Below are 281224 nucleotides of genomic sequence, written 5' to 3'. Positions count from 1 at the left end.
CTTTCGATGTGGAGGAGCAGCAGCTCGACTCTGAGCTCCTCCCGAGTGACCGAGCTCCTCACCCTATCTCTAAGGGAGCGCCCAGCCACCCTGCGGAGGAAACTCATCTCGGCCGCTTGTACTTGCGATCTCGTTCTTTCGGTCATGAGCCAAATCTCATCAATCAATCAATTTTTTTATATAGCGCCAAATCACAACAAACAGTTGCCCCAAGGCGCTTTATATTGTAAGGCAAGGCCATACAATAATTATGTAAAACCCCAACGGTCAAAACGACCCCCTGTGAGCAAGCACTTGGCTACAGTGGGAAGGAAAAACTCCCTTTTAACAGGAAGAAACCTCCAGCAGAACCAGGCTCAGGGAGGGGCAGTCTTCTGCTGGGACTGGTTGGGGCTGAGGGAGAGAACCAGGAAAAAGACATGCTGTGGAGGGGAGCAGAGATCGATCACTAATGATTAAATGCAGAGTGGTGCATACAGAGCAAAAAGAGAAAGAAACAGTGCATCATGGGAACCCCCCAGCAGTCTACGTCTATAGCAGCATAACTAAGGGATGGTTCAGGGTCACCTGATCCAGTCCTAACTATAAGCTTTAGCAAAAAGGAAAGTTTTAAGCCTAATCTTAAAAGTAGAGAGGGTGTCTGTCTCCCTGATCTGAATTGGGAGCTGGTTCCATGACCATTGGTGAGGATCAGAACGTAGATCGATCAGTAAATCGAGAGCTTTGCCCCCCTACTCAGCTCTCTCTTCACTGCGACGGTCCGATACAGTGACTGCATCACTGCAGATGCTGCTCCGATCCATCCATCCCTCACTCGTGAACAAGACCCCGAGATACTTAAACTCCTCCACTTGAGGCAAGGACACTCCACCGACCTGAAGACGGCAAAGCACCTTTTTCCGGTCGAGAACCATGGCCTCGGATTTGGAGGTTCTGATTCACATCCCGGACGCTTCACACTTGGCTGCAAACCGCCCCAGTTCACGCTGAAGGTCCTGATTTGACAAAGCCAACAGAACCACATCGTCCGCAAACAGCAGAGACGAGAGTCTGTGGTTCCCAAACCAGACCCCCTCTACACCCTGGCTGTGCCTAGAAATTCTGTCCATAAAAATAATGAACAGGACCGGTGACAAAGGGCAGCCCTGGTGGAGGCCAACGTGCACTGGAAACAGGTTTGACTTACTACCGGCAATGTGAACTAAACTAGCCCTTAGCAAAGGACCCCGGACCCCGTACTCCTGGAGCACCCCCCACAGGGTGCCCCGAGAGACATGGTCGAACGCCTTCTCCAGATCCACAAAACACATGTGGACTGGTTGGGCGAACTCCCATGAACCCTCGAGCACCCGATGGAGCATGCAGAGCTGGTCCAGTGTGCCGCAACCAGGACGAAAACCACACTGCTCCTCCTGAATCCGAGGTTCGACCATCGGTCAAATTCTCCTCTCCAGTACTCTGGAATAGACCTTACCGGGGAGGCTGAGGAGTGTGATCCCCCTATAGTTGAAACACACCCTCCGGTTCCCCTTCTTAAACAGAGGGACCACCACCCTGGTCTGCCAATCCAGAGGCACTGTCCCCGATCGCCACGCGATGTTGCAGAGGCTTGATAGCCAAGACAGTCCCACAACATCCAGAGACTTAAGGTACTCAGGACGGATTTCATCCACCTCAGGAGCCTTGCCACGAGGAGCTTTCTAACCACCTCGGTGACTTCGGCCTGCGTAATGGATGAGTCCGCCTCTGAGTCCCCAGTCTCTGCTTCCTCTTCAGAAGACATGATGATGGGATTGAGGAGATCCTCGAAGTATTCCTTCCACCGCCCCACAACATCCCCAGTCAGGGTCAACAGCTCCCCACCCGCACCGTAAACACTGCTGGCGGAGAGCTGCTTCCGCCTCCTGAGGCACCGGACGGTTTGCCAGAATCTCTTCGAGGCCAACTGATAGTCCTCCTCCATGGCCTCCCAGAACTCCTCCCAGACCCGAGTTTTTGCCTCTGTGACCGCATGGGCTGTGGCACGCTTGGCCTGCCGGTACCTGTCAGCTGCCTCCGGGGTCCCACCTACCAACAAAGATAAGTAGGACTCCTTCTTCAGCTTGACAGCATCCCTTACTTCCGGCGTCCACCACCGGGTTCAGGGATTGCCACCGCGACAGGCACCAGAGACCTTGTGACCACAGCTACGAGTGGCCACATCAACAATGGAGGTGGAGAACATGGTCCACTTGGACTCCATGTCTCCAACCTCCCTCGGGATCTGGGAGAAGCTCTCCCGGAGGTGGGAGTTGAAGACCTCGCTGACAGAGGGTTCTGCCAGTCATTCCCAGCAGACCCTCACTATACATTTGGGCCTGACAGGTCTGACCGGCTTCCTCCCCTCCCAGCGGATCCAACTCACCACCAGGTCGTGATCAGTTGACAGCTCTGCCCCTCTCTTCACTCGAGTGTTCGAGACACGTGGCCGAAGGTCAGATGATACGACTACAAAGTCGATCATCGACCTCCGGCTCAGGGTGTCCTGGTGCCACGTACACTTATGGACACCCTTGTGCTCGAACATGGTGTTTGTGATGGACAAACTGTGACTAGCACAGAAGTCCAACAACTGAACACCACTCGGGTTCAGATCGGGGAGGCCGTGCTTCCCCATCACCCCCCTCCAGGTCTCACTGTCGCCGCCCACGTGGGCATTGAAATCCCCCAGGAGAACAATGGCATCCCCAGTCGGAGCGCTATCTACTACTCCTCCCAGGGACTCCAAGAAGGTCAGGTACTCTGCACTGCCCCTCGGCCCGTAGGCGTAGGGACGCGACCCTCTTGTTCACTGGAGTAAACTTCAACACATGGCGACTGAGCTGGGGAGCAATAAGCAATGCGACCCCAGCTCTCCGCCTCTCCCCATGGGCAATGCCAGAAAAATGAAGCGTCCAGCCCCTCTCCAGGAGTTGGGTACCAGAGCCCAAGCTGTGAGTGGAGGTGAGCCCGACTATTTCTAGTCGGTATCTCTCAACCTCCCGCACAAGCTCAGGCTCCTTCCCCCCAGCGAGGTGACATTCCACGTCCCAACAGCCAGGGGCTGTGAGCATGGACTGGGCCGCCGGGCCACCCGCCCTCGACCGCCACCCAATCCTCTCTGCACCCGACCCCCATGGCCCCCTCTACAGGTGGTGAACCCACTGGAGGGCAGGCCCACGTCGCTCTTTCGGGCTGAGCCCGGCCGGGCCCCATGGGCTAAGGCCCGACCACCAGGCATTCGCGCGCGATCCCCAACCCCAGGCCTGGCTCCAGGGTGGGGCCCCGGCTCCGCCATACCGGGCGACGTCTCGGTCCTTGATTTTTTACTGGTCATGGAGGTTCTGAACTGCCCTTAGTCTGACCTGTCACCTAGGACCTGTTTGCCTTGGGAGACCCTACAAGGGGCACAAAGCCCCTGACAACATAGCTCCTAGGATCATCCGGGTACACAAACTCCCCCACCACGATAAGGTGGTAGCTAGAGGGGGAGCTAATAATTAACTTAATTATTGTATTAAAATGGAGTGTTCAGTTTAACAGTGTACAATAGTAAAGTCATAAGTACTACTTGCTCATCCTGACAAATGTAGCCCACTTAGGCTGTAGCTTGTCTCACACAGAATGAGTTTGCGTGATGTTTAGAGGTGCATGTAGCGTTCACCACTCAACCGATATTGGCCACAAACACATCGCACAACACCACCACTCACCAGGGTGTGGCGAGTGTTCTGAACATGTCCGAAGCACTGCCCACTCAACGTCACACGTCGTGAGGTGATCTACTTTTACATGCCACTAACTCGTCACGCACACGTCATCCGTGTGACGGACCAAAAGGCACCAGCGTGTTCAGAAACTCCAAATTCACGAGAAGCTGGAAGAAAACAGACAAAAGTTGATAAAATTTTGGCCAGGAAACAGCAGACGATGCAGCACATTAAACAGACAATTCTCTGGTCCGCTTGAGGCCTCTACGCTAACCACTAGAGTCTAGATCAGGGGTGGGCAGTTATTGTGGTGGGCTGGACCAATGTAATGAAATAATGAAATCCATATTAATTTTATCTCTATAAAAAGCAAATTGCTTTGACAAGTTGCGACTATGATTAAGCCGGACCCGGCGCCACGAGGGGGCGTTTGGGGGCGATGCCCCCTCACGTCATCAACCTCGCCACCTCGGATATGAGAGTTATCAAAAATAAAAATAAAAAAGAAAGAAAAAGAAATACTGGAAAATATAGCGCCTCGCAGTTTCACGGATTTTTTTAGTCCAATTTTGCATGCTTTTTTTTTTTTTACAGCGCATTGTGCTTTACGTCCTCATCAAGCAGGCCGTTGTTCTGTCGAGATGACGGGACACCTGTTGTGGCACCATGAAGGGAGAGCACGCGCATTATGTTCTGCGTGTCTGTTTATAAGAATCTTCTCACCCAGAAGAAAAAAGAGCGCCAACAACTACCCATAACTGTGTTCTTCACTTGGAAAAAAGACACCTGCAGCGAGGTGTGAGTGGAAAAAGGCGCGACAGTGGCGCGGCACCAGGACGAAGAGGCGCGATCAGAGGAACTGTGAAATACTGGTCAGTCACTATTAATAATTTCTTATGTGTCCCTAACCCTCGGAGGTTGATCGTTAAAATTAAATTTGTTAGTTCTAAAAGCCATCATAATTATTTATAGGAAAATGTCCTATTTTTATTTCTCAAACAAATGTTTGGGCCTGAAAACAGGTTGGTCTTATTTTTCTACTAAGGTTTGAACTTTGAGAGTGTTTACACATGAGAGAAAAGTGAGAAAATGTTCATGCCTGTTTGAAAAAAAATGTATAAAGTGTGTAGTGAGGGCTTTTACAGTCTTAAAATGTCTATAATAATTGTAAAAAAATAATGCTGACTACTTTGTGGCTTTCACCTATTGCGGGCTATTTTTAGAACGTAATTCCCGCGATAAACGAGGGACCACTGTATATCTACATGAAAGGTTTATGTGGGGTTAATCTACTGTCTCGTGTCGTTTCTCAGATCAGTTTAAACAGTTTGTATGAAAGATTGTTTGGGTAGTTTCTATGGAGATAAACAGTGACATCAGAGCACATGTATATAGCGCCAAATCACAACAAACAGTTGCCCCAAGGCGCTTTATATTGTAAGGCAATGGTGTGGTGGAAATTACATTTACAAGGCCAATAGTGCCCGTAGTTAAAGAATCACCCTTAAATACTTCAGGATAAACACATTTAAAGGAGACAGCTTTTCTAGAGTTTTTACTTATCTTTTTTGTGCTTTAAGTGCTGTTGTCTTCTTAAACACAGTCACAAACGTGGTTCAGTACATGTTGGCTTTTAGGTTCCTAGTTTCTGCTGCTGGCTGGTGTCCATTCTCTGTGTGACCTTTATAGAGCTGAGCTCAAACACACAGCAGGCTGTACCCCCCTGCAGAGGAACAGACGCTGATGGCAGTCAAGAGAAAAACAAAACTGAGACATTATTCGAAAAATCAATTTTTTGAACATATATTGGATGAGGCGCGCATGTGTCCCGCAGACGTTGCATCCCAGGGATACTGCAAATTTTATATCTTGCATCCAGCCTTGATTTTGCGTCAGGACAGTGTGTTTATCTTTGGGTGCCTTTTGGCAGCCCAATTTACATAAATCCATGTACGTAAGTAAAGTGAGAATAAAAGATGCTTTCAAAATAAAAGCAACACCATTTTATTTCATGCATGATGTGTAAACGTATTCACATTTAATTTCTAAATAATCTTACACGGGCCACTCAGAGACAGCCAAAGTGCCGGATGTGGCCCGGGGGCCGTGCAATGGCCAGGTCTGGTCTCGACCATCACCTCCTTAGATGTACTATCAAAGAGTGGAATTCAGAAAATGTGCAGAGCTGGGTGAGCATTCATTCATTCATTTTCAGCCACTTATTTGAGTCCAGGTCCCGCCGGCAGCAGAGCAAGCAGCTTAACCCACACTTCCCTATCCTCAGCCAAGTCTTGTAACTCTTCCCGGGAGATCCCAAGGCATTCCCAAGCCAGCTGGGAAATATAATCTCTCAAGCATGTCCTGGTCTTCCCCCGGGGCCTCCTCCTGGTTGGACATGCCTGGGAGACCATCTTAGGGAGACGACCAGGGGGCATCCTCTCCAGATACCAGCTTCTCACCCTGTCCAAGAGTGTGAACCCAGATACACGGCAGAGGAATCTCATTTCAGCCGCTTGTATCTGTGATCTTACTCTTTCGCTCATTACCCAAAGCTCGTGACCATAGATGAGGACAGGGGTGTAAATCAACTGATAAATTGAGAGCCTGGCCTTCCAACTTAGCTCCTTCTTTACCACGACGGTCCAGTACCACATTAGTAATATCCCGCTCCAATTTACCCCCACTCATGAACAAGACTCCGACATACTTAAACTCCTCCACTTGGGGCAGTAACTCTCCCCTGACCCAGAGGAGACAATCCGCCGTTTTCCAACAGAGGACCATGGTCTCAGGTTTTGAGGTGCTGATTCTCAGTTGCTTTACACTCAGCCTCAAGCCTGCTCAGTGTGTATCAGAGGTCACCATGCAAACACCGCAAATTCATGCAGCCAACTGAAGATGCACTGCTTAGTCACATGACAGACTGTACCACAATCGGCATCCAAGTATGCATATAAAACACACAGTTTCTGTGACATCTCTGTGAGGTGAGTAAACACTCTTCTTACTTCCTGCTTTAGTCATAAGTCATGACCTGAAACAACTGCTGCTTCACTGCCTGCTGCTACATATATGTGGGAACGATGGATGATCATAAGACCAACATTAACACTGACTAAGAAGCAAATGGATGTTATGAATGGTAAATGGAGTGCATTTTTGCAGCACCTTTCCATCTGATGCAGATGTCCAAAGCTGCAATGCCATGCCAGGTGCTCAACCATACATCAGGAGCGACTTGGCAATGAAGGGCCTTGCCCAATTCAATTTATTCATTTTATTTATATAACACCAAATCACAAAATAAAGTCCCAGTGATTTTTCTGGCTGAGGAATCAAACTTAGGATACTCTGAGCACAGTCTGGTCTGGTGGCTCTAACCTGTAGACCATCGCCGCCTCTCCTCTGCCACGTTTCTACTTTGTCGATGTGACTTCCTGTTTTATTTTGACATTGCTTTTGTGTGTTTGTTTCTTGTTCTTTGTGTTCTCTTGCTTTCTCATTGCAGACTTTTGCTACCTGACCCTGTTTTTTTCTTTTAGTCTGCTCCTTTCATGTCTGGTATGCTAGCCTTCTGTGATGCAACTTCCTGCCTGCTATACAGACTGGCCTCAGTGGTTTACAACACATGGAATTGGCTGCCAAGTTCACTGTATTCCTGTGTTTTTTGGGCCTTGCCTGGAATAAGAATAAAGAATCTTACAATCACCTTCCTGTGTTGTGCTCTGCTCAGGGGTCCCTGGTTGTACTCTGACTGGTGTACCAATGATGCGTTCACATCCATCACAACATGGAAAGTCCTTGGATCCTGGATAGCAACCACTAAAGCAGGACAACTATCCTATTTCCACCTCTGCAGCCAGTTGAAAAATAGGCATGTTCTTGGGCTTTTCCAGATGTTGGGGTCCTCAGTACTCAGACATCTATGTACTAGATCATGTATGCGCCACATGGCCAGAATGTCATAGCTGACACTCACTCACTCCTCATCAGTGTCTCCCTGAGTACTGCACTTGCTCCTCATTGCAACCCATGTCAAATTCAAGTCACAAATGTTTGACTATAAAATGTCAGTTGGGTCTGTACCCACCTATTTAAATGTTTTTGTGAAGGCCTATGCCACCCCTTGGCTGTGGCACTCCTCCACGGTATACCAAAGCATTATTTGCCAGTGCTGGATATTGTGCTGTCAGAGCAGTCTTGTTCTGTTTTCTTTTCCGCTGTTCACGCAGACTTGAGCGTATGCGACCTGTGTAGTGTTACTTGCAAACACTTAGAAGAGGTAAATCCTACAGTGTATAGGTTGGGCTCTGAGGCCCATTGGTACCGGTGCTTATTCCCAGATACCGTAGTGTGAAGGTGATGAGTGTTTACAACTCCCCCTGGTTGGGACACCAGTCCATCACAGGGTAATTCCCGAAGTTTAGGTTTGTACTGATAATTTTAGAAGCAGTGATGCCGGTAACGTGTTACTTAGTAACACGTTACTCTAATCTAACCACTTTTTTTTTTTAATAACGAGTAATCTAACGCATTAATCTTTCCAAATCAGTAATCAGATTAAAGTTACTTCTCCAAGTCACTGTGCGTTACTATTATTTTTGCGTTCAGGGATTGACTGAACTGCCCACTTTAAGTGAGCTGTGAGCTTTTCATCCGCGGTTTTCTGCAGCAGCTGCGACTCATCCTCACCTCTTAAAGCACAGTGACAACAGCACACCTGCACTGAGGTTTACAAAGACATTTTTATGCTTTATTTTCTCCTTTATTTAGAATTCTGAGCTGAGCCGCTCCGTATCTGCTCGTTAAAAACAGCTGATCCTCCACGACGCGTCAACAACTAACACTATTTTCCACTCAAATGCACCTAAACTCTCTTTCTGAGGACCACATGATGTGAAAACGCAATAAAACTTTCTTACCTGTAAATCTGGTCATGTTTTCTGCATAAATAAATGTTATCCATTCTTTAGGCTCAAACGCCAAAGCAGGGGCGAATCCAGATGGAATGGGGCAGGGATGTGCGCCCCCCCACAACACCCCTAGATTAAAGGTCCAGTTTTGAAGCCTTTTTTTTTTTTTTTACTACAACTACTAATACTATTTATAATAAGAATTTCGACAAGTAAAATGTTTAGAGAGAATTTAAATGTTAGAAAAATGTTAGAAAGAATTTAATAGTTACATTTATAAACAATGTAGGTTAGAAATCGCAAGTTTTACTGTTACAGTGCTGTCAAGAGTTAAATATAAGGTCAAGAAAGAGGTCTTTATTTTACTTTTTATAAAACAAGTATTTATTTTCATTGAAGTCAAGAAAGGGTGACTATAAAGTGAGTTTTGGCAAAACAGGTATCATTGTCATGTTGAGGTGGCAGAGGGTTGTTGTCGGCACCTGGGGAAAGTAACTGAAAAAGTAACTAGTAATCTAACTTAGTTACTTTTACAATTGAGTAATTAGTAAAGTAACTAAGTTACTTTTTCAAGGAGTAATCAGTAATTGGATTACTTTTTCAAAGTAACTGTGGCAACACTGTTTAGAAGACTGATCATTAATCTCTTTTTCCTCATTTTTCTTTGAAAATGTGTTGCTATTGTGAGTTCTGTCATGACTGTATTCCACTCATAAGTCACCCACAGCATGAATACCACATCTGTCAGTCCACACCCATTCCCACTTTCGTTTTGGAGCCTTTATCCATCATTGTTCTCTTTTGCAGCATGAATACGGGTTAGCACAGGATAAGGTATTACAGAGCTAGTGGACAAATCCCCTGGAGGACGGTGATGAGTCAGGTAGATCTGCATGTGTGTCTGCATGTGAGAGAGAAAGGAGAAGACGGCAGAGGACTGTGACCACTGTGGCTGTCTGTCTGTTACCAGAGCTGACATTGACATGTGCAACATTCTCCTCTTCTGAATTACTGGATAAAGACGGAATCATATCTCCTGGTTATCTGGACTTGATCTTCTTCCTCCCTTTCTCCTCTCTCACAGATCTACATTTTCTCACCCACCTTTGGATTTCTTCAATCGGAACCAACTTTCTTCTTTGCTGCATCACAACCACTTTTCTTCCTTCTCATTTCCATTGTGTCACCATGGATATTGGTGGCCTGACGACAGTGGTGGCCAACTCTGCCTACATCTCAGCCCGTGGGAGCTTTGATGGCACTGCCAACCCGGCAATTAACCGGGACAAAAAGTACCACTCTCGCTTGAAGCTTCCACACATCACAGTATGTGAAGGTCTGCGGGAGACTTTAGACTTGGGTTTCCAGACGGTCTGCGTGGACCAGCCCATTGGCAAACGTCTCTTCCAGGAGTTCCTTGATGCCACTAATGAGTACAAGGGCCCCTGTCGCCTGTGGAAGGACGTTGAGGAATACAACATGGCAGAAGATGAGGGCCGCGTCAAGAAAGCTAGCAAGATCCTCTCCCGGTACATGGAACCTGATGCTAAATACTTCTGCGCTTTCCTGCCAGAAAATGGCATCACAAAGGTAAAGGAGAAGCACCAGGAAGCTAGAGATGACCTTTTTAATGAGACCTTGGATAATGTGATGGACTTCCTCAAGGAAGTGCCCTACACTTTCTTCTTGGAGAGCATGTATCTCAAAAGGTTTCTACAGTGGAAGTGGCTGGAGATGCAGCCCATGGGAGAGGACTGGTTCTTGGATTTCCGTGTTTTAGGAAAAGGCGGGTTTGGAGAAGTGTCTGCATGCCAGATGAGGGCCACAGGAAAACTGTACGCCTGCAAAAAACTCAACAAGAAAAGACTGAAGAAGAGAAAAGGCTATGAGGTAAACCATTACTAGTCCAGACTGTATATCTGAAAAGTCAAGATTTCAGTTTCTGGAAGATCACCTGTTATGTCTGTTCTCCTAAATAATCTATATTTGGGATCCAAATCAGGGTTCAGTTTATACAGTGCTATAAATTTTGAAAGATGTTTATGGAGGTGATGGTGGATCAGCATGCGTTCATGGTTCAAAATCCCCATTAGACCGAAAAAAAAAAAAATCAGTGAGGGTGCTTGGGCCCTTTAATTCCCGCCTTGCTTCCAGTGTGCAGCAAGCTCCTTGCATAGCCTGCATGCTGCCATCCGTGTGAGTAAATGTGAGGCATCACTGCAAAGCGCTTTGTCCATGAAAGCAGTATATAAAAGCAGTCCAGTTACCGTTTATGTATAGGTTGTGTTCTTCTGTGTCACCACCAGTTAGCAGACAAAAGCTTGGCTTACATGATTACAGCCTTCAGCATAAGAACAATGTGATCTTCTTATCAAGTGTCAATCCTGCCATGTTTAAAATGGACCAGCTCTGTTGTGTATTTCCTAATGTCGGCTCAGCAATCAGAACAGAAAATGCTTGTAATATATTGGCTAACCTGTGACTATCTGCCAGTGCATTTGCCATTATCTCCATGTTCATGAAAAAAATTGCAGTCTTAGCAATGGCGTTTATGTCTTCAGGTCCTCAGCCTTTGGGATCGGGAGATGCCTGTGAAGATATTAAGGAATCATGAGGTCACTCGTCAGAGGAGTTTGGCAATGCCAGTGTCTTTACAGGAGAAGGAGGGTCCAAGTCCTTAGGGTCCTGGTGCTTCCTGACTTACAATATGGTTGTGAGACACGAATCAGTGACCTAAAGTGATGCCTAGATGTCTTTGGTTTTCAGTCTTGAAGAGCATCCTTGGAATGACTCTGAGTCAAATGAATGGTTATTTACATGTAGAGTATCACTTGCATTGTGACGGAATGTTACAACAAGAAGAGTGAGGAAAGCTACCAAGACACCCAGACAACCCAGGAGACGTTATAGGCTTATGTGGCTGTGATTGGAGAAATTGTGCACAGTACAAGCTTTGCATTTTGCATCACTACTCTTAGCTTCATAGTGGAGTAGAGCAGAGAAGGATTTTCTTTCACCAAAACAGATCAAATCCAGGTTTGCATCTCAGATGTACCTTCTGGCAATTTGTAGCTTTCAGGTCTTCTTTTTAAGAAAATCCTCCTCTATACCACTTCATCATGAAGATGGATAACTGGTGATACAAAATGCAAAGCTTGCACTGTGCATAATTTATCCAATCACAGCCACAGAAGCCTATAACTTCTTCTGGGTTGTCTGGGTGTCTTGTCTCACTCTTCTCCTTCTTGCACAGTCACTCAGTTTTTGAGAACTGTCTACTCCACACAGATTTACCATAGAGTGCCATATTGCCTGTATTTCTTTGTAATTGATGTAAATAAAGTCCGAAACATATTCAGTGGCAGATTTACCATCAGAGAGCCTCGTCCACAACAACCACAAAAGACTCCAAGCTGTCGGTGATGTTAAAGGAGGCAATACACAGCATTAAGAACTGGGGTATGTAAATTTTTGATTAAGTTCGTTTGGGTAGTTCTCTTGACATTTTGATTTAAAAAGAGGAAACAGTTGTTTGACAATAAATGGCTTCACCCAACCACTAACTGTGAGTGAAAAAAAATGTCATTCATAATCTCTTAAAAATGGCCAAAAAAGCAAAAATTCTGCCAGGGTATGTAAACCTTTGAGCACAATGGTATCAAAATATTGACAACAAAAACACATTAATAATAATCCCAAACAGAGCTGAGTGCAGTTTGGAGTTGAAAACCCACCCAGGTGACCTGTGTTAGACCATGCTACTACAGCAAGCAGATCAAAGGGGTGGCTTCTGAACTTAGTTTTTTTGGAAACATGGATCAAAGAGGCCACATTGGTGAAGAGAGAAGCATAGCAATCAAATCAATTTTATCAAATCAATTTTATTTATATAGCGCCAAATCACAACAAACAGTTGCCCCAAGGCGCTTTATATTGTAAGGCAAGGCCATACAATAATTACGTAAAAACCTCAACGGTCAAAATGACCCCCTGTGAGCAAGCACTTGGCAACAGTGGGAAGGAAAAACTCCCTTTTAACAGGAAGAAACCTCCAGCAGAACCAGGCTCAGGGAGGGGCAGTCTTCTGCTGGGACTGGTTGGGGCTGAGGGAGAAAATCAGGAAAAAGACATGCTGTGGAGGGGAGCAGAGATCGATCACTAATGATTAAATGCAGAGTGGTGCATACAGAGCAAAAAGAGAAAGAAACACTCAGTGCATCATGGGAACCCCCCAGCAGTCTAAGTCTATAGCAGCATAACTAAGGGATGGTTCAGGGTCACCTGATCCAGCCCTAGCTATAAGCTTTAGCAAAAAGGAAAGTTTTAAGCCTAATCTTAAAAGTAGAGAGGGTGTCTGTCTCCCTGATCTGAATTGGGAGCTGGTTCCACAGGAGAGGAGCCTGAAAGCTGAAGGCTCTGCCTCCCATTCTACTCTTACAAACCCTAGGAACTACAAGTAAGCCTGCAGTCTGAGAGCGAAGCGCTCTATTGGGGTGATATGGTACTATGAGGTCCCTAAGATAAGATGGGACCTGATTATTCAAAACCTTATAAGTAATAAGAATAATTTTAAATTCTATTCTAGAATTATTACAATAGTCCAGCCTAGAGGAAATAAATGCATGAATTAGTTTTTCAGCATCACTCTGAGACAAGACCTTTCTAATTTTAGAGATATTGTGCAAATGCAAAAAAAAAAAAAGCAATGAGAGGGAGCAGAAGAAGGAGAGAAAGACCAAGAACTGTGGTCTCCGATGAGATAAAGACCACAATCATTGACCACGTCAATCAATGGAATCATGGACTCTCTGAGAGAGGCCGGGTTAAGGGTGCAGCCAAACAACAGTTGCATCAATACTGAGAATTTTCCACCAAAACAAGTGCATGCATCCCTCAACTTCTGAACTACTTTTTACAGTACAATACACTATATTTATATTTTACAACCCCAATCCCAATGAAGTTGGGACGTTGTGTAAAATGTAAATAAAAACAGAAAACAATGATTTGCAAATCCTCTTTAACCTATATTCAATTAAATACACCACAAAGACAAGATATTTGATGTTCAAACTGATAAACGTTATTGTTTTTGTGCAAATATTTGCTCATTTTGAAATGGATGCCTGCAACATGTTTCAAAAAAGCTGGGACAGTGGTATGTTTACCACTGTGTTACATCACCTTTCCTTCTAACAACACTCAATAAGCATTTGGGAACTGAGGACACTAATTGTTGAAGCTTTGCAGGTGGAATTCTTTCCCATTCTTGCTTGATGTAAGACTTCAGTTGTTCAACAGTCCGGGGTCTCCATTGTCATATTTTGTGCTTCATAATGGCCACACATTTTCAATTGGCGCCAGGTCTGGACTGCAGGCAGGCCAGTCTAGTACCCGCACTCTTTTACTACATAGCCATGCTGTTGTAACACGTGCAGAACGTGGCTTGGCATTGTCTTGCTGAAATAAGCAGGAACGTCCCTGAAAAAGAAGTTTCTTGGATGGCAGCATGTGTTGCTCCAAAACCTGGATGTACCTTTCAGCATTGATGGTGCCATCACAGATGTTTAAGTTGTCCATGCCATGGGCACTAACACACCCCCATACCATCACAGATGCTGGCTTTTGAACTTTGCACTGGTACCAATCTGGATGGTATTTTCCTCTTTTCTCCAGAGGACATGACGTCCATGATTTCTAAAAACAATATGAAATGTGGACTCATCAGACCACAGCACACTTTTCCACTTTGCGTCTGTCCATTTCAAATGAGCTCGGGCCCAGAGAAGGCGGCGGTGTTTATGGATGTTGTTGATTTATGGCTTTTGCTTTCCATGGTAGAGTTTTAACTTGCATTTGTAGATGTAGTGACGAACTGTGTTAACTGACAATGGTTTTCTGAAGTGTTCCTGAGCCCACGCAGTTAGATCTTTTATACAATGATTTTGGTTTTTAATGCAGTGCACCAGGATGCCTGTCTTTTTCTTGCCTCCCTACTCACCCTTCCTGAACCCAACAGAAGAATTTTTGTCCTCATGGAAGTGGAAGGTTTATGACCACTCTCCACATGACCACCTGTCTTTGCTGGATGCCATGAATATAGGGCATGGAGATATTACACCTGAAGTCTGCCAGAGTTGAATCAGACAGACATTCTAAAAAATTCTTCCCAAGGTGCCTTGCCAGAGAAGAGACAAGATGCAATGTTGATGAAAACGTAGCCAAATACGTACTGTAAATAAATACTGTATATCACTGATTCATTTGTTATAATATACAATACAATAATTTACAGTGCACCCAGAAAGTATTCACAGCACTTCACTTTTAGCACATTTTGTTCTGTTACAGCCTTATTCCAAAATGGATGAAATTAATTTTTTTTCCTCAAAATTCTCCACACAATACCCCTTAATGACAATATGAGAAAAATTTGTTTAGATTTTGGCAAATTTATATATACATATATATATATATATATATATATATATATATATATATATATATATATATATATATATATATATATATATATATATATAAAACTAACCAATCACATGTACATAAGTATTCACAGCTTTTGCCATGAAGCTCAAAATTGGGCTTAGGTGCTTCCTGTTTCCACTTATCATCTATGAGATGTTTCTACAGCTAAATTTGAGTCCACCTGGGGTAAATTCAGTTGACTGGACATGATTTGAAAAGGCACACACCTATCTACATATAATGTCCCACAGCTGACAGTGCATGTCAAAGCACAAATGAAGCAGAAAGTCAAGGGAATTGTCTGTAGACCTCTGAGACAGGATTGTCTTGAGGCACAAATCTGGGGAAGCACACAGAAACATTTCTGCTGCTTTGAAGGTCCAAATTAGCACAGTGGCCTCCATCATCCATAAATGGAAGAACTTCGGATCCACCAGGACTCTTTCTAGAGCTGGCCGTCCGTCTAAACTGAGCGATTGGGGGAGAAGGGCCTTTGTCAGGAAAGTGACCAAGAACCCGATGGTCACTCTGTCAGAGCTCCAGCATTCCTGTGGAGAAAGAAGAAACTTCCAGAAGGACAACCATCTCTGCAGCAATCCACCAATCAGGCCTGTATGGTAGAGTGGCCAGACGGAAGCCACTCCTTAGTAAAAGGCTCATGGCAGCTCACCTGGAGTTTGCCAAAAGGCACCTGAAGGACTCTAAGACCATGAAAAATAAAATTCTCTGGTCAGATGAGACAAAGTTTCAACACTGGTGTGAATGCCAGGCATCATGTTTGGATGAAACCAGGCATCATCCCTACAGTGAAGTATGGTGGTGGCAGCATCATCCTGTGTGGATGTTTTTCAGCAGCAGGAACTGGTAGACTAATCAGGATTGAGGTAAAGATGAATGCAGCAATGTACAGAGACATCCTGGATGAAAACCTGCTCCAGAGCGCTCTTGACCTCAGACTGGGGTGACAGTTCATCTTTCAGCAGGACAATGACCTTTAGCACACAGCCAAGACATCAAAGGAGTGGCTTCAGGACAACTCTGTGAAAGTTCTTGAGTGGCCCAGCCAGAGCCCAGACCTGAATCTGATTGAATACCTCTGGAGAGATTTGAAAATGTCTGTGCACCGACGCTGCCAACCTGATGGAGCTTGAAGGTTCTGCAAAGAGGAATGGACAAAACTGGCAAAACTTGTGGCATCATATTAAAGAAGACTTAAGGCTGTAATTGATCAATAGGTGTGAATACTTATGTACATGTGATTTCTTATTTTGTTGTTGTTTAACCCTCTGGGGTTGATGCCGTCGTCTATGACGGCTAAGACCAAGCTTTGCTAAATTATAAATAACTTTTTAAATGATATGAGATAGAAACTTACTTTTTTTGCTGAAAAGTTAACTTCGCGGACTTTCGAGCCAGCCATCGGCCATCTTTATACTCCTCATAGAAGCTGTGTGATGACGTGCGCAATGTGAGTGTCCAATCGGAATTGGTTCACCGTCACATGGTTTTCCAAAATCCAATCATAGGGCAGAGTCACCTCACGTGAAAAGCCAAAGATCGTTTTCAGGAGTGATATGTTACTAGTTGGCCCATTTGAATAGCCCCCTGGGTGCTCCAATGAGCACATACTATTGGGCTCCAAATACGCCCTGCACCATTATGCACAGCAATCACTGAAAGCAGACGGAGAGCCTCTGATGACAATCTCATGTGTTCAAACAAAGAGTGTGTAACTATCAGGATTGCTCCACTAGTTTGCATGTGAATGTTACTGGATAACTCTTGCTTTTACCATGAAGACAAAAAAAAAATGCATAAACCATTTTGTATATTTTGTTCAAAATGTGCATTTGTATTTATTGTTTGAACCATTTTGTTGTACAGTCTTTCACACAAGACCTCAAATTACCTTTATAAAGTGTCAAAACAGTTGTTTATTATAGTTTGCTGTGTGTTTTGAATAATGTGTGTGGAAAATTATTTCCGCTTTACTTTTTCCTTTCTTATTTTTGATTGTAAACCTTTATTACACTTACAAAACACAACAAAAGCAAAAATATTATGAAAGCACAGGTTGTCCTGAAAAAAGAGACATAAAACTTGATTGTGGGATGCAGGGAGAGGTGTTAACAGCAATAATAGAACATTTATGCCAGACGAGTGAACTGTCCAAAAAATGCCCTCGGACCCCAGAGGGTTAAACAAATTTGAAAAAGAAAAAAAAACTTTTTATGTTGTCATTATGGGGTGTTGTGGGTAGAATTTTGAGGGAAAAATAATTTCATACATTTTGGAATAAGGCTGCAACATAACAAATTGTGGAAAAAGTGAAGCGCTGTGAATACTTTACCAGTTGCACTGTAGTACACACAATAAAGTGAAAAGATTGTATTCTCTGATAAAATACTAACTTGTTGGGAAAAAATTCATTCAAACTTTAAAGATCAAATGTATTTGATATAATGCCTTTTGTTGTTAGTAGTTTGCAGTTCAGTGTGCTCAGAGTGACAGTATTTACTTAATAAATGAGAAGTGTTGTGGATGAATGAGCTTATTTTGAGACAAGTATGATGTGTTTTGTGGGTGAATAAGTGAGGAAGATCTTCATCTGTTGCCATTTAGAGAGCCCAACCGACATGAATTTTTTGGGGGGGATCGATATCGATATAATGTTAGGGAGCAAAAAAAATTATGATACATATACAGTTGTGCTCAAACGTTTACATACCAGGGCAGAATTTATTTATTTATTTATTGCCATTTTTCAGAGAATATGAACAACACCAAAACTTTTTTTTCCCACTTGTGGTTAGTAGTTGGGTGAAGCCATTTATTGTCAAACAACTGTAAATGGACTGCATTTATATAGCGCTTTTCCATCTGAATCAGACGCTCAAAGCGCTTTACAATTATGCCTCACATTCACCCCGATGTCAGGGTGCTGCCATACAAGGCGCTCACTACACACCGGAAGCAATAGGGGATTAAAGGCCTTGCCCAAGGGCCCTTAGTGATTTTCCAGTCAGGTGGGGATTTGAACCCATGATCTTCTGGACTCAAGCCCAACACTTTAGCCACTAGACCATCACCTCCCCTACTGTGTTTACTCTTTTTAAATCATAATGACAACAGAAACTACCCAAATGACCCTGTTCTTAATACAGTGTGTTTCCCCTTCAACATCACTGACAGCTTGGAGTCTTTTGTGGTTGTTGTGGACGAGGCTCTCTGATGGTAAAACTGCCACTGAATATGTGGCAGTTATATGTGGCATGAACTGCACGGAGTAGACAGTTCTCAAAAACTGACTGTGCAAGAAGGAGAAGACTGAAGAAAGCTACCAAGACACCCAGACAACCCAAAAGAAGCTATAGGCTTATGTGGCTGTGATTGGAGAAATTATGCACAGTGCAAATTTGGCATCACCGCTCTGAGCTTCACAGTGGAGTAGAGTGGAGAAGGATATTCTTTCACTAAAACTGATCAAATCTAGGCTTGCATCTCAGATGTACCTTTTGGCAATTTGTAGCTAAACTTTCAGGTTTTCGTTTTAAGATAATCCTCCGCTATACCACTTTATCATGACACTGTATAACTACTAATATAAAATGCAAAGCTTGTACTGTGCACAGTTGCATTAAGACGACTGACAACGAGACAGAGAACTTGAAAAGCGTCACGCATGGCCACAGAGATACAGAGTTGTAAAAGCATACATCAGGCTTTAGGATTAAAAGGTATCAGGCATGGCACCAATCGAGGGGACACTAATGCAAAGACTCTCACTAGCAGATTGGGGTAAGAAAAAAGGTTTAATATAATAAATCAAGCAGGGATTTGGTACACAGGTAGTCCAGCAGCGAAGCAAAGGTATAGACAGGCTTGGTCCAGCAAACAGGCAGAGGTAAAAAAAAAAAAAAAAACCGTGATGGCAATCAGAGGCAGAGACAAAAACATGGTCAAGGACAAAACAAGGTCAAATATCAGCAGGTTGTATACAAGGCAAAACAAGGCAAGGTGTGAGAGCTGGAAAGTCAATAACATTCAACAATCTGGCAGTGAGCTGTGAGACTGTGAGGGCTTAAATAACAAGTGGTATAATTAGTGGAACAAGAAGCAGGTGTCAGTGAAGGTTCTGGAAGGAGGTGTGATCTGGTGAAGCAAAGAGGGGAGAAGAGAGTCAAGAGAGTGCAGTGAGACAGAAGCTAAGTGAACCGGGGCAAGATAAATAAGTGACAGAAAAACCAACGGTGCAAAATGTGACATGCTCGACAAATAATGTGAACAAAACAAAGGGGGAAAACTAGGAAATAACACAACTAGGCAAAAAAGCAGGAAACAAGAGATCAATAATTATAATCCAAACAAGAACAGGACTGATACTGATTAAAGTATAAGAGTAAAAATGCAGTAACCAATAATGAGATGGAAAAACAAACCACAAATCACACAGAACATAAATGGCAGAAAACAAAACCAGTGATTAAAGACTAAGGCTGATGTAAACAAAGGATTACACAAAATAAATGATCAACAGAGAATGCAATAAATAACGAAAGGAAGATAACCAGATAAAAATACTGAAGATAAATACTAACCAAAACCAGTGACTAAAGCATAATACAATAAATGTAATAAACAGAATCAAACTAAGACTGAAGTGACTAAGAGACCAAGAGTGAACAAATAAAAGGCAACACAATGAATGAAAACAATATGGCAAAACAGCTACTAAGACAAAACTACCCAGAAGACCACAAATAAAAGAATGATGAACAGAAACAAAACCAATGATAACATGAGAATGACGATGATGACCTGACAAGACATGAGTAAAAACACTGAAGACTCAGAGCACTGAAGGAGAAATTAATCCAGAGTAATGACAGATGGCCCTAAAGGGCCAGATCATGACAAAAGGGACCACTCCACAGCAGACTTAGAAAAAAGAGTGAGTCAACTAAATGTAATCCTGTTAATGCACATAGTGTCTGGCACTTATTTAAGGTAGGCATTTATTTTTTTCAGATGAAGTTTTGACCCGGTCATTAAATGAGGCAGGTCTCTATTCAAGGTCAGTCTTTTAATGAAGGAAATACATAAGCCTAATTGGGGCTGTGGATTCCATGTAGATCATTTGACGCCTCCTGACTGTAACTAATCCATGACATACATACAGTTGTGATCAGAAGTTTACATACACTCATGGACATAATCACTAACTGCTTGTTAGTGATTATGATTGACTACAACTGGTAGTTTCTCTTTGCCAGCATAAAAAGGATGTGTTTGACAGCATTCACTGAACTGACCAATACTGAGAACAATGGGAAAGCCCAAAAAACTTGGTGAAGAATTAAGGAGACTTATAGATTTACACAAGTTGGGAAGGTCTTTTGGAGCATTTCTAAACAACTGCAGATTCCAAGATCATGAGTTCAAACAACTGTACGTGAGTACAAGTTAATCTGATGTGTCACCACATTGCCAAAGTCTGGAAGAAGACCCAAGCTGTCACCCTCAGAGGAGAGGAAATTTGTTAGGATGTTCAGGAACAACCCGGGAACCACCAAGGCTCAGGCTTGCCATGAACTGCAAACTGCTGAAACACCAGCGTCACTGTCCACAGTGAAGCACGTTTTACATTGCCATGGACAGAGAGGGTGCCGACCAAGAATGAAGCCCCTGCTCCAAAATCGACACCTTCATGCTAGACAAGATGTATGTTTGAAGGAGTAAAGGGGAGGCTTTCAAACCTAAGAACACTGTACCAGCTGTCAAGCATAGTGGTGGCAGTATCATGCTCTGGGGCTGTTTTGTTGCCAGTGGTCCTGGTGAAAAGGTGGACGACCTCCAAATTCTTCAAGGACACCTCAATTCAACAGTTGTATGGCTGAAACATGGGTTGATTAAACCAGGCTAACATTAAGCTTCTGGAGTGGCCTTCCCAAAGCCCCAACCTCAACTCTATTGAAAATTTGTAGACTACGCTTAAAAGCCAGGTCCATGCCAGAAAACCAATCAATTTAATTAGCAATTTAATGGAAACTTCACCACAACTGTAGCTACCCTTCTTTTCAATAACTGCCAGGAGCTTGAAAGTTGCTGAGGATTATATTGGAGTCACTAGTTTCTATAGGAGGAGGTGTTTCTTATCTGAGGGCACTTTGAATATCACCCAACAGAGTTGTATTGCATACGTAGCTTGACAGATATTCTGAGTTGTGTAGGGAGCTGAGACTGTGGATTGTGATTGCCCTGAAATCAGTGGCGGCTGGTGAAAAACAGTCTTGGTGGGGCTGCTGTGCCAATAGATTCCCTTGCCTTGTCCAGTACAGGCATTCAAGAGTCAGAAAATTACTACAATTCCACAATAATCATTTCATGTCCTTCTCAAAATCATTAGTTTTACAGATAAAGTTAACCATTTACAGCTATATTAGGCCCCATTTCTACTTTGGAAAGGAACAGTATCAAATACAACACTCAAGTTCTTGAGCAAAGAACATTTCACCATTTGACACCAATTACACCCATAGTACACCAAACTGTACTGAACTGCCATCATCTTCAGACAAACAGATCCTGGGGTTCACAATGACACCGACCTTAACAAAACAGAAAATATCACCAAATTTACACTCTTTAAAAACGTGGAAAAATTCTTCAATTGACAAAAGAACATTATGTACATATTACAATGTTCACACCACCTTCAGAGAGAGAGAGAGAGAGAATGTGTGTGTGAGTGAGTGAGAGAGAGAGAAAAAATGTGTGTGTGTGTGTGTGTGTGTGTGTGTGTGTGTGTGAGTGAGAGAGAGAGAGAGAGAGAGAGAGAGAGAGAGAGAGAGAGAGAGAGAGAGAGAGAGAGAGAGAGAGAGAGAGAGAGAGAGAGAGAGAGAGAGTGTGTGTGTGACAGTGAGAGTGTGTGTGAGAGAGAGAGAATTAAGGTAATATTTTGCATGAACATTACTGAGTGGAATGGAGGCAAACTAAAGAAGCTTGAAAAACTTAAATTAAATAACTTGACTAACTAATAACACCAAAACCTTTAAATTAAATTGGTTAAAATTAATTAACAGTGTAGAGGACAAAGCAAATGAAGTATACAAAACCACTTAATTAAATGCGTTGCTAAACTTGGGTTTTTCTGACTATAAGTGTCTTGTGTGTACTCAGTGGCTGAGTTAGAATTTCTTTAAAAAACATGCAAATTGCTATTTTAGGGTTTTGTTTTGTTTTTAAACTGAGCAAATAATTTGTTTTAGAGTGTGGAATACTCCAAAGAATATTTCACTTCTGTGGACTGATCCTCATAACGTGTAAAGTGAAATCAAAATACCAGCATGGCTGCAGCTTTGAACACTGTTACAAACAGCCCCGGCCTCCCCTATTACTATTATTAGGAGGGCAGCGCCTGAGCGCCCCCTATGGGCCAGCCGCCACTGCCTGAAATAGACAAGGAGATGTTTGTTGGAGAAATCTGGAATAAGGTGACCCACTACCTGTGGTCTAGTGACTCTTGGCCTGCTTACAGAATTCCTCTAAACCTACACCTTGTCCTATTGCATTCATGATGTACTGTCTCATTGGGGTTGCTGCTTTGAGGAGTTGTATAAGGTTGATCCACCTATTGAGATGACAGACATTTCCAGTATCAGGGCTCTTGTGTATGATTCTGTATTCGACTATGAACCATCAAACTGTGAGATCACAAAGAAAGTGAAACAGAAAATTTCCAACTGAATTCCTCCAGGTGGGTAGATGCGCTCTTCTTTTGGCATTACAACCAATTTTTGTTTCAATCTGGGAGACCGATACCACTGCATTGTTGTCCCACTGTGGAAAGGAAAGGGTGATCACCTGGCTTGCACAACTGGGCACCGCAGTCTTGTTTGAGGGCAGGCGCTAAAGGGGTAAAATGTGACATATATGATGTAATTACTCTACTTCCGAGGGAAAAAAGATAGCATTTTCTCTGACATTTTGGACAAATTACAAACGAAGTGAAAATGCAAAAAAGTGACGATGCGGTGGGAAAGTGGACATGTATTGCAGTTTGTTTATGGCCCAGAGCTCAAAGGTGTCGAGGCAGTTTTGCAGGCAAGAAAATGCAGTTACTGTGGTTAGCTGTGTAGGCTAACACTTACCGACACAATGTCTCCCATTCGCTTCGTCTTCCCTTCTCCACTGGGGACCCCCCCCCCCCAAAAAAAAAAAAAAAAACAGTTTTTGTGACTGCTTTGGTGATTGCAGCTTAAAACAAAACAGGGTCATTCCATCTCAAGTCACCCAGAGGCTCTCAGGTCACCCCTCAGTTCTGTTCTGTCAGTTTGATATGTTATTCCTATTACAAAGTTATGGTGAAATGCCAAATATTAGGTCTGTATCTTGCAAACATTTAAAGTTACAGCCTTTGAAAATTTCTGTGAATTTTTCATTTCGTGAAAACTGTGTTTTCTCCCACCTTTGCACGTTAATAATCTGCTCCCTATATGCTTCATAGCTTTGAGACTGTTCATGCCAGGCTAACGTTTGGTGTAGAGTTTGGAAATGTTGGGAGTTTTGGTGTATCTAATGTGATCTGCCTTCCACAAAGGCTTCAAAATGGTAGAAAGCCCCACATTTTGCAAGTCATTGGTATCTTTGATTAGTTCAAAATCAAAGAAATAGAACTTTTTGTATGATGGTTTGTGGTATAATGGAACATATTTCCACATTTAAATGATACACCAGGTCAAGTGTCAAAATATGCCAGTTTACATCACCCCAGCTGCAGCTGCCAATGTGGACACTTCACTATCATATTCATATTTTTACAATATATTCTTACATATTTCAAGATGATATGCTGTAAATATGGTGTTGTTATTGAGCTTCCTTCTTGTGATTATAAATAGACACATTAGCATGACACATTGGCTATTTTGGGTGGATCTGGATATCTTGGGATTAGGTCACTTCATAAATATTGAGCAACACCTTGGTTGCATCACTAGAAATAGGGAAAACCATAATAACCATATTACCATTATATTTAAAAATAGACAACAATGGCAAAATATCTATTTTAAGAGAATTGGGTCATGGTGGGATTAGGTTGCTGAGCACTGGGCAATACTTCATACTTCTTGTAACCACACATTTCCCCACAGACACGTACTGCTCTTAGCAAAAAGCAATGCAAGGAATACCAAACTCACCTTTATTTCTAGTATAAAACAATAAATATATCACTCAAAATCAATTCACAAGGTAAATAAGAGATGTTTTACCAACCCTTTTAACAAGAAAGATATTCAAACTATGTATCAATATAATCATTGTAAATGTGAGCTTATATGTTTTAAAGTTGTTCATGACAACTGTAATTTTAAAATCTGAACAGTAAAAATCAGTTTGAGATTACATCATTTTTGCAATTTATTAAGTAAAACAACGAAATGGTGTATAAGTAAGATAGTCTGTAAGGTTTTTCAAATTGCATATTGGTTGTTATGATTCTGACAAAAAATATTGTTGAGACGACATTCTGTTTTGAAATTAAAAGCATTTTTTCAACAACTATAAATTTTGTTAAAACAACCTGGTATATTATTTAAATGTGTATATATGTTCCATTATATCACAAACCATCATGCAAAACGTTATATAGCCATAGCTGGTATATTTCTTTGATTTTGAACTAATCAAAGATATGAACGACGTACAATTTCTGTTTTTCTACCATTTTGAGGCTTTTGTGGAAGGCAGATCACACTAGATACACCAAAACTGCCACAATTTCCCAACTCTACACCAAATGTTAGCCTGGCATGAGCGGTGTCAAAGCTGTGAGGCATATAGGGAGCTCATTACTAACGTGCAAAGTTGGTACAAAACACAGTTTTCTGTTGGGAAAGTGAAGGACACGGACCCATGACAGGGGGTGTAAATGAACGGCCATAGGAAGTCCTAATAAATAACAATTTATTCTGCAAATGTGCACAATCCAATATGCTTTTCGTCTGTCAATCAGTCTACACAAAAAGTGACGCGTGGGCAGGCCCGAGGGTAGGAGATGCCTATCCAGAGAAGAGCCGGGGTCCAAGAGGTTCCACCGCCAAGTCCTGAGTCCCCAGGTGGCCACTGCTCCCAGCTGTCAGATCCGGTACTGCTGGCAGGAACAGACACAGGTTATAGGTGGGTGTATGTACACCCAGCAAACAGTCAGCAAAAAATACAGTTCCTTCCTGAGGGAAAAACCTCCACCTCCAAAACAGGAACTCTGAGTACGTGCAATGCCTTATGTAACACTTAAATCAAGTCAGGAGTGAGGAGTGGGTACGCCAATTCCTTCCAACTTCCACAAACTTGCCTACAAGCTGCAAGTGTACAAAAAGGTTACTACTGCAAAAAGCTCTGCTGCAAAAACGTGTGCGTACGGCACAAAACGGCTGAGTATGTTTACCTGTCGGGTAAGCTGATAACTCGGCAGGGTTCTGATGATTCTCCCAGGCTGTTATTGTGGTTATGGTGATGATGATGATGACTGACAGCTGTCAGTGTCAGCGCACCTGGAGCTCCTGCAAGGCGACTGCGCCCTCCGCTGCCTGAAGCCCGACATCAGGCAGGGCGCCCTCTGGTGTTGGGCAAGCAGTACCTCCTCTTCGGGCGGCCTACACAACAGTTTTCATTGACATGAAAAATTAACAAAAATTTCCAAAGGCTGTAACTTCAAAGGTTTTCAAGATACAGACCTACTATTTGGCATCTCACCCTAACTTTGTGATTAACATATAACACTGACAGAATAAAGCTGAGGGGTGACCTCATTTTTCATTTACTTTGTTGTGAGTTGGTGCTATATACAGTGAGGAAAATAAGTATTTGAATACCCTGTGATTTTGCAAGTTCTCCCACTTAGAAATCATATTTGGGGTCTGAATTTTTCATCTTAGGTGCATGTTCACTGTGAGAGACATAATCTAAAAAAAAAAAATTCAGAAATCACAATGTATGATTTTTTTAATAATTTATTTATATGTTAGTGCGGCAAATAAGTATTTGAACACCTACCAACCAGCAAGATATCTGGCTCTCACAGACCTGCACAAGGCTGGGATGGACTACAGACAACAGGCAAGCAGCTTGGTAGACAACAACAACTGTTATGATTATTTATTAGAAAGTGGAAGAAACACAAGATGACTGTCAATCTCTCTCGGTCTGGGATTCCATGCAAGATCTCACTTTGTGGGGTAAGGATGATTCTGAGAAAGCTCAGAACTACACAGGAGGACCTGGTCAATGACCTGAAGAGAACTGGGACCACAGTCACAAAGATTACATTAGTAACACATGATGCTGTCATGGTTTAAAATCCTGCAGGGCAGCAAGGTCCCCCTGCTCAAGCCAGCACATGTCCAGGCCCGTTTGAAGTTCACCAGTGACCATCTGGATGATCCAGAAGAGGCATGGGAGAAGGTCATGTGGTCAGATGAGACCAGAATAGAGGTTTTTGGAATCAACTCCACTTACCATGTTTAGAGGATGAGAACAAGCCCAAGAAAACCATCCCAACCGTAAAGCATGGGGGTGGAAACATCATACTCTGGGGGTGCTCTTCTGCAAAGGGGACAGGACGACTGCACCGTATTGAAGGGAGGATGGATGGGGTCATGTATTGCAAGATTTTGGCAAACAACCTCCTTCCCTAAGTAAGAGCATTGAAGATGGGTCATGGCTGGGTCTTCCAGCATGACAATGACCTCAAACACACAGCCAGGGCAACTAAGGAGGGGCTCCGTAAGAAGTATTTCAAGGTCCTGGAGTGGTCTGGCCAGTCTCCAGACCTGAACTCAATAGAAAATCTTTTGAGGGAGCTGAAACTCCAAACCTGAAAGATCTAGAGAAGATCTGTATGGAGGAGTGGACCAAAATCCCTGCTGCAGTGTGCAAATCTGGTGAAAAACTACAGGAAATGTTTGATCTCTGTAATTGCAAACAAAGGCGACTGTACTGTTAACATTGATTTTCACAGGTGTTCAAATACGTATTTGCAGCAGTAACATACAAATAAATTATTAAAAAAATCACACATTGTGATTTCCGGATTTCTTTTTTAGATTATGTCTTTCACAGTGGACATGCACCTAAGATGAAAAGTTCAGACCCCTCCATGATTTCTAAGTGGGAGAACTTGCAAAATCGCAGGGTGTTCAAATACTTATTTTCCTCACTGTAAATGATAATAAAATGAAATTGAAAATGATGCTGTGATCTTTGAGGACTCAGTGAATGCCTTCATTGCAGCTGAGTGAAGAATCAGAGCGTCTGGGTTTGTGATTGTCCTGGAGCAAGACCAAAAGCCACTTGACAATATTAAGAATAGTTAACAAAGGCATTTTATTCCATAACAAAACTTTTTCACCACCCTTGATACATCACCATCATTTTAGTGGACATAATTGATCATCATTCATTGGCTGGCTGACATTTTTTTATGTGGTTCTATTTCTTTCATGTATGCCTATGGCTCAGTAATTTTAGTTTTAAATGTTCCCTTGATGTTATCAGATTATTGTGAAGAATCATATAATAATATGAGGAGCTTCAATTCATTTCATTTATATAGTGCCAAATCGCAACAAAGCTGCCTCAAGGAGCTTCACACAAATAAGGTCTAAACATACCAACCCCTAGAGCACACACACAGGCGACAGTGGTAAGGAAAAACTCCCTCTGATGATTTGAGGAAGCCACCTCAAGCAGACCAGACTCAAAGGGGTGACCCTCTGTTTGGGCCATGCTACTGACACAATTGACAATACACATATATACAGGAAACTTTGGGAGTCCATGCAGGTGGACAGGACGGGAGACTTGTAGAAGAAGATGCCCATTCCCATCTCTGGATAGAACCGCACCTCAAACAGAGAGAAAAAAAACATAATCAGCCAGCAGAAAGACAACAAATAAGGTATCATTTTCCAGCATTAAACAACAATCAATCAATCAATCAATCAATTTTTTTATATAGCGCCAAATCACAACAAACAGTTGCCCCAAGGCGCTTTATATTGTAAGGCAAGGCCATACAATAATTATGTAAAACCCCAACGGTCAAAACGACCCCCTGTGAGCAAGCACTTGGCTACAGTGGGAAGGAAAAACTCCCTTTTAACAGGAAGAAACCTCCAGCAGAACCAGGCTCAGGGAGGGGCAGTCTTCTGCTGGGACTGGTTGGGGCTGAGGGAGAGAACCAGGAAAAAGACATGCTGTGGAGGGGAGTGCAGTATCAAAAGCAGCACTGAGGTCTAACAGAACAAGCACAGAGATGAGTCCACTGTCCGAGGCCATAAGAACAAGAAAAACATAACATAACAAGAAAACATAACAAAAACATAACAAGAAAAACAGAAGAAATATTAAGGTGATCGCAGGCCACTAGCCCTAAGCTTCACTAAAAGACCCAGACTTTAGACAGAGGTGAGGCCATGGCTCGCTCCGTTTCCTAATAAAATTAATTTAAAACAGTAAATAGCATAGTAACATACTATGCCAGTATGCTAGCCATACAAAAGGGAAAATAAGTGCGTCTTCAGTCTGGACTTGAAAGTCGCAACAGAATCTGACTGTTTTATTGATGCAGGGAGATCATTCCACAGAGCAGTTGCACAATAAGTGAAAGCTCTGTGACCTGCAGACTTTTTATTTACCCTAGGGACACAAAGTAGTTCTGCACCCTGAGAACGCAGAGCCCCGGGCCGGTACTTAAGGTTTAATTAGGTCAGCTAAGTAGTGAGGTGCCAGTCTGTGAATAATTTTATAGGTTAATAGCAGAACCTTAAAATCTAATCTCACAGAGACTGGAAGCCAGTGAAGAGATGCCAAAATGGGTGTAATGTGGTCAAACTTTCTGCTTCTTGTCAAAAGAACTTCAGATTATGATGCACATAAACACACATGCTTGTGTTTTATTTGTGTTCTGTACAACTTGCTTATAACAGCTTTTATATGCAATCTGTGTCATGTGGAACTGTGAGGCTATCTGACATCATGTGTCCATTCCCTCTTGTCCTTTAGGGAGCGATGGTGGAGAAGAGAATCCTGTCACGTGTCCACAGCAGGTTTATTGTCTCCCTGGCCTATGCCTTCCAGTCAAAAACAGAGCTCTGTCTGGTCATGACCATCATGAATGGAGGCGATCTGAGGTTTGTGTCACTCTGACACCTTGATCTCATCATGTCCTGCAAACAAACATATGCATGTGCATAAATAAAGTGATGTAAAGTTCTCTGCATTGTTTGACGCTTGGCATGTGATCGCACAGTGTAGAAGAATTTGACATCCAGCGTTCACCCATAGTCCCATTTTCAGATCCTTAACATCCACCACGGTTGCCTGTGTGCTTGCTCTAGGGGTTGGTGATGTTAGACTTTACTTGTGTGAAGCACCTTGAGGCAACTTTGTTGTGATTTGCTGCTATATAAATGAAAATAAATTAAAAAATTAAAAGATAATAGATAATAAAAATATAATTTGACCAAAGATGAGAATGATTTAAATGTCAGATATGAGGGTTAGTCCAATGCTCTCCTTCATATGATGCTTTCAGGTATCACATCTATAATGTGGATGAGAACAATCCAGGGTTTGAAGAACCACGAGCCTGTTACTACGCCGCTCAGATCATCCAGGGCTTGGAACACCTCCACCAGAAGAGGATTATCTACAGAGACCTCAAACCAGAGAACGTGCTTCTGGATAATCATGGTCAGACTTGAAGACTTTTAGAACTTCAGCTTTTGATACTAATGACGTTTAGCCAGTTCACAGGCACTTATCTGCTAACTGAGTCCTGACTCGTTCCATTCTTACCTCCTTGAGGTTAAATGATACACTGTGCATGTGCCGGCGTGCACAAACATATTCATACGCATTTCCTGCCTGTCGTGTCATACTTCTAATACAAGGGCATCTGTGAGATATGGAGTCACAGTGGCTTTGTGCAGGTCAGCACTTGCAGCGGTGACGTGCACGGCTCCTGAGGTTTCTCCCGGTGTTTGTTTTCACAGGTAATGTGCGTATCTCTGACCTTGGTCTGGCTGTGGAACTGGCTGATGATCAGTTCAAAATCAAGGGCTATGCTGGGACTCCAGGTAAATAAATACACAACCCAAATCAGAAAAAGTTGGGATAATATGGAAATTGCCCCCCCCCCCCCAAAAAAAAAAAACACAGCACAGTAATCCTTACATTTACTTTGACTTCTGTCTCATTGCAGACAGTACAAATCAAAGATATTTTGTGTTTTGTGTAGTCAACTTAATTTCACATGTTAACATACATCCATTCTTGCATTTAAGGCCTGTAACACATTCTAAACAAGAGCAATCGGAGATTTTTGATATCCGCTAATCTGGATCTGGATCACCTCCAAAATTCAGTGGAGTTTCCCATGCCCTAATATCTATCTGTGCTGCAAATTTGGTGAGAATCCGTGCAGTAAGTTTTTTTTGTTTGTTTGTTTGTTTTTACGGAATCCTTCAATCCTATACATATAACATGAAATCTTGATCCAGAATCCAGATCTGGCTTCCAAAATTCAGTGGAGTCTTCCATGCCTGAATATCTATCTGTGGTGCAAATTTTGTCAAAATTCGTGCAGTATTTTTGATGTAATCCTGCTAACAGACAGACAAATAAATAAACACAGATGATTTTATTACATCCTTGGCAGATGTAAAAAAGCTGGGATGGGGCAGTTTATTCTAAGGATTAAATCATCAATTTTACAGCCATTTCTCTTGAGATAAGTCAGGGGATGGAGACATGAATGTTTCCAACTCACTGAACGTATGTCTTGAGCTTCATTTAGATCAGTCATGAAGAAACACAGTGTGGTGCCACATGGTGAATCTGTGTCTAATATGTCGTAGCTAGTTCTAATATATACATGTGCCTTCTGGCAAACTGCAGGTGAAATTTTGTATGTTGTTTTTAAGAAACTCTTCCTGTATACAGCTCCATCAGTAAGCTGTGTAACAGTGCCACACTGTTAGTGTGTATTAATGACTGATGTTTATCAAGTCTAAGGCATATTCAGTGACTTGGTTCATATATCAAGAAAACTGTCTGTAAAAGTGATGATTTAGTCCTTAAATATTGAGATTAAATTGTCCCTATCCCAACCTTTTTTTGGGTGGGGGGAAGCATGTGAAGTTGACCACACATAACATGCAGTGCTGGATCATACAGACTTTCAGAGGTGGGAGTAAGTCACTCTCAAGTCATCAATCCGCAAGTCCCAAGTCAAGTCTCAAGTCAGTTTGCAAACAGTTGGTGGTCATTATGACTTGAGACTTGACTTGGTACTTGCTGATTCATAACTTGATGGTGACATAAACCATGATAATGGAGTGTTACTTGGCTTTGTCTAAATTTTCTACCCGGGGCCTTTTTTTAAACACAAGTCATGAAATCTGCATTGACTCTCAATGAGTTTGATATCAAAGGACAATCAAAAGTCAATTATTTTTGAGGAATCTTGTTGGAAAGGCACTTATCACCGTTGTATTGATAAATAATGTACTAACCAACACATCCCGCTCTGTTTGTCCGTCCATTCAAACTCTGCTTCCTGGAGAACTCTATAATGTGGAAGAACAACTATGAATCTGTTTCATGCTTTGAAGAATTTTGTGCAATTAACTCATCCTTTTTGAATATGCAGTCATGTCATTCACCAGATAAATTCTGGTCATTTTTACAGCTTCTTCTGATTGATATTCAGGATAATTGAGATGGTCGTTCAGCTCAGTGACTGAAAGGTCATGACCTCTGCCCTCTCTCCTGCAGGCTTCATGGCACCTGAACTCCTTAAAGGGGAGGAATATGACTACTCTGTGGATTATTTCACTCTGGGGGTCACTCTGTATGAGTTCATAGCTGCTAAGGGACCTTTTCGTACCAGAGGAGAGAAGGTAAATTTATTCATGCTTTAGAAATTAGTGGTGGTATTTGTACAACGTTTGCTGAAAATGTTAAGACAAAGTCAGACTCAAATAGTTGAATTGGATCTCTGATCTGCATTAAAGGGCAGGTTTTTATGTAGGGTTTTTTTTAACTTTGCAAGATGGCGCATCGTCAGGCTCAGTAGTGGAAGGCACTCCAAGTGCTGTTTTAGTTTTTTATGAACAATACTCTTCTAGTTTGACCTGTTTTGTCATTTGGTCTTTTCGACTCAGTAACAGAATTCTCAAATCTGCCACGTGCAGTTTAAACCTGCTTTTTAAATGGCATCTTTCATTTGAGTGCACACAAACAAGTTTGACAGCTCAGTGTTGCCCACTAGTGGCTTGATGCTGGTATTGATGCATTGAGTGTTGGTGCATATGGATGTGATTAGCCAGGATCATGGCGTAAAACGGCTTCTTTCTGTCACTGTCACTAATGTGACGAGGTGAAACCTCTGCTCTGTTTCTAGGTGGAAAATAAGGTTGTGAAGAAACGGATTCTGAACGATCCAGTGACCTACCCGGAAAAGTTCAGCGAGGACGCCCGGACCATCTGTGAGGCTCTGCTGGCCAAAGAGGTGGACAAAAGGATGGGCTTGAAGAATGGCTCGTGTGATGAGATCAGGGTCCATCCCTTCTTCAGAGAGATCAACTGGAGGAAACTAAACGCAGGTCTGTATGTTTGTTTTAGACACGAGAGGTCTGTCTAAACTGTCTATAGCACACAGTCTGAAACGCATCACTCAACTACCACAAGCTGGTTTGTGCCCAAACCATTTTTTATCCGAGGCCATCAAATATGGTCATCAGGTATTGTGAAGGCTTTTCGTCCGTCCATCTGTCCATCTGTCTGTTTGTCTGTGCTCATCATAAGTCCAGTCCTATTACGGCCAGACTCTTGAAATTCACAGGGAACATTCTTGGGACACAGACCTTGGACAAGTTCAAGGATGGCTAACCTTGATGTATTTTAAGAAGTCAAAAAGTCACATTCCGTTTCAGTCTGATCCGTTTCATGTTTGAGTGACACGGACGGGTCACAGCCAATCAGAGTACAGCTGTACCGTGATGTCAGTCGCTGGTCTCTTCAAAACCACTTTGTTTTGTATGTTTATATACGTTTCTCATATGTTATGTAAAAGCTAGCGAGAAGTAAACACTTCTAAAACTAAAAATGCTGTTTTTGGAACCTAATAACACCTCTGAACGTATTTACGAGACATTATGGGGAGGTTAGCAAGGTGACATCACTTCCTGGTGTAGCTACTTGCTAACAGCTTTGTTTCTGGTATATTATGTAAAAACTAGCGAGAAGTAAACACTTCTAAAACTAAAAATGCTGTTTTTGGAACCTAATAACACCTCTGAACGTATTTACGAGACATTATGGGGAGGTTAGCAAGGTGACATCACTTCCTGGTGTAGCTACTTGCTAACAGCTTTGTTTCTGGTATATTATGTAAAAACTAGCGAGAAATGAACACTTCAAAAACTAAAAATGCTGTTTTTGGAACCTAATATCACCTCTGAACTTATTTACGAGACATTATGTGGAGGTTAGCAAGGTAACATCACTTCCTGGTGTAGCTACTTGCTAACAGCTTTGTTTCTGGTATATTATGTAAAAGCTAGCAAGAACTGAACACTTCAAAAACTAAAAATGCTGTTTTTGTAACCTGATAACACCTCTAGAATCATTTACAAGACATTTTGCGTACATTAGCTTGCACGCTAATTTTCACTAACTCAAAGTTACCGTCCTATGGAGTTAAATTTGTCTCATTAATAACTGCAAATGCACAGAGGGTGATCTACAAATATTCCTTGACTTGCACAACATGAACAAATGATGATTTAATTTAAACATGTACAAATTGTAGGCTCTTAACAGGATGTTAATTAATTAAACAACTGCAAATTATAAAGAACGCACTTCTCATATGTCCAAGGGTATTTTAGCATTGTGTTATATTTGTTATTTCCATGGCACATAATTAGAGCATAAAATAAAGCACGGTGTGCAACTATGTATTTAGTCTGTTAATTAATCATATATGAGGTGTGTTTTGAGAGTAACGTGAATTTTAATTCCCTTAGAGATAGGGTGAGAAGCTCGGTCATCCGTGAGGAGCTCAGAGTAGAGCCGCTGCTCCTTCACATTGAATGGAGCCAGCTGAGGTGGTTCAGGCATCTGGTAAGGATGCCTCCTGGGTGCCTCCCTATGGAGGTGTTCCAGGCACGTCCATCTGGGAGGAGACCCCAGGGAAGACCCAGGACTAGGTGGAGAGATTATATCGCTACACTGGCCTGGGAACACCTTGGGATCCCCCAGTCAGAGGTGGTCAATGTGGCCCGGGAAAGGGAAGTCTGGGGTCCCCTGCTGGAGCTGTTGCCCCACGACCAGATCCCGGATAAGTGGTTGAAGATGAGTGAGTGATGAGTGTGAATTTTATTTTTTTTTAGGAATAGGAAAAACAAAATTATTATATTTTGATTGGTCTGGTGCATCAGTGTTAACTAGATTTTAGAGTTCATCATCATTATCTGTCCTTTTAACCTGGTCAATTACAAGATAACAGTTTGAGTTATTGTGTTAGCAACCTGGAGGGGGTGGACTCATTTATCTATTGATCTATCTTGCAACAAATGAATCTAATATGATTTTTTAAAATCAAATATTAACATTTAAAAAATCAAATTCCCATAGTTGATTAAGTCACATTTTCTGTCTTTTTATCTGTTGTGGTCATGCCATTTCAAGCAGACATACATCGTAACATTCACCATAATAGGTTCTCAGTGCCCACTGTGATGAAACCTGGAAATTACATCAGAGTTGCAGCTGTTCCATTAATAGGTTCATTGTAATATATCACATGCCTTACTGGACATCAGGTTGGTAACACTGTAATGATAAGATGCTGCTTGATGTCTGGTTCCTGCTCTGTTGCGTCTCTTCAGGGATCCTACCGCCTCCTTTTGTGCCAGACTCCAAAACTGTTTACGCCAAGGACCTGGATGACGTTGGAGCTTTCTCCACAGTTAAAGGCATACAGCTGGAAGACAGCGACAGGGAGCTCTTTGATGAGTTTGCCTCGGGGAACATTCCAATCCCGTGGCAGGAAGAGATGATTGAGATGGGGATCTACAGCGAGCTGACAGTCTGGGGCCCTGAAGGCACCTTACCCAATGACTTGCGGCGTGAATCCATCCTGGAGCAGCCGGCCAAGTCTTCCACTTGCACTGTGTCATAAGAGACGGCTGGTGGAACTTCAGGACTTTAAATGAACTGTTTGTCCTTCAAACCAAACTTTATTTCTTAAGCACATTTTGTAAGAGATTTAGTACGTTAAAGGTGGAGCTGGACTGATAGTGGAACAGGATCAAAAGTGCTCAGAGAGCACAGCAAAACCACGCCCACATTTCAAAGAATCAGACACGTCGAAAAAATGTTAATGAGCTTTTAAACAGTCCAGGTCATGAACAATAAAATATCTGAACTCATATCCATAACATCTACCTTTTACCACTATATTATTATGGGGCCTGAAATTTGACATTACCCTCCCACCTTGATGGTTGACTGATCCCAACCAAAATAAATCACTTCTTCTTATTTACAGTCACAAAGTACTTGACCAGCTTAAACAAAATTGAATGAGGCGTTAAGATATTTTGCTTGATCACATTCATATAAACATATTACATAGTGACCATGTCGATCACAAAAGCAAACGCCTCTGGTGACATTGTGAACAACAGCAATCATCAATTTCTGACATCCACCGTCACTAACCGAATGGTCCCCCCCTAAAAGTTGGTCCTCCTGCCTTCACTGTGCATGCGTCATTTCTGAGCGTCAGCAGCAATTCACGGGATTATCACCTTGTTTCTGCTTAAAACCGCACTCCAGTCATCATCTATCTCAGTGACAGATATCTGAAGGTTTTATACAACAGTCATTTCCACATAAATTCAGCATTATGTCATAATAAAAGCTGGGGGAGAAGGTTGATCAGAGCGCCACAGCTGTTGTGAAAGTGTAGGAACACGGACCCACAACAGGGGGCGCAAATGAACGGACAATGGAGGAATCAAATAACACTGTTTTTACTGTTGTGAAAAAGGCACAACAAATACAACCGATTACAATATGGAGATTGAGTCTAATTACAATGGTGTCGTGTGGGCAGGCTCGACGATAGGAGACGTCTGTCCAAGTCGAACCGGAACCAACCCGATTTCCTCTGCCATCGAACCCCGGGAATACTGGAGCCGCCAAGTCCCGAATTCCCAGGTGGCCACTGCCTCCGCTCGTCGGATCCGGTACTGCTGGCAGGAAACAGAAACAGTCAGGTGTGGATGCGGCTGCACCCAGCAACACGGAGGGTGGAGAGTCCACCTCCACCTCTCGTCAACAACAATCAAGAAATGTAGGAAGGTGAGTACTTATCCTACTTCGTCCAATACGGTCTTCAACTGACCTAAGCACAAGTAACACAGTATTAATTCTCAGAATAATACGACTGGCTGAGTTCGTTACCTCTTTGGTAAGGCGATATCTCGGCAAATGAGGTGGAGATGCCGTCCTGCTGATATACCTCCTTATTGATTGGGATCAGCTGTCTCCAGTGATGGGTGACAGCTGTCATCCTGGCTGCTCCCGTAAGGCGGCAGCGCCCTCCGGTGCCTGGAGCCCGCACTCCAGGCAGGGCGCCCTCTAGTGGTGGTGGGCCAGCAGTACCTCCTCTTCAGCGGCCCACACAACAACAGCAGCACGTCTGAGACTGGCTCTCTGAGTCTGGCTCTCTACACCCAAAGTGTTCAATGGGAATAATGTGATTATTAACCATCAGATGACGAAGTAAAACCTCTTAAATCATTCTAAGGTCAGTTTTAAGCAGAAACAAGGAGATAATTGGTGAATCACTGCTGATGCTCAGAAATGACATAGGCGCAGCAGCATGTCAGACTCAAACGTGCTGGTGTTGCGCTCTGATCGCTCTCCTGTTTTTTACTATGAAATAATGCTGAATTTATGTAGAAATGATTGCTGTACAAAGTGAAATTTTAAACAGAAACAAGGTGATAATCCATGAACCGCGGCTAATGACGCATGCGCAGTGAAGGCAGGGTGGACCGATTTTTAGGGGGGACCGTTCGGTCGGCAACAACGGCGGAGTCTTCTATCTGTGGTGAAAATTTTGTCAAAATCTATGCAGTAGTTTTGACGTAATCCTGCTAACAGACAGACAAAAAAATAAATAAACATCGATGATTTTATTGCATCCTTGGTGGACGTAACAAATGTGATAGATGAAGGTACTAATGGTAACTACTGAATGTTTCTCCCGCTGGCTGTGTTACATGTTCCTTATTTTTTGTTATGATGCAGCAGGCGTTTTGCTGGAAAAAAATTTTTTTATTTTTTTTTGTTTTTACCAAGAGCTGACACCAAGACCTGTAGCTCCTTTCATTCCATTTATAATGACCCTTTTTTAAACATCATGCTGCTGCTAACATTTGAAGGTTTAGGAATGAATGGTCAGTGATTTTGCGTATGTGTGAGACTGAGAAAGTGTGTGTGTGTGTGTGTGTGACCTGTAGGCACGAGTATTTCTAGTTTGTGTCACTTTCAGCAAAGTAGTGCAAATCTGTGACACCCCAAAGCTCACGCCTGTTACTCTGAAATTTTGTTTTATATATGAAAAACACTTTGATTTAGCAGGTCATCATGTGCACTGTTTGCTTCAGCAATATCTGCTAATAAAACCAGCTTCAGAACTGTAAAGAAGCTTGTATAAGTGCTGGAGAGATAGTTTAAAGACATTGTTTTCCAATAAAATTTGCTTTCATTGGTTCATCGTGTTCATTTGTCTGTTAAAAGACCTTTTTTATAGTATCGCACCTGTAACGTTTCTTTTTAATACATTCGATAACACTCAGGGCCCTGTCTTTACTGAAGATTCATATCCTGATAGGCAAGACGTGATTACACTTTCAAGGTCATAGGTCAAAGGGCAAAGTCAGGAAAAATCTTGGAAAACTGGCGAAATCTCTGTTTAACATTGAACGACTTTTCAAAAAATTTGTAACTGACAAAAAAGATCAAATTTCTTTCATGTTGGAGAGTATTATGTAGGCTGGTATCCTTTATCGACTGACTGACTGACTTACTGAATTTTGATCCGGATCTGATCCAGACTGTGGGCATTTAAATGTAACATTGAAAATCCCATTTAATGTATTTTTACATTATATCTTATTCAAACATGCCCCAATCACTTTTGTATCTGAAAGTGAGGAGCAGACTGTCACTCACTATCTATGACAAACTTTGATCCGGATCTGATCCGGATTATGGACATTTGAATTTAATATCGAAAAGCCCATTTGTTGTACATTTTGCATTACATCTTAATGAAAAGTGTCTCAATCACTCATTTGTGACAACTGACACTCTCAGTGAATAGACTAAGTTGGAGTCACATCTGATCCGTATTGCGGATTTAGCGGCTATTTTAACATTGAAAAGCCCTTTTTGATCTATATTTTGTGTTCTATTTTAGCTTATGAAAAATCACTTCTAACAGGACTTTGAAATTTTTTTGGAAATTTGTGAATTTTTTTGTGAAAAGTTTGTGAAATTTTGTGAAAATTTGTGGAATTGGAAACTAGTGTTGACAGAGGTTTGTGCTCTATGAGCACGGTGCTTGTCCTCACTTTACTTCAATCTAAGTTAAACATTCAGAGTCTGATTAAAATCACCACCTAGTATAATTTGACCATCTGTATTTCCCAGCAGATTGTTGACCTCATGAAAAAAGCTCGGATTTGCTGTGATTGAGGCATATATGTTGCAAAGCACAACTTTACCTCCATTAATAAGTGCCTCTACACCTATAATACGTCGTCCCCCGACACCTTTAAACTGTTTTATCAGTACAAAATTCAGGTTTTTTGATGACCAGAATCACAACTCCACAGCTCTTGCTAGAAAAGCGGTTGAAGATGAGTGATGAGTGAGTTTCCCATCCAATCACATTTCATTGTTGGAGTTTCATCTTCATTTCTAAAATGAGATTCTTAAATAAATGCAACATCTGTGTGTGTTTGTATTTAAGGTAAGTGAGGACTTTCGTTTAACTGGTGTACCGCAGCCATTAATATGCCATGATAATATATTGATGTGTCCACCAGCCATTATTGTTGTAGAATGTATATGTAACCCAGGTATAAATAGAACCATTAATAGTTTTTTTTTTTTCTTTCCTGTACCCTGGAGGTAATGCGAGGCAGCTATTCGTGAATAGACTCGGAGAACCTGAGAATTCTGAAACAACGTTGATATTGAAATGTTGGCTGAAGCCAACTCATGTGTTGTCGTGTGCACCGTCAAGAATCCAAATGTGGAGTGGAAAGGAAACTAAATCTATCAGTGAACCTTTCATTTTCATGTTGCAAGCGGTTGAGAGCCTTTGACAGAGCTCGGCTTTTGAACATTGCTCAACAAAATGTTGCCTTGTCTTTAGGTCAGGTTTTTTGATTACTGGATTTAAGTGGGACAAATCATTCAAGATATACTGTATAGTCCGTGGGCTAGGGTGGGTTACCGTGCACCCCCCAGGACTCATCGCCATTGGTGTTTTTTGATGCTCTAGGGTATATAAAAGAAGACTAAAGACATTAACAGTGAAAATTTTGGGATGCAACCACCCTTCTTGCCCAAGTCATGCTTTTATTCATATGTGTAACTATAATAATTATGTTCTATTTTTTTTATAGTTACAATAGCATTTTGTTCAGTAACCTTTTATGCAGCTGTATTCACTTTGTGGGCAGAATATTGTTTAGCGTAAGAGATGCAAACACAATGCTCTATTGTCAGGATGTAAAACATCTGATATTGCTTACACAGAACCTCTGTCTATTAAAAGCTATTGTCAATATAATAAATAATCTGTATTTACATGGCAGCCATATTTAATTTGTTGATAAATGCTTTTCATTTGAATGGTTTTGTCATTTATAAAGTGATCAGAACAGCAGTAATAAAAAGTTTATACCAGAATTCACCTAAATAGCCTTATTTGTGATATGATAATAGTTTACTGTAAAAACCAGAATGGGGGTGTGGTTTGCATATTGACTATACTCGTAAATGTGTCAAAATACATCACAGAAAAGTCATTGGCTTAAATTGTTCCCAAGACATTGTACTCAAGAGCTAAAGTCAATAAAATCCCAAATTGTAGGTACAAGTAGCTGCCAAAAAACCTTTGGGTTATAGTTTTGTCAAAACTGCAACTATAAGTTAACGAATAGACAGTATTTTGTAAAACAGCTACTGTGTCTTAAGTAGATGAGATTTTTAAATTTAGTTTGTTATTTTGTACATCCAAAAGGTGTCCACATAGAGGCAAATCAACATTTTTTTCCTGCTGTTAACAATAAAAGTATGAGGAAGCTACAATGTTAGGTTTAAAAAACACACATTTTTGTATTTTTGGGTAATCTCTTGAGGGTTACTCTAGAATTTCTATCAGAAGGGTGGTTGCATCCCAAAATTTTCACTGTTAACGTCTTTAGTCTTCTTTTATATACCCTAGAGCATCAAAAAACACCAATGGCGATGAGTCCTGGGGGGGGGGGGGGGTGCACAGTAACCCACCCTAGCCCACGGACTAGTAAGTCTACTACCCCATGACTGACGTCATCGCACTCGACCAATCACAGCGTGCAGTTCTAGTCATGCACTGTGATTGGTCGAGCACAATGATGTCATTACGTCACCCATGTGATCCACTTCCATCGTGCTCAACCAATCACAGCATGCTCAGGACAATTAGCCAAAGTAAGTCCTCTTTCTGGCACAGATGAATATCCACTGTCTTTTTTTTCACTCAGAGTTCTGGCTTTGTTTGTTGTGTGGTTATTGTTGATGTTGTTCATCGGTGATGACAATTGAAAACAGAGAGACCAGTATTAAATTACAGTTGCATGTAAAGGTTCAGCAGTTTCAGGTAAATATATCATATAGCAGACAAACACAGTGATATTTGAGAAATGAAATGAAGTTTATAGGATTTACAGAAAGTGTGCAAAAAAATTCTTTAAACAAAATTAGGCAGGTGCATAAATTTGGGCATCCCAACAGAAAAAATACTTCAATATTTAGTAGAGCCTCCTTTTGCAGAAATAACAGCCTCTAAACACTTCCTATAGCTTCCAATGAGAGTCTGGATTCTGGTTGAAGGTATTTTGGACCATTCTTCTTTACAAAACATCTCAGGTTTGTTGGTTTCTGAGCATGGACAGCCCGCTTAAAATCACACCACAGATTTTCAATAATATTCAAGTTGGGACTGAGATGGCCCATGGGCGCAATTTGGTGGGGGATAGGGGGACATGCCCCCCCCACCTTTTCAACCAGGGGGGACAGAATATGGTATGCCCCCCACCTTCTGACATATATGTGTGTGTACTTGAAACATGCTATGCCAGTCTTATGTGCAAAACCATGTCAGAATAGTATCTTTGTTTCTGCAAGTTTGTATTTTTAGCAGCATTGGCTTGTTTACAACACCTGTTTCTTGTTTGTCACATTCGGAATTTTCTGGGACTGCAATTGTGTTGTGTGGGCCGCCAGAAGAGGAGGTACTGTTGGCCCACCACCAGAGGGCGCCCTGCCTGAAGTGCGGGCTTCAGGCACGAGAGGGCGCTGCCGCCACGGACACAGCCGGGGGTGACAGCTGTCACTCATTATCTCATGACAGCTGTCACCCATCTACGCTTCATCATACTACTCCATAAAACCCGGACGTCATCTCCACCTCATTGCCGAGATATCATCTACCTGTGAAGGTAATTTCTCTGCTGACTTAAAACTAAATAATAGTCTGAACTCTTTTGCAGCCGTTTTCCTGTGGTGTGCCTTATCTGCTGGATTGGCGTTTGGTGTGAACAGCGACGGCTTCGCTTCACACCCAAACCAGATAAGTGGTTTAACAGGAGCTGCACGAGTGTGTGATTAGAGGTGGAGGTGACTTTCCACCTTCTGACTGTTTTTGTTACTGGGTGTGCACACACCCACATCTCACTGTTTGTGCTCCTCACCAGCAGTACCAGATCCGACAGTTGGGGACGGTGATCACCTGGGAATTCGGGACTTGGCGGCTCCAGTATTCACCAGGTTCGGTGGCGGCGGAAATCGTGTGGTTCCGGCTCTTCTCAGGACAGACGTCTTCTATCCTCGAGCCTGCCCACACGTCACCTTTGTGTATTGACTGCTATCATATTCTGAGATTGTCTGTATAGTCGTTGTGCACATTCACAACATTAACCTTTTGGCTCATCTATTGACCGTTCATTTGCGCCCCCTGTTGTGGGTCCGTGTCACTACACTTTCCCCAACAAATTGCCCAGATTTGAAACCAAAAATAGTTGCCTCTAGGGACTAGTGTCTACACATAAGTATCAATGGACCATATGCTAATTTACTAAATTCTGAAAGTTAGAAAAGGAAATCAGAAAAGCTATCTGGGACCTCAGAAAGCCCATCTGCAATTATTGCTTGATCTCCAAAATCAGTCTATGCAAGTGAAATTATGTTCAGTATGAGTGTTGTCATTAGTGCTACTTCGAAAATTAAATTCATGATAAGTAATTTATCCTAAACTTATGATCTGTTGTTTTTTCAAATTTATGCAAAAACAAATCTTGAGAAAAAAATACAGTATGCGATAGTTAATAATTATTAAGAGCCTGTTCTTTCATATTCATGAATACATCTTACAACATTGCAGTTTTTTTTTTTTTTAATGAGAACTCAACCTATCATTCTTTTTGAGTTCTACACATGTGGTGATACCTTATTTACACCAGGATGTTAATAAAATCAATGCTGGCTATTCTCAGAATAAAGTACTTATATCCACAGTTTCAAATTGCATAAGTCAAATGGTGTCCACTTTATGGTCTTCTCAGAACATTAAAATTACTGTTCTGGATGTTCAGAATGTATCTGAGCTTATCCAGAAACCGTTGTCTTCTGGGGGCCTAAAGCCACCCCCAGACCCCCGTCCTATGGGCTTTGGCCCTGCAGGCCTCGCACTTTGTCCCCCCAAATTCTAGTTCTAAATTGCGCCCTTGAGATGGCCATTCCAGAACGTTGTATTTGTTCCTCTGCATGCCTTTTTTTTCATTTTGTTGAAAGATCCAAGGTTCAAACTTCACTCTATGTGCGAAGGGGCCATTAGGGTCATTGTCTTGTTGAAAGATCCAGCCCTGGCGCAACTTCAACTTTGTCACTGATTCATGAACATCGTTCTCAAGAATCTGCTGATACTGACTGGAATCCATGTGACCCTCAACTTTAACAAGATTCCCAGTACTTGCACTGGCCACACAGCCACAAAGCATGATGGAACCACCTCCAAATTTTACTGTAGGTAGCAAGAGCTTTTCTTGGAATGCTGTTATCTTTTTCTGCCATGCATACTGCCCCTTGTTATGTCCAAATAACTCAATTTTAGTTTCATCAGTCCACAGCACCTTATTCCAAAATGAAGCTGGCTTGTCCAAATGTGTGTTAGCATACCTCAAATGGCATGTATGCAGAAAAGGCTTCCTCTGCATTACAGCATCATACAGCATCTCTTTGTGCAAAGTGCGCTGTATAGTTGAACGATGCACAGAGACACTATCTGCAGCAAGATCATGTAGGTCTTTGGAGCACGTCTGTGGGTTGACTATGACTGCTCTCACAATCCTTCGCTTCAGCTTATCTGAGATTTTTCTTGGCCTGCCACTTCGGGCTTTAACTAGTACTGTGCCTGTGGTCTTCTATTTCCTCACTATGTTCCTCATAGTGGAAACTGTCAGCTGAAATCTCTGAGATAGCTTTTTGTATCCTTCCCTTAAACCATGTTGAACAATCTTTGTTTTCAGGTCATTTGAGAGTTGTTTAGAGGCTCCCATGTTGCCACTCATTAGAAGAGATGCAAATAGGAGATACATTTGCAAATGGTCACCTTAAATACCTTTTCTCATGATTGGATTCACCTGTGTAAGGAGGTCAAGGGTCAATGAGCTTACCAAACCAATTTAGTGTTCCAATAATTAGTGCTAAATTTATTCAAATTAATAAAATGACGACGGTGCCCAAATTTATGCACCTGCCTAATTTTGTTTAATTATTGTACACTTTCAGTAAATACTAGAAACTTAATTTCACTTCTCAAATATCAATGTCTGCTATATGATATATTTAACTAAAATTTCTGATACATACATACAACCAATGATTTATAAAGGAAAATCATGAACATTATCAGGGGTGCCCAAACATTTGTATACAACTGTATTTCTTCTGGAGTCCTGATTTTGATAAGTTGGTGCAATTGGTGTTGGTGTTGGTGAAATGGACCTCTTTTTTTAAGGACCTCAACTAAAATGTTGTCTTCTGCGGGTGCTTTGCTGTTAATGCCATTAAGCTCAACAAGAGTTTCTTTGAGAGTTGGGGTTCGCCTGAGTTCTTCAATGATGTCTTGTCTTGGTAAATGGTAAATGGCTGAGCACTTCCTCCTCCTCAGTGATTCGGTTGGTGGTCAAACGTTCGTCAAAGTGCTCTTTCATTGAGCACTGATGCTATCACTGGTCTTCAACAGGCTCAGGTTATCCTTGCTTCAAAGACGTGCTTGTCCTTGGGTGGAGGGGCTGTAGATTTCTTTGGTGGCATTGAAAAAACCTCTATTGTCTTTTCAGTCAGTGACTGCTTGCAAGGTCAGATCTTTCTGGAGGTCAAGGAAAGCTTTTCGCTTTTGGTTTATGAGCCGTTGGAGGACCTGGTCATTCTCATCAAACCAGTCCAGGTGCATCCTCTTCTGGTGTCCGAGTGTTTCTTGACAGGCTGTTATGGCTGTCTTGAAATCCTCCCAATCTTTAGGAGCCAGGACAGAGTACTTTGTGGGGAGTTCAGGCACTGTTGAAACTTTACTTTTGTTTCTGAGTCTTCCAGCTTGGTGATGTTTAACCTTTTGCAAGATCTGCAGTGTCCAGACCTCCTCTTGGGGTGGATGTTCAACTGAATCCTGGAGCAGATCAGACTATGATCTGTCCAACAAGTCTTTCAGTGATCAGCAAAGAGTGGCAGAGAGCGAGGGAGAGTGAGATTCCTAAGCTCTGACCTGGCATGGAAGCAGCGAATGTGTGATTCAGTCTTCAGACCCTTGGAAGAAGCAGGTGGGCTTTTTGAGTGAGCTGCATTTGTGACTGAGCAGCACTATATTTAGGATCGGTTCTCCTCACCCTGAACAGGGAGGGGGCTTGAAATGTTGCCCTAAACAGTATGCTTCACCTTAACCTGTCTGGATTACCACATTAGAGTGTCACCAGGTCTGCGGTAGGAAAACAAAAAGACAAGTGATGAAATATATGAACATTGATGGTCAACAAAAATTTGGGATTATCAGAAAGGCAAACAGCTCTCATTTCACACAAATTCCAGAAGACCATCAAATCTGGAGGAGCTCGACAGATTCACCAAAGAAGAATGGGCTGGGATTCCTCAGGAGACACGTCTGAGACGTTGAAAATTACAACAAACGACTGGAGGCTGATATTCAGCAAAAAAGACATACAACTGACTATTAGCATCACAGGGACTAATCATTTTGATCCTGGCAGTTTTTGCTTTTTGTAAAATAATTTTGTTTTTGTGTGCAAAATAAAATAATACGAGGTCTGTTAGAAAAGTATCCGACCTTTTTATTTTTTGCAAAAACCGTGTGGATTTGAATCACGTGTGTTTGCATCAGCCAAGCTTGAACCTTCGTGCGCATGCGTGAGTTTTTTCACGCCTGTCGGTTGCGATATTTGCCTGTGAGCAGGCTTTGTGTGAGCAGTGGTCCACCCCCCTTGTCAGATTTTTATTGCAAGTAAAATGTCTGAACGATTTGGAGCTTTGCTGCATCAAATTTTTCCAGAAACTGTGAGAGACCTCCAGGTGGACACCATTCTGAAAATTCAGATGGCTTTCAGGGACGATTTTATGGGGATCACACAGATTAAGGAGTGTTACAGCCGGTTTAAAGACCGCCCACAGCTGCTGAGAGCGCGCCACACTCTGAGTGGCGATCGACAGGCTGAAACAACCAGATCATTTCCAAAGTGAAGGCTGTGTTGATCCGGGACATCGTCTGACTACGACAGAAATGGCAGAAGACGTGGACATCAGCACTTTTTCGGAACATTCCACTGTTACAGGAGTTTTTGTCATGGAAAGAGGAGCAGAGGAATGCGCCACAGAGCCACGAATGGCGCGGGACAAAAGCACCTCCGTGTTGGTCTCACAGGACGGCTTTTGGATGGCTTTCGGTGGCTTTTCAGTCGTGTGACTATCCGAGAAATTGTGGATGAGCTGGACATGCCAGAACATGTCCTGTGAGGCTTTATCACAGCATTGCTTTGCGCCATGCGGCTCCGTCCAAACGCGCGAATTCCTCCGCTCCTCTTTCCATGACAAAAACTCCTGTAACAGTGGAATGTGCCGTTCATTTCCAAACTGAACGCCGAACGTTGATCCGGGACGTCGTCTGACTACCAGAGAAACTGCAGAAGACGTGGACATCAGCACTTTTTCGGCACATTGAGACAGACGTGCGGAGGAATTCGCGCGTCGGGACGGAGCCGCATGAGGCTCCGCGGCGCAGAGGCGCATTCCTCCGCTCCTCTTTCCATGAAAAAAGCCATCTGAATTTTCAGAATGGTGTCCACCTGGAAGTCTCTCACAGTTTCTGGAAAAATTTGATGCAGCAAAGCTCCAAATCGTTCAGACATTTTACTCGCAATAAAAATCCGACAAGGGGGGTGGACCACTGCTCACACAAAGCCTGCTCACAGGCGAATGACGCAACCGACAGGCGTGAAAAAACTCATGCATGCGCACGAAGGTTCAAGCTTGGCTGATGCAATCACACGTGATTCAAATCCATATGGTTTTTGCAAAAAATAAAAAGGTCGGATACTTTTCTAACAGACCTCGTATAAGCATCTAAAATAAAATTAGGATGTTTACAAATGCTGTATTGAAAATTCTTGTGCTTTTTTTTAAAAGGTGGTGGTGGGGGGGGGGGGGTAATTTTGTCCCTGTGTGTGTGGGATTTGAGTTAGCCAAATGACATCAAATTTACCCAAAGTCAATCACTGGGGTGAAGGTCTTCTGGTCAAAGGTCATTTGTGCCAAACATGGCACACAAATGGAGGTGCTTTCTGGAATTGCTTAAAAAGGTCAAATTTGCCAATGGCCAATCACTGGGGCCAAGGTCATGTCTTCTTGTTGGCCTAGTCTACAGAGGTCCTTTTTCTGATTTCTGTCAAACTTGATATGTCACTTAAGGTGTGCCCTGGAAAATTCTACAGCTAGCCAGGCCCCTGTAGTCGGTGCGGACCAAGGTAGCTTAGCCGCCGTTAGTTCCCTTCCAGCAGATCTCGAGCAGCCGGGAAAGCAGGCCGACTGGGTGACTGAGAGGAGGAAGCGTAGCCCTAAACAGAAGCCCCGTGTATACCGCCAACCCGTTCACATTTCTAACCGTTTTTCACCACTCGGCGACTCACCCGCCGAGGATCAAACTCTGGTTATTGGCGACTCTGTTTTGAGAAATGTGAAGTTAGCGACACCAGCAACCATAGTCAAATGTCTTCCGGGGGCCAGAGCAGGCGACATTGAAGGAAATTTGAAACTGCTGGCTAAGGCTAAGCGTAAATTTGGTAAGATTGTAATTCACGTCGGCAGTAATGACACCCGGTTACGCCAATCGGAGGTCACTAAAATTAACATTGAATCGGTGTGTAACTTTGCAAAACAATGTCGAACTCTGTAGTTTTCTCTGGGCCCCTCCCCAATCGGACCGGGAGTGACATGTTTAGCCGCATGTTCTCCTTGAATTGCTGGCTGTCTGAGTGGTGTCCAAAAAATGAGGTGGGCTTCATAGATAATTGGCAAAGCTTCTGGGGAAAACCTGGTCTTGTTAGGAGAGACGGCAATCCATCCCACTTTGGATGGAGCAGCTCTCATTTCTAGAAATCTGGCCAATTTTCTTAAATCCTCCAAACCGTGACTATCCAGGGTTGGGACCAGGAAGCAGAGTTGTAGTCTTACACTAGGGTGACCATATTTTGATGACCGAAAACCAGGACACTCAGCCCGGCAATGAGATACTCAAATGACACTCGAAGTATACTCAAAGATGCTCGAAGACTTTAAAAAAATGAAAACCAGGACATTTTCATAACATTCTAAAAAACAGGATGGCCAGGGCAGGATGTGAAAACAGGACATGTCCTGGGAAAACAAGACGTTTGGTCAGCCTACTTACACACCTCTCTGCAGCTTCTCTCCCCCTGCCATCCGCTCATTACCCCATCCCCGTAAAGACGGTGCCTACTCCCAGACCACCAATAACCAGCAAAAATCTATTTAAGCATAAAAATTCAAAAAGAAAAAATAATATAGCACCTTCAACTGCACCACAGACTAAAACAGTTAAATGTGGTCTATTAAACATTAGGTCTCTCTCTTCTAAGTCCTTGTTAGTAAATGATATAATAATTGATCAACATATTGATTTGTTCTGCCTTACAGAAACCTGGTTACAGCAGGATGAATATGTTAGTTTAAATGAGTCAACACCCCCGAGTCACATTAACTGCCAGAACGCTCGTAGCACGGGCCGAGGCAGAGGATTAGCAGCAATCTTCCATTCCATCTTATTAATTAATCCAAAACCCAGACAGAGCTTTAATTCATTTGAAAGCTTGACTCTTAGTCTTGTCCATCCAAATTGGAAGTCCCAAAAACCAGTTTTATTTGTTATTATCTATCGTCCACCTGGTCGTTACTGTGAGTTTCTCTGTGAATTTTCAGACCTTTTGTCTGACTTAGTGCTTAGCTCAGATAAGATAATTATAGTGGGCGATTTTAACATCCACACAGATGCTGAGAATGACAGCCTCAACACTGCATTTAATCTATTATTAGACTCAATTGGCTTTGCTCAAAATGTAAATGAGTCCACCCACCACTTTAATCATATCTTAGATCTTGTTCTGACTTATGGTATGGAAATTGAAGACTTAACAGTATTCCCTGAAAACTCCCTTCTGTCTGATCATTTCTTAATAACATTTACATTTACTCTGATGGACTACCCAGCAGTGGGGAATAAGTTTCATTACACTAGAAGTCTTTCAGAAAGCGCTGTAACTACATTTAAGGATATGATTCCTTCTTTATGTTCTCTAATGCCATATACCAACACAGTGCAGAGTAGCTACCTAAACTCTGTGAGTGAGATAGAGTATCTCGTCAATAGTTTTACATCCTCATTGAAGACAACTTTGGATGGTGTAGCTCCTCTGAAAAAGAGAGCCTTAAATCAGAAGTGCCTGACTCCGTGGTATAACTCACAAACTCACAGCTTAAAGCAGATAACCCGTAAGTTGGAGAGGAAATGGCGTCTCACTAATTTAGAAGATCTTCACTTAGCCTGGAAAAAGAGTCTGTTGCTCTATAAAAAAAAGCCCTCCGTAAAGCTAGGACATCTTACTACTCATCACTAATTGAAGAAAATAAGAACAACCCCAGGTTTCTTTTCAGCACTGTAGCCAGGCTGACAAAGAGTCAGAGCTCTATTGAGCCGAGTATTCCTTTAACTTTAACTAGTAATGACTTCATGACTTTCTTTGCTAATAAAATTTTAACTATTAGAGAAAAAATTACTCATAACCATCCCAAAGACGTATCGTTATCTTTGGCTGCTTTCAGTGATGCCGGTATTTGGTTAGACTCTTTCTCTCCGATTGTTCTGTCTGAGTTACTTTCATTAGTCACTTCCTCCAAACCATCAACATGTCTATTAGACCCCATTCCTACCAGGCTGCTCAAGGAAGCCCTACCATTAATTAATGCTTCGATCTTAAATATGATCAGTCTATCTTTATTAGTTGGCTATGTACCACAGGCTTTTAAGGTGGCAGTAATTAAACCATTACTTAAAAAGCCATCACTTGACCCAGCTATCTTAGCTAATTATAGGCCAATCTCCAACCTTCCTTTTCTCTCAAAAATTCTTGAAATGGTAGTTGTAAAACAGCTAACTAATCATCTGCAGAGGAATGGTCTATTTGAAGAGTTTTAGTCAGGTTTTAGAATTCATCATAGTACAGAAACAGCATTAGTGAAGATTACAAATGATCTTCTTATGGCCTCAGACAGTGGACTCATCTCTGTGCTTGTTCTGTTAGACCTCAGTGCTGCTTTTGATACTGTTGACCATAAAATTTTATTACAGAGATTAGAGCATGCCATAGGTATTAAAGGCACTGCGCTGCAGTGGTTTGAATCATATTTATCTAACAGATTACAATTTGTTCATGTAAATGGGGAATCTTCTTCACAGACTAAGGTTAATCATGGAGTTCCACAAGGTTCTGTGCTAGGACCAATTTTATTCACGTTTCCCTTAGGCAGTATTATTAGACAGCATTGCTTAAATTTTCATTGTTACGCAGATGATACCCAGCTTTATCTATCCATGAAGCCAGAGGACACACACCAATTAGCTAAACTGCAGGATTGTCTTACAGACATAAAGACATGGATGACCTCTAATTCCCTGCTTTTAAACTCAGATAAAACTGAAGTTATTGTACTTGGCACCACAAATCTTAGAAACATGGTGTCTAACCAGATCCTTACTCTGGATGGCATTACCCTGACCTCTAGTAATACTGTGAGAAATCTTGGAGTCATTTTTGATCAGGATATGTCATTCAATGCGCATATTAAACAAATATGTAGGACTGCTTTTTTGCATTTGCGCAATATCTCTAAAATTAGAAAGGTCTTCTCTCAGAGTGATGCTGAAAAACTAATTCATGCATTTATTTCCTCTAGTCTGGACTATTGTAATTCATTATTATCAGGTTGTCCTAAAAGTTCCCCGAAAAGCCTTCAGTTAATTCAAAATGCTGCAGCTAGAGTACTGACAGGGACTAGAAGGAGAGAGCATATCTCACCCATATTGGCCTCTCTTCATTGGCTTCCTGGTAATTCTAGAATATAATTTAAAATTCTTCTTCTTACTTATAAGGTTTTGAATAATCAGGTCCCATCTTATCTTAGGGACCTCATAGTACCATATCACCCCAATAGAGCGCTTCGCGCTCAGACTGCAGGCTTACTTGTAGTTCCTAGGGTTTGTAAGAGTAGAATGGGAGGCAGAGCCTTCAGCTTTCAGGCTCCTCTCCTGTGGAACCAGCTCCCAATTCAGATCAGGGAGACAGACACCCTCTCTACTTTTAAGATTAGGCTTAAAACTTTCCTTTTTGCTAAAGCTTATAGTTAGGGCTGGATCAGGTGACCCTGAACCATCTCTTAGTTATGCTGCTATAGACTTAGACTGCTGGGGGGTTCCCATGATGCACTGAGTGTTTCTTTCTCTTTTGCTCTGTATGCACCACTCTGCATTTAATCATTAGTGATTGATCTCTGCTCCCCTCCACAGCATGTCTTTTTCCTGGTTCTCTCCCTCAGCCCCAACCAGTCCCAGCAGAAGACTGCCCCTCCCTGAGCCTGGTTCTGCTGGAGGTTTCTTCCTGTTAAAAGGGAGTTTTTCCTTCCCACTGTCGCCAAGTGCTTGCTCACAGGGGGTCGTTTTGACCGTTGGGGTTTTTACGTAATTATTGTATGGCCTTGCCTTACAATATAAAGCGCCTTGGGGAAAACATGCAAACTCCACACAGAAAGGCCACAAGTGGGAATCGATCCCATGACCTTCTTGCTGTGAGATAACAGTGTTAACCACTAAGGCACTGTGCTGCCCACTCCAAAGGATACTAAAAATTCTGAGAATCATGGAGTTGCACTTCCACATTTAAGACAGTAGATGGTGATATATGTTCAGAAAAACTTTCACATCCATGTGCGTGTGTGTGTGTGTGTGTGTGTGTGTGTGTGTGTGTGTGTGTGTGTGTGTGTGTGTGTGTGTGTGTGTGTACTTGTTATTTTGACAATTCAGGACATTTTCATGATAACTCACCTTCAATATCAGGACACTGGGAAAACAAGGACATTTTCCACGTCCTCATTTTCTGAGCACTCTAAAGCATTCTAGACCCCCCTCCCCCCAACATCCTTCTAGACCAAAAATCTCCACTATCCTAAAATATCTCAATTTTGAAAATAAGTGTGTAAGTGTTTTGGTCATCTTCAATTTGGAAGTTAATACACTTTTCACACACTTTCATTGTGATGTTATTGTACTCATAAGTCACATAAACGTGACAGGGTCCTCATATGTAGCATAAAAATCAGGTTTGACCAAAATATAGCCCCGGACAAAATCTCAACAGATGGACATGTTCCTGTAAGCATGATTCAGAAGGAGTTTGATTCCCAGGCCTCTGGGACCTAGGGAAAGGCTGCTCCCATTTTTCACATTTCTGTCATACATTCTGATATGTCATGAAAACACGTGTGTGTGTGTGTGTGTGTGTGTGTGTGTGTGTGTGTGTGTGTGTGTGTGTGTGTGTGTGTGTGTGTGTGTGTGTGTGTGTGTGTGTGTGTGTGGTCTTTAACATGTTTTATTTTGATAAAAATGGGCCTTAAAAATAGGCAGTGGATATTTTGCCGGATACGGCAATCACACACCTAGCGATATTTGACTGGATCTCCTCGTTGATTGGCTAATTCAAATGACATCATCGTAGAGATTGTTTCAACATGGCGGTGCCCTCGGCAAAGTTGAACTGGACGATATTTCGCCATATGTGGTTCAACCCGCCATTTTGCCGGCCGTCTAAATTTATTCATGACGGAACGGAACAGCCGCGGAAGGGCAGGAACGTAAAGGCGATCGGAGTTTAAGATCTCCTTAATTCACATTCATGATAGTAACTCGATATATTTTCATTATTGAAAATTGGCATATTTTACCATTCACTATTTTCAGGGGTGGGCTGATCGAAGGTTTTGCAGACATGAAACTAACAGAGAAAAAACTGGATAAACACACGTGCCGACGTGGACTTCTGTATTTTCATTTTTATTCTGTCTTGAATTTGCAGGTTTTGGAAATCACAAATCCAAGAGATTATTTCTGTTTACCATGGCGTTTTTTCAATGTTTTATCATGTTAGCTACACAAAATGAGGCCACTTAAGGCCAAATAAAAAATAAATAAATAAATAAGTTATTTATCATCCCCGCCCTACACAGAAAATTACCAAGACTGCAAAAATTATTTCCACCGTGCCTGAAATTATTTCCACCGCATGGTGAAAAGTGCCGATGGACATAAGTTTGGGCGCGGTGGTGGAAATAAATTCAGGCACGGTTATGCCACATTTTTGAGCTGCTTTTAGCGTCCGAGAATCCCTCTGCCAGTAGGTCATTTTCTGTTCCGATTCAAATGACTTTATGACACCCAAAACGGCATTTAAATATGAAAAATTAGCACCAACACTCAATGCCGAGGGCGCCGCCATGTTGTAATACCTTCTACGATGACGTCATTTGAACTAGCCAATCAGTGAGGAGATCCGGTCAAATATCGCTAGGTGCATGTTTGCCATATCCGGCAAAATGTACACTACATTAAAAATATATTTGATATAGAGCTTACAATAATACTGGAAGGGCACTGTTAATACAAGGCCCAGCCATCTGTTTATATGGTCACAGACTCAGACAAACATATGTGAAATCTACTTTCTAAGTATTAACTTTTATTTAATGTTGTTCAACAACATATAAAATTTCATTAAAATGACATCTATTTACATATTCCTTATTGCTGTCCAACTGTAACACACTGACATAGAGGTGACGAACACTTCAGATTTTTTTTTATTTTGCAGATAAAATATCAATATTCCTCATCTGCAGCTCCTAAGAGTATCAGAAAATATTCAGTATGTTTTAAATGCCACATCCTGCTGACGGACATCATCACATGGAAAACAAATGTTTTTTAATATTGTACATTTTTTAACTTTCTATAGGGCATTGCTGAGACAGTGGTTTTATAGAGACAACATTGACGAGTGTTGTGAACGTTAATGCCATGATGACATAAATGTTTGGCATTAAACGCCCACAGAACTGCAGCGCTCATGTTTTTTGTACAATAAAACTGCAGCCAACGCTCTTCAGGGGAGAAATGTCAAGTCACTCCAAATAAAATTACACATTTAACTTCTCATTATTTCACACCTGATACAGGTTCAGTTCCATCTGTTTTTCCTCTGAACACACAACATCCATCTGCAGATCCTCACTGTTAGACGCTGACATGATCGGTATCCCCCTTTTCCCTTTGGTTCATTCATTTATTCAACTCATTTATTCCAGTTAAGGGTCATTGGGTTCCCATTGGTAACTGGGTACATCCTGCCAGTACATCACAGGACTGAAACATATACGAGACAAACACATTTACATTGGATTTCCATTTAATAAACATACATAGTCCCAACTAAATTAAATTAAATTATCTTGCATGGATGTGCTTTTTTGAGTTGGGGCTACATATATTCATTAGATGGAAATCCTGTACATAATTCAATTATGTGCAGGATTTGAAAAATGACTCATTCATCCAATGAGTCATTTGTGTTGAGTGCACAGTCAGTTTAAAGCCAACTATTGAACACCCAGAGGGAACCACATGGAGAAAACACCAAGAATTTGCATCACTTTTTCTATTCTTTTTTTTTTTAACCAAAATTAGAGTAACTTTAACTTGACCTCTGTAACAAACTGAAATTGAGCTTTGTCACCCTTTGTGGTGTTTTTACCCCATAACTCCATGGAATTTAGTTATACGCTGAAAAAAGAACCAACTTAATTGAATTGTGTCAGTTGGTAACACTTGAATGAATGAAGTTCTTTGAAATGAAGTTAAATTAGATTAACACATGTGGTAACCTAATTTATTACATTTCATTTTACTTTCGTGATTTTGATTTTAAACTTGTAAAATTTGTTTTTACTTTAGTAAATTTGTTTTCTAACTTAGAAAATTTTGTTTTGTGCTTCTCAAGTTGTAAATTTATTTTTACTTTTCTGAATTTGTTTTGTGACTTGTAAATGTGCTTTGTGGGCAGCACAGTGGCTTAGTGGCAAGCACTGTTACCTCACAGCAAAAATAGTAAATGGACTGCATTTATAAAGCGCTTTTCCATCTGCATCAGACGCTCAAAGCACTTTACAATAATGCTTCACATTCACCCCGATGTGAGGGTGCTGCCATACAAGGTGCTCACTCACTACACACGGAGCAATGAGGAGATTAAAGGCCTGGTTTAGGAAGCTTTGCACATGAATTGCACACAAACTTGGTTTATATTCACTAAACATTCACAATATCTGTGAAACATGCTTGTATGAGTCAGCTGACATCTGCCACATCCACGATTATCTGCAGAGGCACATTTTTCCGTTGTCAGGATTTTTGACCTGCACAAAATTCTGGTTGCAGATGACATACGTCTTACATACTCAATACATAGTCAATCTATGCACTGTATATCCGCTTATATCCGCAACTGATGGGGTATTGCAGCTTGGCAGTGGTCTGGGACAGTGTGTAAAACGGATATACAGTATATCGTGCCTATCATGTCCACATCACAAACTAAAATAAGCTGTAGTGAATGCATACAGAGCGGCCACGAATAAAGCGTTTTTATTACGTCTGCTTTGCATCTGATCTGCGAATGCATAACAAACATTTCACGTAAACCCAAAGTACTATAAAAATGTGGCAGAAGTCGACATACTTGCCAGTCATTGCCAGTCCAGCTGTGGAGACGTACAGATGTAGTTATGGATCCCCAAAGACGTAGTGTGATAGTTGCTGCATTCTAACAACATACCAGTCAACTTGTCCAGGTCCAGTAATTGCTCCAGAGGCTGTGGTGTTGGAGTGAATAGTGATGCCGAAAGGCCCGAGTGCGCTTCTTTTATGACCGCAATGCAGATGCCACACATGCGCAATACAACCGCTGTTTCCGCAACACATGTGCAATGCATTCTCAATGCATCCGTAATATTTCCATGATAATTGCAGTGTGCCTGATCCGTTTCCTCAGTACATGCGTTATACATCTGTGATTGTTTGTCATATATTCACTGTACATTATTAATATATCCGTAATTCATACTGAGAAATTTGTCATTTTTGGGGAATTTCGTTGCGGACGACAACGAACAACCGAAATTTGTATATTAAATTCATGCGCAGTTAATCCTCTCCCCAGTGAGACCGGGCCTTAAGGACCTTGCCCAAGGGCCCTTAGTGAGTGGTCTCAAGCCCAGAAAGTTCAAGGGTTCAATTCCCACCTGTGGCCTTTCTGTGTGGAGTTTGCATGTTCTCTCCGGGTGCTCCGGTTTCCTCCCACATCCAAAGACGTGCAGGTTAAGTGGACTGGAAACTTTAAATTGTCTGTAGGTGTGTGCAGGTGTGAATGTGTTTGTTTATATCTGCCCCCCCCCTCTCTGTCTCCCCTCCCCCCTCTGTCTCTCTCTCCCCCTCTCACTCCTCTGTCTCTCCTCCCTCTCTCTCTGTCTCCCCCTCTCTCCCCCTCTCCCTCCCTCTCCCCCCTCTCTTCTCTCCCTGTCTCTGTCTCCCCTGTCACTCCCCTGTCTCTCCCTCCCTCTCTCTCTGTCTCTCCCCTCTCTCCACCTCTCCCTCACTCCCCCCTCCCCTGTCCCTCCCTCTCCCCCATCTCCCTCCCTCGCTCTCTCTCCCTATCTCTGTCTTCCCCTCTCCCCCCTCTCCTTCACTCTCCCCCCTCTCTCTCCCCCTCCCCCTCTCTCCCTCTCCCTCTCTCCCCATCTCCCTCTCTCCCCATCTCCCTCCCCTCTCTCTTTCTCTCTCTCCCTCTCTCTCTCTCCCCCTTTCTCTGTTTCTCTCCCCCTCGCTCTCTCTCCCTATCTCTGTCTCCTCCTCTCCCCCCTCTCCCTCACTCTCCCCATCTCTCTCTCTCCCTCCCTCTCCCCATCTCCTTCCCTCTCTCTCTGTCTCTCTCTCCCTCTCTCTCTCTACCTGTCTCTCCCTCCCTCTCTCCCTCCCCCTTTCTCTGTCTCCCCCTCTCCCCCCTCTCCCTCACTCTCCCCCTCTCTCTCTCTCTCCCTCCCTCTCTCCCCATCTCCCTCCCCCTCTCTCTGTCTCTCTCTCCCTCTCTCTCTCTACCTGTCTCTCCCTCCCTCTCTCCCCATCTCCCTCCCCCTCTGTCTGTCTCTCTCTCCCTCCCTCACTCTCTGTCTCCCCCTCCCTCTCTCCCCATCTCCCTCCCCCTCTGTCTGTCTCTCTCTCCCTCACTCTCTGTCTCCCCCTCTCCCTCACTCTCCCCCCCCTCTCTCCCTCCCCATCTCCCTCCCCCTCTCTCTATCTCTGTCTCCCCCTTTCTCTGTTTCTCTCCCCCCTCGCTCTCTCTCCCTATCTCTGTCTCCCCCTCTCCCTCTCTCTCTCTCTCCCTCCATCTCTCCCCATCTCCCTCCCTCTCTCTCTGTCTCTCTCTCTCCCTCTCTCTCTCTACCTGTCTCTCCCTCCCTCTCTCTCTCCCCCTTTCTCTGTCTCTCTCCCTATCTCTGTCTCCCCCTCTCCCCCCTCTCCCTCACTCTCCCCCTCTCTCTGTCTCTCTCTCCCTCCCTCTCCCCATCTCCCTCCCCCTCTGTCTGTCTCTCTCTCCCTCACTCTCTCTATCTCCCCCTTTCCCTCGCTCTCCCCCTTTCTCTCTCCCTCACTTTCTCCCGTCTTTCCCTCTCTCCCATCTCCCTCTGTCTCTCTCTCCCTCTCTCTCCCCTCACTCTCTCTCTCTTTTCCTCACTCTCTCTCTCTCCCCCTCTCTCTTTCCCCTCTTTCTCTCTCCCCCTCTCTCCCCACCTCTCTTTCTCCCCATCCTTCCCCCTTCTCTCCATCCTTCCCCCCACTCTCCCTTTCTCCCGGGTCTCTCTCTCTCCCCTCACTCTCTCTCTTGTCCTCCCCCTCTCTCTCTTCCCCCTCTCTCTCTCCCCCCTCTCCATCCCTCTCTCATCCTCCCTCCCCCTCCCTCTCCCCCTCTCCCTCGCTGTCCCCCTCCCTTCCTCTCTCTCTGTCTCTCTCTCCCTCTCTCTCTCTACCTGTCTCTCCCTCCCTCTCTCCCCATCTCCCTCCCCCTCTGTCTGTCTCTCTCTCCCTCCCTCACTCTCTGTCTCCCCCTCCCTCTCTCCCCATCTCCCTCCCCCTCTCTCTGTCTCTCTCTCCCTCTCTCTCTCTACCTGTCTCTCCCTCCCTCTCTCCCCATCTCCCTCCCTCACTCTCTGTCTCCCCCTCCCTCTCTCCCCCTCTCCCTCCCCCTCTGTCTGTCTCTCTCTCCCTCACTCTCTGTCTCCCCCTCTCCCTCACTCTCCCCCCCTCTCTCCCTCCCCATCTCCCTCCCCCTCTCTCTATCTCTCTCTCCCCCTTTCTCTGTTTCTCTCCCCCCTCGCTCTCTCTCCCTATCTCTGTCTCCCCCTCTCCCTCTCTCTCTCCCCTCACTCTCTCTCTTGTCCTCCCCCTCTCTCTCTTTCCCCTCTCTCTCTCCCCCCTCTCCATCCCTCTCTCATCCTCCCTCCCCCTCCCTCTCCCCCTCTCCCTCGCTGTCCCCCCTCCCTTCCTCTCTCTCTCTCTCTCTCTCCCTCTCTCTCTCTACCTGTCTCTCCCTCCCTCTCTCCCCATCTCCCTCCCCCTCTGTCTGTCTCTCTCTCCCTCCCTCACTCTCTGTCTCCCCCTCCCTCTCTCCCCATCTCCCTCCCCCTCTCTCTGTCTCTCTCTCCCTCTCTCTCTCTACCTGTCTCTCCCTCCCTCTCTCCCCATCTCCCTCCCTCACTCTCTGTCTCCCCCTCCCTCTCTCCCCATCTCCCTCCCCCTCTGTCTGTCTCTCTCTCCCTCACTCTCTGTCTCCCCGTCTCTCCCTCCCTCTCTCCCCATCTCCCTCCCTCACTCTCTGTCTCCCCCTCCCTCTCTCCCCATCTCCCTCCCCCTCTGTCTGTCTCTCTCTCCCTCACTCTCTGTCTCCCCCTCTCCCTCACTCTCCTCCCCTCTCTCCCTCCCCCTCTCTCTATCTCTCTCTCCCCCTTTCTCTGTTTCTCTCCCCCCTCGCTCTCTCTCCCTGTCTCTGTCTCCCCCTCTCCCTCTCTCTCCCCTCACTCTCTCTCTTGTCCTCCCCCTCTCTCTCTTTCCCCTCTCTCTCTCCCCCCTCTCCATCCCTCTCTCATCCTCCCTCCTCCTCCCTCTCCCCCTCTCCCTCGCTGTCCCCCCTCCCTTCCTCTCTCTCTCTCTCTCTCTGCCACAGCTGAGATGTTGTGAGCTGGCACGTGCTGACCTGACTGGAACCCGGTGTCGCTCTGAGAATCCACAGTCCGACACACACTGAGCTCTAGTCCCTCTTTGGACCTCACGAAGTGAAAATGCAGCAGATTGAAGGTCCACAGAGCAGCCAGCAAACAGCAGCAGAGCCTCTGGAACCCGCAGGTACGTCACCTGTTTCATTTGTTCACTTTGTCAAAATCACGTGGTGGAAAAGTGACTCTGTTACGTCAGTCAAAACACATCCACAGTGTTGTTTTTAAAGCAATTTAGGAATTTTTAAGTTTAATATTTTGGAAATGTACATGAAGACGAATATTTGTTGTTGATTTTAAGAAAACGATTTTGTTTGTATCATTACTTATTTTATGGCTAATTTAATGCTAAAAATTTGAGACAAAACAATTTTTGTATTAGTTTTTTGACAGCACATTTAAAGGATGTCAGTTCGACTATGCCATTGATAATTATTGTTGCTGTCTCACATCTAATGTTAATGACTCACAACTCACATGTAATGTTAATACTACAGTAATGTTAATGTTAATGACTCACAACTCACATGTAATGTTAATACTACAGTAATGTTAATGTTAATGACTCACAACTCACATGTAATGTTAATACTACAATAATGTTAATGTTAATGTCTCACAACTCACATGTAATGTTAATACTACAGTAATGTTAATGTTAATGACTCACAACTCACATCTAATGTTAATACTACAGTAATGTTAATGTTAATGTCTCACAACTCACATGTAATGTTAATACTACAGTAATGTTAATGTTAATGACTCACAACTCACATCTAATGTTAATACTACAGTAATGTTAATGTTAATGACTCACAACTCACATGTAATGTTAATACTACAGTAATGTTAATGTTAATGACTCACAACTCACATGTAATGTTAATACTACAGTAATGTTAATGTTAATGTCTCACAACTCACATGTAATGTTAATACTACAGTAATGTTAATGTTAATGACTCACAACTCACATGTAATGTTAATACTACAATAATGTTAATGTTAATGACTCACAACTCACATGTAATGTTAATACTACAGTAATGTTAATGTTAATGACTCACAACTCACATGTAATGTTAATACTACAGTAATGTTAATGTTAATGACTCACAACTCACATGTAATGTTAATACTACAGTAATGTTAATGTTAATGACTCACAACTCACATGTAATGTTAATACTACAGTAATGTTAATGTTAATGACTCACAACTCACATGTAATGTTAATACTACAGTAATGTTAATGTTAATGACTCACAACTCACATGTAATGTTAATACTACAATAATGTTAATGTTAATGACTCACAACTCACATGTAATGTTAATACTACAGTAATGTTAATGTTAATGACTCACAACTCACATGTAATGTTAATACTACAGTAATGTTAATGTTAATGACTCACAACTCACATGTAATGTTAATACTACAGTAATGTTAATGTTAATGACTCACAACTCACATGTAATGTTAATACTACAATAATGTTAATGTTAATGACTCACAACTCACATGTAATGTTAATACTACAGTAATGTTAATGTTAATGACTCACAACTCACATGTAATGTTAATACTACAATAATGTTAATGTTAATGACTCAACTCACATGTAATGTTAATACTACAGTAATGTTAATGTTAATGACTCACAACTCACATGTAATGTTAATACTACAGTAATGTTAATGTTAATGACTCACAACTCACATGTAATGTTAATACTACAGTAATGTTAATGTTAATGACTCACAACTCACATGTAATGTTAATACTACAGTAATGTTAATGTTAATGACTCACAACTCACATCTAATGTTAATACTACAGTAATGTTAATGTTAATGACTCACAACTCACATGTAATGTTAATACTACAGTAATGTTAATGTTAATGACTCACAACTCACATGTAATGTTAATACTACAGTAATGTTAATGTTAATGACTCACAACTCACATGTAATGTTAATACTACAGTAATGTTAATGTTAATGTCTCACAACTCACATGTAATGTTAATACTACAGTAATGTTAATGTTAATGACTCACAACTCACATGTAATGTTAATACTACAATAATGTTAATGTTAATGACTCACAACTCACATGTAATGTTAATACTACAGTAATGTTAATGTTAATGACTCACAACTCACATGTAATGTTAATACTACAGTAATGTTAATGTTAATGACTCACAACTCACATGTAATGTTAATACTACAATAATGTTAATGTTAATGACTCACAACTCACATGTAATGTTAATACTACAGTAATGTTAATGTTAATGACTCACAACTCACATGTAATGTTAATACTACAGTAATGTTAATGTTAATGACTCACAACTCACATGTAATGTTAATACTACAGTAATGTTAATGTTAATGACTCACAACTCACATGTAATGTTAATACTACAATAATGTTAATGTTAATGACTCACAACTCACATGTAATGTTAATACTACAGTAATGTTAATGTTAATGACTCACAACTCACATGTAATGTTAATACTACAATAATGTTAATGTTAATGACTCACAACTCACATGTAATGTTAATACTACAGTAATGTTAATGTTAATGACTCACAACTCACATGTAATGTTAATACTACAGTAATGTTAATGTTAATGACTCACAACTCACATGTAATGTTAATACTACAGTAATGTTAATGTTAATGACTCACAACTCACATGTAATGTTAATACTACAATAATGTTAATGTTAATGACTCACAACTCACATGTAATGTTAATACTACAATAATGTTAATGTTAATGTCTCACAACTCACATGTAATGTTAATACTACAGTAATGTTAATGTTAATGACTCACAACTCACATGTAATGTTAATACTACAGTAATGTTAATGTTAATGACTCACAACTCACATCTAATGTTAATACTACAGTAATGTTAATGTTAATGTCTCACAACTCACATGTAATGTTAATACTACAGTAATGTTAATGTTAATGACTCACAACTCACATCTAATGTTAATACTACAGTAATGTTAATGTTAATGACTCACAACTCACATGTAATGTTAATACTACAGTAATGTTAATGTTAATGACTCACAACTCACATCTAATGTTAATACTACAGTAATGTTAATGTTAATGACTCACAACTCACATGTAATGTTAATACTACAATAATGTTAATGTTAATGACTCACAACTCACATGTAATGTTAATACTACAATAATGTTAATGTTAATGTCTCACAACTCACATGTAATGTTAATACTACAGTAATGTTAATGTTAATGTCTCACAACTCACATGTAATGTTAATACTACAGTAATGTTAATGTTAATGACTCACAACTCACATGTAATGTTAATACTACAATAATGTTAATGTTAATGACTCACAACTCACATGTAATGTTAATACTACAATAATGTTAATGTTAATGACTCACAACTCACATGTAATGTTAATACTACAGTAATGTTAATGTTAATGTCTCACAACTCACATGTAATGTTAATACTACAGTAATGTTAATGTTAATGACTCACAACTCACATGTAATGTTAATACTACAGTAATGTTAATGTTAATGTCTCACAACTCACATGTAATGTTAATACTACAGTAATGTTAATGTTAATGTCTCACAACTCACATGTAATGTTAATACTACAGTAATGTTAATGTTAATGACTCACAACTCACATGTAATGTTAATACTACAATAATGTTAATGTTAATGACTCACAACTCACATGTAATGTTAATACTACAGTAATGTTAATGTTAATGTCTCACAACTCACATGTAATGTAATACTACAGTAATGTTAATGTTAATGTCTCACAACTCACATGTAATGTTAATACTACAGTAATGTTAATGTTAATGACTCACAACTCACATGTAATGTTAATACTACAATAATGTTAATGTTAATGACTCACAACTCACATGTAATGTTAATACTACAATAATGTTAATGTTAATGTCTCACAACTCACATGTAATGTTAATACTACAGTAATGTTAATGTTAATGTCTCACAACTCACATGTAATGTTAATACTACAGTAATGTTAATGTTAATGACTCACAACTCACATGTAATGTTAATACTACAGTAATGTTAATGTTAATGACTCACAACTCACATGTAATGTTAATACTACAATAATGTTAATGTTAATGACTCACAACTCACATGTAATGTTAATACTACAGTAATGTTAATGTTAATGACTCACAACTCACATGTAATGTTAATACTACAGTAATGTTAATGTTAATGACTCACAACTCACATGTAATGTTAATACTACAGTAATGTTAATGTTAATGACTCACAACTCACATGTAATGTTAATACTACAATAATGTTAATGTTAATGACTCACAACTCACATGTAATGTTAATACTACAATAATGTTAATGTCTCACAACTCACATGTAATGTTAATACTACAGTAATGTTAATGTTAATGACTCACAACTCACATGTAATGTTAATACTACAGTAATGTTAATGTTAATGTCTCACAACTCACATGTAATGTTAATACTACAGTAATGTTAATGTTAATGACTCACAACTCACATGTAATGTTAATACTACAATAATGTTAATGTTAATGTCTCACAACTCACATGTAATGTTAATACTACAGTAATGTTAATGTTAATGACTCACAACTCACATGTAATGTTAATACTACAGTAATGTTAATGTTAATGACTCACAACTCACATGTAATGTTAATACTACAATAATGTTAATGTTAATGACTCACAACTCACATGTAATGTTAATACTACAATAATGTTAATGTTAATGACTCACAACTCACATGTAATGTTAATACTACAGTAATGTTAATGTTAATGACTCACAACTCACATGTAATGTTAATACTACAGTAATGTTAATGTTAATGACTCACAACTCACATGTAATGTTAATACTACAATAATGTTAATGTTAATGACTCACAACTCACATGTAATGTTAATACTACAATAATGTTAATGTTAATGTCTCACAACTCACATGTAATGTTAATACTACAGTAATGTTAATGTTAATGACTCACAACTCACATGTAATGTTAATACTACAGTAATGTTAATGTTAATGACTCACAACTCACATGTAATGTTAATACTACAATAATGTTAATGTTAATGACTCACAACTCACATGTAATGTTAATACTACAATAATGTTAATGTTAATGTCTCACAACTCACATGTAATGTTAATACTACAGTAATGTTAATGTTAATGACTCACAACTCACATGTAATGTTAATACTACAGTAATGTTAATGTTAATGACTCACAACTCACATGTAATGTTAATACTACAGTAATGTTAATGTTAATGACTCACAACTCACATGTAATGTTAATACTACAGTAATGTTAATGTTAATGTCTCACAACTCACATGTAATGTTAATACTACAGTAATGTTAATGTTAATGACTCACAACTCACATGTAATGTTAATACTACAGTAATGTTAATGTTAATGTCTCACAACTCACATGTAATGTTAATGCTACAGTAATGTTAATGTTAATGACTCACAACTCACATGTAATGTTAATGCTACAGTAATGTTAATGTTAATGTCTCACAACTCACATGTAATGTTAATACTACAGTAATGTTAATGTTAATGACTCACAACTCACATGTAATGTTAATACTACAATAATGTTAATGTTAATGTCTCACAACTCACATGTAATGTTAATACTACAGTAATGTTAATGTTAATGACTCACAACTCACATGTAATGTTAATACTACAGTAATGTTAATGTTAATGTCTCACAACTCACATCTAATGTTAATACTACAGTAATGTTAATGTTAATGACTCACAACTCACATGTAATGTTAATACTACAGTAATGTTAATGTTAATGTCTCACAACTCACATCTAATGTTAATACTACAGTAATGTTAATGTTAATGACTCACAACTCACATGTAATGTTAATACTACAATAATGTTAATGTTAATGACTCACAACTCACATGTAATGTTAATACTACAGTAATGTTAATGTTAATGACTCACAACTCACATGTAATGTTAATACTACAATAATGTTAATGTTAATGACTCACAACTCACATGTAATGTTAATACTACAATAATGTTAATGTTAATGACTCACAACTCACATGTAATGTTAATACTACAGTAATGTTAATGTTAATGACTCACAACTCACATGTAATGTTAATACTACAATAATGTTAATGTTAATGACTCACAACTCACATGTAATGTTAATACTACAATAATGTTAATGTTAATGACTCACAACTCACATGTAATGTTAATACTACAGTAATGTTAATGTTAATGTCTCACAACTCACATGTAATGTTAATACTACAGTAATGTTAATGTTAATGACTCACAACTCACATGTAATGTTAATACTACAGTAATGTTAATGTTAATGACTCACAACTCACATGTAATGTTAATACTACAGTAATGTTAATGTTAATGTCTCACAACTCACATGTAATGTTAATACTACAATAATGTTAATGTTAATGACTCACAACTCACATGTAATGTTAATACTACAGTAATGTTAATGTTAATGTCTCACAACTCACATGTAATGTTAATACTACAGTAATGTTAATGTTAATGACTCACAACTCACATGTAATGTTAATACTACAGTAATGTTAATGTTAATGTCTCACAACTCACATGTAATGTTAATACTACAGTAATGTTAATGTTAATGTCTCACAACTCACATGTAATGTTAATACTACAGTAATGTTAATGTTAATGACTCACAACTCACATGTAATGTTAATACTACAATAATGTTAATGTTAATGACTCACAACTCACATGTAATGTTAATACTACAGTAATGTTAATGTTAATGTCTCACAACTCACATGTAATGTTAATACTACAGTAATGTTAATGTTAATGTCTCACAACTCACATGTAATGTTAATACTACAGTAATGTTAATGTTAATGACTCACAACTCACATGTAATGTTAATACTACAATAATGTTAATGTTAATGACTCACAACTCACATGTAATGTTAATACTACAATAATGTTAATGTTAATGTCTCACAACTCACATGTAATGTTAATACTACAGTAATGTTAATGTTAATGTCTCACAACTCACATGTAATGTTAATACTACAGTAATGTTAATGTTAATGACTCACAACTCACATGTAATGTTAATACTACAGTAATGTTAATGTTAATGACTCACAACTCACATGTAATGTTAATACTACAATAATGTTAATGTTAATGACTCACAACTCACATGTAATGTTAATACTACAGTAATGTTAATGTTAATGACTCACAACTCACATGTAATGTTAATACTACAGTAATGTTAATGTTAATGACTCACAACTCACATGTAATGTTAATACTACAGTAATGTTAATGTTAATGACTCACAACTCACATGTAATGTTAATACTACAATAATGTTAATGTTAATGACTCACAACTCACATGTAATGTTAATACTACAATAATGTTAATGTCTCACAACTCACATGTAATGTTAATACTACAGTAATGTTAATGTTAATGACTCACAACTCACATGTAATGTTAATACTACAGTAATGTTAATGTTAATGTCTCACAACTCACATGTAATGTTAATACTACAGTAATGTTAATGTTAATGACTCACAACTCACATGTAATGTTAATACTACAATAATGTTAATGTTAATGTCTCACAACTCACATGTAATGTTAATACTACAGTAATGTTAATGTTAATGACTCACAACTCACATGTAATGTTAATACTACAGTAATGTTAATGTTAATGACTCACAACTCACATGTAATGTTAATACTACAATAATGTTAATGTTAATGACTCACAACTCACATGTAATGTTAATACTACAATAATGTTAATGTTAATGACTCACAACTCACATGTAATGTTAATACTACAGTAATGTTAATGTTAATGACTCACAACTCACATGTAATGTTAATACTACAGTAATGTTAATGTTAATGACTCACAACTCACATGTAATGTTAATACTACAATAATGTTAATGTTAATGACTCACAACTCACATGTAATGTTAATACTACAATAATGTTAATGTTAATGTCTCACAACTCACATGTAATGTTAATACTACAGTAATGTTAATGTTAATGACTCACAACTCACATGTAATGTTAATACTACAGTAATGTTAATGTTAATGACTCACAACTCACATGTAATGTTAATACTACAATAATGTTAATGTTAATGACTCACAACTCACATGTAATGTTAATACTACAATAATGTTAATGTTAATGTCTCACAACTCACATGTAATGTTAATACTACAGTAATGTTAATGTTAATGACTCACAACTCACATGTAATGTTAATACTACAGTAATGTTAATGTTAATGACTCACAACTCACATGTAATGTTAATACTACAGTAATGTTAATGTTAATGACTCACAACTCACATGTAATGTTAATACTACAATAATGTTAATGTTAATGTCTCACAACTCACATGTAATGTTAATACTACAGTAATGTTAATGTTAATGACTCACAACTCACATGTAATGTTAATACTACAGTAATGTTAATGTTAATGTCTCACAACTCACATGTAATGTTAATGCTACAGTAATGTTAATGTTAATGACTCACAACTCACATGTAATGTTAATGCTACAGTAATGTTAATGTTAATGTCTCACAACTCACATGTAATGTTAATACTACAGTAATGTTAATGTTAATGACTCACAACTCACATGTAATGTTAATACTACAATAATGTTAATGTTAATGTCTCACAACTCACATGTAATGTTAATACTACAGTAATGTTAATGTTAATGACTCACAACTCACATGTAATGTTAATACTACAGTAATGTTAATGTTAATGTCTCACAACTCACATGTAATGTTAATACTACAGTAATGTTAATGTTAATGACTCACAACTCACATGTAATGTTAATACTACAGTAATGTTAATGTTAATGTCTCACAACTCACATCTAATGTTAATACTACAGTAATGTTAATGTTAATGACTCACAACTCACATGTAATGTTAATACTACAATAATGTTAATGTTAATGACTCACAACTCACATGTAATGTTAATACTACAGTAATGTTAATGTTAATGACTCACAACTCACATGTAATGTTAATACTACAATAATGTTAATGTTAATGACTCACAACTCACATGTAATGTTAATACTACAATAATGTTAATGTTAATGACTCACAACTCACATGTAATGTTAATACTACAGTAATGTTAATGTTAATGACTCACAACTCACATGTAATGTTAATACTACAGTAATGTTAATGTTAATGTCTCACAACTCACATGTAATGTTAATACTACAGTAATGTTAATGTTAATGACTCACAACTCACATGTAATGTTAATACTACAATAATGTTAATGTTAATGTCTCACAACTCACATGTAATGTTAATACTACAGTAATGTTAATGTTAATGACTCACAACTCACATGTAATGTTAATACTACAGTAATGTTAATGTTAATGTCTCACAACTCACATCTAATGTTAATACTACAGTAATGTTAATGTTAATGACTCACAACTCACATGTAATGTTAATACTACAGTAATGTTAATGTTAATGTCTCACAACTCACATCTAATGTTAATACTACAGTAATGTTAATGTTAATGACTCACAACTCACATGTAATGTTAATACTACAATAATGTTAATGTTAATGACTCACAACTCACATGTACTGTTAATACTACAGTAATGTTAATGTTAATGTCTCACAACTCACATGTAATGTTAATACTACAGTAATGTTAATGTTAATGACTCACAACTCACATGTAATGTTAATACTACAGTAATGTTAATGTTAATGTCTCACAACTCACATCTAATGTTAATACTACAGTAATGTTAATGTTAATGACTCACAACTCACATGTAATGTTAATACTACAGTAATGTTAATGTTAATGACTCACAACTCACATGTAATGTTAATACTACAATAATGTTAATGTTAATGTCTCACAACTCACATGTAATGTTAATACTACAGTAATGTTAATGTTAATGTCTCACAACTCACATCTAATGTTAATACTACAGTAATGTTAATGTTAATGACTCACAACTCACATGTAATGTTAATACTACAGTAATGTTAATGTTAATGTCTCACAACTCACATGTAATGTTAATACTACAGTAATGTTAATGTTAATGACTCACAACTCACATGTAATGTTAATACTACAATAATGTTAATGTTAATGTCTCACAACTCACATGTAATGTTAATACTACAGTAATGTTAATGTTAATGTCTCACAACTCACATCTAATGTTAATACTACAGTAATGTTAATGACTCACAACTCACATGTAATGTTAATACTACAGTAATGTTAATGTTAATGTCTCACAACTCACATGTAATGTTAATACTACAGTAATGTTAATGTTAATGACTCACAACTCACATGTAATGTTAATACTACAGTAATGTTAATGTTAATGTCTCACAACTCACATCTAATGTTAATACTACAGTAATGTTAATGTTAATGACTCACAACTCACATGTAATGTTAATACTACAGTAATGTTAATGTTAATGACTCACAACTCACATGTAATGTTAATACTACAGTAATGTTAATGTTAATGTCTCACAACTCACATGTAATGTTAATACTACAGTAATATTAATGTTAATGTCTCACAACTCACATCTAATGTTAATACTACAGTAATGTTAATGTTAATGACTCACAACTCACATGTAATGTTAATACTACAGTAATGTTAATGTTAATGACTCACAACTCACATGTAATGTTAATACTACAGTAATGTTAATGTTAATGTCTCACAACTCACATGTAATGTTAATACTACAGTAATGTTAATGTTAATGACTCACAACTCACATGTAATGTTAATACTACAGTAATGTTAATGTTAATGACTCACAACTCACATGTAATGTTAATACTACAGTAATGTTAATGTTAATGACTCACAACTCACATGTAATGTTAATACTACAGTAATGTTAATGTTAATGTCTCACAACTCACATCTAATGTTAATACTACAGTAATGTTAATGTTAATGTCTCACAACTCACATCTAATGTTAATACTACAGTAATGTTAATGTTAATGTCTCACAACTCACATCTAATGTTAATACTACAGTAATGTTAATGTTAATGACTCACAACTCACATGTAATGTTAATACTACATTAACATGTTTTACATGCATTTCCCCAAAAGTAAATATTTGGTGCATATGTCATTTCACACACTGTATAATAAGTAACATATTGTGTATGATTTAGTTGTTGTTTAAGGAATGTATTCATAGATTGTAAATTACATTAATACATATATAATTGTTCCTGAAATAAGTGAATTATATACAGTTGATCTTGATATTTTTACATGTTTTCCACTAATTGACAATAACCCCTAACAATGTCATCTTCATGAATGTTTCTGTTTCCAAGTATCAGAAACTTAGTCTAAGTCTACACAAGATTCAGTCATAGTTATTATCAAACTGCTTGTTTCTTCATTCAGACTATTTTGAATGAAGTAGATTTATCTACAGCATTTGTTTAATCTAATAGAAATCTGAATTGTGTTTGTCAGCTGAGTAAGACAAAAAATATATATACCAGTACTTTTTATAAACTATACTGATAAATATCTTTAAAAAGTTCTCTCACATTTAATACATGCATTGCGTTTTCAGTCCGGTTCACAGTGGTACTGGGTGGTAAAAAAAAAACTTCACTGTTCTTACTGTCTCAGTCTGTAATAAGTGTGTGGAACTTGGTATTTACATCTTTTGTCTTGATTATTATTTTTTTTAATTCCTAATGTGTTCCATGTTGCCACGGTGATCATTTAGCATTCCTTATTCTTTGTAGTTTGCAAGTAAAGTGTGATTGATTTCATACATATCATTTCCCTAATGCATGAAGAGAAAATCGAGTAGGTTTTTGCCCTGTGATGGACTGGCGACTTGTCCAGGGTGTATCCTGTCTTACGCCCTATGAATACTGGGATAGGCTCCAGCCTCCGGTGACCCTAAATTGGAGTACGCAAGTATATAAAGTGAATAAATTATTGTCACTTATAAAACATTTTCCATTCTGCTTTAATTACCATAAATTAAAAGACAGGTGTTCAACAGTGTGTCTTTGTATTGTGTTAGTGAAATATACAAAGTGTTTTTTTACGTCCGCCAACAACATAATAAAATCATCAGCAATTATTATTTATTTATTTATTTGTCTATTAGCAGGAGTAAATCAAAACTACTGCACGGATTTTGACGAAACTTTCACCATAGGCCATCGGGGACTCCATTAAATTTTGGAGGTGTTCCGGATCAGGATCCAGATTCTGGATCAAGATTTCACTTTATATAGGCTTTGAAGGATTACGTCAAAACTTCATGGATCCTCACCAAATTTGCACCGTGGATAGATATAAAGACATGGAAGACTCCACTGAATTCTGGAGGTGATCCAGATCCAGATTGGTGGGCATCAAAAATCTCAGATTGCTCTTGTTGTTTCGAGGTCAAAATAGGAATTTTGAAGAAAAATGTTGAACTGGCTTAAACAGGGGTGCCTGATTACTTTACCCTTTAGCCTCAGTGATGAATGAAATCTGAGCAATACTTACTTTTACATTAATAATTTACTGTTTCTGTCAGTTACCATGGCAATACCTGGTTCTGACAAAGTGTTATGTTGAAACCTATGCTTATGTCTTGCAAATCATTTGACTCCAAGATCTTCCACTCAGCAGTTCATAAAACAGAACAGCAGAATATTGGGTGTTCTGCTATATAACCGCTAATCACCTTGAATTTGCTTCATATTTCATATTTTAATTGTACCTAACAACTTGTGTGCCTAATTTTTGTACTGTATCTTCTTTAGTTTCTGAGATATGGAGTTTAAGAGAAATGGTCAGATGTTAGACATGGAGGACAACAAAGATGAAGTTTCAGACAGAGGCTGCAGAGCGACAGTGCTGGTGGCCGAGCTGTTATGTGCACTTGTTTCTAGTGTGGAAAATTCCCACTTCAAGACCACCTCTCCCATTTGCTATGTAAAGTGGACAGTGGTGGGCACAGTTCCGCTAATTAGCGAAGCTAACTTCATTAGCAGAATAGCTTTTCAGCTAACTTTGGAAACCATCAGTGGATCAATTAGCTTCTGCTGAATTTACTTCCGCTCTAACTTTCAGTCCACTAACTTTTTTTTTTTTTTTTTTTGCTAGTAAAGTGAGTAAAGTTTAACTGTCAAAAACGTTTGTAAACCCTAAAACCATACGTTAGTTCGTGTTTGTTGTGTGTCTGCAACAGTCAGACCCATGTTCTGTGGAAATGAGCTTTCGTAGTGTAAATCAACAGTTAGTGTCTGCATTAAAGACAGCGTGTACATGCAAAGCTTTACTTTTTTAAAGTGAAAAGACACGTATTGCTGTATTTTTATGTAAAGGCAAAACTTACAAGGGTTTTCTTCGGTGGGAAAGCTCAACACAACAGGTGAGGTGTAGATTTTACCAGTCGTGATGAACGCAACACGTAACAGTTTATAAATATAATACAGAGATAAACTGTGACTATTAATACTGCGATTTACTGCTTTTTATGAATATGATGACTATGTTTGGGATTTTATTTTTTATTTGTTTAATTTTCGTACATTTGTTTTGTGAGGTGTAGATTTTACCAGTCTCATGGAATGCATCGCGGGTGAGCAGTTGTCACCAACCAAACGGTCCACCCTAAAAAGCGCCCCGCCCTGCCTTCAATGCACATACGTCATTAGCTGCAGTTCATGGCTTATCACGTCGTTTCTGCTTCAGACTGCACTGAAGTTTTTGTACAATCATTTCCACATAAATTCAATATTATTTCATCATAAAAGACGGAGGAAGCGATCAGAGCGCCCGAACTACAGAAGCTGCTAGCTGATGTATTCGCTGCACGTCGGTCATTTCAAAATGACAGAGTATCACCTCGTTTCTGCTTAAAGACGCTGTCATTTCTGCTTAAAATGGACTTTAGAATGATTTAAGAGGTTTTACCTTGTCATCTGATGGTTAATAATCCCAGTAATCCATATGCTCGCTTTGGGTGACTCTGCGGACCAATTTTTAGGGGCGGACCGTTCGATCTGCGACACCGTTCCTGTAACAGTTTATAAATATAATACAGAGATAAACTATGACTTCTTATACTGCGATTTACTGCTTTTGATAAAGATGATGACAAGTGTTTGGGGTTTATTTTTTATTCATTTTTTGGGCATTTGTTTTGTGTTTTTGATATTGAATTTACCCAGCAGCCCTTGCGATGCTTAAAGTCGAAGCTGGTTTATCAGTGTAATCTGATGTGGCCACGACCGAGTCAATACTCAAAATTAGCAATTTGCGATAACTTCTGCAAATTTTTTATAGCATTGGTTTAGCGTTATAAAACATAACTTTGCAGTTAGCGGATTAATGGCTATCGAAGTTAACTTTTTGGTTAGCTATGTCCACCACTGAAAGTGGAGTTGTGTCAGGAAGGGCATCCAGCATAAAACTTGTGCAAAATCAACATGCTGGTCCATCTCACTCTCTGAGTGAAAACAAAGGAGAAGCTGAAGGGACTTAATGTGTTCAGTCTCCTTCTCTTCATCCTCAGCTCAGTACCTGCGGCGAAGGAGGACTGCTCTGGGTATGACTGGTGCTCTACTATTTCTGGCCCTGGTGGTGCTGGTGGTCGGGCTGATCTCTGCCACACGGACAGACAACGTGCCCGTCGCGGGATACTACTCTGGCATCACGGTGAGCCCCACCATTCACAATCCTCCCAATCTCCAGAAACTGAAAATTCATACTGTTTTTATTTATTTTAGTTTTTTGTTTGTTTGTTTTTAAAAAAGACACTTCTATGAATCATACTTTTATTCTTTTTTTCCGACTGACATCTTTTGGCCTCCAGCTGAGTTTTGGAGCGTTTCTGGGTATTGTTGGCATCCATCTGTTGGAAAACCGCAGACCCATGGTGAGTGTTTTCTCTGAGTCACATGGACATCAACAGTGATCCAGAATGACCATCACTGAATTCCTGAATATCCGGTGTTGCTGACTGAATGATCCCCCCTAAAAATCGGTATGCTTTTTGCATCTGCGCATGCGTCATTAGCCGCGGTTCACAGATTAAAACCTCGATTCTGCTTAAAACTGCACTCCAGTCATCATCTATCTCAGCGACAGAACAATCATTTCCACATAAATTAAGCATTATTTCATCATAAAAGGCAGAGGAAGCAATCAGAGCTCCGCGGCTAAACAAGCTGCTAGCTGACACATTCACTGCATGTCGGCCATTTCAAAACGTCACAGAATTTTGCAGAGTTTCTGCTTAAAACAGCCTTGTTTCTGCTTAAAACTGACTTTAAAATGATTTAAGAGGTTTTACCTTGTCACCTGATGGTTAATAATCCCATTAATCCATTTGATCGCTTTGGGTGAAGAGACTCTGTCTCTGTGCAAAAGGTGGACCGATTTTTAGGGGCGGACCGTTCGGTCTGCTACACCGGAACAGAAGCAGAAAGTTTACTCTGCACTGGAGGCAGGACAATGTTTTTTCGAGTGCTGTATCCCCCAAAAAATAAATAAATAAAATAAAACAATTGTAATGTTAACTGTTTGACAACAATATGGCATCATATTTACTAAATACAACAAATGACCAACTACAAAACAGAAAAATATCATGCATATATATATATATATATATATATATATATATATATATATATATATATTTGCACACACACATTTGGACACACTTTCCAAAGCCACGAACAAACTTCTTCTACATAGATAATAAATCACGATAGATGACGGAGACAATCCCTTCACATTATTTTGTACATATATCGCTATAATTGAAGCACTGAACATTTGTTCAATGCTTGCATGGACTGGGTTGTCCAGTGACTTACGTGTCTTTGTTTTGACCTGCCTTCAGGCTTCTTTGAAACATCAAAAATAAATTAAAAGCACAATGAAAGCTCTAATTGTGCAGTCACACAAACATTAAAAGATTTGTTTGTTGTGGTTTTAAAGGTGACCTCTGACAGCCTTTTTGATGTATAATTTTCATCTTCTAAAAATAAGATATTTCCCAGAAAGAAGACGCGTATACCATAAAAAGGATTATGCTACCGATTTTATAACATACTTTGCAAATCCTCTTTTACAGGAAACTGCTCTATTATGAGCAAGAAGCAAATCTGATTACTTGATACCAGCATGATGTGCTCTCGGTCCTTGTGTCCTGGTCCAGTGTACATGACTGGACTTGCGGTCTAGGACGTGAATGCGATTAGATCCGGATTTCAATGACAAGAGTTGGAATTGAGTTAGTATTGGTCTGCTGCTAACAGGGCTCCTTCATTTCAGACAAGGACATTAAAATGTCAAAATGCATCTTTGTACAACCAACATCCAAATTACAACATATCAGTGACTCAAGAGAGTGAAACACAAGATACAAGCAGTTCATTTGCGTGTGCACTTACTAATACGTTCATTATGTGCTTACTGGTTCCTGGGTACCCACATAGTCAGAAAAAGTCCATGAGCTGACCTCTACAAATCAGGATCCTCATTTATACGAGTACATGATATGTAGACATAAAAATTACATGTACATCTTTACCCTACATATGAACTTGAATGTATAAAGGAAGAATGTGCACGCTTCATGCATAGATCAGACCAGAGGTGAGAAACAATGTGTTGTGATGGGGGAAGGCCATGCAGGCTTTCTTTGCTACCAATTATCTCAGCAGGTGATATTAGGAATTTAAATTGAGTTAAACTACCTGCAGAGGCGATTAGCTGCAAGGAAAACCTACACCATCTTGGCCCTTCTTAGCACACAGTTGCCCACCCCTGGTTTAGATCATTCAAATATTTGTCAGAGCAAATCAAGACCAATGTGATGAAGGTGGGGTCCATTACAGTTGATGGACTTAAACGCTGGGATCAAGGAACAGAACTGGTTGTGAACAAAAAGTGATTTATTTACATTAAACAAGTGAACAATTCTGCACTGGTTAGACAGCCTGCTGTGCCAAGACAGGGTCCACTTGTAGCAGTGAAACATCTGGGAGCTGCAGTGCACACACAGACAGACTTGTGAGTCTGAGAACAAACTGGAATCCTGGGGTATACGGGAACTGGATCTGGAGCCAGGTGGAATGCACAGAACTGAGAACAGGAAGTAGGACAATGGAGGAGAGGAGAGGTGAGTGATTCCACTCGTAACACTGAAGCCTTTAACAACAAGCAGTTCACTGAAGGCTTAGAACAGGAATGTTCACAGTTCTGGAAATAATGTTCACAATCTACAAAATAAGGTTTGCTGTTCAGGAATCTTTTACAGTTCATGAGTTATCTTCAGAGGTCAGAGGTCAGGTGTGTCTTGTAACGCAGTTCCAATTAAGCAGGACATGACTTTAGAAACGACTTGGAAAGTTATTAGTGGTTCAGTATCAGAGTTCTAGGAAAACAGTTCTTGGAAATAGTTCTTGGTACAGTTCTTGGAAATAGTTCTTGCTACTAGTTCTTGGAAATAGTTCTTGGTACTAGTTCTTGGAAATAGTTATTGGTACTAGTTCTTTGAGACAGTTCTTGGAAACAGTTCTTAGTCATGCACAGTCACGGACAGGAGCCACGTGAGAGTGGAATCTCACAGAACATGAAGGAACTTAACTGAAGTGTGGCAGAGCTGCGCGCTCTGCAGCTGAGAGCTGTGGTGCAGATAGTCATGGAGCCAGGAGCATTTGTGATATGGGAGCCACGCAGGAGAGTATCTGGAAACACCAGGGAAATCAACAAGCTCTAATACGGGAATTAGAGTTGGTCAGGTTACCTTGAAATGAGCTGTGGAAAGCTGTCAGAGCACGTGGAAGCGTCAGGAAAGACGAGGTCAAGGTCATGGAATCTCAGTGAAGCTCTGGGAAGCTCCTGGAAGAATCTGGCCTCAGGAAAAACAAAGAATCCGGCAAAGACTGAGCTTAAAACCGGGGTTTAAGTAGCCCACTCCTGATGAGCCACTCATAAGCTTCAGGTGCGAGGAGATGATGAGTTACAGGTGTTCCTCAGCTCTGCAGCGCGCCACCTGGGGGAAAACAGACAAACTACACACAATGTTAAAAAAGGGCGAGGAACCAGGGCAGACCATGACAGAAGTGCAAATTAAAAGTAATTAATAATGAGCTGTGCAATTTACCATGCACAGACTAGTTTACATTAATTATTAAGATCCTAGTGTTTTACTTAGAGTTTGTACATGTTCAATAAAGCCCCTCTATCAATCAGTATTTAAAAAACTTAAAAATATTTAAGCTTTTTAAATATATCCTGAGTTATTGATGTATGCTGACATCTGCTAAATGTCTTGTAAATCAATCTAGAGTCTCAGGCTACAATAACAGCATTACCAGTTTTAGAAGTGTTTATTTCTGATTAATTAATTTCTCATTAATTTCTCATTAATTTTTAATTTCTTTAATTTAATTAATTTATCATTAATTAATCTCTTCATTAATTATTAAGATCCTAGTGTTTTACTTAGAGTTTGTACATGTTCAATAAAGCCCCTCTATCAATCAGTCAATCAATCATAAACAATATAAGTTTTTTACAGGAGAGGATGTTAGCTTTGAGTTAGCATGTATGCTGACATCTGCTAAATGTCTTGTAAATCAGTCTAGAGGCTCAGGCTACAATAACAGCATTACCAGTTTTAGAAGTGTTTATTTCTCGCTATCATTTACATAATATATGACAAAGACATTACAGTGGGGAAAATAAGTATTTGATTCCCTGTCAGTTTTGCAGGTTTTCCCACCTACAAAGAATGCAGAGGTCTGTAATTTTTGTCGTAGGGACACTTCATCTGTGAGAGACAGAATCTAAAAACAAATCCATAATATCACATTGTATGATTTTTAAATAATTAATTTGCATTTTATTGCATAAAATAAGTATTTGATCACCTACCAACCAGCAAGAATTCTGTCTCTCACAGACCTGTTAATTTTTCTTCAAGAAGCCCTCTTATTCTGCACTCTTTACCTGTATTAACTGCACTTGTTTGAACTTGTTACCTGTATAAAAGACACCTGTTCACACACTCAATCAATCACACTCCAAACTGTCCACCACAGCCAAGACCAAAGAGCTGTCTAAGGACACCAGGGACAAAACTGTAGACCTGCACAAGGCTGAGATGGACTACAGGACAACAGACAAGCAGCTTGGTAGAAGACAACTGTTATGATTATTTATTAGAAAGTGGAAGAAACACAAGATGACTGTCAGTCTCCCTTGGTCTGGGATTCCATGCAAGATCTCACTCTGTGGGGTAAGGATGATTCTGAGAAAGCTCAGAACTACACAGGAGGACCTGATCAATGACCTGAAGAGAGCTGGGACCACAGTCACAAAGATTACATTAGTAACACATGATGCTGTCATGGTTTAAAATCCTGCAGGGCAGCAAGGTCCCCCTGCTCAAACCAGCACATGTCCAGGACCATTTGAAGTTCACCAGGGACCATATGGATGATCCAGAGGAGGCATGGGAGAAGGTCATGTGGTCAGATGAGACCAGAATAGAGCTTTTTGGAATCAACTCCACTTACCATGTTTAGAGGATGAGAACAACCCCAAGAAAACCATCCCAACCGTGAAGCATGGGGGTGGAAACATCATACTCTGGGGGTGCTCTTCTGCAAAGGGGACAGGACGACTGCACCGTATTGAAGGGAGGATGGATGGGGTCATGTATTGCGAGATTTTGGCAAACAACCTCCTTCCCTCAGTAAGAGCATTGAAGATGGGTCATGGCTGGGTCTTCCAGCATGACAATGACCCCAAACACACAGCCAGGACAACTAAGGAGGGGCTCCGTAAGAAGCATTTCAAGGTCCTGGAGTGGCCTGGTCAGTCTCCAGACCTGAACTCAATAGAAAATCTTTGGAGGGAGCTGAAACTCCAAAACTGAAAGATTTGGAGAAGATCTGTATGGAGGAGTGGACCAAAATCCCTGTTGCAGTGTGTGAAAACTTGGTCAAGAACTACAGGAAACGTCTGAACTCTGTAATGGCAGACAAATGTTTCTGTACGAATTGTTAAGTTCTGTTTTTCTAGGGAGTCAAATACTTATTTTATGCAATAAAATGCAAATTATTTATTTAAAAATCATACAATGTGATTTACTGGATTTTTTTTTTTTTTTTTTGGATTCTGTCTCTCACAGTTGAAGTGTACCTGGGAAAACCTGCAAAACTGACAGGGGGATCAAATGCTTATTTTCCCCACTATATATTTACACTCAAACAAAACAGAGTTTGCAGCTAGCTACCAGCCTGTGACTTCACCACGCTAATGTCCGTTAAATGTCTTGTCCTAATTGACCCCCAATTTCCAATTTCAGAGTTGTAGGTTCCAAAAACAGCATTTTCCCTTTTAGAAGTGTTTATTTCTTGGTAGCTGTTACAGAATATATGAGAAACATGTTATATAAACACACAAAGAAGCGTTTTTAGAGAGACCATCTGCTGACGTCACGGTGCCGCTCTAATCTGATTGGCTGTCATCTCTGCCACTCAAAACTAAAGACGGAACAGATTGAAACAGAATGTGGCTTTTTAACATCTTAAAATAGGTCAAGGTTAGCCATTTTGAACTTATCCCAAGACGGACAGACAGACGGACGCAAAGTCTTTGCAATACCATATGTAAGTTGTCTTGGATTATAAGTCCCACCTTATTTCTGTATTATCAGCTGTTAAAATAGGCATTGCACTTTTATTATTTATATTTATTTTCTTGAGTGCTTTGATTACTAGGAAATTCCTATATAAATAGCTAGTATTTTTGTGAATGTGTGATTTATTTATTTATTTTGGAATATATGTTGTAGGACTTCCCAAACTAGAAAAAGCATGTGACTTATACTCTGGAAAATACAGTACTTATGTATTTTGTTCATTGTGGCTGTAGTGTTTAGGTGCTGTTGTACATTGAGCACTTGGTGATCATCTCTCTCTTCAGTGTTTTTTCTTTTGTTTATGGAACCAGAACTGATACCTGTAAATGAAACGTTTCCGTTTCTCCACATCTCTAATGACTGACACAATTTAATATTTGATGAAATGACATTTATTCCATGCTGCTGAGCTGTTTGAGTAAATGGGTCCAACTTTTGAACACCAGATTCAATGAGGTTTTATATGCAAGTGTTTGCTTGAGGTTGTGTCCTCTGTCCACTCATGGCTAAAGATGGGAGTGGGCAGTAGGTTCATCGACATGCATACAATGTCTCCGTGACTGAGATTTATAAAGGAGAGCAGTGTGTAGGAGCTCATCAATGAAACCACCTGCTTTAGGTGCGGAGGTGGAAGCACTATGACCTTTACTCCCTGAAGCCGGGGGTTTCCACCTCTGAGTTTTAATCATGTTAGTCCTGGTGTTGACTGACAACCTAGTTACCAACAAATGCAAGTGAATGATGGCAGAGCGTGCCACTCAAAGAAGCTGAAACGGGTCATCTGTGTTATCTAAGTCGTATCAACAGGCTGGCTGGATTTTCACCGGGTTGAGAACTAATGAGGACACAGTGACCCAGAAACTTCCTTCTTCACCGCCACTGAAAGTGGATCGAATGAACACTTCTACTCTTCCTGTTGTGACAGAAGAATGAGGGGCCCTATCTTGACAGCAGGCACACTGTGCGGGGAGCAAAGGGTTTCAATCTCAATTTTATTTTATATCATGCCAAATTACAAAAAATGTCTTCACGGGCTGATTCTTATCGGATTCAATTTTCAATTTCAATTCATCTCATTTTATATAGTGCCAAATCACAACAAAGCTGCCTCAAGGCACATCACACGAGTAAGGTTTAACCTTACCAACCCATAGAGCAAGCACACAGGCAGCAATAGTGGTAAGGAAAAACTCCCTCACATGGTATTGAGGAAGAAACCTCAAGCAGACCAGACCCAGAGGGGTGACCCACTGCTTAGGCCATTCTAACAGTTACAAGGTTTTACCAAGCTGAAGAAACAGAAAACAGGAAATCAAACAGCATGCAAAACTAGGTGCAATTGTTGAGTTGACCACGCAAGCATTTACGATGCAGGCTGGGGGTGATGGTGGTGGTAGGGTGGTCATCCAACACCCTGGGGTGCAGCGCCAGACTGGCCCACCACCACAATCTGTGTGCAGATATTGTGCCAACTCGCCCTCCTGTTGCAGTACATATACACAAGCCCTTCATAACACGACTATACTGAACAATATCCCTTTATATTCTGGAGTCTTGAATAAAATAAATGATGACTGCACAATATGTTGCTCACTTGGACCCTTAGGTGCAACCATAAAGGAGGGGGCATTTTCATTTACATTAAAGGAGTGTTTATCCAGACCATGCTGGCACACACCTGCTATCATCACCACCACCCCCCACCAATCTCCTTCTGCTCCTATACCACCTCCATGGCAGTGGGAGCCTCACTGTCACTCAGTAATGGTTTTTGGTAAAGGTGAACCAGGCAGCATCTTGGGGTGTCATTTTTTCATGACACATGGGGAGGGTAGGACCAGCACTTTAAAAAAAAAAAAAATCATCTGCGCCACAAAATGGTTATCATATCACTGTGTGAGGGTTTGGCAAATTGGAGCTTCCTGCAGTTGCAGGTGCTCCTGCTTGCTGAGAGGTGCACAGAATAGAAGCAGTGTGTGAGAGGTTTGGCATGCGGTTGTCTCCTGTATTGACCCCAGGGACAGATGCTCTGCTCTGCTTTGGCACCAGACGAAGTATCCTGCTCAGCTCAGCGAGATCCTGCTGTCCAGCTCCGCAGCATCTCCTCTAGCAGGGCAAAGTCCACGTAGGACGCAGCACAGAACCAGAACTCTGTGCCACATTTCTCTGCAGATCATCCAGTGCCAAAATGAAGGAAGGACAAGGCAGCCAGTTTATAAAATGAAAGGCCTTTGAAAGCAGACAGAGAGGGTGTAAGAACGGGTTCAAATCTCCCCGGAGAGGACAAACTGCCCACTCATGGAATAAAAGTTTAGAACTTGAGCTGCGTTCACATTATTAGCTGAAGTGAATTGAATCTGACCTTTTTTTCTGTGCCTGCATGTGATGCACTGTACACTTTAACAAATAAGATATTTGTACTTAATATAGTTTTGTTAAGCCTCAACACAACATGGTTGTTCAACAAAATATATAATTAAGAAATTATCCCATTAATTGTATGGCAGAATTGTATTGTATTTTACAATATATTCTGTTTAATATCTAAACAACCAAGGTATGTGGGACCGGTTGACAGGACTAGATTAAGTGAATAAAGCAGGGCATGTTCATTCAAATTTGCAATTCCTGGATGTTCTGTATAAGAGCTATATTGTAGCTTGTGGTCTTTTCATGACAATTTCAATTGCAATTTCAGGGGCACTTCTAAAATATTAAAAATAATTATAAAATCATTTTTTAAAATGTTTGTGCAAAATGTTTTTGTGAAAAATGTTTTTTTTTGGGTGGGGGGGGGGGTGCTCGGAGGGGGTCTCGCCCGAGAAGTAATTCAGTGTAGAACTGCCACTGCTATCACTTTCACTGTCCGACTCTGAAACCACCTGCTGCTGTTGAGAGGGACCCACAGACGCCCCTGCCAGGCCGGCCCCCACAGCAAACATCTTTCTGTTTTTGTTTTATCCATTTTGTGACTTGCTTTATTTTTCGGGTTTTGCTGTGTTATTTCTCTCTCTCTCTCTCTCTCTCTCTCATCATGATTGCTCATCATTAAAGGTGATTGGATGGGGGGGGGGGGGGTCTAGAACATGCACGGGTGAGACTCATGGCCCTCTGTAGCCTATCATAGGGCTACTACTACTACTACTACTACTACTACTAGGGCTATCAGGTATTCTTTTGACAGACAAGCCATTGGGCCTATGCTGTGTCTGCAGGCTGCAACTGAGCTCTCAGAACCAGTACATGTCTCTCTCTGGGCCTGGAGTGTTACCATGGCCAGGCACAGCAAAAAAAAAAAAAAAAAAACAGGCAGCCATCAGCTCATTATTGATCGGCCCATCGGGAAATATCCCAGTACTCCCAATGGTCAATCCACTGTTGTCTGAAGGTGACAGTTTGGCTCTTCTTGCAGACACTGGCAAAGTGGTGAGACATCTGACTAACTTGTACTTATGTACCAGTGTTGTATAGTAACGAAGTAAAAATACTTCACTACTATACATAAGTACGTTTTGGGAGAATTTACTTGAGTTTTTTAAATTCAGCTTACTTTCACTTTTACTTCACTACATTTCCGACCTTAATTGCATACTTCTACTCCGATACATTTTCTATGCGCCATGCCGTTACTTGTTACAAAAAAAAAAAAAAAAAAAAACGCACACACGAAAAAGTCGTGTTTTCACCCAGAGACACCACTGATTACTAGTAACTGCAACGAAGTCAGGCCAATTTGTCATGAGGCATATCCGGTAGGCTTTTTTGCACTTGCACACTTGGGGGGTGTTTGTCAGGAAAATGATCATTTCTCTACATTGCAGCGGGTCTGTAATCAACTTTTCTGCAGCGCGGCTTTGCATTGAACCTTGAACCAGTCGAAGCAGTGATTCGCAGATCTAATCAGTGCTTCGATCTACGATTCGTGGATTCATTGTTTTATTTCGCTTTATCCTAATTTTTCCCCACTAAAACCCTGAAGAGCATATGTCTGTGAGTAATATTTAATATTTTTATGTTAAACCGACCTGTTATGGTCTTCTGAAACAGTTGATAGATGTATTTTATAACTTAAAAACGGGACCGATGCTAATGCGTTAGCATGTCTATGGCATTTTCAATGTTAAAGTTAGCATTAAGCTGTTCACATCAGCACGTTTGTGTTGATTTGTTTTCTGTATAATTAATGGCTCAGCATCCGTTGTCGTAAAAGAGTCAAATTGTAATTTTTTACAATTTTTTTACAATACAATTTTAGAGAAAGAGACAAAAAGAACCTAATGAAACAAAACACAACAGAAAAGATAAAACCTACCGCGTGCTGGGTAATTGGGAGAGTCGGGAGTTTTCCCGGTGGGCTGGTCCAACCTGGGGCCGTTGTGAGGGGGTGTTAATATATGCATACATATATGACCACCACTAACTGTTAGGCTACACAGCAAGACACTTGGCCTGCTGTATCTTAAAGAGAAGACATTAAGTGTTATAAATGTTTTACAATCACAAAAATTCACAAGAAAATAACTTAAGACTGCTTCTTTTGCAACGCTGTTATCTTTTCCAGGTAGGGACATACCATTACACCTTTAACACCCCTATGCATTCATTACAGTTAGTTCAGTCCAATCAAGCCCTGTGCGCCCAGATGGGACTTGCGCTACGAGCAAGTATAGGAGGAGTGGCTCGTGAGTGAAAAGATGGACAGAAAAAAGCCAGGTGGAGCTGAAAAAGCTAGATTAAGAAAAAGAAAAGCTTTGGAGGAAGATGCTGCCAAGTGTGCAAAGCTCACAGATATTGTTTCAAGAAGACAGAGCGAAGAGGGAAATGGTAAATAGGGCCGGGTATAACAGGCCACATGCCTGTTATGCCCGGATGTCAGCCGTTTCAACATTTGTAGTACAGTACCACCTCTTCCAGCTACCTGCAGACTTCACTGACTTAAGCTGGGCATACACTGTACGATATTTTCAATCGTTGTACTTGGCTCCAGCTCAAATTGTGCGACAAAACCGCAGGGTTTAAAAGTTCAGAGTGCACGATTCATGTTCTCACACTGTACGATCCGATGCTCTGATGCGATCTGACTGCTCACATTGTACGTTCAAAAACCACACGTCGGGGTTGCGTTTCTTTTTAAAAAAAAATTTATTTCATGCCTATCAGCACGCACAGTGAGTGAAATCAGGTGGAGAGACTGAACGTATATGCACGCGTGCACACACAGCAGACAGCAACATGATTCACGAGAGGACAGTAACAAAGAAAACAAACATTCATAAAAATGGCGGAACGATTGGAGCAGCGCTACTGCATCAAATTTTGCCAGAAACCTGGCGACAGCCAAGTGGAAACCATTCGAAAGATAAAGACGGCTTTCGGGGATGAAGCTATGGGCACCACACAGATTAAGGAGTGGTACAACCGGTTTAAAGACGGACGCGTAACGGTGGAGAGCATGCCGCGTTCCGGCCGACCATCGACGTGCCGAAGAGACGAGATCATTTCCAAAGTGAATGCTGTGGTGATGTGGGACCGTCGAGTGACCATCCAAGAAATTGTGGACAAAGTGGACATCAGTACTTTTTCGGCACATTCCATTGTTACAGAAGATTTGGGCATGAAGCGAGTGGCTGCAAAGTTCGTGCCGAAGTTGCTGACGGTGGAGCAAAAGCACCTCCGTGTGGAAGTCTCATAGGACATGCTGGACTCCATTCACACTGATCCCAGCTTTATGGACACTATTATCACCGGCGATGAGTCCTGGGTGTACGGGTACGACCTGGAAACAAAATTCCAGTCGTCACAGTGGAAGCATTCCACGTCGCCACGACCGAAGAAGGCGCGCCAAGTGCGCAGCAACGTGAAGGTAATGCTGACTGTTTGTTTTTTTTACTCCTGCGGTGTGGTACACCACGAGTACGCACCACAGGGTCAAAGAGTAATGAAGGAGTATTACAGGGATGTCCACCGTCGCCTCCGTAATGCTGTACGGCGCAAGAGACTGGAATTGTGGGCCACAGGAAATTGGCGCCTCCACCACGACAACGCGCCAGCTCATTCCTCCAACTTGATTCGGACTTATTTGTCTAAAAACCAAACTCCTGTGGTTCCACAGGCTCCATACTCTCCTGACATGGCCCCTTGCAACTTCTGGCTGTTCCCAAAAATTAAAAGACCATTAAAAGGAACGCGTTTTGAGACGAGGGAGGACATCATGGCTGCAACGACGGCGGAGCTGTGCGCCATCCCGAAAGAGGCGTTTTTGGAATGCTTCCAACAGTGGCGACACCGCTGGGAGAAGTGTGTGGAGTCCCAAGGAGTGTACTTCGAGGGTAATTAGGTTTCCAACCCTCCAGGTAAGCCAGTTTTTTTTCCCCGGCCAAAGGTCGGATACTTTTCTAATAGACCTCGTACGTTCATTCTCCCCCCACCTGATTCCACTCACTGTGCGTGCTGATAGGCATGAACTTTAATATGATATTAGGTTATTGCGAGGGAACGCAAAAAAAAACAAAAAACACAAGACTTTACATCTCCGGTGTTTGCACATGCACAGTGCGCAAGGTAATCAGCGTGTAGACGCTTGTAGCGCTGCTTCAACAGCCCGGAACCCTCACAAGTCACGACGGCCGACCAAAATATCAAACAGGTTTGATTTTTATCGGACCATATGATCCCCATCAGGAAGTGGTCGTGAGATGTTAATCGCAGTTCGTTACTCTATGTATACTACACGATGCAGGACGCATGATTAAGCTGAAACTCGGCGTGATCCAAAAAATTCTCGCACAAGTGAAAAATCAGCTGAAAAAGGGCAAAAATCGCACAGTGGTGCACTGGTGAGTTAACAATACCGTTCTTGTTTTAACTAACTAACTTTTACTTTCTATTATAAGCCACCCAATTTTCACAGTCAGTCAGCACATAAATGCTGGAGTTAAATGCCGCAGCAGAACTCTTATTATCTCTGTGCGCTGGCGGTTTGTGGGCCGGTTGGATATGAAACTCCCGGGCTGAAAAATGTTCCCAGCATGCCCCTGGCTAAAACCATGTAACAATGAAAATAAATAAATACATATACAGTGGTCCCTTGTTTATCACGGCAGTTACGTTCCAAAAATAGCCCGCAAAAAGCGAAATCCGTGAAGTAGACAGCGTTATTTTTTACAGTTATTATAGACGTTTTAAGGCTGTAAAACCCCTCACTACACACAGGCATTAAAATTTTCTCACTTTTCTCTTGTGTGTAAACACTCTCAAAGTTCAAACCTTAGTAGAAAAATAAGACCAACCTGTTTTCAGGCCCAAACATTTGTTTGAGAAATAAAAATAGAACATTTTCCTATAAATAACTGTGATGTCTTTTAGAACTAACAAATTTAATTTTAATGATCAACCTACAAGGTTGGACACGTAAGAAATTATTAATAGTGACTGACCAGTATTTCACAGTTCCTCTGATCGCGCCTCTTCGTCGTGGTGCCGCGCCGCTGTCGCGCCTTTTTCCACTGAGTCAAACCTCGCTGCAGGTGTCTTTTTCCGAGTGAAAAACACAGTTATGGGTAGTTATTAGCGCTCTTTTTTCTTCTGGGCGAGAAGATTCTTATAAACAGACACGCAGAACACAAAGTGCATACTCTCCCTTCGCTGTGCCGCGACCGGCCTGCTTGATGAGGACGCAGAACACAATGCGCTGTAAAAAAAAAAAAAAAGCATGCAAAATTGGACTAAAAAAATCCGCGAAACTGCGAGGCCGCGAAAGGTGAACCACGTTATAGCGAGGGACCACTGTAGAAATAAATAACTGTTTCCTGTGAACACATAGTGAGCCTACTCCCGTTTAGGTTTTGAAACCTTGATTCTGAAGTGTTTTTGTGTGATGTGCACAATTTTCAGTATTTTGACTACTACTACCAGTCATTTACAAGCCTAGATAAACGTTGTAATATAAAAAAATCAGTCTGTTTTTGATTATTAACATTTACTTGTAATTTTACTTTCAATACTTGAGTACATTTAGTTGTACATTACTTGTCATACTTAAGTACAATAAATACTAGATACTTTAAGACTTTTACTTGAGTAGCTTTTCAATCAGTGACTTGAACTTCTACCAAAGTCATTTTTTAATGGGTATCTGTACTTTTACTTAAGTGTGATTTTCCGGTATTTTATACAACATTGTTATGTACAGTTGTTTGAACTGATGATCTTAATCTGCAGTTGTTTAGAAATGACTCCCAGAGACCTTCCCAACTTGTGTAAATCTACAGTTCACCTTCTTAGATCTTCATTGAGTTCCTTGGACTTTCCCATTGTTCTGAGTATTGGTCAGGGCAATGAGTGCTGTCAAACACATCCTTTTTATATTGGCAAAGAGAAACTACCAGATTTAGCAAATCATTCAAATGCAAACTTGTGCACTCAATTCTATGCTGTACAATATCTCCACACAGTTCAAAGACGTCATTAGTAAGTCCCTTCGGCTGCTTCCTTGTTTGCACTCAGGGTCGCCACAGCAAATCCGAAGTGGATGTGGATGTTGATTTTGGCAAATGTTTTACGCCAGATGCCCTTCCTGACACCACTCTACATTACATGGTGAACAGGCAGGGGTGAGGTTTAGAATGGGAACCTTCCATACTGAAACCAAGTGCACTAACCACTTGACCACCACTCCTTGCCAGCTCAAAAGCCAAAAATGACCGTGGCATTCATGCCCATGATGAGTGTGTGGTAACCCCCGACCCCAGCTGTAGAGGCCGAGAATCAATGGAAGGTATCGTAAAGTAAGACATACAAGAACCTTGGAGTGACACTTCCCCACCTTAACCCACCATGGAAAAACCATCTGGTGCCGCCACAGGAAAAAGCACACAATTGCTTAGATAAAAAAAAAAATACATATCTGAACTTTGACCTTCAAACACAGCCATTTTTTTTAAATAAAAAAATTCACCGCCTAATTGAGATCCAGTGCCTTACCAACAACATCCAAACTCCTTGCAGTGTGACCTCTCAAACTTGCTTTTTGTTTGGATCTCATTTCTCTGAGGTCAGTATCAAGGTCAAACGTAAAAGAAAATATCCCATAACTGCTGTGCTCACAAAATTGACAGGTTATGAATTACACTCAACAAAAATATAAACGCAACACTTTTGGTTTTGCTCCCATTTTGTATGAGATGAACTCAAAGATCTAAAACTTTTTCCACATACACAATATCACCATTTCCCTCAAATATTGTTCACAAACCAGTCTAAATCTGTGATAGTGAGCACTTCTCCTTTGCTGAGATAATCCATCCCACCTCACAGGTGTGCCATATCAAGATGCTGATTAGACACCATGATTAGTGCACAGGTGTGCCTTTTGTGTGTGATATTGTGTATGTGGAAAAAGGTTTAGATCTTTGAGTTCATCTCATACAAAATGGGAGCAAAACCAAAAGTGTTGCGTTTATATTTTTGTTGAGTGTAGATCCACTTTCTGACCTCTTCACAGCCAGTGAGGTTTGCTGCAACAGAAGAGTCAGTGTCCCGCGTCTGTCTGTCTCCATGACGATGGTACAGGAATGAGAGCTGTAAATGTTTGATGTGGTGTCCTGTGCCCCGGCCAGATCACAGCGGCTTATGTTACACCACAGCGTACCATCGCTAACACCTTCCTACACCTGTGTGTGTGTGTGTGTGTGTCTACCGCTGACACACCAGAGCTCAAATCAAGCAACAAAAATATGTTTTTTATGTTTCCACACCTGAATAGTTCCTTCAAACTTTCTTCACAGTTTCCATTTCTGGCTCGATTAGTGGGTTAACGTGCGGCGCAGAGGACAGAGACGGAGAGACATTTACGACCTGCGTTATCAGTTGGTGTCCCAGTGCTGTGCTTTAAATTTTAATGGCGTGATCGCAGCCGCTCGTGTTATCAGGTGCATAGGGCACACATACCTTCTGTAACACAAGAGCAGAGAAAGAACAACTCACCATACGGCCGTGACACCCGAGAGCCGCTCAGAGTCGTCTCTTATATCTCGGATCTCACAGCGCTATGCCCTCTGACCTCAGACACAGCAGCTGTAAGGTTTGAGGGGCTTCAGCCACAAACGGCACTATGTTGAATTGTTCACATTAGCTTCCTGTTCTGGTGACAGAAAAGACTGTACAACTCCTCACTCAGGGGGAGGAGGAGTAACAGGAAGACAGAGGTCGGGAACGAGAGGAACACTAGTAGCCAGAAACCAATATTGATCAGTATGTCTGGTATTTATATTGTATATTATATTGTATGTTTATATTGCAAACTGTTTTTCTTCTTTACTTTCACTTTATTAAACACTCACTCACTCACTCACTCACTCCTCTATTCAACCGCTGGCTCCAATTAAGGGTCACTGGGAGTAGTGCAGCAGATTAGAGGATATTTACAGGGGAATCTTTCAAATGGTGATACAAGCACCAAATTCAACACAAATAGTCCTGAGACATTACTCTTTTGAAAAAGCAGACTATCCACTCGATTTTTCAATAGGCAGCCAGGTATGGGTCAATGAAGAATTACACAGGGATCAAAATTAAAAGATGCTCCAGTCATATTGAAAACTATACCACATTATTCATCCAACCATAAAGATTCCAAAAAGGTATAGTTTGGACTATCTTTGACTGAATGTTATGAAGTTATGGGGCAAAAACAGCAAGTTTGTACGGGAGGCCAAAGTTAAAGTTGCTCCAATTTTGGTAAACAGTAATGCAAATTATTGGTTGAGCTAATAGGATTAATAAATTAAATAGATTTGACGGTGTTGAATGTTTACTGTCCAAAGTAAAGGTCAAACAATGTCAACGTCCATTGGATTCTATGGCATATGACATATGTTACCCTGTAACATGATAACGAAGTACGACACATGGTGCAAACTATTCCTTTTTAAAACCACATTCACTCAACCAATAATTTGCATCACTTTATACCAAAATTGGAGCAACTTTAACTTTGGCTCCCTGTATAAACTGAGATTGACCGTTGGTACCATTTATGCTGTTTTTACCCAATAACTTCATAACATTCAATCAAAGATAGTCCAAACTATACCTTTTTGGTATCTGTATGATCTGATGAATAATGTGGTATACTTTTCAATATGATTGGAGCATTTGTAAATTTTGACCCCTGTGTAATTTTTCATTGACCCCCTACTTGGCCGCCTATTGAACAATCAAGTGGATAGTATGCTTTCTCAAAAGAGTAATGTTTAAAGAATATGTGTGCCAAATTTGGTGTTTGCATCACCATCTGAAAGATTGTTTCAGTTATCTGCTGCACTAGAGCTGGAGCCTATCCTAGCAGTCACAGGGTGTGAAGCGGGGTAGAGCCTGGACAGGACGCCAGTCTGTTGCAGGGCCACAAAAAGACAAACACATTCACCCCACACACACATCTACTGACAATTTAAAGTTTCCTATTCACCTAACCTGCGTGTCTTTGGATGTAGGAGGATGCCGGAGAACCCAGAAGAAACCCACGCAAACACAGGGAGAACATGCAAACTGCATTGACCAATCAGTATTTTTAAAAAACAAACAGAAACAGACAGAAAATAAAAAAAGAACCAGTGGCTCCTCTGACCACATGAGTGGCAGACGGGCAGATGTCAAAGTGCAACCAAGAGCAAGATTCCCAATTTCACCCCCAACATTACAAATCATTTTGTGGAACTTGGGTTGTCATTTAGAATTTTTGGCAGAAGTCACGTTTGACATTCGGTACTTTAACGTTTCCCATAATCCCCCTAGCTGCCCCCTGTGCTTCCCGGAATGCACCACAGCACCACCACACTTCCAGCGTCTTACAGAGCATGTAAACAATGGCTAGGGAGGGTGTGATGCGTTGATCCAGCAAGTTCACGGCGATTATAATATATGGCACATTCTCCCAAGTTGAGAGGGTTATCTAGAGGAGGTGTAGCACCTGTGATAGACTTCTGCTGTGCCTCGATCTTGTCTTGTTGTCCATACTTCACGATGTTTGTTTATGGCTGATTCTTTAACTACGGGCACTATTGGCCTTGTAAATGTAATTTCCACCACACCATTGCCTTACAATATGCATTACAATATAAAGCGCCTTGGGGCAACTGCTTGTTGTGATTTGGCGCTATATACATGTGCTCTGATGTCACTGTTTATGTCCATAGAAACTACCCAAACAATCTTTCATACAAACTGTTTAAAGGGACATTACAGTGTTGTGGTGGAAATTACGGCAATAGTGTGGGACAACTACATTTTGTTTAAAAAAATCACAACAGTTGTATGACATTGAATATGTTTAGCCGCATGTTCTCCTTGAATTGCTGGCTGTCTGAGTGGTGTCCAAAAAATGAGGTGGGCTTTATAGATAATTGGCAAAGCTTCTGGGGAAAATCTGGTCTTGTTAGGAGAGACGGCATCCATCCCACTTTGGATGGAGCAGCTCTCATTTCTTGAAATCTGGCCAATTTTCTTAAATCCTCCAAACCGTGACTATCCAGGGTTGGGACCAGGAAGCAGAGTTGTAGTCTTACACACCTCTCTGCAGCTTCTCTCCCCCTGCCATCCCCTCATTACCCCATCCCCGTAGAGACGGTGCCTGCTCCCAGACCACCAATAACCAGCAAAAATCTATTTAAGCATAAAAATTCAAAAAGAAAAAATAATATAGCACCTTCAACTGCACCACAGACTAAAACAGTTAAATGTGGTCTATTAAACATTAGGTCTCTCTCTTCTAAGTCCCTGTTAGTAAATGATATAATAATTGATCAACATATTGATTTATTCTGCCTTACAGAAACCTGGTTACAGCAGGATGAATATGTTAGTTTAAATGAGTCAACACCCCCGAGTCACACTAACTGCCAGAATGCTCGTAGCACGGGCCGAGGCGGAAGAATAGCAGCAATCTTCCATTCCAGCTTATTAATTAATCAAAAACCCAGACAGAGCTTTAATTAATTTGAAAGCTTGACTCTTAGTCTTGTCCATCCAAATTGGAAGTCCCAAAAACCAGTTTTATTTGTTATTATCTATCGTCCACCTGGTCGTTACTGTGAGTTTCTCTGTGAATTTTCAGACCTTTTGTCTGACTTAGTGCTTAGCTCAGATAAGATAATTATAGTGGGCGATTTTAACATCCACACAGATGCTAAGAATGACAGCCTCAACACTGCATTTAATCTATTATTAGACTCAATTGGCTTTGCTCAAAATGTAAATGAGTCCACCCACCACTTTAATCATATCTTAGATCTTGTTCTGACTTATGGTATGGAAATTGAAGACTTAACAGTATTCCCTAAAAACTCCCTTCTGTCTGATCATTTCTTAATAACATTTACATTTACTCTGATGGACTACCCAGCAGTGGGGAATAAGTTACATTACACTAGAAGTCTTTCAGAAAGCGCTGTAACTAGGTTTAAGGATATGATTCCTTCTTTATGTTCTCTAATGCCATATACCAACACAGTGCAGAGTAGCTACCTAAACTCTGTAAGTGAGATAGAGTATCTCGTCAATAGTTTTACATCCTCATTGAAGACAACTTTGGATGCTGTAGCTCCTCTGAAAAAGAGAGCTTTAAATCAGAAGTGCCTGACTCCGTGGTATAACTCACAAACTCGCATCTTAAAGCAGATAACCCGTAAGTTGGAGAGGAAATGGCGTCTCACTAATTTAGAAGATCTTCACTTAGCCTGGAAAAAGAGTCTGTTGCTCTATAAAAAAGCCCTCCGTAAAGCTAGGACATCTTACTACTCATCACTAATTGAAGAAAATAAGAACAACCCCAGGTTTCTTTTCAGCACTGTAGCCAGGCTGACAAAGAGTCAGAGCTCTATTGAGCCGAGTATTCCTTTAACTTTAACTAGTAATGACTTCATGACTTTCTTTGCTAATAAAATTTTAACTATTAGAGAAAAAAATTACTCATAACCATCCCAAAGACGTATCGTTATCTTTGGCTGCTTTCAGTGATGCCGGTATTTGGTTAGACTCTTTCTCTCAAATTGTTCTGTCTGAGTTATTTTCATTAGTTACTTCATCCAAACCATCAACATGTCTATTAGACCCCATTCCTACCAGGCTGCTCAAGGAAGCCCTACCATTATTTAATGCTTCGATCTTAAATATGATCAATCTATCTTTATTAGTTGGCTATGTACCACAGGCTTTTAAGGTGGCAGTAATTAAACCATTACTTAAAAAGCCATCACTTGACCCAGCTATCTTAGCTAATTATAGGCCAATCTCCAACCTTCCTTTTCTCTCAAAAATTCTTGAAAGGGTAGTTGTAAAACAGCTAACTGATCATCTGCAGAGGAATGGTCTATTTGAAGAGTTTCAGCCAGGTTTTAGAATTCATCATAGTACAGAAACAGCATTAGTGAAGGTTACAAATGATCTTCTTATGGCCTCAGACAGTGGACTCATCTCTGTGCTTATTCTGTTAGACCTCAGTGCTGCTTTTGATACTGTTGACCATAAAATTGTATTACAGAGATTAGAGCATGCCATAGATATTAAAGGCACTGCGCTGCGGTGGTTTGAATCATATTTGTCTAATAGATTACAATTTGTTCATGTAAATGGGGAATCTTCTTCACAGACTAAGGTTAATTATGGAGTTCCACAAGGTTCTGTGCTAGGACCAATTTTATTCACTTTATACATGCTTCCCTTAGGCAGTATTATTAGACGGCATTGCTTAAATTTTCATTGTTACGCAGATCAATCAATCAATCAATTTTTTTTTATATAGCGTCAAATCACAACAAACAGTTGCCCCAAGGCGCTTTATATTGTAAGGCAAGGCCATACAATAATGATGTAAAACCCCAACGGTCAAAACGACCCCCTGTGAGCAAGCACTTTGCTACAGTGGGAAGGAAAAACTCCCTTTTAACAGGAAGAAACCTCCAGCAGAACCAGGCTCAGGGAGGGGCAGTCTTCTGCTGGGACTGGTTGGGGCTGAGGGAGATGATACCCAGCTTTATCTATCCATGAAGCCAGAGGACATACACCAATTAGCTAAACTGCAGGATTGTCTTACAGACATAAAGACATGGATGACCTCTAATTTCCTGCTTTTAAACTCAGATAAAACTGAAGTTATTGTACTTGGCCCCACAAATCTTAGAAACATGGTGTCTAACCAGATCCTTACTCTGGATGGCATTGGAGTCATTTTTGATCAGGATATGTCATTCAAAGCGCATATTAAACAAATATGTAGGACTGCTTTTTTGCATTTATGCAATATCTCTAAAATTAGAAAGGTCTTGTCTCAGAGTGATGCTGAAAAACTAATTCATGCATTTATTTCCTCTAGGCTGGACTATTGTAATTCATTATTATCAGGTTGTCCTAAAAGTTCCCTGAAAAGCCTTCAGTTAATTCAAAATGCTGCAACTAGAGTACTAACGGGGACTAGAAGGAGAGAGCATATCTCACCCATATTGGCCTCTCTTCATTGGCTTCCTGTTCATTCTACAATAGAATTTAAAATTCTTCTTCTTACTTATAAGGTTTTGAATAATCAGGTCCCATCTTATCTTAGGGACCTCATAGTACCATATCACCCCAATAGAGCGCTTCGCTCTCAGACTGCAGGCTTACTTGTAGTTCCTAGGGTTTGTAAGAGTAGAATGGGAGGCAGAGCCTTCAGCTTTCAGGCTCCTCTCCTGTGGAACCAGCTCCCAATTCAGATCAGGGAGACAGACACCCTCTCTACTTTTAAGATTAGGCTTAAAACTTTCCTTTTTGCTAAAGCTTATAGTTAGGGCTGGATCAGGTGACCCTGAACCATCCCTTAGTTATGCTGCTATAGACTTAGACTGCTGGGGGGTTCCCATGATGCACTGAGTGTTTCTTTCTCTTTTTGCTCTGTATGCACCACTCTGCATTTAATCATTAGTGATTGATCTCTGCTCCCCTCCATAGCATGTCTTTTTCCTGGTTCTCTCCCTCAGCCCCAACCAGTCCCAGCAGAGGACTGCCCCTCCCTGAGCCTGGTTCTGCTGGAGGTTTCTTCCTGTTAAAAGGGAGTTGGGGTCGTTTTGACCGTTGGGGTTTTTACGTAATTATTGTATGGCCTTGCCTTACAATATAAAGCGCCTTGGGGCAACTGTTTGTTGTGATTTGGCGCTATATAAATAAAATTGATTGATTGATTGAATACCCCAATTATGTTTTGATTATTTTACTGATATTTTATTCAGAGATATTTTAAAACATTAGAAAAAAACGTTTCTTTACCATTCATTTTTATTATTGAAGATCAAAAGTCTGGGTGTGGGACAAGCACAAAACGGCAATATTTGCATATAATGATGCTGAAAAAAAGTGAAAAAGTCATCATAGACTACTAGAACAAATTTCTTAACACACTTTCATTGTAAAGATAACTATAAAAGTGTGAAATTTCACCTTTTTTCTGTTTTTCATACAATATGATCAAAGGACATAATAAGTGCCCGTAGTCTAAGAATCACCCTTACATTGTGCCCTAAACCGGAACTCTGCTGAAACCGACCTCTCACGTGAGTCTCGGACAGTGAGACTGTGCGAGATTCACAACTGTGAAACAGCAAATGGTGGAAATCCAGTTAAATCTCATGTGTCGTGGTAACAGAAAGCAAAACAATGGATACGATATGGATAATACCACAAGCTGCTAATGGGTTAGTGGTGGTGGTGGTAGTAGTCGTAGTAGTAGTAATAGTAGTAGTAGTAGTAGTAGTGCAATTCATTGTTAACACTAGTGAGTTTTGTCTTCGCCGCACAAAGTATCAAAAGTGCCGCTTTGGGGAAATGTGGCCACCACCACATGTAGCCATGTCCAATACAAAAATAAAGTAGGAAAGTACAAACAGGCTATCAGTTTTGATTTTTAGATTTTTGCAACTTTTCTTTTCTTAACAGAAGTCAAATTTAATGTGAATCTTGAGCAAATGTGACATGAAGCATCTGATGTTATTTGCTCATATGTAACTGAATGGTTGGTACACTGCAAAATCACCAGTGTTACATTAACACTGGAATGTGTGTGTGTGTGTGTGTGTGTGTGTGTGTGTGTGTGTGTGTGTGTGTGTGTGTGTGTGTGTGTGTGTGTGTGTGTGTGTGTGTGTCACCAGTGTTACATTAACACTGGAATGTGTGTGTGTGTGTGTGTGTGTGTGTGTGTGTGTGTGTGTGTGTGTGTGTGTGTGTGTGTGTGTGTGTGTGTGTGTGTGTGTGTGTGTGTGTGTGTGTGTGTGTGTCCACTTTTTTCATTGTTAAAAGAAAAGTGTTAGTTTAACTGTTATGGATTCTCGGGGGGAAAATCAAAAACGTTTTGTGTTAATTGTTGCTGGGTGTTTAAAATGTTTTAAATTATTAGCATGCGGTTTCCTGCTCTGTAAGCGTATTTCTCTTTTATTGGAGCATTTGCCCTGAAGGCACTGTACCTGTAACACAAATATTTGCTGTGTGGACGAATTGTGCAGCATCAGTGAAGCACATTTGAGCTGCACTGACATTTCATAGATCAAGGTTTTAAAATTTTAATAGAGGTTTCACTCTAATCGCCACTTTTCATTTTGTCGTATCTTGTTATCCAAAGTGTTCAGGGGTATTGTAGGGCATGAAATTCTCTCGGCCTCGGGGAAATGACACCCGGCTCCTATCTGTGCTCGTCCTGCCGCTGCCTATAACAGGCTCCAGTGCACCGACACACTGTGAGGCCGCCTGATGACCAAATGCATTATGACGCTCCTATGCTCTGCCCCTATACCTGTTCTCTTGTCGTATTTCACAGCCTGATATCCTTTTTTGGTCACCTTGTGGCTGGAGGACAAAACGGTGAACATTTAAATGTCGTATTTTACCCAGCAGTTCTTATTACACGCATGTCCAGCTGCCGTCATGATTGGTCACCTGACCACTGAGCAGTGGAAGACCTTTGCGCGGTCAGTTAGAGAACCTGACAGGTGTCTTCACCATAAAAAGTAAGTTTTGTGTCTTTGTTCCTAATGTTTGCTCACTATAACTTTCATTATGTGTTTCTGTCACCATGGAGGACAGGAAGAGGGCCCTGTAAACCAGCCACATGAGTATTTACTTGAGTCTCTTACCCTACATAACCCAAAAACTGTTGCTCTGACTGACTTGTAAAAAAATTTTTGGAGGGTGCTGTAGCTTTTGTGATACTAGTTTTTACCAAAGGCCATCAAATATGGCCATCGGGTATTGCGAAGGATTTGCATCCGTCCGTCCTTCCGTCTGTCTGTCTGTGCTCAGCATAAGTCCAGTCCTATTACTCCCAGAGTCTTCAAATTCACAGGGAACATTCTTGAGACACAGACCTTGGACAAGTTAAAAAATGGCTAACCATGACCTATTTTAAGAGGTATTTTAAGAAGTTAAAATGTCACATTCTTTTTCAATCTGTTCAGTTTTTAAGCGTGACATCAGAGTAGAGCTGCACTGTGACATCAGTGGTTGGTCTCTCCAAAATCACTTCATTTGTGTGTTTAGATACATGTTTCTCATATATTTATGTAAAAGCTAATGAGAAATAAATACTTCTAAAATTGAAAATGCTGTTTTTGGAACCTAATAACACCTCTGAACTTATCCAAGGTTTTCATGTATCCCATAATCCCTTGCGCGCCAGAGAGTTGCTGCAGTCAAAACAACATAGAGAATCCACATGATGACAATTGTAAATGAATATTATACTACAAAAATGTATTTTTTATGCTTTTAATCACGTTAATAAGAAACTGCATGCATGATACCCTGAAAACTTGCTAAAACAATTCTAACGAATAATCTGTGTCTGCTACGTTTAATCTGCGTGGAATTTAATAAACGCAAACCGAATTTCAGACATATGGGTGATTCTTTAACTACGGGCACTATTGGCCTTGTAAATGTAATTTCCACCACACCATTGCCTTACAATATAAAGCGTCTTGGGGCAACTGTTTGTTGCGATTTGGCGCTATATACATGTGCTCTGATGTCACTGTTTATCTCCATAGAAACTACCCAAACAATCTTTCATACAAACTGTTTAAAGGGACATTACAGTGTTGTGGTGGAAATTACGGCAATAGTGTGGGACAACTACATTTTGTTTAAAAAAATTACAACAGTTATATGACATTGAATACCCCAATTATGTTTTGATTATTTTACTGATATTTTATTCAGAGATATTTTAAAACATTAGAAAAAACGTTTCTTTACCATTCATTTTTATCATTGAAGATCAAAAGTCTGGGTGTGGGACAAGCACAAAACAGCAATATTTGCATATAATGATGCTGAAAAAAGGTGAAAAAGTCATCATAGACTACTAGAACAAATTTCTTAACACACTTTCATTGTAAATACAACTATAAAAGTGTGAAATTTCCCCTTTTTTCTGTTTTTCATACAATATAATCAAAGGACATAATAAGTGCCCGTAGTCTAAGAATCACCCATATATATTAGTCCCAAACAAAGAGGACAAACAGTGTTGTAAAGAACAATAATCAAGACGTTAAAGAGTAAACTTCACTTTCCCCCAGAACAACATGATCAGGAAGCGAGTGTAGCTCACAGCAGCTCCTACTGAAAATAACAGAGAGACAGCCTGTGATTCTCGCATGTTTACATAAAACAAACGCAATAACAACGTCTATAAATCCAGAGAATATATTCATGAGAGTTTTAGGCACAATATAAAAATAGTTTTATGTTGCGTTGTTAATGGTGTTGTCCGTGTGCAGCGGTTAAAGTGCAGCATGATCAGTGTGTCTCAATGCAGTTCTCAATGTTACTGAGATCTCGCAGCACGGCGACCTCTCCGAGGTTTTGCGGGATTTGAAACTTGAAAAGGGTGGATTTACAAGCCACTTTGCGGAGTCATTTACAAGACATTTTGCAGATGGTAGCATGCATGCTAACTTCTGCTAACTCAAAGCTAACTTTCTCTGGAGTTACATTTGTCTCATTAATACCTGCAGATGCACACAGGTTGATCCACAAATATTCCTTGATTTGCACAACTTCCACTCTTAAAACATATAGTTTTTGATTGGCTGATTAATAGAGGAGCTTTATTGAAAATGTACAACTTGTATGTAAGACAATACGATCTTAATTAATTAAACAACTGCAAATTATAAAGAATGCTTATACATCTGAGGGTATTTTAGCATTGCATTATGTTTTTCTATTAGCATAGTGTCGCTTGTTCCTTCATTTTAGCATCCATTCTTATGTCCCAAAAGTAAATATCTGTCTGCAAAAATCACATTATGTAGGTGACTTTGTGATTCCATGATGTTCTTCCCAGACATCTCGATTTCATAGTCTGAGATTCTACAGAGAAACCTTTCCTCACTGACTGAGGCACCCAACTCACCAGACTACATGACCTTAACACTCAGTCCAAACAAGCATTAAACAGAGTAGGTGCTACAACGCAACTCTGACAAAGTCCAAAACTCACTGTGAAGAAGTCATAGACTCTGCCTCCATTCTGCACAACACTCACAGTACCTGGTCCAAGCTGGCTATGATGTCTGCCAACTTACTTGGAATCGTCTGAATTCTCAGGATGTCCCAGAGAGCAGCCCATTCAACGAAAACATTTTATGAAAATCAACTTCGACCCCACAGAAGCACTGCTCATATTCATGCTTGCATTCAGTAATGAATCGCAGAGCTATATGATATGGTCTATGAATGAGTTATCATGCATGAAGCCAGACAGTTCCAGTTCTTGACTAGGAACTAAATGGGACTGAATCCTCAAATCAAATCAATTTCATTTATATAGCGCCAAATCACAACAAACAGTTGCCCCAAGGCGCTTCATATTGCAAGGCAAAGCCATACAATAATTACAGAAAAACCCCAACTGTCAAAACGACCCCCTGTGAGCAAGCACTTGGCGACAGTGGGAAGGAAAAACTCCCTTTTAACAGGAAGAAACCTCCAGCAGAACCAGGCTCAGGGAGGGGCAGTCTTCTGCTGGGATTGGTTGGGGCTAAGGGAGAGAACCAAGAAAAAGACATGCTGTGGAGGGGAGCAGAATCCTATTAGGAATATTCACTGCAAGCACCTTTCCCAACACAGAGAGCAGTGTAACACCTGGAACAGGGACAAGAAGTCCATTCCTCTGGTAACTAGGGATGATACCAGTCTCCCAGATGGAAGCAAAGATTTCATACATCACATAAACAACATTTCCACCTGCCTAGAGGATTTGCCCCAATACCACCAGTCCCTGCAGATTTACCAAACGTTAGCTGTTTCACCGCCATTGTAACATGACTGAAGGATCAACCACAAGTCCAGCGCCTGGGGAGCAACCTATACTACTTTGTAAAGGGTGGGATGTTGGAATAGGGGTTGAACTTGACTGTTTGCAAATTTGAAAGTGGAAATGGAAAACTGGATTAGACTCCAAACCTGCTCAACTGAGTTCTGAATTGAATTCGATATTTATTTAATTATCTTGGCTAAATGTTGTTTCTTCAGTTTGTGTTAGAGTTGTCATGATACTGGAATTTCAAACTTGATGTGGATACCCAGGAAAATACATAATACCATTTTTGATAGTATTGATTAGTATCCAAGTACTGATTGATTGATTGGTTGATTAATTTGACAACCACATTATTATCTGCATTAAATGACGACTCCGGCTCTCATCAGTATAAATCTGTTTCCAAGCCCATCAAACTGATTTTCTGAATTGGGGAGCTGATCTTCAACAGTGTTTAAGTTTCTGTGCCTTCGTAGCCCTCATAAGAATGGGAAGTTTGGGTGTGTTGAGGCGTTTTATGTGCTGGCAGGAGGTGCTGAGGTAATGTGAAGGGATGCAGTTGTCAGGCTCTATTGTCTTAGCCGACCTCATCGCCCACTGGCAGCCCATAAAAGCGGTCATTTAAAGTGTTAATGAAGTGGACAGAATGGACCAGTAAAAGATAAAAACCCACCCAGAAAAACTCATTTTCTCAAGCAGGTTTTCATTTTGATTTGTTATTTTGAATGACATTATTTTAATTGTTTAATTAAAATTTTCTCCTTTTTATTTTTTCCTATTCCTTTATAGCATTTTGTTTTTAGACATGTTTAAAAAATACATATTCCAAAAATATTAAATTTGACTGTAAAAGTATAATGCATAAAAGGCCTGTTTTTACAGCAAAGTCTTGGAAGAATGGAACAAAATCCAGTTTACACCACATATTATAACTCAGTGAACTCACATTGCATTAATCCTGAACCTGAGTTTCCCATATTTGTTAAAACTAATGGTTTTGGGTTCAAAGGGAATGCACAATGAACTTTAAATACAGTATTATGCTCAATAAAATGAGCTAAATAGGTGTGTTAGAGAGTTAGTGACTTGTGGTAGATTAACAGCTTTCTACAAATCACAGTTTATGACCAAAAATTAAAAAAATAAAAAATAACAAAAGGAGTGGGTGAGTAGGTGGGGGTCTCAGATTAGTACTATGCTGGGGGTGCCTACCTGAATGTAAATTTGGACAGTGACACAATAAAAAAAATGTCTGTACACCAAAAGAAAAAACAAACAATCTTTGCTGATCTTTTTTTAAACAATAATATTCACAGTGGGGGAAATAAGTATTTGATCCCCTGTCACCCACCCTGAGGAGGAAACTCATCTCGGCCGCTTGTACTCGCGATCTCGTTCTTTCGGTCACGAGCCAAATCTCATGACCATAGGTGAGGATCGGAACGTAGATCGATCGGTAAATCGAGAGCTTTGCCCCCCTACTCAGCTCTCTCTTCACCACGACGGTCCGATACAGCGACGGCATCACTGCAGATGCTGCACCGATCCGTCTATCGATCTCACGCTCCATCTGGCCCTCACTCGTGAACAAGACCCCGAGATACTTAAACTCCTCCACTTGAGGCAAGGACACTCCACCAACCTGAAGAGGGCAAAGCACCTTTTTCCGGTCAAGAACCATGGCCTCGGATTTGGAGGTGCTGATTTTCATCCCGGATGCTTCACACTCGGCTGCAAACCGCCCCAGTGCATGCTGAAGGTCCTGATTTGACAAAGCCAACAGAACCACATCGTTCGCAAACAGCAGAGACGAGATTCTGTGGTTCCCAAACCAGACCCCCTCTACACCCTGGCTGCGCCTAGAAATTCTGTCCATAAAAATAATGAACAGAACCGGTGACAAAGGGCAGCCCTGGCGGAGGCCAACGTGCACTGGAAACAGGTTTGACTTACTACCGGCAATGCGAACCAAGCTCCTGCTGCGGTCGTACAGGGACCGGATAGCCCTTAGCAAAGGACCCCGAACCCTGTACTCACGGAGCACTCCCCACAGGGTGCGCGGTCGGACACGGTCGAATGCCTTCTCCAGATCCACAAAACACATGTGGACTGGTTGGGCAAACTCCCATGAACCCTCGAGCACCCGATGGAGCGTGTAGAGCTGGTCCAGTGTGTCGCGACCAGGATGAAAACCACACTGCTCCTCCTGAATCCGAGGTTCGACCATCGGTCGAATTCTCCTCTCCAGTACTCTGGAATAGACCTTACCGGGGAGGCTGAGGAGTGTGATAACCCTATAGTTGGAACACACCCTCCGGTCCCCCTTCTTAAACAGAGGGACCACCACCCCGGTCTGCCAATCCAGAGGCACTGTCCCCGATCACCATGCGATGTTGCAGAGGCATGTCAGCCAAGACAACCCCACAACATCCAGAGACTTAAGGTACTCAGGACGGATTTCATCCACCCCAGGAGCCGTGCCACCGAGGAGCTTTCTAACCACCTTGGTGACTTCGGCCTGGGTAATGGATGAGTCCGCCTCTGAGTCTCCAGTCTCTGCTTCCTCTTCGGAAGACGTGACGATGGGATTGAGGAGATCCTCGAAGTACTCCTTCCACCGCCCGACAACATCCCCAGTCAGGGTCAACAGCTCCCCACCCGCACCGTAAACACTGCTGGTGGAGAGCTGCTTCCGCCTCCTGAGGCGTCGGATGGTTTGCCAGAATCTCTTCGAGGCCGACCGATAGTCCTCCTCCATGGCCTCCCCGAACTCCTCCCAGACCCGAGTTTTTGCCTCTGCGACCACACGGGCTGCGGCGGGAGGAGCTCGGAGTCAAGCCGCTGCTCCTCCACGTCGAAAGGAGTCAGTTGAGGTGGCTCGGGCATCTTTTCCGGATGCCCCCTGGACGCCTCGCTGGAGAGGTGTACCGGGCACGTCCATCTGGGAGGAGGCCCCGGGGAAGACCCAGGACACGCTGGAGGGACTACATCTCTCGGCTGGCTTGGGAACGCCTTGGGGTTCCCCCGGAGGAGCTGGGGGAGGTGTGTGTGGATCGGGAGGTCTGGGCAGCTTTGCTTGAGCTGCTGCCCCCGCGACCCAACTCCGGATAAAGCGGAAGAAAATGGATGGATGGATCCCCTGTCAATTTTGCAGGTTTTCCCACCTGCAAAGAATGTAGAGGTCTGTAATTTTTTATCCTAGGTTCACTTCAACTGTGAGAGACAGAATCTAAAAAAAAAAAAATCCAGAAAATCACATCGTATGATTTGAAAATAATTAATTTGCATTTTATTGCATGAAATAAGTATTTGAGCACCTACCAACCAGCAAGAATTCTGGCTCACACAGACCTGTTAATTTTTCTTTAAGAAGCCCTCTTATTCTGCACTCTTTACCTGTATTAATTGCACCTGTTTGAACTTGTTACCTGTATAAAAGACACCTGTTCACACACTCAATCAATCACACTCCAACCTGTCCACCATAGCCAAGACCAAAGAGCTGTCTAAGGACACCAGGGACAAAACTGTAGATCTGCACAAGGCTGGGATGGACTACAGGACAACAGGCAAGCAGCTTGGTAGACGACAACAACTGTTGTGATTATTTATTAGAAATTGGAAGAAACACAAGATGACTGTCAATCTCCCTTGGACTGGGATTCCATGCCAGATCTCACTTTGTGGGGTAAGGATGATTCTAAGAAAGCTCAGAACTACACAGGAGGACCTGGTCAATGACCTGAAGAGAGCTGGGACCACAGTCACAAAGATTACATTAGTAACACATGATGCTGTCATGGTTTAAAATCCTGCAGGGCAGCAAGGTCCCCCTGCTCAAGCCAGCACATGTCCAGGCCCATTTGAAGTTCACCAGGGACCATCTGGATGATCCAGAGGAGGCATGGGAGAAGGTCATGTGGTCAGATGAGACCAGAATAGAGCTTTTTGGACTCAACTCCACTTACCATGTTTAGAGGATGAGAACAACCCCAAGAAAACCATCCCAACCATGAAGCATGGGGGTGGAAACATCATACGTGCTCTGCATAGGGGACAGGACGACTGCACTGTACTGAAGGGAGGATGGATGGGGTTGTGTATTGTGAGATTTTGGCAAACAACCTCCTTCCCCCAGAACAACGTCGTGAGAGAGAAGATTCAGAAGAGGCCGGCATGAGGACTTTATGCGGACATTCCACTGTTAAAGGTCATTTGTAATGAAAGAACGTTTCCGTGACGACGCTGCGAATCTGTGTGCGCCGCGACAGGAAAAACACCTCCGTGTTGAAAACATTTGTAAAATTCAGGTGGCTTTTGATGGCTTTCAACAAGTGAGTACTGAGAAATGTTTAACAGCTTGGGCATGTTCCAACTTGCCCGTTAAGGTTTCCAACAGAGGTGTTTTTCCTGTCGCGACCCCCCACAGTCGGGTGCGGCCCGACATGCGACTCTGCCCGCACGTTCTTTCATTACAAAATGACCTTTAACAGTGGAATGTCCGCATAAACTCCTCATGCCGACTTCTTCTGAAAGTTCTCTGTTCTCTGATGACTTACTGGGTGAACAGAGCCTGAAATGTGGAAGTTTTCAACTTGAAACAGCGAGGATGACGCCGCCTCAGAGCGCAGATCCCCGTCAGGTGCCGTGGGCCGTCCTTACGGCGACACTACCAGACCAAAATTTCTCATCAGCCGTTAAAATTTTCAACAAAAACTAGCTGAATTTATCGAATGGTTGTCCACATCAGTTGTGCCTTACAGTTTTGAAAAAATTTTTATCAAACAAAGCAGCAGTCTCTGAGCCATTCCTAAACAATGAAAAAACGACGAGAGGGTGGGCCACTCCTCACTCAAAGACTGCCCACAGGCGAATGACGTAACCGACAGGCGTGAAAAAAACTCTCGCATGCCCACGGAGGGTTCAAGCATGTCTGATGTAATCACACATGATTCAAATCCATATGGTTTTTGAAAAAAATAATAAGGTCGGATACTTTTCTAATAGACCTCGTATTTAACTAAATATATATATATATATATATATATATATATTACTATATATATATATAATATATATATATAGTGTGTGTGTGTATGTATGTGTGTGCGTTACAGCAAGTATATTTATATTACTATTTACAGGTGCATGTCAAAAAATTTGAATATTCATGAAAACTTCACTATTTTTTGTCAGGTATTTTAGGAAAGTGACCATTTTACTGCACTCACTGCTCACTTTATTAGGGAAGCTACTCACTTCCTAATAACCTTGTTGGACCCCATTTTGTCTTCAGAGCTGCCCTTAATTCTTTGTGCATAGATTCAACATGGTGTTGGAAACAGTCCTCAGAGATGTTGGTCCATACTTACATGACGGCATCACGCATTCACCCAGTCTGCCCATTCTCCTCTGACCTCTGACAACAAGGCATTTTTGATCACAAATGCCACTCACTAGACATATCTTCTCTTTTTTCATACCATTCCTCTATAAACCCTAGAGGATGGTTGTGTGTGAAAATCCCAGTAGATCCAACAGTTTCTGAAATTATCAGACAAGCCCGTCTGGCACTAACAACTATGTCACATTCAAAGTCACTTAAATCCCCCTTCTTCCCCATCCTGATACTCGGTATGAACTTCAGCAAGTCATCTTCACCACATCTAGCTGCCTAAATGCATTGAGTTACTGCCATGTGACTGGCTGATTAGGTATTTGTGTAGAACAGGTGTACCTAATAAAGTGGATGGTGAGTGTAGTATCAGTACATAATTCATCCAGCAGAGGATGGTCGATGATATTGTTTACAGTGCTGTCAAGCATGGTCAGGACCCCCAAGAGACAAGTTGCTATGCAGTCAGCTCATCAGGTTCAGAACAGATGAGAAGTCTATTTTATACAAAATGCTGAGTGATGCAACTTGATGACTACCAGTCCAAGTAATGGCAGCGTGATGTATGTTTGTTGTTGATTGCCTAATAAAAATGGAGTGAGTGTACTCACAACTCATTGTCTAAATCGTTTCAAGCACTTTTAAAACAATTAGAATTATAGCCTACAACTCAAAACCAAACAAGAAAGAACGAAAGAAAGAAAATATCACAATCATTAGGTTTCAAGTTTGACTCACTATTCTGCGCTATACTGTAAATACCATGAATCCCTCAGTCTGGTTGCACTACACCACAACCCAAATCATGGGGAAGACTGCTGACTAGACATTCATTCATTTTCTATACCTGCGTACTCCAGTTAAGGCTCACAGGGGCACTGGAGCCTATCCCAGCATTCAAGAGTGAGAGGCAGGGTACACACTCAAAAAATGGCTCTTTAGATTAACTCAATTCAATAGGTGCAGGATTTCCATCTAATAAATATATGTAGCCCCAACTCAAATAAAGCGCATGCATACAACATAATGTAATTAATTGAGTTGGGACTACATACAGTAATTATTCGATGGAATCCATCCAATGAGTTCATTTTTTGAGTGTATCACACAAACAATGACATCATTGAAGAACTCAATTCAATTATGTGCAGGATTGCCATCTAATAAATACAAGTCTGTTAGAAAAGTATCGGATCTTTTTATTTTTTTTCAAAACTATATGGATTTGAATCACGTGTGATTGCATCAGCCAAGCTTGACACTTCCATGCGCTTGCGTGAGTTTTTTCACGCCTATCGGTTGCGTCATTCGCCTGTGAGCAGGCTTTGAGTGAGCACTGGTCCTCCCCCCTTGTCGAATTTCATTGTGAGGAAATGTCTGAACGGCTGGAGCAGCGCTGCATCAGATTTTCCAGAAACTGTGAGAGACAGCCAGGTGGACACCATTTGGAAAATTCAGATGGCTTTCAGGGACGATTTATGGGCATCACAGAGATTAAGGAGTGGTTACAGCCGGTTTAAAGACGGCGCATAATGTGGAGGACACGCCGCGCTTCGAGCGGCGATCCATAGGCTGAAACGACCAGATCATTTCCAAACTGAATGCTGTGTTGATCCGGGCCGTCGTCTGACTACCAGAAGAAATGGCAAAGGCAGAAAGGTGGGACATCAGCACTTTTCCCGGCACATTACACTGTTAAAGGAGATTTTGTAATGAAAACAGGAGCGGAGGAATTCGCCATGGAGCCGCTATAGCACGGAACGAAAGCCCCTCCGTGTTGGTCTCACAGGACGTGACCATGCCCAGATCTTTGACAATTTCTCAGATACTCACTCGACTGAAAAGCCACCCAAAGCGTCTGACTCTTCCGAATGGTGAAGAGCTGGGCATGTCCCGTGAGACTTCCAACACGGAGGTGCTTTTTGTTCTGCTCCATTAGCGGCTCCGTCCTGACGCGCAAATTCCGCTGCACGTCTTTCATTACAAAATCTCCTGTAACAGTGTAATGTGCCCCAAAAGTGCTATGTCCACCTCTCTTGCATTTCTCTGGTTAGTCAGATGACGTCCCGGATCAACACAGCCTTCACTTTGGAAATGATCTGGTCGTTTCAGCCTGTCGATGGCCGCTTGAAGCGCGGCGTGCCCTCAGCCGCTGTGGGCCATCTTTAATCCAGTTGTAATGCTCCTTAATCTGTATGATACCCATAAGATCTTCACCGAAAGCCATCTAAATTTTCCAAATGGTTTCCACCTGGCTGTCTCTCACAGTTTCTGAAAAAATTTTGATGCAGCAAAGCGGCAGTCGCTCAGCCATTTTCCTGACAATGAAAATCCACGAGGGGGCTGGTCCACTCCTCCACAAAGCCTGCTCACAGGCGAATGACGCAACCGACAGGCATGAAAAAACTCACGCATGCGCACAAAGGTTCAAGCTTGGCTGATGCAATCACACGTGATTCAAATCCATATGGTTTTTGCAAAAAATAAAAAGGTCCGTACTTTTTTAACAGACCTCGTGTATGTGGTGCCAACTAAATTAAATTAAATTATCTGCATGGATGTGCTTTATTTGTAGTTGGGCTACATATATTTATTAGATGGAAATCCTGCACATAATTGAATAATTGAGTTCATCCAATGCATCAGTTTTTTGAGTGCACCCTGGCCAGTCTGTCGCAGGGCCATGTATAGACAGACAAACACAGCCTCAATTTAAAGTTTTTTCAATTCACCTAACTACCATGTCTTTGAAAGTGGGGGGGAGCTGTAGAACCCAGAGGGAACCAACCAAAAACAGGGAGAATACTCAAACTCCACACCAGACACGGGGGAAGCAATCCATTCTTGTTGTGAAGGAGCAACAGTGCTAACCACTAACTTTCAATTATTATTTTGCACCCAATTACAACAAAGTCACCCCAAGGCGCTTTGCATGGGGAAGGTCTAACCTTTCTCCATGTAGCTCCTGAGTGGCATCAACCTTTGCCTTAAAATCAGATTTTCACATGTGACTGGTGGAGGATTATGAATGGCCAAATCTGGTGACCTTGAATGAACATTAATCGATTAATCAGTTAGGCCAACCTTTTATATAAAATAAAATCTGACTAGAATGACATACTGAGAACCCCATGGCTTACGCACAAACTACATTTTGCATATCACTGATTCATTATACGAGGTCTGTGATGAAAAAATTGGTCCTTTTTTTTTCAAAAAATAAATGGATTGATTCATATGTTTTTACGTCAGACATGCTTGAACCCTCGTGGCATGCGTGAGTTTTGTCATGCGTGTTCGGTAACGTCATTCGCCTGTGGGCAGGCCTTGAGTGAGGAGTGCTCCACCCACCCGTCAGAATATTTGTCTGAATAGCCGCTGCGGACGGTGTGCGTTGCTTTATCAACATTTTTTCTGGACCTGTGAGGAATATCCGAGTGGACACTATTCGAGAAATTAAGCTGGTTTCGGTGAAAAGTTTAACGGCTGATGAGAGATTATGGGGTGTTTCTGTCGCTGTAAAGACTTCCCACGGAGCAGGACGTCGCGCAGCGCTTCCAGGCACCATCGTCGGCCTGTTTCGACCTGAAAACATCCTAATTTAAGGCTTAATCACCAGCATGAGGACTTTATGCGGACATTCCACTGTTTAAAGACATTTGTAATGAAAGAGTGCACGCAAATTCGCCAAAGTCTTCCGTGACGACTCGGCGAATCTGTGTGCGCCGCGACAGGAAAAACACCTCCGTGTGAAAACCATTTGTAAAATTCAGGCGGCTTTTGATGGCTTTCAACAAGTGAGTAACTGAGAAATTGTTTAACAGCTTGGGCATGTTCCAAACTTGCCGTTAAGGTTTCCAACAGAGGTGTTTTCCTGTCGCAACCCCCGCGGTCGGATCCGGCCGACATGAGACTCTGCCGCACGTTCTTTCATTACAAAATGTCCGTTAACAATGGAATGTCCGAATAAACTCCTCATGCCGATTCTCTGAAAGTTCTCCGTTCTGATGATACTGGGTCAACAGAGCCTGAAATGTGGAAGTTTTCAACTTGAAATGGCGAGACGCTGCCGCCTCGAAGCGCAGATCACGTCAGGCGCCGGGCTGTCCTTAAAGCGACACTACCAGACCAAAATCTCTCATCAGCCGTAAAACGTTTTACGGAAAACCAGCTGAATTTATCGAATGGTGTCCACTCAGTTGTGCCTTACAGTTTTTGAAAAAATTTTGATCAAACAAAGCAGCAGTCTCTGAGCCATTCCTAAACAATGAAAAAACGACGAGAGGGTGGGCGACTCCTCACTCAAAGACTGCCCACAGGCGAATGACATAACCGACAGGCATGAAAAAACTCTTGCATGCCCACGAGGGTTCAAGCATGTCTGATGTAAGCACACGTGAATCAAATCCATATGTTTTGAAAAAAATAATAAGGTCCGTTACTTTTATCACAGACCTCGTATATATTCTTTGTGGCCTTGACAATGTCCAAAACTGAACCAACGTGTCCTTCACTAACACACAGCCCTTCCACCATGTCTAATTCATACGGGCTCCATAGTGTTTTGAGTTAAGTCCCATTGACAGTTCAGGGATCTTTATTGCAGAAAGTTACGATCTTTGTCATTGTATGTATTGTGATTGTATTTTAAGTGTATATGAAGCTCTGATGCTGCCCACAGATCAGACATGGTGCACAGTTTGATGGTTGTAACATACTGCACTGGCACCACATGATGTACCTAAAAAAAACCACAGCACGCCTGTAGTGCAACTTTAGCACAACCTTGGGGTTTGTGGAAACGTCCTGGTAATGTCATGGTATGGATGGCATCTGAATGAAATAGGTGGGTATGGACTAGTTGGTGGATGTGATGACACACAGCAGCAGTTTATGCTGCTGGACCTGACCTGAACCTGGCCATCACTTGTTCCACCTTATTGGCCTAAACAACTTGAAGTACTTTGTTCATGCAGGGATGGATGAACAGACACACAGGAGTGAAAGGATTCCCGCACGTGCTGCTGCTGAGTACGGATGTAAAAATGGCCAAAATGCTCATCCCGCACAAACAAATACTTGCAAATGTCTTGCTTTGTCCAACCAAATCAATCCAAATGTAACAAATGTCCAATTTTACCAGTAATAGACAAGAAAAAAATGACTCTGCTGAACCCTTGGTATTATTATCTTTGCAAAAAACTGTTTATTTTATATTCAGAATAGCTGCCAGGTAATTTCAGCGAATTGAGATGTTGATGTCTTCTTTTGGTGCAGGAGGTTTAGTCTTGAAGGGACGATTGAACGGACAGTAAATGACGCTCAGAGATCAACTTTATGATCAGACATCTGTGGTCAGCAGCTGGATCGGTTATACGTATTCCAATCAGCCACTGTCCTCTCTCTCACTCACTCACACACACACACACACACACACACACACACACACACACACCCTCAAATGACATGAAGAACTGATCTGAAGTATTTGTGTTTATTGACAAGTGGCAGAATTTGCACTGATGGCACAGTTCCACAGTTATCGACCGATACGTGACAGAAGCAGCACCGTGTATTTGTTGTGTGTGTGCTTGTGTGGATCAGACCAGAAGAATGAGATTGACCTTGCTGGTACAAAAAGCCATTTCTGTGTACCTCACGTTCCCTCTTCAACCATAAATTCCCCATAAAGCACCTCTGTATTGGCAAAGCAAGAAGCCGTACATTCCCTTTATCGCTCTGCAGCCGGGAAGCAGCTATCTAATCAGGACACACACACAGACACACACCAGCACAGACAAAGTTGACATACTGTGTGTGAGTGTGTGTGTGTGTGGGGGGGGGGGGGGGGGGGGGGGGCGTGCACATGCACACACATTTTATCAGACATATTGATAACTCAATAAAAGTCAGTAATTGAAAAATGCTTAGAGCTCAAGGACAGTAAATGATACGGTGATGAGTAAAACCTATTTTGTAGATAATGTCAGCTGTGCTGCTAATCCAATATTTATTGAGATATTTAAGTATTCATTTCATTTTACTAAGAGTAAAGATTCACCTGTGTCAGTTTAATATGTATATGTCACGGACATGAACGAGTGAAGCTCTTCAGCATCTCACCTTGTCATTTAGGTCCTTCAGACTTTTTTTCAGTAAATGCTTTTTTCCGTTGCCTTAATGCGGTAACTGTTAAGATTCACACCCTCTACCATGTGTGGATGATAGCCTTGATGCCTTGGCAGGCTCGGCCTGGTTCAGCACACTTGACTTTTCTAACGACTACTGGCAGGTGGAAGTAGCGGAGGAGGCCGTGAGAAGACAGCCTTTAGACAGCCACCACTGGTAGAGCCATGCCGATGAGTCTGTCAAACTCTCTGGCCACCTTTCAGTGGATGATGGAACTTGTACTGAGGGGCTTGGCCTGGCACATTTGCATGGTATACCTGGACCATATACTGATTTACAGCCACTCCTTCGGAGATCATCTCCTTCACGAGGAGGTTCTGTCCAGGATACAGCAGGCTGGGCTGAAGCTGAACCCAAGCAAATGCCACATCACAAGGGAGCATGTGGTTTTTCTGGGCCATGTAGTCTATCAGCAGGGTCTCCGACTGGACCCCTTAATACAGACAAGGTGAGGGCCTGGCCCACTCCACGTACCTCGGTGGAGGTGGGGGCATTTGTTGATCTGTGTTCGTATTACAGGATGTTCGTGAAGGACTTCTTGAACCATGCAGCTCCAATGAATTACCTTGTGGGAAAGAAGGTACCTTTTGAGTGGACATCAGAGTGTGAGGTGGCCTTTTCCTACCTTAAGCAGGTGCTTACCTCTCCTATGGTAACACTGCCGAATTTTTGCACTTCCCTTTAAAGTATACACCAATGCTTCCAATGAGGCAGTATGGGCAGTGTTGGCACAGGATGTGGGGGGAGTTCGAGAGGGTAGTGGCGTATGACAGCCAGCCTCTCACAAAGACACTGAAGAGGTGGTCCACTTTTGATAGAGAACTGTGGGTGGTCGAGTGGTCTGTGTGTGAGTTCAAGCACTATGTGGGGCTGTCCACTTTCTCTATCATAACTGACCATCGTCCACTGTGAGCATCAGAAACATGGCTATGGACAACGGGTCATAGGAGTAGGTGGATTTTGGAACTGGATCCGTTTGACTGGATCATGATTCACAAGGCTGGGGCCCGGCACAATAATGCGGATGCACTGTCATGCTGACTGGCTTCTCCCCTTCAAGGGGACCCAGACAGGTTGGCGGGGGGCTCACTCTGCTCCGTATGGGAGCCATTCTGCTCCTCACCTTCCGGGGTGTCCTGTTCGGGCCCGTAGTCTGCCTACTCCCTCTCGGGGAGTGACTCTGAGCTATGGGCCCAGCAGCATGACGACCCAGATATTAGCATAATGTTGGGGTTGTTAGAACGGGACACAACAAGACTGCCTCGAAGGCTGCTCAGGGGGTCCTCTGCCAAACTGAGGAAACTTGGGACAGAGTTCAGCTGCCTGTCGATAGTAGGTGGACTGTTGTGTCGCATTGTGCAGCCGACAGCATCGCGGAAGGATCAAATTCAGGTGGTGGTCCCCTCGTCTATGGTGCCTGAGCTCCTGCAGCCGGCACACATCTCGGCAAAGGAGTGTGGGTGACGGTCAGACAGTCTTACTATTGGCCATTTATGCTGAGAGCATTAAACGTTGGTGCGAGTAGTGAGGCCTGCCAGATCCGCGGTGCCCTGTTCCCAGACCAAGAACCTATGGGGGTGTCTCAGGCTGCCACTACAGAGGGTGACAGCAGACATTTTGGAGTTGCATTTGACCTCCGGGGGAAACAAACACGTTCTAGTGGTGGAGGACTACTTCTCCAGATTTGTTAATCTGCACGCGCTGTGAAATCAGACAGTGCAGACTGTGGCTCACTGCCTGTTTGAGGATTATGTGTTGGTGCATGGGGTCCCTGAAGTTTTTCACAGTGATCAGGGCTACCAGTTTGAGGAAGAGGTGATTCAAAGCCTGTGTCAGTAATTGGACATAAAGAAAACATGCACCACCGCATATAGTCTGATGGCATGGTGGAGCATCATAACAGGACTCTGATTGATCAGCTAGCTAAAATGTTGCTGTCGCAAAGGGCGTATGGGACTCGTATGTGAAGCAAGTTGCTTTTGCCTACAACACCTCTAAGCATTCCAGTACCCAGTTCACTCCTACTTTCTCATGCATGGATGTGAGGTGCGGGTTCCAGCTGACGTGCATGTGCCAGTGGTTATTTGAGACCACTAGGGCTTGGGGATGCAGGCGGAGTATGTGTCAGCTATGGCAGAGTGGTTGAAGTCAGCATTCGGCATGGCTAGGCTCAATTTGGCAGAATCACATGATCAACAGAAACGGTACTACAACAACAGTTGCTGTCCCTGTGCCTATGGTGTGGGTGCACTGGTGTGGCTGAATAATCCCACTGAAAACCGCACCAAGTTGGCGCCACACTGGTGAGGCCCCTATTGGTCGCTGCCCTAACACCGCATTGTTAACCCTCTGGACTCTATAGAATGAACCCAGGTTGTTCATCATGACAGACTCAAACCATACACCCTGCCATTACCGATGCACACGCGTCCTGCTGCTCCTCTTTCCTGGAGTCCCTCTTCGGTTCCTATGGGGGCCAGCATCCCGAGCCTTGGATGTGAAAGTTCAGCCTCAAGCTGCGGGAGAAGATTATGAACTTTGGGAGGATTCGAGGGGATTGGTGCCCGCTGAATCTCGTGGGGGGAGAGTGGTGCAACCTCCGTTGCACCTCAAAAACTGTTAGGTTTTGAGTCCAATTAAGTGTTTTGTTATGGTTTTCCTGGATGCTATGTTGATCCAGGTATTTGGGAGTCTGTTATGCTGTTTTTTTTTTATTTATGTGTTTTGTTTGCTGTTGTACTAGAAACGGGGACATTTCATGTTTGGGGGGGGGGGGGGGTGGAGTAGCTACCTAAACTCTGTAAGTGAGATAGAGTATCTCGTCAATAGTTTTACATCCTCATTGAAGACAACTTTGGATGCTGTAGCTCCTCTGAAAAAGAGAGCTTTAAATCAGAAGTGCCTGACTCCGTGGTAACTCACAAACTCGCATCTTAAAGCAGATAACCCGTAAGTTGGAGAGGAAATGGCGTCTCACTAATTAGAAGATCTTCACTTAGCCTGGAAAAAGAGTCTGTTGCTCTATAAAAAAGCCCTGTAAAGCTAGGACATCTTACTACTCATCACTAATTGAAGAAAATAAGAACAACCCCAGGTTTCTTTTCAGCACTGTAGCCAGGCTGACAAAGAGTCAGAGCTCTATTGAGCCGAGTATTCCTTTAACTTTAACTAGTAATGACTTCATGACTTTCTTTGCTAATAAAATTTTAACTATTAGAGAAAAAAATTACTCATAACCATCCCAAAGACGTATCGTTATCTTTGGCTGCTTTCAGTGATGCCGGTATTTGGTTAGACTCTTTCTCTCAAATTGTTCTGTCTGAGTTATTTTCATTAGTTACTTCATCCAAACCATCAACATGTCTATTAGACCCCATTCCTACCAGGCTGCTCAAGGAAGCCCTACCATTATTTAATGCTTCGATCTTAAATATGATCAATCTATCTTATTAGTTGGCTATGTACCACAGGCTTTTAAGGTGGCAGTAATTAAACCATTACTTAAAAGCCATCACTTGACCCAGCTATCTTAGCTAATTATAGGCCAATCTCCAACCTTCCTTTTCTCTCAAAAATTCTTGAAAGGGTAGTTGTAAAACAGCTAACTGATCATCTGCAGAGGAATGGTCTATTTGAAGAGTTTCAGCCAGGTTTTAGAATTCATCATAGTACAGAAACAGCATTAGTGAAGGTTACAAATGATCTTCTTATGGCCTCAGACAGTGGACTCATCTCTGTGCTTATTCTGTTAGACCTCAGTGCTGCTTTTGATACTGTTGACCATAAAATTGTATTACAGAGATTAGAGCATGCCATAGATATTAAAGGCACTGCGCTGCGGTGGTTTGAATCATATTTGTCTAATAGATTACAATTTGTTCATGTAAATGGGGAATCTCTTCACAGACTAAGGTTAATTATGGAGTTCCACAAGGTTCTGTGCTAGGACCAATTTTATTCACTTTATACATGCTTCCCTTAGGCAGTATTATTAGACGGCATTGCTTAAATTTTCATTGTTACGCAGATCAATCAATCAATCAATTTTTTTTTTATATAGCGTCAAATCACAACAAACAGTTGCCCCAAGGCGCTTTATATTGTAAGGCAAGGCCATACAATAATGATGTAAAACCCCAACGGTCAAAACGACCCCCTGTGAGCAAGCACTTTGCTACAGTGGGAAGGAAAAACTCCCTTTTAACAGGAAGAAACCTCCAGCAGAACCAGGCTCAGGGAGGGGCAGTCTTCTGCTGGGACTGGTTGGGGCTGAGGGAGATGATACCCAGCTTTATCTATCCATGAAGCCAGAGGACATACACCAATTAGCTAAACTGCAGGATTGTCTTACAGACATAAAGACATGGATGACCTCTAATTTCCTGCTTTTAAACTCAGATAAAACTGAAGTTATTGTACTTGGCCCCCACATCTTAGAACATGGTGTCTAACCAGATCCTTACTCTGGATGGCATTGAGTCATTTTTGATCAGGGATATGTCAGTCAAGCGCATATTAAACAAATATGTAGGACTGCTTTTTTGCATTTATGCAATATCTCTAAAATTAGAAAGGTCTTGGTCTCAGAGTGTGATGCTGAAAAACCTAATTCATGCATTATTTCCTCTAGGGCTGGACTATTGTAATTCATTATTATCAGGTTGTCCTAAAAGTTCCCTGAAAAGCCTTCAGGTTAATTCAAATGCTGCAACTAGAGTACTAACGGGGACTAGAAGGAGAGAGCATATCTCACCCATATTGGCCTCTCTTCATTGGCTTCCGTTCATTCTACAATAGAATTTAAAATTCTTCTTCTTACTTATAAGGTTTTGATAATCAGGTCCCATCTTATCTTAGGGACCTCATAGTACCATATCACCCCAATTAGAGCGCTTCGCTCTCAGACTGCAGGCTTACTGGTAGTTCCTAGGGTTTGTAAGAGTAGAATGGGAGGCAGAGCCTTCAGCTTTCAGGCTCCTCTCCTGTGGAACCAGCTCCCAATTCAGATCAGGGAGACCAGACAACCCTCTCTACTTTTAAGATTAGGCTTAAAACTTTCCTTTTTGCTAAAGCTTATAGTTAGGGCTGGATCAGGTGACCCTGAACCATCCTTAGTTATGCTGCTATAGACTTAGACTGCTGGGGGGGTTCCCATGATGCACTGAGTGTTTCTTTCTCTTTTTGCTCTGTATGCAGCCACTCTGCATTAATCATTAGTGATTGATCTCTGCTCCCCTCCATAGCATGTCTTTTTCCTGGTTCTCTCCCTCAGCCCCAACCAGTCCCAGCAGAGGACTGCCCTCCCTGAGCCTGGTTCTGCTGGAGGTTTCTTCCTGTGAAAAGGGAGTTGGGGTCGTTTTGACCGTTGGGGTTTGTACGTAATTATTGTATGGCCTTGCCTTACAATATAAAGCGCCTTGGGGAAACTGTTTGTTGTGATTTGGCGCTATATAAATAAAATTGATTGATTGATTGACTACCCCAATTATGTTTTGATTATTTACTGATATTTTATTCAGAGATATTTTAAAACATTAGAAAAAAACGTTTCTCTTTACCATTCATTTTTATTATTGAAGATCAAAAGTCTGGGTGTGGGACAAGCACAAAACGGCAATATTTGCATATAATGATGCTGAAAAAAAGTGAAAAAGTCATCAATAGACTACTAGAACAAATTTCTTAACACACTTCAATTGTAAAGATAACCTATAAAAGTGTTGAAATTTCACCTTTTTTTTCTGTTTTTCATACAATATGATCAAAGGACATAATAAGTGCCCGTAGTCTAAGAATCACCCTTACATTGTTCCCTAAACCGGAACTCTGCTGAAACCGACCCTCTCACGTGAGTCTCGGACAGTGAGACTGTGCGAGATTCACAACTGTGAAACAGCAAATGGTGGAAAATCCAGTTAAATCTCATGTGTCGTGGTAACAGAAAGCAAAACAATGGATACGATATGGATAATACCACAAGCTGCTAATGGGTTAGTGGTGGTGGTGGTAGTAGTCGGTAGTAGTAGTAATAGTAGTAGTAGTAAGTAGTAGTGCAATTCATTGTTAACACTAGTGAGTTTTGTCTTCGCCGCACAAAGTATCAAAAGTGCCGCTTTGGGGAAATGTGGCCACCACCACATGTAGCCATGTCCAATACAAAAATAAAGTAGGAAAGTACAAACAGGCTATCAGTTTTGATTTTTAGATTTTTGCAACTGTTCTTTCTTAACAGAAGTCAAATTAATGTGAATCTTGAGCAAATGTGACATGAAGCATCTGATGTTATTTGCTCATATGTAACTGAATGGTTGTACACTGCAAAATCACCAGTGTTACATTAACACTGGAATGTGTGTGTGTGTGTGTGTGTGTGTGTGTGTGTGTGTGTAGTGTGTGTGTGTGTGTGTGTGTGTGTGTGTGTGTTGGTTGTGTGTGTGTGTGTGTGTGTGTGTCACCAGTGTTACATTAACACTGGAATGTGTGTGGTGTGTGTGTGGTGATGTGTGTGGTGTGTGTGTGTGTGTGTGTGTGTGTGTGTGTGTGTGTGTGTGTGTGTGTGTGTGGTGTGGTGTGTGTGTGCCACGTTTTTTCATTGTTAAAAGAAAAGTGTTAGTTTAACTGTTATGGATTCTCGGGGGGAAAATCAAAAACGTTTTGTGTTAATTGTTGCGGGGTGTTTAAAATGTTTTAAATTATTAGCATGCGGTTCCTGCTCTGTAAGCGTATTTCTCTTTTATTGGAGCATTTGCCCTGAAGGCACTGTACCTGTAACCCAAATATTTGCTGTGTGGACGAATTGTGCAGCATCAGTGAAGCACATTTGAGCTGCACTGACATTTCATAGATCAAGGTTTTAAAAATTTTAATAGAGGTTTCACTCTAATCGCCACTTTTCATTTGCCTCGTATCTTGTTATCCAAAGTGTTCAGGGGTATTGTAGGGCATGAAATTCTCTCGGCCTCGGGGAAATGACACCCGGCTCCTATCTGTGCTCGTCCTGGCCGCTGCCTATACAGGCTCCAGTGCACCGACACACTGTGAGGCCGCCTGATGACCAAATGCATTATGACGCTCCTATGTTCTCTGCCCCTATACCTGGTCTCTTTGTCGTATTTCACAGCCATGATATCCTTTGTTGGTCACCTTGTGGCTGGAGGACAAAACGGTGAACATTTAAAATGTCGTATTTACCCAGCAGTTCTTATTACACGCATGTCCAGTGCCGTCATGATTGGTCACCTGACCACTGAGCAGTTGGAAGACCTTTGCGCGGTCAGTTAGAGAACCTGACAGGTGTCTTCACCATAAAAAGTAAGTTTTGTGTCTTTGTTCCTAATGTTTGCTCACTATAACTTTCATTATGTGTTTCTGTCACCCATGGAGGACAGGAAGAGGGCCTGTAAACCAGCCACCATGAGTATTTACTTGAGTCTCTTACCCTACATAACCCAAAAACTGTTGCTCTGACTGACTTGTAAAAAAAATTTTTGGAGGGTGCTGTAGCTTTTGTGATACTAGTTTTTACCAAAGGCCATCAAATATGGCCATCGGGTATTGCGAAGGATTTGCATCCGTCCGTCCTTCCGTCTGTCTGTCTGTGCTCAGCATAAGTCCAGTCCTATTACTCCCAGAGTCTTCAAATTCACAGGGAACATTCTTGAGACACAGACCTTGGACAAGTTAAAAAATGGCTAACCATGACCTATTTTAAGAGGTATTTGTAAGAAGTTAAAATGTCACATTCTTTTTCAATCTGTTCAGTTTTAAGCGTGACATCAGAGTAGAGCTGCACTGTGACATCAGTGGTTGGTCTCTCCAAAATCACTTCATTTGTGTGTTTAGATACATGTTTCTCATATATTTATGTAAAAGCTAATGAGAAATAAATACTTCTAAAATTGAAAATGCTGTTTTTGGAACCTAATAACACCTCTGAACTTATCCAAGGTTTTCATGTATCCCATAATCCCTTGCGCGCCAGAGAGTTGCTGCAGTCAAAACAACATAGAGAATCCACATGATGACAATTGTAAATGAATATTATCTACAAAATGTATTTTTATGCTTTTAATCACGTTAATAAGAAACTGCATGCATGATACCCTGAAAACCTTGCTAAAAACAATTCTAACGATAATCTGTGTCTGCTACGTTTAATTCTGCGTGGAATTTAATAAACGCAAAAACCGAATTTCAGACATATGGGTGATTCTTTAACTACGGGCACTATTGGCCTTGTAAATGTAATTTCCACCACACCATTGCCTTACAATATAAAGCGTCTTGGGGCAACTGTTTGTTGCGATTTGGCGCTATATACATGTGCTCTGATGTCACTGTTTATCTCCATAGAAACTACCCAAACAATCTTTCATACAAACTGTTTAAAGGGACATTACAGTGTTGTGGTGGAAATTACGGCAATAGTGTGGGACAACTACATTTTGTTTAAAAAAATTACAACAGTTATATGACATTGAATACCCCAATTATGTTTTGATTATTTTACTGATATTTTATTCAGAGATATTTTAAAACATTAGAAAAAACGTTTCTTTACCATTCATTTTTATCATTGAAGATCAAAAGTCTGGGTGTGGGACAAGCACAAAACAGCAATATTTGCATATAATGATGCTGAAAAAAGGTGAAAAAGTCATCATAGACTACTAGAACAAATTTCTTAACACACTTTCATTGTAAATACAACTATAAAAGTGTGAAATTTCCCCTTTTTTCTGTTTTTCATACAATATAATCAAAGGACATAATAAGTGCCCGTAGTCTAAGAATCACCCATATATATTAGTCCCAAACAAAGAGGACAAACAGTGTTGTAAAGAACAATAATCAAGACGTTAAAGAGTAAACTTCACTTTCCCCCAGAACAACATGATCAGGAAGCGAGTGTAGCTCACAGCAGCTCCTACTGAAAATAACAGAGAGACAGCCTGTGATTCTCGCATGTTTACATAAAACAAACGCAATAACAACGTCTATAAATCCAGAGAATATATTCATGAGAGTTTTAGGCACAATATAAAAATAGTTTTATGTTGCGTTGTTAATGGTGTTGTCCGTGTGCAGCGGTTAAAGTGCAGCATGATCAGTGTGTCTCAATGCAGTTCTCAATGTTACTGAGATCTCGCAGCACGGCGACCTCTCCGAGGTTTTGCGGGATTTGAAACTTGAAAAGGGTGGATTTACAAGCCACTTTGCGGAGTCATTTACAAGACATTTTGCAGATGGTAGCATGCATGCTAACTTCTGCTAACTCAAAGCTAACTTTCTCTGGAGTTACATTTGTCTCATTAATACCTGCAGATGCACACAGGTTGATCCACAAATATTCCTTGATTTGCACAACTTCCACTCTTAAAACATATAGTTTTTGATTGGCTGATTAATAGAGGAGCTTTATTGAAAATGTACAACTTGTATGTAAGACAATACGATCTTAATTAATTAAACAACTGCAAATTATAAAGAATGCTTATACATCTGAGGGTATTTTAGCATTGCATTATGTTTTTCTATTAGCATAGTGTCGCTTGTTCCTTCATTTTAGCATCCATTCTTATGTCCCAAAAGTAAATATCTGTCTGCAAAAATCACATTATGTAGGTGACTTTGTGATTCCATGATGTTCTTCCCAGACATCTCGATTTCATAGTCTGAGATTCTACAGAGAAACCTTTCCTCACTGACTGAGGCACCCAACTCACCAGACTACATGACCTTAACACTCAGTCCAAACAAGCATTAAACAGAGTAGGTGCTACAACGCAACTCTGACAAAGTCCAAAACTCACTGTGAAGAAGTCATAGACTCTGCCTCCATTCTGCACAACACTCACAGTACCTGGTCCAAGCTGGCTATGATGTCTGCCAACTTACTTGGAATCGTCTGAATTCTCAGGATGTCCCAGAGAGCAGCCCATTCAACGAAAACATTTTATGAAAATCAACTTCGACCCCACAGAAGCACTGCTCATATTCATGCTTGCATTCAGTAATGAATCGCAGAGCTATATGATATGGTCTATGAATGAGTTATCATGCATGAAGCCAGACAGTTCCAGTTCTTGACTAGGAACTAAATGGGACTGAATCCTCAAATCAAATCAATTTCATTTATATAGCGCCAAATCACAACAAACAGTTGCCCCAAGGCGCTTCATATTGCAAGGCAAAGCCATACAATAATTACAGAAAAACCCCAACTGTCAAAACGACCCCCTGTGAGCAAGCACTTGGCGACAGTGGGAAGGAAAAACTCCCTTTTAACAGGAAGAAACCTCCAGCAGAACCAGGCTCAGGGAGGGGCAGTCTTCTGCTGGGACTGGTTGGGGCTAAGGGAGAGACCAAGAAAAAGACATGCTGTGGAGGGGAGCAGAATCCTATTAGGAATATTCACTGCAAGCACCTTTCCCAACACAGAGAGCAGTGTAACACCTGGAACAGGGACAAGAAGTCCATTCCTCTGGTAACTAGGGATGATACCAGTCTCCCAGATGGAAGCAAAGATTTCATACATCACATAAACAACATTTCCACCTGCCTAGAGGATTTGCCCCAATACCACCAGTCCCTGCAGATTTACCAAACGTTAGCTGTTTCACCGCCATTGTAACATGACTGAAGGATCAACCACAAGAACTCTGAACAACAGAAGTCCAGCGCCTGGGGAGCAACCTATACTACTTTGTAAAGGGTGGGATGTTGGAATAGGGGTTGAACTTGACTGTTTGCAAATTTGAAAGTGGAAATGGAAAACTGGATTAGACTCCAAACCTGCTCAACTGAGTTCTGAATTGAATTCGATATTTATTTAATTATCTTGGCTAAATGTTGTTTCTTCAGTTTGTGTTAGAGTTGTCATGATACTGGAATTTCAAACTTGATGTGGATACCCAGGAAAATACATAATACCATTTTTGATAGTATTGATTAGTATCCAAGTACTGATTGATTGATTGGTTGATTAATTTGACAACCACATTATTATCTGCATTAAATGACGACTCCGGCTCTCATCAGTATAAATCTGTTTCCAAGCCCATCAAACTGATTTTCTGAATTGGGGAGCTGATCTTCAACAGTGTTTAAGTTTCTGTGCCTTCGTAGCCCTCATAAGAATGGGAAGTTTGGGTGTGTTGAGGCGTTTTATGTGCTGGCAGGAGGTGCTGAGGTAATGTGAAGGGATGCAGTTGTCAGGCTCTATTGTCTTAGCCGACCTCATCGCCCACTGGCAGCCCATAAAAGCGGTCATTTAAAGTGTTAATGAAGTGGACAGAATGGACCAGTAAAAGATAAAAACCCACCCAGAAAAACTCATTTTCTCAAGCAGGTTTTCATTTTGATTTGTTATTTTGAATGACATTATTTTAATTGTTTAATTAAATTTTCTCCTTTTTATTTTTTCCTATTCCTTTATAGCATTTTGTTTTTAGACATGTTTAAAAAATACATATTCCAAAAATATTAAATTTGACTGTAAAAGTATAATGCATAAAGGCCTGTTTTTACAGCAAAGTCTTGGAAGAATGGAACAAAATCCAGTTTACACACCACATATTATAACTCAGTGAACTCACATTGCATTAATCCTGAACCTGAGTTTCCCATATTTGTTAAAACTAATGGTTTTGGGTTCAAAGGGAATGCACAATGAACTTTAAATACAGTATTATGCTCAATAAAATGAGCTAAATAGGTGTGTTAGAGAGTTAGTGACTTGTGGTAGATTAACAGCTTTCTACAAATCACAGTTTATGACAAAAGGAGTGGGTGAGTAGGTGGGGGTCTCAGATTAGTACTATGCTGGGGGTGCCTACCTGAATGTAAATTTGGACAGTGACACAATAAAAAAAATGTCTGTACACCAAAAGAAAAAACAAACAATCTTTGCTGATCTTTTTTTAAACAATAATATTCACAGTGGGGGAAATAAGTATTTGATCCCCTGTCACCCACCCTGAGGAGGAAACTCATCTCGGCCGCTTGTACTCCTCGCGATCTCGTTCTTTCGGTCACGAGCCAAATCTCATGACCATAGGTGAGGATCGGAACGTAGATCGATCGGTAAATCGAGAGCTTTGCCCCCCTACTCAGCTCTCTCTTCACCACGACGGTCCGATACAGCGACGGCATCACTGCAGATGCTGCACCGATCCGTCTATCGATCTCACGCTCCATCTGGCCCTCACTCGTGAACAAGACCCCGAGATACTTAACTCCTCCACTTGAGGCAAGGACACTCCACCAACCTGAAGAGGGCAAAGCACCTTTTTCCGGTCAAGAACCATGGCCCTCGGATTTGGAGGTGCTGATTTTCATCCCGGATGCTTCACACTCGGCTGCAAACCGCCCCAGTGCATGCTGAAGGTCCTGATTTGACAAAGCCAACAGAACCACATCGTTCGCAAAACAGCAGAGACGAGATTCTGTGGTTCCCAAACCAGACCCCCTCTACACCCTGGCTGCGCCTAGAAATTCGTCCATAAAAATAATGAACAGAACCGGTGACAAAGGGCAGCCCTGGCGGAGGCCAACGTGCACTGGAAACAGGTTTGACTTACTACCGGCAATGCGAACCAAGCTCCTGCTGCGGTCGTACAGGGACCGGATAGCCCTTAGCAAAGGACCCCGAACCCTGTACTCACGGAGCACTCCCCACAGGGTGCGCGGTCGGACACGGTCGAATGCCTTCTCCAGATCCACAAAACACATGTGGACTGGTTGGGCAAACTCCCATGAACCCTCGAGCACCCGATGGAGCGTGTAGAGCTGGTCCAGTGTGTCGCGACCAGGACGAAAACCACACTGCTCCTCCTGAATCCGAGGTTCGACCATCGGTCGAATTCTCCTCTCCAGTACTCTGGAATAGACCTTACCGGGGAGGCTGAGGAGTGTGATAACCCTATAGTTGGAACACACCCTCCGGTCCCCCTTCTTAAACAGAGGGACCACCACCCCGGTCTGCCAATCCAGAGGCACTGTCCCCGATCACCATGCGATGTTGCAGAGGCATGTCAGCCAAGACAACCCCACAACATCCAGAGACTTAAGGTACTCAGGACGGATTTCATCCACCCCAGGAGCCGTGCCACCGAGGAGCTTTCTAACCACCTTGGTGACTTCGGCCTGGGTAATGGATGAGTCCGCCTCTGAGTCCCCAGTCTCTGCTTCCTCTTCGGAAGACGTGACGATGGGATTGAGGAGATCCTCGAAGTACTCCTTCCACCGCCCGACAACATCCCCAGTCAGGGTCAACAGCTCCCCACCCGCACCGTAAACACTGCTGGTGGAGAGCTGCTTCCGCCTCCTGAGGCGTCGGATGGTTTGCCAGAATCTCTTCGAGGCCGACCGATAGTCCTCCTCCATGGCCTCCCCGAACTCCTCCCAGACCCGAGTTTTTGCCTCTGCGACCACACGGGCTGCGGCGGGAGGAGCTCGGAGTCAAGCCGCTGCTCCTCCACGTCGAAAGGAGTCAGTTGAGGTGGCTCGGGCATCTTTTCCGGATGCCCCCTGGACGCCTCGCTGGAGAGGTGTACCGGGCACGTCCATCTGGGAGGAGGCCCCGGGGAAGACCCAGGACACGCTGGAGGGACTACATCTCTCGGCTGGCTTGGGAACGCCTTGGGGTTCCCCCGGAGGAGCTGGGGGAGGTGTGTGTGGATCGGGAGGTCTGGGCAGCTTTGCTTGAGCTGCTGCCCCCGCGACCCAACTCCGGATAAAGCGGAAGAAAATGGATGGATGGATCCCCTGTCAATTTTGCAGGTTTTCCCACCTGCAAAGAATGTAGAGGTCTGTAATTTTTTATCCTAGGTTCACTTCAACTGTGAGAGACAGAATCTAAAAAAAAAAAAATCCAGAAAATCACATCGTATGATTTGAAAATAATTAATTTGCATTTTATTGCATGAAATAAGTATTTGAACACCTACCAACCAGCAAGAATTCTGGCTCACACAGACCTGTTAATTTTTCTTTAAGAAGCCCTCTTATTCTGCACTCTTTACCTGTATTAATTGCACCTGTTTGAACTTGTTACCTGTATAAAAGACACCTGTTCACACACTCAATCAATCACACTCCAACCTGTCCACCATAGCCAAGACCAAAGAGCTGTCTAAGGACACCAGGGACAAAACTGTAGATCTGCACAAGGCTGGGATGGACTACAGGACAACAGGCAAGCAGCTTGGTAGACGACAACAACTGTTGTGATTATTTATTAGAAATTGGAAGAAACACAAGATGACTGTCAATCTCCCTTGGACTGGGATTCCATGCCAGATCTCACTTTGTGGGGTAAGGATGATTCTAAGAAAGCTCAGAACTACACAGGAGGACCTGGTCAATGACCTGAAGAGAGCTGGGACCACAGTCACAAAGATTACATTAGTAACACATGATGCTGTCATGGTTTAAAATCCTGCAGGGCAGCAAGGTCCCCCTGCTCAAGCCAGCACATGTCCAGGCCCATTTGAAGTTCACCAGGGACCATCTGGATGATCCAGAGGAGGCATGGGAGAAGGTCATGTGGTCAGATGAGACCAGAATAGAGCTTTTTGGACTCAACTCCACTTACCATGTTTAGAGGATGAGAACAACCCCAAGAAAACCATCCCAACCATGAAGCATGGGGGTGGAAACATCATACGTGCTCTGCATAGGGGACAGGACGACTGCACTGTACTGAAGGGAGGATGGATGGGGTTGTGTATTGTGAGATTTTGGCAAACAACCTCCTTCCCCCAGAACAACGTCGTGAGAGAGAAGATTCAGAAGAGGCCGGCATGAGGACTTTATGCGGACATTCCACTGTTAAAGGTCATTTTGTAATGAAAGAACGTTTCCGTGACGACGCTGCGAATCTGTGTGCGCCGCGACAGGAAAAACACCTCCGTGTTGAAAACAATTTGTAAAATTCAGGTGGCTTTTGATGGCTTTCAACAAGTGAGTAACTGAGAAATTGTTTAACAGCTTGGGCATGTTCCAACTTGCCCGTTAAGGTTTCCAACAGAGGTGTTTTTCCTGTCGCGACCCCCCACAGTCGGGTGCGGCCCGACATGCGACTCTGCCCGCACGTTCTTTCATTACAAAATGACCTTTAACAGTGGAATGTCCGCATAAACTCCTCATGCCGACTTCTTCTGAAAGTTCTCTGTTCTCTGATGACTTACTGGGTGAACAGAGCCTGAAATGTGGAAGTTTTCAACTTGAAACAGCGAGATGACGCCGCCTCAGAGCGCAGATCCCCGTCAGGTGCCGTGGGCCGTCCTTACGGCGACACTACCAGACCAAAATTTCTCATCAGCCGTTAAAATTTTCAACAAAAACTAGCTGAATTTATCGAATGGTGTCCACTCAGTTGTGCCTTACAGTTTTGAAAAAATTTTTATCAAACAAAGCAGCAGTCTCTGAGCCATTCCTAAACAATGAAAAAACGACGAGAGGGTGGGCCACTCCTCACTCAAAGACTGCCCACAGGCGAATGACGTAACCGACAGGCGTGAAAAAACTCTCGCATGCCCACGAGGGTTCAAGCATGTCTGATGTAATCACACATGATTCAAATCCATATGGTTTTTGAAAAAAATAATAAGGTCGGATACTTTTCTAATAGACCTCGTATATATATATATATATATATATATATATATATATATATATATATATATATATATAGTGTGTGTGTGTATGTATGTGTGTGCAGTTACAGCAAGTATATTTATATTTACTATTTTACAGGTGCATGTCAAAAAATTTGAATATCATGAAAACTTCAATATTTTTTGTCAGGTATTTTAGAAAGTGACCATTTTACATGCACTCACTGCTCACTTTATTAGGGAAGCTACTCACTTCCTAATACCTTGTTGGACCCCATTTTGTCTTCAGAGCTGCCTTAATTCTTTGTGGCATAGATTCAACATGGTGTTGGAAACAGTCCTCAGAGATGTTGGTCCATACTGACATGACGGCATCACGCAGTCACCCAGTCTGCCCATTCTCCTCTGACCTCTGACAACAAGGCATTTTTGATCACAAATGCCACTCACTAGACATATCTTCTCTTTTTTCATACCATTCTCTATAAACCCTAGAGATGGTTGTGTGTGAAAATCCCAGTAGATCAACAGTTTCTGAAATTATCAGACAAGCCCGTCTGGCACTAACAACTATGTCACATTCAAAGTCACTTAAATCCCCCTTCTTCCCCATCCTGATACTCGGTATGAACTTCAGCAAGTCATCTTCACCACATCTAGCTGCCTAAATGCATTGAGTTACTGCCATGTGACTGGCTGATTAGGTATTTGTGTAGAACAGGTGTACCTAATAAAGTGGATGGTGAGTGTAGTATCAGTACATAATTCATCCAGCAGAGGATGGTCGATGATATTGTTTACAGTGCTGTCAAGCATGGTCAGGACCCCCAAGAGACAAGTTGCTATGCAGTCAGCTCATCAGGTTCAGAACAGATGAGAAGTCTATTTTATACAAAATGCTGAGTGATGCAACTTGATGACTACCAGTCCAAGTGATGGCAGCGTGATGTATGTTTGTTGTTGATTGCCTAATAAAATGGAGTGAGTGTACTCACAACTCATTGTCTAAATCGTTTCAAGCACTTTTAAAACAATTTAGAATTATAGCCTACAACTCAAAACCAAACAAGAAAGAACGAAAGAAAGAAAATATCACAATCATTAGTTTCAAGTTTGACTCACTATTTCTGCGCTATACTGTAAATACCATGAATCCCTCAGTCTGGTTCACTACACACAACCCAAATCATGGGGAAGACTGCTGACTAGACATTCATTCATTTTCTATACCTGCGTACTCCAGTTAAGGCTCACAGGGGCACTGGAGCCTATCCCAGCATTCAAAGAGTGAGAGGCAGGGTACACACTCAAAAAAATGGCTCTTTAGATTAACTCAATTCAATTAGGTGCAGGATTTCCATCTAATAAATATATGTAGCCCCAACTCAAATAAAGCGCATGCATACAACATAATGTAATTTAATTGAGTTGGGACTACATACAGTAATTATTCGATGGAATCCAATCCAATGAGTTCATTTTTTGAGTGTATCACACAAACAAATGACTCATTGGAAGAACTCAATTCAATTATGTGCAGGATTGCCATCTAATAAATACAAGGTCTGTTAGAAAAGTATCGGATCTTTTTATTTTTTTCAAAAACTATATGGATTTGAATCACGTGTGATTGCATCAGCCAAGCTTGAACCTTCATGCGCTTGCGTGAGTTTTTTCACGCCTATCGGTTGCGTCATTCGCCTGTGAGCAGGCTTTGAGTGAGCACTGGTCCTCCCCCCTTGTCGAATTTTCATTGTGAGGAAAATGTCTGAACGGCTGGAGCAGCGCTGCATCAGATTTTTCCAGAAACTGTGAGAGACAGCCAGGTGGACACCATTTGGAAAATTCAGATGGCTTTCAGGGACGATTTATGGGCATCACAGAGATTAAGGAGTGGTACAGCCGGTTTAAAGACGGCGCATAATGGTGGAGGACACGCCGCGCTTCGAGCGGCGATCCATAGGCTGAAACGACCAGATCATTTCCAAACTGAATGCTGTGTTGATCCGGGACGTCGTCTGACTACCAGAGAAATGGCAGAAAAGGTGGACATCAGCACTTTCCCGGCACATTACACTGTTAAAGGAGATTTTTGTAATGAAAACAGGAGCGGAGGAATTCGCCATGGAGCCGCTAATAGCACGGAACGAAAGCCCCTCCGTGTTGGTCTCACAGGACGTGACATGCCCAGATCTTTGACAATTTCTCAGATACTCACTCGACTGAAAAGCCACCCAAAGCCGTCTGACTCTTCCGAATGGTGGAAGAGCTGGGCATGTCCCGTGAGACTTCCAACACGGAGGTGCTTTTTGTTCTGCTCCATTAGCGGCTCCGTCCTGACGCGCAAATTCCGCTGCACGTCTTTCATTACAAAATCTCCTGTAACAGTGTAATGTGCCCCAAAAAGTGCTATGTCCACCTCTCTTGCCATTTCTCTGGTAGTCAGATGACGTCCCGGATCAACACAGCCTTCACTTTGGAAATGATCTGGTCGTTTCAGCCTGTCGATGGCCGCTTGAAGCGCGGCGTGCCCTCAGCCGCTGTGGGCCATCTTTAATCCAGTTGTAATGCTCCTTAATCTGTATGATACCCATAAGATCTTCACCGAAAGCCATCTAAATTTTCCAAATGGTTTCCACCTGGCTGTCTCTCACAGTTTCTGAAAAAATTTTGATGCAGCAAAGCGGCAGTCGCTCAGCCATTTTCCTGACAATGAAAATCCACCGAGGGGGCTGGTCCACTCCTCCCACAAAGCCTGCTCACAGGCGAATGACGCAACCGACAGGCATGAAAAAACTCACGCATGCGCACAAAGGTTCAAGCTTGGCTGATGCAATCACACGTGATTCAAATCCATATGGTTTTTGCAAAAAATAAAAAGGTCCGTTACTTTTTTAACAGACCTCGTGTATGTGGTGCCAACTAAATTAAATTAAATTATCTTGCATGGATGTGCTTTATTTGAGTTGGGGCTACATATATTTATTAGATGGAAATCCTGCACATAATTGAATAATTGAGTTCATCCAATGCATCAGTTTTTTGAGTGCACCCTGGCCAGTCTGTCGCAGGGCCATGTATAGACAGACAAACACAGCCTCAATTTAAAGTTTTCAATTCACCTAACTACCATGTCTTTGAAAGTGGGGGGGAGCTGTAGAACCCAGAGGGAACCAACACAAAAACAGGGAGAATACTCAAACTCCACACAGACACGGGGGAAGCAATCCCACTTCTTGTTGTGAAGCAACAGTGCTAACCACTAACTTTCAATTTATTTATTTTGCACCCAATTACAACAAAGTCACCCCAAGGCGCTTTGCATGGGGAAGGTCTAACCTTTCTCCATGTAGCTCCTGAGTGGCATCAACCTTTGCCTTAAAAATCAGATTTTCACATGTGACTGGGTGAGAGGATTATGATGGCCAAATCTGGTGACCTTGAATGAACATTAATCGATTAATCAGTTAGGCCAACCTTTTTATATAAAAATAAAATCTGACTAGAATGACATACTGAGAAACCCATGGCTTACGCACAAACTACATTTTGCATATCACTGATATCATTATACGAGGTCTGTGATGAAAAATTGGTCCTTTTTTTTTCAAAAAATAAATGGATTTGATTCATATGTTTTTACGTCAGACATGCTTGAACCCTCGTGCGCATGCGTGAGTTTTGTCATGCGTGTCGGTAACGTCATTCGCCTGTGGGCAGGCCTTGAGTGAGGAGTGCTCCACCCCACCCGTCAGAATATCTTTGTCTGAATAGCCGCTGCGGACGGTGTGCGTTGCTTTATCAACATTTTTTCTGGACCTGTGAGGAATATCCGAGTGGACACTATTCGAGAAATTAAGCTGGTTTTCGGTGAAAAGTTTAACGGCTGATGAGAGATTATGGGGTGTTTCTGTCGCTGTAAAGACTTCCCACGGAGCAGGACGTCGCGCAGCGCTTCCAGGCACCATCGTCGGCCTGTTTCGACCTGAAAACATCCTAATTTAAGGCTTAATTCACCAGCATGAGGACTTTATGCGGACATTCCACTGTTTAAAGACATTTTGTAATGAAAGATGTGCACGCAAATTCGCCAAGTCGTTTCCGTGACGACTCGGCGAATCTGTGTGCGCCGCGACAGGAAAAACACCTCCGTGTTGAAAACCATTTGTAAAATTCAGGCGGCTTTTGATGGCTTTCAACAAGTGAGTAACTGAGAAATTGTTTAACAGCTTGGGCATGTTCCAACTTGCCCGTTAAGGTTTCCAACAGAGGTGTTTTTCCTGTCGCAACCCCCCGCGGTCGGATCCGGCCCGACATGAGACTCTGCCCGCACGTTCTTTCATTACAAAATGTCCGTTAACAATGGAATGTCCGAATAAACTCCTCATGCCGACTTCTTCTGAAAGTTCTCCGTTCTCTGATGACTTACTGGGTCAACAGAGCCTGAAATGTGGAAGTTTTCAACTTGAAATGGCGAGACGCTGCCGCCTCGAAGCGCAGATCACCGTCAGGCGCCGTGGGCTGTCCTTAAAGCGACACTACCAGACCAAAATCTCTCATCAGCCGTAAAACGTTTTACGGAAAACCAGCTGAATTTATCGAATGGTGTCCACTCAGTTGTGCCTTACAGTTTTTGAAAAAATTTTGATCAAACAAAGCAGCAGTCTCTGAGCCATTCCTAAACAATGAAAAAACGACGAGAGGGTGGGCGACTCCTCACTCAAAGACTGCCCACAGGCGAATGACATAACCGACAGGCGTGAAAAAACTCTTGCATGCCCACGAGGGTTCAAGCATGTCTGATGTAATCACACGTGATTCAAATCCATATGGTTTTTGAAAAAAATAATAAGGTCCGTTACTTTTATCACAGACCTCGTATATGATTCTTTGTGGCCTTGACAATGTCCAAAACTGAACCAACGTGTCCTTCACTAACACACAGCCCTTCCACCATGTCTAATTCATACGGGCTCCATAGTGTTTTGAGTTAAGTCCCATTGACAGTTCAGGGATCTTTATTGCAGAAAGTTACGATCTTTGTCATTGTATGTATTGTGATTGTATTTTAAGTGTATATGAAGCTCTGATGCTGCCCACAGATCAGACATGGTGCACAGTTTGATGGTGTAACATACTGCACTGGCACCACATGATGTACCTAAAAAAAACCACAGCACGCCTGTAGTGCAACTTTAGCACAACCTTGGGGTTTGTGGAAAACGTCCTGGTAATGTCATGGTATGGATGGCATCTGAATGAAATAGGTGGGTATGGACTAGTTGGTGGATGTGATGACACACAGCAGCAGTTTATGCTGCTGGACCTGACCTGAACCTGGCCATCACTTGTTCCACCTTATTTGGCCTAAACAACTTGAAGTACTTTGTTCATGCAGGGATGGATGAACAGACACACAGGAGTGAAAGGATTCCCGCACGTGCTGCTGCTGAGTACGGATGTAAAAATGGCCAAAATGCTCATCCCGCACAAACAAATACTTGCAAATGTCTTGCTTTGTCCAACCAAATCAATCCAAATGTAACAAAATGTCCAATTTTTACCAGTAATAGACAAGAAAAAATGACTCTGCTGAACCCTTGGTATTATTATCTTTGCAAAAAACTGTTTATTTTATATTCAGAATAGCTGCCAGGTAATTTCAGCGAATTGAGATGTTTGATGTCTTCTTTTGGTGCAGGAGGTTTAGTCTTGAAGGGACGATTGAACGGACAGTAAATGACGCTCAGAGATCAACTTTATGATCAGACATCTGTGGTCAGCCAGCTGGATCGGTTATACGTATTCCAATCAGCCACTGTCCTCTCTCTCTCACTCACTCACACACACACACACACACACACACACACACACACACACACACACACCCCTCAAACTGACATGAAGAACTGATCTGAAGTATTTGTGTTTATTGACAAGTGGCAGAATTTGCACTGATGGCACAGTTCCACAGTTATCGACCGATACGTGACAGAAGCAGCACCGTGTATTTGTTGTGTGTGTGCTTGTGTGGATCAGACCAGAAGAATGAGATTGACCTTGCTGGTACAAAAAGCCATTTCTGTGTACCTCACGTTCCCTCTTCAACCATAAATTCCCCATAAAGCACCTCTGTATTGGCAAAGCAAGAAGCCGTACATTCCCTTTATCGCTCTGCAGCCGGGAAGCAGCTATCTAATCAGGACACACACACAGACACACACCAGCACAGACAAAGTTGACATACTGTGTGTGAGTGTGTGTGTGTGTGGGGGGGGGGGGGGGGGGGGGGGCGTGCACATGCACACACATTTTATCAGACATATTGATAACTCAATAAAAGTCAGTAATTGAAAATGCTTAGAGCTCAAGGACAGTAAATGATACGGTGATGAGTAAAACCTATTTTTGTAGATAATGTCAGCTGTGCTGCTAATCCAATATTTATTGAGATATTTAAGTATTCATTTCATTTTTACTAAGAGTAAAGATTCACCTGTGTCAGTTTAATATGTATATGTCACGGACATGAACGAGTGAAGCTCTTCAGCATCTCACCTTGTCATTTAGGTCCTTCAGACTTTTTTTCAGTAAATGCTTTTTTCCGTTGCCTTAATGCGGTAACTGTTAAAGATTCACACCCTCTACCATGTGTGGATGATAGCCTTGATGCCTTGGCAGGCTCGGCCTGGTTCAGCACACTTGACTTTTCTAACGACTACTGGCAGGTGGAAGTAGCGGAGGAGGCCGTGAGAAGACAGCCTTTAGACAGCCACCACTGGTAGAGCCATGCCGATGAGTCTGTCAAACTCTCTGGCCACCTTTCAGTGGATGATGGAACTTGTACTGAGGGGCTTGGCCTGGCACATTTGCATGGTATACCTGGACCATATACTGATTTACAGCCACTCCTTCGGAGATCATCTCCTTCACATCGAGGAGGTTCTGTCCAGGATACAGCAGGCTGGGCTGAAGCTGAACCCAAGCAAATGCCACATCACAAGGGAGCATGTGGTTTTTCTGGGCCATGTAGTCTATCAGCAGGGTCTCCGACTGGACCCCCTTAATACAGACAAGGTGAGGGCCTGGCCCACTCCACGTACCTCGGTGGAGGTGAGGGCATTTGTTGATCTGTGTTCGTATTACAGGATGTTCGTGAAGGACTTCTTGAACCATGCAGCTCCAATGAATTACCTTGTGGGAAAGAAGGTACCTTTTGAGTGGACATCAGAGTGTGAGGTGGCCTTTTCCTACCTTAAGCAGGTGCTTACCTCCTCTCCTATGGTAACACTGCCGAATTTTTGCACTTCCCTTTAAAGTATACACCAATGCTTCCAATGAGGCAGTATGGGCAGTGTTGGCACAGGATGTGGGGGGAGTTCGAGAGGGTAGTGGCGTATGACAGCCAGCCTCTCACAAAGACACTGAAGAGGTGGTCCACTTTTGATAGAGAACTGTGGGTGGTCGAGTGGTCTGTGTGTGAGTTCAAGCACTATGTGGGGCTGTCCACTTTCTCTATCATAACTGACCATCGTCCACTGTGAGCATCAGAAACATGGCTATGGACAACGGGTCATAGGAGTAGGTGGATTTTGGAACTGGATCCGTTTGACTGGATCATGATTCACAAGGCTGGGGCCCGGCACAATAATGCGGATGCACTGTCATGCTGACTGGCTTCTCCCCTTCAAGGGGACCCAGACAGGTTGGCTGGGGGGCTCACTCTCGCCTCCGTATGGGAGCCATTCTGCTCCTCACCTTCCGGGGTGTCCTGTTCGGGCCCGTAGTCTGCCTACTCCCTCTCGGGGAGTGACTCTGAGCTATGGGCCCAGCAGCATGACGACCCAGATATTAGCATAATGTTGGGGTTGTTAGAACGGGACACAACAAGACTGCCTCGAAGGCTGCTCAGGGGGTCCTCTGCCAAACTGAGGAAACTTGGGACAGAGTTCAGCTGCCTGTCGATAGTAGGTGGACTGTTGTGTCGCATTGTGCAGCCGACAGCATCGCGGAAGGATCAAATTCAGGTGGTGGTCCCCTCGTCTATGGTGCCTGAGCTCCTGCAGCCGGCACACATCTCGGCAAAGTGAGTGTGGGTGACGGTCAGACAGTCTTACTATTGGCCATTTATGCTGAGAGACATTAAACGTTGGTGCGAGTAGTGAGGCCTGCCAGATCCGCCGGTGCCCTGTTCCCAGACCAAGAGCACCTATGGGGGTGTCTCAGGCTGCCACTACAGAGGGTGACAGCAGACATTTTGGAGTTGCATTTGACCTCCGGGGGAAACAAACACGTTCTAGTGGTGGAGGACTACTTCTCCAGATTTGTTAATCTGCACGCGCTGTGAAATCAGACAGTGCAGACTGTGGCTCACTGCCTGTTTGAGGATTATGTGTTGGTGCATGGGGTCCCTGAAGTTTTTCACAGTGATCAGGGCTACCAGTTTGAGGAAGAGGTGATTCAAAGCCTGTGTCAGTAATTGGACATAAAGAAAACATGCACCACCGCATATAGTCTGATGGCATGGTGGAGCATCATAACAGGACTCTGATTGATCAGCTAGCTAAAATGTTGCTGTCGCAAAGGGCGTATGGGACTCGTATGTGAAGCAAGTTGCTTTTGCCTACAACACCTCTAAGCATTCCAGTACCCAGTTCACTCCTACTTTCTCATGCATGGATGTGAGGTGCGGGTTCCAGCTGACGTGCATGTGCCAGTGGTTATTTGAGACCACTAGGGCTTGGGGATGCAGGCGGAGTATGTGTCAGCTATGGCAGAGTGGTTGAAGTCAGCATTCGGCATGGCTAGGCTCAATTTGGCAGAATCACATGATCAACAGAAACGGTACTACAACAACAGTTGCTGTCCCTGTGCCTATGGTGTGGGTGCACTGGTGTGGCTGAATAATCCCACTGAAAACCGCACCAAGTTGGCGCCACACTGGTGAGGCCCCTATTGGGTCGCTGCCCTAACATACCGCATTGTTAACCCTCTGGACTCTATAGAATGAACCCAGGTTGTTCATCATGACAGACTCAAACCATACACCCTGCCATTACCGATGCACACGCGTCCTGCTGCTCCTCTTTCCTGGAGTCCCTCTTCGGTTCCTATGGGGGCCAGCATCCCGAGCCTTGGATGTGAAAGTTCAGCCTCAAGCTGCGGGAGAAGATTATGAACTTTGGGAGGATTCGAGGGGATTGGTGCCCGCTGAATCTCGTGGGGGGAGAGTGGTGCAACCTCCGTTGCACCTCAAAAACTGTTAGGTTTTGAGTCCAATTAAGTGTGTTTTGTTATGGTTTTCCTGGATGCTATGTTGATCCAGGTATTTGGGAGTCTGTTATGCTGTTTTTTTTTTTATTTATGTGTTTTGTTTGCTGTTGTACTAGAAACGGGGACATTTCATGTTTGGGGGGGGGGGGGGGGGTAACAGACTTTCTGATGTCTTTGCTTTGATCACTGCACAGAGTAATTCTGGCAATCAATCAATTTCAATCAATTTTTTTATATAGCGCCAAATCACAACAAACAGTTGCCCCAAGGCGCTTTATATTGTAAGGCAAGGCCATACAATAATTATGTAAAACCCCAACGGTCAAAACGACCCCCTGTGAGCAAGCACTTGGCTACAGTGGGAAGGAAAAACTCCCTTTTAACAGGAAGAAACCTCCAGCAGAACCAGGCTCAGGGAGGGGCAGTCTTCTGCTGAGACTGGTTGGGGCGGAGGGAGAGAACCAGGAAAAAGACATGCTGTGGAGGGGAGCAGAGATCGATCACTAATGATTAAATGCAGAGTGGTGCATACAGAGCAAAAAGAGAAAGAAACAGTGCATCATGGGAACCCCCCAGCAGTCTACGTCTATAGCAGCATAACTAAGGGATGGTTCAGGGTCACCCGATCCAGCCCTAACTATAAGCTTTAGCAAAAAGGAAAGTTTTAAGCCTAATCTTAAAAGTAGAGAGGGTGTCTGTCTCCCTGATCTGAATTGGGAGCTGGTTCCACAGGAGAGGAGCCTGAAAGCTGAAGGCTCTGCCTCCCATTCTACTCTTACAAACCCTAGGAACTACAAGTAAGCCTGCAGTCTGAGAGCGAAGCGCTCTATTGGGGTGATATGGTACTACGAGGTCCCTAAGATAAGATGGGACCTGATTATTCAGAACCTTATAAGTAAGAAGAAGAATTTTAAATTCTATTCTAGAATTAACAGGAAGCCAATGAAGAGAGGCCAATATGGGTGAGATATGCTCTCTCCTTCTAGTCCCCGTCAGTACTCTAGCTGCAGCATTTTGAATTAACTGAAGGCTTTTTAGGGAACTTTTAGGACAACCTGATAATAATGAATTACAATAGTCCAGCCTAGAGGAAATAAATGCATGAATTAGTTTTTCAGCATCACTCTGAGACAAGACCTTTCTGATTTTAGAGATATTGCGTAAATGCAAAAAAGCAGTCCTACATATTTGTTTAATATGCGCTTTGAATGACATATCCTGATCAAAAATGACTCCAAGATTTCTCACAGTATTACTAGAGGCCAGGGTAATGCCATCCAGAGTAAGGATCTGGTTAGACACCATGTTTCTAAGATTTGTGGGGCCAAGTACAATAACTTCAGTTTTATCTGAGTTTAAAAGCAGGAAATTAGAGGTCATCCATGTCTTTATGTCTGTAAGACAATCCTGCAGTTTAGCTAATTGGTGTGTGTCCTCTGGCTTCATGGATAGATAAAGCTGGGTATCATCTGGGTAACAATGAAAATTTAAGCAATACCGTCTAATAATACTACCTAAGGGAAGCATGTATAAAGTGAATAAAATTGGTCCTAGCACAGAACCTTGTGGAACTCCATAATTAACCCTAGTCTGTGAAGAAGATTCCCCATGTACATGAACAAATTGTAATCTATTAGACAAATATGATTCAAACCACCGCAGTGCAGTGCCTTTAATACCTATGGCATGCTCTAATCTCTGTAATAAAATTTTATGGTCAACAGTATCAAAAGCAGCACTGAGGTCTAACAGAACAAGCACAGAGATGAGTCCACTGTCCGAGGCCATAAGAAGATCATTTGTAACCTTCACTAATGCTGTTTCTGTACTATGATGAATTCTAAAACCTGACTGAAACTCTTCAAATAGACCATTCCTCTGCAGATGATCAGTTAGCTGTTTTACAACTACCCTTTCAAGAATTTTTGAGAGAAAAGGAAGGTTGGAGATTGGCCTATAATTAGCTAAGATAGCTGGGTCAAGTGATGGCTTTTTAAGTAATGGTTTAATTACTGCCACCTTTAAAGCCTGTGGTACATAGCCAACTAACAAAGATAGATTGATCATATTTAAGATCGAAGCATTAAATAATGGTAGGGCTTCCTTGAGCAGCCTGGTAGGAATGGGGTCTAATAAACATGTTGATGGTTTGGATGAAGTAACTAATGAAAATAACTCAGACAGAACAATCGGAGAGAATGAGTCTAACCAAATACCGGCATCACTGAAAGCAGCCAAAGATAACGATACGTCTTTGGGATGGTTATGAGTAATTTTTTCTCTAATAGTTAAAATTTTGTTAGCAAAGAAAGTCATGAAGTCATTACTAGTTAAAGTTAATGGAATACTCAGCTCAATAGAGCTCTGACTCTTTGTCAGCCTGGCTACAGTGCTGAAAAGAAACCTGGGGTTGTTCTTATTTTCTTCAATTAGTGATGAGTAGAAAGATGTCCTAGCTTTACGGAGGGCTTTTTTTATAGAGCAACAGACTCTTTTTCCAGGCTCTTTTTCCTCTTTTTCAGAGGAGCTACAGCATCCAAAGTTGTCTTCAATGAGGATGTAAAACTATTGACGAGATACTCTATCTCACTTACAGAGTTTAGGTAGCTACTCTGCACTGTGTTGGTATATGGCATTAGAGAACATAAAGAAGGAATCATATCCTTAAACCTAGTTACAGCGCTTTCTGAAAGACTTCTAGTGTAATGAAACTTATTCCCCACTGCTGGGTAGTCCATCAGAGTAAATGTAAATGTTATTAAGAGTAAATGTTATTAAGAAATGATCAGACAGCAGGGAGTTTTCAGGGAATACTGTTAAGTCTTCTACTTCCATACCATAAGTCAGAACAAGATCTAAGATATGATTAAAGTGGTGGGTGGACTCATTTACTTTTTGAGCAAAGCCAATAGAGTCTAATAATAGATTAAATGCAGTGTTGAGGCTGTCATTCTCAGCATCTGTGTGGATGTTAAAATCGCCCACTATAATTATCTTATCTGAGCTAAGCACTAAGTCAGACAAAAGGTCTGAAAATTCACAGAGAAACTCACAGTAAGGACCAGGTGGACGATAGATAATAACAAATAAAACTGGTTTTTGGGACTTCCAATTTGGATGGACAAGACTAAGAGTCAAGCTTTCAAATGAATTAAAGCTCTGTCTGGGTTTTTGATTAATTAATAAGCTGGAATGGAAGATTGCTGCTAATCCTCCGCCCCGGCCCGTGCTACGAGCGTTCTGACAGTTAGTGTGACTCGGGGGTGTTGACTCATTTAAACTAACATATTCATCCTGCTGTAACCAGGTTTCTGTAAGGCAGAATAAATCAATATGTTGATCAATTATTATATCATTTACCAACAGGGACTTAGAAGAGAGAGACCTAATGTTTAATAGACCACATTTAACTGTTTTAGTCTGTGGTGCTATATTATTTTTTCTTTTTGAATTTTTATGCTTAAATAGATTTTTGCTGGTTATTGGTGGTCTGGGAGCAGGCACCGTCTCTACAGGGATGGGGTAGTGAGGGGATGGCAGGGGGAGAGAAGCTGCAGAGAGGAGTGTAAGACTACAACTCTGCTTCCTGGTCCCAACCCTGGATAGTCACGGTTTGGAGGATTTAAGAAAACTGGCCAGATTTCTAGAAATGAGAGCTGCTCCATCCAAAGTGGGATGGGTGCCATCTCTCCTAACAAGACCAGGTTTTCCCCAGAAGCTTTGCCAATTATCTATGAAGCCCACCTCATTTTTTGGACACCACTCAGACAGCCAGCAATTCAGGGAGAACATGCGGCTAAACATGTCACTCCTGGTCCAGTTGGGGAGGGGCCCAGAGAAAACTACAGAGTCCGACATTGTTTTTGCAAAGTTACACACCGATTTAATGTTAATTTTAGTGACCTCCGATTGCCGTAACCGGGTGTCATTACTGCCGACGTGAATTACAATCGTACCAAATTTACGCTTAGCCTTAGCCAGCAGTTTCAAATTTCCTTCAATGTCGCCTGCTCTGGCCCCTGGAAGACAATTGACTATGGTTGCTGGTGTCGCTAACTTCGCATTTCTCAAAACAGAGTCGCCAATAACCAGAGTTTGTTCCTCGGCGGGTGTGTCGCCGACTGGGGAAAAACGGTTAGAAATGTGAACGGGTTGGCGGTGTACACGGGGCTTCTGTTTAGAACTACGCTTCCTCCTCACAGTCACCCAGTCGGCCTGCTTTCCCGGCTGCTCGGGATCTGCCAGGGGGTAACTAACGGCGGCTAAGCTACCTTGGTCCGCACCGACTACAGGGGCCTGGCTAGCTGTAGAATTTTCCACGGTGCAGAGCCGAGTCTCCAATTCGCCCAGCCTGGCCTCCAAAGCTACGAATAAGCTACACTTATTACAAGTACCATTACTGCTAAAGGAGGCCGTGGAATAACTAAACATTTCACACCCAGAGCAGAAAAGTGCAGGAGAGACAGGAGAAGCCGCCATGCTAAATCGGCTAAGAGCTAGTAGCTGCGCTAAGCTAGCGGATTCCTAAAAACACGCAAAGTGAATAATGTGTAAATAATTTAGAGGTGATTCAGCAGAAGGAGTGCTTTAGTTAAGGCACGTAAAGATTACACTGGGAAACAAATCGTAATCTAGATAACTAGATCAATCTAACTGCGCAGATTAAACAGCTAACAGATACAGAAAAACACCGCTGTGCTCCGGAACAGGAAGTGATACAATACCGCAGTGAGAGCTAGCACTGTTGTGTTGCCGTAAAACAGGAGGTGTGAGGCAATGTGCCCCTGCTGGTGTGTGTGGAGGAACACGCAATAAAGGAGGTACGCTGCTGCTGTCCTTGAACGGTCTGCAGTCGTCCTGTACTTTTTTTTTTTAATATTTAACACACCTGCCAAGAACCCTCATCCAACCGACTACACTAAATTCACAAGGATGGGATTTCAACCCACGCATGCAGTGCACAATGGATTAGCAATCAATCGCCTTAACCACTCCGCCACCTCATCTCGTGTCTAAGTCTCGATTGCCAATATAAAGCGCCACCTGCTGGTGGTACAATGAATTCAGGTTTGACGTGACAATAATAGAAGATAAATTATTTCAACTGTGCATTTGTATTTTGGTACGTTATTTATAAATAGATAACAGATGAATATGACATTATTTTTTATATAAAATACAAAAAAAGATGTTCTTTTGAATTGTCACTGAATTTGTTACCTTGATTATTTTTTGCTTTGTTCATAAATTGAGTTCTTGTGAATTTTCCTTGTTTTTATCTCTTCCTGCAGCTCGTGGCAGCCATCATATTCATCAGTATGGGAGTCATCGCGTCGTTCTTCTGTGCCATTGTGGATGGGATCATCGCCTCAGAGTTCATAGTAAATGTCACACATTTACATGGATCCAGTTCACTAATGTTGTCCTCACTGATGTTAACAGAAAGGAACCTCTCTGCACACAAGCCAAAACACACGGACATAGAACCACCTGAAACTGTGTAGAATCAATCAGACAGACAGCCATCACCTCTGCTGCACACTCAGATGAGACCAATCCATGACAGAACCGGACCTCTGTCGAGCTACTGTGTCACACGGGTCAAACCTTAATCAAATGTGTCTGAAAAATTCACAGCTTTCTCCATGTCACAGGTTATGACTTAAAACAGTAAAGTCTCAGTAAGTTAAAAACTGTTCATAATTGGTGCTGTTCCCACCAAACACCAGCACAGTGAGGAACTGGTACCGGAGCTGAAGAGGTAGTGTTTGTCGGGCCTTTATTTTGTAAGCCAAGACAAACCCAACCCATAGAAGAACTAGAGTGCCGCGCTCAGAGCGCAAACCTCCACCAACACTAGTTTCCAATTCCACAAAATTTTACCTTGGAAAAAACTTTCAAGGTCAAAGTCCTGTTAGAAGTGGGTTTTTATAAGATGAATTAGATGTGATCAAATGTCAGGAGTATGTATTTAGTTCATGCACTTAAATCAAAACATTTTTGTGGTGTTGTCAGGTTTTTTTTATCAACTTTTTTGGTTTCTGAATTCTTTTTGAGATAATTTTCACAGAACATTTTCAAATCAAATCAATTTTATTTATATAGCGCCAAATCACAACACAGTTGCCCCAAGGCACTTCATATTGTAAGGCAAGGCCATACAATAATTACGGAAAAACCCCAGCGGTCAAAACGACCCCCTGTGAGCAAGCACTTGGCAACAGTGGGAAGGAAAAACTCCCTTTTAACAGGAAGAAACCTCCAGCAGAACCAGGCTCAGGGAGGGGTAGTCTTCTGCTGGGACTGGTTGGGGCTGAGGGAGAGAACCAGGAAAAAGACATGCTGTGGAGGGGAGCAGAGATCAATCACTAATGATTAAATGCAGAGTGGTGTATACAGAGCAAAAAGAGAAAGAAACACTCAGTGCATCATGGGAACCCCCCAGCAGTCTAAGTCTATAGCAGCATAACTAAGGGATGGTTCAGGGTCACCTGATCCAGCCCTAACTATAAGCTTTAGCAAAAAGGAAAGTTTTAAGCCTAATCTTAAAAGTAGAGAGGGTGTCTGTCTCCCTGATCTGAATTGAGAGCTGGTTCCACAGGAGAGGAGCCTGAAAGCTGAAGGCTCTGCCTCCCATTCTTGTTGTGTGGGCCGCTGAAGAGGAGATACTGCTGGCCCACCACCACCAGAGGGCGCCCTGCTTGGAGTGCGGGCTCCAAGCACGAGAGGGCGCCAGACCCAGAAGAAGTGACAGCTGTCACTCATCCTCTGCACCAGCTGTCACTCGTTCATCATCACCACCATAAAAGCCGGACTGCAACTCCACCTCCCCGCCGAGAAATCGACTACCATTACCAAGGTAATTCTTCTCTGCTATAATTATTCAGTGTATCTAAACTGTGATCTGTGTGCAGCCGCGTACCTGTGAGGTCTGTGGAAGACTGGATTGGCGGATAGTGAGAGGACGACGGTCTTCGTCTCTCACTCCATCCAGAAAGAAGACAACAGGAGCTGCACGAGTGATAACCTAGTTTGGAGGTGGAGGTGCTCCCTCCTGGCTGTGTTGGGACTGAGAATTACTGAGTGTGCGGACTCACACTCACTCATCATATTTCTGCTTTCTGCCAGCAGTACCAGGGTCGACAGCCGAAGACAGAGGCCACCTGGGGACTCGGGACTTGGCGGCTCCGGTGTTCTTCAGACCGTTGGTGGTGGAAGCCGTGTGGGACGCGGCTTCTCTCTCGTCGGGGGTCTTCTATCTTCGAGCCTGCCTACACGTCACCTGGTGTTAAATTGACTGTGCAAATTACTGTACGTTTCGTTGTGTATTATCACAACATTAAATTGTTACCTTTTTGGCTTATTCATTGTCCGTTCATTTGCGCCCCCTGTTGTGGGTCCGTGCTACGACACCTTCCCAACAATTCTACTCTTACAAACCCTAGGAACTACAAGTAAGCCTGCAGTCTGAGAGCGAAGCGCTCTATTGGGGTGATATGGTACTATGAGGTCCCTAAGATAAGATGGGACCTGATTATTCAAAACCTTATAAGTAAGAAGAAGAATTTTAAATTCTATTCTAGAATTAACAGGAAGCCAATGAAGAGAGGCCAATATGGGTGAGATATTCTCTCTCCTTCTAGTCCCTGTCAGCACTCTAGCTGCAGCATTTTGAATTAACTTAAGGCTTTTCAGGGAACTTTTAGGACAACCTGATAATAATGAATTACAATAGTCCAGCCTAGAGGAAATAAATGCATGAATTAGTTTTTCAGCATCACTCTGAGACAAGACCTTTCTAATTTTAGAGATATTGCGCAAATGCAAAAAAGCAGTCCTACATATTTGTTTAATATGCGCATTGAATGACATATCCTGATCAAAAATGACTCCAAGATTTCTCACAGTATTACTAGAGGTCAGGGTAATGCCATCCAGAGTAAGGATCTGGTTAGACACCATGTTTCTAAGATTTGTGGGGCCAAGTACAATAACTTCAGTTTTATCTGAGTTTAAAAGCAGGAAATTAGAGGTCATCCATGTCTTTATGTCTGTAAGACAATCCTGCAGTTTAGCTAATTGGTGTGTGTCCTCTGGCTTCATGGATAGATAAAGCTGGGTATCATCTGCGTAACAATGAAAATTTAAGCAATGCCGTCTGATAATACTGCCTAAGGGAAACATGTATAAAGTGAATAAAATTGGTCCTAGTACAGAACCTTGTGGAACTACATAATTAACCTTAGTCTGTGAAGAAGATTCCCCATTTACATGAACAAATTGTAATCTATTAGATAAATATGATTCAAACCACCGCAGCGCAGTGCCTTTAATACCTATGGCATGCTCTAATCTCTGTAATAAAATGTTATGGTCAACAGTATCAAAAGCAGCACTGAGGTCTAACAGAACAAGCACAGAGATGAGTCCACTGTCTGAGGCCATAAGAAGATCATTTGTAACCTTCACTAATGCTGTTTCTGTACTATGATGAATTCTAAAACCTGACTGAAACTCTTCAAATAGACCATTCCTCTGCAGATGATCAGTTAGCTGTTTTACAACTACCCTTTCAAGAACTTTTGAGAGAAAAGGAAGGTTGGAGATTGGCCTATAATTAGCTAAGATAGCTGGGTCAAGTGATGGCTTTTTAAGTAATGGTTTAATTACTGCCACCTTAAAAGCCTGTGGTACATAGCCAACTAATAAAGATAGATTGATCATATTTAAGATCGAAGCATTAATTAATGGTAGGGCTTCCTTGAGCAGCCTGGTAGGAATGGGGTCTAATAGACATGTTGATGGTTTGGAGGAAGTAACTAATGAAAATACTCAGACAGAACAATCTGAGAGAAAGAGTCTAACCAAATACCGGCATCAATGAAAGCAGCCAAAGATAACGATACGTCTTTGGGATGGTTATGAGTAATTTTTTCTCTAATAGTTAAAATTTTATTAGCAAAGAAAGTCATGAAGTCATTACTAGTTAAAGTTAAAGGAATACTCGGCTCAATAGAGCTCTGACTCTTTGTCAGCCTGGCTACAGTGCTGAAAAGAAACCTGGGGTTGTTCTTATTTTCTTCAATTAGTGATGAGTAGAAAGATGTCCTAGCTTTACGGAGGGCTTTTTTATAGAGCAACAGACTCTTTTTCCAGGCTAAGTGAAGATCTTCTAAATTAGTGAGACGCCATTTCCTCTCCAACTTACGGGTTATCTGCTTTAAGCTGCGAGTTTGTGAGTTATACCACGGAGTCAGGCACTTCTGATTTAAAGCTCTCTTTTTCAGAGGAGCTACAGCATCCAAAGTTGTCTTCAATGAGGATGTAAAACTATTGACGAGATACTCTATCTCACTTACAGAGTTTAGGTAGCTACTCTGCACTGTGTTGGTATATGGCATTAGAGAACATAAAGAAGGAATCATATCCTTAAACCTAGTTACAGCGCTTTCTGAAAGACTTCTAGTGTAATGAAACATTACCTATTTTCACAGAACATTGGTTATCTTTGCTATGCACAATATGTCATTGCTTTTAGGCACTACGAGGTCTGTCCAAAAAGTATCTGACCTTTTTATTTTTTGCAAAAACCATATGGATTTGAATTACGTGTGATTGCATCAGCCAAGCGTGAACCTTCGTGCGCATGCGTGAGTTTTTTTCACGCCTGTCGGTTGCGTCATTCGCCTGTGAGCAGGCTTTGTGTGAGAGTGGTCCACCCCTCTCGTCAGATTTTTATTGCAAATAAATGTCTGAACGATTTGGAGCTTTGCTGCATCAAATTTTTCCAGAAACTGTGAGAGACCTCCAGCTGGACACCATTCGGAAAATTCAGATGGCTTTCAGCGACGATTTCATGGGGATTACACAGATTAAGGAGTGCTCCAGCCGGTTTAAAGACCGCCCACAGCATCTGAGAGCGCGGCGCGCTCCGAGCGCTGATTGACAAGCTCAAACCCCGCTCAAACAACCCGATCATTTCCAACGTGAAGGCTTTGTTGATCCGGGATGTCGTCTGACTTTCACAAAAAAGGCAGGAGACATGGACATCAGCATTTTTTCGGCACATTCTACTGTTACAGGAGTTTTTTTCATGGAAAGAGAAGCGGAGAATTGCGCAACCATGCCGCTCATGGCGCAGGACAAAACCACCTCCGTATTGGTCTCACAAGACGGCTTTCGGGTGGCTTTCAGACGGCTTCCAGTTGCTTTTCAGTTGTGTGAGTATCCGAGAAATTGTGCATGAGCTGGACTTGCTCCAACATGTCCTGTGAGGCTTCATCACGGCGTTGCTTTGCGCCATGCGGCTCCGCCGCAACGTGCGGAGGAACTCCGCACGTCTGTCTCAATGTGCCAAAAAAGTGCTGATGTCCACGTCTTCCGCAATTCATGTGCTAGTCAGACGACATACCGGATCAAGACAGCGTCCAGTTTAGAAATGAACGGCACATTCCACTGTTACAGGAGTTTTTGTCATGGAAAGAGGAGCGGAGGAACTCCGCGCGTCGTGACGGAGCCGCATGGCGCAAAGCAACGCCGTGATTAAGCCTCACAGGACATGTTGGGGCATGTCCAGCTCATGCACAATTTCTCGGATACTCACACGACTGAAAAGCAACCGGAAGCCGTCTGAGCCATCTGAAAGCCGTCCTGTGAGACCAACACGGAGGTGGTTTTGTCCCGCGCCATGAGCGGCATGGTGGCGCAATCCTCCGCTTCTCTTTCCATGAAAAAAACTCCTGTAACAGTGGAATGTGCCGATAAAGTGCTGATGTCCACGCCTTCTGCCTTTTTTGTGAAAGTTAGATGACGTCCCGGATCAACAAAGCCTTCACTTTGGAAATGATCTGGTTGTTTGAGCGGGGTTTGAGCTTGTCGATCGGCGCTCGGAGTGCGCCGCGCTCTCAGACGCTGTGGGCGGTCTTTAAACCATCTGGAGCACTCCTTAATCTGTGTAATCCCCATGAAATTGTCGCTGAAAGCCATCTGAATTTTCCGAATGGTGTCCACCTGGAGGTCTCTCACAGTTTCTGGAAAAATTTGATGCAGCAAAGCTACAAATCGTTCAGACATTTATTCACAATAAAAATCCGACGAGAGGGGTGGACCACTGCTCACACAAAGCCTGCTCACAGGCGAATGATGCAACCGACAGGCATGAAAAAACTCACGCATGCGCACGAAGGTTCAAGCTTGGCTGATGCAATCACACGTGATTCAAATCCATATGGTTTTTGCAAAAAATAAAAAGGTACGATACTTTTTGGACAGACCTCGTACTTATAACAGGAAGATAGACAAACAGGCACAAAATTGGAACCTCCATCCAATTTTGGTGGTGTAGGTAAAACAGAAAAATGACAATGACTGAGACACTTTTGATTGACATATAATGCAAAATGTACACCAAAAGGGCTTCTCAATAGTAAATTCAAATGTCCATAAAATCCACAATCAGATCAAATTCAGATCAAACTTTGTCAGGCGATACTGAGTGCCAGTCTGCACCTCACTTTCAAATATGAGAGTGATTGGGGCATGTTTGCTTAAGATATAATACAAAATATACATTAAATGGGGTTTTCAATGTTAAATTTAAATTGCCACAAAATCTGTAATCAAACTTTGTCAGCCCATAAATGATACCATTCTACATAAAGCTTTCAAATATGAAAGAAAATTGATCTTTTTCAACAGAGTTATGAATTTTTAAAGGTTTGTTTAATGTTAAAGATAGGGTTTTTACCAAGATTTTTCCTGGCATTGACCTATGACCTTGAAAACTGAATCAATTCTTGCCTATCAGGATATGAATCTTCAGTTAAAAAATTTCATAGCAATATATGAAAAATTGTGGGCTCCAGGCTGTTTACAAACAAACAAACAAGCAGGGTGAAAACATAACTCCTCCAACTTCTTTGGCGGAGGTAATTATGTTCACATTTGCTGACAGATTATGGAATCTAGATGTGAAATATGCTTCAGGTCTTTCCCAGTTGCTTTCATCCTGGTGGAAACACCCAGTGGGAAATAAGCCTGGAGCTGGCACTGGTACCTGGAAACTAAACAGTTTGTACTCAGGATTCAGTTGTTCTGGAAAATGTGTCTAATAACTAGTTTAGTAGAGCCTGAATGTTGTATACTTCTTTGTTGCTGTTATTTTAGTGAACTGTTAATAGAGTGTTGCTACTCTGTACAAACTGTCCATTTATTCATTGAAATGGACAACAAGGCATGTTAATTTATTCATTCAAATATTATTACCAGGGGGCACTGGTACTCTGTATAAACTGACTGTATAAAATTGTTAACAGGCCATTACCACTCTGCAAAAATTGTTCATAATAATTAAGAGGACATTTACACAATTGTTGATTATAAGTGTTAACAGGACATATACTCTATATAGATATATAAATACAGGATACACTGAATGAGGAATTTTGCATCTTGTACAAGGTACACATACTTTTTCTGAAATACATTTTAAGTTTATGTTAACAGATTTTAAAGGAATTAAAATGAATGAACCATTTATTCTTGAAACTTCTTGAAATGTCTAAGCCTATAGCTGGCTGAGAATCAAAACCATAATAATCTGGGAGCACATTTATCAATTGTTAGCACACACAGATTTGTGTTTAAACTGTGCATACAAACATTTCAACACAAAGTACAGAATTTATTAACTTGTATGCACAGCATCTAGTGGTAAAAAAGAGGAATAGAAAGTACATACAACTTTATCCACTTAATGTTCTTTATTTCCTCGAATTAATACACCATTAGTGTGTTATTAGCTTGTTATACCATTAGTAATTATGTCAAGTTAAGTTTGACATAATTACTTACATAATTACATTGGTGGAAAAATCTACAAAAGACACTTGTATAAACAAAATAGCAGCTCTTGACTTCAGCATTTAAATAAAGAATAAATAAAATAGGTACTTTTACCAAGACAGCAGCTAGCTGACATCACAGGAGTACAAAGGATTCAGGGACAGCTGTAACTCTGTTACAGTGAGCGTGTTAAACATTGTTAAAATTATGTCTGTAAGGAATTTTGTTTTTGTCAAAATTAAGAAGCAGTGTGACACCATGAGTGAATGATTTTCACAGATGGTGGGGTTTGTTTGTTTGATGCAGTGCCACCACTTAGTGGCACATTAATTTTAATTACGTCATATATATTATACAAATAATGAATGTTCATGAGTTCAGTGGTACAAATATTTCATGAATGAAAGATGGAATAATTCATTTTTCACCAAATTAAATATTTGTTCCATTGAAAGAATGAAAAACATTCATTTTTTGTTTTATATAATGGCTAAAATAGATCCTTGTCATTTGAGATTTTATTAATTTATAAACAGCAGAAAAGGGACTTATATTTTGGTGTTCCACTGGTGCTTAACAGTCCAACACGAAGTTTAAATAGGAGTCAAAAATTGTGACGATGAATTAAGACTTCATGTAGTTCCTCGGTCCAGTGAAAAATCACGTCAGAAATTTGTCCAGCTTTTCATCCTAACAGTTCTTCATGCCTCTAGATGGCTTACAGCGAAGTTGATTTGGTTTTTGTGTGTGTGTGTGTGTGTGTGTATCAATTAGCTCCTTGAAATTGTCATCCACCAGGAAAACAAACTATATGACGATATGTTTAGCTAAACGCCGCCCCCAGTACTGTGAGTGTGCGCAGTGTTTGGAGCGTGCAATAGCACATTTCATATAGCACCAAAATTGCATGCTAAAAAAGAACTATTGCATGTTCAATGAAACACAACGGCAAATGGTATGAATAATTCATGTCACATGACATACAACCCACCACTCAAATGACAAGAATCCACTCTGCCATGAGATAGATAGATAGATAGATAGATAGATAGATAGATAGATAGATAGATAGATAGATAGATAGATAGATAGATAGATAGATAGATAGATAGATAGATAGATAGATAGATAGATAGATAGATAGATAGATAGATAGATAGATAGATAGATAGATAGATAGATAGATAGATAGATAGATAGATAGATAGATAGATAGATAGATAGATAGATAGATAGATAGATAGATAGATAGATAGATAGATAGATAGATAGATAGATAGATAGATAGATAGATACTTACTTACTTCTGGATCTCCATCTCATGTTTTGTTTATTATTTTTATTAATTATTATTTTTGTTTTCACTCTCTTCGCTGTTACTCCAGTGAGGAACACAAACGTGTTTTGTTACCATATATGTCTAATTGAGGGCGTTTCTGAATGCAAATGGCCATGAACATGCATGAGCATGTGCTTTAGGATGTAGGATTGACCAACAGCTGATATTACTGATTCGCATATGACTGACGTGCACCTGTTCGATAAATACACATTTTTTTCATACTTACATACATGGTACAAAATTTTGTTTTTAGGACAGTATTCAGAACCTTTTCTTTGCACAACTTGATTAATGAGGGCTGTGGATTCTGTTAAAGAGATGGATCCAGGATATTTGTAAGTCATTTTTAAACATTGGCATTTTGGAGGAAGTGATTTCTAAACACATCATTTGTTCCACCATGATCTCAGACACAGAAGAAGTGACAACTCCACACTTTTTGTAAACCTCGGGTCAAAGTAATTGGTGTGAAACAGATTAAGGATGCACTCTACGTGGCAAGTATCTGAGAAAATAAGGCACACATAAGTGATTCACCAAATCCATAAACAGGAGATTGAGCCACATACACATCTATATACACCTATTAATGCCAATTAATTATTACAGACTTACCTGAATTGTGGACAATAATATGCCTGTGCATGATATCTTGGATGTCTGCATCACAGTTTGTCTCATCAGCTTAATGAGCCTTAATGAGTATTTTAATGAGTATGGAGCCGACAGAATTTAAAAAGGTGGAACGCTCAGAGCCTGGCAGCACAATCACTGAGTCACTGATATGGATCAACAGTGCAATCAGCCATCGACAGATATATTTACTTTATGCTTACAGAGCATTAAACATTTAATCCACCTTCCAGCTTTGGACTGTGAAAATGATTTAATTAAGTCCTGCAGTTAACAAAAGTCACATAAATTTTAAAGCTGGCCATTTTGTATTCCACTGGATGGTTTTGAACATATTGTATATTGTATAGGCACCCTACAAATTCAGATTAAACACACACACACACACACACACACACACACACACACACACACACACACACACACACACACACACACACACACACACACACACAGTTTACAGAATAAGTAGACAATTATTTATCATTACAGTTGTTTCAGAATCCTTTGTGCTTCTGTGATGTCACCATGCTGCTGTCTATATTAAAAGTATACTGCCACTGATCTTTTAAGATTTAGGTCATAAAAAGAATTCTCATTGGCACCACTATAATTTTAATTATTAGCCTTGGCTGTGCGGTGGCTTAGTGGTCAGTACTGCTGCCTCACAACAAGAAGGTCCTGGGATCATTTCCCCCCTGTGGCCTTTCTGTGTGGAGTTTTCATGTTCTCCCCGTGTTTGCGTGGGTTCCCTCCAGGTGCTTTGGCTTCCTCCAACATCCAAAGACATGCAGTTTAGGTGGATTTGAAACTTTAAATTGTCCGTAGGTGTGTGTTCGGTTGTGAATGTGTTTGTCTATATGTGGGCTTGCGACAGACTGGTGTCCTTTCCAAGGTGCACCCCTCCTCACAGCCCTGTGCCTGTGCTGGGATAGACTCCAGCCCTTCTTGATCCTCAAGTGGAGGAAGTGGATATGGACAGTAGTTGGATGGAAGAATAGAGGTGGAGGAGGTTCACCTTTTAACAGCGGCTGTGCTTTCTAGCTGCAGTAACCCTGGTCTACCACTAGATGCTGTGCATGTGCATAGTCAGAACCATATGTATATTTACAGAATTCCTAAATCTAAGTACAAACTGATAAATTCCAAACTTAGAAACTTAAATGAGCCAGATGATGAATACATGAACTTTTCCAAGTTACTGAATGTGTTTTGGACTTCATTTACATCAATTATTAAAAATGCAAACACAATGAACCCTATGATAAATCTGTCTGGAGTACAGGTTTCTTCAATAGAAGACGAGTGAGGGAAGCCACCAAGATGCTCATGATGACTCTGATGTACATGCAGGCTTCTGTGGATGTGACTGGAGAAACTGGGCACGGTGCCTCTTTTGTCTGTTGCGTCAGTTAGATAGCTTCATGTTGAAGGGGAACACAGAAGGATGTCTTTGAAATTGTGTAAAAAAAATTCTGCTACAGTTTCCCAGAAATCACGATGGAAGCTGAAGCCTAGATTCTGTCTGTCTGTGTGCTGTTGTACGTCCTGCACAAAAGGACCAGCACAAGTGTTGTTGCCAGTTGACATCAGATGAAGTTGTGATTTTGACACCCAGAGCCTGGTTCCTCTAAATCACCCCTCACTCCCCTGTGGGGATGTTGGCCTATAAGTGGTGGTGCCTCTGTAATCTGAATGCATTTGTACATTAGACTGGCATTAGACGCCTTTCATAAGCAGGTTCACACAGCACATGTACAGTGGCTGTCACCTGTAATCTTTAAACAACAGTGTTTTTTTTCTGGCCATTCTAGTGAAGTCCTTCAGCTTCTCCCTTCTTAGATGGCTCTCCATGTTGATTACGGCTTTTTTTTTTTTTTTTTACACTGGATGCCCTTTGTGACACATCTCCACTTTTCATGGAGAATGGGCATGATTGATCTTGAACTAATGTGTTTTGTAAACAAATGCACTAACCACTTGGTCACCACACTAAGGAGTAAGTATACAGGGCATGGACAGAAGGTGGAAAAACGGGAAACTACAGGGTCTATATTCACAAAGCAGCCTAAAAGTAGCGCTTAGTGGTGTCGTTCTAAGAAAAATCACCCTGCTCACCGTGCCGCTCTCGATGGAGCGACATCTCTGTTGTTTTGGCATTGTGGGAAAGCTCGCCGGACTACGTTCACCTGACCCAACGTTGAATTTGCCGAAATGAGAAGATGCTGCTGGATGAGTGTGAGTATTGACTTACGATCATTTAGGCATAAAAACACCTAAGATACACAAGTTCTTGTGCCAAATATACTACTTATTTTTTTGTTACCCATGAAAACACACTGTCATCACAAAGACAGCATTGTTTGGGAACTACTTTTTCTGCAGGATTTCATCAAGCACGTCGGCCACGAGCACGTACTTAACACAGAATATACAAAAACTGTATAGTTGTTCAGCCAAAACGAGAGTGTCCACTTTTAACTTACCATAAGCTAAGCTAGTGGCGCTTGTGACAGTATGAAGAAAAATCTTACAATTCCTCGAATTCTAAGACATTTATTAGAATGCAGCGAAGGAGGAATTGCATGCACTCATGAAAAATCAGAGCCACCTCAAACGCCTCGTACAGCTGTCGCCACAACCATTCAGGCACACAAGAGAATGCTCTGTGAGTGCCCATTCCACCCCTCTCTTGACAGGTGTCGGCCAAATTCCAGGTGCCACACATCAAATTCCAGGTGCCACACAACATCTAACACCACTCACCGGGCACTTAGAAAAGGTGTGGCTATTCTCGCTTCTGACACAATGGTAGACAGCAGGCAACCACATTTGAGCCGTCTGTGAAAAATGTCTGAGTGCCCCATGAGTGTGCCATTGCCAAGCAACACACATGTGGCTTGCCAGTGTCAGCTCCCCTCCCCCCACAACACATGTGGCATGCGTATGTATCGCGTGTGTGTCGTGCCCAAGCCCGGCGCCAGAAAAAAATATTAAGGGGGCGATGAGTGTATCACAGGGGGCGGGGTCGCCCCCCCCCCAAAAAAGTGCGCACCGGAGGAGACGTGCCTCTGAGCGTGCATAATGAATTGGGTGCGCTCCTGGAAAGCTCATGTATTTAGGCTACACCGTTGTAAGAGACTGACTGAGTAAGAGTAAAGAGTGATGACAGTATTTTTTTTAATTATTATTTGAACGTATAGACCCTCGGTCAAGTGATCTCCTGCATACCACAAAACCAAACCAACAACTGATCTGAGAAACGACACGAGACAGTAGATTAACCCCACATACAGAACCTCCATCACAAGTGCAAACACAGCACAACTGGGCATGTGCGCCACTCCATGGCACAGAGCCCAACTACGCATGCAGCCACAAAGTTCTTCTGAAAAACTGGAGCGATCTGAATTCAGTTGGATGAATATGGGTGTGTGTGGAGACAATTCACCTTGTTCACAATGTGACAGAACGTAACGATGCGCTGTTATGCAAGCATGCAATAGCGCGCAACAACACAACACTGTTCTTGACCGTGCGTAATGGTTCCTGATAATTCTCCAGCAACACGTGCCATTAATCGTAACGTGTGGTAACAGGTTGCAGCAGTTCCTGAGGACACCTGACCCGAATCATCACATTCGTGATCAGCGGCCAAGAATGTGTACTTCGTGGCATTCGTGACTTGTCGTTGTTATGTGTAAACGCAGCATTAACACCCTCCCCAAGTGAGTCGTTCTGCATGATGTGCCTTTTGCTTGGTGGACTTGACGAATCCCAGGAACTCCAGCTCTGACACTGCTTGAATAAATCGAGCATGCTTTAATTCATCCACCTTGCCATAATCGCTGGACTCAGGATCCTTGCCCTCTGCCGCACTGACAAGCGCAACCCTCAACCTATCAAATCGCTTGAACACAGACACACACCATATGTGTTTGTTTTAAAATTAATTACTTTAGTTTATTAATTTTGTTTATTTGTTAAATACGTGATATTATTGAATAACTAATATTTTGCTATATTTTCCAGTATTTCTTTTTCTTTCTTTTTTATTTTTATTTTTTGATAACTCTCACATCCGAGGGGGCGGGGTTGATGACGTGAGGGGGTGTCGCCCCCAAACGCCCCCTCGTGGCGCCAGGTCTGGTCGCGCCCCCCCGCAACACATGTGGCGTGCGTGTGTTTCACCGTGAGGCGCGTGTCACTGCAGGATTTCCCCACATTGTAATAAATAAAACACATATCAGATTTGCAACACAGTCACCAGCAGAACACAGTCACCAGCGGAACACTGCGCGCTGGACACACCATGCTGGCTGATGCATTCATGACACGAGAGCCAGCTCTTCATGAGATGGGAGCCCGGCTGATGTCTTCATGAGACGAGCGGATCAGGTAATTCATGTAAAACATGAATGGGAGAACAGTAATCCACGTCATTTCATTACTTCCTGGTGTACGTCTAGGCGGAGGCTAACTCTGTTCTTTATAACAGGAATCAAGTATTATATATTGTGGTGTTTTATTCATTTTTTTGCTCCGCTGCTGTGTGCGCGACTTTCCACGTGGTCACACTGTGTTTGTGTGCGAGAACACGAGCGTGCATGAAACCATTGCCATGGTATCGTGCACACCTGTCCGACCGTGCATCCGTCCCGACAGCAGGTGGAATGTTTCGCGGTTCTCTATTTCATTTTTGATCTGCAGATTTTCTTCCGGTTTCTGCGTCTTTCGTGTTAGGTGTGAAGGGGCCCTTAGTAGGTAGTGAAACACACAAAACCTACAAGTTGTCTTTCAGATGCTGTTCCAGCTAAGATGCTGAAAAGAGGTTTTTAATACTCCCGGGTCAGGTCTCCTAACTTATCAATTCTTGTCTTAGTTCAGGGTCTGTTCCAGCTGCTTCTAAACATGCTGTGGTTTAACCTCTTGTAAAAAAAAAACCTCATCTGCCATTTCTCTCCAAGGTTTTAGAAAAGGTTGTTTTTATACAGTTACAGTCATTTTTAGAAGACAGTCACGTCCTTGAAAAATTCCAATATGGATTTAGATCATGACACAGCACTGAGTCCGTACTTTTAAACACACATAATGACATCACTCTGTCTGTGGATGCAGGGAATCCAGTTGTGTTGGGTCTCACAGCAGCCTTTGATACTGTGGATCACACAGTACTTGTTTCCTGGTTGGAACATCTTGTCGGCATACATGGTACTGTACCTAAGTGGTTTAAATCATATTTGGCTTAGAGGAGCTTTTCTACATGATTGGTGACCTCTCCTCATCAGTTGCTCCTCTTTGTTGTGGCGCGACACAGGGTTCTATTCTTGGCTCTATTCTATTTTCATTTTACATGTTGCCACTGGGGTGGGCAGCCAGTCTCCTCTGTGTAAGCCTGACCCCGTCAGATGTGAGAAGCCAACCAGTGTGGGGCCTGGTTACTACTTGGATGGGAGAGGTCTTTGGAATACCAGGGGCTGTGAGTGTTTCTCCAGGTGAAACTGGAGTTACATTAGGAAGGGCATCTGGCATAAAATTTATGCCAAATACCAATACGGGTACGGCTGTATCCACTGTGGCGACCCTGAACCAATGGGAGCAACCGAAGGGACGACGACAAAATGTTGCTGTTGGGGTTAGTTATAGCTGAAACAAGCTGTTCTTCCATTGTTTGCAGATGATCTGCAAATCTGTCTGCCTATGAGGACTAATGGAAGCGATCCTTTGTTATCATTAGCATGCCGAATGTTGTACCATCAAACTCTGGTGTTCTGGCTAATTATTTAAAACCAGCTGTCAAGATATTTGACAGCTGTTTGAGCTTCAATCAACAGATAAACTCTGTTGTCAAAGCAAATATTTTCCAGCTACATCTTCTGGTTAAGTAAAGCCTTTTCTCAGTAGATGCGATGGTCATTCATGCTTTCATCAGCTCCAGACTTGATTACTGTAATGCACTTGATGCTGGTGTTATCCAGTCTTCTCTTGCACGCTTCCAACTTTTGCAAAATGCTGCTGCTCGTCTGTTAACGAGCACCTCCAGACGTGAGCATATTACACCTGTACTTTACTCACTCCACTGGCTTCCAGTTCATTTTAGAATTGATTTTAAGATTTTAACGTTTGTTTTTAAACCTATTTAAACCTTGGACCTTCTTACTGGTCTGAAATTTTACTCTCTGCTCTTACAGTAGGACATTATGGGCGTCTGTTCAGCTTTACTTAGATATTCCGAGGTCAAAATATAAACTCTGGGGTGATCGTACTTTTACGGTAGCTGAATCCAGACTGTGGAACAAGCTACATCCCGATTTACGCATTATTTCTGACCCAGCACTTTTTAAATCAAAGCTCAATAGTTATTTATTTAAACTGGCTTTTATTTAAACTGGCTGGTGGTGCTGTGATGTTTTGTTTTTATGTGCTGTTTTAACTCTGTTGTATGTTTGTTTTATTTTTGTGAATTCTCTATCTTTAATTTTACTCTAAAGCACTTTGTTGATTGATTGACCACAGTGTCCTTAAAGCTTTTGGCTTCTCCCCTTTTCACGCAGTTTAGCCACAGCAGCTCTAATGAATCTGCATGTTGATTTGGAGCCATTTTTTTTACACTGGATGTCCTTTTTGAGGCAATACCACATGTATTGACTCCTCCCACTCACTGCCCTTGGGACGCAAACTCATGATCTCGAACATTGGAGCGGACCTGACATCAGTCACACGTGTACAATGAAAAGGATTATGTGCTCGAAAAACAAGTGCAATCCGAACGAATAAATAGGTACACCAGTAAAATGACTAAACTAACAAATACAAGGTCTGTGAGAAAAGTAACAGACCTTTTAATTTTTTTCAAAAACTATATGGATTTGAATAACGTGCGATTACGTCAGACAAGCTTGAACCCTCGTGGGCATGCGAGAGTTTTTTCACGCCTGTCGGTTACGTCATTCGCCTGTGGGCAGGCTTTGAGTGAGGAGTGGTCCACCCCTCCCGTCGGAATTCCTTTGTCTAACAACTTGCTGAGAGATTGGTGCTTTGCTTTATCAAAATTTTTTCAGAACCTGTGAGGCAGATTGAAGTGGACACCATTCGAGAAATTCAGCTGGTTTTCGGTGAAAATTTTAACGGCTGATGAGAGATTATGGAGTGTTACTGTCGCTTTAAGGACTTCCCACGGAGCGGGACGTCACGCAGCGCTCCGAGGCGCCGTCGTCAGCCTGTTTCGAGCTGAAAACCTCCAAATTTAAGCCTCTGTTGACCCAGGATGTCGTTAGAGAACAGAGAACTTTCAGAAGAGGTCGGGATCAGCAGTCTATCCGCACATTCCACTGTTTAAAGGAGATTTGTAATGAAAGACGTGCGGCCGGATTGGCGCGTTGGCAGGCAGCCGGCGCGGCGCACCGCCACAGGAAAAACACCTCCATTGGAAGCCTTAAGGACAAGTTGGAACATGTCCAGCTGTTAAACAATTTCTCAGATACTCACTCTACTGAAAGCCATCAAAAGCCGCCTGGTTTTTACAAATGGTTATCAACACGGAGGTGTTTTTCCTGTGGCGGCGCGCCGGCTTCCTGCCGACGCACCAATCCGTACCGCACGTCTTTCATTACAAAATCTCCTTTAAACAGTGGAATGTCCGGATAAACTGCTGATCCCGACCTCTTCTGAAAGTTCTGTTCTCTCACGACGTCCTGGGTCAACAGAGGCTTAAATTTGGAGGTTTTCAGCTCGAAACAGGCTGACGACGGCGCCTCGGAGTGCTGCGCGACGTCCCGCTCTGTGGGAAGTCCTTAAAGTGACAGTAACACTTTATAATCTCTCATCAGCCGTTAAAATTTTCACAGAAAACCAGCTGAATTTCTTGAATGGTGTCCACTTCGATCTGCCTCACAGGTTCTGAAAAAATTTTGATAAAGCAAAGCGCCAGTCTCTCAGCAAGTTGTCAGATAAAGGGATTCCGACGGGAGGGGTGGACCACTCCTCACTCAAAGCCTGCCCACAGGCGAATGACGTAACCGACAGCCGTGAAAAAGCTCACGCATGCACGAGGGTTCAAGGTTGGCTGATGTAATCACACGTGATTCAAATCCATATAGTTTTTGAAAAAAATAAAAAGGTACGTTACTTTTCTCACAGACCTCGTAAATAGATAAATAAATGAATAAATAAAAAAGTGATTGAGGGAGGAGTAGGAGCAATGTCAATGGGTGGGGGTTGTGGGGGGTTGAGGGGACAGACTTCAAGTGTCTTCTGTTCTTCAAAGAAAAGCTGTTCTTAAACCTGATGGTTCTGGATCTGAGACATTTGAATCCTCTTCCTGATGGCAAAAGTAAAAAGAGTCAGACATCAGGCATGTTGCAGGCATCCAGATCAAAATGAGGAAATAGTTGCACAAAAATAATAAAGTTTATCAGTTTGAACATTAAATATCTTGTCTTTCTGGTGTATTCAATTGCATATAGGTTGAAGAGGATTTGCAAATCATTGTATTCTGTTTTTATTTACAACGTCCCAACTTCACTGGAATTGGGGTTGTATATAAAATTTGTTGAAATTCATTTATTTCTGAAAATATTTTAACATAATGTAACAAACATTGATAAAGCGCAGTATTTAAATATATTTATATTGATTATATTGATTGAACATAAAAGAGAAAATTTAACGCTGAATTCTGCACTCAAAATATAGATGTGCCAGTAATTCTGACCAGGACTGTACATTTAAATTAGCTTGTATCTTTAGCATCACACACTGTTAACAACAAATAGACAAGAACCTGAAGCACCGAAAAGCATTTCACTAACATTTGTGTGTTTGAGCAGTTGACCTGTTGCAGTTGTGAGGTCATATTGCATTCTGGATTTGTTGTTAAAACTAAAGTCATTTGTTCCCATGATGACAGGTGTTAGATTTTGTAAAATGACTTGTTTGTATCTGTTGTTTGTTTGTACGAGGTCTGTGAGAAAAGTATCTGACCTTATTATTTTTTTTTAAAAACATATGGATTTGAATCACATGTGATTACATCAGCCAAGCTTGAACCCTCGTGGGCATGCGAGAGTTTTTTCACACCTGTCGGTGACGTCATTCACCTGTGAGCACACCTTGTGGAAGAAGTGGTCCAGCCCCCTCGTCGGAATTCCTTTGTCTGAGAAGTTGCTGAGAGACTGGCGCTGTGCTTCATCAAAATTTTTTCAAAAACTGTGAGGCACATCCGAGTGGATACCATTCGAGAAATTCAGCTGGTTTTCAGTGAAAATTTTAACGGCTGATGAGAGATTATAGAGTGTTACTGTCGCTTTAAGGACTTCCCACAGAGCGGGAGGTCGCGCAGCACTCCGAGGCGCCGTCGTCAGCGTCATCGTTATCCGGACATTCCACTGTTAAAGGAGTTTTTTTAATGAAAGACGTGCGGATGGATTGGCCCACCACAGGAAAAACACCTCCGTTGGAAGCCTTAAGGACAAGTTGGAACATGCCCTGCTGTTAAACAGTTTCTCAGAAACTCAACTGAAAGCCACCAAAAGCCACCTGGATTTTACAAATGGTTATCAACACGGAGGTGTTTTTCCTGTGGTGGGCGCGCCACATCGGCTCGCCCACATTGGCGGCGCCAATCCGTCCGCACGTCTTTCATTAAAAAAATCTCCTTTAACAGCGGAATGTCCGGATAAACTGCTGATTCCGACCTCTTCTGAAAGTTCTCTGTTCTCTCACAACGTCCTGGGTCAACAGAGGCTTAAATTTGGAGGTTTTCAGCTTGAAACAGGATGACGACGTCGCCTTGGAGCGCTGCGCGACATCCTGCTCCGTGGGAAGTCCTTACAGCGATAGAAACAATCCAAAATCTCTCATCAGCCGTTAAAATTTACACCGAAAACCAGCTTAATTTGTCGAATGGTATCCACTCGGATGTGCCTCACAGTTCTTGAAAAAATTTTGATCAAGCACAGCGCCAGTCTCTCAGCAACTTCTCAGACAATGAAAATCCGACGAGGGGGCTGGACCACGCCTTCCACAAGGCGTGCTCACAGGTGAATGACGTCACCGACAGGCGTGAAAAAACTCACGCATGCGCACGAGGGTTCAAGCTTGGCTGATGTAATCACACGTGATTCAAATCAATATAGTTTTTAAAAAAAATAAAACTGTCAGTTTCTTTTCTAATAGACCTCGTATGTGTCTATTAATTGTGCAACTGTTTTCTTCCTCACAAACAGGATACACGACTTGTGCAAGAGAGCATGTGTGACTATTTTGCCAGTGGGTCTGGCTACATGTATGACAGCTACTACACTGAGGTGATGGTCACGTGCACGTACACACACACACACATCACTGCAAAAACCAAGAATAATTTTCTTATTTTTGTAATTTCATGTTACATTTTTGTTTGAATTTTTAGTCCGTCTCTGCTGCATATTTGCCATTAATAATAAAAGTGCTTAGAAATGGATTTTGTGGTAATGAAAATCTGTAGTAGCCTCTACTGGTCAGTCATAGTAGTGCACAGATACATGGACAATATGACAAACCTGCACTATGGATACAGCTGCTTTTACTTTAGTGATTACACAGAGTTCAATACAGCCAGAATGGCTTTTTTAAACAAGAGTCATCAGGACATGACATACCCCACCCCCCCCAACCCCGGTCCCCACAAATCAGTAATACAAAGTCTCGGGGATCAGCCAAATACACCCTTATGGTAAATAATGAAATTGGTGAACCGGTGCAAGATATCGTACTAACAAGGGTGGCAATGACAATATCTGGAATATCTCGTTGTGACCTTGAAATGGACCCCAAAGTCACCATAATCATCTGGTGTCGGAGAATCAGCCATTTACACTAAATATGAATGAAATTGGTCGACTGGTTCTTGAGATATCGCGTTAACAAGGATAGCAATGACAGTATCTAGAATCTCTCACTGTGACCTTGAAATTGACCCCAAGGTCAACATAATCCACTGTTGTCAGGGGATCACCGAACTACACCCTTATACTAAATATGAATGAAATTGGTCAACTGGTTCTTGAGATATCACATTAACAAGGGTAGCGATGACAACATCTTGAATAGCTTGCTGTGACCTTGACATGGATCCCAAGTTCATTTTAATTGACTAGTGGTGGGGGATCAGCCAAGTACACCCTTACTCTAAATATGAATGAAATTGGTCAGCTGGTTCTTGAGATATCGCACTAACAAGTGAGGACAGACAGACAGAGAGACGGACGGTATTTCATACCGGGGGGATAATAATAAGATGAATATGCACCATTTTTACCATATTTATTTCTACAACCATTTTCATGACTTGATTGTGTGGCCAGTATTAATGAAGTTAAACAGAAGCTGTCATGTTAAAAATCTTTAACATTGCAGGTGACGTGTCGTTCCTTTAACAAAGCGTGTAAGCTGAAAGTGAGAAGCAACACCTGCTACTGCTGCTACCTTTACAACTGTGAGAGGTAATACCGCAATAAACACACAACACGTGATCCAGGTCAGCTGTGGGTGCTGTTTCAGGTCACCTGAGTGTGGTAGCAGAGTCTCTGGTGTCTTCCCAGTAAATAATGGTGTCCCTCATGGATGTGTTCTGGTGCCTTCACTGTCTGGTCCTTGTATGACTGGGTGTTGGGTTGGGTTGTGGAAACCAGCAGCTTAGATGACGTCGTAAGCAAACAAACGTTTGCTGATGTTGACATTAAGGACAATGCTGTGATCTTTGCATAAACACTGATGGCAGCACTTGAGAAGCTGAGTGAGGAATTGGAGTGTCTTGGATCAAGACGAAGATCCAGGCTTTCGATGAATTGGGTACCGTAGTCTTGTTTGAGGGCGGGTGCTAAAAGGGTTAAATGAAAGAGCATAATTTTACTTCCGGAAACAGCCCTCATCTGTCCCCATCAGAAACATGCCTCTTTCTCTGAGGTTTCGGGCAAATTACACAGCAGACACACTGAAAATGCAAATAAAAAATGACGATGCGGTGGAAAGCGGACACATGTTGCAGTTTGTTTGTGACCCGAAGCTCAAACATGTCGAGGTGGTTGTGCAGGCGAGAGAATACAGCTACTCTGTCAAAGTGTGTAAGCCAACACTTACCGACACGATGTCTACCATTTGCCTCATCTTTCCTTCTTCACTGGGAACCATCTATCCATTTTCTTCCGCTTTATCCGGAGTCGGGTGGTGGGGGCAGCAGCTCAAGCAAAGCCGCCCAGACCTCCCGATCCACACACACCTCCCCCAGCTAATCCGGGGGATCCCCAGGGCATTCCTAAACCAGCCGAGAGACGTAGTCCCTCCAGCTTGTCGATGGGATTGAGGAGATCCTTGAAGTTTTCCTTTCACCGCCCGACAACATCCCCAGTCAGGGTCAACAGCTCCCACCTGCACCGTAGACAGTGCCGGTAGAGAGGTGCTTCCGCCTCCTGAGGTGTCGGACGGTTTGCCAGAATTTCTTCAAGGCCTCCCTGAACTCCTCCCAGACCCAAGTTTTTGCCTCTGCGACTGCACAGGCCGTGGCACGCTTGGCCTGCCGGTACCTGTCAGCTGCCTCCGGGATCCCACCTACCAACAAAGACAAGTAGGACTCCTTCAGCTTGATGGCATCCCTTACTTCCGGCGTCCACCACCGGGTTCGGGGATTGCCGCCGTGACAGGCACCAGAGACCTTGTGACCACAGCTACGAGTGGCCGCATTGACAATGGAGGTGGAGAACATGGTCCACTCGGACTCCATGTCTCCAACCTCCCCCGGGATCTGGGAGAAGCTCTCCCGGAGGTGGGAGTTGAAGACCTCGCTGACAGAGGGTTCCACCAGTCGTTCCCAGCAGACCCTCATGATACGGTTGGGCCTACCAGGTCTGACTGGCTTCCTCCCCTCCCCGCAGATCCAACGCACCACCAGGTGGTGATCGGTCGACAGCTCAGCCCCTCTCTTCACTCAAGTGTCTGAGACACGTGGCAGAAGGTCAGATGATATGACTACAAAGTCGATCATCGACCTCCGGCTCAGGGTGTCCTGGTGCCACTTGCACTTATGGACACCCTTGTGCTCAAACATGGTGTTCGTGTTGGACAAACTGTGACTAGCACAGAAATCCAACAACTGAACACCACTCAGGTTCAGATCGGGGAGGTTGTGCTTCCTGATCACCCCCCCTCCAGGTCTCACTGTCGCTGCCCACATGGGCGTTGAATCCCCCAGGAGAACAATGGAGTCCCCAGTCAGAGCACTGTCTAGTACCCCTCTCAGGGACTCCAAGAAGGTCAGGTACTCTGTACTGCCGCTCGGCCAACAGTAAGAGACCTGTCCCCGACCCGAAGGCGTAGGGACGCGACCCTCTCGTTCACCGGAGTGAACTCCAACACATGGCAACTGAGCTGGGGAGCAAGAAGAAATGCAACCCCAGCTCTCTGCCTTTCCCTGTGGGCAACGCCAGAAAAGTGGAGCATCCAGCCCCTCTCCAGGAGTTGGGTACCAGAGCCCAAGCTGTGCGTGGAGGTGAGCCCGACTATCTCTAGTCGGTATCTCTCAACCTCCCGCACAAGCTCAGGCTCCTTACCCCCCAGCGAGGTGACATTCCATGTCCCAACAGCCAGGGGCTGTGAGCGCGGGCCGGGCTGCCGGGCCACCCGCTCTCGACCGCCACCCAATCCTCTCTGCACCCGACCCCCATGGCCCCCTCTGCAGGTGGTGGGCCCACATCGCTCTTTCGGGCTGAGCCCGGCCGGGCCCCATGGGCTAAGGCCCAACCACCAGGCGCTCGCGCGCGAACCCCAACCCCAGGCCTGGCTCCACCATACCGGGAGCTTCTGAACTGCCCTTAGTCTGACCTGTCACCTAGGACCTGTTTGCCTTGGGAGACCCTACAAGGGGCACCCAGCCCCCGACAACATAGCTCCTAGGATCATCCGGGTACACAAACTCCCCCACCACGATAAGGTGGCAGCTAGAGGGGGAGCACTGGGAACCAAAAAAAAAACACTGCACTTTTTTTCCCACTGGGAACCAAAAAAAAAAAAAACCTGCACTTTTCACGACTGCTTCAGTGATTGCAACTGAAAACAAAATGGTACACCATTTTTCTGTTAGAATTGATGCTGTGTTTGTGCAGGCTGTCCCCGGAAGTGGTCAAATCTCGTGATATCACACAGGGGTTCAAATGAGACTACGGTCCCCTATTCCTGGACTTGGCCATCAGAAGTGTATCTGTATGCTGAGAAAGTCTTGAACTTGTGGAGACATTCACTTATCTTGAAGGGACATTCATGTCTAGCGCTCTAGAGGTCTACAGATATCTGTGAATTAGTGTTTTAGACTTTGTAGCATTAAAAATGTTTCCGTTTGACAAACAGTCGACAAGCATTTTGAACACACTAAAGAGTTTATAACAGACTGTGGGTGGAGATACAATGCTCCCCAACAATAAGCCGACTAAAGACATTAAGAACAAATAGGTGACATGGTAATAACCAGGGCTGGGATGACTATGACTAACCAGTACCCGACTGCTCTTCTGTTTTTCTTCTAGTTGATTAGTCAGGTAGTTCACATAGACTGATTTTCTGACTATTTTAAGGTAAGTCATCAACAAAAACAATTTAGGAATGCACTTTAACAGCTTGAATGTTGAGTTTACAGAGGTGGTTTAACGTATATAATTTCCACTGTGGTTGATGTACCATGTCCCAGACTTGAAGGATGATTAGTTTTATTTCCAAGAATCATGAAATCTCTAACACTCCAAAGAATCTATTGCAAAGAATGAGGATATATTTCAGTTGGCAGGAAAAAAAGCCTGACAGTTATGATGTATAGCACAGTTATGATGAATCAAAAGTCACTTTCTAGAAATGAGTCTGGTACAGAAGACTAATGAACCGATCACTGAGGCATCAGCATCAAAGAGGCAAAACTAAGACAAGGTTCTCAAGCTGTGCTTTCAATGTGAAGATCTGGAATTTTTTTAGGGCATTTGGATTTTTATTACTTAGATTTGGCCTTATTCGCCCTATTGAGATATCCCATAATCCCTTGCGTGCCAGAGAGTCGCTGCAGTCAAAACAGCATAGAGAATCCACATGATGACAATTGCAAATGAACATGATACTAATAAAGTGTATTTTTTTTGCTTCATCACATTAATAAGAGACCCTGAAAACTTGCTAAAACAAATATTCCAAATAATACATGCTACATTTAACCTGTGTGGAATTTAATAAACGCAAACCAAATTTCATACATTTTATATACTATATTCCTCTGGAACAAACAGGACAAACAGTATTGTAAAGGACGTTAAAGAGCAAACTTCACTTTCCCCCCGAACGACATGAACGGGAAGCGATCTCGGCTCACAGCAAATCCCATTGAAAATAACGGAGAAACAACCTGAGCTTCTCTCATGTTTACATAAAACAAACACAATAACAATGTCTAAAAACCAAGATAATATATTCACGAGAGTTTTAGGCACAACATACAAAGAGTTTTATGTTGCGGTGTTAATGCTGTTGTCCATGTGCAGCGGTTAAAGTGCAGCCTGATCAGAGCATCTCAATGCAGTTCTCAATGTTACTGAGATTTTGCAGCGCAGTGACCTCTCTGAAGTTTTGCGAGATTTTGTGGGATTTGAAACCTCAATAGGGCAAATACATATACTGTGACAATTACTCCTTGACTAGTCAACAACTTGTAACCGACCAGCTGACAGATGATTTTCATTAGTCGCTTCAACCCGAGTAGTAACATCAAGATGTTATTATTGATTATTCACAAATATATCAGATGATATTCATTTCACCATCATCATGTGAAAGAGCAAGTACCTATTTAATGTACGAGGTCTGTCCATAAAGTATAGGTCCTTTTTATTTTTTTCAAAAACTATATGGATTTCATTCATATGTTTTTATGTCAGACATGCTTGAACCCTCGTGCGCATGCGTGAGTTTTTCCACGCCTGTCGTGACGTCATTCGCCTGTGAGCACTCCTTGTGGGAGGAGTCGTCCAGCCCCTCGTTGGAATTCCTTTCTGAGAAGTTGCAGAGAGACTGGCGCTTTGTTTGATCAAAATTTTTTCTAAACCTGTGAGACACATCGAAGTGGACACGGTTCGAAAAATTAAGCTGGTTTTCGGTGAATGTTTTAACGGCTGATGAGAGATTTTGAGGTGACACTGTCGCTTTAAGGACTTCCCACGGTGCGAGACGTCGCGCTGCGCTCCCAGGCGCCGTCGTCAGCCTGTTTCAAGCTGAAAACCTCCACATTTCAGGCTCTATTGATCCAGGACATCGTGAGGGAACAGAGAAGTTTCAGAAGAAGTCGGTTTCAGCATTTTATCCGGATATTCCACTGTTAAAGGAGATTTTTTTAATGAAAGACGTGCGGACAGGTCCACGCGTCGGGACGCAGCAAGCAGGAAAAACACCTCCGTGTTGATAACCATTTGTAAAATCCAGGCGGCTTTTGATGGCTTTCAATGGAGTGAGTATATGATAAATTGTTTAACAGCTGGACATGTTACAACTTGTCCTTAAGGCTTCCGACGGAGGTGTTTTTCCTGTGGCGGAGCATCGCGGCGGCTGCGAGCCCACGCTGCAATCCGCCCGCGCGTCTTTCATTAAAAAAATCTCCTTTAACAGTGGAATATCCGGATAAAATGCTGAAACCGACTTCTTCTGAAACTTCTCTGTTTTCTCACGACGTCCTGTATCAATAGAGCCTGAAATGTGGAGGTTTTCAGCTTGAAACAGGCTGACGACGGCGCCTGGGACCGCTGCACAACGTCTCGCTCCGTGGGAAGTCCTTAAAGAGACAGTATCACCTCAAAATCTCTCATCAGCCGTTAAAATTTTCACCGAAAACCAGCTTAATTTTTCGAACCGTGTCCACTTCGATGTGTCTCACAGGTTTAGAAAATTCTTGATCAAACAAAGTGCCAGTCTCTCAGCAACTTCTCAGACAAAGGAATTCCGACGAGGGGCTGGACGACTCCTCCCACAAGGAGTGCTCACAGGCGAATGACGTCACCGAAAGGCGTGGAAAAACTCACGCATGCGCACGAGGGTTCAAGCATGTCTGACGTAAAACATATGAATGAAATCCATATAGTTTTGAAAAAAATAAAAGGACCTATACTTTATGGACAGATCTCGTATGTGGATACTTTTACCAGCTCGGACTTTTCCGCTTGTGCTTGTTTGTTGTTCCAGTTCGGAGTACCACCCCCAGTACTACGAGTTCACCGGGGTCAGCAGCTGTTGGGATGTGATCCACTTGCATCGTCTGCTGTGGTCTTCAGTGGTGCTGAACGTGTTGGCCTTGTTCCTGGGCATAATCACTGCCGCCATCCTCGGAGCGTACAAGGACATGGTGAGTAAGGATGTAACCGTGGACTGTATATATATCAGACCCTCCAAACCCGGAAGAGCCTATATGAAGCCCAGAATTTGCTGATCTGGGCATCACCATGTCAGGATATGTCAGGATAAACCCATAAATAGATAAAGAGGTGGAGCGTGGGTGTGACCTCCACAGTATGAAAGAAGCCTGAACACGCTCCTATCCCCGAGTACGATCCAGCTAAGATAACAGACTAACCTTAGTGTATTTATTAAATCATATTTTCAGTTTTTCAGAAAATGCTCAAATCAACAGGCACAGCCCTCCACAACAGCTACTGGCCACATCAAGCAGATTCGAACATGCTCAACTCAGCAGCTGTCACTCAAAGTGACCACGGCCTTAATTATACATAACTTTATGGCTTAAAACGTCTTAAACTAAGAAGTTTGAAAAAAAATTTCAGCCCCTGTACAGTTGTCATAGAGGCAGAAACTATCTATAGAGACCAAAAAACATTTTTGTAGCAGACCGTGAACATGTTTATTTCTGCTCTGAAGTTGAACATTTTAACATGGACTTGAATGGGAACCTGCTGTCTTTTGGAGAATCAACAGAAGAAAGTTAATTTGTAGTTCTGAACATACAGAGTGTTTTTTTTAACTCATTTTGTCCATTCCACAGTTATTCCTCTCCACTACAGTGTCAATAACAATGACACACACATGGCCAATTATGCACATTAGGTGATGACATCATTTAGTGACTTTTAGGACAGCCAATAGTGACTTTCTTTCTGAAGAGTTGGCTACAGTGGGAGGCGCTCAGCTCACACTAACGTTAGCTGCTATGTCAGCGCCTTGACAATGCACTGATCGTTAAGCTAGTGGCAAGCCAGTTATCTAAATACTAACCATTTTTAACCCCATTTTTTGTCCTCCATGTTCTCTGGATCTACTCACCGCACACAGCATCTCTACACTCTTGATATTCCCATATGCTCTCTACTTACGGACGCACATCATGTCTCTTTCACGAATCTCAATTGCCCACATTTGGTGGTTAATTAGAACTGCCCCGATCTGTGATATACTGCTAGTTTCTGCTAATTCTGGGAAATGCAAATTTCTTGTTCTGTTAGATCTTTTTCTGTGGCCTTTGACACGATCAATCATAACATCTTACTAACAAGATTGCGGGACTTAGTTGGAATGTCAGGACCTGTCCTAGCATGGTTCTCTTCCTATTTGTCAGGCAGGAGTTTCCTTCGGCTAATCAGATCCTGTCTGACTGCTGATCTGTTGTGCGGAGTACCCCAATGATCAGTTTTGGGCCCCATTTTATTTTTGGTTTATGTCCTTCCCTTAGGAAAGCTAATTCAGGGATTTGATGATGTCTCTCATCATTTATTTGCTGATGGAATCCAGCTGTACAGTTCTTTTAAGGTCTGAGATTCACAAAATTACCTCTTTAACAAATTGCCTGGTGCAGATAAAACAATGGCTTGGGGCCAACTCTTTGCAACTAAACTCAGCAAAAACTGAAGTGCTGGTCATTGCCCCCGATGAGGCGACCCCAGGGATCACTCAGCATTTAAGTGACCTGAGCTTGTCTGTTAAATCGAGTCTTAGAAACCTCGGTGTTATCTTTGACAAAGAAATGTCACTTGAGCATCACTTGAAACAGCTGACAAGGAATTCTTTCTATCAGTTAAGAAAAATTTCTAAACTTAGAAGTATTGTGTCGAAAGATGATCTTGAGTTGATTATCCACGCCTTTGTATCTTCACGTTTAGATTACTGTAACAGCTTATTTTCTTTCCTAAACCAAAAGGAGCTGTCTCGCTTGCAGCAGGTCCAGAATTCTGCAGCTAGGCTGCTAACTCGGACTAACAGGAGGAGCCATATTACTCCACTTCTAAAAGCCCTGCGCTGACTCCAGGTGCGGTGTCGTTTCAACTTTAAAATCCTCGTGCTGACTTTCAGAGCTCTGCATGGTCAGGCTCCCCCTTATATTAGAGACTTGTTGTGTCCCTACACTCCCTCTGGGATCCTGAGGTCATTGTTATGTGTCGGACGCTGTCGGAGCACCGACCCAGCGTTTGACAGGACCCAGCATAAAATAAGCAGAGCACGGTTCAAAAGGTAACAGAATTTAATAAACATAATAGTGAGTGGAGTGATAAACAACCCAAAAAGTCCGCGGTCTGGTGAGGTGGAAACACGGCGCGCTCTCAGCAGCGCAAACGGTCCGGAGCCACAGCAGTTCAGACCCAGGGACCCCGCCGACACCCCCAGGCGGCCGCGACAAACCGAGTCTGCGAAGGAAGAAATCATGAGGTGAGTCCAACACTCTCCACACAGAGAGACACAGCTCAAAGGTGCACACAATCAGCAAACACTTCCTGGCTTTAATATAACTCAGCTTCTCACCCTGCAGGCACGGAACAACACTGAGTTGTTCCGTGCCTGCAGGGTGAGGTGTCGGCGGGGTCCCTGGGTCTGAACTGCTGTGGCTCCGGACCGTTTGCGCTGCTGAGAGCGCGCCGTGTTTCCACCTCACCAGACCGCGGACTTTTTGGATTGTTTATCACTCCACTCACTATTATGTTTATTCAATTCTGTTACCTTTTGAACCATGTTCTGCTTATTTTATGCTGGGTCCTGTCAAACGCTGGGTCGGTGCTCCGACCACGTCCGACACATAACAGTAGTCTCTGGCCGTATAACGAGATCAATAAGCCCATCTAAATCCCGCGGCTCATCCTTCGCCAGCAAATGCTCCTTCAGGACCGGAGACAGTCCGCTTACGAAGGCGGCGCGGAGCGCAATGTTATTCCAGCCGGACCTCGCTGCCGTGATGCGGAAGTCGACTGCATATTCGGCTGCGCTCTGACGCCCCTGTCTCATCGACAGCAGCACGTTCGAAGCGGTCTCGCCTCTGTTGGGATGATCAAACACTTGTTTGAACTCCCGCACAAACCCAGTATATGTAGTAAGGAGCCATGAGTTCTGCTCCCAAAGTACCGTAGCCCAGGCGCGTGCCTCTCCTCGAAGCAGATTCACCACATAAGCCACCTTGCTAGCGTCAGACGCGTACATGACCGGATGCTGTGAAAAGACGAGCGAACACTGCATTAAAAAAATCAGCGCACGTCTCGACACAGCCTCCATACGGCTCAGGAGGACTTATGTATGCTTCAGGTGGGGGGGGGGGGGGGGGGGTTCGTGGAACGGCCACTGGAATATCTGTATCTGGCACTCGGGCAGCAGGAGGAGGTGCTGCAGCAGCACCCTGCACGTGCGCTTCCACCTGGGCGGTGAGAGCCTCCATCCTCCGATTGAGGATAACGTTCTGCTTGGTTACCAAGTCCAACCGAGCAGTGAAGGCGGTTAGGATTTGCTGCAGCTCACCTAGCACGCCTCCTGCTGGTCCCTGTGCCTCCTGCAATTCCATTGGTGGTTCACTCGATGGTTGACGCCCCTCAGGATCCATGACAGTTGGCCGAGAAATCCTGTTGTGTGAAAGTGTAGTGACACGGACCGGAAATAAAGAGTAACACTTTTAATGTTGTGAAATGTGCACAACGGATACAGATAAAATTCAATACTACAGTCAATTAGTATAGTTGGTGTCGTGTGGGCAGGCTCGAGGATAGGAGACGCCTGTCCAGATAAGAGTCGGGACCCACACGATTTCCACCGCCAACAGATCTGGAACGCCAAGTCCCGAGTCACCAGCTGTCAGATCGGGTACTGCTGGCAGGAAGCAGAAACAGTCAAGGGTGGGTGTGGGCACACACCCAGCAAACAGTCAGCAGAGTTCTGATAGTAAGTAAGTCGCTTCGGCTGCTCCCTTGTTTGCACTCGGGGTCGCCACAGCAAATCCAAGGTGGATCTGCATGTTGATTTGGCACAGGTTTTACGCCGGATGCCCTTCGTGACGCAACTCCACATTACATGGAGAAATGTGGCAGGGGTGGGATTTGAACCCAGAACCTTCCGAACTGAAACCAAGCGCATTAACCACTTGGCCACCACCCCTGCTCTGCAGAGTTCTGATAGTGAAGGGAGAAAAACACCACCTCCCACTTCTCACAATATCACAGTCGTGCAGATCCTGATTTCATTTAACAGCTGAGGAGTGGAAACGCCAACTCCTCCTGACCAGCTGCAAGTGTACTGAAACATCTGCAAACTCAGAATATAAAGTACAGCTTTTCGAGCTTAGCAGCAAAGTACATTGCAACAATAAGCTTAGCTGAAACAGACAAAGACGGCTGAGAGTTTACCTGAGTACCTCAGAAGATTTCTCGACAGGGGTGTGGTGTCTGCACCAGGCTTTTATGGATGGCTAGATGAGATGATGGACAGCTGTCAGGGTCCCTGGTGGCGAACTGTGCCCTCTGGTGCCTGAAGCCCGTCTACAGGCACCAGAGGGTGGTGTTGGCCAGCAGTACCTCCTCTTCGGGCGGCCCACACAACAGTCATTAGAACTGAACCTCCTCATGGTCCCACGTTATATCACATCACATCAAGCCAGCTGTTATGGTTCAGGCGCTACAGGCCCCGTTTTGATGCCAAAATCAGCGCTTGGGCAGCCCCTTCCCCCACACACACACACACACTCCAAAATGCATAAAAACAGAATAGCTTTGTGAAAGCATTGCTTCTTAATTTTTGCAAACAAATGCCAGCATGTTTTTATTACACTTTTTTTTTAATTACACAAAATTCAAGGCAAGATCCAAGCAAAGATCCAGTCTTGCCTTGAATTTCGTGCATTCTCATAATTTCTTATAATCTGTCATTCCCATCATACTTCAGTATACACTAGATGGTGCTGTTACTGCTGTAAATGTCTTTTACTGCCACCTGGTGTTGTGATAGATCAATTTTACTGACAACTTCATAACAATCAGAAAAAATTAAAAGTTACATCCATTTTCATTACACTACAGAGATTTCATAATTATTAGGACTTTAAAAAGATGATGTTTAACCTTCTTAAATAAGGGCTCAGTGTGTCTGTTATACTTGCTGCTGAAATTGCAAAACCTCAAAGTCATATCTACAACTTATCATTTATTAATGGAGAGTTTCCAAGTCAAATGAAGATCGCCAAAATTACACCCATATATAAAAGTGGAGATAAGCATCTATTCTCAAATTATAGACCTACAACCCCTGGCAAAAATTAAGGAATCACCGGCCTCAGAGGATGTTCATTCAGTTGCTTAATTTTGTAGAAAAAAAGCAGATCACAGACATGACACAAAACTAAAGTCATTTCAAATGGCAACTTTCTGGCTTTAAGAAACACTAAGAAATCAGGGAAAATAATTGTGGCAGTCAGTAACTGTAACTTTTTTAGACCAAGCAGAGGGAGACGAGCAGATCTGATTTGATGCAGGTGTTAGTTTTGGGGATGAAAATTTACAGGGTGATTCCATAATTTTTTCCTCAGAATTGAGTGATTCCATATTTTTTTCCTCTGCTTGGTCTAAAAAAGTAACCGTTACTGACTGCCACAATTTTTTTTCCTGATTTCTTATAGTGTTTCTTAAAGCCAGATAGTTGCCATTTGAAATGACTTTAGTTTTGTATCATGTCTGTGATCTGCTTTTTTTCTACAAAATTAAACAACTGAATGAACATCCTCCGAGGCCGGTGATTCCATAATTTTTGCCAGGGGTTGTATATCTGTGTTATCTCAATTCTCAAAAATTCTAGAAAAACTATATACAGTACGGTTAGATCAATACATTGAAAAGTTCAAGATATTAAACGACAACCAGTATGGTTTCAGAAGTAATAGATCAAACTTTAGCTTTAATTGATTTAGTGGAAGAAATAACAAATAATATTGATAAAAAGAAACATACATTGGTGATCTTCATTGACTTAAAAAAGCATTTGATACTATTAACCACAATATATTATTACGTAAATTAGAAAAAATTGGCATAAGAGGTACTGCACTAAATTGGCTCCAATCTTATTTAAACAACAGGCAACAATATGTACAAATAAGAGAGCAAAAATCTTCGTTCAAACAGATACATTGTAGAGTTCCACAAGGGTCCGTTTTAGGACCTAAACTTTTTCTAATTTACATTAATGACTTGCAACTCATCTCTGAAAAACTGAAATTGATCCTCTTTCCTGATGACACAATGATAGTATGCTCAGGGGAAAACCTGGAACAACTTATGATCAAAATAGAAATAGCAATTATTAAATTAAAAAATTGGTTTGATGGTAATAAATTGTCACTTAATATTTCAAAGACAAAACTAATGCTCTTTGGAAACCGAGAAATCAAAACAAAATTAAATCTTAAAACTGACATGGTTCCTATTGAAAGGGTTAACCAATTCAGATTTTAGGAATAATAATCGATCATAGGGTGTGCTGGAAACCCCACATTGCTAGCATACAATCCAAAATGGCCAGAAGTATTTCCATAATGGGGAAAGCCAAACATTTTTTAGATCAATCAATCAATCAATCAACTTTTTTCTTGTATAGCGCCAAATCACAACAAACAGTTGCCCCAAGGCGCTCCACATTGCAAGGCAAGGCCATACAATAATTATGAAACACAGTCTACGTCTAAAGCAACATAACCAAGGGATGGTCCAGGGTCACCCGATCCAGCCCTAACTATAAGCCTTAGCGAAAAGGAAAGTTTTAAGCCTAATCTTAAAAGTAGAGAGGGTATCTGTCTCCCTGATCTGAATTGGGAGCTGGTTCCACAGGAGAGGAGCCTGAAAGCTGAAGGCTCTGCCTCCCATTCTACTCTTACAAACCCTAGGAACTACAAGTAAGCCCGCAGTCTGAGAGCGAAGCGCTCTAATGGGGTAATATGGTACTATGAGGTCCCTAAGATAAGATGGGACCTGATTATTCAAAACCTTATAAGTAAGAAGAAGAATTTTAAATTCTATTCTAGCATTAACAGGAAGCCAATGAAGGGAGGCCAACACGGGTGAGATATGCTCTCTCCTGCTAGTCCCCGTCAGTACTCTAGCTGCAGCATTCTGAACCAACTGAAGGCTTTTTAGGGAACTTTTAGGACAACCTGATAATAATGAATTACAATAGTCCAGCCTAGAGGAAACAAATGCATGAATTAGTTTTTCAGCATCACTCTGAGACAAGACCTTTCTGATTTTAGAGATATTGCGTAAATGCAAAAAGGCAGTCCTACATATTATTTACTGGACATTAATACTACCATATATTAGTTATGGCGTTGAGGTATGGGGTAATACATACAAAAGTAATATAGACACACTTTTTAAGCTACAGAAAAGGGCAATAAGAATCATCCATAATGTAGGCTTTAGAGATCACACGAGTACACTGTTTTTACAATCCAAAATCCTAAAATTTAGAGATCTTGCTGAATTTAAAACTTTACAAATAATTTACAAAGTGAAACAAAATCTACTACCAGATAACCTCCAAAAATTGTTTAGTGAAAGAGAGGGAGGTTACAATTTAAGAAGGAAATATAATTTAAGAAAACAGTGTGCCCGTACAACAATGAAACAAATGTGCCTTACGAGACATGGGGTGGATGTATGGAATAACCTAACCGAGGACATCAAAGTATGTACTAAATTACATCAATTCAAAAGAAATTTAAAACTTAAAATATTTAAAAAAAATATGAAACTGAATAACGTAATCTTCTGTATACACACGGGTGTGCATGTTTGTGGATCTAAACTGTTATATTATCAGGTCAAATCGAGTGTATGGGAAACGTGCATACACACGTGGGCACAGGTTGCCCATGGGTGCATGTATGTGGATAAAAACTGTTATTGTTATGTTTCAGACGCGGTCGGAGCACCGACCCATCGTTTGACAGGACCAAGCATGAAATAAGCAGAGCACGGTTCAAAAGATAACAGAATTTAATAAACATAACAGTGAGTAGTGCTAAACAACTAAAACGTCCGCGGTCTGGTGAGGTGGAAACACGGCGCGCTCTTAACAGTGCAAACAGTCCGGAGCCACAGCAGTTCGGACCCAGGGACCCCGCCGACACCCCCCAGGTGGCCGCGACAAACCGAGTCTGTGAAGAAAGAAAACATGAGGTGAGTCCAACTCCACACAGAGAGACACAACTCAAAGGTGCACGCAATCAGCAAACACTTCCTGGCTTAAAGCTATACATCAGCTTCTTACCCTGCAGGCATGGAACAACTCAGTTCAAATCTCCACTGCAGCAGAAGCTGATTAGACAATTAGCATAACGTGACAGCTCAATAACACAAGGTGTGAGGGACACCAAATCCACTGTCATTACTTCATAAAAGTCACCAAAACCAAATTACCTCAGGAAGTGTGCTGAAGAGCGTGAGACCTCACCCAATCCTCCTTCACAGACTGTGGCGTCAAACCTGGAGCGGTCTCTGCGTCCGTGATGGTGAGATTGTTCTCCTGACGTCGATCTCACACGTCTGCTCACAAGGTCGAGTCTCTGGCAATCACACACTGTGCATTCAAGGTTTAAATGCAGCAATCTCTGATTAAGACAAAATACACCACAGCTGTGAGTCCTGATGACCTGCACGTGATCAATCAATCAATCAATTTTTTTTTTATATAGCGCCAAATCACAACAAACAGTTGCCCCAAGGCGCTTTATATTGTAAGGCAAGGCCATACAATAATTATGTAAAACCCCAACGGTCAAAACGACCCCCTGTGAGCAAGCACTTGGCTACAGTGGGAAGGAAAAACTCCCTTTTAACAGGAAGAAACCTCCAGCAGAACCAGGCTCAGGGAGGGGCAGTCTTCTGCTGGGACTGGTTGGGGCTGAGGGAGAGAACCAGGAAAAAGACATGCTGTGGAGGGGAGCAGAGATCGATCACTAATGATTAAATGCAGAGTGGTGCATACAGAGCAAAAAGAGAAAGAAACAGTGCATCATGGGAACCCCCCAGCAGTCTACGTCTATAGCAGCATAACTAAGGGATGGTTCAGGGTCACCTGATCCAGCCCTAACTATAAGCTTTAGCAAAAAGGAAAGTTTTAAGCCTAATCTTAAAAGTAGAGAGGGTGTCTGTCTCCCTGATCTGAATTGGGAGCTGGTTCCACAGGAGAGGAGCCTGAAAGCTGAAGGCTCTGCCTCCCATTCTACTCTTACAAACCCTAGGAACTACAAGTAAGCCTGCAGTCTGAGAGCGAAGCGCTCTATTGGGGTGATATGGTACTACGAGGTCCCTAAGATAAGATGGGACCTGATTATTCAAAACCTTATAAGTAAGAAGAAGAATTTTAAATTCTATTCTAGAATTAACAGGAAGCCAATGAAGAGAGGCCAATATGGGTGAGATATGCTCTCTCCTTCTAGTCCCCGTTAGTACTCTAGCTGCAGCATTTTGAATTAACTGAAGGCTTTTTAGGGAACTTTTAGGACAACCTGATAATAATGAATTACAATAGTCCAGCTTAGAGGAAATAAATGCATGAATTAGTTTTCAGCATCACTCTGAGACAAGACCTTTCTAATTTTAGAGATATTGCATAAATGCAAAAAAGCAGTCCTACATATTTGTTTAATATGCGCTTTGAATGACATATCCTGATCAAAAATAACTCCAAGATTTCTCACAGTATTACTAGAGGTCAGGGTAATGCCATCCAGAGTAAGGATCTGGTTAGACACCATGTTTCTAAGATTTGTGGGGCCAAGTACAATAACTTCAGTTTTATCTGAGTTTAAAAGCAGGAAATTAGAGGTCATCCATGTCTTTATGTCTGTAAGACAATCCTGCAGTTTAGCTAATTGGTGTGTGTCCTCTGGCTTCATGGATAGATAAAGCTGGGTATCATCTGCGTAACAATGAAAATTTAAGCAATACCGTCTAATAATACTGCCTAAGGGAAGCATGTATAAAGTGAATAAAATTGGTCCTAGCACAGAACCTTGTGGAACTCCATAATTAACTTTAGTCTGTGAAGAAGATTCCCCATTTACATGAACAAATTGTAATCTATTAGACAAATATGATTCAAACCACCGCAGCGCAGTGCCTTTAATACCTATGGCATGCTCTAATCTCTGTAATAAAATTTTATGGTCAACAGTATCAAAAGCAGCACAGAGGTCTAACAGAACAAGCACAGAGATGAGTCCACTGTCCGAGGCCATAAGAAGATCATTTGTAACCTTCACTAATGCTGTTTCTGTACTATGATGAATTCTAAAACCTGACTGAAACTCTTCAAATAGACCATTCCTTTGCAGATGATCAGTTAGCTGTTTTACAACTACCCTTTCAAGAATTTTTGAGAGAAAAGGAAGGTTGGAGATTGGCCTATAATTAGCTAAGATAGCTGGGTCAAGTGATGGCTTTTTAAGTAATGGTTTAATTACTGCCACCTTAAAAGCCTGTGGTACATAGCCAACTAACAAAGATAGATTGATCATATTTAAGATCGAAGCATTAAATAATGGTAGGGCTTCCTTGAGCAGCCTGGTAGGAATGGGGTCTAATAGACATGTTGATGGTTTGGATGAAGTAACTAATGAAAATAACTCAGACAGAACAATCGGAGAGAAAGAGTCTAACCAAATACCGGCATCACTGAAAGCAGCCAAAGATAACGATACGTCTTTGGGATGGTTATGAGTAATTTTTTCTCTAATAGTTAAAATTTTGTTAGCAAAGAAAGTCATGAAGTCATTACTAGTTAAAGTTAATGGAATACTCAGCTCAATAGAGCTCTGACACTTTGTCAGCCTGGCTACAGTGCTGAAAAGAAACCTGGGGTTGTTCTTATTTTCTTCAATTAGTGATGAGTAGAAAGATGTCCTAGCTTTACGGAGGGCTTTTTTATAGAGCAACAGACTCTTTTTCCAGGCTAAGTGAAGATCTTCTAAATTAGTGAGACGCCATTTCCTCTCCAACGTACGGGTTATCTGCTTTAAGCTACGAGTTTGTGAGTTATACCACGGAGTCAGGCACTTCTGATTTAAAGCTCTCTTTTTCAGAGGAGCTACAGCATCCAAAGTTGTCTTCAATGAGGATGTAAAACTATTGACGAGATACTCTATGTCACTTACAGAGTTTAGGTAGCTACTCTGCACTGTGTTGGTATATGGCATTAGAGAACATAAAGAAGGAATCATATCCTTAAACATAGTTACAGCGCTTTCTGAAAGACTTCTAGTGTAATGAAACTTATTCCCCACTGCTGGGTAGTCCATCAGAGTAAATGTAAATGTTATTAAGAAATGATCAGACAGAAGGGAGTTTTCAGGGAATACTGTTAAGTCTTCTATTTCCATACCATAAGTCAGAACAAGATCTAAGATATGATTAAAGTGGTGGGTGGACTCATTTACATTTTGAGCAAAGCCAATAGAGTCTAATAATAGATTAAATGCAGTGTTGAGGCTGTCATTCTCAGCATCTGTGCGGATGTTAAAATCGCCCACTATAATTATCTTATCTGAGCTAAGCACTAAGTCAGACAAAAGGTCTGAAAATTCACAGAGAAACTCACAGTAACGACCAGGTGGACGATAGATAATAACAAATAAAACTGTTTTTTGGGACTTCCAATTTGGATGGACAAGACTAAGAGTCAAGCTTTCAAATGAATTAAAGCTCTGTCTGGGTTTTTGATTAATTAATAAGCTGGAATGGAAGATTGCTGCTAATCTTCCGCCTCGGCCCGTGCTACGAGCATTCTGACAGTTAGTGTGACTCGGGGGTGTTGACTCATTTAAACTAACATATTCATCCTGCTGTAACCAGGTTTCTGTAAGGCAGAATAAATCAATATGTTGATCAATTATTATATAATTTACCAACAGGGACTTAGAAGAGAGAGACCTAATGTTTAATAGACCACATTTAACTGTTTTAGTCTGTGGTGCAGTTGAAGGTGCCATATTATTTTTTCTTTTTGAATTTTTTTGCTTAAATAGATTTTTGCTGGTTATTGGTGGTCTGGGAGCAGACACCGTCTCTACGGGGATGGGGTAATGAGGGGATGGCAGGGGGAGAGAAGCTGCAGAGAGGTGTGTAAGACTACAACTCTGCTTCCTGGTCCCAACCCTGGATAGTCACGGTTTGGAGGATTTAAGAAAATTGGCCAGATTTCTAGAAATGAGAGCTGCTCCATCCAAAGTGGGATGGATGCCGTCTCTCCTAACAAGACCAGGTTTTCCCCAGAAGCTTTGCCAATTATCTATGAAGCCCACCTCATTTTTTGGACACCACTCAGACAGCCAGCAATTCAAGGAGAACATGCGGCTAAACATGTCACTCCCGGTCCGATTGGGGAGGGGCCCAGAGAAAACTACAGAGTCCGACATTGTTTTTGCAAAGTTACACACGGATTCAATGTTAATTTTAGTGACCTCCGATTTGCGTAACCGGGTGTCATTACTGCCGACGTGAATTACAATCTTACCAAATTTACGCTTAGCCTTAGCCAGCAGTTTCAAATTTCCTTCAATGTCGCCTGCTCTGGCCCCCGGAAGACAATTGACTATGGTTGCTGGTGTCGCTAACTTCACATTTCTCAAAACAGAGTCGCCAATAACCAGAGTTTGATCCTCGGCGGGTGTGTCGTCGAGTGGGGAAAAACGGTTAGAAATGTGAACGGGTTGGCGGTGTACACAGGGCTTCTGTTTAGGGCTACGCTTCCTCCTCACAGTCACCCAGTCGGCCTGCTTTCCCAGCTGCTCGGGATCTGCCAGAGGGGAACTAACGGCGGCTAAGCTACGTTGGTCCGCACTGACTACAGGGGCCTGGCTAGCTGTAGAATTTTCCACGGTGCGGAGCCGAGTCTCCAATTCGCCCAGCCTGGCCTCCAAAGCTATGAATAAGCTACACTTATTACAAGTACCGTTACTGCTAAAGGAGGCCGAGGAATAACTAAACATTTCACACCCAGAGCAGAAAAGTGCGGGAGAGACAGGAGAAGCCGCCATGCTAAACCGGCTAAGAGCTAGTAGCTGCGCTAAGCTAGCGGATTCCTAAAACACGCAAAGTGAATAATGTGTAAATAATTTAGAGGTGATTCAGCAGAAGGACTGCTTTAGTTAAGGCACGTGAAGATTACACTGGGAAACAAATCGTTATCTAGATAACTAGATCAATCTAACTGCGCAGATTAAACAGCTAACAGATACAGCAAAACACCGCTGTGCTCCGGAACAGGAAGTGATACAATACCGCAGTGAGAGCCAACCACCAGTAGAGGCAAACATATGATGATGGTGATAACAAGCCTCATGTGTTCAGGGTGAGGTCCTGATGCTCAGCCACTCAGTCCTGAATGCATACCACCTGGTGGGAGAAACAGAAAACAAAAACCAAGCCCGCCAAACACCCCAGCCCACAACAGTTATATTATTAAGTCATATCGCATACAGGGAAACGTGCATGCACGCATGGACACGGGTTGCCCATGTGTGCATGTAAGTGGATAAAACTGTTATATTATCAAGTTATATCGAATACAGGGAAACGTGCATGCATGCATGGACACGGGTTGCCCATGGGTGCATGTATGTGGATAAAAATTATTATATTATCAAGTCTAATTGAATACAGGGAAACGTGCATGCGCGCATGGACACAGGTTGCCCATGTGTGCATGTATGTGTATTAAAACTGTTATATTATCAAGTCATAAGATACAGGGAATGTGCATGCATGCATGGACACGGGTTGCCCATGTGTGCATGTATGTGAATCAAAACTGTTATATTGTCAAGTCATATTGAATATTGGGAAACGTGCATGCATGCATGGACACGGGTGCCCATGGGTGCATGTATGTGGGTTAAAACTGTTATATTATCAAGCCATATCAAATCTAGTGTGTGTATTGGTGTACAACCCCTGGCAAAAATTATGGAATCACCGGCCTCAGAGGATGTTCATTCAGTTGTTTAATTTTGTAGAAAAAAAGCAGATCACAGACATGACACAAAACTAAAGTAATTTCAAATGGCAACTTTCTGGCTTTAAGAAACACTATAAGAAATCAAGAAAAAAAGATTGTGGCAGTCAGTAATGGTTACTTTTTTAGACCAAGCAGAGGAAAAAAATATGGAATCACTCAATTCTGAGGAAAAAATTATGGAATCACCCTGTAAATTTTCATCCCCCAAATTAACACCTGCATCAAATCAGATCTGCTCATTGACATTGACCCTATGTGTCTTTTTGGTCTATGGCAAGATGCATTATCATCTTGAAAAATGATTTCATCATCCCCAAACATCCTTTCAATTGTCCAAAATATCAACATAAACTTGTGCATTTATTGATGATGTAATGACAGCCATCTCCCCAGTGCCTTTACCTGACATGCAGCCCCATATCATCAATGACTGTGGAAATTTACATGTTCTCTTCAGGCAGTCATCTTTATAAATCTCATTGGAAAGGCAACAAACAAAAGTTCCAGCATCATCACCTTGCCCAATGCAGATTCAAGATTCATCACTGAATATGACTTTCATCCAGTCATCCACAGTCCACAATTGCTTTTCCTTAGCCCATTGTAACCTTGTTTTTTTCTGTTTAGGTGTTAATGATGCCTTTTGTTTAGCTTTTCTGTATGTAAATCCCATTTCCTTTAGGTGGTTTCTTACAGTTCGGTCACAGACGTTGACTCCAGTTTCCTCCCATTCGTTCCTCATTTGTTTTGTTGTACATTTTTCGATTTTTGAGACATATTGCTTTAAGTTTTCTGTCTTGACGCTTTGATGTCTTCCTTGGTCTACTAGTATGTTTGCCTTTAACAACCTTCCCATGTTGTTTGTATTTGGTCCAGAGTTTAGACACAGCTGACTGTGAACAACCAACATCTTTTGCAACATTGCATGATGATTTACTCTCTTTTAAGAGTTTGATAATCCTCTCCTTTGTTTCAATTGACATCTCTCGTGTTGGAGCCATGATTCATGTCAGTCCACTTGGTGCAACAGCTCTCCAAGGTGTGTTCATTCCTTTTTAGATGCAGACTAACAAGCAGATCTGATATGATGCAGGTGTTAGTTTTGGGGATGAAAATTTACAGGGTGATTCCATAATTTTTTCCTCACAATTGAGTGATTCCATATTTTTTTCTCTGCTTGGTCTAAAAAAGTAACCGTTACTGACTGCCACAATCTTTTTTTCTTGATTTCTTATAGTGTTTCTTAAAGCCAGAAAGTTGCCATTTGAAATGACTTTAGTTTTGTGTCATGTCTGTGATCTGCTTTTTTTCTACAAAATTAAACAACTGAATGAACATCCTCCGAGGCCGGTGATTCCATAATTTTTGCCAGGGGTTGTATCTAAAGGTATTTGTGTATATGTGTATAGAGGTAATGTATTTATGCAAATATATGTTGATATGTATATAGATAGGTGTGTGTTTAAATAGGTATGTATGATCACAAAATTTTTTATTTATTCTTGTCTGCACAGCCGAAAACAGTACATGTGAAAGGGGGTAGAAAATATAAGTCTTACTTCATCCTACTCCCTTTGAGCAATGTACGGACTCTACAAGACGACTGTGCCTGATGTATAAATGTTTTTAACTTGCTCAAATAAAAGAAATGAAACGTGAAACGTTGCTACTTCAAAATGCTTTGAAAGCTTTCTTTTGGAAGCTAATACATTGTCTCAGTATACTGCTGCACACTTTCCCGGGTCAGTAACTCACGATTAGGACACTCTCTCTTCACCGGCTGAAGAGCAGGTACTTTGCTAGTACAACATATTAATACCTATAAACTGCAAGTCGATTAAGTATATAAAAATTTAGAAGGACCTTTACATGTTTGTCAGTATTTTTCCAATAATTGCTCTAAGGAAAGACAAATGATTCAACAGATTATAGACAAATTTGGATGTGACCATAATGAAGTCTTTTATTTATCAAGTCATGTTTCATAAATACATCCTATGATTTAAGAGCTCTACTAAAATACCTAACTATTGTTATTTGGAAGATTGTGTAGATGTCGTTAATGTAATAAATTTACTAAAATATATATTTAATGTTTGTACTTTTATGACTGTTCCTGTAGTACTTTATTAATTAGTAATTAATTAATAAATTATCTGGTGGCCACAGCTTCTTTTCAGTAATATTTTAAGCATGTTTTACTTTTTCCTCTCTGCAGCAGAAACCCGTTCCTCAGGTGTCTTCAAGTCCAGTACCTCAACCCCACATTTTGTACAACCCGACCCAGCACATGCTGAGCTATGCCGGCTTTTTACCTTCAGGACAGACTCTACCCGCCTACCCCAATTACCCAATGCACATGCAGGTAGGGACTGAGACTAAAATCAGAGGGAACATCAGTGTTTACAAGGGGAGCTACGACCACTACCTTTGCACCCCCTCCCAGGACTAAACCAAACCAACTTTTTTAGGTTCCTTAGATGACCGCAAAACACAATCAGGATGTTCCCAAAAATAAAAACCGGCCTCAAGCCAGTTATCCAAGATGGCGTCCAAGATGGCCACCAAAATGGGGTTTTTCACTAAAACACCTTTAAACAACATATAAACAACTTAAATATCACAGAGATTCAATGGGAAGAACATTGCTGGTCACAGCAAACTCATTTGTGCCTAAACTAAATTCATTCATGGGTTTTAAATTCAAAATGGCGTCCAAAATGGCCGCCAATAGATCCATATCATTAAAATACATAGTAGGAAGTTGTTTATAAGTTGGTCATCTAAGGAACCTAAAAAAGTTGGTTTGGTTTAGTCCTCTGGGGGGGGTGCAAAGGTAGTGGTCGTAGTAGTTCCCTTCCACAAATTACTCACTGCAATCTAGCCAAACTGTCTTGTATTAAGCAAAAAAAAAATCTGCCAGTGGAGTTAGAAAAATTTACTTGGTTAGAATTCTCATAACTATCAAAATGTCTAGGCACTTAATAATCAAAATGTGCCTTAAATCTAAACATTATTCTTATTTTAAGACTAGCATCTGTCTTAAAACAAGGAAAACAATCTTGTTCCTTTTCTTGGATGATTTGAAATCCATTGTCTTTCCTCGTTACTGGTTAAATACAGCTTGATATTAGCTGGAAAAACTTATTAAGAAAAAGTAAGATACATTTTCCCAAAATAAGACATTTTTTTTCTTATGTAAAAATGCTTGACAAGATCATTTTTCTATGTAGACAAAAATTAAGCCAATTTTCTTTAAACAAGTGTTTTTTTTTTCCTTCTTAGATATCAGTTTTTGCAGTGCTGTATTAGACAGTTCAGAACAGTAAACCGTGTAGCTGAAAACTTGAACACAAATATCTTCATCAAATTTACAGATCTGCTCAGATACTTTTGTCCAGTTTATTACATAGAATTGTTTTTGTGATGAGAAAACCCTTAAAAATGGGATGCTGGATAACTCATAATTCTGATCTATGAACATTAAAGGGGTCACACTGTGCACCTCAGTACTGAGCTTAAATAGGTCACCGGGTGGTTTGTAATAAAAACACCCAGGCAGTGAGGTGAATCTGACAAACAACTTCATGTCCCAACTTGAATGTAAAAGGGTGTTAGTGCCAATATTTAGGAAAACCTAACTTTTAATATTTTAATGTTGGCAAGTAGCTTCCAGTTTATTAGATTTTATAAACATAAGGTAGGTTATTGCTTATGTCTACGAATGTAAAAAGCAAAACCCTTGACCATAATTTGTATTATAAAAGTATTATAACATTTGGTTGAACGTGCATTTCTGCCTAGTTGCTAAATGTACTATAATCAGTGAACAAGCTGTTTCAGGCCTGAACTGTCCCGATAGCAGGGCTGTCCACATGCCTGGGCATAGAGTTGTGGATTTTTGAGGATACTGAACATGTGACTCCTACTATATTTAACTGTAAAAAAAGTTTTTTTTTTTTTTTAAGTGTGTGTGTGTGTGGGGGGGGGTTACAATATGAAGCCTTTATAATGAGAAGCGTGACATTTATATTTGTACTTAATTACTTTTTTTGAAGTTTGTCTGACTTTGTTGGCTGTTTGTTTTTTGCATTTGCTCGCTTAACAACAAAATAAATCACACAAAAATTCAGGAGAAGTGCACTCAGAGCGCACATGCCTACCAAGACCCTGAATGCTTCAGGTTGCAATATTAAACCAAGTGTAAAAAAATAAATAAATAAGCACTCAACCTTTTCAACAAACTTAATGAAAATTAATTTGTTGTTCTGAAGTAATCCTGCAAACCCTTTAACAAATGGATACATGTGTAAAGTTTATTTTAGTGGGTCCTCTCTCCTGTCCCATAGCACAACAGTAACTATCAGACACCCGCTACGCCCCAGCTGGTCCCTGAGGGAGGTCCTGCCTCCACCTCCTGCCCATCTGAGGAGAGCCAGAGTCAGCTGCCCTGTCAGGCTCCCAACCAGCCGCAGTCACAGGGAAGCTCCCAGGAGCCAGGAGGCTACATGCTTACGCCCAACGCTCCTGTCCTCTACGGGCCCTCCTACAGCGCCTTTGAGAAACCCCCACCGTACGCCTGCTGAGCTCACAGCCAAACACATGCAGCAGGCTAGTGAAGGGCCACACAATCCTTTCCTGATCTGGTCAGTGAATGTAGCACAAGACGCAGAGGAGAAAACGCTCAGTAAACTTAAAAGAAAAAAACGACTCTGATTGCACTGAGGACGACACAGGACGTGTCCAAGAGCTGCCGCTACTCACTACCTAGAGCACAACATTTACCTTCCACTTATGTGTCTGAATTCTCTGTAAATGTAAATGCTTTTGCACTCAAACAATCCCGTAATGCAACAAAGAAAATATAGTGTCGATAGCATGTACAATAGGGGCCTGACTTATTAAAGGTCTGTGTGTGTAAAAACATACGCAAACACCATAACTCCCACAAAAAATAAAATAATGTGCATGTTGATTTATGACCTTTACACAAAATGGAGCATTGTCCATTTAATATGTTTGCTTTCATGAATGTGCATTTTGGCGTGTGTCCACCCGAGTGAGCAAAATAATGGGATGTGAACATGTAAATTGGCGAGGCTTGCACACGCAATCAGATTTCACAAGATCAAAAGGATATTTAGTGGGCTCTGACTGCCTGTGTATACTGCACGTTTGAAAGTTAACTTGACCGTTTCAGCAGCCAAGACATCGCTGCCTCCTCGTAGACAGAATAAAGTGTATATATATATATATATATATATGTACACACACAGTGGGGAAAATAAGTATTTGACCCCCTGTCAGTTTTGCAGGTTTTCCCACCTACAAAGTTTTTGTAGGGGATCAAATACTTATTTCATGCAATAAAATGCTAAATAATTATTTAAAAAACATACAATGTGATTTACTGGATTTCTTTTTAGATTCTGTCTCTCACAGTTGAAGTGTACCTACGATATAAATTACAGACCTCTCCATTCTTTGTAGGTGGGAAAACCTGCAAAACTGACAGGGGGTCAAATACTTATTTTCCCCACTGTGTGTGTGTGTGTATATATATATATATATATGCACACACACAGTAGTGTTCAGAATAATAGTAGTGCTATGTGATTAAAAAGATTAATCCAGGTTTTGAGTATATTTCTTATTGTTACGTGGGAAACAAGGTACCAGTAGATTCAGTAGATTCTCACAAATCCAACAAGACCAAGCATTCATGATATGCGCACTCTTAAGGCTATGAAATTGGGCTATTAGTAAAAAAAGTAGAAAAGGGGGTGTTCACAATAATAATAGTGTGGCATTCAGTTAGTGAGTTCGTCAATTTTGTGGAACAAACAGGTGTGAATCAGGTGTCCCCTGTTTAAGGATGAAGCCAGCACCTGTTGAACATGCTTTTCTCTTTGAAAGCCTGAGGAAAATGGGACGTTCAAGACATTGTTCAGAAGAATAGTGTAGTTTGATTAAAAAGTTGACTGGAGAGGGGAAAACTTATATGCAGGTGCAAAAAATTATAGGCTGTTGATCTACAACGATCTCCAATGCTTTAAAATGGACAAAAAACCAGAGATGTGGAAGAAAACGGAAAACAACCATCAAAATGGATAGAAGAATAACTAGAATGGCAAAGGCTCACCCATTGATCAGCCCCAGGATGATCAAAGACAGTCTGGAGTTATCTGTAAGTGCTGTGATAGAAGATGCCTGTGTGAAGCTAATTTATTTGCATGAATCCCCCACAAAGTCCCTCTGTTAAATAAAAGACATGCAGAAGAGGTTACAATTTGCCAAAGAACACATCAACTGGCCTAAAGAGAAATGGAGGAATATTTTGTGGACTGATGAGAGTAAAATTGTTCTTTTTGGGTCCAACGGCCGCAGACAGTTTGTGAGATGACCCCCAAACTCTGAATTCAAGCCACAGTTCACAGTGAAGACAGTGAAGCATGGTGGTGCAAGCATCATGATATGGGCATGTTTCTCCTACTATGGTGTTGGGCCTATATATCGCATACCAGGTATCATGGATCAGTTTGGACATGTCAAAGTACTTGAAGAGGTCATGTTGCCTCATGCTGAAGAGGACATGCCCTTGAAATGGGTGTTTCAACAAGACAATGACCCCAAGCACACTAGTAAACAAGCAAAATCTTGGTTCCAAACCAACAAAATTAATACCTCACAGATGTGAAGAAATCATGAAAAACTGTGGTTATGTACAACTAAATACTAGTTTAGTGATTCAAAGGATTGCTCAAAAAAGCAGTTTGAACATAATAGTTTTGAGTTTGTAGCGTTAACAGCAGATGCTACTATTATTGTGAACACCCCCTTTTCTACTTTTGTTTTTACTAATAGCCCAATTTCATAGCCTTAAGAGTGTGCATATCATGAATGCTTGGTCTTGTTGGATTTGTGAGAATCTACTGGTACCTTGTTTCCCATGAAACAATAAGAAATATACTCAAAACCTGGATTAATCTTTTTAGTCACACAGCACTACTATATATATATCTATATATATATATATATATAGATATATATATAGTGCTTGTTTTGTGACGAATAAATATCTCCATGCATAACGTTCGCCAAACCACTGCACAAAAGTTTGGCAAATCCATACAATTTAGCACTCATTATTTGCGATCTTAGTAAATCAGTCCGTAGATCTTGCTATAAATTCTACACTACTTGATAGACTTGCTCTGTTTATGATGAAAAATCCTGTGTTAATTGTTCAAAAACATAAAGGACAGCTTGAATTTTTGAACAACTTAATTGTCATACTCAACAAAAATATAAACGCAACACTTTTGGTTTTGCTCCCATTTTGTATGAGATGAACTCAAAGATCTACAACTTTTTCCACATATACAATATCACCATTTCCCTCAAATATTGTTCACAAACCAGTCTAAATCTGTGATAGTGAGCACTTCTCCTTTGCTGAGATAATCCATCCCACCTCACAGGTGTGCCATATCAAGATGCTGATTAGACACCATGATTAGTGCACAGGTGTGCCTTAGACTGCCCACAATAAAAGGCCACTCTGAAAGGTGCAGTTTTATCACACAGCACAATGCCACAGATGTCGCAAGATTTAAGGGAGAGTGCAATTGGCATGCTGACAGCAGGAATGTCAACCAGAGCTGTTGCTCATGTATTGAATGTTCATTTCTCTACCATAAGCCGTCTCCAAAGGCATTTCAGAGAATTTGGCAGTACATCCAACCAGCCTCACAACCGCAGACCACGTGTAACCACACCAGCCCAGGACCTCCATATCCAGCATGTTCACCTCCAAGATCGTCTGAGACCAGCCACTCGGACAGCTGCTGAAACAATCGGTTTGCATAACCAAAGAATTTCTGCACAAACTGTCAGAAACCGTCTCAGGGAAGCTCATCTGCATGCTCGTCGTCCTCATCGGAGTCTCGACCTGACTCCAGTTCGTCGTCGTAACCGACTTGAGTGGGCAAATGCTCACATTCGCTGGCGTTTGGCACCTTGGAGAGGTGTTCTCTTCACGGATGATGCGAAGGAGATGTGTTGCACTGCATGAGGCAAATGGTGGTCACACCAGATACTGACTGGTATCCCACCCCAATAAAACAAAACTGCACCTTTCAGAGTGGCCTTTTATTGTGGGCAGTCTAAGGCACACCTGTGCACTAATCATGGTGTCTAATCAGCATCTTGATATGGCACACCTGTGAGGTGGGATGGATTATCTCAGCAAAGGAGAAGTGCTCACTATCACAGATTTAGACTGGTTTGTGAACAATATTTGAGGGAAATGGTGATATTGTGTATGTGGAAAAAGTTTTAGATCTTTGAGTTCATCTCATACAAAATGGGAGCAAAACCAAAAGTGTTGCGTTTATATTTTTGTTGAGTATGAAAACACTGATAGCAATGAAATACTTTTCTACTGGTGTAAATGGACTGCATTTATATAGCGCTTTTCCAGCTGCATCAGACGCTCAAAGCGCTACAAACACTGTCTCACATTCACCCCGATGTGAGGCTGCTGCCATGCAAGGCGCTCACTACACACTGGGATCAAATAGGGGATTACGGACCTTGCCCAAGGACCCTTAGTGATTTTCCAGTCAGGCTGGGATTTGAACCCAGGATCTTCTGGTCCAAAGCCCAACACTAAACCACTAGACCATCACCAAAAATAACAGAAAGATAGGTACTCTTTACAATTAATTCAGTTTTTTGTCATTTAATGAAGCAAAGGAAGCATGTTAGCAGATCTATTTCTTCACCCTTGAAAAGTTATTAATTTCCCATAAAATATTACTCATTTGTCCTTTTTTGATCATGTTCTGGTAGGCGCCTCCACTATCGCAATTCAGATTGGCTTATTGCATCATACACGAATTGAATTGAGTACCACATGATTCATAACATAATTTTTACCTGAAGCCATCAAATATGGCCATCGGGTATAGCGAAGGCTTTGCGTCTGTCTGTGCTCAGCATAAGTTCAGTCTTATTACTACCAGAGTCTTCAAATTCACAGGGAACATTCTTGGAACACAGACCTTGGACAAGTTCAAAGATGGCTAACCTTAACCTACTTTAAGAGGTTAAAAGTCACATTCTGTTCCTATTTTTATGGTAAGATCTCGCGGATATTAGCATGATGACATCACTTCCTGGTGTCATGAGCTGCTAACTTTGCTTCGTTTTTGGCTAAATACAGTAGTGTTCAGAATAATAGTAGTGCTATGTGATTAAAAAGATTAATCCAGGTTTTGAGTATATTTCTTATTGTTACATGAGAAACAAGGTACCAGTAGATTCAGTAGATTCTCACAAATCCAATAAGACCAAGCATTCATGATATGCACACTCTTAAGGCTATGAAATTGGGCTATTAGTAAAAAAAAAGTAGAAAAGGTGGTGTTCACAATAATAGTAGTGTGGCATTCAGTCAGTGAGTTTGTCAATTTTGTGGAACAAACAGGTGTGAATCAGGTGTCCCCTATGTAAGGATGAAGCCAGCACCTGTTGAACATGCTTTTCTCTTTGAAAGCCTGAGGAAAATGGAATGTTCAAGACATTGTTCAGAAGAATAGTGTAGTTTGATTAAAAAGTTGATTGGAGAGGGGAAAACTTATATGCAGCTGCAAAAAATTATAGGCTGTCCATCTACAGTGATCTCCAATGCTTTAAAATAGACAAAAAAAAAAAAAACCAGAGACGCATGGAAGAAAACAGACAACCATCAAAATGGATAGAAGAATAACCAGAATGGCAAAGGCTCACCCATTGATCAGCTCCAGGATGATCAAAGAGTCTGGAGTTACCTGTAAGTGCTGTGACAGTTAGAAAACAACTGCGTGAAGCTAATTTATTTGCAAGAATCCCCCACAAAGTCCCTCTGTTAAATAAATGACATGCAGAAGAGGTTACAGTTTGCCAAAGAACATGTCAACTGGCCTAAAGAGAAATGGAGGAATATTTTGTGGGCCTATATATCGCATTCCAGGTATCATTGAAGAGGTCATGTTGCCTTATGCTGAAGAGGACATGCCCTTGAAATGGGTGCTTCAACAAGACAATGACCCCAAGCACACTAGTAAACAAGCAAAATCTTGGTTCCAAACCAACAAAATTAATGCCTCACAGCTGTGAAGAAATCATGAAAAACTCTGGTTATACAACTAAATATTACAACCCCTGGCAAAAATTATGGAATCACCGGCCTCAGAGGATGTTCATTCAGTTGTTTAATTTTGTAGAAAAAAAGCAGATCACAGACATGACACAAAACTAAAGTCATTTCAAATGGCAACTTTCTGGCTTTAAGAAACACTAAAAAAAGATTGTGGCAGTCAGTAACGGTTACTTTTTTAGACCAAGCAAAGGAAAAAAATATGGAATCACTCAATTCTGAGGAAAAAATTATGGAATCACCCTGTAAATTTTCATCCCCCAAATTAACACCTGCATCAAATCAGATCTGCTCATTAACATTGACCCTATGCCATGACATTGACCCTATGTGTCTTTTTGCAAGGAATGTTTTTGCAGTTTTTGCTCTATGGCAAGATGCATTATCATCTTGAAAAATGATTTCATCATCCCCAAACATCCTTTCAATTGTCCAAAATATCAACATAAACTTGTGCATTTATTGATGATGTAAAACAGCCATCTCCCCAGTGCCTTTACCTGACATGCAGCCCCATATCATCAATGACTGTGGAAATTTACATGTTCTCTTCAGGCAGTCATCTTTATAAATCTCATTGGAAAGGCACCAAACAAAAGTTCCAGCATCATCACCTTGCCCAATGCAGATTCCAGATTCATCACTGAATATGACTTTCATCCAGTCATCCACAGTCCACAATTGCTTTTCCTTAGCCCATTGTAACCTTGTTTTTTTCTGTTTAGGTGTTAATGATGCCTTTCGTTTAGCTTTTCTGTATGTAAATCCCATTTCCTTTAGGCGGTTTCTTACAGTTCGGTCACAGACGTTGACTCCAGTTTCCTCCCATTCGTTCCTTATTTGTTTTGTTGTACATTTTTCGATTTTTGAGACATATTGCTTTAAGTTTTCTGTCTTGACGCTTTGTCGTCCTTGGTCTACCAGTATGTTTGCCTTTAACAACCTTCCCATGTTGTTTGTATTTGGTCCAGAGTTTAGACACAGCTGACTGTGAACAACCAACATCTTTTGCAACATTGCGTGATGGTTTACTCTTTTAAGAGTTTGATAATCCTCTCCTTTGTTTCAATTGACATCTCTCGTGTTGCTCATGTACACACACACACACACACACACACACACGTGATTTCTTTGTTTTTACACCTTCAAGTCATGTTGAATATAATACCACAAGCTTGGTGCACCTATCTTTGCGCAGTTTTGTCCATTCGTCTTTGCAGAACCTCTCAAGCTCCATCAGGTTGGCTGGAGAGCATCGAAGCTATAATTTCTCCCGACTCTTTATGTAATTTACTGCCCCTTTCCAAGAAACAAACCACTGTGTTCCTCATTTTAGATTTATTAAAGGTCACAATGAAAACCGGACCGTGACCCTCACAGAGTCCATCTTGTGATAGGCCCAGAAAATGGGTCATACAACACTTCTTATACAATGTGGGTGTTTACAATGGGTGTGGTTTAGTCTCAAATTTCTAATGTTACTGGTTCTCAGATGGGGGAGCCCTCCCTGTATCTAAAACTTAGACATAAATGATGGAAGTAAAACTTAACTCTTGCGAAATGTTAAATGTTAATGTCTTCCAATGAAATGGAAAACAGTGCACAGACATTTTCAGATCTCTCCAGAGATGTTCAAATCGGATTCAGATCTGGACTCTGGTTGGACATTCACAGAGTTGTCCTGAAGACACTCCTTTCATAACATGGCTGTGTGCTTAGGATCATTGTCCTGCTGAAAGATGAACTGTTGCCCCAGTCTGAGGTCAAGAGTGTTCTGGAGCAGGTTTTCATCCAGGATGTCTCTGTACATTGCCTCATTCATCTTTCCCTCAATCCTGACTAGTCTCCCAGTTCCTGCCACTGAAAAACACCCCCACAGCATGATGCTGCCACTGCTCTGTCAAGATGAGTTCCCGTTGAGTTCCCCGTCATCTAATGACAATATTCTGCTTTGAAGACAGACTTTTTTAATTGAAAAGAGACTTATTACTGTATTTTCATGTAAAGACAAAACTTACATGGATTTTCTTTGGAGTTCATCTCCACGGATGAGGTTTTCCGTCAACATTAGCTCCACCGTGCAACTGCGCATCTCTCTCTACCCCAGACTTTAACGCCTACACTTTGCTAGCTTACTAAAGAGGGATCACGTGTTTAATGTAAGTTAACTTTTACTCTAGTTTGCTACTGCATGATCAGTGTTATTAATAAAGTATGACTTTTAAATAAATAGATGTGTTATCAAAAGCTTAAAAAAACAAAACAAAAAAACGCACAGGCACAGTTAAAATTGGTGCACCTTTAATATAAACCATTAGAAAAAAAAAAATAACTACCCCAATTGACCACATTTGTTCAAATGTTGTTCTACTGTGTTGATTACAAAGCAGCTGTAGTAGTGTGTACGGTGGTACAGTAACCAAAGGTGAGCAAAGCACGCATAGGTGTGATTGCTTACAATGTTTTGATACCTGACTAGGTTTGTAAAAAATTACCTGTAGATTTTATACTATGTAGTGAATATTGACTGTGTGGAAAAAGTCTCTGCTTTATGAAAAGTCACTGTTTTGTAGCTATTTATTTCTATGTACATATTTATTTTTTGAGTGTACTGAAGGTTCAAAACACTTGGAATATGTGTAGAGCAGCAGTTAATATTTTACATTGTTATGTCATGCTAACGTATCTATAAAAGGGCTTTGTTTAAATGTGTACTTGCATAGGAGAAGTTGTTGCTCTGATGAATCATGTAAGTCATTTTACTTCAACAGTGTCCATCTTATTGTTGATGCATGTTAACTGGTGCTGAGGCACTGGTTCCACTTCGGCATGTATTAAAGTGTAATATTTAAGATGGGACACACTTCCCTGCAGACACATGTGGAATAAGGGCTTCATTAAAATCTAACTGTTGTACCACCTGTTAATGTTGCGTTGCTCATGTCACACTCGACTTGAGGGCAGCACCAGGGGCAGGACAGGAAAAGCTCAGTTTTCAAGAATCTCTTTCACATAAATAATCACACATCTTTCAAGTTTTTTTTTTGTTTTTTGAAAATACAATTTTACTCGTATGGCAAGTGAATTTATTTTGCTTTTAAACAAAACTCAAAAGGCAAACTTTTCTCAGCAATGTACACTTATTGGCAGTTAAACAGAAAAACAGTTTGACAGAAACGGTCATCAATCAATCCAATCATCTCAAACATCGAGCAATATGAACTGCCGCCGTCGAATGATAAATGAGGGCCAGCAGGTGGAGCCAAAACCCAGCAATAAGCAACCTCTTAGCAAATCAGTGGTCATAAACTCTGCTCCCGGGGATCATCTGCCCCACACATTTAGCTCATCTGCTCAACTCACAGCTAATTTGCTCAGAAGGCGCTTGGCGTATCGTGAAGTGGCAGAGTCCACATGTGGCTTGTAAGGTGTGAACAGAGCAGGAAGAAATGGGAAAGAGTGCAGGGGATGTGATTTCAACAGGATTGTGACCCCGACACAAAACAACAAGCCCTTACCTTTCTGTCGATCAAACTCGAACCTGCTGATGCTGAATGTGTAAGTATCCAGGATGGAACTGCACCTGCTTCTGAAACCAGATAGCTGTCCACTGGTTAAAGCCAAGGAATGAGACTTGGGCCTCATTTCTACTGCTAGTTCAAATCAGATCTCACTGACTGACTGTCCACATTATGTATAGCAAGTGACCAGATCTGATCTGTGTGTCCACACTGACAGTCTTATCCCTATTGATTGCTATGGTAACAGGTTACACCCAGAAAAAACATGTACAACAGCGAACTGTGCCTGTTTCTGTCTGAAATGGTTATGAAGAGCCAAACTTTCCTGTAACTGCAAAGCAGCAACAAAAATGGACTGCTGGACTGCCATGATCTGTTGTCTTGATTTCTTCAACTTTTTTCCACCAATACCAACTCCACAGGCGCCTTGAACCAACTTGCGTTTCTCTGGAACTATGTGACTGTTGTCCGGATCACGCTTCAGGTGACACAGAAGACACTCTGAACTCCTATTTGAGCGACCAAGATGCTCACATTGAAACAGATTTACAAAAAAAAAAAAAAAAAAAAAAAAAAAAAAAAGCAATTTTGAGCACATTGCAAACCACCTCCAAATGTGATAAAAAAAAAAAAAAGTCGACTTCGGAAAAATTGTGTCTCATGGTTTTTCACTGTCCAGACTGCCAAGAAAACCAAGCTGGATAAAATCTGGTTATGCTAAATATCTGATTTTGAGTGGTAATGTGAAAAAGGCTTTGGTTAATCCAAACAGGGCTCAAACCAAAATTCAAGAAACCACAATTAATGAATGTGAAGGATGTACAGCACATCCTCAAACTTAGAGGCACAGTAACGAGGATGACTTCAGAATCAGATGACCATCGGCAGCGTTGGCCACTATAGTCAAACTTTGGGAAAGCCTAGGAAAAGCCCTAGCCCAGCATGTGCCCTGTAAAATGCTGTGAATTAATAAAATTGAGCATGGTTCTTGTTTGCTTTCCACTTTTTTGGGGGCCAGCCGTTAAAACATCTCCTGTAGCAGCACACGGTAACAGATGATTATTTTATCAGCTGCTGGGTCTCACTTTGTTCTTTTGTTACGACGTTTATTTATATGTGTGGAATGAATGACTTTCAGTTATATTTTATCTCTGGAGTCTGTAAATTACCAAAGATATGGGGAAAAAGTGATGTCAATACGATTGTGTACACACACACTCTAGGAAGAGCTCACCCCTCCATTTTAACATCTAACTTCTAAAATGATCTGCAGGATCAATCCAAAAACCAAGTCCGTTTTGCCTATTTAATATACCTGTTAATGTTGGACATGTCTAGGCCTGAGCACATGGACAATTTAAATTCTAGGAGCAGGTGAGGTTACATGTAGCTTCACCTTGTATATGATTATTCAGTGAAACAAGCCCAGACATGTCTACTGTGAGGCAGACAGGTACAGGTATACATTACATAAAAACATCAAACTCTTTCTGATATGATCCGTTGCATCAGAGCCGACCAAAGGTTAATCCGTTTGTCCTCATTATATTCCTGTTTAATGTGGAGACTCACAATAAACACTGTTTTGAATGACCATGTTAAAAGGGATGGGATGGATTTATTTAGACTTTATCTTATCTACAGTCAGGTCCATAATCAGTTGGACAATGACAATGTTTGTAATTTTGCCTCACAGCTGAAATTAAGCAGGATCATGTGTCAAGCAGACATTCAGCTTTAATTCAAGTGGCTTATTTTTATCAAATCTTCAGGGCCCATAACTAAAGATAATTATTATTAAGACAAATCATTTTTACAGCTGTTTTTTTTTTTTTTTTCCAGAGAAGTCACAGAACAGATACATGAACATTACCTGGACACTGAATATACCTTGAACCTAATGTAAATAATATAAACCAACCAATAAGAAATACACAGATCAGCCACAACACTGTGACCACTGACAGGTGAAGCAAATAACACTGATTATCTCATCACAGTGGTAACTGTCACTGGGTGGGATTCATGAGGCAACAAGTGAATATTTTGTCCTCAAAGTTGACGAGCTGAAAGCAGGAAGAACAAGGCTGCGTTTTAGATTTGAGTGATTTTGACAAAGGCCAAAGTGCGACAGCTCAATGACTGGGCCAGTGCATCTCCAAAACTGCAGCTCTTCTGGGATACCACAGAAGAATCTGTCCTCAACGTGATGGTGCCAGATGCCACAGCACACCTTCACAAGTCCAGTGGAGTCCACTGTCACAAAGTTACGGCTGATCGGTGTAGAAACAATATGGTGCAGTATGGTGAAGCTGTCTTAAGTAGGCACTTCTGAAAACGTGAGTAACACTGCAAAAAGGAGACTAGTCATGGGTGTATCAGTGGCTTCCCTCAATCACGCCCTTTTTGCACAATCAGTGACATCTGCCGATTTCAGACAGATTTACCAGTGTCATATCCTCTATACTTCTAAATGATTGTCTTCAAGACTGACACTTGAAAATCCTTCTGATTTGTCTGAAGAAAACTGATGTTTTGTATTAAATTAGTCCAATTACTTATGGCCATAATTACAAAACAATTCATGCAATATTTTAGTTAAACTGGGTGAGAAGCTACTTAAGTAACAGAAAACAGTTTGTGAAGTTGGGGGAATATACATCATCATGCTTGGACAATGCTTGTGGCGTCCCACAGGGGTCAGTATTGGGTCCAAAACTGTTTCTAATTTATATAAATGATATTGTCAATGTTTCCAAAATATTAAAATTAGTATTATTTGCAGATGACACAAGCATTTTTTGTTCAGGGGGGGATTTGCAGGAGTTACTGAGGAGGATCAGTATAGAAATGGGAAAATTGAAAATATGGTTTGACAGAAACAAATTACCATTAAACTTAAGTAAAACAAAATACATGTTATTTGGCTATTGTAATACAGACATACAGGTTCAATTACAAGACGAGGGGGTAGATATTGAAAGGGTACATGAAAATAAGTTTCTGGGGGTGATAATAGATGATAAGATAAACTGGAAGACTCATATAAAACATATACAAAGTAAACTGTCAAGAAGCATTTCAGTTCTAAACAAAGCGAACATATTCTGGACCACAACTCACTCCGCATTCTTTACTGCTCACTGGTTTTACCATATTTACAGTACTGTGCAGAGGTATGGGGTAATACTTATAAAGGTACAACACAATCACTATCAGTAATGCAGAAAAGAGCTATAAGAATTATTCATAATACTGGCTATAGAGATCATACAAATCCACTATTTTTACAATCCAAATTCTTAAAATTCACAGACTTGGTTCATTTTCAAACAGTACAAATTGTGTATAAAGCAATAAACAATTTACTTCCAGCAAATATTAAAAATATGTTTTTTAACAGATCAGGGGATTACAGTCTGAGGGGGAAATTTAATTTAAAGCATCAGTGGGCACGAACAACATTAAAGGTTTCTGTATTTCTGTCTGTGGGGTGAGGATGTGGAACAGATTGGGAGTGGGGCTCAAGCAATGTCCAAGCATGAACCAGTTCAAACAGCGGTACAAAAATATGTTTTTTTCTAGGTATAGGGAGGAGGAAGGGTAATGAGGGTTAGGGTGTTTTTGTTTTTTGCTTCGGCTTGTAAATATATAGTATTTTGTATGTAAGTAGGTATGTGTAGGTGTATATTTATGTTTGTGTATATATGTGTATGTATGTATATATATATATATATATATATATGATATCGGTTTAGGTGTGTAGGAATCTATGTGTATATGTGGCAAAGGGTATTACTGGTTGTGGGGAAGAAGGGGTAGGGATAAATAAGCTGATGCTTCACCCTACCCCTTTTCGGACATGTTGGGTACACAGTAGGAACTTTTTTGTTGTTGTCTTTACTGATCTATCTTGTAATTGTTGTTGCATCAAATGTTCGAAATAAATAGTTTTCATTCATTCATTCATTCATTAAACCCCTTAAATTAAAGCTGAACGTCTACACTACAGGCACATCTTATTTCACATCAACTCCACTGTAATAGTGTGGAGTCAAAATGACAGAAAGTGTCAGTGTCCAAACACACGTGACACTATTTATTCCTTCACTCAGGGCAACTTACAGGACATGTGCTGAGGCAGTTCCAAAAGCCTAGGAACGGGGGGGGAACAGCAGAGCAGGATTTGTGGATCACCAGAGAGCAGCCGATTAGGTTCTCCTCTGCCACGACAACAGTAGGGTGATACAGCACGTTTTAATTTGTACACAAAACTGGAAAAACAAAAAAGGGCACGCAAAAACCACAAACTTTGCCCACTGTTATAACGACCAACTTCATTATTGCTTTTGCCAACTGGCAGAGGATTGTCAAAATTCTAACTGTCCTCTCGTGGAACCACATTTCAAGAAGCAAGAAGATGCAACACGCATGTCACACAACACACAGCGCTATCCTACAACTACAAGTTTATGATGCCAAATAAAAATAAGTCATACAATAAAGAGAGAGAAACATAACATGGTTGATCATCTAAACTCCACCCCCTCTGTTGGTTGGCAAAAATAAAAACAAACCATCTCTGAAAGATATTGACAGATAAAAAAACATATTCAATAGAGATATACAAAGAATATACAACAAAAACAACTTGTCAAGCTCCATGTTCAGGCATTAATTCAACTAAAACTAAAAAAAAAGAATGATACTTAACAGTGGAGGGTAAATAACCCTGGAGCCCTTTTCTCAAACACCACACTCTGACATTCTGCGTTTCTGTAAGTGAAGCACCTATGAAATCAAATTAAATCAATAATAATTGGCTTGTACTCCCACAATCCCACTGAAATCCTGATGGATGTGTCCCTCAGAATTTGAGGTTGAAACTATTTGTAGAGGGAGATGAATAAGAGAGACCAATAGTCATCTTAGTGTCTAATTGTAGTGGTTGAAAACGTGTAACATCTTGAGACTCTATAAAGCATTGCACAGTCACATTATTATTATTTACATATTCACTATATTACAGCGCTCTGTTAGCTTCAATAGCTTTGTGTGGTGCTGCTGATGCAGTGCATCGCTCTCCGGGCTGGAGAGGGCAGCTTCATGTTTCCCTGTGCTTTGTCACAGAAGAATTAAACGGCAGGTATTGTAGTCCATAGGCTACTAGCTGCCCCCCCCACCCCCAGCTTCATATCTTTGGTATGTTGTTATGTATGTAAGCCGACTGCATCAGAAAAATGATGTTAACATCAAAGTGGTACAAAATATGCGTTTGAGCTGAATATCTTGTGTGGCCCCACTGAATGAACGTACTGACAAATGAGTGTTGGGGAAATTAAATTGTTCAGACGACACACTTATCATTTTAACCATCAAGCAACCAAGCTAGTTTAGCAACCAATATGACCGAGTGGGGTTATTCATGACCCTGTTGACTTTATATTGGAATAGTTCTATATAAATGATTGTTTTAGGGTTCTTCATATTTATTTCACTTTCTAATGTATTTTGTCCATCATCCTTTTCAGAGCATCAAGAATCAGTCTCAATGTGTGTGCAGTTGTAAATGTTTCTATTCTAGGTCTGTTGGCCATATGTTTTTGCTGGCAAATTACAATACCACCTGAAGCTATAATGTCAAAAATCTAATAGAGCTTCCCAGGAGGGTGATAAGTGACTGCGCACAAGTTTGGATTATCCTTGCCACATGGATCGGCTGATCCTTGCAAAATTCAATGAACAAATGCGGGACAAATAGATTTGACAAATTTGTGGTAAGAAACTTTTTTTTTTTTTTAAATTGGAAAAATGGTGCACAAAAATATATGCCCGGGGTCATAAATGACCCCACTCAGTCGCTTGAGGATTAACATCTGGACAAATTAGGTGTCAATTGTAAAGTCTTGAAGTCCCCTAACTTTTGTTATATAATGGCATTTGATTGGTGCTTTGTATGTCACGTGACATGGCTTATTCGTCCCATTTGTTATTTTGCATGTAGGATGTAAATTTGGTTCTATTTACTGTGCATATTTAGTTCCATACGTTTGTACCATTGTATGCTGCAAACCCCACCCACCCACACACTAGTGGGGTCGGCTAAATATGGCAGTTTGTTTTGCTGATGGACGATTTGAACGAGCTAATTGACGGTGCTAATTCTTCTAACACACACACACTGGACACGAGCCTCGAGTGTCCTCGGTCCCACTGTGAAGGGGTTTGCCAGGAGAGATCTTGGTATGAGGATGTTTCAAAAGAAACAAACCCCAGCTAAAACCTCCACAAAGCGCCTAGGCACCAGGGCGTATGAAGAAAATGGTGCAACTTCTCCCAGTGCTACGGGGAGACATCTCTTCTTTAGCAGCACTCAGCTGGGTTATCCACCAGATCAGCGGTGTCATCCACCAGATAGTTCTGATCCTGGACCCCAGCAACAACACCATCAAAGGGCTAAAGAATCCAGTGAAACTACATCATTGTAAATTGGTCCATTGGGGAGAAGAAAAAGATCTTTCACTGCTTCGCTTACTCAAACATGAGAAGTGGGGCAGGAGATCAAAGGCAGTATTTGAGGAGAGGAAAGGTCACCATCTTGAAGTGAGCCCTCAGATACAAAGTCAGTAATGTTAAGGGTGCAGCTTTAGACCCCGTGTCTGGGGCCCACTGCACTCTAGTAGAAGGAAATTCAAGACAAATGGAAAAAAAAACACACACACACAAAAAAAAACACAAAACAAATCCACTACGGTGTAAGCCGTCTGGAGGCATGAAGAGTCCAAATTTACTTAAAAATGCTTTTGTGGCCAAACCGGTTAGAGATTTCCAACCAAACTTTCAAATGTTTTAAGGCAGGCATCATTTTTGACTGTGAAAAATTTAAAGAGGCGTGTCACACTTTGCACCAATGATGCACCATACCGTTTTTTTTATGCTTCCCTTTCATTTCCCCTTCGGCTATATTCGGCTCAAATGCATATTCTGTACCACTTTATTTGATGTTAACATGTTTTCTGATGCAATCGGTCTACAGTAGTGTTCAGAATAATAGTAGTGCTATGTGACTAAAAAGATTAATCCAGGTTTTGAGTATATTTCTTATTGTTACATGGGAAACAAGGTACCAGTAGATTCAGTAGATTCTCACAAATCCAACAAGACCAAGCATTCATGATATGCACACTCTTAAGGCTATGAAATTGTGCTATAAGTAAAAAAAAAAAACAGTAGAAAAGGGGGTGTTGACAATAATAGTAGCATCTGCTGTTGATGCTACAAACTCAAAACTATGTTCAAACTGCTTTTTTAGCAATCCTATGAATCAATAAAGTAGTATTTAGTTGTATAACCAGTTTTTCATGATTTCTTCACATCTGCGAGGCATTAATTTTGTTGGTTTGAAACCAAGATTTTGTTTGTTTACTAGTGTGCTTGGGGTCATTGTCTTGTTGAAACCATTTCAAGGGCATGTACTCTTCAGCATGAGGCAACATGACCTCTTCAAGTACTTTGACATATCCAAACTGATCCTTGATACCTGGTATGTGATATATAGGCCCAACACCATAGTAGGAGAAACATGCCCATATCATGATGCTTGCACCACCATGCTTCACTGTCTTCACTGTGAACTGTGTCTCACAAACTGTCTATATAATTTTTTGCACCTGCGTATAAGTTTTCCCCTCTCCAATCAACTTTTTAATCAAACTACGCTGTTCTTCTGAACAATGTCTTGAACGTCCCATTTTTCTCAGGCTTTCATAGAGAAAAGCATGTCCAACAGGTGCTGGCTTCGTCCTTAAATAGGGGACACCTGATTCACACCTGTTTGTTCCACAAAATTGATGAACTCACTGACTGAATGCCACACTACTATTATTGTGAACAACCCCTTTTCTACTTTTTTTTTACTAATAGCCCAATTTCATAGCCTTAAGAGTGTGCATATCATGAATGCTTGGTCTTGTTGGATTTGTGAGAATCTACTGGTACCTTGTTTCCCATGTAACATTAAGAAATATACTCAAAACCTGAATTAATCTTTTTAGTCACATAGCACTACTATTATTCTGAACACGACTATACATACATAACAACATACCAAAGAGGTCAAGCTGTGGGGGAGGGGGTGTATAGGGACCCCTAGCAACACATGGACTATTAACAGTGGGCGGGTGATGATGAAGAACAGCGGGCATTGTGATGTGAGTCACTGATGATGATTGGGAGACGGCGTGTGGTCGCGTCAACCACAATGCTTCTTTATGAGACTGTAACACTCCACAATGCTCTGATGGAAATGCATAGCATATAGTGCAATAACTACATTTTATTAGGACGAGCTCCGTGTCACAGTACTGGAGATTAGTGAAATATCTGATATCAATGGACCCTGTGTGATGGGAAAGCTGTTGAAAAGTTTGGGTTGGTTTTTCTTTGTAGGCACGTGGTAGATTTTTGCAGGAAGAAATGGAGTGTTTCAGTGAGACGAAAAGACAAAAATAGCTTCATATTACAGTCCATTTCTACCTGCAACAATGTGCAACTTTTGCTATAGAACATGGCGCTGTGCCCAGTACTCTATTCATCCTGGCTGCCCCCCCCCCCCCCCCCCCCAAAAGGCTGTTAGTGAGGGATGCAGTCAGTTTTGGCAAGTCCCAGATCAAAGCTGTAGCCTTTGACTTGAACTCCCATAAAGATTTAAGCACCGAGCAAATCTACAAATAAAAATCTGCTTTGACCCCCTTCCTTAAATTCTCATTGTGAACAAATGATCTACATGAGCTCTTGGTAATTTCAAGTTCAGTAATATGACGACAGCTTTATCAGCCAGGTTACTGCAGTAAGAGTCATACAGTCTACCAGGTTCCAGTCAGATTTAAGCTTGGTCAGAAGACCCAAAACCAACATCCCACCTTGGCTCTGGATAAGGCTGTGTGCGCTTTTCCAGACATAAATGGGCATTTGTCGAAACAGCGCTGTTGTTGTTCCTGTGTCATCCTGACGTGTAAGGGAATATTGCTCATTGACATTCTAACTTACTTGGTCTCAAATACTGATTGTACTGTGAAAGTTGCTCTAAAGGCCAACCGGCTGTGTGATCCCAGTAAATGTGGACGTGATTCCTCGGACATGCTGAGCCTCATACTTGTAATACTTGGTGTAGATTTGTTTTTGTTTTTAAAACCTTATTATCAAACAAACAGGTAAAGGCTTATTTTTTATAAATAATATTAAAATCATCGAGCTGCTGATGCATCAGTTTTGGCACACTGACACAATGGTCACTGGGCGTCCAGCAGAGGGCAGGAGTGCGAGCGGATATCGTTGTGTTTGTGGATGGCTTGGTCCAGGTCCAGAGACTGTCCGTTAACACTGACCTCCATACAGCCCCTGTAAGGCGCCGACACCAGCGTGGACACCAGTGGAACATCTGAAGGAAGAGGAAACAACATCATGACTACACACCAGTTAACTGCATCAACTGATGACCGCAAAGAGACGGAAAAGTCCTTAAAACGACAATTCTGCCCACCACAATTAAACATCAACTAGGTGCAACTTAGTGTGACTTCCAGAAGGATGGAGTGCAGATGCACTGCACAATTAATCAGACTCGCTAGGGCTGTAATCGTGATAATCATATTGTGAAGCCTGTGGTTTTTTTTTTTTTTAAATTAGTATCATGATACTGTGAAAACTCAACTACTGCATGGAAGAAATAATTACCTCTTGCAGAAGAAACATAAATGATTTATAAAATATACAAATAGGAAACATCAAGGTAACATCAAGGATTACAATCAATACTTCAGAATAATTTGTTTCTTTAAAGATAAATCATTCACCACAGATTACTTCCTACATAATTAGGGGAAACAGTGATGCAGTTATGTATCGTGATGTGCATTAGCTATCGTATCGTTACACCCTGAGACTCGGTATTTAATGAAGCCCCGGTCATATACCACACGATGACACAATGTGATGGTGCTGTACCACCTGAACGCAGTGACTCAGCAATACAGCAGGAACGTACTGCAGAAGAACCGCTGAGCACAGCGCAATTATCACACTGTGCAGTGAAGGACGAATGAGAGCTACACAGGTTGGTAGATCTGTGGTCAAACAAGACCTTCAGAGTGCAGGGAAAATAAATATATGATGAGGCCTGGGATGCTTCCTGTTTAACTGTATAGTTGTGAGACTTGGCCACTAGTGAGCTAAAACAATGACTGAATGTTACTGGTACTAGGTCCCTTTGAAGGATCCTTGGGTTTTGCTTGAATGACTGACTGACAAATGAGCAGTTACTTTTGTACAACAATCATTTCCACATAAATTCAGCATTATTTCATCAGAAAAGACGGTGGAAGTGATCAGAGCGCAACAGCTACACGAGCTGTTAGCTGATGTCTTCACTGCCCGGCGGTCATTTCAAAGCGTCACCAAGTATCGCCTCATTTCTGCTTAAAACTGACTTTAGAATGATTTAAGAGGTTTTACCTTGTCATCTTGGGAGGTGATGGTCTACTGATTATGCGTTGGGCTTGAGACCAGAGGATCTTCAGTTCAAATCCCAGCCTGACCGGAAAATCACTAAGGGCCCTTGGGCAAGGTCCTTAATCCCCTAGTTGTTACTGGTGTATAATGAGTACCTTGTATGGCAGCACCCTAACATTAGGGTGAATGTGAGGCATTATTGTAAAGCGCTTTGAGCGTCTGACGCAGATGGAAAAGCGCTATATAAATGTAGTCCTGAAGAGACTGTCTTAGACGAGCTGCTGTGGTCCGAAATGACGCGTGTGCAGTGGAGGCAGGGTGGACCAATTGGTCTGCGACTCCAGCGTTGATAAGAGGAAATAATCATGGGGACTTCTAGTGGCACTCTGAGTAGTATGGCAGTTTAGAAAGCAAGCTCCAGTGCCAGCCTAAAAAAAAAAAAACCCTACTCAAGAACTTGCACACAAAGTGACGCAGATGAAGAAATGGACAATGAAAAAATAGCCAAGCACTCGCTTAGCAGAAAAGATGGTGATGCTACAGAAAAACAAAACTTTGGTCTCTATCCGCAAAGTGGTGAGTGAGGCTGTTACAGCGGGGATGGCAGTGCTCCAGGCCAAACTGAAAAGAGACTTTAGGAATTTCAGGACATGTTTCCAGGAGGACGTGGAGAAAAAAAAAAAAAGATGGACGAAATTACAGCTGAAATAAACAAAAAGACACGAGACGCAACATGTCAAATAGAGGGGTCACTAAACTATCAGTGAGTTGAAAGAAAGCATGGCTGAAGCAGAGCAGTGGGACTCTGTAGTAAAGGAGCCCATGACACAGCTGTAACCGACCTTGAGGGACGCTTGCAGCGCAACAATATAAAAATTTATGCCATACCATAGGATGCCATTGCGTGTGTATTTTGATCATGATTATGCCACAGAGGTATAAAACAAGAGGGATGAATACATCCCAGTTAAGAAGGCGTTAAAGGAAAACAGTATGCGGTTCCAGACACCCCAAACCAGAATCTGGGTTTTCTTTGAAATGGGTTCCGCCCAATATAACAGCGCAACACCGGCAGTGGCGGATCTGTGGAAAAGAGGATTCACCGTGGGTGAGGTTAAATGAAGCACTAAGAGTAAAAATATCATGGTGGAGATGCTGACGCAACTGATGCCATGGGAGACAACTGACAATCGACGAGGTACAGATAAGAACCGCTTCCAGTGGCAGATTCTGGAAAAGCTTGTGGAGTACTGTAGGACAGAGCCTGGAACGGCAACAGGGGATAAAGTGAGGGACTTGCTCTGTTAAAACTGGATAAAAACTGTGGTGAGAGGATCCCTGGATGGTGTAGTGACATGGGGTTACCCTTCTTCCACGCAGAAATAGGATAGGAACATCAAAAAATCTGTTCAGCCTCCTTCGTCATCTGTATATACTTTATACAGCCCTTATTTCCCCAGTTTATCCTATTTACACCCAGAGGCTGGCCCACACAGACAGTGTCTTAAAGACTTTTTTTCCTTTTCTTCTTGACTTATTGAGGGGCCCCACCTTGTGGCCTGCTCCCCTCACTGTTAGAGGTGACAGGGTACCCATTCTATTTGAAGCTCAGTTCACTGTTCTGTATAATAGTTAATTTACACCCCCCCCCTCCAAGTTCTGTGCCCAGAGGAACTGGGATGTGACAAAGGCAGTGTGTTTTATTACATGCATTATCTATTACCAATACATCATGTCATTGAATGTAAATGGGCTAAATAATGCAATTAAAAGAAGCAAAATAATAGTCAAAAAAAAAAAAAAAAAAAATACATATATATATATATATATATATATATATATATATATATAGCATTCTGTCATAAAACACACCTCTCACACACTGAACATGAAACACTTAAAAAGAAACAAGAGGAGTTGCCACACTAATCTCAAACACAATTTGCTTTGAATTCATTTCTAAAATAAGTGATAGTGAGGGCAGATTTATTTTTAGAAAAGGGAAATTAGATGGAAAAGATGTTATATTATTTAACGTGTATGTGGCACCGGGAAATAACGCACGTTTTTTCAGACAGGGATTCAACTTAAATTGCCTCAGAGACAAGGGGAAGTGATGGTCTAGTGGTCTAGTGGTTGGGCTTGAGACCAGAAGATCCTCAGTTCAAATCCCAGCCTGACCAGAAAATCACTAAGGGCCCTTGGGCAAGGTCCCAGTGTGCAGTGAGTGCCTTGTATGGCAGTACCCTGACATTGGGGTAAATGTGAGGCATTATTGTAAAGTTTTGAGCATCTGATGCAGATGGAAAAGCGCTGTGTAAATGCATTCCAATGGGAGACTGCAATGTCTTGCTCATCTAAATTCAACTAATATTAATAGAAAAACGTATAAATAGGATAGTAAAAGACTTAATGACGCTTGTACATGCCAGTGCATGTTAAATTACTCTGTTCGGCCTTCTTTAAAAGTGTTTTCTTGAATGTTTCACATACCGGATCCGAATGAGCAAAATTACGGTTAGTGTGAGTGACAATATTCTCATGTGAACAAATCAGCGTTCTTTGTGAAAGAAACTTTTCATACTGTGTTAACAAAATGATGAGTACAGTATATAAAAAGGTCATGGCCAATATGACACACACACACACACACACACACACACACACACACACACACACACACACACACACACACACACACACACACACACACACACACACACACACACACACACACACACACACACACACACACAGGACCAAACTATTCTTTGTCAAAGAAACATAAGTTGTATCAATATAATGTTGCGTGCAGCAAGAAAAAAAACCTGCGTTTTTTTGTGGAAACATTTTGTATTGTTGCATGACTATAATTGTGGCCGTTGTGTGCAAATATGGGCACTCACCGGGAAGGCCTCCTAAGAATGTGCTAGACTCGGACAGAATGTCAAGAGGACCTTGGATTTCTTCACTTCGTCCAGACTGGCCATCAATGATCAGCTGGGTCTGGTTGTCTGAGACGGTCACCTGGATGAGATGACTCTCACCATCACACAGGGGGGCTGGAGCACTGGCAATAATGACCTCACCGGCTGACACCAGAAGAAACTGCAGACACAAAGAAGGTTTGTTTGCAGAATAGAGGAGCACCGACAAACATCAGATTCACTTAACACACATGCTTGTACACAGACTCATAAAACACACTCACATCTCGCCACTCATCAGTACCGGGGTGATAATCAGCCAGAGCAATGGAGAGTGGCACGGTGTCCTGGTGAACCAGTGCAAACAACACGCCCAAAGCAGAAATGGGACGCAGGGTCAAACGCACAGTGAGGCTCTGTGAGGCTGAAATTAGAGGGAGAGGAAGTGAGGAAAAAAAAAGCAGGGCAAAAACACCGAAGCAAACTGACAAAAATATTATCAATTATACATAGCCAGTAGAAACAAACTCAGAATTACACTTTGGCCTTTGACTCCTACAGTCAGTGCAGAATTGTACAGGTCAGATTCAGAAAGCATGTGGCACACAGTAGCTAACTACAGAATCCATCCAGCAATCTCCGAGACCACATCAATACCTTACATATACTCAATACACAGAAATGGACATCATGGCATTATTGGGCTCTCAATGAGTTCTTTGCACTGTTCTTTTCAGTTTGTCTTGTGACTTTCATTACGACCTAGACCTGAATAAATGGCAGACCATTTATTCAGGTCTAGGTCGTACTCCCCACAGACCAAGCAGCTCATCCCACACTTTCCTACCAAGTCCTTTAACTCTTCCTGTGGGATCCAGAGGTGATCCAAAGCCAGGTGGAAGACATAAACCCACCAGTTATAAACCACCCCGGGATCTCCTCCTAGCTGGATGTGCCTGGAAGACCACCCTAGGGAGATGACCGGGAGGCATCATCACCAGACACCCAAACCACCTCAGGTGAATCCTTTTAAAGCGAAGTCCCTCCTGCATATTTAAAGTTCTCAGCCTGTACCCTGAGTGTAAACCCAGATATCTGATGGAAGAATCTCATTTCTGCCGTATGCATCCACAACCTTGTTCTTTCAGTCATTATCCAAATAAGCAATGAGCCAGAGGAGTTGTTTGGCCCACCTGGGGGGAGGAGTGCCACCTATTATTTTTTTAAAGTTCAAGTTCCCCTGACACAGAAAACTGATGATAGCAATGCAGCCACAGTAGGTTTTAGTTTTTATGGGCATATGGCAGCCTTAGTAACAGCCATTTTGGACAATGGCTGCCAAATATGGCCTATTTAGCTTTTTTCCCCCTCAGTGTTTTATTATTCTGTTGTTTTATCAAGTACATTTATTGTCATTGTAAGTCTTACACTGCCATGATATTTGATAATGGCTTGTTTTTCTACTTTTTTAAGAAGTATATCTCAAATGATGACTACTTACTGAAGTAATAGAAACAAGGTCTTGTCAGTATACAACCCCAATTCCAATGAAGTTGGGACGTTGTGTAAAATGTAAATAAAAACAGAATGCAATGATTTGCAAATCCTCTTCAAACTATATTCAACTGAATACATCACATAGACAAGATATTTTATGTTAAAACTGATTTTGAAATGGATGCCTGCAACACATATCAAAATAGCTGGGACAGTGGTATGTTTACCAGTGTTACATCACCTTTCCTTCTAACAACACTCAATAAGCGTTTGGGAACTGAGGACACTAATTGCTGAAGCTTTGTAGGTGGAATTCTTTCCCATTCTTGCTTGATGTACGACTTCAGTTGTTCAACAGTCCAGGGTCTCCGTTGTCATATTTTGTGCTTCATAATGCGCCACACATTTTCAATGGGAGACAGGTCTGGACTGTAGGCAGGCCATTGTAGTTCCTGCACTCTTTTACTACAAAGCCACACTGTTGTAACACGTTTAGAATGTGTCTTGGCATTGTCTTGCTGAAGTAAGCAGGGACGTCCCTGATAAAAACATTGCTTGGATGGCAGCATGTGTTGCTCCAAAACTTGGATGTACCTTTCAGCACTGATGGTGCCATCACATATGTGTAAGTTGCTCATGCCATGGGCACTAACACACCCCCATACCATCACAGATGCTGGCTTTTGAACTTTGGCTGGTAACAATCTGGATTTTGTCTTTCTTCTTTTGTCCGGAGGACATGACGTCCATGATTTCCAAAAACAATTTGAAATGTGGACTCATCAGATCACAGCACACTTTTCCACTTTGCGTCTGTCTATTTCAAATGAGCTCGGGCCCAGAGAAGGCAGCGGCATTTCTGGATGTTGTTGATATATGGCTTTCGCTTTGCATGGTAGAGTTTTAACTTGCACTTGTAGATGTAGCGACGAAATGTGTTAACTGACAATGGTTTTCTGAAGTGTTCCTGAGTCCACGCGGTAAGATCCTTTACACAATGATGTGTTTTTAATGCAGTGCCGCCTGAGGGATCGAAGGTCACGGGCACTCAATGTTGGGTTTTGGCCTTGCTGCTTACGTGTAGAAAATTCTCCAGATTCTCTGAATCTTCTGATTATATTATGGACTGTAGATGATGGAATCCTTAAATTCCTTGCAACTGAATGTTTAGAAACATTGTTCTTAAACTGTTGGACTATTTTTTCACGTAGTTGTTCACAAAATGGTGATCCTCACCCCATCTTTGGTTGTGAACGGCTGAGCCTTTTGGGGATGCTCCTTTTACAGCCAATCATGACACCCACAATTAGTGTCCTCAGTTCCCAAATGCTTATTGAGTGTTGTTAGAAGGAAAGGTGATGTAACAGTGGTAAACATACCACTGCCCCAGCTTTTTGAAACGTGTTGTAGGCATCCATTTCAAAATGAGCAAATATTTGCACAAAAACAATAAAGTTTATCATTTTGAACATTAAATTTCTTCTATTTATGGTGTATTCAATTGAATATAGGTTGAAGAGGATTTGCAAATCATTGTGTTCTGTTTTTATTTACATTTTACACAACATCCCAACTTCATTGGAATTGGGGTTGTACATACAGTTATATATTCTGTGAAAGTCAAATATAGAGGTCAAATGCAAGAGAAATCTGACCAAAGCTACTGAATTGAGAGTTGATGAAATCAAATCAATCAATCAATCAACTTTTTTCTTATATAGCGCCAAATCACAACAAACAGTTGCCCCAAGGCGCTCCATATTGTAAGGCAAGGCCATACAATAATTATAAAAAACCCCAACGGTCAAAACGACCCCCTATGAGCAAGCACTTGGCAACAGTGGGAAGGAAAAACTCCCTTTTAACAGGAAGAAACCTCCAGCAGAACCAGGCTCAGGGAGGGGCAGTCTTCTGCTGAGACTGGTTGGGGCTGAGGGAAAAAAACAGGAAAAAGACATGCCATGAAGGGGGGCAGAGATCGATCACTAATGATTAAATGCAGAGTGATGCATACGGAGCAAAAAGAGAAAGAAACAGTGCATCATGGGAACCCCCCCACAATCTACGTCTAAAGCAGCATAACCAAGGGATGGTCCAGGGTCACCCGATCCAGCCCTAACTATAAGCCTTAGCGAAAAGGAAAGTTTTAAGCCTAATCTTAAAAGTAGAGAGGGTATCTGTCTCCCTGATCTGAATTGGGAGCTGGTTCCACAGGAGAGGAGCCTGAAAGCTGAAGGCTCTGCCTCCCATTCTACTCTTACAAACCCTAGGAACTACAAGTAAGCCCGCAGTCTGAGAGCGAAGCGCTCTAATGGGGTAATATGGTACTATGAGGTCCCTAAGATAAGATGGGACCTGATTATTCAAAACCTTATAAGTAAGAAGAAGAATTTTAAATTCTATTCTAGAATTAACAGGAAGCCAATGAAGAGAGGCCAACACGGGTGAGATATGCTCTCTCCTGCTAGTCCCCGTCAGTACTCTAGCTGCAGCATTCTGAACCAACTGAAGGCTTTTTAGGGAACTTTTAGGACAACCTGATAATAATGAATTACAATAGTCCAGCCTAGAGGAAATAAATGCATGAATTAGTTTTTCAGCATCACTCTGAGACAAGACCTTTCTGATTTTAGAGATATTGCGTAAATGCAAAAAGGCAGTCCTACATATTTGTTTAATATGCGCTTTGAATGACATATCCTGATCAAAAATGACTCCAAGATTTCTCACAGTATTACTAGAGATCAGGGAAATGCCATCCAGAGTAACAATCTGGTTAGACACCATGCTTCTAAGATTTGTGGGGCCAAGTACAATAACTTCAGTTTTATCTGAGTTTAAAAGCAGAAAATTAGAGGTCATCCATGTCTTTATGTCTGTAAGACAATCCTGCAGTTTAGCTAATTGGTGTGTATCCTCTGGCTTCATGGATAGATAAAGCTGGGTATCATCTGCGTAACAATGAAAATTTAAGCAATACCGTCTAATAATACTGCCTAAGGGAAGCATGTATAAAGTGAATAAAATTGGTCCTAGCACAGAACCTTGTGGAACTCCATAATTAACTTTAGTCCGTGATGAAGATTCCCCATTTACATGAACAAACTGTAATCTATTAGACAAATATGATTCAAACCACCGCAGCGCAGTGCCTTTAATACCTATGACATGCTCTAATCTCTGTAATAAAATTTTATGGTCAACAGTATCAAAAGCAGCACTGAGGTCCAACAGAACAAGCACAGAGATAAGTCCACTGTCCGAAGCCATAAGAAGATCATTTGTAACCTTCACTAATGCTGTTTCTGTACTATGATGAATTCTAAAACCTGACTGAAACTCTTCAAATAGACCATTCCTCTGCAGGTGATCAGTTAGCTGTTTTACAACTACCCTCTCAAGAATCTTTGAGAGAAAAGGAAGGTTGGAAATTGGCCTATAATTAGCTAAGATAGCTGGGTCAAGTGATGGCTTTTTAAGTAATGGTTTAATTACTGCCACCTTAAAGGCCTGTGGTACATAACCAACTAACAAAGATAGATTAATCATATTTAAGATTGAAGCATTAAATAATGGTAGGACTTCCTTGAGCAGCCTGGCAGGAATGGGGTCCAATAAACATGCCGATGGTTTGGACGAAGCAACCAATGAAAATAACTCGGACAGAACAACCGGAGAGAAAGAGTCTAACCAAATACCGGCATCACTGAAAGCAGCCAAAGATAACGATACATCTTTGGGATGGTTATGAGTAATTTTTTCTCTAATAGTCAAAATTTTGTTAGCAAAGAAAGTCATGAAGTCATTACTAGTTAAAGTTAATGGAATACTCAGCTCAATAGAGCTCTGACTCTTTGTCAGCTTACCTACAGTGCTGAAAAGAAACCTGAGGTTATTCTTATTTTCTTCAATTAGTGATGAGTAGAAAGATGTCCTAGCTTTACGGAGGGCTTTTTTATAGAGCAACAAACTCTTTTTCCAGGCTAAGTGAAGATCTTCTAAATTAGTGAGACGCCATTTCCTCTCCAACTTACGGGTTATCTGCTTTAAGCTACGAGTTTGTGAGTTATACCACGGAGTCAGACACTTCTGATTTAAAGCTCTCTTTTTCAGAGGAGCTACAGCATCCAAAGTTGTCTTCAAAGAGGATGTAAAACTATTGACGAGATACTCTATCTCCCTTACAGAGTTTAGGTAGCTACTCTGCTCTGTGTTGGTATATGACATTAGAGAACATAACGAAGGAATCATATCCTTAAACCTAGTTACAGCGCTTTCTGAAAGACTTCTAGTGTAATGAAACTTATTCCCCACTGCAGGGTAGTCCATCAGGGTAAATGTAAATGTTATTAAAAATGATCAGACAGAAGGGAGTTTTCAGGGAATACTGTTAAGTCTTCTATTTCCATACCATAAGTCAGAACAAGATCTAAGATATGATTAAAGTGGTGGGTGGACTCATTTACTTTTTGAGCAAAGCCGATAGAGTCTAATAATAGATTAAATGCAGTGTTGAGGCTGTCATTCTCAGCATCTGTGTGGATATTAAAATCGCCCACTATAATTATCTTATCTGAGCTAAGCACTAAGTCAGACAAAAGGTCTGAAAATTCACAGAGAAACTCACAGTAACGACCAGGTGGACGATAGATAATAACAAATAAAACTGGTTTTTGGGACTTCCAATTTGGATGGACAAGACTAAGAGACAAGCTTTCAAATGAATTAAAGCTCTGTCTAGGTTTTTTGATTAATTAATAAGCTGGAATGGAAGATTGCTGCTAATCTTCCGCCACGGCCCGTGCTACGAGCATTCTGACAGTTAGTGTGACTCGGGGGTGTTGACTCATTTAAACTAACATATTCATCCTGCTGTAACCAGGTTTCTGTTAGGCAGAATAAATCAATACGTTGATCAATTATTATATCATTTACCAACAGGGACTTAGAAGAGAGAGACCTAATGTTTAATAGACCACATTTAACTGTTTTAGTCTGTGGTGCAATTGAAGGTGCTATATTATTTTTTCTTTTTGAATTTTTATGCTTAAATAGATTTGATAATAGATAAATGCTATCAATCTAGCAACTAAGAGATAAGATAAGAAAATTATAGTTGTTACTACCAGAGGCATTGTTGCTGCTGAGGCCCATTAGCATTCATCCTGTTACAAGGATCACACACGCGAATCGGATGAAGACAAGAATGAAGAAGAAACTGATGACTCTGAATCCAACTATCAGGAAAGCAGAAGCATTTGCAGACCTTCTAGAATACAAAGTGTAATAATAGAAAAGAAACCAGTGATCCAAATATCTATCCTGAAAAGAAAGCTAGAAGAGTATATTCAGAACAGAGGTGTTAAAGATCTAAAAGAATAAACCAAAAAGCATCTCTGCAGAAAACCTGAAAGTGAGCTTGGCAACTCAGTGCAGATAATTTCAGATGATAGAAGAAAACTCCTTGTAGGTCCAGACACCCTTGAACTTAAGAGATGTGGTCATCAAAAACCTGATATGACAGAGAGAACTTGACATGTGGAAGTCCAAATAAATTTCAAAGGAGATTGATAAATCCTCAGCTCATATTAGATCAGTCATACAAAAATGACAAGAAATCAACAAAATGGCCATATCACGCTTCAGAGGTAGACAGCGCTCCGTTCAGTATACTATATCACCTTGAAAGGTTTTTGCTGGGACTTCTGACAGGTGATCCAGACAACAAAGCCCCACCTCAGAGAGTGGCAACTCTTATCAAGTCCTTCACTCAGGATATAGTATACGCAGTGACCTGTGGACAGCAAAAGCCTCCAAGACATTGGTTGCTCCCATATGCTGTTAAGACTATCATTGGTAATGTTGAAATTATCCACATCCTCAATCGCATGGGACATGCTGTATCCTATTCCCAACTTCAGAAGAATGATATGGCATTATGTCTGCAGAAGATGGCGGCTTCTATGAATCAACAAACTATTCTCCCTGCTTCTATAAAGCCCTATGTCTTTACCAACCTTGCATGGGACAACATAGAACGACTTGAAGAAGCAATCTGAGGCAAGGGAACAACTCACAGGGTCAATGGTATTGCTGTTTAGTCTAAAGTCTACCGACCAGATCTACTACAAGTTTCACTGCCAAGTATTAGGAAAACAAAGCAAAGATCTATTTCTCCTGACGACCAGGAACTTGAGGATACATTTCAGGAGAAAGAACTGGTCCCCACCGATTATTTATATCCAGTGTTGGAGTTGAACAGTGGAGAGAAGAAGCTGCCGTTGCAAGGGGCAAAACATTGGCATGGATACTTGCAAGTTATTCTGAAGAGGAAAACAAACAATTGCAAACTGGAATGGTTTCAACATTAAAAGCAGAGACTCTGTTTCTGTGTCATAAGATACTGTTGGTTACCTTCCAACAATTAATGTGTGTGCAACAGATACGACCACGTTTTTTAAGCTCTTAACCAGTCAGAACTTATTCATGAGACACTGCATCTACAGATGGTAGTTGTTGTCATGGTCCAGGCACTCTACTTCAAGGCAGCAGAAATTGTGTGGAAACACAAAGGGCAATATGCCAATTGTAGTCCTTTGCATGGGTGCATTCCATACCATTTGTAATGCACTAGCCATTTTAGGGAAAAGGATCCAGGATGTAGAGCTACGAGATATCCTTATTGAGTCAGGAATTGTAGCTGAAGGTTCAGTCACAGGTGTTCTTGGAAAAATGTACAACAGAGCTGTGTGTGTACATAAATGAAATTGAAAGTATCTCATACTGTAAGTTCCCAAACTGTATAGTTTATAATGTAACATATATGGTTTATAGAATTATGAAGTAAGGCCAAAATAGTAAAGTACTGTGCAAATGTACATTTTACTGCAATAAAGGGTTGATAGGTAATAAATGGATCCCTGTATGTGTACTGCAAGAATAGGAATAAAAAAATGTCAATAGCAAAGGCTCTTGTAAGTTGAATGGACAAGGTAGGAAAAATTATATTTGGTCCACATTAAAATAAAGGTTATTTTTAAATTTTTATCATTAATTACCATACTTTTAGTGTAAATATTTACCATGTTATCTAAAAAACACATTTATTTGGTTATTTGTCCTCAATAAGTGTTAAACTCATAGGGAATGTGTGTTTTTGTGAGGTTTATCTGAGGGTCATGTCATATCTTAATTTTAATACATTTTTAAGGGTGGTCTTGAACTTCCTGCGATATCATAATAAAAGCTGCCACTCTGACATTGCTATCATACATCTTCCACAACTAGGGATATATAGCTACCAAAATATCATAGTGAGACATCATCCACTCAGTTGGGCCAAATGGCCCAAAATCCAGGTCCTGGCCCATCACCTAAAAGCTCATGATCATATTTGAGGATAGGAGGATAAATCGGATGGCTCCTTCTTCACAATGGTCCGGTACAGCATCCGTAAACATCACATGCAGCCCCAAGCCATCTATTGTTCTCACACTCCATCTTACCCCACTGATTAATAAGATTCAAGATACTTAAAAGTCCTCTACTTGGGGTTGTAACTCTATCCTGACACGGAGGTGATAATCCACCCTTCCCTGACAGACGACCATGGTCTCAGATCCAAAGCTGCCGATCCTCATCCAGGTCGTTTCCCACTCGGCCTCAAACCTGCCCAGTATGTATCAGATCACTGTCTGAAGTGCCTTGAAATCCTGTTCATGAACATGGTAAAAATAGTAAATGGACTGCATTTATATAGCGTTTTTTTCCATCTGAATTACAAGCTCAAATCACTTTACAAAGTTTACAATGATGCCTCACATTCACACACACACACATACACTGATGTCAGGGTGCTGTCGTGTAAGGCGCTCATTACACACCGGGAGCATCTTGGGGATTAAGGACCTTGCTCAAGGGCCCTTAACGATTTTGCAGGCTGACAGGAGTTTGAACCGAGGATCTCCTGGTCCCAATCCCACCGCTTAACCAGTAGACCATCCCCTCCCAAGCTGACCATCACCCAATAAAAAAAAATTTGACATAGGAGTGCTTCAGCATAATGGCTGTTGAAAATTTATTCAACTGTGTGACAAGACCCCTGAAGTATATTAGTCATGGGCGGTCATCACAAAAGAAGCTAAAACCAAGAATTTGAACCACGGCAGTCTACGTTAAAAAAAGTGTCCATGTGAATCATGAACCTGACCTTAAGTTATACACGCCTACAATATGAGCAAACTTGCTCACACACACACACACACACACACACACACACACACACACACACACACACACACACACACACACACACCATAGCTGATGTTGAAGAGAGCAAAGCCTGTGCCCGGGTAAAATGACCCATGATCCTCAGCGCTGAAACACTGCATGTTGTCATTGGCTTGTACTGTTTCTTGTATGGAGGTATCTTCACCCGTCAACCAGCGCCAATCTTTCATACAGCCATCTAGACGGGGATTCAACTACACAACAGACACAACAGAGAAATGAATAGCTCATTGTTCTTTTCATATGCAAGGAAACCCACACTCCTCCATGTACCCAACAAACCTGATTAACAAGGCCGTCTTCTTTAAAAGGAACTCCTCCAACAGTGAGGTTGAGTTCATGCATGCCTTTCTTTACTGTGAACAGATCTCCATTTACTGCTATCTTCATCACAGCCTCTCTGTCGATCTTAATTACGAGACTCCGACCCTGTTCTTCTACAGAGATCTATAAGTAAAATAAGACACTCGTGAGGAAGATTTCAAGCAGGAAACCTGAAGTGAAGAAGTAACTTTGTAGCTGTAGCATTGCATGACATGGATGATCCACAACTGTGTTTGCCATGAAGGTCCAACAATTGTTGTTGATTAAGGCCATGTCACACCTTGACAATTTAACCAGCATATACCGATGTATTAAAAACCCACTGAATACGATGACGTACCTCAAGTAAGTTATGGGTAAGTTTTGTATAAAGCCCTGGTCCCACTGAATAATGAAGGATGAATAATGAGCCACATAGCATGTTTTTTTGGTACGAGTCCAGTTATTCAACAATCGTGGGAGAATAGTGGCTCTTAGAGGCAGAATATTCAGCTAACGAGGCTCATCTCTGAGCGTGGCGTTAATATAAAGAAATTCAAAATTTAGCAACAACAGTGTGGGGCAGTTTGTGTATGAGGTACAACGAGGACAAACGAGGATATTAGAGGCATGTTTGTAGTGAGGATGAGGCCCATTATCCGAGCACCTGGCGACTACGAGGACCGGACAAGCTGTTTTGGACAGGCTATTTTGGCTCAGCGCTCTTGCGCACTACAATCCCACTGGCTTTGTGTGCCGCACGCTGTATATAAAATAATTATTTTGTAGCGGATTAACCATTTTCTGTCAGTTTGGATGTAGAAAACACCTCTTCTGGAATCACAGAGGACAGTTTCATCTGGAGCTTTTTCTTCTCTCTGTCTCATGTGCTGAGGTGTAGAACATATTTAGAACAGCCTAAAAGGTAATTATTTCTAATGTTTATATTGTTTGGTAAAACAGTTGTATGTTCATTCCTTCTTTATAAGCAGCTGTAAAAGTATGTTTGATATGTATGTATGATTGATTTAACATCTTCTTATAATGGATCAGATGAGGCATACTCTGTGTGCGCTGAAGCAATGACTCGCACCCAAGACGAGCATTTACGCAGAACGCGAGTGTGCAAAAAGAGCAATTTTGCAGACAATAACAGACAAATTTAAAAGTTGGATCACCGGCGTCAAAATGACTGTAAAGCCACGGAAGAAATAAAGCCACCAAGAAGAAGCGCAGAGGCGATTATCCAGGAACCCATGGTTCAGTTCTAGCTGGTCTATGGATGTGTTTTGTGTTGTGTTTTTGTGTTTTGGGGGGAAGTGATCCACACAGATGCAGGTGTACATAATTAAAGCAGCCACCTCATTGTGGTGTCTTGTTTTTTTTGGGTCAAAGAGAGCTGGGTAACACTCAGAACTGCTGCATTTAATGACTCTGGAACACAGATGAACTGCAGACAGACGCAGGGATGCACACACCAGCCGGACTGCGCAGGAGCATCTTTTTTTGGACTGCGTTTAAGAAATGTGAAAACATCTTGAATGGATGCTGTGAATTGAAAACCCAAACTTTAAAGGGACCAAGTGTGGGAGGGCTGGGGATCTGGACCAAACCCATGCCTAAATGTGTACCAATGTCACATTACATGGTGCTACATGGATCATATGCGGCGACACAAGCCATTCAAGGCTGGACGGGGCTCAAATGACAGGTCAATCGTGGCTCATAAAAGGCTGATACCTGGAAGATGCGAGGTACTAAGAGGCACATAGAGGCTTCTTCATAGCGGATACGTGGCAGATTTACATGTGGATCATTATTCGAATAATCACTGACAAATCCATACATGCCTCATTATTAATGGCTTTATTATTTGGTGGGACCAAAGCTTAAGTTAAGAGCACACACGTATTCTTCATATTACAGCAAAGTCATCAAAAAAGGTTTGTGCATGTACAATAATTTCAACGCCGTCAAACAGCTTGGGACTCCGACGAGGGCAGTCGCATCTCCTCCACTCTCTCTTATCTCTGCTCTCTGCTTCTGCGGGGGCAGAGCAGTTTTAGATGGAGCTGGTCCCCATTCCTACCCCCAAGCTGATGGTGGTGCATCTCAGGGTTGATGCGTGACCTTCACCCAGTTGCCTCAATTCGGATAACAGACTTCTTCAAACTTAGTGCACATAAACAATGCCAAATGTATATGTGCTGTCTTTAATTCTGATGTGTGCCATTATTACGGTAAACAAGTAATAATTGTGGACTAATTGCTGTCTGAGGTAACTGGAGTGTAAACATAATTTGTCCACTGTGAGATCAATAAAGTATATCTTATCTCATCTCATACGTCCCACATACACAAGCCATAAGTCTTTGTAAGTAAGTTATGCGATTATTTACACACGTTACTTCTAAGTTACTCATTAAGTCAAAATACATGAAGCTAATGTCTAGCATACCCAATACTCATGAGTAACTTACTTTGAACGTATGTGCAACTTGTATTGTGCGTATTTCACATGTTCTGGACAACTTACTGAATGTGTCAGCTACCATATAATGGCGTACTCTGTGTTTCCACATCCAGATTTAGGAATGGGTACCAAAATAACTGACCTGTACCCGTACCAATTTTCTGCAAAATTATGGACCGGTTACAAAAGGGAGGTGCTAACCCACTGCTGCCCATTGATTGGCTCAGCAGCTAAAGTGAAAGCTGCAGTCCTCATGCAAACAGTTCAGACTGTTTAAAATATTAAAACCAAGTCTTAATCTTACCTGTTATGCCATTTCAGTTGGATTCATCATCACAGCCTGAAGAAAACCTATCCACATAAAGCGTCATTATTTTGGAAAACGACACCTGAAAATATTTTAGTTCTTTGTGTGGCTGAGGAAATGCAGCATTTTTAAAGAAGTCCCTTTGTGTTTGTCTGCTCTCTGTGCATTTCTCAGCCTCTCAGACGCTTTGTCCCAGAACAAGAAAATTAACATTTTAAAAGTTGAAAGAGTAACAGCGCCTCATTGATTCACACCAGCATTTAACACAGGCATCGACTCTACAACATTCTGCATGCAATGACAATAAATCCCATGATCCACCAAGACAAAAATTAAATTTCTCTGTTTGGCTTCCGTGTGGAGGGGGCAAGGCCGTGTAACAGCATATATGCGCTTCATGTAATGCATGTCGACGCCTACATGCTCCTCTTACCAAAGAAAGAGTACTGCTGGCGGGAGAAACACAAGTCAAGCCAGACTTAGCTGTTCTGATCCGTATCATACAGTGCCATACCGACTGGGACTGCTTGGTGGAAACGGGGCTGTCCGTCAGCATACGCTGGCTAAATTGTTATGGTGTGACAGCTGCATTACTTATTCGACCTAGCCAGTGTATTCGCAAATTTTTCATAAGTCGGCATATGCTGGCTTAATTATCAAGCTGTGACAGGCCCTTTAACAACATTTAAAGGTCAGGCTACAAACTCTGTATGTAAATGGTGATTGACTGGACTGAAAACCAGCAGGTCACCAACCTTTCTCCACTGGCCGTCGTTGACAAAGGGTCCACTGCTGGTCACCCTGCTGACAGTGCCATACTTCAGTTGCAACTCCAGCTTCCCATGATGCATTGCCAGCACAATCCAGGAGCTGTGTAAGTGACCTCCAGCAAAGAAGATCACCCCCTCAGGATCATATGTCCGGAAGTCAAATTCTGCCGAAAACCTAAAAATTAGGATGTGGAGATGACAAAGGTAACAGTGACGACCAATAAATTTGAAAATTAGTAATAAGGACAGAAAACAGCTCACAATACATGAGAGAGAAGATAATTACAGAGAAGAAAGCGTGAAGAGAAACAGGAAATTTCTTTTTATACACAAAATATTTTAACTGTTTTCAACTTGACAAGTTCTGTGTTAATTTCATCTCAACTATTATATCAAATAGTTTTTAAAACTCTCCAAAGCAAATTAATGTGTCATGAACAGAAAATGTAGGTCGAGTTTCTACTGCGGTACCACAAGTCCTACTCTTAAAAACAGAAGCGTTAACTACAATTTACTTATTGTAAAAGTATTAGGGGTTGACTGGCTTGGCCAATTATCAGCAGAAATATTCAGCATTTTTGCGGAGATCGGTATCAGCTGATATGCTGTTTTTGCAGCGCTGGATGTAGCAACTCACTGGTTACTTAGTTTCACCTTCATGCACTGTAACTTCACTCTGAGCTGCAGATCACAGCTGAAAACAACGACTCTCTCTGTCTGAGCAAAAAAAAAAAAAACAAACTACATCAAAATCCTTCATTAAATAATACAGAGCTCCTCCTGTGTCCGTAGCTGCTGTTATATTCAGCAATTAACTGTTAAAGGCTTTGCGTTTCCAAGTTCAGTGTTTCCTCAACAGGAGAAAACAGATGGTGTTTGAATCAAGGAAAGGGGAGGGGAAGAGTGCGAGAGACGGGGGGGTTCACTCATTTTCACATGAAAATAAAATAGTTTTCATGGAATGTTTATAAACTGTACAGTTTGCTGTTTATACAAACGATAATGATCATTTGTGTAAACAGCGCACTTTAGCGCTACATGCTCGTTAAAGCAGTGAGCAACTTAATCTTAACCATCTTCAGCTCACAGGCTCACTTAGTGAAACAGGAAAGTGTCTTCTTCTTTGTCTTTCGGCTGTTCCCGTTAGGGGTCGCCACAGCAGATCAATCGTTTCCATCTCACCCTGTCCTCTGTATCTTCCTCTGTCACACCAACCACCTGCATGTCCTCTCTCAGCACATCCATGAACCTCCTCTTTGGTCTCCCTCTTCTCCTCCTGCCTGGTGGATCCATCCTCAGCATCCTTCTCCCTATATACCCTGGGTCCCTCCTCTGCACATGTCCAAACCATCTCAATCTCGCCTCTCTGACTTTGTCTCCAAACCGTCCCACCTGAGCTGTCCCTCTGATATGTTCATTCCTAATCGTGTCCATTCTTGTCACTCCCAAAGAGAATCTCAACATCTTCAGCTCTGCCACCTCCAGCTCTGCCTCCTGTCTTTTTGTTAATGCCACCGTCTCTAAGCCGTACAGCATAGCTGGTCTCACTACTGTTTTGTAAACTTTCCCCTTCACTCTTGCTGATATTCTTCAGTCACAAATCACTCCTGCCACCTTTCTCCACCCACTCCACCCTGCCTGCACTCTCTTCTTCAGCTCTCTACCACACTCTCCATTACTTTGAACAGTTGACCCCAAATATTTAAACTCATCTACTTTCACCACTTCTGCTCCTTGTAACTGCACTATTCCACTGGGCTCCCTCTCATTCACACACATGTACTCAGTCTTGCTTCTACTGACTTTCATTCCCCTTCTCTCCAAAGCATATCTCCACTTCTCCAGACTAGACTCAACTTGCTCTCTACTCTCACTACAGATCACAATGTCATCTGCAAACATCATAGTCCATGGGGACTCCTGTCTGATCTCACCCGTCAACCTGTCAATCACCACTGCAAACAAGAAAGGACTCAGAGCTGATCCTTGGTGTAATCCCACCTCCACCTTGAATGAGTCTGTCATTCCGACTGCGCATCTCACCGCTGTCACACTATTCTTGTACGTCCTGCACTACCCTAACATACTTCTCTGCCACTCGAGACTTCCTCATACAATACCACAACTCTTCTCTTGGCACCCTATCATAAGCTTTTTCTAAGTCCACAAACACACAATGTAACTCTTTCTGTCCTTCTCTGTACTTTTCCAACAGTATTCTCAGAGCAAACACTGCATCTGTAGTGCTCTTTCTCGGCATGAAACCATATTGCTGCTCACAGATCTTCACCTGTTTTCTAAGCCTAGCTTCTACTACTCTTTCCCATAACTTCATGCTGTGGCTGATCAGCTTTATGCCTCTGTAGTTACTGCAGCTCTGCAAATCACCCTTGTTCTTGAAAATAGGAACCAGCACACTTCGTCTCCACTCCTCAGGCATCCTCTCACTTTCTAAGATTTTATTAAACAATCTGGTTAGAAACTCTACTGCCATCTCTCCTAGACATTTCCATGCCTCCACTGGAATGTCATCTGGACCAACTGCCTTTCCACTCTTCATCCTCTTCAAAGCAGCCCTCACTTCTTCCTTGCTAATCTCTTGTACTTCCTGATTTACTCTCACCACATCATCCAGCCTTTTCTCTCGCTCATTTTCTTTATTCATCAGCTCTTCAAAATATTCCCTCCACCTTCTCAGCACACACTCCTCACTTGTCAGCACATTACTATGTGCATCTTTTACCACCCTAACCTGCTGCACATCCTTTCCAGCTCTGTCCCTTTGTCTGGCCAATCGATACAAGTCCTTTTCTCCTTCCTTACTATTCAACTTCTTGTACAGCTCGCAATATGCCTTTTCCTTTGCTTTTGCCACTTCTCTTTTCGCCTTACGCCGCATCTCCTTGTACTCCTGTCTACTTTCTTCATCTCTCCGACTATCCCAAAACTTTTTCGCCAGCCTCTTTCTCCTTATGCTTTCCTGGACCTCTTCATTCCACCACCAAGTCTCCTTGTCTTCCTTCCACTGTCCAGATGAAACAGGAAAGTGTAAAATACTATAATACAGAAAGTTTTCCTCCATGTTTTATCCCTTAAAGAGCAGATTTATAATTAAATAACTCCATGTTCAGCTCTTCTTCAAATAAGACAATTATTAAAGGGGTTATATTGTTTAAAAAAATGTATTGCAATCCCACTCAAAAATGTTGAATGATAAAAACTGTCAATATGACAGAAAAACTCCACCTGACACAACTATTTGACTCACCGGATTAACTTCTCATACCCTATGCCTGTTTCCAGACTCCTGCTCGAAAACAACATGTCCAAAATAAATTGAGTACATCTCAGAAACTACAAGAATTATTTCTATTATCTTGGTATCATAATGCAGGGGTGGTGGCCAAGTGGTTAATGCACTTGGTTTCAGTGCAGAAGGTTCCGGGTTCAAATCCCATCCCTGCCACATTTGTCCATGTAATGTGGAGTTGCGTCAGTTGCGCAAAACCTGTGCCAATTCAACATGCAGATCGACCTTGGATTTGCTGTGGTGACCCCGAGTGCAAACAAGGGAGCAGCTGAAGGGACTTACTATCTTGGTATCATAATAAAAGTAATACCTGTGAGAGTACTGCAGATGTGTTAGAATAATGTGTTTCTAGGTAAGAGTAAATAAAGTTTGCACACAACAAAAAACTGAAAATTTCTTTTGCGCCTTAAAAAAAAAGGTACACTTTTATGCCGCGTTCACACCGGACGACACGCGCCACCACAAATTCGTGTTTATTTATTAACTACACATTTGTGTAGTTAATAAATAAAATAATCTTCATGGACGATTCGTTTGCGTGCGCACTTGAAAAAAAAAAAAAACTGGCTGCTGCTGAGGTGCTGCTGCTCGTTCTCCCCTCAAACTCTGTCATAATTGTGTTATAAACCAGTCACCATTTGTTTTATTATACATCTGTGTAGTTAATAAGTAAAATAAACTTCACAGACGATTTGTTCGCACGCACACGTGAAAAAAATTTTTTTAAAGAATTTATTTGTAAATTATGGTGGAAAATAAGTATTTGGCCAATAACAAAAGTTCAACTCAATACTTTGTAACATAATCTTTGTTGCCTATGACAAAGGTCAAATGATTCCTGTAAGTCTTCACCAGGTTTGCACACACTGTAGCTGGTATTTTGGCCCATTCCTCCATGCAGATCTCCTCTAGAGCAGTGATGTTTTGGGGCTGTCACTGGCCAACACAGACTTTCAACTCCCTCAACAGATTTTCTATGGGGTTGAGGTCTGGAGACTGACTTGGTCACTCCAGGACGTTGAAATGCTTTTTACAGAGCCACTCCTTCGTTGCTTGAGCGGTGTGTTTTGGATCATTGTCATGCTGGAAGACCCAGCCACATTGCATCTTCAATGCTCTCACTGATGGAAGGAGGTTTTGGCTTAAAATCTCACGATACATGGCCAAGTTCATTCTTCCCTTAACACCTGTCAGTCGTCCTGTCCCCTTTGCAGAAAAACAGCCCCAAAGCATGATGGTTCCACCCCCATGCTTCACAGTAGATATGGTGTTCTTGGAATGCAACTCAGCATTCGTCTTCCTCCAAACATGACGAGTTGAGTTTTTGCCAAAATGTTCTATTTTAGTTTCATCTGACCACATGATAATTCTCCCAATCCTCTTCTGGATCATCCATATGCTCTCTGGCAAACTTCAGACAGGCCTGGATACATACTGGCTTAAGCAGGGGGACATGCCTGGGACTGCAGGATTTGAGTCCCTCTCTGCGTAGTGTGTAGCCTTTGTTACTTTGGTCCCAGCTCTCTGCAGGTCATTCATCAGGTCCCTCTGTGTAGTTCTGGGATTTTTATTCATCGTTCTCATGATCATTTTGACCCCACGGGATAAGATCTTGCGTGGAGCCCCAGATCAAGGGAGATTATCAGTGGACTTGTATGTCTTCCATTTTCTTACAATTGCTCCCACAGTTGATTTATTCAATTCACTCTTCCCAGCCAGGTAAGCGGGCACATTTAGCTTACTATTCAACCGAATTCTCCTTTCATATGATACATAAATTAGATGAACAGCCTTAGCATTAGCATAATTTATCATCAATGTAATATTTAAAAAAAATAAATATATAAAAGCATATACCTTATTTATGTAAAATTCCATAAAATAAATAAAGGACATTTCTACCGGACTTGGTGAATGGTATGCATCATTCTAAGTTTTCTCACCCAGTGTGAATCTTTCTGCGAAAACGCAGCCGTACTACAGGCACCCCGCTGAACATGCGACCCAGGTAAAGAGAACGGGGGTTCCTCCTTAGAGACAGCGACATACAGGGCGTGATAGGCTGGAGGGAAGCACACAAACAACCTGGAGATGACATAACTTCACGACAACCATACAAGCTAGTATGACACAGAATGTCATTGAATTTTGCCATCCAATATGGTGACAAGATGTGCTTCGACTGTGTGTCCATAGTCACCCTTAGTGTTTTTGAGAAATTTCAGTATCACATACTCAGGCTATAGTCTTGTGCACGATTGGGGCATTCTCAGACACAAAATAACACTAAATATTTAAGTGAATAACGATTATCTTTCATGGTGTTGCTAAATATGTAAACTAAGTACAGATAATATTTGAAATTACTGAACAAACTGAATTTGTTTTTATTTGCATGTGGCACCATTGATGTTCCTGGTTTGGCTCAATTCAGACATTGTGTCCATTTTGTTTTTTTTTGTATAAAATATTTTAATAAAACTTAAAGCCATAGAAGAAGTGAAATACACCATCACACAATTTTACTTGGGAGTGCAACTCCATGAAATCTTGTCCTTGGATCCATTCTTTTCTCGGTATATATATATTAAAATACTGCAACACCAAGAGCTGTAAATGGACTGCATTTATATATCGCTTTTCCATCTGCATCAGATGCTCTAAGCGCTTTACAATAATGCCTCACATTCACCCCGATGTGAGGGTGTTGCCATACAAGGTACTCACTACACACCGGGAGCAACTATGACCTTTCCCAAGGGCCCTTAGTGATTTTCTGGTCAGGCTGGGATTTGAACTGAAGATCCTCTGGACTCAAGCCCAACGCTTTAACCACTACCAAAGAGCTGTGAATGTAATTTTTATTTGAACGAACGCACAAGAGCCCTCTGTAGTCTTTCTGTCGCACAATTCTCCTTTACAGGGCGCCATTCTACTACGATGCCCACGATCAAAAAAAAGTGCTAAAAGGATGAAACGGCTTAATCCTGCGTACCTCCTAACAGACTGTTTTATAATGTGCAGACCTGGCAACTGGCTGCCTTATAAAGTTCAGAACTGGCAACCCAGCCGAAAATGAATGGAAGGATCTACGCTCATCGCCAGACATGAATAAAAACACAACAAACACTGCTTCGGCTTCAAATTTTTACCCCGACGGAGAACAATCAATCAAGTTTAAAGTTATAGCCACTACTAACACACTGTTTAAAGAAGTTCAAACATGACTGAACATGACTGACGGAGGTAACTACTATGTATATACAAAGTTTGTTCAAGATTGGCAAAAAATGGATCAAGAAGTTACTGTGATCCTTCAAAATGTGCAATGAAAAAAAGTTTTTCCTCACTGCTATCACCAACATGCTTGCTCATGGGTGAATAAGGTCTAGACCTCACTCAGGATCCCTTCACACATGGCCGATTTGCGCAGAAAGTGCGCATGAAGAAGGAATCGTGTGTAAAACGTGTAATTTCATAGCTGCCTCCAACGCCTCGTACACCTGTTACAACTATTTACACACACCAGCGGCTGAAAGACAGAGTGTGTACTGTGCGAGCCCATCGAATCCTCTTGCGGCAAGTATCGGCCAAATTCCAGCTGACACACATGAACATCTAACCCCACTCACATGGCACTTAGAAAATGTGTGGCCAGTCACACTATCATCACAAAAACAGCCAGCACACTGTCACTGTCGAGGTGGATGTGAGATGTGTCTAAGTGCCCCCACGACTGTGAATGGCCGAGTGCACATGTGGCGTGCCAGAGTGTCGGCTTCCCCACAACACGTGTGCGTGTGTTTCGCGTATCTGTGACCATGGGCCATCTACAGAGGAACAGATGGATCATATTTGTATTGCCCACTTGATAAATGCGGTGTTTTTATATGGTGTTTGGGTTTATTTCATTTTAAATATGTCCATCTCCTTCCTCATATCAGGCAGCTTCCCACAGCTTTCACAGGACAGCGATCGTAGCTCAGTGGAAAAGTTTCTGACTGGCAATCAGAGCTTTTGGAAGGTGCGGGTTCGAGTCCCACAGGTGGCATGTCATTTTCTTTTGTTTGTTTTTCCCAGCAGCTGCTGTGAAAAGCTGCTGTGTTCCCTCGTGCACAAAACTGTCACAACATGTATTTATTTATTTATATATTTTCTTTACAGCAGTGTGTTCCAACGTGCACAAACCGTCGCGCCGGCATTGTGCACGCCTGCCCGTCGGCAGGATGTTTCGTGGTTTGATCATACGAGCTGTTTCAAGAGCTGTCACCCTGGAGTTGTACGTATTCACACTATGTGCGAAGGGGCCCTCATCTATAGCACTTTGAGGTGAGTTGATATGGCGCTGAATTAAATAACTGACTGCTGTTTCACAGCATCCAATTCAATATTAGAAAACAAAAACATAAGAAGGGCAGACAGTGTTTGATACAGTGAGGAAAATAAGTATTTGAACACTCTGCGATTTTGCAAGTTCTCCCACTTAGAAATCATGGAGGGGTCTGAAATTTTCATCTTAGGTGCATGTCCACTGTGACAGACATAATCTAAAAATTAAATAAATAAATAAATAAAAATCCATAAATTACAATGTATGATTTTTTTAATAATTTATTTGTATGTTACTGTTGCAAATAAGCATTTGAACACCTGTGAAAATCAATGTTAATATTTGATACAGTAGCCTATGTTTGCAATTACAGAGGTCAAACATTTCCTGTAGTTTTTCACCAGGTTTGCACACTGCAGCAGCGATTTTGGTCCACTCCTCCATACAGATCTTCTCTAGATCTTTCAGGTTTGGAGTTTCAGCTCCCTCCAAAGATTTTCTATTGAGTTCAGGTCTGGGGACTGGCCAGGCCACTCCAGGACTTTGAAATGCTTCTTACGGAGCCCCTCCTTAGTTGCCCTGGCTGTGTGTTTGGGGTCATTGTCATGCTGGAAGACCCAGCCATGACCCATGTTCAATGCTCTTACTGAGGGAAGGAGGTTGTTTGCCAAAATCTCGCAATACATGACCCCATCCATCCTCCCTTCAATACGGTGCAGTCGTCCTGTCCCCTTTGCAGAAGAGCACCCCCAGAGTATGATGTTTCCACCCCCATGCTTCACGGTTGGGATGGTTTTCTTGGGCTTGTTCTCATCCTCTAAACATGGTAAGTGGAGCTGATTCCAAAAAGCTCTATTCTGGTCTCATCTGACCACATGACCTTCTCCCATGCCTCCTCTGGATCATCCAGATGGTCACTGGTGAACTTCAAATGGTCCTGGACATGTGCTGGCTTGAGCAGGGGGACCTTGCTGCCCTGCAGGATTTTAAACCATGACAGCATCAGGTGTTACTAATGTAATCTTTGTGACTGTGGTCCCAGCTCTCTTCAGGTCATTAAGCAGGTCCTCCTGTGCAGTTCTGAGCTTTCTCAGAATCATCCTTATCCCACAAAGTGAGATCTTGCATGGAATCCCAGACCAAGGGAGATTGACAGTCATCTTGTGTTTCTTCCACTTTCTAATAAATAATCATAACAGTTGTTGTTTTCTACCAAGCTGCTTGCCTGTTGTCCTGTAGTCCATCCCAGCCTTGTGCAGGTCTACAGTTTTGTCCCTGGTGTCCTTAGACAGCTCTTTGGTCTTGGCTATGGTGGACAGGTTGGAGTGTGATTGATTGAGTGTGTGAAAAGGTGTCTCTTATACAGGTAACAAGTTCAAACAGGTGCAATTAATACAGGTAAAGAGTGCAGAATAAGAGGGCTTCTTAAAGAAAAATTAACAGGTCTGTGTGAGCCAGAATTCTTGCTGGTTGGTAGGTGTTCAAATACTTATTTGCAGCACTAACATACAAATAAATTATTTAAAAAAAAAAAATCATACATTGTGATTTCCGGATTTTTTTTTTTTTTAGATTATGTCTCTCACTGTGAACATGCACCTAAGATGAAAATGTCAGACCCCTCCATGGTTTCTAAGTGGGAGAACTTGCAAAATCGCAGAGTGTTCAAATACTTATTTTCCTCACTGCACATTTCCATTGTGAAAATATTGTTAATGTGGCTGCATCAGTGAATGGATTTCCTCCTAATTTGGGTGAATTTTCTCCTGCGTAACAGTATATATGTACATACAATTAGAGTTTATAGTTCATTAGTTTATAGTTACACTTTACAACACAGGAGGAAGGGTAATAGATGACAAAACTGGACAGAATTTACAAGAATTAATGTGTTTCACCTTACAGCTCCTGAGGTCTTGTCCCAGCTTCATGTCACGACGACCATCACAGAAACAACGGAAACTTCCCGGAGTGTTCACGCACTCCTCCGTGCACACATGCGCCTCACACTCATCCACATCTGGTCAGTGAGACAGTCGGTCAAAGAAACAAAAGGAATGAAATGATTAATGTGTTGACAGGAGTATAAAGTTTTACAGAGAAACATAATTAAGATAAAACATGAATTTTCAAAAAAACTAAACAATATCAGGCACATAAGAGTGAATAAAAAAAATCTCATGAAAATTTGGTTAAATTTAGAAATGTTAATAACACTTCAGACTAGTTGGCTTTGACATAACTCAACTCTATCTATCACTAAGCTTAACAAAACAGGGCTCCCCAGCTGGTGGCAAGAAATTTAGACTTTTTTTAAATACCAGTTGGAATGAAATTTAAGACCAACGTCACAATAAGGTAGGTGTACGGCCAAGTGCTGGTTGAAGATCTGCTAGCACTGGTGCCGGTGTTTGAGTCAGACGTGGTAACATAGTGGAGACAAGGGGAGAACAGAGACACACCTGGCATCTGTTGGCACACTGATTTTGCAGTTTTGCGTTTGTCACCTTGCATGTGGGATGATTCCCATGGTGTCGAGTTTGAAGGACTTCCTGCATGAAATGCACCGTGTCTCGAACACATTCCCCGGTACTGGTTTAAGCCACACCACAAAATCTTCCTTGAAAAGTTAATTTTCATTAAATTTACACTTCCCAATAGCCTCACCTTACATCGAGCGAGTTGAAAGTATCAACTGTGATCATCTCGGCAAGAAACAAAAGGTTCCTGTCTTGATTTGCGTAGCGATATGAAAGGCTTTCACTGAATTACACACAAAAAAAAAAATTTTAAATGACTTATCACTTTAAGACTTCTGAATGAATGAATGAATTAATTTACCAATTAAGGCCTTAGTTTTAGATTAATGAAATTAATACCTTTTAAGACTTTTGAATGATCTGCAGTAGAGAAACGTGGATCAATTCTGATGTCATCCAAAACATCATCCACTGGTCCCACATCATTACAATTACCATATTTGCATGCTAGGACACCACCACCACCACCCGCTTTTTTTTTTTTTTTTTTTTAAATAAACATAGCTTCAATGCCCACCTTAAATTAAATTAATTTATGGCATAAACAGTGTGAAAAGTAAAAACTAATAAGTTCTCACAACTTTATTTATCTATTTATTTATTTATTTTTGCCGGTTTTAAAAAGGAATAGTTTGGACCATGTATCATCCTTACTTATCACGTTACGGGGTAACGTATGTCATATGTCATAGAATCCAATAGGCGTAGACCTTGTTTGACCTTTACTTTGGAGACCAAGCATTCAACATTGTCAACACTATTCCATTTATTAATGCTATTAGCTCAACCAATAATGTGCAATACTTTTTACCAAAATTGGAGCAACTTTAACTTTTGACCCCTGTACAAAATGACACTGACCTTTGTCACCATTCTTGCTGTTTTTATCCTGTAACTCCATAGAATTCAGTCACAGATAGTCCAAACTATACCTTTTTGGAATCCTTATGATCAGGCAAATAATGTGGAATATTTTTCAATATGATTGGAGCATCTTTTAATTTTGACCTCTGTGTAATTCTTCAACTGACCCCTACCTGACCACCGATTGAAAAGTCAAGTGGCCAATCGTTTTTTTCAAAAGAGGAGTGTCTAAGGAGTATTTCTGCCGAATTTGATGCTTTTATCACCATTTGCATGATTGTTTCACTTATCTGCTGCAACTACTAGAACAGGACACGTCTGTCTGTGCTTGTATGCGAGGTGTGTGTGTGTCACTGCGGCCCTCTACAGTGCACATACAGCCATTTAAAAAAAAGTTTATCTTACAAATACCTTGAAGCTAAACAATAAAAAGTGACTAGAGACTGATGCATCCTTTCAGAACTGAGAACAAATAAAGCACAGAACCCTGTTTATTTATTTTTGGGTTTTTTTTTGGGGGGGAGGGGGGGGGGTGACAGCCTGTTCACTGAATTGCCACACCAATCTTCCACTGAAATTGAAACTTATCTCAACAGCTCAGCCTGAACCTGGAATGTGAGGTCAGACCAGCAGGGGAGTGGGGAGGGGGAAAGGTCATGTGAACTGTGGACAGTTGGGTATTGCTCCAGTCAGGGACATATGCACCCCACTTAGACAGGCGCCTTGAAATCCAGTTGCCAAACTTTAGAATGGCAGGAGTCTCAGCAGGCATTTTGAACATATCCAGAACACACTCTGTGACTGATTTTAACTCCACACCACACAAACAATCTTCTCGTGACAACCCCGAGGAAAAAGGTAGAATCCAAAAGATATTACTTTGACTGGACGACCAAAATCACCAGTAATTGATCGAAATCACAACTTGCTCTCTCATGCATGTCCATGGCTCATCTAAAGTTTGTTTTTTGTTTTTTTTTTGGGGGGGGGGGGGGGGGGGTGACAACTGAAAGTAGTACTTTAAAGTCCCTTTGAATGGTTTCACCCACCCAAGTACTACATGGCCATATTACTGTGCACAAAAAAAACAAAAAAAAGAAGAGTGCATGCCAATCTTACCACTCTACCTCTCAGACAATTCCTGTTTGGCTGCAGAACAGCAGATGGTGATCTGTTACCTACTTATTGAGTTTCTTTAAATATTTCTGCATTCCATTCCTGACACCCCAAACACAGCTGCAAGTCCTGCTGTGCCAAAAGCTGTTCTGTCACCTGTAATGAAAGTGTGTGTCTATGCATGTGTATGTACACGTGTCCATGCATGTGTATGTACACGTGTCCCCAATCCTACAGTGTGCCTACACACTCACCAACACAACCTTTGCTTTCGTTGTCATAGATGTAGCCGGGATCACACAAGCAAACATAGCTACCATCTGTATTTGTGCAGTGAGCAGTTCCACACACGTCTGGGTCCTCGCACTCATCCACATCTGAAACGCACAAAACAAAGTCAGCCGAGGTCTCAGTCTACCCCTATACAAGACTGTTTGATAAGTAGAGGCGTTTCAACACTTGCCAGCTCCTATGCCAAGGTTTATTTTATTTATGAATTTATTTTGTGGCTTTTTTTTTGTCTCACACTGCAATTATGAGAACGCCTCAAATAAACAAGACAATAATGTATTTACACTGTAAATGAACCAAACCATGGTTTCATCTGATTTGGACTAAGGGCTTCTATTTTTGGTTTGCAGGAAAAAAAGAGAAAAAAGAACATGATCAGCAACATCTTTCACACCTACTGGACCAAACTGTAAAGTTCAGAAGTCTGAACCCAGCAGGGCAGGAGTGTAAACGTCCAGCATCTGAAACACTTCATTCAAGGTTAGTGAGGTGGACCTGTGACCGGAGGTTCCTTGGTTCAAATCCCATCAGACTGAAAAATCAGTAAGATCCCATGTGCACAGTCCTTAATCCTGAAGTTGCAGTTGAGCATCATGTGTGTATGTGTGTGTGTATAAAGTATCTGCATCAGATGGAAAATACAATCCATTTGTCATCATCTTAGCAGTTAATGTACTTGGAGCTGCATTTCTTATGAAAGGTACTTTACAAGTTACTCTATTGTTTTATGCACATTTCTCTCAGAAGCCAAGAAGTAAGGATTAAACAACGAGAAGCCGTGCATTATACAGTTTGAATGCACGACACGGAGTCTAAAACACCATGACGTGAAGCAGAGTGGTGTTACTCTGCGAAGTGCATTCAAACCGTATAATGCACGGCTTCAAGTTGTTTAATCTGCTTATACCACATGGTCCCACACAGTGAGCTGACACACAAATATTTATTTAAGTTAACAGAACTTGATAAAAATGTGTGAGTATTTGGGACTATTTTATACCAGTCTCAAGATATTTTGCCTCCGATGTGCTTACCGAGTCTGCGGGCTCGCGCTGCAGCGGGCCACTCACACCCTTTGTTGATTCCATTTATTTCAACATTTCTGTTACCTACCACGACACATGTGGCGTGCTAGCAGAGCGTAGCCCTGGTGACAGGCACAGCGGTAGCTGCCCATGGTGTTGTTGCACTCATGGTCACACCCTCCATTCCTCTTGCTGCACTCATTGACATCTGCAGACACATACATAAGTCCAGTCCACATCAACACAGGAGACAGGCATCCAGTGTGCAGCATTTGGCTGCTTCAGCTTCAGTTTTTACTTTACAGCAATTAAGAATCAAACCGCAATTTAAGAAAATAAAAGCTGACGTTTTTCTTTAATGAGCAGTTCACAGCACAAACTAACACTTGGATATAGTCTGAAAAGCTCACACGAATAACTTTTTTTTAAAAAGTCTTTGAAATAACCGACTCACTGAGGATAAGTGTTTTGGAGTCTGGTTGTCAAGTGGAAAAGGTTTTGACCAAGTTGAGCTGAATCTGTTTTGGTTTCCTCTCACAATAAGGTGGCAGGATGAGTCAGTGGAAATGGGAAAAGCGGTGGTGATGTTTTCCTCTCTCTCAGTGTGTGTGCTCTGCAGTATGTCTGTTTTATAATGTCAACTTATAAAATTAATATCTGTCACATTTTCCTCTCAGAACTGGAATCACTGATTAGATCAAAGCAATCATTCACTTTTTTCCTGGAAAAATGCAACCTTACTCCTGTACGCCACCTTAAGAGGTGCAGGAATCCCCGCTGTGGACTCTGACCAAAGTATCTGTACTTCACGTTCACTACAAACACCAGCAGCAGGAGCAGAAGTGAGGTGGTTTGTGAGACTGCACCTTTTATCGTATTAATTTATTGCCGGTTCAAGTCCTGAGAAGTTAGCAAGTACACATGTTGACCTAAAATGACAGCGTGTTGACACACTGACTGAAATAGTGAATGGAATTTTTGAGGAGGTAGGAAAAGGTGGCTTACATGAAGGTGTTTTTCAGTGTCACACATCAGCTTGAGACTGCCCATTTGAAGACTTGAAAACAATTCTAGTTTTATTTTTCATACAATATGTGGTACAAACTTCAGGTCCAATTGATATTCCTTTTAATTAGAAAAGCACTTTGGTTTTAAATGTGCTATACAAAATAAAATTTACTTCAGCACACAGTATGAAGTATATAGTCACTAATTCATCTTCACCCACTTATCCGGGATCGGGTCGCAGGGGCAACAGCTCCAGCATGGGACCCCAGACTTCCCTTTCCTGGGCCACACTGACCACCTCTGACTGGGGGATCCCGAGACGTTTCCAGGCCAGTGTAGGGATATAATCTCTCCACCTAGTCCTGGGTCTTCCCCGGGTCGCCTCCCAGATGGACGTGCCTGGAACACCTCCCTAGGGAGGCACCCAGGGGGCATCCTTACTAGATGCCCGAACCACCTCACCTGGATCCTTTCAATGCAAAGGAGCGGCGGCTGTACTCTGAGCTCCCCACGGATGACCGAGCTTCTCACCTTATCTCTAAGGGAGACACCAGCCACCCTCTTGAGGAAGCCCATTTCAGCCGCTTGTACCCGCAATCTAGTTCTTTCGGTCATGACCCAACCCCCATGACCATAGGTGAGAGTAGGAACGAAGACTGACCAGTAGATTGAGAGCTTCACCTTTTGGCTCAGCTCCCTTTTCATCACAACAGTACGGTATAGCGAATGCAACACTGCACCTGCTGCGCTGATTGTCCGGCCAATCTCACGCTCCATTGTCCCCTCACTCGTGAACAAGACCCCAAGGTACTTGAACTCCTTCACTTGGAGCAAGACCTCATTCCCTGCCCGGAATAGGCAATCCATCAGTTTCCTGCTGAGAACCATGGCCTCAGATTTAGAGGTGCTGATCCTCATCCCAACCGCTTCACACTCAGCTGTGAACTGATCCAGTGAGTGTTGGAGGTCACAAGCTGATGAAGCCAACAGGACCACGTCATCTGCAAAAAGCAGTGATGAGGTACCCTGAGCCCACCAAACTGGAAACCCTCCTCCCCATGACTATGCCTCGATATCCTGTCCATGAATATCACAAACAGGATTGGTGACAAGGCGCAGCCCTGGCGGAGGCCAACCTCCACCGGAAACGAGTCCGACTTACTGCTGAGCACCCGAACACAGCTCTCGCTTTGTGAGTACAGAGATTGGATGGCCCTGAGAAGGGACCCCCCTCACTCCATATTCCCACAGTATCTCCCGGGGTACGTGATCATATGCCTTCTCCAAGCCAACAAAACACATGTAGACTGGATGGGCATACTCCCAGGCACCCTCCAGGATCCCTGTGAGAGTGAAGAGCTGGTCGGTTGCTTCGCGGCCAGAACGGAACTACCATTGTTCCTCTTCAATCCGAGGTTTGACTATCAGCCAAACCCTCCTTTCCAGCACCCTGGAGTAGACTTTACCATGGAGGCTGAGTAGTGTGATGCCCCTGTAATTGGTGCACACAATCTGGTCCCTGAAGTGTTTAGTGTAAATGCAAAAGAGGTGTGTCCAACGCTACTTTTCCATTACAATGTGCATAATCTGAGGGCAAAATAAGGCACCACATGCAAAGAAGATGGATTTAGTCACAACTCCGTACTAACTGGTGTGTTCTGAGGACTACAAATTGTCATCTGCAATTGTATTTAAGAGTGTCCGTCACATGTATTTGATGGATTTACATGGGCAATTCCATGTTGTAGAAGCTCACAAGCCAATTTTTTTTTGTTAGAAATTTGGGATAATAGTGTTTGAAATTTTAAGAGCAAATATTCACTTGTGCAGAAAGAAAGTAATTTCAGTTACAATCATGCAGTGAAGGTTACCTATACCATGTCAAAGCAGATTTATTTTTTCAGGTTTTTCTCCCATCAAAATGTGAATGATTTTGACTCATTTTCTATCTACTGTATAAAATTATTTTTCATCCTCTGCATATGCATATTATTGTTTTGTGTTAATGAGAACACTGCACAGCTCAGTTGAAGTGACAAACTGGTTGCCAGCACTGCACCTACTTTAGCCCAGAAATGATAAAAATACCAACATAACCTATTATAAAGTTGTCAAATTATAGAAAATGGCAATTGCTAGTGAAGGTACATAGTTTTATCAGCAGAAATTTGTTTTTTGTAACTTTAAATATGGAGTGACATACAGTAACATCAGTTACGTAACGTCAGTCACACATAATTATGCAATCATTCAGTTTATGCCTTTGATTTGTAACATGGCAAGGAGCAGCAGAATGACAATTACTTGAAACCTTATATTCTAGAATAGAAAGAGTTCTTAACCCTGTATAGTTTGAAGACAAATTAGCAATAAAGTATATGAATTTTCTTAAAGGCTGATTTTTTTGTAATATCAGTCACGTCCATAGTATTGAGTACCACCAACTTGTACTAAGCACCAACAAAGTTTTCTTCCCCTACCAAGTACACCTTGTCCCTATATTGTCATCCACAAGATAGGAACACACTCAGGGGCTGTATGTTTTAAGTCCTGGTCACTCCAAAAAGCATGTTTCCTCTCTGACTATAACATCAGTCACTGTGGAATTGTCCACATGCAAAGGGTGCTAGCAGACCATTTATGTGAGCAGCAGTCCTCCACTCCAGTTCATGAGGTAAAGCACTCATACCTCCTTCCTGCAAAACCTCCCCAGTCTCTATCCACCTGTTCTCCACCATTTCCCATCAGGTGCACCAAAATATTACTGAGGAGTCATCCTGTGCACAAACTATAAACTTAACGCAGTGCAATTCAGGTGATCAGCTAATCCTCTCATTTTCTGTTTTGTAGCATTAAGGGCATGAGAGTTTGAATCTCTCTGGATGAGACACCAGGCTGACACAGGTTACTTCCCCAGCCAAGGCTGGTGCCCACGTATAGCTGTGTAGATGAAGTGTCTTATCAAAAATAAAAGTAGTGTGACTGGGAATCAAAGTCAGGTCTTCACTGAAAGAGGCTGGTCCTAAAACAGGAGTGAGGCAGATATAGGTGGACAACAGTGTCATCAACTGCAGTTGCATCAGTAAACTTAGGTTTTGTAGGTTAGATCAGGTGTGGGAGCATGTGCCATAAGTCACTGTCACTGTATGCAACACACTGGAAACGAGCCACCCTGGGCCATTTGTTCTCTCCATGTTACCAAGTCCTCCACCAAGGTTGCGCAAAAAGATGTCTAATCATGAAGGCCAGAGAGACTAACACTCAGCAGACTAACACAGCAGATGGCAGTCTATGCGACTCAGGCTGTACTCACACTATGTACTCCGGACTACCCCCAAGTGAGTTATGCCCCCAAGTCCTGTTTGCTTGATAAAGCTGGGCAGACACTCTACGATATTTTCAATCGTTGAATTCGGCTCCAGCTCAAACTGTACGACAAAACCGCAGGGTGTAAAAGTTCAGAGCACACGATTTATGTTCTCACACTATACGGCACGATGCTCTGATGCGATCTGACTACTCACATTGTACGTTCAAAAACCACACATTGGACTCGTGTTTACAGAAGCAAAACATAAACAGAAGCTTTTTTTTTTCTTTTTTTTTTTCAAACTTTATTTGCATTTCTTATTTTTACAAAAACTCTCGATGGCAGACATCAAAGTTTTAACAACAACAACAACAACAACAAAAAAACACTATACAAGACTTTACATGAGTTGAAGACGGGGGGGGGGGGGATCTGCTCTCCCAAAGAGATGATCACTGTTTATGCTCTCTCCAATTCCGCATCGGTGTTTGCACATGCACAGTGAGAGAGGGTGGACGCTTGTAGCGCTGCTTCAACAGCGCAATACTCTCATGAGGGCCGACCAAAATATCAAACAGGTTTGATTTTCATCCGACCATACGATTGCCGATCGGGAAGTGGTCGTGAGAGGTTAAATGCAGCTTATTACTCCATGTATACTATACAATGCAGGACGCGCGATGAAGCTGAAACTCAGCGCGATCCAAAAAATTCTCGCACGAGTGAAAAATCGGCTCAAGGGCCAAAACTCGCACAGTGTCTGCCCAGCTTAAGTGTGAGAGCTCTGTGCTCACACAGAGGTGGTGTGGGAAGATGTTCAGCTGGACACATCCACAGCTGCATGCAGTGTAAGCACAAACAATGGCAGAGCACGAAACTGATATGCCCATTCAATGTAATAATTCTAATAATAATATTATTACTACTACTAATATTATTATTACTACTTGGCTAATACGGCCTTCAATTCATTCAACAACATTTGAGTTAAAAACAGGTCTGTTAAATAGCCACTTATTTATATCATGCATGCTTATCCTTAATAAATAGTACATGACTCCACCTCCATATATAAACCTAATCTCATCTGAATAGGGCTAAATTCAGCAATCTTTCAATTATATACTCCATTATTGTGGTGTGTAGGAGAGTGTAGTTTCTTAAAGCAAATGTCATGCTGTGTTGACAAAAACTTGTGCAACTCTGAAAGCACAGTGCAGTAACTGCAAGCCAGCAAGATTCTACTATGAGGTGGGAGGTTGGAGGTGGTCCAAGACACCTGGACCTAGTGCGAGTATGCCTTCAAACTAAGTCCTTAAATGTATAGTGCCACTGTTTTTTTTTTTGTTTTTTGTTTTTTTAAGATTTAAGTCATAAAAAGATTTTTCTTTGGCACCACTATATTTTATTCCTTACTATTTTGATAAGGCATTCATAATATGATATTGCCTATATGGTCAAAATTCATGCTGTGTGGAAACAATTTAGAATTTCAACCCATGAGGGGGGAAAATTCAAGGGATCAGACCAAATGACCAATATTTGGTAGATTTAGAAGTGATTTACAAGAAATCTTATGGATGGGTCACAGTTGACTATGGAATTTTCCCCAAGATAAATATGTCCTCTTCATTAAAATGAGCTTTAATCTTGCATCATGCTACCAAAATAAATGTATATTAAAATGTTTGGATTTCAGCAGAAACTAAATTTTCCTCAGTTTTGTGAAATTTGAAAGGCCTTACAGCTTTAAAGAAAGCTACAACTGTGTGACTGGAGTTAAGTTGGGCTCTTCTCGAGACTGCAGTTCTGCAGGTTTCACCAGCATCTTTGCAAGAGAACACGATCCATCTCCATCTCTACATCCCACAGCGCCGCTGTTGATTCTCAAACCAGCATCAAGCAACTCATTGTCAATTTTTTTTAGAAGGTCAAGGAGCACTGAGCCAATTTCACCATAGTTGCCACAGTCCTAACCAGTCTTGTCAGTGTCTGCACTAACACTGACAAGTGACATAGCACTAAAATCACTCAGGACCAGAGCAGTGTCACCTCTGGGGCAGTTACTCACCGAGTGAATATACAAGTAAAAACTGTCCCTCAACAAACTATCACTGACTACAATCAGCGCATAAACAGACAGACAAGCCAGCCAAAGAATGTCCAAGTCTGAGCCTCCTAACAGGCTCTTGGACAGGGATGATATCTGACACTATGAAGGAACCAGACTCCCAGTTATTGCCACTCCTTTGGTGTGCCAGTGACTGCACGCATGGTCCTCCAATGGAAAGCAGCAGCAGAATTACTCCCACTACAGAAACAAGATGCCTCTTCATCTTGTCTTAAGGTTTATTAGGCGTTTTACGGTGGCTGGAGTGGTGTTAGTAACCACATAAAAGGAGGACCACCCACAGTCCCAGGTGCAGTTTGACTTTTGTGTACAATAAGATATTTAATAGTTGTTTAAAAACTTCTAAGATGATACCTTTTCCGTAAAAACATTCTTAAATCTTTCTTGTCAGAATGTCCAATACACTCAATCTATAGCAAATGCAAATAGGTCACATTGTGGAAGTCAGACACTTTTTGTTTCATTTACAGTATTTCATAATGATTAACAGTAACAACGTGGGATAAATCAATCAATCAATCAACTTTTTTCTTATATAGCGCCAAATCACAACAAACAGTTGCCCCAAGGCGCTCCACATTGCAAGGCAAGGCCATACAATAATTATGAAAAACCCAACGGTCAAAACGACCCCCTATGAGCAAGCACTTGGCCACAGTGGGAAGGAAAAACTCCCTTTTAACAGGAAGAAACCTCCAGCAGAACCAGGCTCAGGGAGGGGCAGTCTTCTGCTGAGACTGGTTGGGGCTGAGGGAAAGAACCAGGAAAAAGAGATCGATCACTAATGATTAAATGCAGAGTGATGCATACGGAGCAAAAAGAGAAAGAAACAGTGCATCATGGGAACCCCCCCACAGTCTACGTCTAAAGCAACATAACCAAGGGATGGTCCAGGGTCACCCGATCCAGCCCTAACTATAAGCCTTAGCGAAAAGGAAAGTTTTAAGCCTAATCTTAAAAGTAGAGAGGGTATCTGTCTCCCTGATCTGAATTGGGAGCTGGTTCCACAGGAGAGGAGCCTGAAAGCTGAAGGCTCTGCCTCCCATTCTACTCTTACAAACCCTAGGAACTACAAGTAAGCCAGCAGTCTGAGAGCGAAGCGCTCTAATGGGGTAATATGGTACTACGAGGTCCCTAAGATAAGATGGGACCTGATTATTCAAAACCTTATAAGTAAGAAGAAGAATTTTAAATTCTATTCTAGCATTAACAGGAAGCCAATGAAGGGAGGCCAACACGGGTGAGATATGCTCTCTCCTGCTAGTCCCCGTCAGTACTCTAGCTGCAGCATTCTGAACCAACTGAAGGCTTTTTAGGGAACTTTTAGGACAACCTGATAATAATGAATTACAATAGTCCAGCCTAGAGGAAATAAATGCATGAATTAGTTTTTCAGCATCACTCTGAGACAAGACCTTTCTGATTTTAGAGATATTGCGTAAATGCAAAAAGGCAGTCCTACATATTTGTTTAATATGCGCTTTGAATGACATATCCTGATCAAAAATAACTCCAAGATTTCTCACAGTATTACTAGAGATCAGGGAAATGCCATCCAGAGTAACGATCTGGTTAGACACCATGCTTCTAAGATTTGTGGGGCCAAGTACAATAACTTCAGTTTTATCTGAGTTTAAAAGCAGGAAATTAGAGGTCATCCATGTCTTTATGTCTGTAAGACAATCCTGCAGTTTAGCTAATTGGTGTGTATCCTCTGGCTTCATGGATAGATAAAGCTGGGTATCATCTGCGTAACAATGAAAATTTAAGCAATACCGTCTAATAATACTGCCCAAGGGAAGCATGTATAAAGTGAATAAAATTGGTCCTAGCACAGAACCTTGTGGAACTCCATAATTAACTTTAGTCTGTGAAGAAGATTCCCCATTTACATGAACAAACTGTAATCTATTAGACAAATATGATTCAAACCACCGCAGCGCAATGCCTTTAATACCTATGACATGCTCTAATCTCTGTAATAAAATTTTATGGTCAACAGTATCAAAAGCAGCACTGAGGTCCAACAGAACAAGCACAGAGATAAGTCCACTGTCCGAAGCCATAAGAAGATCATTTGTAACCTTCACTAATGCTGTTTCTGTACTATGATGAGTTCTAAAACCTGACTGAAACTCTTCAAATAGACCATTCCTCTGCAGGTGATCAGTTAGCTGTTTTACAACTACCCTCTCAAGAATCTTTGAGAGAAAAGGAAGGTTGGAGATTGGCCTATAATTAGCTAAGATAGCTGGGTCAAGTGATGGCTTTTTAAGTAATGGTTTAATTACTGCCACCTTAAAGGCCTGTGGTACATAACCAACTAACAAAGATAGATTGATCATATTTAAGATTGAAGCATTAATAATGGTAGGACTTCCTTGAGCAGCCTGGCAGGAATGGGGTCTAATAAGCATGTTGATGGTTTGGATGAAGTAACTAATGAAAATAACTCAGACAGAACAATCGGAGAGAAAGAGTCTAACCAAATACCGGCATCACTGAAAGCAGCCAAAGATAACGATACATCTTTGGGATGGTTATGAGTAATTTTTTCTCTAATAGTCAAAATTTTGTTAGCAAAGAAAGTCATGAAGTCATTACTAGTTAAAGTTAATGGAATACTCAGCTCAATAGAGCTCTGACTCTTTGTCAGCCTGGCTACAGTGCTGAAAAGAAACCTGGGGTTGTTCTTATTTTCTTCAATTAGTGATGAGTAGAAAGATGTCCTAGCTTCACGAAGGGCTTTCTTATAGAGCAACAAACTCTTTTTCCAGGCTAAGTGAAGATCTTCTAAATTAGTGAGACGCCATTTCCTCTCCAACTTACGGGTTATCTGCTTTAAGCTACGAGTTTGTGAGTTATACCACGGAGTCAGACACTTCTGATTTAAAGCTCTCTTTTTCAGAGGAGCTACAGCATCCAAAGTTGTCTTCAATGAGGATGTAAAACTATTGACAAGATACTCTAACTCCCTTACAGAGTTTAGGTAGCTACTCTGCTCTGTGTTGGTATATGACATTAGAGAACATAAAGAAGGAATCATATCCTTAAACCTAGTTACAGCGCTTTCTGAAAGACTTCTAGTGTAATGAAACTTATTCCCCACTGCAGGGTAGTCCATCAGGGTAAATGTAAATGTTATTAAAAAATGATCAGACAAAAGGGAGTTTTCAGGGAATACTGTTAAGTCTTCTATTTCCATACCATAAGTCAGAACAAGATCTAAAATATGATTAAAGTGGTGGGTGGACTCATTTACTTTTTGAGCAAAGCCGATAGAGTCTAATAATAGATTAAATGCAGTGTTGAGGCTGTCATTCTCAGCATCTGTATGGATGTTAAAATCGCCCACTATAATTATCTTATCTGAGCTAAGCACTAAGTCAGACAAAAGGTCTGAAAATTCACAGAGAAACTCACAGTAACGACCAGGTGGACGATAGATAATAACAAATAAAACTGGTTTTTGGGACTTCCAATTTGGATGGACAAGACTAAGAGACAAGCTTTCAAATGAATTAAAGCTCTGTCTAGGTTTTTGATTAATTAATAAGCTGGAATGGAAGATTGCTGCTAATCCTCCGCCCCGGCCCGTGCTACGAGCATTCTGACAGTTAGTGTGACTCGGGGGTGTTGACTCATTTAAACTAACATATTCATCCTGCTGTAACCAAGTTTCTGTTAGGCAGAATAAATCAATACGTTGATCAATTATTATATCATTTACCAACAGGGACTTAGAAGAAAGAGACCTAATGTTTAATAGACCACATTTAACTGTTTTAGTCTGTGGTGCAATTGAAGGTGCTATATTATTTTTTCTTTTTGAATTTTTATGCTTAAATAGATTTTTGCTAGTTATTGGTGGTCTGGGAGCAGGCACCGTCTCTACGGGGATGGGGTAATAAGGGGATGGCAGGGGGAGAGAAGCTGCAGAGAGGTGTATAAGACCACAGCTCTGCCTCCTGGTCCCAACGCTAGACAGTCACAGTTTGGAGGATCCCAAAAAATTGGCCAGATTTCTAGAAATGAGAGCTGCTCCCTCTAAAGTGGGATGGATGCCGTCTCTCCTAACAAGACCAGGTTTTCCCCAGAAGCTTTGCCAATTATCAATGAAGCCCACCTCATTTTTTGGACACCACTCAGACAGCCAGCAATTCAAGGAGAACATGCGGCTAAACATGTCACTCCCGGTGTGATTGGGGAGGGGACCAGAGAAAACTACAGAGTCCGACATTGTTTTTGCAAAGTTACACACCGATTCAATGTTAATTTTAGTGACCTCCGATTGGCGTAACCGAGCGTCATTACTGCCGACGTGAATTACAATCTTACCAAATTTACGCTTAGCCTTAGCCAGCAATTTCAAATGTCCTTCGATGTCGCCTGCTCTGGCCCCCGGAAGACAATTGACAATGGTTGCTGGTGTCGCTAACTTCACATTTCTCAAAACAGAGTCGCCAATAACCAGAGTTTGATCCTCGGCGAGTGTATCGTCGAGTGGGGAAAAACGGTTAGAGATGTGAACGGGTTGACGGTGTACACGGGGCTTCTGTTTAGGGCTACGCTTCCTCCTCACAGTCACCCAGTCAGCCTGCCTTCCCGACTGCACGGGGTCTGCCAGGGGGGAACTAACGGCGGCTAAGCTACCTTGGTCCGCACCGACTACAGGGGCCTGGCTAGCTGTAGAATTTTCCACGGTGCGGAGCCGAGTCTCCAATTCGCCCAGCCTGGCCTCCAAAGCTACGAATAAGCTGCACTTATTACAAGTACCGTTACTGCTAAAAGAGGCCGAGGAATAACTAAACATTTCACACCCAGAGCAGAAAAGTACGGGAGAGACAGGAGAAGCCGCCATGCTAAAACGGCTAAGAGCTAGTAGCTACGCTAAGCTAGCGGATTCCCAATCAATTAGTTGATTGCACTATTCAACTGAAATTTTCGGTGCAATGATCATGTTAAGCAGAGTTAACTTTTTGTCTTAAGTTTCTGTAAGGGAGGGGAGGGGTCCATTTTAAATTCTACCTAACAACCATGTCAAGTGTGAAGACTCCACTCATCCTGCTGCTTCTGCTCATGGCTTGCTGTGCTCAAATTCAAAACTTGTGGATTTTGAGAGCAACACATAACTTTCTGCTCAAAAGAGGATTCATTGAAAATAGCTTAGTGTTTAAGTGCTGCTGCTTCTTTTTTTTCTCTCCGCTGTACGCAGTGTACACTTGGCTGTGGGTTTTTGAAAGAAACACTGACTTAAAGAAAATGGAATGTAGGCTTCAAGTTAGTTATCTGTTGATAACTTTCTGGAAATTAGTTTCGCCCAAAGAGTGGTCCAGTGAGAACACGTTAGCTAAACTGAAGTTATTTTTTGGCAATATAACTCATTTGGTGTGCTATTACTAAATCAAACACATTTCAACTGTTGCTTTTTTTTAACATGCACTTAATTTTTTTGTTTAGGTTTAGTTAATGTATAAAATACTTTTTGAACAAAATTGTAGAACTTAAAATCTGTTCATTTATATTATGTGTCACTTTGTTGCCTTTTTTTTAGTAAACATTTGTCACATTTTTTACAGTACAGTTTTAATGCATTTTTTCCTGTTTTTACTTTTCCTTCGTAATATTTTTTTAAATAAAAGTCTTTGGAACATTTAAATGTATTGTAGCAATCGCTGGGTCGGTTGCTAAGACTGTGAACTGTTATGCTGCAGTGCATCATGGGAGTACAGGGTTTTGAGAGTTTTAAGTGTTGTTAATGTGTTTCATGTTAGTTTAACAGTGTGGTTAGTGTTACTGATTTATTGTGTTCAATAGTTCAGTTGAGTTAGTCAAGTTTAGTTACGTGTCTGTTGCCACCATAAGTGAAAAGTGTATTGCGTTTGATGCTTTCCACCATTTTCTGTGTTGTTGGGGTTGCAAATAAAACGGCACCTCCTTGCGGCAGAGTGCAGAAAAGCTCAGAGCGTCTTGTTCTTCCACACCACTCGCCACAGTATTCTTTAATTCCTTTCCTTCCATACACATTTATTGAAACAATGCATTATAATCTCAAAATAAAGATGGAGTAGTTAATTAAATTACAAGAGAAGACATTACTTATATTAAGAAATTGTTTTAACTATTGATTAATAATGTTTATTATGTTATTTGTTATATGTTTACGTATGTTTAACTTAAAATAGTTATTTTATACACCAATGAGAAACCATTTATGTGAACTAATGATTTTGAGTAGCAACTACTACTGTGATTTGTTAATACAACTTAACCTGATTAGTTTTCTAGTATTTTCTAGAAAATAGTAAATCTCTCTTTACTTTTCTAGTAAACTCAACTAATTCAGGTTAAGAGTGTAGTCTGAGATGTGAAGTGTCATACTGAATGATGGTGCAGAAAGTTCAAACTGGTGAGCTCTAATACACATATTGTGCTCTTCCCTCTGTCAGTCTCACAATGCCACAACAATTTCATGGTGATGCTCGTACCTTCTTCACATTTGGGTCCTGTCCAGCCTGTAAAACAGTGGCACAGGAAGTCACCCTTTTGGTCCTCACAACGCACTGTACCTCTGGGATTACAGGGAGAAGGAGAACACTGGTCTGGAATATCTTCAAGTACACAAGAGGGGAAAAAGAGAGAAAGAAATATAATGGACACCTTTAAAACAGAGTCTAAACAGACCAGGTACAGTGAGTGTGACTGCACGGTGCTTCCACTCAAAGTAAGAACACTGTTCACACCTTCTCAGCTTTCCCACTGACCACAAAACACAAGAAACATTAAATACATAGACAACTGTGTTCATTTCTATTTGTATCCTTTTCCTCTGCCATATAATCTGTGATCCTTATCTTTCTATTTTAGCCTATTTAAGGAAATATACGTGCACAGCAAAAGACATCCTTTCAGTTTTGTTTTTCATGAAATGAAGTTTGTCTGCTGGACAAGTCTGGACATGTTAACGAGAGAGAGAGAGAGAGAGAGAGAGAGAGAGAGAGAGAGAGAGAGAGAGACTAAATAAATTATAGCTCCAACATGAGCAGAGCATTGAAGGATGAGGTCACATCAAAAGTACAAGTCAAATTAATGGTCTTTGTTCAAGCCCACACAGATCATTTTTACTTCAACTGGAAAACACTTAAACATTGTCCAGGTGACACCAACACGTTCATACATTACATTAGCAAGAGACAAAAACAAAATCAGTGTTAACTTGAGCGTCATGCTCGTAGAACGCAAGCCTCCACCAACACTCATTTCCAATTCCACAAATATTGTGGGAAAAATTTTCAAGGTGAAAGTCCTGTTAGAAGTGGCTTTTCATAAGCTAAAACATAATACAAAATATAGATCAAAAGGCCTTGTCATTGTTAAAATCAAATATCTGCTAAATCCGCAATAAGGATCAAACTTAGTCTATTCATTGAGAGTGTCCATTTGTATCTCATGTTCACAAATGAGTGACAGACACTTTTGATTGAGATATAATGCAAAATGTAATGAGCTTTCAATATTAAATTGTGAACGGTAAATGGACTACATTTATATAGCCCTTTTCCATCTGTATCAGACGCTCAAAGCACTTTACAATAATGTCTCACATTAACCCCAATGTCAGGGGTGACATCGGGGTGAATATTACATTCAAATGTCCACAAATTCCACAATCCAGATCAGATCTGGATAAAAAAAAAAAATTGTGGGTTACAGGCTGTTCAGAGACAAATGGGTGAAAACATAACTTCCGCACAACTTCAATGGCGGAGGTAATCACAAGTAGGGATGCACCGATACCACTTTTTTCCAGACTGAGTATAAGTACCTACATTTTGGTACTTGTCGATACCGAGTACCGATACAAATACATCACAGTTTTATGATGACTTTGAAAACATGTTTTATTCATCAGTTGTTCCTTAAGCCCCTTTCACATTGGTGTATTCATAGAGCTGTGTATTGCGGCATTGCGTTTCATTTAAGTACGCCCGAAATGCGCACATACTCAGCCTTCTTCCATGTTCGTAGATCTGCTTGCAGCTGCGTGTGTTCGCTTTTTAATGTGCACACAGTCGCGTGTAACTTGCCGCTATTTAAAACCAGTTCACTCTTGCCGGCTGTGCAGAACATGTAATGTCGCTGCACTTGGAAAACAGTGGACTGCATCATAAGGGTTTTACTGTTGCATTGCTGCCACGATGCTGCCAGAGAGACAGAGACAGAGAGAGAGAGACCAACCTGCTGTTTCTGGATTTATGAGTTGAGGTTCGATTCCCTGTTCTGAGCACACACACACGTCCATCAGTTACATTAGTTGTTCTGAGCACACAGGGGCGCTGTGGGCTGCATGATCATGTTCTCCAGCTGATTCACGCACTCGGTTTTTGGATGTGTACAGGAGGGCCGTGTTGCACAGACTTGCATGCAGTAACGCTGTGCTGCGCAGAACTGCTTAAAACTGAGTATTTTATGTGTCCAGTGCTCTACGCTGAAGAACATTAAATATGTTTAATTTCTTCCGTCCTACGCGCGTAGCCCTCAACATACTGCTGCGTCAAGAGCAAAAACTCAACGTAGAACTGCTAAAAGTGGCTGTAGAGCTGCTCACCTCGCCGTAGACAATACGCCACAATACGCAGTTCTACAAATATGCCAGTGTGAAAGGGGCTTTATGTTTTGACTGTAACTGCTACCAATATCATTAGCTTTGTTTTTATTTACATTTAACTTAAATCATGTAACTTCACTTTTTGACTACAACAAATTGTCCTTTAACATTAACTGTGTGTTTCTTAAAAAACATGACACTGCCAGACATCTCACTGAAATGTAACCTGTGAACTTCAGCACTACAAAATATACAACATCAGGAACAGAACTGAAACTGTCCATCAATAACTTTATTTATGTCTGTGAGCACTAAAAGCCTTTTTTGAAAATGTGAGGGACAGATTCTTTTTGGTGAAAAGAACCTTCTCTGCATTATCAGCTGTGAGCTTGTTTCTGTTTTTATCTACAATGTGTGACACTGAGGTAAACAGCCTTTCACTCTCCACACTATTTTTTAACTTTTAATTAAATACGTACAGGTAACCAGTGTTGTGAAAGTAACTTTGACAAATTACTTTTTTAGTTGCTTTATACAGTTACTTTATGCAGTTACTTCATTCGCAGCTTCATGCAATTACTTTATTAGAATCTGCTGAAAACTTGCAACTAATAAGTAATGTAACTAATAAGGTAACTAGTAATCTAACTTGGTTACTGTTAAGATTGAACAATCAGCAAAGTAACTAATCAGCAAAGTAACTAATAGTTAATTTTCTGAATACTAAATCTTAAAAATAACCAAGTTAGATTATGATTTACTTTATTAATTACATTCAGCAGCTGCCGACAAGTTGTCCGCAGCTGCTAATGAAGTAACTGTATAAAGTAACTGTAAAATATAACTGTATAAAGTAACTAATGAAGTAACTTTTCAAAGCTACTTTCCCAACTCTGCAGGTAACATACAAAAATACATACTGTAAATGTTTTCTCCCCAAAGGTAGAACATGTAAATATTAGGGGAGCACAGCGTCACACGCGCATGTGCACCACGTGGAGACAAAACAGAGTAATTTTCACATTACCTTATTTTTTCTTTGTGTATCATGGGATAAGTTCATCGTGTTCACACAGAATGTCCTGAAGCCTGTGGTAACTGAGACATTAATGAATGAGGTGCACAGTGACTCCTTAAACTTGAGGCGCAAATTGCGGCTTGTGGAGGGGAGCAGATCAGCTCCGAATGCAACGCCACAGACATCCAACAAATGGATTCCACCTGTAGCGGGATCCGAGCAGGTCTCTATCAGCCTGAACACCCACACCAAGGGCTGAACATCACCAACCTGATGGACAATCTCCGCTGCTGAAACCATGATTTGAGTTCTGACGCAGCACTGCGCAAAGTGGCCAAAGTCACAGAGGAACTTTTTTCAGCCACACAAGGAATTAAAGTATTTTCAGATGTTGTTTTCCAAACTTAGGAGGCTTTATGTGGATAATTCTTCTAAAGGATTATGTGATGATGAATTTTATTTACTCTGTGTGACTGCAGCTTTCAGCCAATCAGTGGACAGCATTGATGGACTTTTTTGACTTATGAGAAATTACATGAAAGCCTGTAAAAATCCATAAATTAGCTGATCATTGTTGTAAGGCCGCAGTGTTCAAACTGTATAAAAAAATAGCGGTTTATAGTCCGGAAATTACGGAGCATGTGTGTGAAAATCCCCCATTGAGAGATTGATATCACGCTGCTGTGAAGGGGTATCGGGTGACATAGTATCGGATACGTTTTATGATTACAAGTACGAGTAAATTAATACAGGGTCAGGTCAATACCGATACTGGTATCGGTGGTGTATGGTTTTCTTCAGGGTGTATAAAGCCATATTCATTGGTAAAACAACTTGATAAGTTTATCAAATACCTATAAATGATAAATGTTGTATGGTTTTCTGAAGGGTGTAAAAAGCCATATTCATTGGTGAACAACTTGATAACGATTTTATCATATACAGTGGTCCCTCGTTTATCGCGGGAGTTACGTTCTAAAAATAACCCGCGATAGGCGAAATCCGCAAAGTAGTCAGCGTTATTTTTTACAATTATTATAGATGTTTTTAAGGCTGTAAAACCCCTCACTACACACTTTATACACTTTTCTCAAACAGGCATTAACATTTTCTCACTTTTCTCTCCTGTGTAAACACTCAAAGTTCAAACCTTAGTAGAAAAAAATAGGACATTTTTCTATAAATAATTATGATGGCTTTTAGAACTAACGAATTTAATTTTAACGATCGACCTACGAGGTTGGACATGTAAGAAATTATTAATAGTGACTCACCAGTATTCACAGTTCCTCTACCACGCCTCTTCGTCGTGGCGCCGCTCCGCTGTCCGGATTGGCTATTACTCGGGTGTATAAAAATATTACCCTGTCCGCAAAAAGGGTGTATTGCTATTTATTCTTTAGTGTTTTAATCCAATCACATTGGTGTATAATTTATAGGTATAAGGAGAATATTTTGTGCATAACCATCAAATTCCATAATTATCTGACCAGGCAGGCTGCACATTTGCATTTACCCTGCATAGAGTGACTCGTTACAGCATCACATCAGATATCATGGAGTTAAACCTTGGAATAATACGTACACTTAGTATCCATCTCTATCCACCTTATATACATACAAAAGTGGACTAAAAGCAAAGATTCTTCAGGAGTATTTACAATGACTTGTTATAATCTGGAAAAAATGGTGTTATTCTGTTGTATTCTGTTATGTTTGCTTTGTTTGGGAGTGGATTCTCTATAAGCCTTTTTGGCTTCCACCACTCCCTTGCACATTACTTGTATTTTTTTTCTCTCTCTCTCTTTTGTTGTTTTATGAATATACATGATTTTTGTATGAGTTTTATTTTGTGCTAAATAAACTAATCAAATCAAATCTAAGTCAGAGTATTGCAGCATCTTCCGCTCGTAAGCTTCCTCGACAGCGTCCTCCCAGGGAACTGTTAGTTCGACGATGTAGGCAAGCTGGTAGGACTCCGACCAGAGAACAAGGTCTGGTCGTAAGGTGGTTGTAGTGATCTCAGTGGGGAAAATAAGCTTCTGATCCAGATCGACTCACATCTGCCAGTCTCTGGCTGCCTGTAGTGGACCCAGATCAGATTCTGAGGGGACAGCAAGCGGCTTGTCCCCTCCCAGACAAACAGTTGTTGCCGGCAGCGGGCATCCTTGTGGCAGGGTTGGGTGTTAATGACTACCTGCTTGAGCTCAATCTTCTCCGCTAAACACCTGAGGACCTGGTTGTGTCTCCATGTATACCTGCCCTGAGACTGGTCCTACAGCTAACCAGAATGTGCTTAAGGTTTGCTGGGGTAGCACACAGGGGGCAGGATCCCACCTTGTCCAACGGCCCTGTTTGGCTTGTGCTATGGCCTTGGACCACCTCGTTACTTGCTAGAAGAAATAGAAAAGGGTTTTTGTTTGTTCTTTCCTCTTGGATTGCCGCCTGAGATGCTCTGCTCTTCGTAGCTTAGTCAGCCGCAGTTTTATCTGAGCCTGCAGAACATCAAGTCCCACTCTTTCCTGATTGGAGGCCTTTCTCCACTGCTTTCTCAATTGTCTTCTCTCCTTCACCAAGTTGTCAATTTCCCATTGCCTCCTGGACTTTGGTTAGTTCAACAGGTCATTCTGCTGCCGCTGTACTCTGCTCCTTGCTCCAAACCTTTGTGCACCATAACTGTAAATGGTGGCTCCCATATTCTCCAGTTTTCTTTCAACAGGACCTTTCTGTTGTTCAAGTAGGAGTACCAGATCTGAATCAATGGCCTCCCAATCCTTCTTCTGACTAGATTTGGTCCAGAGGATCTGAGGTTTCCTTCCCTTCATCCTCCTCTCTTTTGCTGGCTGCAGCTGGCTTGGCTCAGTATTTGTCACTGTCTTTAGGTGTTGGTTAGACTCTGTGCTAATCACTGATGTCAGCTGTGCTGAGGTATAGACTGCCGTTGGCTGTTGCTCGCTGGGCTTCAAACTGGAGATTGCTGCTAACTGTGACTGGCTTGGCTCCTGGCTAGAGCCTGTTGGACGGTCAATGCAAAGCAGAACTTTATCTAGGGTGCTGATACCCTGAGGACTGTGGGGGTTATCCTGTCTCTGGGCTTCACTTGACTGATTTGGCCCACTTCTCAGGAAGTATTGGTCAAGTAGGTATTAAACCTACATGGCCTCTCTGAAAAGTCTAGGTAACTACAGAAGTCTCCTCACTGTTTATAACACTGGAGTTCGTTTGACAGTAACTCTAAAGGTTGGCCCACACTACCACCAGATTATCAGAGACCCCCACCACATCCAACAAGCCAGCTGCTTTCCATGTCAATGAGTTACGGGATACAGCACATGTAAGCCCGTATCTCACAGAGCAGCGAATGCTGATGAACATAATGAATTTTGGGTTTCATCAGGGTTTGTAAAGGGTTGCAAAAAATGGTTTGCAAACAGCTTTTAGGGTTACAAACAGTATTTCTTGTCACAAATAAATTTTGAACATGTTCAAAATTTCTAGGCAAATTTATTTTTTCTCAAACAGTTGCAAACATTTGTAAAACCATTTTAAGTGTTTGTAACACGTGTCGCTAAAGTTCTTTTTGGTTCTCAACCACTCTGACCTAAACAGTATAACTTTTCTTCTTCCTTTCTTCTTTTTCTTCCTTTGTTTTCCTTCTCTTCTGCAGCAGAATAGCTCCATCAGCAAGGGCAGCAGAAATTTGTTACATTCATCAGCATTCACCACTCCATGAGATACGGGCTTGATTTTCACCAACAAAGGTAGAGAATTCAAATCTAACTCCATGTCTCAGACACTTTGCCAGTTGTGCCAAATGACCAGCAGCCACATTTTTAACCGTGTAGTGTTGCAAGGCTTAAACAGCAAAAATGGGCAGATGTGAGTGAATGACTTTAGCCCATCCCAGCCAGCTTACGTAGACAATATCTTAAAAATAATAAATGTCACCCTCTTGTAACTCACCAAATTAAAAGAATATGGACAAACCCTGTTGTATCTGGTCAATTTTGATACACCAGACGAATCGAAAGAGCAACTTTGTTTTGCCTAAGTAAGAGCCCATAGACAATTCTGCCACCTGTTGGATGGTAAGTGGATGATGAATAAATGTTCATAAATTATGAACAGTTGTGTTTGAAACTCTCATGTAGTTTGTCTTCCTCCTGGAGATGTAGTGTACTCATCACTGCACTCCACCCAGCAAAAGCAGAGAGTATAATGCTGCCCAGTACACGGACAGATTCAGGATGAATAGAAAACTAAAACAGGAATTAAACAATAGACAGCATGTGTGGCTTGGGATAGTGACAAAACTTTTTGTCTGTACTGCAGATTAATGATAAAACACTGCTATGGAATGTATCAGAAAGTGCCTTCAACACTGTTCCAATGTCATCAATAGGAAAACATCAAACTCTGCTAAATGGGGCCTCAATACTCCAGCATTAACTAATAACTATCTAATTAGAAACAAACGACTTGAAACACTCTATTTGATTTGTTGGCAATGGTGTTTAACAGTTAGTTTATTTATTTAGCGCCAAAAATATAACAATCTCAGGGCACTTACAATCTTTAAAAAAAGATTAAAACATAACAGAATTAAAATAATTTGACTACAAATAAAAAAACAAATAAAAATCACTCATCTCATCACGCACTCATCAGCTGATGAGACGTCTCTTCAACGTTGCGTTGAGGTCTGGGACAGTGCCTAAGGAGTGGCAAACTGGGGTGGTGGTCCCCATATTTAAAAAGGGGGACCAGGTGCCAACTACAGGGTCATCACACTACTCAGCCTCCCTAGTAAAGTCTACTCCAGGGTGCTGGAAAGGAGGGTTCAGCCGATAGTCAAACCTCTGATTGAAGAGGAACAATGCGGGTCCTGGCTGTGGAACAACCGACCAGCTCTTTACTCTCACAAGGATCCTGGCGGGTGCCTGGGAGTATGCCCACCCAGTCTACATGTGTTTTGTATAATCAGGTACCCCGGGAGATACTGTGGGAGGTGCTGTGGGAGTATGGAGTGAGGGGGTCCCTTCTCAGGGCCATCCAATCTCTGTACTCGAAAAGCGAGAGCTGTGTTCGGGTGCTCGGCAGTAAGTTGGACTCGTTTCTGGTGGAGGTTGGCCTCCGCTAGGGCTGCGCTTTGTCACCAATCCTGTTTGTGATATTCATGGACAGGATATCGAGGCATAGTCAGGGGGAAGGAGGGTTTCCGGTTTGGTGGGCTCAGGGTCTCATCACTGCTTTTTGCAGATGACGTGGTCCTGTTGGCTTCATCGGCTGGTGACCTCCAAGACTCACTGGAGTGGTTCGCAGCTGAATGTGAAGCGGCTGGGATGAGGATCAGCACCTCTAAATCTGAGGCCATGGTTCTCAGCAGGAAACTGATGGATTGCCTATTCCAGGTAGGGAATACAGCCTTGCCCCAAGTGAAGGAGTTCAAGTACCTCAGGGTCTTGTTCACGAGTGAGGGGACGATGGAGCGCAAGACTGGCCGGAGAATCGGTGCAGCAGGGGTGGTATTGCAGTCGCTCTACCGTACTGTTGTGACGAAAAGGGAGCTGACCCAAAAGGCGAAGCTCTTGATCTATTGGTCAATCTTCATTCCTACTCTCACCTATGGTCATGAGTGTTGGGTCATGACCAAAAGAATTAGATCGTGGGTACAAGTGGTCGAAATGGGCTTCCTCAGGACGGTGGCTGGTGTCTCCCTTAGAGATAGGGTGAGAAGTTTGGTCATCCGTGGAAGGCTCGGAGTAGAGTCGCTGTTCCTTCGCGTTGAAAGGAGCCAGCTCAGGTGGTTCGGGCATCTAGTAAGGATGCCTCCTGGGTGCCTCCCAAGTGAGGTGTTCCAGGCATGTCCATCTGGGAGGAGACCCCGGGGAAGCGCCAGGATGACGTGGAGAGATTATATCTCCACATTGGCCTGGGAACGCCTCGGGATTCCCCAGTCAGAGGTGGTCAATGTGACAAGGAAAAGGGAAGTCTAGGATCCCCTGCTGGAGCTGTTGCCCCCACGACCCGAACCTGGAAAAGTGGTTGAAGATGATGATGAGTGAGATGATTTAAAACCTACAGTCAGTGTAGAGCATGTACGTGCACTCACATGTACAATGTTTGTTTCTTTCATGCTCATGCTGAACCTTTGCACAACATTTCCTCTGGAAGTGAAAAATCAGCAAAATGATAAATGAAAATGCTGCATTAGTTCAACAGCTCCTGAAGTAACACGATCCCTTCTGTGAGAACAAATTCTTGTTACTTCTCCAAGTGTGGTCTGTTTGGAAGCAGTGTATAGAGAAGGCACCCCACCTCCCCACCACCACCACCACCACACACGCACACAGGTCATCTGCAGGACTATGCAACAGTCCTAAGATGAACTTGACAAACACAAACAAACATTGTGGGTCACCAAAGTCCAATGTCAGACTGTGATCAAAATTACTGATGAGTAGAGCAAGAACATATTTTACACACAATATGCAAATGATTGTTGGGGGAGGGGGTGTGTGTCCAAAACTAGAGTCCCTTTATTCAGGGAGTAGCGACATGACGAGAAAAAAAAAAAAAAATCACGTGACTGGTGGTGCCATCTTGGTAGCAAAATAGCATTCGATGTTCACCTATCTGCATGTAAATCCAATTATTATTTTTTTTATTCGCTGAAAATGCCAGGTTGCTGTGCATTTGGATGCACAAATACACACAACAAGGGCTTCAAGATGTACAGATTCCCTTCAGATCCGAAAAGAAGAAGAACTTGGGAAAATAAAGTCAGCAGTGGAGTGGAAGCGACTTCATCATAAATTTATTGTTCAGTCCCATGTACAGTAAAAATCACCTAAACCATCATTGTATAAACCTGATATTCATAGTCACGGGACAAAAAAGTCCCAATGTTTTTGTATTGTTTTCCATGTAATAAACAATGTATATAACGGATTTTTCACTCACATCAAATAAAATGTCCCGTCCGATCGCAATGTATCCATCCATCCATTTTCTTTCGCTTTATCCGGAGTCGGGTCGCGGAGGCAGCAGGCCAAGCAAAGCCGCCCAGACCTCCCGATCCACACACACCTCCCCCAGCTCCTCCGGGGGAACCCCAAGGCGTTCCCAAGCCAGCCGAGAGATGTATTCCCTCCAGCGTGTCCTGGGTCTTCCCCGGGGCCTCCTCCCAATGGGACGTGCCCGGAACACCTCTCCAGCAAGGCGTCCAGGGGGCATCCGGAAAAGATGCCCGAGCCACCTCAACTGACTCCTTTCAACGTGGAGGAGCAGCGGCTCGACTACGAGCTCCTCCCGAGTGACTGAGCTCCTCACCCTATCTCTAAGGGAGCGCCCAGCCACCCTGCGGAGGAAACTCATCTCGGCCGCTTGTACTCGCGATCTCGTTCTTTCGGTCATGAGCCAAATCTCATGACCATAGGTGAGGATCAGAACATAGATCGATCGGTAAATCGAGAGCTTTGCCCCCCTACTCAGCTCTCTCTTCACCACGACGGTCCGATACAGCGACTGCATTACTGCAGATGCTGCACCGATCCGTCTATCGATCTCACGCTCCATCCATCCCTCACTCATGAACAAGACCCCGAGATACTTAAACTCCTCCACTTGAGGAAAGGACACTCCACCGACCTGAAGAGGGCAAAGCACCTTTTTCCGGTTGAGAACCATGGCCTCAGAGTTGGAGGTGCTGATTTTCATCCCGAACGCTTCACACTCGGCTGCAAACCGCCCCAGTGCACGCTGAAGGTCCTGATTTGACGAAGCTAACAGAACCACATCGTCCGCAAACAACAGAGACAAGATTCTGTGGTTCCCAAACCAGACCCCCTCTACACCCTGGCAGCGCCTAGAAATTCTGTCCATAAAAATAATGAACAGAACCGGTGACAAAGGGCAGCCCTGGCGGGGGCCAACGTGCACTGGAAACAGGTTTGACTTACTACTGGCAATGCGAACCAAGCTCCTGCTGCGGTCGTACAGGGACCGGATAGCCGTTAGCAAAGGACCCCGGACCCCGTACTCCCGGAGCACCCCCCACAGGGTGCCCCGAGGGACACAGTCGAACGCCTTCTCCAGATCCACAAAACACATGTGGACTGGTTGGGCAAACTCCCATGAACCCTCGAGAACCCGATGGAACGTGTAGAGCTGGTCCAGTGTGCCGCGACCAGGACAAAAACCACACTGCTCCTCCTAAATCGGAGGTTCCACCATCGGTCGAATTCTCCTCTCCAGTACTCTGGAATAGACCTTACTGGGGAGGCTGAGGAGTGTGATCCCCCTATAGTTGGAACACGCGCAACAAAAAAAAAAACACCCTGTTGGAAACCATTCAGAAGATTCAGATGGCTTTTGATGGCTTTCACTCGAGTGAGTATCCAAGAAATTGTGTAACAGCTGGACATGCCACAACATGTCCTGTGAGACTTCCAAGACGGAGGTGTTTTTTTGCTGTGCGTCCTGAGCTGCTTCGTGCCGACGCGCGAAATCCTCCGCACGTCTTTCGTTACAAAATCTCCTGTAACAGTGGAATGTGCCGCAAAAGTGCTATGTCCAGCTCTGTTGCCATTTCTGTGGTAGTCACATGATGTCCCGGATCAACACAGCATCCAGTTTAGAAATGATCTGGTCGATCCAGCCTGTCGAATGGCCGCTCGGCGCGCCGCACGCCCTCCGCCGCTGTGGGCCGTCTTTAAAAAGGTTTTAACACTCCTTAATCCGTGTGACGCCGACAGAATCTTCACCGATATCCAACTGAATCTATCAAATGGTTTCCAACTGTCTGTCTCTAACAGTTTCTGAAAAAAATTTCATGGAGCAAAGCGGCAGTCTCTCAGCAAGTTCTCAGACAAAAGAAATCCGACGGGAGGGGTGGACCAGTGCTCACTCAAAGCCTGCCCACAGGCGAATGACGCAACCGACAGGCGTGAAAAAAACTCACGCATGCGCACGAAGGTTCAAGCTTGGCTGATGCAATCACACGTGATTCAAATCCATATAGTTTTTGAAAAAATAAAAAGGTCCGTTACTTTATGGACAGACCTCGTATACTGGAATACCAATTAAACAACTGCAAATTATAAAGAAGACAATGCTCATACAGCCATGGGTATTTTAGCATTGCGTTATATTTTATTTTATGTGTGCATTGTACTGCAGTTTTATTTTTGGGTTTCTCTTGTTCAGTGCTTTGATTTATAGAAAATACTCTATGAATAAAGTTACTATTATTATTATCCCAACTCCTTATCCTAATTGAGCTGCATGCTCTATGTTCTAAGCTTGATTAATTTAAGGTTTTGGAGTAATAGAATTTGCAGTGCATCGTGACCTGGTTTGTTACTGGCACACTATTCATCTGCAATGATTCAAGAGGACAATGGAGAGCGATTGGCAGAGGACCACTGAGAGGTGCTGACATAGTTTTGATAAAAGCAGTCATATCTTTTAAGTGTGTTGCAGCTGAGTCATGCAATCTCCTCCTCGCTCTTCATTCAACAGAAGAGATGCTGTGTTTCACCAGGTCTCTGCATCCTGATGCAGTAGAAATGTAGTCTTTCACGTCACTACTCTGCTGAACCAGCTCACACAGAATTCGGTGCAGTTACCCAGAGACTGATGGAAAAAAGGGGTGAGTCACTCACTCTCTCACCAATGTGCAGCATCATTGTGGCAAAGTGCTGCAGTGATGCATTTAGACTCTTATAGGTACAGCCTACTAACAGCTCCAAACTCACATACTCAACTCAAAGGGTGTCATACTGCTAAGAATGATGCAGAGCACCCAAACATAATCTGCACATTAAAAAAAATTAAAAATCCATTTTTTTTTTCTCCTTGGAGGGGATGTAAGTGAGCCAGTTGCAGAGAACGATACTGCAGTGCAGCCCAGCCGCACACTGCAACTGGCAACACAGCAGAAAAAGAAGAAAAGGTGACAAAAAAAAAGGTTATTTAAAAACACAAATAAAATAAATTTTAAAAAATACATAGGAATACCATCACACATACTGTCACTACCGACCAATAAATGGACATAAAACTCACTGTGGACACAGGTGACCAGATCCTGTTTGTTATGTTCAGAATCCCCAAATTTCTCCACACAAGCTGGATCAAAAATAAATGATTACAAATATGTAATCAGTGAAACTCCTCATTTATGTTCTTATGTTATAAGCAGTAGTGAAGAATTTTTATCAGAACTTACCTAAATATTTAGGATAGAAGTACTCCTGTGGAGAAAAGACAAAGAAATCAAAAGATAGATACACAGATGTACAAACACAACACCATCTATGAAACAACAACAAACTCACCTGCAGAAAATCTGATTTTTTTTTTGTTTTATTTGCATATTATTATTTTTATTAGAACATTATGTGCAAATTTCCTCCAAACTACAAAGTGATTATTACAGCAGGAAAAGTGATACTTGTGAAATTCATTAAGTGGCCACAAAACGTGACATTTGACCTTGAGCACAACTTTTGACGCAAAACCACCTGAGAACTGCTGTGTGCACGTTTGATGACAATCAGACTTATGGTCTTTAGGAGGAGAAGCAATTTTTCCACCAATATGACAACAGGCTCATGTGGTCTTCAGCTAAACGGGATTCTTAAAAAATTATTTCAATAACTATTAAAAACAGTAAGTCAAACACGCTAAAAAATTAAGGTCACTGCACAGGAAACACTAAACATCAGACTCAGTGAGGAATATGAAATGTAAGTAATAAAAATATTTCTTTAAACTTTCGGTATACCTTTGCATTTCATGTCCAGATTGAGCTTCCAATATTTTCATATCTTTAGAGTGTTTTCTCTCTCTCTCGCTACCTCTAATGGGCGCGGCCCTTTGCCAGGGGCTTCCTGAAAATTCTCTGCATTCCTGGTACTCAGTAGTAACATCTCTTCCATCTCCTGGCTACAGTTCATATGTAGGTCAAAAGTTGGTAGATCAAGCAATAAAAGACTAATACTCCAATGTCAGCTCCAACCCTGTGCTTCAGTAGGTCAGGGCAAAGATATTGCCTTATAAAAGAACAAGTCCCAGCAAAAGGAAAAGAAAATAACAGTCTTACGACAATTTTTAAACATGACAACAGATATGTGAAGGACAGCTGCAAGTGGCACAAACTTTTTTCTTCAGCTATGTTCAGGTTTCTTAGAGTACAGTGCATCCAGAAAGTATTCACAGCACTTCACTTTATCTACAGTTTGCTGTGTTACAGCTTCATTCCAAAATGGATGAAATTCATTTTCTTCCTCAAAATTCTACACACAATACCCCATAATGACAATGTTTAAAAAAAAAAGGTTCATTTGGGTGGGTTTTTTGTTTTTTTGCAAATTGGTTAAAAAATTTAAAAAAAATGAAGAAATCATGTACATAAGTATTTACAGCTTTTGCAATGAACCTCAAAATTGAACTCAGGTGCATTCTGTTTCCACTGTTCATCCTTGAGATGTTTCTACAGCTTAATTGGAGTCCACCTGGGGTAAATTCATTTGACTGCACATCATTTGGAAAGGCACACACCTGTTTACATATAAGGCCCCACAGTTGACAGTGCAGGTCAGAACACAAACCAAGCATGAAGTCAAAGGAACTGTCTGTAGACCTCTGAGACAGGATTGTCTCAGAGAAGGGCCTTAGTCAAGGAGGTGACCAAGAACCCGATGGTCACTCTGTGAGAGCTCCAGCATTCCTCTGTGGAAAGAGGAGAACCTCCCAAAAAGACAACTATCTCTGCAGCAATCCACCAATCAGGCCTGTATGGTAGAGTGGCCAAACGGAAGCCACTCCTTAGTAAAAGGCACATGGCAGCCCACCCAGATTTTGCCAAAAGGCACATGAAGGAATCTCAGACCATGAGAAACAAAATTCTCTGATCTGATGAGACAAAAATTGAACTCAGTGTTAATGCCAGACATGTTTGGAGGAAACCAGGCACCATCCCTACAATGAAGCATGGTGGGGATGTTTTTCAGAGGCAGGAAATGGGAGACTCGTGAGGATTAAGGGAAAGATGAATGCAGCAATATACAGAGACATCCTGGATGAAAACCTGCTCCGGAACGCTCATGACCTCAGACTGGGGCGACAGTTCGTCTTTCAGCAGGACATTGACTCTAAGCAGACAGCCAGCATATTTAGGCTTCAGGAGGACAACTCTGTGAATGTCCTTGAGTGGCCCAGCCAGACACCAGACCTGAATCCGACTGAACATCTCTGGAGAGATCTGAAAATGGCACCTCTCAAACTCCCCATCCAACCTGATGGAGCTTAAGAGGTGGTGTAGCTGCACCAAGCTTGTGACATCATATTCAAGAAGACTTGTAACTGCTGCCAAAGGTGCATCAACAAAGTATTGAGCAAAGAGTATCAATACTTATGTACGTTATTTCTTTTTATTTTTAATAAATTTGCAGAAATAAAATAAAACACTTTTCACATCATTATGGGGTGTCTCCAGTAGAATTTTGAGGCAAAAAAAAAAAAAAAATGAATTTACTCAATTTTAGAATAAGGTTGTAACATAAAATGTGGAAAAAGGGAAGTGCTGTAAATACTTTCCAGATGCACTGTATTTATAAAGTGTGGGTCCAGCATTAGGGCCGCAACATTATAAACCATCCTAAACAATGTGTTGGGAAAGTGTCGTGACACGGACCCACAACAGGGGCCGTAAATGAACGGACAGTGATAGAGTTAAAAATGAACACTTTTACTGTTGTGAACGAGCACAACCACAATACAACAGATTACAGAATGTAAGACAATAGTCAATCACAAAGGTGACGTGTGGGCAGGCTCGAGGATAGAAGACGTCTGTCCTGAGAAGAACCGGAACCACACGATTTCCTCCGCCACTGAACCTGGAGAATACTGGAGACGCCAAGTCCCGAGTCCCCAGGTGGCCACCGTCTCCGAGCGTCGGATCTGGTACTGCTGGCGAGGAGCAGAAACAATCAAAGGTGGGTGTGTGCACACCCAGTAATAACAAATGGTGGGAACTCCACCTCCACCTCTCATCCACACGTGCAGCTCCTGTCACAAAGCACTTATCTGGCAGGGTGTGAAGCGAAGCTGACGCCGGTCACGCCAATCTCCAGACAATGCACTCCACAGGAAAGACAGCGGCAAAAATGAGTTCAGACTAAACACAGTTAGTTACACGGCTGAGAATATTACCTCTACTGGTAGATGATATCTCGGCAACGAGGTGGAGATGAAGTCCGGTTTTTATGGAGGGGAATGATGAAGTGTAGATGGGTGACAGCTGTCATGAGATGATGAGTAACAGCTGTCAACCCCGGCTGTGTCCGTGGCGGCAGCGCCCTCTCGAGCCTGAAGCCCGCACTCCAGGCAGGGCGCCATCTGGTGGTGGTGGGCCAGCAGTACCTCCTCTTCTGGCGGCCCACACAGCAGGACCCCCCCCTCAACGGGCGCCCAGGCTTGTCCGGGTGGCGACGGTAGAAATCGTCCAGGAGGGCCGGATCCAGGATGAAGCTCCACTTCACCCAGGAGCGTTCTTCGGGTCCATACCCCTCCCAGTCCACCAGATACTGAAACCCCTGGCCCATCCGACGGACGTCCAGGAGCCGGCGCACGGTCCAAGCTGGCGCCGGACCGGGAGCACAGAGGGGTGAGGTGTGGTGTGGTTTGATCCGGGAAACATGGAACACGGGGTGGATCCGCAGTGAAGCTGGGAGTTGGAGCTTCACTGCGGCCGGGCTGAGGACCTTGAGGATCTTGAAGGGGCCAATGTACCTGTCCTTCAATTTCGGGGAGTCCACTTGTAAGGGAATGTCCTTCGTAGACAACCACACCTCCTGTCCGGGCTGGTATGCAGGGGCCGGGGTCCACCGGCGGCCTGCATGGGCCTTAGCCCTCGTCCGGGCCTTCAACAAGGCAGAACGGGCGGTGCGCCACACCCGACGGCACCTCCGCAGGTGGGCCTGGACCGAGGGCACACCGACCTCTCCCTCCACCACGGGAAACAATGGGGGCTGGTACCCCAGACACACCTCAAATGGGGAGGGGCCGGTGGCAGAAGACACCTGACTGTTATGGGCATACTCGATCCAGGCCAGATGGTTACTCCAGGTCGTCGGATGCGCGGATGTCACACAGCGAAGGGTCTGTTCCAGCTCTTGGTTGGCCCGTTCTACCTGTCCGTTCGTCTGTGGGTGGTACCCGGACGAGAGGCTCACGGTGGCCCCCAGTTCTCTGCAGAAACTCCTCCAGACTTGAGAGGAAAACTGGGGACCACGATCCGAGACAATGTCAGTTGGTATCCCATGCAGACGGACGACGTGGTGGACCAGGAGGTCAGCAGCCTCCTGGGCAGTAGGGAGCTTCGGGAGGGCCACGAAGTGGGCCGCCTTGGAGAATCGGTCCACTATCGTGAGGATGGTGGTGTTGCCCTGGGATGGCGGGAGGCCCGTGAGAAATCCAGGCCGATATGGGACCAGGGGCGATGAGGCACTGGCAGCGGCTGGAGAAGCCCTTGGGTCTTCTTGTGCTCGGCTTTACCCCTGGCACAGGTGGTGCAGACCTGGATATACTCCCGGACGTCGGCCTCCATGGACGCCCACCAGAAGAGCTGCCGGATAACTGCCACTGTCCTTCGCACCCCCGGATGACAGGAGAGCTTGGAACCGTGACAGAAATCCAGAACTGCAGCTCTAGCCTCTGGTGGGACGTAAAGTCTGTTCCTCGGACCAGTTCCGGGGTCCGGGCTCCGTTCCAGGGCCTCCCGGACGGTCTTCTCAACGTCCCAGGTGAGGGTTGCCACGATAGTGGACTCTGGAATGATGGACTCCGGTGGATCCGACAGCTCAGTTTTGACTTCATCTTCGTGCACCCGGGACAAGGCATCCAATCTCTGGTTCTTGGTCCCGGGGTGGTAAGTGATTTGGAAGTCAAAACGACCGAAGAACAGTGACCAGCGGGCTTGCCTGGGGTTCAGCCGCTTGGCAGTCCTGATATACTCCAGGTTCCGATGGTCAGTGAAAACCGTGAACGGCACAGACGCTCCCTCCAACAGGTGTCTCCACTCCTCAAGAGCCTCTTTCACCGCAAGGAGTTCTCGATTGCCGACGTCATAGTTCCGTTCAGCCGGGGTCAACCTGCGGGAAAAATAGGCACACGGGTGAAGAACCTTATCAGTCTCTCCGCTCTGGGAAAGCACGGCTCCTATCCCTGAGTCAGAGGCGTCCACTTCAACCACGAACTGGCGACTAGGGTCGGGCTGCACCAGAACTGGTGTAGTCAAGAACCGTTGTTTCAACTCCTTGAACGCGGCTTCACACCGATCCGACCAGGTGAAGGGGACTTTTGGAGAGGTCAGGGCTGTCAGGGGGCTAACTACCTGACTGTAGCCCTTAATGAACCTCCTGTAGAAATTTGCAAAGCCGAGGAACTGTTGCAGCTTCCTACGGCTTGTTGGTTGGGGCCAATCTCTCACCGCCGCAACCTTGGCCGGATCAGGGGCGACGGAGTTGGAGGAGATGATAAACCCCAGGAAGGACAAAGAGGTGCGGTGGAACTCACACTTCTCGCCCTTCACAAACAGCCGGTTCTCCAACAACCGCTGCAGGACCTGACGTACATGCTGGACATGAGTCTCAGGGTCCGGAGAAAAGATGAGTATATCGTCCAGATATACGAAGACGAACCGGTGCAGGAAGTCCCGCAAGACGTCATTTACCAAAGCTTGGAACGTCGCGGGGGCGTTAGTGAGGCCGAACGGCATGACCAGGTACTCGAAGTGACCTAACGGGGTGTTAAATGCCGTCTTCCACTCGTCTCCCTTCCGGACCCGAACCAGGTGATACGCATTCCTAAGATCCAACTTTGTAAATATTTTGGCTCCATGCAGGGGGGTGAACACGGAATCTAACAATGGCAACGGGTATCGGTTGCGAACCGTAATCTCATTCAGCCCCCTGTAATCAATGCATGGACGGAGTCCGCCATCTTTCTTGCCCACAAAAAAGAAAGCTGCACCCATTGGAGAGGTGGAATTCCGGATCAGCCCAGCAGCTAATGAGTCCCGGATGTAGCTCTCCATTGATTCGCGCTCAGGTCGTGAGAGGTTGTACAGCCTGCTGGACGGAAACTCCACGCCTGGAATCAAATCAATGGCACAATCGTACGGACGGTGCGGGGGAACGGTGAGTGCCAGATCCTTGCTGAAGACGTCAGCAAGATCGTGGTACTCAACCGGCACCGCTGTCAGATTGGGAGGGACTTTGACCTCCTCCTTAGCATGTAAACCGGGAGGAACCGAGGATCCTAAACACACCCGATGGCAGGTTTCGCTCCACTGAACCACCACCCCAGACGGCCAATCAATCCGGGGATTGTGCTTCAACATCCACGGGAAGCCCAAAATCACGCGAGAGGTAGAAGGAGTCACAAAAACTGGCTGTTCAACGGCTGGGTGACGCCCCACGGGATCCATGACGCTGGCCGAGATATCCTGTTGGGAAAGTGTCGTGACACGGACCCACAACAGGGAGCGTAAATGAATGGACAATGATAGAGTCAAAAATAAACACTTTTACTGTTGTGAATGAGCACAACCACAATACAACAGATTACAGAATGTAAGACAATAGTCAATCACAAAGGTGACGTGTGGGCAGGCTGAGGATAGAAGACGTCTGTCCTGAGAAGAACCGGAACCACACGATTTCCTCCGCCACTGAACCTGGAGAATACTGGAGCCGCCAAGTCCCGAGTCCCCAGGTGGCCACCGTCTCTGAGCGTTGGATCTGGTACTGCTGGCGAGGAGCAGAAACAATCAAAGGTGGGTGTGTGCACACCCAGTAATAACAAATGGTGGGAATTCCACCTCCACCTCTCATTCACACGTGCAGCTCCTGTCGCAAAGCACTTATCTGGCGGGGTGTGAAGCGAAGCTGTCGCCGGTCACGCCAATCTCCAGACAATGCACTCCACAGGAAAAACAGCTGCAAAAATGAGTTCAGACTAAACACAGTTAGTTACACGGCTGAGAATATTACCTCTACTGGTAGATGATATCTCGGCAACGAGGTGGAGATGAAGTCCGGTTTTTATGGAGGGGAATGATGAAGTGTAGATGGGTGACAGCTGTCATGAGATGATGAGTAACAGCTGTCACCCGTGGCTGTGTCCGTGGCGGCAGTGCCCTCTCGAGCCTGAAGCCCGCACTCCAGGCAGGGCGCCATCTGGTGGTGGTGGGCCAGCAGTACCTCCTCTTCTGGCGGCCCACACAACACAATGCTTGTTTCTAATACTTTTCAGCTACATTGCCCTCCAAAAGAACTGGGCCCCTTGGTATTTCACACATTTAATTTGTTTATGCCATTTCAAATACAAAAAGTAAATCAGACTTCTCAATGTAAGAAAACTGGAAAATTATATTCTTAAACTCAAACTGAAACACATTGTTACAACTAGATATAAATTAATTAATAAAAATCTAAGAGCCAACATGATGGGTTGCATAAGTAATGGACCCCTTTGAAATAATACCTGTAAATAGGCTTCTGTGGCTGTGACTGGAGACATAGTGCATGTTTTGCATTTTTGTATTCACGGTTATACAGCTTCATGATGAAGAGGTACAGAGGAGGATTTTATTAAAAAGAAGACCTCAAAGTTCAGCTACAATTTGCCAGAAGGTACATCTGAGATGCAAGTCTAAACTTGATTTTTAGATGAAAGAAAACCCTCCTCTGTACCACTTCCTCATGAAGCCGTATAACTGGTGATACAAAATGCAAAACATGCACTATGTACAATTTCTCCAATCAGAACCACATAAGCCTATAACTTCTTCTGGGTTGTATGGGTGTCTTGGTGGCTTTCCTCACTCTTCTTCTTGCACAGTCACTCAGTTATTGAGAACTGTCTACTCTATATTTACCACAACGTGCCATACTGTTTGTATTTTTTCATAATTGATGTCAATAAAGTCAAAGACATATTCAGTTCATATCCATCCCCTTACTTGTCTGAGGAAAACTGGCAATAAAACTGATTATTTACAGGTATTATACCAAAGCGTTCCAATACTTATGCAACCCATCATTTTGGCTTTTATATTTTTTATTAATTTATCAAGTTATCAAGTTGTACAGATTTGCTATGAGTTTAAGGATGATATTTTTTTTAAAATATGTGGAATGGCATAAACAAATTACCATGTGTGAAATAGCAAGGAGCCCATACGTTCAGCGGGAACAGTATCTACCCAATATGATGCTAGATGATATGTTCTGATTGCACTCGAACACCCTGGAACACCATGCTCTCCTTCTCTCTGCAGAGACAGAAAGAAATGCATAGTCAGAGAAGGGCACATTCAGAATGAATAATGCATCTATGAATGAGACTGCAGTTTTGTGTCACGACACTATTCAAGCCCACAAGTACCGGAGCGCTATCACAAATAACGTGTGCCCAATCTCACCAATTCAAATACAACATCTCCCATCACCTTTTTCATCTGATCTCACCTCCAGCTCTCTTCAAGGGGCTCAGCTCCCACGTTTCCCCATGTAACAAACTCTTCTTGTGACCAATGAGTCATAAGAGTTTCCTACTTAAGCCTGAAACGTGCTAAAAAAAAAAATTAAAAAAAAAAAGGAGCTCAGCAGCTACTATGCAATGCCAGCAATGAGTCAAATCTCTCCACAAATGCTAAAAACTTAATCTGACTTCTCAATGTGGTCGTGAAGAAAAGCGACAACAAGCAACAATGCTGGAAAAACAAACTGTATATATACTGGAAAAACTCTGCACAATGTCACCCAAAGGTTTTCTATGGAGACCCAGAAAAGCAGTTTTGAAGGCCAGAAATTGCTGCTTTGATGATGATGATGGTGAACATGGTGGTCTAAAGGTTTAAAGCAGTGGGCTTGAGACCAGAGGATCCTTGGTTCAATCCCTATCAGACTGGAAAAACCACTAAAGGCCTTTGGCAAGGTCCTTAATCAGCAGTTGATCATGGTGTGTGTAGTTGTGCACTTGAAAGGCAGTATGGTAACACATACACACGTGAACGGTGTGAATGTGAGGCATCATTGTAATTGCTTGAGCATCTGCTTCAGATGGAAAGCAGTATAAAAATGCAGTTTCATTTACTGGCCTGAAGCCTGGACTTGCTGCAAACAGACAAAACTACAACCTCAGCTACTAAGTAAATAACATACAACATGTATTTCTGTTAACAGCTTAAACCTCTGCATTCCCAATGCACATCTCAGCCTGTTTCTGTACCACTCTCACTCAGTCACTCATCTTTGCTGCTACTCCAATTAAGGGTCACGGGGGGCAGGAGCCTATCCCAGCAGTCACAGGGCGTGAGACGGGGTACATTCCGTTCTGTTCCATTTCTGATACAGTAGGTTATTTATAGCTTGTTTGCATATTTGCAAGTAGTGCACGTTCAATAGGCTTATGTATTCACATGTATCAATGAAGAATGGAACCTAATCTGCTGTACATACTGCTTGAAAGAGGTAAAACAGATTTTGTTTGTTGTACATCAAATGACAGACAAAGCCAAGAGAGATTAACACAAGCAGACTGATGAAAATGACTTTCATACCTCTGTTTTACCTTCATGAAAGGACATCAGAAGGGTTGATTCATACCCTGTATCTGCAGTTTTGTTTTTAGTTTTTTAGTATTTTGGCATAATTTCATGATATTTTAGTGATGTGATCATAATGTTACTACACATATAATGAAAACTATTAGCTTATCAATATAACCTATGGATCATCATTCTAACCTTATTTCTTGTGGAAATATCCTGGAAAATGCATTTTGGAGACATATTTTATAACATCAGTGTCACCAAATGAAGTCTGGGAGCAATGCACTGGTGCTGCACTTCGCCACATCCACAATACCACGGAACCCCCTTGAGTCCTGGATGGCAACCATCTAGGCAGACAACCACTCCATCTCCACTGTTACCATTTGATTACAAATGATTTACTGATTGATGTAAGTACATCATCTCTGGAAGCCTTTAAGTTGTGGCGAGATCATGGAAAATTTATTTTTCGTTCTGTATTTTTGGCCTGCTGTGATTCTTAGACCAATTACACATTTGACACTCAAGTCAAGTGTGGCAAGTCTGGAGGGCTGCGCTTCCTTAAATGCAAGGAATAAAATTATAGTTGTGCCAAAAATAGTTTTTAATGGAACTTTATCCAACATTTTTACCTTGAGTTACAGCTTGAAAGCAACTGTAACTGCTAAGTGACTTGTTTTAAATACAATACAGCAATAAGTGTCTTTTCAATTAAAAAAGTAAAGACTTGCATGTAGACGCTGTCTTTAAAGCAGAATATTGTCGTTAGATGACTCTGACAACTCTGCGCACATACAGTAAATATACAGAGAAATAATAATAATAAATAGTAATAATAAATAAATAATAAATAGTGCATAAAAAAGACAATGAGGATTATTTATGTTACCCCAAAAAAGAAATACGATAAACATAATTTACTCTGTATGTGAAGGATGGTTGTGTAAAAAAAAAAAAAAACTAGAGACATTCATCACGAAATGCCCCGCGCGCAATATTATTTTCCATGCAAAGTGCAGTAATATGTACTTGTATGAGGTGGGTATGTGGTTGAAGCCTTATGTGTTTGATGTAAACTGGGATATACAGTGAAAAATTGGAGATTGGCATAATATTTATTTAGAGGACATGATAAACAGTGACCATAAAAAGTCGGTCACGGTCGCCAGCCTTCAAAAAAAAAATGCAACCACTGGTGACCTTAAAACGGAGGTCAAGGTCACTGGCCTTCAAACCCATGCGAAGTACTCCTCCAAGGCATGTACCCACCAAGTATGAAGTTTCTACGAGCAATAGGTGCGAAGCTACGTTGTGCCAAAGGATTTGACAGTTGTGATCAATGGTTACCTTGAAAAGTAGGTCAAGGTCACTGGCCTTCAAACCCATGAGAAGTACTCCTCCAAGGCATGTACCCACCAAATATGCAGTTTTTGCAAGCAATAGGTGCCGAGCTACGTTGCGGCGAACAAATTGCGGCTGGACAGATGGATGGAGGGACAGACGGATGCTATATGCCCCTCCTCGCGGCGCAAGCATTGCGCTGGGCATAAAAAACAGCATTATCTTTGCTGAAACCACGTATCGATAACTACAGTATGGTTTCTCCAAATTCATTACAGAGGCAAAGAAAAGAAAATGAAAACTAACAATCTATAGACCCGTTGATGATGAATGCTTTGCTCACGAAATGTTTTGCTCACTGTACGACCTTGCTTTTGTGTGGCAAGGTCTACAGGTCAGAATGACAAAAATTAACTATATCTCACCTGCTAATAATGCTTGATGAACAATTGTCTGACTGAAATTAAATTGCAGCTTTCTGCTGCTATGGTATGTCGTATGACACGTTAAATCAGCATGGTTCTCTCAACTGGCGATAGTGTCACTGACTAAAGTTGAAACATACTTCCCTGTTATCTACACCATCGGAAATGATTCATGACTGTTTGCTTCAGTCATGTGCTGCAAGGAAGAACAGCTGTTTTATCAGAATGTATCAAGTTAGTTCGTCAATAAAGATTTGAAGAACTTTTAAAACAGCTAAAACATATTTATTGTATGTATTAAGTATTTCTCAATTCGGTGTTCTATGCAAAAAATGTGGCACATTCTGAAAGCTGAGATTGCTAACTGAACACTGTGATATGCAATACACGAGCATTATATATTATACTAAAAAAAAGTACCTTAAAAGACAAATTACTGAAAGTATGGTAAAATTCAGAAAATACCCTAGGACCAAAGACGGTTAAAGAGGAACACATATAAAATATGTTTTGTTAATTTCAAACTATTATCAGACAATGTGCAATGGAAATGCATAAACAATAAGAGCTTAATCATATACTGCAATACAAGGAATCCGTCTGTTGTGAAGGTTGTGGTGCTGGTGTTGCCGACCAAACATTCCCCCTAAAAATTGGTCCCCCCAATGTTGCGGTTCACGGATTAACACCTCGTTTCTGTTTCAAACCGCACTCCAGTCATCATCTATCTCAGCAACAGATATCTGAAGCTTTTGTACAACAATCATTTCCACATAAATTATTTATTTCATTATTTCATCATAAAAAGCGACAGAAGCGATCAGAGCGCCGCAGCTAAATGAGCTGCTAGCTGATGCGTTCACTGCGCGTTAGTCATTTTAAAGCGTCACAGAATTTCAGCGAATTACTGCTTAAAACAGCCTCGTTTCTGCTTAAAAGTGACTTTAGTATGATTTAAGAGGTTTTACCTTTATCACCTGATGGTTAATAATCCCATTAATCCATTTGATTGCTTTGGGTGAAGAGACTCCATCTCAGATGTGCTGCTGTGGTCCGAAATGACACATGCGCAGATGCAAAAGGTGGATCGTTTTTTTAGGGGCGGACCTTTCGGCCTGCCATCAGGGTGCATGTGGGTCACCTGGCTGTGACGACATGCCAAAAAAACAATGTATTTGACATGTACATGTCAAAATGTGTTAAACCATGTACAACCCCAATTCCAATGAAGTTGGGACGTTGTGTAAAATGTAAATAAAAACAGAATACAATGATTTGCAAATCCTCTTCAACCTATATTCAATTGAAAACGCCACAAAGATATTTAATCTTCAAACTGATAGACTTTATTGTCTTTGTGCAAATATTTGCTCATTTTGAAATGGATGCCTGCAACACATTTCAAAAAAGCTGGGACAGTGGTATGTTTACTGCTGTGTTACATCACCTTTCCTTCTAACAACACTTAATAAGCATTTGGGAACTGAGGACATTAACTGTTGAAGCTTTGTAGGTGGAATTCTTTCCCGTTCTTGCTTGATGTACGACTTCAGCTGTTCAACAGTCCGGGATCTCTATTGTCGTATTTTGCACTTCATAATGCAAATCAAAATTTGCAAATCAATGTATTCTGTTTTTATTTACATTTTACACAACGTCCCAACTTCATTGGAATTGGGGTTGTAAAAGCACATCTATAATGTAAAAAAAAAAACACTAATACTGTATGGACAATAAGTGACTGGGTTCCCTCTTTGTAAAGATGTTGACACTGCGTTATTACAGACATCGCCTGACTGATGACATGCCACAGCACAAAGTAATTGATCAGTGCCTGTTAAAATGCGTTCATAGATGTAAATGCAGGCCTATAATCTCAATAAATAAATATCTGTAGTCTATGGTCATTATCTATGGAGGGGTTTTAGGGTCCCAGCATGCCCTGCATGCTTGGAGTGGTTCCAGTTTGACTCGCCAGTTGTAAGCAATGAAAATGGCGTCACCGCTCTTCACGCATGAAGGTGAAGAGTGCAAAAGAAATGCAAATCAGCATGAATTGCACTCACCGAAGTAAGGTCCAACCTCACCAACCCCCAGAGCAACAGTGGTAAGGAAAAACTCTCTCTGAGGAAGAAACCTCAAGCAGACCAGACTCAAAGGGGTGACCCTCTGCTTGGGCCATGCTACAAACACAAATTACAAAACAATTCACAAAACGAACATACAAGAAATGTTGCCGGTGCACAGGACGGTTTCTGGAACAGACACCACACCCATCTGTGGACGAAGCCGCACCTCAGAGAGAAAAGGAAAAAAAAAAGCCGAATCAAGCATCAGAAAGACAACAAATACAGTGTATTGTGTGTACAGTGTGACTGTGACGACAGACTGCCTTTTTCAATGTCTTGTCCCATTTGGCATTCTGTTTGAAAACAATGTCTGAAGATACGGGACATTAATCTTTGACAGGCAAGACTGATCTCATTTATTTAAAATTGCTGTTCAGTAGTAATTGGAACCTATAGCCACTGAAACTGCACCAAACAGTTGTGTTTGTTGGCAGATTTTGTAAGTTGTGTTGTGTTAATAATGTGTTCTAGAGGGAAACCTGCACATAACTTTGACAGTCGGCGGTCTGACGGTGATTTGTGTTTCTGCTCACCGTCTCAGGGTCATTTTCAAACACTTCTCTGGCCTCCTCTTTGCTGCATCTTTCCTCCACACATTCCCTCTCCAAGTGTCCTTGTTTCGTCTCCTCGAAAACTTGATATGCTCTCCGGTGTCTGGACAGAAACTGGTTCGCCTCTTCGGGAGATAATGAAACTGGAACCAACGTAAGACGGTGGCATGTTTATGAAAAAAAGTGGGGGAAACACACAAATGTGGAGTTTAACAATATTTACGCCTTTGCACGTTAGCACGGTTGCGAAATATACCGCAGCATGAAATGAATAAGCATTTAGACAGGACGAGCTAGCTAGCTGCACCTAGCATGTGTTTACTTACTGCCGTCGGAGCAACGGACGATCATCAGGACCAGCAGAGCTGTCGGTGTGAGGCAGCTGGTCGCAGTCAGCCGCATTGTGGAGCCGCTGTGTGTGTGTATGTGTGTGTATGTGTGTGTGAGTCCAGCGTGAGAAAGTTTGTGCTGCAGCGTCCGCGCTCACACTCAATGTCACGGTGACGGTCCAGGCTAAAGGCTGCAGGTACAAACAGGTAACAGCGGCTAACGGGTTCGCGTTCAACGCTCAGTCACTGCCGTCCAAAGTTTAAACAAGTTAAACTGCCGTCTCTTTGTCCCGCATTTCCTTCACGATAAATAAGCGAATATATGCTGTTCTTCAGTGCGTCCCCATGAGGGGTTTATTTCAGTCTGTGTCCTGTTTAGCTCAATGCGTCTGTTTTCACTGACTGCGCTGCTCACTGCTTCTACAATCAGCAGGGGGAGTCGCTCTAAACTCTCTCTCTCTCTCCCCTCAGTCATCCAGATGACCTTTCCCGTTGACCCAGCTCCCCCCGTGGCCATTAGAGGTGGGCGATACCGGGAATTTTGGTATTGATCCAATACCAAGTAAATACAGGCCCAATATCTACATCGATACTTTTTCATATTTAAGCTTCATAGATCCAAAGCATCCAAAAGACCTAGGACAGAATTTCACCAAACATTGTACGTGACAACAAAATACTTTATTATCACAGTCAACATCCATCCATTTTCTTCCGCTGTATCTGGAGTCGGGTCGCGGGGTCAACATTTTTGATAAAAAAAAAATATCACTCAACACACCTTAAAACAAAATCTCCTGAGGTAGAGGGCTGACAACCACAATACAAGGGTGTGCTGGTCCGTGTTGTGTGAGACAGTGCAGCACTGCTCTTACAGAGAGTAGACTTTGATGAATCTGCGTGCCCAGCAGTCAGTGCGTGCTGGAGAGAAAAAAAGCTTGAGTATCGAATAAATGTCCACATTACATCTGTTTGTATTGTGTTTGGCGATGTGTTCACCGACAAAACCCACCCCAGAGGTTAAATTCCCAGATAACCAACCTCGAGAATTCCACAGAGCACTGACTCCATTCCTTCCTGTTTCATCCTGAATAGCAAACTGGGGTGCGTTTTGAAGTATCACAGTAACGTCTTGATACATCTTTTTTCAATCGTGAACAAACTTGGTATACGCAGTAGTGACGGTCACCATCTCCACCAGTTTTGAAATCGGGGTGAAATGTTCAAGCTGTTCAAAAATTTCATGCCGATTCACCAAATCGGCGTCCGGGTGTTTGTAGTCTTAACAGTTTCAATCATGTTCAAACACGGTAGTCCAAGTGAGTACACCTTGAAATCTCTTTGTGTTCCATTCACTGTTTTAACATTTCCCATAATCCCCTGCGCTTCAGAGAATGCACCGCAGTGCCAGCAGAGTTCCAGCGTTTAAAGCCATGTAAACAATGGCTACAGAGGATGTGGATGGCATTGATTCAGTGAGTTCACAAGCGATTATGGTGATGACACATTCTTCCAAGTTGAGAGGGTTATCTGGAGGAGGTGTAGCACCTGTGATGGACTTCTGCTGTGCCTCAGTGTTGTCTTGGTGTCCATACTTCACGAAGTGTGTTTACATTCTGCCCTAAACCAGAACTCTGCTGCAGCTGACCTTTCACGTAAGTCACAGACCACGAGACAGCGCAAGATTCACAACTGCGAAACAGCGAATGGGGGTAAAAATGTGAAGCAAAAGCAGCGTTTGTTGCAGTTCTGGCTGAGAACCCAGCAAGGCGCAGCTTTAAGACCTGGTCCCAACAAATAATGACCAGTGAATAATGAGCCATGCAGCATGTTTTTTTTGTTTTTTTTGGTATGAGAGGAGGTATTCAACAACTGTGGGAGAATAGTGGCTCTGAGAGGCTCTTAGAGGCAGAATATTTGGCTAACAAGGCTCATCTCTGAGCATGGCGCTAATTTCAAGAAGT

General features: G+C 41.8%; 3 protein-coding genes and 1 long non-coding RNA gene across 4 annotated transcripts; 2 read left to right on the top strand and 2 right to left on the bottom strand.

The window, feature by feature from the left end:
* The first annotated feature begins 9559 nt into the window (after nucleotides 1-9559).
* On the top strand, nucleotides 9560-35793 carry grk1a (G protein-coupled receptor kinase 1 a). Its single transcript, XM_034192718.1, has 7 exons — nucleotides 9560-10531; nucleotides 29195-29322; nucleotides 29727-29884; nucleotides 30187-30270; nucleotides 31970-32094; nucleotides 32598-32799; nucleotides 35089-35793. The coding sequence occupies exons 1-7, from the start codon at nucleotides 9830-9832 to the stop codon at nucleotides 35379-35381; spliced, it is 1692 nt and encodes a 563-aa protein (XP_034048609.1). The 5' UTR covers nucleotides 9560-9829; the 3' UTR covers nucleotides 35382-35793.
* A 38610-nt stretch (nucleotides 35794-74403) lies between these two features.
* On the top strand, nucleotides 74404-189288 carry LOC117529829 (transmembrane protein 255B). The gene is made up of 8 exons (XM_034192698.1): nucleotides 74404-74542; nucleotides 74700-74762; nucleotides 143664-143753; nucleotides 163417-163497; nucleotides 164588-164673; nucleotides 170429-170588; nucleotides 186726-186872; nucleotides 188857-189288. Exons 1-8 carry the CDS (start codon nucleotides 74435-74437, stop codon nucleotides 189091-189093), a joined length of 972 nt encoding a protein of 323 aa, XP_034048589.1. The 5' UTR covers nucleotides 74404-74434; the 3' UTR covers nucleotides 189094-189288.
* LOC117529836 lies at nucleotides 172206-186188 on the bottom strand. The gene is made up of 3 exons (XR_004566117.1): nucleotides 186178-186188; nucleotides 177858-177865; nucleotides 172206-172402 (listed from the first exon to the last, which is right to left on the bottom strand). It is a non-coding gene; the product is annotated as an uncharacterized LOC117529836 (long non-coding RNA).
* An 18130-nt stretch (nucleotides 189289-207418) lies between the features above and the next one.
* gas6 (growth arrest-specific 6) lies at nucleotides 207419-279677 on the bottom strand. Its single transcript, XM_034192686.1, has 15 exons — nucleotides 279258-279677; nucleotides 278914-279074; nucleotides 265087-265111; nucleotides 264924-264986; nucleotides 251718-251840; nucleotides 238869-238988; nucleotides 237719-237841; nucleotides 234843-234964; nucleotides 230558-230676; nucleotides 225290-225479; nucleotides 221734-221898; nucleotides 221477-221645; nucleotides 211950-212089; nucleotides 211645-211846; nucleotides 207419-207668 (listed from the first exon to the last, which is right to left on the bottom strand). Exons 1-15 carry the CDS (start codon nucleotides 279331-279333, stop codon nucleotides 207520-207522), a joined length of 1947 nt encoding a protein of 648 aa, XP_034048577.1. The 5' UTR covers nucleotides 279334-279677; the 3' UTR covers nucleotides 207419-207519.
* Nucleotides 279678-281224: the final 1547 nt, after the last annotated feature.

This window comes from Thalassophryne amazonica, chromosome 2, assembly GCF_902500255.1.
Source record: "Thalassophryne amazonica chromosome 2, fThaAma1.1, whole genome shotgun sequence".
Lineage (NCBI taxonomy): Eukaryota > Metazoa > Chordata > Actinopteri > Batrachoidiformes > Batrachoididae > Thalassophryne > Thalassophryne amazonica.
This window is presented reverse-complemented; position numbering and strand designations above follow the sequence as displayed.

Excerpts from the sequence above, each read along its gene's own strand:
- grk1a (XM_034192718.1), top strand. The coding sequence starts at position 9,830 with ATGGATATTGGTGGCCTGACGACAGTGGTGGCCAACTCTGCCTACATC. Across the intron at positions 10,532-29,194 it reads AGAAGAGAAAAGGCTATGAG|GGAGCGATGGTGGAGAAGAG; the intron begins GTAAACCATTAC and ends CTTGTCCTTTAG. Across the intron at positions 32,095-32,597 it reads TTCGTACCAGAGGAGAGAAG|GTGGAAAATAAGGTTGTGAA; the intron begins GTAAATTTATTC and ends CTCTGTTTCTAG.
- LOC117529829 (XM_034192698.1), top strand. The coding sequence starts at position 74,435 with ATGACTGGTGCTCTACTATTTCTGGCCCTGGTGGTGCTGGTGGTCGGG. Across the intron at positions 163,498-164,587 it reads ATGACAGCTACTACACTGAG|GTGACGTGTCGTTCCTTTAA; the intron begins GTGATGGTCACG and ends TTAACATTGCAG. Across the intron at positions 170,589-186,725 it reads TCGGAGCGTACAAGGACATG|CAGAAACCCGTTCCTCAGGT; the intron begins GTGAGTAAGGAT and ends TCCTCTCTGCAG.
- gas6 (XM_034192686.1), bottom strand. The coding sequence starts at position 279,333 with ATGCGGCTGACTGCGACCAGCTGCCTCACACCGACAGCTCTGCTGGTC. Across the intron at positions 251,841-264,923 it reads TCTGGTCACCTGTGTCCACA|ATATTCCAGACCAGTGTTCT; the intron begins GTGAGTTTTATG and ends GTGTACTTGAAG. Across the intron at positions 221,646-221,733 it reads AAGACGGCCTTGTTAATCAG|TTGAATCCCCGTCTAGATGG; the intron begins GTTTGTTGGGTA and ends TCTGTTGTGTAG.